The sequence below is a fragment of the Bos javanicus genome, chromosome 16 (assembly GCF_032452875.1).
Source record: "Bos javanicus breed banteng chromosome 16, ARS-OSU_banteng_1.0, whole genome shotgun sequence".
Classification (NCBI taxonomy): Eukaryota; Metazoa; Chordata; class Mammalia; order Artiodactyla; family Bovidae; genus Bos; species Bos javanicus.
Genome location: NC_083883.1, coordinates 39667162 through 39955519, shown reverse-complemented (window position 1 = coordinate 39955519; position 288358 = coordinate 39667162). Strand labels below are relative to the sequence as shown.

General features: G+C 40.3%; 5 protein-coding genes and 1 long non-coding RNA gene across 23 annotated transcripts; 3 read left to right on the top strand and 3 right to left on the bottom strand.

Moving 5' to 3' along the window:
- Positions 1-28086: 28086 nt before the first annotated feature.
- METTL13 (methyltransferase 13, eEF1A N-terminus and K55) lies at positions 28087-44455 on the bottom strand. 3 transcript variants are annotated; one of them, XM_061382622.1, is made up of 8 exons: positions 43926-44455; positions 39660-40419; positions 38187-38386; positions 36588-36783; positions 34299-34466; positions 32789-33004; positions 30109-30315; positions 28087-28554 (listed from the first exon to the last, which is right to left on the bottom strand). In XM_061382622.1, the coding sequence occupies exons 1-8, from the start codon at positions 44076-44078 to the stop codon at positions 28280-28282; spliced, it is 2175 nt and encodes a 724-aa protein (XP_061238606.1). In that variant the 5' UTR covers positions 44079-44455; the 3' UTR covers positions 28087-28279. The 3 variants fall into 3 exon arrangements, with proteins under 3 accessions (XP_061238606.1, XP_061238607.1, XP_061238608.1); XM_061382623.1 differs by having other exon boundaries at positions 30184-30315; positions 43926-44452; XM_061382624.1 differs by having other exon boundaries at positions 43783-44018.
- Positions 44456-59140: 14685 nt separating this feature from the next.
- Positions 59141-88278, top strand: VAMP4 (vesicle associated membrane protein 4). Of its 4 annotated transcripts, none has more exons than XM_061382621.1 (8): positions 59141-59229; positions 61994-62110; positions 67706-67752; positions 71588-71635; positions 77138-77238; positions 78510-78589; positions 81856-81907; positions 84180-88278. In XM_061382621.1, the coding sequence occupies exons 2-8, from the start codon at positions 62045-62047 to the stop codon at positions 84206-84208; spliced, it is 423 nt and encodes a 140-aa protein (XP_061238605.1). In that variant the 5' UTR covers positions 59141-59229; positions 61994-62044; the 3' UTR covers positions 84209-88278. The 4 variants fall into 4 exon arrangements, with proteins under 4 accessions (XP_061238605.1, XP_061238601.1, XP_061238602.1 ...); XM_061382617.1 differs by having other exon boundaries at positions 71585-71635; XM_061382618.1 differs by lacking the exon at positions 59141-59229 and adding an exon at positions 59475-59539 and having other exon boundaries at positions 71585-71635.
- Positions 88279-118574: 30296 nt separating this feature from the next.
- On the top strand, positions 118575-132797 carry MYOC (myocilin). Its single transcript, XM_061382616.1, has 3 exons — positions 118575-119291; positions 129212-129337; positions 131416-132797. Exons 1-3 carry the CDS (start codon positions 118730-118732, stop codon positions 132198-132200), a joined length of 1473 nt encoding a protein of 490 aa, XP_061238600.1. The 5' UTR covers positions 118575-118729; the 3' UTR covers positions 132201-132797.
- A 5539-nt stretch (positions 132798-138336) lies between these two features.
- MYOCOS (myocilin opposite strand) lies at positions 138337-142453 on the bottom strand. The gene is made up of 2 exons (XM_061382615.1): positions 142217-142453; positions 138337-139248 (listed from the first exon to the last, which is right to left on the bottom strand). Exons 1-2 carry the CDS (start codon positions 142309-142311, stop codon positions 139104-139106), a joined length of 240 nt encoding a protein of 79 aa, XP_061238599.1. The 5' UTR covers positions 142312-142453; the 3' UTR covers positions 138337-139103.
- A 6397-nt stretch (positions 142454-148850) lies between these two features.
- On the bottom strand, positions 148851-243836 carry PRRC2C (proline rich coiled-coil 2C). 13 transcript variants are annotated; one of them, XM_061382607.1, is made up of 36 exons: positions 243747-243836; positions 215678-215843; positions 214609-214786; positions 212942-213051; positions 211726-211851; positions 209771-209991; positions 206931-207013; positions 206188-206321; positions 206020-206107; positions 204390-204534; positions 203509-203562; positions 200006-200639; positions 193653-193822; positions 192975-193224; positions 191478-191688; positions 187984-190242; positions 185365-185573; positions 181061-181215; positions 179204-180023; positions 178707-178792; positions 177178-177366; positions 176786-177037; positions 175097-175189; positions 172089-172190; positions 167527-167728; positions 165167-165370; positions 160185-160297; positions 159813-159949; positions 156504-156735; positions 156158-156280; positions 154641-154859; positions 154222-154325; positions 153704-153830; positions 152625-152861; positions 151016-151068; positions 150404-150559 (listed from the first exon to the last, which is right to left on the bottom strand). In XM_061382607.1, the coding sequence occupies exons 2-36, from the start codon at positions 215787-215789 to the stop codon at positions 150487-150489; spliced, it is 8505 nt and encodes a 2834-aa protein (XP_061238591.1). In that variant the 5' UTR covers positions 215790-215843; positions 243747-243836; the 3' UTR covers positions 150404-150486. The 13 variants fall into 13 exon arrangements, with proteins under 13 accessions (XP_061238584.1, XP_061238587.1, XP_061238585.1 ...); XM_061382600.1 differs by lacking the exon at positions 151016-151068 and having other exon boundaries at positions 148851-150559; XM_061382603.1 differs by lacking the exon at positions 151016-151068 and having other exon boundaries at positions 148851-150559; positions 156173-156280.
- Positions 243837-244037: 201 nt separating this feature from the next.
- Positions 244038-259131, top strand: LOC133227739 (uncharacterized). The gene is made up of 4 exons (XR_009729923.1): positions 244038-244229; positions 252010-252203; positions 257658-257800; positions 257887-259131. It is a non-coding gene; the product is annotated as an uncharacterized LOC133227739 (long non-coding RNA).
- Positions 259132-288358: the final 29227 nt, after the last annotated feature.

Sequence of the window (288358 nt, the reverse complement as noted above, 5' to 3'; positions counted from 1 at the left end):
AACTCCAATACTTTGGCCCCCTGATGCAAAGAGCTGACTCGTTTGAAAAGACCTTGATGCTGGGAAAGATTGAAGGCGGAATGAGAAGGTGTCAACAGAAGATGAGCTGGTTGGATGGCATCATCAACTCAATGGACATGAGGGTGAGCAAGCTCAGGGAGTTGGTGATGGACAGGGTAGCCTGGTGTGCTGCAGTCCTTGGGGTTGCAAAATGTTGGACACAACTGAGCAACTGAACTGATTGAACTGAAAATCACCCAGGATTTTTTTTGATTGATGCATAGTTTATTTACAATACTCTGCCAATCTCTGCTGTACAAAGTGACTCAGTTTTACACATATATACATTCTTTTTATTTTCATTATGGTTTAGAGAAGGCAGTGGCACCCCACTCCAGTACTCTTGCCTGGAAAATCCCATGGGTGGAGGAGCCTGGTAGGCTGCAGTCCATGGGGTTGCTAAGAGTCGGACACGACTGAGTGACTTCACTTTCACTTTTCACTTTCATGCATTGGAGAAGGAAATGGCAACCCACTCCAGTGTTCTTGCCTGGAGAATCCCAGGGACAGAGGAGCCTGGTGGGCTGCCATCTCTGGGGTCACACAGAGTCGGACACGACTAAAGTGATGCAGCAGCAGCAGCAGCAGTGAATATAAATGCCTGTGCTATATATTTGGAACTTGTTTATCCATTCTAATTGTTTTACTTTAATGTTTTAAAATACAGTCAAGATTCAAAATTAGGACAATATAAAAGAGTGTGCAATTTAAAATCTTGTTCCCAGGTCTCTGTTCATCATCCCATCTACTCTTCCACATCCCATACTCCCATCTCCATCCCTGTGGTAAGTATTTATAGGTCTATTGTATATCCTTTCTCTGTTCCTTTATGCAGATAAGTGAATACAACTATACAAACACACACATTCCAAGATTTCCTGAAGATGCATGCATTTTTTTTACTATGCTAAAGCATATGTATTAATTGGGAAAATAAAATATTATGCATTTTAACATCTGAAAGAATGATTTTCATGGGTTATTGTTAGCCTTCATGGATGGAGTACCTCCTACATACCATTATATCTAATGCTGACAACAATTTCATTGTATAGATGAAGAGAAATGCGAGTTGAAAAGGTCAAGTAACTTGTCAACTTCAGACAGCTAGTGGCAGAACCAGGAGAATGCCTCCTCCTTCAGCATCCTATTTTGGGGAAAAGGTCCAAGCATTCACCTAATTACTTAAGCAAAAAAAAAAAAAAGTCCTATATCCAGTCAATCACAAAGCATATCCAGTCTTATTTGCATGAACCTCTATATTTCAAATCTATCCTTTCCTCTCTATTCCCATTACTAGCTCCCTCAATGACCCTCATCATTATCTGTTTGATATACCATCATACCTGGTCAAAAACACTGGCTTTCTCACAGGTCCTTTTTCCTCTAGGTGATGTTCCCTGCAATTTATCGTCCCTTCTTCTCCTAGAGTGAGCTAATACACAAATACAACAGTGTCTATCTGCCTCAAATACTTCCATGCTCCCAATTGCTAAGAACATGAAACCTAAACATTCGTGTGGCATGGTTGGGTCCCAGACATGTTTCCTGACCGGATATCCCACCATATGCCTTATGATACAGAAAAAAAAAAACAAAAAAAAAACAAAGTGCTACAAGTCTCTAGAGCCCTCCAGCTCTCCTGCTCTGGGGTTTTGCCCAGCTGAATCCTCTGCCTAGAACACATTTCTTTTTCTTGGCAAATTCCTCATCCTTCAGCTTAAGTGATGCCTTTTCTGGAAGCTGTCCTTGCCTCCCCCAAACAGACCTAGATACTTTCTCCCTGTGCTCCCATTGGTTTTTGTTCATACCACATGACAGCAGTCATCTCATCTTAATGAATGGACCAGAAATTTCCTTTTCTAAACAAGCAACCCAAGTAATGGTTGCAGTGGTCTACCAGGCTCCTCCGTCCATGGGATTCTCCAGGCAAGAATACTGGAGTGGGTTGCCATGCCCTCCTCCAGGAGATCTTCACAACCTAGGGAACGAATTTTTGTCTCATGTCTCCTGCGCTCGCAGGTGGGTTCTTTACCACGAGTGCCACCTGGGAAGCCCCTTTCATTACGCACTACAAGCATTTTATTTTCTTATTTTTAAATTATATATTTCTATACTTATAGATTAAATGCACTCAAAATAGAAATGTTTAAAAGGTAAGATACAAACAAATCTAAATAGAATTTAGAATTTCTAATATTTTCTTTTCACACATAAGTGGACTGTCTTGCGCATCCTCACTATGGAATCTGCCTATCAATAAACTGAGCATCTTTTCTAATGGTCTCAAGGGCCACATGTAAGAAGATCTCCAACTACAAAAAAAAAAAAAAAATCAAACAAACATCTATTGAGGTCCTTCTATGTACCAGACAATGTGTTGGACAATTTCATTCATATTATCTCACTTAATCTTTTCAAAAGCCTTGTAAGATAAGTATTATTGATCTTTAAGATTGACATTTCATGAGATCCATGTAACTTGCCTAATATCTCATAAATAAATGATGAAAAGAGAATTTAAACTCAAGTAATATTTTTCATTATATTGTGTATATCAGTTAAGAGTGTATCTTGCTACAAGTAACAGAAATTCAATTACAATGATTTAACCAAATAGTGGTTTATTTTTTCCTATGACAGAAAGTTCCCATGGGTGGAATCAAGAGTGGTAAAAAGTATCTAGAATGGCATCAGATGCGACAGGTTTTTCTTTTTTTCTGTCTCACTATGTTTTAGCAAAGTGGGTTTTGTCACAAAATGGCTATTCCACCTCCAGGCATCACAGCCATGTTCTTAGCATAAAATAAAAGTTGGAGAGGGGACAAAAGATAAAATGTAAAAATTGAAAAGGCACTTATCAGATGCCTCAGCCTCCTTTAACAAGCTGTCTCAGAAGCCCCACTTGGTGACTTGATCTTGCATCTCACTGTCAGAACTATGTAACAAGGTCATCCCTAGTAGCAAGCTGAGTAGCTTGAGCTGGGCATAACTGGGACAAACTTGGATTTCTCTTACTTAGGAAAGGGAATAAATTGGGGGGAGGCAACCAGGAATATCTGCCAAGTCGTTTCTGCCTTAACGCCAGAAATACCACTACATTGTAGCTGCTGCATGAATAGTCCTTAGCATTCCAGCAAGAGACTATTTTCTGGTCATGTAGTCCCCATCTGATGCAAGAATCCAGTCATGACCAGATGGTTATTCAGCTTCTGCTTGAAATTTACAGAGACAGGAAAGTTCATGACTTTACTTTGTAACCTATTCTAAATGAGGAAGCTTTAATTGTTGAAACTTTTATTCTAGTAATAATCACAGTGTATCACATTTACAATTTTACATTAGACCTAGGGGCTGTTTCTTATTCATCTCTGTATCAGGTCAGTTGATTGCCATAAAGAGGTGCCTTGAGAAAAGACCTGAGGCATAAATTGAGCTATCTTTTTCATATTGAGATTAAATGATTCTTTAAGCCATTAAAATCTTTTCTCTCCCAGGCCTATCCTACTCAACTAGGCTGTCATGTTCACTTAATAAGCAGTACGAAGAGTGAAATATTAGGGTCACATCCCAGGAGATGGTCAGGATGTAGAAGAAGCCCTGCAGAGCTCTGGAAATAAGCACTGTTTCAGGAAGAGGTGAATGTGCTTTAGGCAACAGCTTGTGATCGTGACCCACACTGTTGAGAAGAAATGGGGCCCCTGCAGAGCAGTTCCCAGTCCAGCCACCCGTCCTCTCTGCTCATCTGGGTTTCCAGTATTACCTTTGGAAAATTTTTGCTGCCAGGGAATGACCAGGAAATCAGCAAACATGAGAAATTCCAGTCTCCAGGATTGTGGTCTTTCTCCACTTCTTCTCCAGGGCAAGAAGCTCTCAACCCAGACCACAATACCACACACCTGGTGTGTTCGCCTACAGAATGAGTTTGTATTCCAGAGTGAAATATGTGGAGGAAAACAAATTAAGTGGAGACATAAGCTCCCAAATTTCTAGAGAGTAGGACATAATGCTTATGAGTTAGGATCTGCAGTCAGGCCAGAACAAGATCTGAGGGCTTCCCTGGTGGCTCAGTGGTAACAAATCCGCCTGCCGATGTAGGAGATGCAGGTTAGATCCCTGGTCCGGGAAGATCCCACATGCTGTGGAGCAACTAAGCCTGTGGGCCCCAAATGTTGAGCCTGTGCTCTAGAGCCCGGGAGCCACAACTCCAGAGCCCATGTCTGCAGCTACTGAAGCCTGTGTGCTCTAGAGCCCATGCTCCACAAAGGAACCACGACAATGAGAGGTCTGTGCACCACAACTAGAGAGAAGCCCACGCAGCAGTGAAGACACAGCACAGCCAAAAATAAATAAAATAAAAATTAAAAAAGAATAAGAGCTGATCTTGTGATGATTTAACTTCTCAGTGCTTCTGTTTCTTCACCAGTAAAGTGGGAAGCGCAGTATTGCCTATCTCAGAGGTTGTTGTGAAAATCAAATGATACAGACTGGAAAATACTTACCATGGTGCCTGGTGTATATATGCTTGGTAAATAGCTAATCATTGGCACACGGCCCCTTGGATTAGCACAGGTTCTACTCCTGCTATGGGTGCTTTCTGTATCTCTGACCCCTCCAGATCATACCTATTTCTTGTTCTTCCACCCCACATCCCAAACCATCTTAACTCTCTCAATATTCTAGTCCTCTGAAAAAGCAAGCCTTTTTATTTCTGATTATGATCCTCCTCTGCACTTGGTTCATAAACTTGCTAGTATCCTCAAGTGTCCTTCCTCAAATTGTCTTGCTCACCTTATAAGCACAAATTGGGTAACTCCAAGTTAGCTCTCTTTTTATTTACTTCATTTTATTCTTCTCTGTCTTTGTAAAAGTAAAACAAGGATTTAAATCCTTCTTACTAAAAATAATTTTTAAAAGATTTTATAGCACATTACCATCTACCAAGCCAGGCTTCAGCAATATGTGAACCATGAACTTCCTGATGTTCAAGCTGGTTTTAGAAAAGGCAGAGGAACCAGAGATCAAATTGCCAACATCCGCTGGATCATAGAAAAAGCAAGGGAGTTCCAGAAAAACATCTATTTCTGCTTTATTGACTATGCCAAAGCCTTTGACTGTGTGGATCACAATAAACTGTGGAAAATTCTGAAAGAGATGGGAATACCAGACCACCTGACCTGCCTCTTGAGAAACCTATATGCAGGTCAGGAAGCAACAGTTAGAACTGGACATGGAACAACAGACTGGTTCCAAATAGGAAAAGGAGTACGTCAAGGCTGTATACTGTCACCCTGCTTATTTAACTTATATGCAGAGTACATCATGAGAAACGCTGGGCTGGAAGAAGCACAAGCTGGAATCAAGATTGCCGGGAGAAATATCAATAACCTCAGATATGCAGATGACACCACCCTTATGGCAGAAAGTGAAGAGGAACTAAAAAGCTTCTTGATGAAAGTGAAAGAGGAGAGTGAAAAAGTTGGCTTAAAGCTCAACATTCAGAAAACAAAGATCTTGGCATCCAGTCCCATCACTTCATGGGAAACAGATGGGGAAACAGTGTCAGACTATATTTTTTTGGGCTCCAAAATCACTGCAGATGGTGACTGCAGCCATGAAATTAAAAGACACTTACTCCTCGGAAGGAAAGTTATGACCAACCTAGATAGCATATTGAAAAGCAGAGACATTACTTTGCCAACAAAGGTTCGTCTAGTCAAGGCTATGGCTTTTCCTGTGGTCATGTATGGATGTGAGAGTTGGACTGTGAAGAAGGCTGAGCACCGAAGAATTGATGCTTTTGAACTGTGGTGTTGGAGAAGACTCTTGAGAGTCCCTTGGACTGCAAGGAGATTCAACCAGTCCATTCTGAAGGAGATCAGCCCTGGGATTTCTTTGGAAGGAATGATGCTAAAGCTGAAATTCCAGTACTTTGGCCACCTCATGGGAAGGGTTGACTCATTGGAAAAGACTCTGATGCTGGGAGGGATTGGGGGCAGGAGGAGAAGGGGAGGACAGAGGATGAGATGGCTGGATGGCATCACTGACTCGATGGACGTGAGTTTGAGTGAACTCCAGGAGTTGGTGATGAACAGGGAGGCCTAGCATGCTGCGATTCATGAGGTCGCAAAGAGTCGGACACGACTGAGCGACTGATCTGATCTGACCATTTACTCAACACTTGCACTTAATAAAGCTCTTAGGAAATGGCAACCCACTCCAGTATTCTTGTCTGGAGAATCCCATGAACAGAGGAGGCTGGTGGGCTACAGCCCATAGGGGTCACAAAGAGCCGGACATGACTGAGCAACTTTCTCTTCACTTGTCTTTATAACAGCCTGGCAAAGAACCATTATCTCCATTTTTAAAATGAGCAAACAGATTCAGAGGGCTGATAAAACTTGCCCAAGGACCCAAAGATTGTCAGAATGGATGTAAGACTAAATGTCTGATGCTCTGAAACTCATGGTTTGGTCTCACAGCCAGTGTGACTCAGTGCAAAGGTCATTGTGGGCTGGGCAACCTGGACAGATGATACATAACCAAAATCACTTATCAGACAGGTGAACAGGCACCTATAAATGCTGCCTTTATCCTCTCAGTCTCTACGGTATGAGCTGGACATGTTAGCACAAGCCAGTGGCACTGGGATAATCTGCCTTCTTCCTTCTACTGTGACTATAAGACATACCACCCAAAGAATCTAAGCCATTGCACTCCATCAGGTATTTATTGCACACCTAGAATGTATTCAATACCACAGAACAAACAGAGAGCTCGGACCTAGTCCAGTGGCTCCCCAGAGCTTCCACACTAGTCAGGGACAGAGACTAAGAATATAAAGTAGTAATTAACTGTTAAATTGAACAGCAGGGGTTGTAAATGCTGAAATAACTCAGAAAAGACAGATTCACGAGGTCTGAAATAATAAGGGATGGTTTGATGGAATGCAGTTTCAAGTGGGATGAGAGGATACACTGTGAAAGAAATGGGAACTGTATGTCTAGTAATAGTTACTCCATGTATTTCGTGTGCTAGGCATTTATATACATAAGGTCTCAGAGTATTCAAAATAATCCCCCTGGAAGGCAAGTGCTTTTATTCTAAAGAAACAGAGTCAGAGAAGTTAAACAGTTTGCCCAAAGTCACAAAGCTTTTAAGTGATAGATCCAGGATTTAAAATAAGGTTTATCTAACGCTAATGTCTGGAGAAGGCCATGGCAACCCACTCCAGTGTTCTTGCCTGGAGAATCCCAGAGACGGGGAGCCTGGTGGGCTGCCGTCTATGGGGTCGCACAGAGTCGGACACAACTGAAGCGACTTAGCAGCAGCAGCAACACTAATGTCAGTGGGGTTTTTTCTACCTATGCTGCTCACTATTGACAGGCAAATCCAAGAACTAAAACAAATGTTACTGGCCCATCAAGAGGTCCTTCTGAGAGGAAAGGGTATAGTGAGAAGAACACTGGAGCTAGAATCAGCAGACTGAATTTTAATACATTTCTGTTTCTAACCTATTTGGTAAATGCCTTAACCCTTTTCAGCTTCCTTATTTAAAGAAAATGGAGAAAATTCTGGCATCTATCTCAAATAACTACTGTAAGTATGAAATGAAAAACATGTAGATATGACTAACACACACAAAATATCCACTTTTAAGCGTGAATTTTAATAAGCAATTAAGATACAAATTGAAGCCCTTAAAGTATGTGTTTCATTGGATTTACTTCAACTAATTTCCAAACACTGTAGCATTTTCAGGCCTTTCAGGGGATGGGAGTAGGGAGCAGGGTGGGATCAGAAAGGGGAGAGAACCTTCTGGGCATTTCTCAAATTATCAGAAGCCCTTATGTTATTGGAGCTACCAGTCCCTTTGTACAACAGATCCTCCCAGGCCCCAGCGTGTTTCCTCTCAGTGTTCTCTCCTCAGAAAGAAGAATTAAGGAGTGAGCTATCTACCAAACAGAGAGCCAAAGACCACCTCAAGCAGAGCACCAAGCTGAGCACACAGCATATGGTCCATAGACAGTGGTTAAACTTAATTGGATTCTCAAGGATCCTAAAAGCCAGCCTCTAAGACTAACCATTCTGTGGAATTCAGCAATAAATTGGGATGTCCCCTGCCTGAAGGACAGAGAGGTGTGCAGGGGGTTGAGCAGAACTTTCTATTCTGGCCCCTCCTCTTCATCCCATAGCCCACTGAGCTGTCTCCAAGGAGGCGAGTCCTCCTGGTAATGGCCGAGTATGCCAGACAGGGGCCTTGACTCATCCCATCGCCTGGTCAGCAGGAGCTATTTAAGCCAGAAGGATCTTAGGGAAAAAAAATCATTTTATGAATTTCAAGACTTTCTTGCTGACTGGTGACATTCACAGTCCAAAACTAGTACAATCAGAATTTCAGGCTTTGGTTCATGAATTGATGAAACAAAAAAATGACCACCTTCTATTTATGCAACTACAAGTGCCTTTTTTCCCCAACAGTTCAAAATACTGAATAGTATTCCCTTCTGAACTCTTAAAAATTCAGAAATAATGTTACTGGATGGGGGGAGAGTTTCAAGAGCCCTAAAGGGCCTGCTCGACTGAGTGGAGCCAGACTCTGGGGGTCGCTGATATTAATGTGATTCCACTGATGTCCAGGGACCCTCCTGCTGAGCTTGCTGGGAGAAGACAAGTGGACAGTACTCTTCTCTTCAGTCAATCATACATGCACCCATTTATTTATTCACTCAATAAGCATGTATTGAGGACTTTTTTGTGTGCTGGGCTCTGCGCTAAGCATTTGAGAGAGAAAGGAGTTTTAAAGGAAAATAACTTTACAGGTAGGGTTAAAGGGGACAGAAAATCAGGCTGAAAACTGTGGCCTATAGGAAGAGAAGTTAGTCATGGCCTAAAGCGTAGCCTTGGAACAGAGCAATTGAAAGTTTCCCTTGGGTTCCCCCACACAGAAAATATTCATGACTTGACTAAGATCATAGATATCATTGAAATCAGAGACTGACCTAAATCCAAGCCTGGAATGTCATTCTGACAACACCATGAGCCTAACACAGTGAGAATTCAGGCTTTGGAAAGAAACACCTGGATTTAAGCCCTGGGATTACCTTTAATTAGCTCAGCTAAACCTGTCTGAACCAAAATATTCTTGTGTGAAAATAGGGATAAAAAAATACTCATTGTAAAATGAGGTTGTTAGGATTAAGTGATATACTGTGATTTACATTTCCAATAAAAAGGAGTAACAGGGACCAAATTTTCCCTCCCACTTGAAACAACTGAAATACAAGACAAAATATTAATATATAATGAAATGGTTTCTAAGACATTGGACATCAAGCAATTAAAGACAAAGGAATACTCCAGCTGCAGCCAGGGCCAGCCTGCCCAGTGATGCACCTGATCAAGATTGATGGTAAATAAATGATGTGAGTCCCACAGCTGAGCCAGCTTACTGTTTTCAGAGAGTTCCCAGGCCATGGAGTCAACGTGAAGCCTGCTCAACTCTGAAGACACAGAGATTAGACTCCAGAGATCAATTGACTAGCAATTTCAAGGTTGAGGGTCACTTTAAGTATGTAGTAGAGGACTTAAGTCCATGGGGTCGCTAAGAGTCGGACACGACTGAGCGACTTCACTTTCACTTTTCACTTTCATGCATTGGAGAAGGAAATGGCAACCCACTCCAGTGTTCTTGCCTGGAGAATCCCAGGGACAGCAGAGGCTGGTGGGCTGCCGTCTATGGGGTCGCACAGAGTCGGACATGACTGAAGAGACTTAGCAGCAGCAGCAGCAAAGGACTTAAAGATCAGGGAAAACAATACCCAGAATCAGGAATAATACACAGAATCAGGAATAATTCTTTCATCCTGAGTAGAGAACTCCGTAATTCAGAGGGCATTAGAGTATTCAGAAGGATTTTGCCTCAATAGTAAGACAAAAATCAACCTTACACTAAAACACCTCTGTGTTTCTAACAAAGCTTAAAACATGACCAAAATATCAAATTGTTTCCAAGTAATTTAACTTTGTCCTGAAAAAAAGCTCAAGAATATTTACAGGTATACATATATATCCAGCACTCAAAAACACAAAATTCACACTGTGAAGCATCCAATCAAATATCAACAAGCATTTAAAGAAGCAGAAAAACGCAACCCATAATGAGGAGGGAAAAAATCAGCCACAAAATAGCACAACTGATACAATTAGTGGACAAGGACATTAAAACAATTATTATAATTGTGTTTCACACAACTAAGAACTTATAGGAAGACTAAATATGTTTGAGATTTGTAGGATATAAAAAGACCCAAACTTCTAGTGGTGAAAAACCATATCTGGGATAAAAAATACAGTGGATGAGATCAATGGCACATGGAAAATTACAGGAAAAAATAAGTGAATTTGAAGACTGAACAATAGAAATTATCAGAAGTAAAAATGAAAAAAACAAAGCATCATTGAGCTGTAGAATAACCTCAAGAATCCTGACATATACATAATTGGAGACATCAAAATAGGGGAGAGAAATTTCTTTAAAGACAGATATTACCAAAGCTCACTCAAAAAATTTGTGAAGCCCGAATATCCCTATATCTACCAAAGAAATGGAATTCATGTATATTAAAACGGTTCCATAGAGGATATTCCAGACCCAGAAAATCCACCAATGATTTGCACTAAAGGAAGAAAGAATTCCAATTCTGCAGAAATGCTTCCACATAGTTAGAAATAAGTGAGAGTGAAAAAGTACAGTGTGAGTAGCTGTGTCCGACTCTTTGTGACCCCACAGACTGCAGCCTGCAAGGCTCCTCTGTCCATGGAATTTTCCAGGCAAGAATACTGAAGTGAGTAGCCATTCCCTTCTCCAGTGGATCTTCCTGATCCAGGGATCGAACCCAGGTTTCCTGCATTGCAAGCAGATTCTTTACCATCTGAATCACCAGGGAAGCCCAGAAATAAGGGAATATTTCTCAATTCATTCTACAAAGTGAGCCTTACACTGATACCAAAACCAGTGAAAACATTTAAGAAAATAAAATTATTGACTATTTTTCATGAACATTGATATAAAAATTAACTTTAGCAAGGAGCTTCCCTGGTGGCTCAGCTGGTAAAGAATTAGCCTGCAACGCAGGCGACCCTGGTTCAATTTCTGGGTCGGGAAGATCTGCTGGAGAAGAAATAGGCTACCCATGCCAGTATTCTTGAGCTTCCCTGGCTGCTTAGATGGTAAAGAATCCGCCTGCAATGCGGGAAATCCTGGCTTTAATCCCTGGATTGGGAAGATCCCCTGGAGAAGGGAAAGGCTACCCATTTCAGTATTCTGGCCTGGAGAATTCCATGGACTATATAGTCCACGGGGTCACAAAGAGTTGGACACAAATTAATGATTTTCACTGACTAATCAAGCAATATTTTAAGAGGATAATGCATCACTATCAAGTGAGCTTTAGCCCAGAAATGCAAGGCTGATATTTTTAATCAACTAGTATAATTCACCATATTAACAGACAAAAAGGACAAGAAATCTAAAGAAGTATTTGACAAAATTCAACATCCATTTCTGGTTTTTTTTAAATCTCAGTAAACTTGTGTAGAAGGAAAACTCAACCTGAAAATCTATGAAAAACGTACAGCCAATGGCATTTTTTGATGGAAGACAGAATGCTTTCCCTTCCGCAGAAACAAGGTAAGGATGTCTGCTCTCACCATTTCTGTTCAATATTGTACTGGAGATTCTAGTCAGCCCAATAAGGCTATAAAAACACAAAAAATTTAAAATTGGAAAGGAAGAAGTAAAGCTCTTTACTCACCAGTGACATGATTGTCTACAAAGAAAATCCTATGGAATTTTGTAGGGGGGGTGGGGGGAAGTTACTAGAGTAAATGAGTTTAGCAAAGTTTTAGAATGTAAGACCAATATACAAAAATCAATGTATTCCCCTATGCTGATGACAAATAATCAGAAATTGAAATTTTAAAATTCTATTTATAATAGTATGAAAATATAAAGTATTTAGAAAGAAATATGACAAAGGTATATAATGCTTGTACATTAAAATTTACAAAACATTGCTAAAAGGAATTTAAGCACATCTGAATAATGGAAAGATACATACATTGTGTTCATGGATTAGAAAACTCAATACTTTTAATTATATAAATTCTCCTCAGGTTGATCTATAGATTCAATGCAAACCCAATCACAATCCCAGCAGACTTTCCTGTGTGTGTGAACATTGACAATCTGATTCTAAAATTCATTTGGTCATGCAAAAGACCTACACAAGCCAAAGCTACTTTACAAAAGAACAGCTTTGGAGAACTTATACTATTTGACTTCATGACTTAGTATAAAATTATATTCATCAAGACTGAGTGATATTGGCATAGAGATAGACAAATAGTTTGATGGAACAGAGACTAGAAATAGACCCACACATATCTGAACAATTGATTTTGACAAAAGTGCAAAGGCAATTTAGAAAGAAAAAGACAGTCTTCAGCAAATGGTACTGGTATAAAAGGATTTTTTTTTCAAATTGGATCTATACTTCATACCATACATCATATTAACTCAAAATAAATCCTAGACCTATATGTAAAACCTAAAACTATAGAACGTCAGGAAGAGAAAAGAGAAGATAATCTTTGTGACCTTGGGCTAATAGCCAAAGATTCTTTGTGTGTGTGTGTGTGTGTGTGTGTGTGTGTGTGTTAATCACTCAGTCATGTCTGTCTCAGGGATCCCATGAACTGTAGCCCACCAGGCTCCTCTGTACATTGAATTCTTTAGGCAAGAATACTGGAGTTGGTTGCTGGTCCCTTCTCCAGGAGATCTTCCTGACTCAGGGATTGAATCCAGCTCTCCTGCATTGCAGGCAGATTCTTTACCTATTGAACCACCAGGGAAGCCCAAAGATTCCTTAGATATGGGTCAAAAACACAATCCACAAAAGAGTAAATTGATAAATTGGACTTAATCAAAATAAAGAATCTCTGCTTTTTAAAAGTTACTGTTAAGAAAATGAAAAGATAAGGTACAGACAGAAAATTTCCAAATCTCTTATCTGAGAAAAGACACAAGTATAGAATACTTAGAGAACTCTCAAAACTGAATAATAAGAAAATAATTTAATTTTTTGAACAGGCAAAAGATTTAAAGAGATACTTCACCAAAGAAGATACACGCATGGTAGACAGACACATGGAAAGATACTCACCAACATTAGCTATTACCACCACATACCTACTAACAATGTCTGAAATGAAAAATACTGACCAAACTTAAGTGTTGGCAAAGACATGGAGCAATGGGAGCTCTCCTCATTGCTGGTAAAAATGTAAAATGATACAATCATTTTGGAAAACAGTTTAGTAGTTTCTTAAAAAGTGACATATACACTGACCACAGGACACAGCCCATTCCACTCTTAGGTATTTATCCAAGAGAAATGACAGCATGTGTCCATTCAAAAACATAGCAGCTTTATTTTTAACCATCAAAACTGTAAATGACATAAACAAGAGACGAAAGGATATAAACCACTTGTGGTGTATCCAAACAATGGAAGACTCCTCAGCAATGAAAGTGAATTAACTACTGACACACACAACAATACGATGAATCCTGAATTATGTTGAGTCAAATAGAGGGTACATTCTGTATGATTCTGTTAATATAAAATTCCAGAAAATGTAAATTAATCTATAGTGACAGAAAACAGATCTTTGGTTACTTGAAGATAAGACTTAGGGTGGGAAGAAATAGAACCAAGGTATTACGAAGAGACAGAATAATTTTCTTCTGTCTCTTCTGAGGGTGATGGCTACGGTCATTATCTTGATTGTGGTGATGGTTTCATGGGTATATACAAGTTATAAAAGATTAAATTGCATTATTTAAACATGTGCAGTTTGTGGCTTGTCGATTATACCTCCAAAAGGCTGCTTCTTAAAAATTACATATTTGTATGGAATCCCCCACATAGTGGGCCATAAATAAATGTTAGTTTTCTTTACCAATTATGTTTTGGAACTATGGACAAATAAGATCTTAATTCCTGGCTAGGCGAGCTCTTTTTTCACCAGAAAAAGGGCAGAAACTGTTTCTGAAAAGCTAAACTGCTCAGTCATCTTTTCTTTCAATTTTCCTAAGCTGGCAGCTCTGTATCAGCAATGCCCTAGAGATTCAGGCAAGAGAGGCCAGCCCAGCTTCACTTCTCACCACCCTCACCTCCCAAAGCCATGGTCTTTGACAACCTAACCCAATTTGGTGGCTTATCAAAATGCAAGGGTCTTGATTATATATCCTACTGCCCCAGAATGGGGTCTGGGATTTAGCTAGTGCTTGATAAATGCTGAGAAGATATTAAAGATCATGGTTTCTATCCCTCTTCCTGTGTGCCTGCATGGTGACCTCTGGTCCTCCGTCTAATATAGGTCCCAGCAGAAACTCAGTAAAGAGAAATCTGAGGAGCCCAGGCACATCTGATATGGGTGAGGAGTGCTCAAGGCTGCAGCCATGGCTTTGCTTGTGAGGGGAGAGTAGGTCTATGAGGGCAAAGTTGATGCAGAGAAGTTGGTGCCACCCGAGGGCATTCCAGGCAGAAGCTGACAAGCTTCTGAAAGGCCTGACCTGGCCCCCGGCAGCACTATTTTAGAAGATGAAGAAATACCGCTGAGTACAGGAGAGAGAATCCTTCCCATTTCTACACAGGATCCATTTACAATGGCATTAAAAATATATAAAGTCTTTAGAGAGAAATCTGTACAATACTTGTGCATTCTAAGTTATAAAACGGCTGAGAGAAATTAAACTTGAAAATTGCACTTCATGGCTTTTGTGAACTAATTTTCAGTGAGAGGTCAAGGTGGGTTTTCTGCAGGACATGTTGACATAGATGCCTTTAAAATTAAATTAATACATGGAGAAGGACATGGCAACCCACTCCAGTATTCTTGCCTGGAGAATCCCACGGACAGAGGAGCCTGGCATGCTATAGTGCATGGGGTCGCAAAGAGTCCGACACGACTGAGTGGCTAATACTTTCCACTTTCAGATTTAAGAAAAGAATTTAATAAAATTCAATATCTATTTATTATTTTTGAAAACATTTAGAAACTAGAAACTAGAAATAGTCTTTAACTTACTGAAAGGTATCTAAAAATAACCAATAGTCAACCATACTTAAAGCAGTGGTTTCAGGACAAATACTGGGACTTCCCTGGTAGTAGAGTGGTTTGGACACCACACTTCCAGTGCAGGGGGCATGGGTTCAATCCCTGCTCAGGGAACTAAGATTCCACTTGCCATGTGGTATGGTAAAAAAAAAATATTTTTAATTAAAAAAAAAAGAGCAAATACTGTAAGATTTCACTTATATGTGAAATCTAAAAAAATAAAGCTAATAAACATAACAAGAACAGACTCATACAAAGAACAAATATTGTCACCAGAGGGGGGATAGCATGGTGAAGGACAAAATAGATGGATTAAGACGTATAAACTTGCAGTTATAGAAAAAATAAGTTATGGGGATATAATGTACAACACAGGGAATATGGTTATTAATATTTCAATAACTTTGTATGGTAATAGACTGGTTCCAAATTGGGAAAGGAGTACATCAAGGCTGTATATTGTCACCCTGCTTATTTAACTTATATGCAGAGTACATCATGAGAAATGCTGGGCTGGGTGAAGCACAAACTGGAATCAAGATTGCCAGGAGAAATATCAATAACCTCAGATATGCAGATGACACCACCCTTGTGGCAGAAAGTGAAGAAGAGCTAAAGAGCCTCTTGATGAAAGTGAAAGAGGAGAGTGAAAAAGTTGGCTTAAAGCTCAACATTCAGAAAACTAAGATCATGGCATCTGGTCCCATCACTTTATGGCAAATAGATGGGGAAACAATGGAAACAGTGACAGACTTTATTTCTTGGGCTCCAAAATCACTACAGATGGTGATTGCAGCCATGAAATTAAGACGCTTGCTCCTTGGAAGAAAAGTTATGACCAACCTAGATAGCATATTCAAAAGCAGAGACATTGCTTTACCAACAAAGGTCCATCTAGTCAAAGCTATGGTTTTTCCAGTAGTCATGTATGGATGTGAGAGTTGGACTATAAAAAAAGCTGAGCACCAAAGAATTGATGCTTTTGAACTGTGGTGTTGGAGAAGCCTTTTGAGACTCCCTTGGACTACAAGGAGATCCAATTAGTCCATCCTAAAGGAAATCAGTTCTGAATATTCGTTGGAAGGACTGATGATGAAGCTGAAACTCCAATACCTTGGCCACCTGATGTGAAAAACCGACTCATCGGAAAAGACCCTGATGCTGGGAAAGATTGAAAGCGGTAGGAGAAGGGGACGACAGAGGATGTAATGGTTGGATGGCATCACCGAGGCAATGGACATGAGTTTGAGTAGGCTCCAGGAGCTGGTGATGGACAAGGAAGCCTGGCATGCTGAAGTCCATGGGGTCGCAAAATTAGACATGACTGAGCGACTGAACTGAACTGAAGGTAATAGACGGTAACTAAAATATTATGGTGATCATTTTGTAATGTAAAAGGACATCAAATCACTATGTTGTACACCTGAAACTAATACAATATTGTAAGTCAATTATATGTCAATAAAAGTATAAAGATAAAACTTTAAAATGTAAAAAAAAGTCAATATAATCCATATAATAAGCATGCTTCCTGTGAAAAGCTCCTGCCGCGTACTAATGAAGCTATGCTTGTTTTTCATCAGACACATAATGTTCATAAGAACAGGAACTAGAACAGTACCTGGCACATAGTAGACACTCAATAAATGTTTATTGAATGAAATAATCATTTAACAAGGTATTTGTCAATTGAATTTGTATGCAATGCTTTGGAGAATTGCCAAAGTTATGTAAATTTCCTTGATCAAAATTGTGGTAACAACTTTATTTAAATACCCTCGCATTTCCTTATTCATTCCTTCACGGAGGGGGGCGGGGAGGGAGTCTATTAGCATCCCCAGGAGACTGGTAGAGATCCCGACCTTACCGTAAAGAAGAAAAGCTAGAAACAGTTGTTTAAGAACTGTAGATTACGTCTCAATTTAACCAGTATTATCCCTGGAGTATGGTATTCCGCAGGCCCCATCAGCAGTTCAGTAAGGACCTCAGCTTGTTCCCATTCACCACCAAAACAGAGAAAAAAGGTTTTATGAATATACTGTCTAGATAAATAAAATATCTCACTAACATAAATTGGCTGTTATTTCTCTGCTCTTATTAAAAGGAAATACCTTGTTGGCCACTCTTCACTTGTAGATACTTAAATACAACGAATTTAACACATTTCAAACCCTTAGTTTTGCAAAATGTTGCAAATCATTCCAATTTTATTGAGAAAAACATTTTAAAGAAACAAGCTTCAAACATCTCCAGTGGGATAGGAAATTCATACTTCAAGAATCACCTGAGAGCTTTGAAAAATGCAGATTCCTGGTCTCTACATAGCCAAGATTCTGATGTAGGCGGTCTGAGATTCAGTCCAGAATCTGCATATGGAAAATGGTCTCCAGGTAGTTTTATTGAGCAACCAGATTTCAGAACCACCTTTTACATTGTGTTGCTTTATTAAAACCTTCCATAATCACTGACTGCAAAATCAGGGGCTTCTTTCCTCTTATTCTAAAAGAGAGGACTGGATCTTTTAAACACACCAAACCCGATGCATATATAGGAGCTACAATCTCACATCCCTGCAAGACCAGGTATGTAGCATAGATACATGAGGGGGAGATAGAGCACAGTGGGGATGGCAGCAAACATGACTGATCTAAAAGGGACAGATATTTACCAGTTCTAGCCAAAGGTCAATGTGAGCATTGCATTACCAGAGTTTCTACATTTTCCAAAGAAATCCATTTCACATAAAATGTCCCGTGAAGGCTAAACACATCTGCAGGTAACACGTGGCCCAGAGACCAAACAATCTCTGGCTCTGAAGAGTGGCGGGGACAAAACCCTGTTAGACCATTGTATTCATTTACTGGTGGCTCAGCAGGAAAGCAGCAGTCTGCCAATGTAGGAGACCCAGGTTTGATACCTGCGTCAGGATGATCCTCTGGAGAAGGGAATGACTTCCCACTCCAGTACTTCTTGCCTGGAAAATCCCATGGACAGAGCAGCCTGGCAGGCTACAGTTTATAGGGTCGAAAAGAGTCAGACAAAACTTCGTGTCTAAACAACAACAACGTTCATTTACTGAGGCTGCCAGAACAAATGATCACAACTAAGTGGCTTAAAACTACAGAAGTTCGTCCTCTCAGATTATGAACCAGACGTCCTCAGTCAAGGTGTTGGCACAGCTGGTTCCTCCTGGAGGCTGAGGGGGAATGGCTTTATGCCTCTTTCCTCACTTTTGGTGGCTGTTTATAATCCTTGACTTCCCTTGGCTTGTAGATACATTTCTTCAAACTGCCTCTATTCTCACGTGGCCTTTCAGTCCTGTGAGTCTCCCCTCTCCCAGTCTGTTTCCCCATCTATTCTAAGGCTTTGTCATAGGATTTAGAATTGCCCCAGTCCAGGATGATCTCCGGAGAAGGCGATGGCACCCCACTTCAGTACTCTTGCCTGGAAAATCCCATGGACGGAGGAGCCTGGTAGGCTGCAGTCCATGGGGTCACGAAGAGTCGGACATGACTCAGCAACTTCACTTTCATTTTTCACTTTCATGCATTGGAGAAGGAAATGGCAACCCACTCCAGTGTTCTTGCCTGGAGAATCCCAGGGATGGGGGAACCTGATGGGCTTTCGTCTATGGGGTCGCAGAGAGTCGGACACAACTGAAGCGACTTAGCAGCAGCAGCAGGATGATCTCATCTCCAGATTCTTAATTACATCTGCAAAGACCCTTTTCTGAATAAAGCCAAGTGTGTAGGTTCCAGGGGTTAAGGCTTGGATGTTTCTTTTGGGGAGCCACTGTTCAACCCACTACAGGCAGGTTTACATTAAAAAATATCCAAACCATTATTTCAATGAGGTTTGAGTTTTTTAAACCCACCTTTTTCTTATCTAGTAATTTACTACAATAGAAATGACATCTGGCAGAAAATTTAACATGCCCAGGTGAGTATTGTTACAGTTTTATTTCTTATATGTTTCCTAGCTTTAAGCTGTTAGAATCATCCCATTACTCCACTTTCAACCATTGTTTCTAAAATCAGGGATGCTGGGCAAAGGGGTTCCTCCCTCTATGCAGTGCTCTACCATTGCAGACCTTCTTGACTGGAGAAAAATCAGTCTATGTCCATGGGAAGGAAAACAAAAAATTATGAAAGAGCAGAGTGGATAGAGTATTGGGTAGAGAGAAAAATAGGCAATGGAGGAATCTGTCCTCAGACACGAGAGAAAAAAAAGCAGGAAATGGGATTTGGGTAGAACAAGTCCTTGAATGAGAGCTGCCTCTCCCAAGGAAATTTTGTAGCCACCTCAGAACTTAACTGATTTCTAGCGCCATCTACTGGGAAGTATAGGAAGCAGCTCAGACGGGAGCTAGAAAAAAACCGAACAGTTGGCCACACCTTCAGTCATTTTAAGGGGGCCGCGTTTACCGGGACTTGACTCTTTCCTGTCCGTCCTAATAAGGATCTAAGAGGATTTACCAAACACCTGGCCGTCTTCTGTACATTCTTCAGTCTTTAAGTACATGCGGGAGCGGGAGGCAGGACGCAGGTTCCAGAATTCATCCAGGTGTGGCAATTTGTTAGTGAGGCTTGTAACAACAGGGTTTGTATCTCTTTCCTCCGCGGGTCCTTACCAAGAGCATGGTGTCTGGCACAGAAAGTGAAAGTGAAGTTGCTCAGTCGTGTCCGACTCTGCGACCCCATGGTCTGTAGCCTACCAGGCTCCTCCATCCATGGGATTTTCCAGGCAAGAATACTGGAGTGGGTTGCCACAGAGCAGCCTCTCAAAAAAAAGAAAAAAAAGCCTATTGAGTATAAAAAAGAAAATCCCAACTTAAGAATTCTACTGCTTAGCAGGGTGGGATGGGGAGGGAAGAGGGAGGGAGATTCAAGGACATATGTGTACCTATGACGGATTCATGTTGATGTTTGGCAGAAACTAACACAATACTGTAACTCAATTAGACTTCAATTAAAAATAAACATAACAAAAAGAATTCTACTTCTGGATTTCCCTGGTGGTCCAGTGGTTCCTGCAAATGCAGGAGACACAGGGTGGATCCCAGGTCTGGGAAGATTTCACATGATGCACAGCAACTAAGCCCATGCTCCACAAGCCAAGCCACTGCAATGAGAGGCCCGCACACCTGCCTTTAGAGAGTAGCCCGAATGCACCAACAGAGACCCAGCACAGCCAAAATAAATAAATAATCTTTTTAAAAAAAGAATTCCACTTCTTGCTGACCATTACTTGTGGACAAATTTGTTAAAAAACCAAATGGCAAGCCAAGCCACAAGAGAAAACTGGATTACCTATGACTTACTCTACTCAAGTCTTGGGATTTTATTAAGCAGTCCTTAGGATGCTCGCTCAGAGAAGGTAATGGCACCCCACTCCAGTACTCTTGCCTGGAAAATCCCATGGATGGAGGAGCCTGATAGGCTGTAGTCCATGGGGTCGCTAAGAGTCAGACACGACTGAAGCGATTTCACTTTCACTTTTCACTTCCATGCATTGGAGAAGGAAATGGCAACCCACCCCAGTGTTCTTGCCTGGAGAACCCCAGGGATGGGGGAGCCTGGTGGGCTTCCGTCTATGGATTCGCACAGAGTCGGACACGACTGAAGCGACTTAGCACCAGCAGCAGGATGCTCTCTGAGGCCCAGTTACAGTGGAGAGAGTGGCCCCTGTGCTCCATGGAGGAAATCACCCCTCAGCACAGCCGACCTTCTCATCCTACTGTCCTCCACTCAAAGGGCAAAGAGCTGAGGTGTGCACCAGTGTACAGGTGTGTGAAATACTAATATAAGTCCCTTTCCAGGTGGTGCAGGGGTAAAGAATCCACCTGCCAATGCAGGAGACTCAAGAGATTTGAGTTTGATCCCTGGGTTGGGGAGATTCCCTGGAGAAGAAAATAGCAACCCACTCCAGTATTCTTACCAGAAAATTCCAAGGACAGAGGAGCCTGGTGGGCTACAGTTCATGGGGCCTCAAAGAGTTAGGACTGAGCACACAGAGACTCATATTGGTCTCTGACCTGCCATAGAGAGTTGCCATTGGTACTTGCCATAGAGTTCCTAAAACTTCTACCATTTCCTGGGTGATAGGATAATTTTTCATTCTAAGGGGTGACTCTTGGTAAGTGCCTGGATGAGAGCTAGACATCAGAAAGACCGAGCTGAGGCAGGCTGGGACCCAGAATCCTTAACTGCAGTGCTTGCACCTGGACACACATCTCCTGGAGCAACAGAATACAAAGAAACTATAAGGAACTAAAAATAACTGCCTGCATGTGCAGTTGGGGCAAATTATTAACAAGATACAAAAAGACCAGAACCCAACTGCCACTTCTGATGAGCCAGGAGCAGAAGCAGGGGGCTGTGCATGACTCCTGCACACAGCCCCACCAAGGGGTGGGCAGACCACCTAAGCCACCCCTCCAGCCTGACCCGCAATCAGCCCCAAACTTCACCCTCTTCAAGAGACCAGCTTGCCCTGTTGGAGAGTGAGTCAGGCACCTGTTACTTGTCCTCGCTCCCTCCTGCTGCAACACAACTTCCAGTAAAGACTTGCCTGCCATCCTTGTCAGGCCTCCTACTCATTTCTGTTGATTAAAGACTCCAAGAACCTGGGCCAATAATAAAGCCTTGATATGATAGAAACTAGGAACTTCCACCCCCAGCCCAACCCCCACCCACTGGGGAATGGAGGCTTAGTAATCGCTGGTGCCTCCATGATAAGGACTCCAAAAGCTCCCATGAGCACAAGGCTCTGAGTGCCTTTAGGTGGGTGAACACATGGAGATACAAGGAGGGGGGCTGCTCAGAGGGCATGGAGCCCCACACCCCTTCCCACAAACCTTGCCCTTTGTAGTGTTTCCATCCAGCTGTTCTGAGTAGTATTTTTTGATAATAAACTGGTTGTCTAAGCAACCTGTTTTTCCGAGCTCTGTGATGCACTCTGACCAATGATCAAACCTGAGGAGAGGGTCATAAGAACCTCAATGTACAGCCAGTTGATTAGAATGCCATGCTTGCATGCTTAGTCATGTCCAACTCTTTGTAACCCTTTGGACTATAGCCTGCCAGGCTCCTTTGTCCATGGGGTTTTCCAGGCAAGAATACTGGAGCGGGTTGCCATTTCCTTCTCCAGGGGATCTTCCCAATCCAGAGACTGAAACTGCGTCTCCTGTGTTTTCTGCTGAGCCATCAGGGAAGCCCATTAGTTGATCAGAAGCACAGGTAACAACCTGGACTTGCAATGTGGAGACAGGATCTGAAGTGGGGCTGGGGGACAGTCTTGTGTGGTCTGCACTAACCCCAGAAAGACAGTGTCAGATATGAATTGAATTGTATAACAGAGTCAGTATCAGAGTTGGAGAACTATTAAGTATGGTGGTCGGGGGGAAGGAGAGGGGACCCACACATGATATCAGAGTATTGTGACTGTGAGTAAAGACAAACCACAGGGTGTTTTTCCTAAACAAGGTGGGAGACCACAGTCCAGTTACCAGGTGACAATTGCTGCTTGCATCTCAGAGCTAAGCTATAGTCACTGATGAGAATAACATCCCATCAGTTATGGCTTCCCTGGTGGCTCAGATGGTAAAGAATATAGGAATGTTGCAGGTAGGAATATCCTACCTGCAATATAGGAACCTGGGTTCAATCCTGGGTTGGGAAGATCCCCTGGAGAAGGGAATGGCAACCCACTCCAGTTTTCTTGCCTGAAGAATCCCCATGGACAGAGGAGCCTTGTGGGCTATAGTCCATGGGGTCACAAAGAGTCGGACACGACTGAGCAACTAACACTCCCCCTTACCTCAGAACACAGCCACTCATAGAACCTACCCCTCAGTGGGCTTCAACTTTGGCTGCACAACATTATCACCTAGAAAGCTTTTTTAAAATTCTGATGCTGCACTCCCATGTCCACTGCAGCATTATTTAACAGTAACCCACACATGGAAACAACCTAACTGTCCACTGATGAATGAAAGGATAAAGACGCAAGATACATGCACACACACACAATGGAATATCATTCAGTCATTAAAAAAAAAGAATGAAGTAGTGCCATTTGCAACAAGGACAGAAGTTGAGGGCATTATGCTCAGTGAAATAAGTCAGGCAAAGAAAGATAAATTATCATGTAGTCTTGCTTAGAGGTACAATCTAAAAACAGGAAAACAAGCTCACAGATGCAGGGGACAGACTGGTGGCTGCCAGAGGCAGAGGGGCAGGGGCAAAGAGGCGGCAGTGGTGGCAAAATGGGGGTCAAAAGACATAAACTTCCAGTTAAAAAGTAAGCAAGTCATGGGCATGTAATGTATAACATAGTTAATAATACTGTATTAGTGTTAGTTGCTCAGTCATGTCCTACTCTTTGTGACCCCAGGGACTGTAGCCTGCCAGGCTCCTCTGCCCATGGAATTCTCCAGGCAAGAATACTGGAGTGGGTTGCCATTTCCTACTCCAGGAATAATACTGTATTGCATATTTGAAAGTGGCCAAATGAGTAGATTTTAAAAGTTCATATCTCACACATCTCTCTCAGTTTCCTATTGTTGCTATAACAATCTACCACAAACTTAGTGGCTCAAACAACCCAAACTTATTACCTTATAGGTCTACAGTGTAGAAGTCAGAAATTTCTCTGGACTGAATTATTGGCTGATTTGCGTTCCTTACTGGAGGCTCTAGAGGAGAAGTGGCTTTCTTACCTTTTCCAGCTTCTAGAGGCTTTCTGAGTTCCTTCCATCTTCAAAACCAGCCAAGCATTTCTCACATCACACTGATTTGGCTTTACTGCCTTGCTCACCCACATTTAAAGACTCTTACGATTATGTTAGGCCCACCTGGATAATCTAGGATAATCTCCATATATTAGAGTCAGCTGGTTAGCAATGTCAACTCTGCTGCCTTAATTCCCCTAGCCAAGTAATGTAACATATTCCCGGGTTGCTGGAATTAGGACGAGGACGTCTTTGAGGACCATTTTTCTGCCTATCTGGGCTTCCCTGATGGCTCAGCAGTAAAGAATCCACCTGCAATGCAGGAGACACAGGAAACGCAGATTCTATCCCTGGATCGGGAAGATCCCTTGGAGAGAAAAGCAACCCACTCCAGTATTCTTGCCTGAAAAGTCCCATGGACAGAGGAGCCTGGGGGGCTTTAGGCTATGAGGGTTGCAAAAAGCCAGACACGACCCTGAGACTGACCACGTGTTCTGCAATCAACATGAAGCTGAGAACTACTGGTTTATCTGTAAGAAGAGGGACTCAAGAAGTAGCTGTCACCAAGCTGAGCCATGAAGGCAGATTGGAGACACACATTGAAAACTTGATGTTGGGGTGAGGGTGGGGGTAGCTACAGCCAGCCTCAGCAACTTTACACTGTTGCAGAATGTGTCTCGGTGGGGAAGGTGGTGGTGTTGTCATGTGATATACTCACATTCACTTCTCTGATAGTCCTGGGAGGTTTCAATTCAGTTCAGTAGCTCAGTCATTTTGTGACCCAATGGTCTGCAGCACACCAGGCTTCCCTGTCCATCACCAACTCCCGGAACTTGCTCAAACTCATGTCCATTGAGTCGGTGATGCCGACTCAACCATCTCATCCTGTTGTCCCCTTCTCCTCCTGTCTTCAGTCTTGCCCAGCATCAGGGTCTTTTCCAATTAGTCAGTTCTTCGCACCAGGTGGCCAAAGTACTGGAGCTTCAGCCTCAGCATCAGTCCTTCCAATGAATATTCAGGACTTATTTCCTTTAGGACTGACTGGTTTAAACTGGGAAGTTTAATTGTACACTATCCCAGAGGTGACAGGGACCAGCCTCACTGAAGAATAGCCGTTACAGAAAATGTAGGTCATAACACAGGATGCAACTTTTCCAGACTTTGAGACTGGTACCTATCAGCTTGTTCTTTGTTTTATGCTCACTGTACGTGTACCAGATTCTCAAGTGCTCCGCAGGCCATCCTGTACAGTGGAAAGTGACTGGCCAACTGGATGAATGTGGCTTGAAGACAGGTTCTGATTGGCCAACACTTTAATATTCACACATACATATCCACTCAGGATTTCTGGGGTCTCTTAAAAGATCTAACACTCCTGCAAGACAACACTCAGCTGGAAGAACAGCTGCCGCCTTTTGATGGGGCATTTATTCTCTGGTTCACAGTAGGCTTTATCTGAGCCTTTCTGTTTTACACCTGGCTCACTTCACCCATTTGTTACTTGCCTGATCTGGAAGGAATCTGACTTTACAAACTTCCCTATCCTCCAGAGTTCATATGCCTTTGTCGTTGTTTAGTCGCTCAGTCGTGTCCAACTCTTTGTGACCCCATGGACTGTAGCCTTCCGGACTCCTCTGTCCATGGGATTGTCCAGGCAAGAATACTGGAATGGGTTGCCATTCCCTTCTCCAGGGGATCTTCCTGACCCAGGGATCAAACCTATCTCCTGTTTGGCAGATGGATTCTTTACTACTGAGCCACCTGGGAAGCCTTTCATATGCCTAAGTTAGGCAAAATTCTCATAAAGACCCATTTGCATCAATGCAAAAGTGAATAATATACTGTGATCATTTCACAGTATACACAAATATTGAATCATTGTGCTGTACACCTGAAAGTAGTATAATGTTGTGTCAGTTACACTTCAGTTTTTAAAAATATGTAATAAAATGAAACACCACTCCCACAAACACATTCTCCACAAACACATACACCCACACAAAAGTGAATAGCTCTCCAAAGAGAAAGATGGCATACAGCCAATGGCATTGCCTTGTATACACAAAACCCTTTCCTCACAACTTAGCGAGCCACACTGAGCAGAGTTAGTCTACAGTTTGAGAAAAACCTGAATCACATGTCCTGGTGAACACAGTGGTCTCTATTGGAACAAATCTTCTAGGAAATTAAGCTGAAAGATGCCCAACTATAATTTCTGCCCACTGGTCTTTCTTCAGCCTTTAAAGTGTTAGTTGCTTAGTTGTGTCCAACTCTTTGCAACCCCATGCACTGTAGCCTGCCAGGCTCCTCCATCCATGGGATTTTCCAGGCAAGAATACTGGAGTGGATTGCCATTTCCTTCTCCAGGGGATCTTCCTGACCAGGGACTGAACCCAGGTCCCCCGCTTTGCAGGCAGACTTTTTAGCGTCTGAGCCACCAGGGAAGCCTTCAGCCTTGAGACACATGTAACCAACCTTACTCGTCTTACATACCCAGTCTTTCAAAAATTTAAAACGATTATCATCACCCCTGAATGCCTCTTCCCACCTCCAAATGCTTCTCTCCAGTGAGACCAATTCCTTGGACTACTCTTCCTAAGACATAGTTGAGACTTCATCATCATTCTGGTAATTCTTTAGCTTAGCCATGCCACCAAGTGTGCTGTTGAAAGTCTGCACAGCACTAGGGGGTGGTCTGACTGCAAGGCAGACGGGACCCTCCAATGCAGACCCTCTATAACCTATCCTAATACCAGATGAGTTTACAAACTAGAAAACAATGGAGGATGTCAAAGCTGAGTCCCTTGGGGTAGAAGGCAAGCCAAGAGATAACTTTCCCTTTACATGGTGCCAGGGAAGACCCTCTCCTGAAGAAGACCTAGTATTTCTAATGGATGTGATCTAAAAACATTATTCTGCACATATGGACTTCTTCTCAACAGGCTGCAAACTGTGTAAGGATAACAACACAGTTCTGAAATATGCTTTGCCTCGAGAGGGTAGAGTCATTTAAAGGGCCTGTGGGGAGAGGAGCTGCGGTGGTGGATTTCCCATAGCACTGCTATGAAGTCAGTCTTGGCTTACTTACTATTAGAAGAGATGAATTGGCATAATAGTTTCAATTGGCTCAAGTGAGATTTGGGTTAGATGCAGTTTTGGTTTAACTATCCTTTATCTGAAATTATGAGACAGTGTACTGAATCATTCACTTAGAAATGTTCCTGGAACATGTTCATTTTTATTACTAATTTGTGCTTTCTGGCCATTCTTAAACATCTTTACTTCCACTACAACTTTTTACAGTGAGTCTGGCATGTAGCTGCCACTCAGTAAATGTGAGTAAACCAATACCAGAGACTTCAGACTGCTAAGACTCTGACACACGAGGTCATGGGGCCAGATATATTCACTCCCTCTGGGGGAACAGAATAGACAGCTTGGGCTATGAGAAAAGTTGTTAGAATGGGTCAAACTTACGGTTGCAGGGGGAAGGCTGAGGGAAGGGTTAGGAAGTCTGGGATGGATAGGTACCCACTGCTATATTTAAAATGGATAACCAACAAGGACCTACTGTATGGCACAGGGAACTCTACTCCATGTTATGTGGCAGCCTAGAGGGGAGGCAAGTTTACAGGAGAATGGGTACCTGTATGTATATGGCTGAGTCCCTTTGCTGTCCACCTGAAACTATTACAGCATTGTTAACTGGCTATGCTCCAATGTAAAATAAAAAGTTTAATATAACATTGAAAAAAATAGAGGAGTGCGTTACCAGATTTTTAAAACATAGGAGCATGTCAGCAGTAGTTTCATCTCCAGGAAGACAAAGTAGATGTTCTCTTAAAGCTGTCTCATATCTATAGAGAGGCTACCCTATTTATAGTCTTTTGGCACAAAATGCTCTACTGTCTATCTCACTTGAGATGGTTCCTATAGGACCAAGAGAGGGAAAAAGCAAAGCAAACCAGTAATCACGTGTGATGTCTCCAGTCCTAAAGAGCTTGGGACACACTTGTTAAGGCATCACGCCTGCTGGAGCTCCAGCAGGAAACCTACTCAAGGACGCAGCACAGGAAGCAAAGGCAATCAACCCAAGCAGTACCAAAGAGGACAGCACAGCAAAGACTTTTTTATTCTCCCAGACCTTCAGGCAACCTCACGAGCAGGAGGGCACACGTAGATGAGTATGAAACTAAGAAAAATACGAGGCTTAATACACATTGTATTTCTTCTGGTCTCTGGCAGGCCAGCAGCCTGAAGTCAGTCTGGCAGGAAGCTGAGAGGACGGCCTGGTCCAGACACTCACACGATCTTCACAGTGTTGAGCATGTCGGACAGGACATACGTGTCATCCCAGCCCTTTCCGGGCTTCCTCAGGGTCTGCTCCAAGGCCCGGGCCATTTCCAGGAGCTCTGGTGTAGCGAGTTTGCACTCAGAGTGCAGCTGACAGAACAGGATCTCGTTGACTTCACCCTCGATTCGCCGGACGTACAGGAGGGGGAACACAGCCTTGAGCCCGGCCAGCACTGAGTCCTTTAGCCCCAGGTCTCGGCACACAAGATTGAGGATAAAGACACCTGCAGGGTGAGAAAGGAGAATGACCGTGGTTCAGGGAACACAGGAGACAAGGTTCTGCTCTGAGGAATACCACCATTCCTGATCCCGGGAGGCAGGTGGAGCAAGGGACACATCCATGGCAGCAGTGACTGTGCCGAGAACACACAGCATACGAAGGAAGAGAGTTAGGGGATGCGTGAACCATAAGGCTTCACGCTCATTTCTTGCTCTCTTGTGCTGCTAACAAATATGACCATTCTCTATGCCTCTGTTTCACAAAGGACAGTTTCAACTCTGTATGCAATCCAAATCAAAACACCTGGGAGGTGGTGAACATACGGATTAACAGCTCCAGCTTTTAAGTCATAAGGACCTGGGTTGGAGCCCTAAGTCTAATCGTGAGTCACTTTGACAAGTCTCTACTTCAGTTTCCTAATCTGAAAACAGGCGGCTCTAAAGATGAAAAAGCAGACTGCCCAGTCCAGGACATGTGGGGTTGCTAGCATCACATGCTGGCAAGGATGTGAACTGCTATTAATACAACTGCATTGTGACACTGTGTGATTGCATCTACAAACTGAATAAATGCATAATTTGTGATCCAACAATTACAACCCCACAGCTATGCCCAACAGACCTGCACACACACTTCACCAAAAGGCATCTACCAGAATGTTAATGGCATTTCAGTTCAATTCAGTTCAGTCGCTCAGTTGTGTCCGACTCTTTGCGACCCCATGAATCGCAGCACACCAGGCCTCCCTGTCCATCACCAACTGCCGGAGTTCACTCAGACTCACATCCATCGAGTCAGTGATGCCATCCAGCCATCTCATCCTCTGTCGTCCCCTTCTCCTCCTGCCCCCAATCCCACATCTATGCCCAACAGACCTGCAAACACACTTCACCAAAAGGCATCTACCAGAATGTTAATGGCAGTACTTCCTATTAAATCCTCAAAAAATAAAAAACCCCAATGCCAACAGCCAAAGGGATAAATTAATCGTGGTAGTCACCCAGCAATACACCAGAGCAATAAAAAGGAATGATGTCATCACAACACCATGAGTGAACCTCACAAACATCATGTTGAGTGGAATAAAAGCAAGAACATTCCATATGGACAAAACTAAGCTGTGCTGATAGAAGTGAGGGTGGTGGGCTTCCCTGGTGGCTCAGTGGATTATGAATCTGCCTGCCAATGCAAGGGACATGAGTTTGATCCCTGGTCCGTGAAGATCCCACACGCTGTGGAGCAACTAAGCCCATGCGTCACAACTATTGAGCCTGTGCTCTAGAGCCCGTGCTCTACAACATGAGAAGCCACCAGATTGAGAAGCCCATGCATCACAAAAAAGAGCAGCCCCCATTCTCTGCAACTAGAGAAAGCCCAAGCGCAGCAACAAAGACCCAGCGCAGCCAAAAACAGATAAATAAAATTATTAAAAAAGAAGTGCAGCTGGTGGTTATCCTTGAGAGGAGGACAAGTTACTGAAAGGAGCTAAGAGGACTTGTAGGGGTGCTGGTAAATGGGTATGTTCAATATGGGGAAACCAATCAAGCTACACACTTACGTGCATTTTTCATTAAAAAGAAAATCTTCCTAAAGGGCCCGTCCCTTCTCCCTCGCCACCTTCTGTTCTTCATACCTTCAGGAGTCAAGATGCTTTTGACCTTCTGCAGGAAAAGCTGGGCCACAAATGCTGGGGGTGGACAGCTCATTCCCAGGGTTGGGTCCTTACTGTCCACATCGAACATTATGACGTCGTAGTGAGGCCGTGCTGGGAAAGAGAAGCAGACAAGTCTCTGTTTTTTGCTGGATAAAATAATACCATTCACATTCCTCCACATTTCCTCTGCGATCTGTGGTTGGCATAGGTGGCTAAGTCAACAGGAATGACATGGAGGATGTGGCGCCTAAGGGCACCAAAGTCACTGTCCAAAGCAGTTACGTCATCAGGGCTCTGCTGGGAGTGCCCACGTCTAAGACAGCATCATCATCTCATCTGCCTCTACATTTTAAAGCCCCTCCACAGACACACATTTCTGGGGTCCACTCCAGCAGGATCATTACTCAGAGTCCATCTATACCAGTGATTTTCAACCCTGGCAGGACACTAGAGCCAAATGGGAAAATTCTAAGTACTCAGAGAACCTGGGCTCCACTCCTGAACAACGGAGTTAAAAACTCCTGGGGTGGAGAAGAACAGATGGGACAGGAAGTGAGAAGCCTCTGGTACTTTTCTTAAGCTCCTCAGGTGATTCGAAATAGAGAGATGAGAACCACTAATTTAGACAAAGCAGCTGCCTCTGCCTGTAAGGGCTGACCCAGCACATGGTATCTTTAACTTAACTCTGGAGAAAAATGTTCTCAAATTAAAGTCAGCAAATCTTTTCTAGTTACTTAAACAATTACTGGCTCTAAGGAATTTGTTCAATGGGTGAGAAAGAACTGATGATGAATCTGATCCACTCCTTAATAGAATGTTAGTTTTTTCAAGGGGTAGGCCTACAATATGAACAACTGGTTTTTAGCAAACTGAGACAGTGCTAATGATTATTCAATAATCAATATATATTTACTTAGGACTACAGCATGCCCATCACTGTTCATAGCACAGATTTAATTTTGGTTTTTCAAGAGCAGAACACGTTGGCTCATCAAAGTTCAAGGACAACCATGGCCCCCACCTGTGGCACTGAGTCCTCCAACAACCTGAAAGGTTGTTGTTAGAGACAAAGGCCAGGGCTGTTCAGATCCGGTTTAGAGGTCCTAACAACAGCAGCACATCCTGGACTGAGTACCTACCACATGCCTGGCACTCTTTTAAGTGCTTTCACATGTATTAGCTATCCTGGGTCTGGGCCCCCACCTTGGCATCAGCCACAGAAAGCAAAGCTGGGAAACTCTGATAGAGTTCAGCTCACTTTGCAATTAAGGCAGCATTTGTCTATCTTCTCTATACCTCAGAGAAGGCAGTGGCACCCTACTCCACCCTACTCTTGCCTGGAAATTCCCATGGATGGTGGAGCCTGGTAGGCTGCAGTCCACGGGGTCGCCAAGAGTTGGACACGACTGAGCGACCTCACTTTCACTTTTCACTTTCATGCATTGGAGAAGGAAATGGCAACCCACTCCAGTGTTCTTGCCTGGAGAATCCCAGGGACGGGGGAGCCTGGTGGGCTGCCGTCTCTGGGGTCGCATAGAGTTGGACACGACTGAAGGGACTTAGCAGCAGCAGCAGCACCAAAATACTTAACCCAGGCATCCCGTTTTGCCACACCCTTCCTAGAAAATGCTCTAACCCAGTGAGAACCAGAGCAACTATTACAGAAGAGCAGACTAGGAAGGGTAGGTGGCCTGGACTCCCCAGGTTCAGGCAGGACTGAACCAACCTAACTTCTCCTTAAGAGGCTCACACTCTGCAAAACATCAGTCACCAGGAGCCTATACATTAAGTTTCAGAAGCATCAGCAGAGCTTTTAGAACATATTAACATGCCTTTTGTCCAAGTCTGGGATACAAATTATTAGAGAAAAATGGAGCCTTAATCCCAGCAGCAGCAGGGCTATTAGAATTCCCATCAACACCTGCATCAGGGTTTAACCTCAGCACTGTTGACATTTCGATCAGATCATTCTTTATTATCAGCAGCCATCCTGTGCATTATAGGATGTTTAGGAGCATCCTTGGTGTCCACCCACTATTATGCCAGAAGCACCCCTACCTAATGGTAGGCTGTGCTTTTACAACCAAAAAATGCCTGCCGACATTGCCAAACACCCCTGGGTTATAACCACTCATCTACATGAATGATGTTTTACTCCATTTCTGGCTTCACCTTGAGCTGAAAGATTTACAGAACACATCTCCCAACACACCCCCCCAACATTTCTTCCCCTTTACCTCACTCAGCTCCAGACACTGACTGTCTTGGGATGATGAGGTGGTGGCAAGGTCACAGGGTCAGAAGAGATTCAGAAGAGGAGCCCGCTGATTTTTTTAGCACAATGAGGGCAGGAAACAGTCTGTTTTACTTGTTGCCACAGCCTAACCCCTAACAGCACTGAGATTATGATAGATACTCTATATTTACTGAATAAATATGTCAACAAATGAGGGAACAAATGAACAAGTGAAAGAATGGGATGATGCTCATATCTCTTAGAGATGAATTCTACAGGCCCTTGCAGACCTGACAACCTTGGATCAATCTTTCCTCAACACCCCTCCAAATTCTCCAACAGCAGTACCTTCTTCTTCTGCCAGGCGGGTTATAAAGTCCAGGCCATCTGCGATGTGGACCTTCATCCGGTCGCTCTGGGAAAAGCCAAACCACTGGGTAGCCACTTCCAACATAGAGGGGTCGATCTCCACAGCATGGATGCAGGACTTTGGGAAATGATCGTGGATAAAGAGAGGGAGGCTGCCCCCGCCCAGGCCTACTACCAACAGTGCCAGTGGGGTCTCTGTAATAAAGAATAAAAGCATTATGTTACCATCTGCTCACTGTAAAGTTCTGCACCAGCCTTAGAGAGGACAAAAGAGACAGTCGGATTGTTCGCTCTGGCCAGAAGATACAAGATTTAGAGACTTGGCCTCCCTTGTCTCTTTCTAGAAATTCAGGAGTCAATTTAATATATGTAAACTCAACCCTGGCCTCATGATCCTTCCTTTACTAGTTCCAGAAGAGCAATCATTATGTTATTATTATGGTTCCTTAAACATCGCAAAGCCCTCAGCTGACTTTACAGCAATAATCCCCACCATCAGCATCATTAAACCCCTCTACGAAACGGGAGGGACAATGGGCAACATCTTGTCCATGATCACAGGGCATGTAGATGTGATGCCCTCTGCCCAGCTTCCAACTCAAAGGCCACAGCTGCCTTTAATAAGACACATCCAACACGTGAAAGAAGTCCACCCAAGTTCCAGAAGTCACAGGAAAACAAAGGCCCAAATCCTACACTCAAGTTCAGAGAAATAGGGGATGAAAGAAGATATGAAACAAGAAAGAATCACCAAAAAGAGAGAAACCCTGAGGATTAAATGTAACAACTGAGAATCCAGTGACATACATCAGCACCAAGATAGACCACAAGTATAGGGTATTTCAACAGGACATACTCAGAGACTTCAAGGGAAAGACAGCTACAAGAGTGGACAGAAATAAATATTTTTGCTCCTGTGGTTAGATCCTAACCTATTATCAGCGATAAGGCTATGACTGTACTACCTACACTATGGATTTTTTTAAAAGCAGAAATTTAAGAAAGAATTACATCTGGCACTCAAAGAATACATCACTGAAAAGCCAGAAATTTTCCTAAAGTACACAGGTATTTCTCTGGAGATGTGATTTTTAAATGTTCCACCTGGTTACAGGGTATATGGATATGCAAAAATTCATCAAGCTGAACAACTTAAGATCCGTTCACTTTATAGATTTCACTGAAGACATTTCATACATTAATTTTTAAAACTGTAGTTAATTTTACACTAATTTTTAAATAAATGAATAGAAGAAAAAATTTAGATATCAGCACATATGTCTGTTTCAAGATTACAATTTGAATTTGTGGGAAAAGTTACTTGGATGTTCATAAATGATGCAGAAGACAGTTGGGAATAAGAAACACATGAATATATGCACATCTGTTGATCTGTAATCATGGTTCTTAAGCTGCAAGGCAGCCAACTCTGATGACATCTGTAATCTTACACATTTCCTACTGTGGAAGGCTGTGGCGACTTCCTCACCTAGAAGCAGCTCTGGGTTTTTCAGCAGCGCAAGGCCGGCGATCATGGCTTTGTGGTGTTCGCAGCACAGGTAACTCTTATCAATGGACTGCCCCTGAGCTGCAGGGAGGTCCTCTGGGGTATCAGCAGGCCGATGCTTCTTCCTGTCCTTTTTCCGTTTCTTCTGGGCTAGATCAGAGACAGAGACGAATGAGCTTGTGTGAGGTATGCCGCTCCTTGGAAAGTAAGGCACGCGAGCAGCAGTGTGCTGCAGCTGGCTGGCTGAGACTCGGGAACCAGTGGTGAAATATGCAGGCATTCTGTGAACAGGCTGACATGCTGGTAGCTTGAAATCTGTCCGTGGTGGCCATTTTTATGCACAGAAATTAGCGAACAGTACAATTCGTGGCTTTTTTTCCCCAAAGAGTTGGTGGTCCAACATTTAACACATGCCAGGGTGTCAGAAAAGGGAAGTGGCAAAGAAAACACCCAAAAACTGAGAACACTGGGATACTTGAGTGAGGGGAGCTAATACTTCTTTAGGGAACATAAAGCTGCTCACAGGAGAGGAGTTTATTCATGAGTTTTTTTAAGCAGAAAAGAACTTAAAGTTACTAATTACTGCCTCTGTGCCAATTATTGCACCAGGACTCTTACTCCTGTAGCTTTTATAACCCTCTTATTCCAATTCTCAGCAGATAGAAAATCTGGCAGTGCAGCTAGGATTTGAATATGGGACCGCCTGTCTCCAACACCTACCATCTTTCAACTGCATCGCACAGATGGTAATGCACACCACCCCAGTGGACAAGGACACTACAAATGTTCACAGAAGGGGGAAAATCCTACAAAAGGTCCCTTTACATTTCCTCTCCCTACTCTCTCAACTGAACCAGGACAGAGTGAACAGCTGGTTTTGCTGTTTTCCTAGGGACCAGCTGCACTCCACAGCAGCGCAGCGATGTGTGAGGGGCAGCCTGATTTAACATAACAATCAGAAAAGTTAAATCACTTTTTAACACATTCTCCTTCTTCTCACCAATACCCCCGTAGGAAAATCACTCCCATGAGAATTAAGTGACTAGGATCTTGACAACAATGGGGGGGAAAAAAACTTGAAACCCAAATTGGAGGGGAATATCTTCTTTGAAGCAATTTTACTCATTTTTTTGGTGAGATGAAGCTGAACCAACCTGCACCTCAAGTGACCCAACGACAGCTCAGGAACCCAGCAAACACAGGTGCACTTGACCAGGGGACACCCCTCAAGAGAAAACCGTCCTGCAGAGAGTCACCTGACCTTGAGCTCTGGGCAAACCCAGGACCTCATGAGGTTCTGAACTCTCTCTTTTCACTCTCCTTCCAGATGGCCTTGCCAACACGACAGCATGGTCATCAGGCAAAGGAAACTTCCAAGAATCAGAAAAGCCAATTTCAAATTCCAAGCCTGAGTCTCTGGGCCTCAAAAGGGAAGTTATACTGGAGAGGTGGAAGGGAGGAACGTTCACCTCTACTCTATACATCTGATTTGTGAGCTGATTACAATAAGCAAGTATTGCTTTTGAAGTACAAATATATACACCGGGGAAAACAGCAGGTGAAACAAACGATTGCTTTCCCCCTTAGGGGGTGTTTCTGAGCAGCACCTGGGAGATCACTTAAAAGGGATCCTAGAGAACATGGTCTGGATCTACCCTGTCCAAGCCTGTAACCCTGGCTACCTGTGTCTATTTACATTTAAATATAAGTTCATTGGAAATAAATAAGATTAAAGATGTAGCTCTTTAATAGTCATACCAGCCATGTTCCTAATGCTCAGCATCCACACTGGACAGCTCACTGGGTATTAAATATTTCCTTCACTGCAGAAAGTTCTACTGGACAGCACTGGACTAGGTGACGTCCAGGGCACCCACCAACTCTACAATCCTCTAAACCAGGTGCTAGGAGGTGGCTGTAAGGAGGAGAGCAGGCCTACTGAATTAATATACAGACGCATATTGAGCAACTTATAAAATAGGTGGTCTCTGAACTCCAGGCATTAAGGCGATGATCACATTTATTTGGTAAACTACCACACCCCACTCCTTATCATTTTAGAACTAGGCTTTGCTCAAGAGGAGAATATCGACCCCTTTCTGTTCATCACCACTCACACTCTAACAGCCCAGAAGATAAGAGGATGACCCACGGAGCCATGTGCCTCTGGTCTGTCCTACAACTCCGCCAAGCTCACAAGTCTTTCTGGCCACCCCACGTTGTCCATATCGCATCCTCAGGGACACCGCCACCACGTCCACGACGCCTCACCTCTGTGAGACACATCCTGCAGCAGCCTGGCTTCTGACTGCACCACGTTCCTGTTGCTGAGGAAGATGAGCCGCCGGAAGTAGCGCTTGTCATCTCCCTGCACGTCCTCGATGACGTAGTCGCCGCTCAAGGGGCTGCAGGCTTGGTGCTGAACGATCCGGACCCCAATGTCCCCACCCACAGACAGGAAGGGCACCTGAAGGAACAGCAGAGCTGTCGTCGAAAGGCCAGCTCCATTGAGAAAGATGAGAAAGTCTAATCCCTTGCCTTTGTGTCTCTGTGAGGAATCCCCACACCGAGGTCCTGTGTAGCAATGACTCCAAAGATTCGCCACTCCGTCAAAGTACTTTTCTGGGGCATTTGACTAGATCTCAAAAAGCTTAATCCATCTTTTTGAAAACCAACTGAATAAAGATTCCCCAAACCATTAGTGAAATGCAGTTGGTTCTCCACAAGAAAAACAGGAGTTTCTCAGGAGTAATTTCTAAAAGGACTTTAAACAGTCCAAGACAATGAAAGTGAGAAGCAACCCTGAAGAAGGACCAGAACCATGAGAGAAGGAATGTGAGCTGGGATAAAGGTGCCAAAATCCACGGGCAAAGCAACCTTTCCAAATCTGGAGAAATTTCTCCCTTCCCCCAGTGATTCTCATCTTTTTCCTGCATTTTACTAAACAGGAAAAAAAGAAAATGAGGAAAAAAATACATTCCCCCCTAAACTTTTCCATACCTTTCCCAATCTTCATACTTAATTCTTTTTAAAGACTTACAGGAATATTTAATCATCATGAGGGACTCCAAACTTTGAGAGAAAATTCACAAAAGAACCTTCCCACAAGCTCTGGGTCTCTCTAATGACACTAACCCCAGTCTTCAGAAAGCATCACAGACTTACTAATCTGTAAGCACAAAGTCAGCCTTGTGGGCAGAACCACAGTCTGAGAACCCAGGAGACTGGCTTCTCTTCTTTCCAGGTCTGTTACTACAGCACCAAGACTCCAGGTAGGTTGTCTTTCCCATCTATCAAGAAGGACAAACTTTTTCTATAAAGTCCTTGCAGTAAAGTCAATCACCCTGTCTTATGACCAGGATAGCACAAGACAGACAGTGTCAACTGATAATACCATATCACCATTTTGGCAAAAACCTTCAGTTCCCTTCCTAGAGAAACATCAAACCCACGGAGTTAATATTCTGAAAATTAAGGTGAGCTCTTTTGGCCCTTTCCCATTCTACCTCACACAATGACGGTTCTAAGGAGGAAAATGGCCAAGGAAATCCTGTGCAAAGTGCATTAGGAGAAGAACTGTCTGAGTAATCAACAGTGTGAGGAGCTGGAGGTAGAGACTTCCTTCATGCTGTCCGAGAGGCCCTGCAGACAGATGCTACTATGGGTCTCAATAAAGGCAATCACTCACCTTCCACTCACTGCCTGGGACATAATTTCTACCCACTTAGCTCTTAGCTGCCGATATGCCCTCTGGGAACAGTCTAGGGTCACAGACTCTAGTCCTAGCTTCTTCCAAGACAACCTCTGCCTTCCTGACTCTTAATACGACTTCTCCAGAGACCCTGAAAGCTGCTCCCCAAGCCTTCTTACCTGCAGCTGGGCGGGCATCCCGGCCGGGGCCAGCTCCATGACTCTGGCTGACAGCTCGGCCTGGATGCTGTCCATGCCTTCATACTGCTGACCTCGGTGAAGAGCCACTGTGATCAGCCTCCTGAAGCCTGCACTGGCTGCCAGCTGCTTCCGGCCCTCCTCCATGCCAAACAGCCACTCTGTCTCCCGACCCTGGGGGACTGGAAAGAGGCATTTCTTGACAGGGAGTCCTGGGTTCAAGCCCACAATCAACATGCCCCACGTGGCAGAGAGCCAGGCCATCCCTTCCAACTGTGACCTACTGAGGGGCTATCAATTCCCTAGTGCACAAGGCCCACTGCCAGCAGACCTATGGCAGGACCCATGGGAAAAAAGTGTGGGTGTGTAAGCGGAGGGAGGCAAGTACCAAGTGTAAGAAAAATAGTAATAATGCTAACATTTCTTACATGCCAGGCATGATTCCAAACAGTTTACAAACAGAAACTAATCAAATCTTCACAAAAGCCCAAGATGCAGGAAGCATTATTACTATTTCCATTTTATAAACGAGAAAATTAAGACGCAGAAGTTACTGTATTTGCCCAAGTTCACGCAGCTAGTAACTGGCTAAGCTAGGACTCAAACCCAGGCAGTCCAGCCCCAGAATCCATGCTCACATCCACTACACTATTTGTTCCCACAGGTGGACAGTCAGGATAAGGGAATACTTGGAAAAATGGATTCCATGTTGGGAAACCAATTACCAGCATGATGTATCAACACTTCACATTTGTCTAGAATATTCTACTTTTGAAAGCATTTCCTCTTACTATCTCTGTTGATCATTACTAAAGTGAACCTGGTATCATTTACCCCTTTCAATAAAAACACTAACATTTGTAAAACCTATCACGTGCCAGGCACTATTCTAAGACCTTTTATGCTTTTCACAACTACAGAAGACAGTTATGACCTCACTTTATAGAGGAGAAAACTGAGGCACAGAAAGAACACTAACTCATCCAGTAGCATCCCAAAGGGACTGAGCCAGGAATGGAAACCAGCCTGGTCCCAGAGCTGCCTTTTTCAGCAGCTACTCTGTCCTATTTGCAAAAACTCAGCAGAGAAACACAGAGACTTCTCCAGGTCATGCTGCTCACAGGCTACAAGGTTCCTTGCTTCTATTACTCTGTTACAAAGTAACATCTCTACAACAGCTTGACCTGCCTAAATTTATCTGTATTACTTCTCCCTACTCCAGGCCAACCCCATTCTCACACTTCATCAGGCCTTTGCCATGGAAGATGGGAAGACATAAACCTCAGATTCAAGCAGGCAGCTCCCCCTTCCTTATGCCGTGGCCAGTCTAACCTCTCAAAGTACAACCCCCTTGCAAGATCAAGCCAGCCAAGGCATACCCATCCACCAAATCCCCAGATCCAGCCCCGGTAAGCCAGCCCCCTTCAGGAAAGAGAGGGAGCAATCCCAACTCACTGATGAAAATGGCAAAATGATTGTCCCGCGATGGTTTCACAGTGGGGCTGTCCACCACGTGGAGGGTGTAGCGTGGCTCCCCCGTGTCCCCATTGCACAAGTCCAGGGACACACTCCCCAGCCCGGCCTTGCGGTACAGCTGGCTGCACAGCCAGGCATATTGCTGCCGCTCCCGCACCGCCTCGGCCAGCTGCTCAGCACTCTCCAGCCGCACAGGCTTGCCCTGCTCCTGAGCACACAGCTCAAAGATCTGAAGGGCAGAGCCAGTGACCGGCCTGAACTTGGTCATGATGAAGGCAAAGACAGGCAGGGAGAACCGAGGCTCTGCTTCCAACAGCTGGTCCTGGCTGCTGGCCACCTGGTGCACCCTCACCATCCACCCCTCCCGAGAGAAGTGACCCACTGCTTTCTTCAGGACGTGAGCCTGAGCCAGGGAGATGCAGAGGTAGCGACCGCCCACCTGCAGGACACGGCCAACCTCAGCCAGCATCCTGTCCACCTGCTGCAGGGTCTTCTCCTCCTCATCTGTCAGGACAGCGTCCAGGGTGCCCTTGTCCAACACCACCTGGAACGAGGCGTCGGGGAACTCCATCTGTGTCATGTCCATCTTCAAGAAGCTCATCCTGGGCCGTCGGCTGGCATTGCGCTCCTTCATTTGCTTGATGACGACCTCGCTAATGTCAATATTCACTATATCCTGATAGCCCACATCATACAGCTGCTCACTTAGCTCTGAGTTACCACACCCAACCACTAGCACCTAGGGAGAAAAAAAAAAAAAACAAAAAAAAACAAGATGGAGGTGATCAAGGCAAAGGAATGAGAACACCATTACAGAGTTGATTCTAGGCTCTATCGGAATTCACTAGTAACAAATCAGATTTAGCCATAACAATGCAAGTTACACAGAAGCCGACTAACCAGGGTTGTTCTTTTCTCTGAATCAAACATTTACTACTCAAGAATTGATAGAAAGTCACAGAATCCAAATCCAAAGTCACTGAAATCTCCTATTTGTTTTACAGTTGAAAATGTAACTTACAAAACAGAAAGAGACTCACAGACTTAGAGAAGGTACTTATGGTTGCAAAGAGGAAGGATAGGGGCAAGGAATAATTTGAGAGTTTGCAATGAACATGTATACACTGCTATATTTAAAATGGATAACCAACAAGAAACTACTGTATAGCACATGGAACTCTTCTCAATGTTGTGTGGCAGCCTGGATGACAGGGGAGTTTGGAAAATGGATAATGTATATGTATGGCTGAGTCCTCTTTGCTATTTACCTGAAACTACTGCAAAACTGTTACTCGCCTAGGTGGCAAGAATACACAGAAGAACTATACAAAAAAGATCTTCATGACTCAGATAACTACGATAGTGTGATCACTCACCTAGAGCCAGACATCCTGGAATGTGAAGTCAAGTAGGCCTTAGGAAGCATCACTATGAACAAAGCTAGTGGAGGTGATGGAATTTCAGCTGAGCTATTTCAAATCCTAAAGGATGATGCTGTGAAAGTGCTGCACTCAATATGCCAGCAAATTTGGAAAACTAAGTAGTGGCCACAGGACTGGAAAAAGTCAGTTTTCATTCCAATCCCAAAGAAGGGCAATGCCAAAGAATGTTCAGACTACCACACAATTGCACTCATCTCACACGCTAGTAAAGTAATGCTCAAAATCCTCCAAGCCCAGCTTCAACAGCACATGAACCGTGAACTTCCAGATGATCAAGCTGGATTTAGAAAAAACAGAGGAACCAGAGATCAAATTCCCAATATCCATTGGATCATAGAAAAAATCAAGAGCATTCCAGAAAACATCTACTTGGGTCTTACTGACTACACCAAAGCCTTTGACAGTGTAAATCACAACAAACTATGGAAAATTCTTTAAGAGATTGGAATACTAGATCATCTTACCTACCTCGTGAGAAATCTGTATGCAGGTCAAGAAGCAACAGTTAGAACCAACATGGAACAACAGACTGGTTCCAAATTGGGAAAGGAGTATGTCAAAGCTGTATATTATCACCCTGCTTATTTAACTTCTATGCAGAGTACATCATGAGAAATGCCGGGCTGAATGAAGTACAAGCTGGAATCAAGATTGCCAAGAGAAATATCAATAACCTCAGATATGCAGATAACACCACCCTTATGGCAGAAAGTGAAGAGGAACTGAAGAGCCTCTTGATAAAAGTGAAAGAAGAGAGTGAAAAAGTTTGCTTAAAACTCAACATTCAGAAAACCAAGATCATGGCATCCAGTCCAATCACTTCATGGTAAATAGATGGGGAAACAATGGAGAGAGTGACAGACTTTATTTTGGGCTCCAAAATCACTGCAGATGATGACCGCAGCCATGAAATTAAAAGACGCTTGCTCCTTGGAAAAAAAGCTATGACCAACCTAGACAGCACATTAAAAAGCAGAGACATTACTTTACCAACAAAGGTCTGTCTAGTCAAAGCTATAGAGAAGGCCACGGCACCCCACTCCAGTACTCTTGCCTGGAAAATCCCATGGATGGAGGAGCCTGGTGGGCTGCAGTCCATGGGGTTGCTAAGAGTCAGACACAACTGAGCGACTTCACTTTCACTTTTCAATTTCACACATTGGAGAAGGAAATGGCAGCCCACTCCAGTGTTCTTGCCTGGAGAATCCCAGGGACTGGGGGGAGCCTGGTGGGCTGCCGTGTCTATGGGGTCGCTAAGAGTCGGACACGACTGAAGCGACTTAGCAGCAGCAGCAGTCAAAGCTATGGTTTTTCCAGTTAATCATGTATGGATGTGATAGTTGGACTATAAAGAAAGCTGAGCACCAAAGAATTGATGCTTTTGAACTGTGGTGTTGGAGAAGACTCTTGAGAGTCCCTTGGACTGCAAGGAGATCAAACCAGTCAATCCTAAAGGAAATCAAGTCCCGAATATTCATTGGAAGGATTGATGCTGAAGCTGAAACTCCAATACTTTGGCCACCTGATGTGAAGAAATGACTCATTGGAAGTGAAGAAATGACTCATTGGAAAAGACCCTGATGCTGGGAAACATTGAAGGCAGGAGAAGGGGACAACAGAGGATGAAATGGTTGGATGGCATCACCGACTTGATGAACATGAATTTGAACAAGCTCTGAGAGTTGGTGATGAACAGGGAAGCCTGGCATGCTGCAGTCCTAGGGGTTGCAAAAAGTTGGATACAACTGAGTGACTGAACTGAATTGAACTGAACCCCAATACAAAAAGTTAAAAAAAAAAAAAAACTGGGTCTGGCATAATCCTATTCCACTCATGCCTTGGGTTCCAGCTCATGATATTCTGCTATTTCCTGAAGCGAAACTTAAAACACAAATTGTTGCCTCCGTCTCTACTGAACAATCTCCCATTGATCCTTCAAAATTCTGCCCCATCTCTGGAAAAGCATGGTACTGTGACAATTGCATAAGCGTTTAAGCTAGGTAGGCCTAAGTCTAAATCCCCACATGAGCATTTACTACATTTATGATCTTGGGCAAGAAACTGCCTCTCAGAGCCTCAGTTTCTGCATCTGTAGAATTCTTGTACTATCCACTCACATTGAAATGTATTCTGAGAACTCAATGACTGCACACACACACACACACACACACACACACGCAGCCCCCAGCATAAAGTCTGGCTCTTAAGACTTTCTTCCTTGAATGTTCGTTTTCTACCCTCTTCCTTCCCTACTTCCAGTACAACCCCATTTCTGTCCAACCTATTACTGTACTTATCACTTCTGGAATGTGCCCAGGGTTTATATATCAACGCACTTGCCGCTAAAGGGATGAGCACAGCGCCTTAAAGTGTGGGCTCACAACAACTGTTTGATAACAGATTAATTTATCAGTAAAGCCACGGATTCTACCAGTTCTCACAAGAACTATTTGGTAACAGATTAATTTATCAGTAAAGCCACGGATTCTACCAGTTCCCCGGGCATTCACAGTGACAGAAAAGCACACTTTCTTCACTAGGAGGAGCTTCCTAGGTTCCACTACTTAGTAAGTCATTCTTCCTGTGAGGTTACTAATTCAAGAATGATCTGGGGGTGGAAGCTGTTATCTGAAAACCGTAGAAGGATATTTTGTAATTACCTTTTAGCCGGAATGTTGCATGAACTCCTGAAAATACCGGCCCAGTTAGGGCCCCCACGCCGGTCACGGTCTACCAAATGCAGGATTTCTGTTTTCAGTTCCTACTTTCCAGAGTACACACCGGGCTGCCAGGCCGCGCTTACCTTTTCCCTGGGCTTGATGTATTTGTGCAGCACCCCGCACAGTTCCAGGTAGGTTCCATACCACTCGAAAGCTTTCTTTCCTCGCTGCTGGAAGAACTTCTCCCAATAGTCAACGGAGCCAAACTCCTTCGAGCTTTTAGGTAAGAGATTCATATTCCCACTACCCGAGCTGCGTCTTCAAGATTCCTGCTCCCTGTGTGGTACCATCAGAGGGGCTTTCCCACACGTTGGCTCTGGGACACCGCTGAGGGAATTCTTTCCACGGACAAACAGCCTCATTTATTTGTTTCCAACTCCAAATCCAAAGCGATGATCCTTACACGCTCACCGCACCCGCGAGACACTGACCCTAAGAAACGTTCATCCCTTGATCCACGCCCAGTGCCCCGACCCACGTGGGGAGCCCCTCACACTTTTTCAGAGTTCGGTTTCAGAACCGGCTATCATATCCGGGTACGAGGCTTCGCGATTGGTCGGTTGCCCAGACCATCCAAGCAGCTCATTGGTCAGTGATTTTCGTTCCTGACACCTAAGTGGCTACAACGACCTCGCCTCACACCCGCGACTCCGTCGCTGGCTCCTCGCGTTTATTTACGTGAGCCGGAACGGGGCGGGGCCGCGGGCCGGAGGCGGGGCGGAAGCCGGGCTGTCCCACTGAGCTCGCCACGGGGGCAGCCTTCTCAGCTCTGGGCGCTCCAGCCTTGGGAGAGACCTCCGCCCAAGCTCGGTGCTCCTGACCTCGGTGTTTCGTCTCTGAATTCTCTTTCTAATCAACAGCCATCCAAGGGCTGAGCGCCGCTGTCAGGTTCACACTGGAGGAGGAGACCTCCGAAAGGAAAAACCTGTAGATTAGAAGGAAGGGGCCTGTGCCGATTCACCAGGTCTATTTCCCAAGAATTTGCATTTCTAACCAGTTCCCTGGTGTTACCAATGATGTGATACCCAGGGACCACACTTTGAGAACTGCTGTTAAGAGATAAGGTAAAATGGATGTTTCCAACTCCACAATTTTAAGAGACTATCTAAAAGCCCTCTACGAGAACCTGAAAAAACATGTATTTTCATGTACCACTTGCTGAGTGCACATTATTTCCTCTCTACTTAAGGTGAACTGGAAGGAGGCTTGTCTTAGGTAAGCCTCAGAGGCTTCAGCTACGGCAGCATGCAGGGTTCTTAAGGGGTGTGACATCTGTTCTTTCAAAGAGCGCTTATTGAGAGCAGAGGACACTGTGCTTGAATTGTTCCCCAATACCAAAGTGACAAAACAACATAGCCTCTGCCTTCTCCCCTCAAGTATTGATTCAACATTTTAAGGGTGTAAATATGCGTCCATCACTGTGGTGAAAGCTAAGGATGCAGTAGTAAGGAAGACAACAGTATGGAAGAACACATCAAACAGTTATAAAAAAGAATCTGTAATGAGGATCTGAGAATAAGTGCTGTGAAGGAGAAGTATAAGCGTCCACGAAAGTAGATCTCTTTCGAAATGTCTTAATTTAGGGGGTGACTAGAGAAGGCTTTCCTAAGGAAGAGACAAAAAGATTTTAAAAGATTTTGTAATCTTGCTGCTGCTAAGTCACTTCAGTCATGTCCGACTCTGTGCAACCCCATAGACGGCAGCCCACCAGGCTCCCCCTTCCCTGGGATTCTCCAGGCAGGAACACTGGAGTGGGTTGCCATTTCCTTCTCCAATGCATGAAAGTGGAAAGTGAAAGTGAAGTCGCTCTGTCCTGCCCTACTCTTAGGCTGCATGGACTGCAGCCTACCAGGTTCCTCCGTCCATGGGATTTTCCAGGCAAGAGTACTGGAGTAGGGTGCCATTGCCTTCTCCTTTTGTAATCTTACTGCTTTGGTAAATATTGCACACCTAAACTTGTTCCTGTAGTATCAGGATGACATAGGAAAGAACCAAGAAGTATTCTCAACCTCTGGAAGTCTTTTCAGGAAACTTTAGCTGCTGCTTTTCCCTCTGTCTCTATTGTCATTTCTTATAAGGAAATGATACTGGAAATGGTCATAAGTGATTTCGATCACAGCCCAAGCTCCAGCCCCTTATTTAATGCCCTAAAAATACAATTAATTTTTGCACTGTGTCTAAGACCAAGAGGGGAAGTAACTCACCTGTCACCATCTGTGTGCTTGCTCCCTTCTTTAAGCTTAGGAAAGCAGTAACAACCAAAGCACTTTAAACTAAAAAACATGTAGGGAAGTTTCCTAAAAGTGTTTGAATGACTAATGCAGAAATACTTTAGATGTAACACTAGACTCTCTTTTTAAAATACCCGTAAGTAAAACATTTCTTTCAAGTTTTGCCAATGAAATGTAATTAGTCCGTGTGTTGTCATTAGTATCGTTAATTTAAGCCAATTAGATATTAAAATATTTTGTTTTATTAGGATCCTCTGAGTGGTTACCAGTATGTATGATTTTTTTTAATTGAAGTATAGATGTACAACATTATATGTTACATGTATAAAATACAGTGATTCACAACTTTTTAAAGTTATATTCCATTTATCAGTTCAGTTCAGTCGCTCAGTCGTGTCCGACTGTTTGCGACCCCATGAATCGCAGCACGCCAGGCCTCCCTGTCCATCACCAACTCCCGGAGTTCACTCAGACTCACGTCCATCAAGTCAGTGATGCCATCCAGCCATCTCATTCTCTGTCATCCCCTTCTCCTCCTGCCCCCAATACCTCCCAGCATCAGAGTCTTTTCCAATGAGTCAACTCTTCGCATGAGGTGGTCAAAGTACTGGAGTTTCAGCTTAAGCATCATTCCTTCCAAAGAAATCCCAGGGCTGATCTCCTTCAGATGGACTGGTTGGATCTCCTTGCAGTCCAAGGGACTCTCAAGAGTCTTCTCCAACACCACAGTTCAAAAGCATCAATTCTTCGGTGCTCAGCCTTCTTCACAGTCCAACTCTCACATCCATACATGACCACAGGAAAAACCATAGCCTTGACTAGATGGACCTTTGTTGGCAAAGTAATGTCTCTGCTTTTGAATATGCTATCTAGGTTGGTCATAACTTTCCTTCCAAGGAGTAAGCGTCTTTTAATTTCATGGCTGCAGTCACCATCTGCACTGATTTTGGAGCCCAAAAAAATAAAGTCTGATAGTTTCCACTGTTTCCCCATCTATTTCCCATGAAGTGATGGGACCGGATGCCATGATCTTCGTTTTCTGAATGTTGAGCTTTAAGCAAACTTTTTCACTCTCCTCTTTCACTTTCATCAAGAGGCTTTTGAGTTCCTCTTCACTTTCTGCCATAAGGGTGGTGTCATCTGCATATTTGAGGTTATTGATATTTCTCCTGGCAATCTTGATTCCAGCTTGTGCTTCTTCCAGTCCAGCGTTTCTCGTGATGTACTCTGCATATAAGTTAAATAAGCAGGGTGACAATATACAGCCTTGATGTACTCCTTTTCCTATTTGGAACCAGTCTGTTGTTCCATGTCCAGTTCTAACTGTTGCTTCCTGACCTGCATACAGATTGGCTATATTGTACAATATATCCTTGTAGCTTATTTACTTAGTTAGTTTTTAATTTGGGCTGCACTGAATATTCATTGATATCCACGGGCTCTCTCTAGTTGCAGGGAGTGGGGGCTACGCTCTAGCTGTGATGCACGAGTTTCTTTTTTTGGTGGCTTCTCTTGTTGCAGAGCATGGGCTCTAAGGCCTGTGCGCTTCGGTAGTTGCAGCTTGTAGGCTCTAGGGCACAAGCTCCATAGTCATGGTGCACAGACTTAGTTCCCCTTGGCATGTGGCCTCATCCCAGAGCAGGAACTGAACCTGTGTCCCCGGCATTAGCAGGAAGATTCTTAAGCATTGGACTACCAGGCAAATCCGTGGTACCTTATTTTATACCCAGTAGTTTGTACCTTTTAATCCTGTACTGCTATTTTGCCCCTCTCTCCTCCCTCTTCCCACTGGTAACCACTAGTTCTCTACATCTCTGAATCTACTTTTTTATTGTAGCTTTAGTTTGCTGTACCTTTTAGATTTCACATATAAGTTATACCATATAGCATTTGTCTTTCACTGATTTATTTCAGTTGCATAATGCCCTCCAAGTCCATCTACATTGCTTCAAATGGCAATATTTCACTGCCATTTTTTATGACTGAGTAGTATTCCATCCACTGGGTGTGTGTGTATACTACATCTTCTTTATCCACTCATCTGTTAATAGATACTTAGGTTGCTTCCATATCTTGGCAATTGTAAATAATGTTGCTATGAACATTGGGGTACATGTATCTTTTCAAACCAGTATGATTTAAAATGTTAACTGAGCTTAGATAGAGACATTCAATATTGTGAGTTTTTTTCCCTAAAAATATAAATCCAGACCTCTGAATGTGTAATTTGCAGTTAGTCTTACTTAATTGAAACAGAAGGATTTTTGTAATAACATTCAATTAATTGATTGTTGCAAAATGAGGAATAGATAATTAAAATCACTTCTGACAACTTAGGGGGCAGAGGATGGGCAAGAGTTTGTGTTAGGCAGAATAATGTCCCTCCAAAGATGTTCATGTTCTAATTCCCCAAATGTGAATATGGTAGGTTACATGGCAAAGGGTAAGATAATCAGCTTACATTAAAATAGAGAGATTAGTTTATCCAGATGAGCCCAGTGTAATCACAAGAGTCTTTAAAAGTGGAAGAAGTGGAAGAGGGAGGCAGAACCAGATAGGTGGTAGCATGAGGAGAAGGACTGGCTTAGTGTGGCTAGCTTTGATGATGGGGGAGGAGGACCATGAGTCAACGTAAGTGCTTCTAGAAGCTGCAGAGGTCAAGGAAAAGGATACTTTTCTAGAGTCTTAGAGGGAGCACAGCCCTGTGGACACCTTGATTTTAGTCGATACTTTCAGGCTGCTGACTATAAGGTAATACATTTGTATTGTTCAAGTTACCAAGTTTTTGTTAATTTGCTACAGTAGCAACAGGAAAAGAACAGAGCATAAACATGAGAGGAAGGGTGTGGTTGGGCAGGTTAAAGTGGAAGGGGAGCAGCAGAAGATAAAGCTAGAAACTAAAGTGAAGGTCAGGTTTTGAGAAGAATAGAATTCTTCTGTTCCAAGCATTTGGACTGAACTTGTCCAGCTGCAAGAAGCCAATGGAGAACCAAGTTTGTTACAGTTGAAAAGAAGTGATAATATGAGAGATGTTCCTAGGAAGAACAAAAACATTTTGATGATTAGTTATCTATATAGGGTATAAAAGACCCTATATAGTGGAAACAGTGACAGACTTTATTTTGGGGGGCTCCAGAATCTCTGCAGATGGTGACTGCAGCCATGAAATTAAAAGATGCTTGCTGCTTTGAAGAAAAGCTATAACTAACCTAGACAGCATATTAAAAAGTAGAGACATTACTTTGCCAACAAAGGTCTGTCTAGTCAAGGCTATGGTTTTTCCAGTAGTCATGTATGGATGTGACAGTTGGACTATAAAGAAAGCTGAGTGCCAAAGAATTGATGCTCTTGAACTGTGGTGTTGGAGAAGACTCTTAAGAGTCCCTTGGACTGCAAGGAGATCTAGCCAGTCCATCCTAAAGGAAATCAGTCCTGAATATTCTTTGGAAGGACTGATGCTGAAGCTGAAACTCTAATACTTTGGCCACACTGGCCTGCTCCATCATCTACAAAAATACCAAACTCCTTGGTATTGGGAAAATTGGATATGCACATGCAAAAGAATGAAATCAGACCCTATTCTCACCATATACAAAAATAACATTTGCATCTTTAATCCATTCTGAGTTAAGACCTAAAACTACAAAGCTCCTGGAGGAAGACATAGGAGGAAAATTTCATGACATTGGATTTGGCAATGACTTCTTGGATATGACACCAAAACACAGGCAACAAAAGCAAATATGTACAAAATGGACTACATCAGACTTCTGTGCATCAAAGGAAACAAGAGTGAAAAGGCAACCTATTGGGGGGACAGGGGACTTGCAAGTCATATGTCTGATAAGAGGATTAATATCCTGGCCACTCCTAACACTTGCTCTGTTTCGGGTTCCCGGCCACGCTGATCTTGCTGAATGATCATGCCCAGTACAAACCCTTTCACCTGGCCTCAGGCAGCCAGAGCCCTCCAGGCCCATAAAGCTCAGGCCAGTTCCCAACCACCTGCATAATCTCAAGGGTAAAGGGAGCCCACTACCTGAAAACTCCTCTGATGTGGCAGATTTAAACTGGTGACACTCAGTCCTCATTTGGACGTGCTGCCTGATGGAGTCCTGGGCTTCTCCAGCATAGTTCCCAGTGTGTCCTATTGGAGGATACTCTGGCTAGCCTGCCCAGCCACACCCTGCTAAGACCAGATTCCTCTAGCTCTACCTTTAGAGGGAATATGCGTATTTGTGTAGGTTAGGGTTTGGAATTAGGCAGATGACTTACATCCTTAAGAGCCCACTCCATTGACCTGCACCTCCTAACACCTGCCTTGTTCCAGATTCCTGGCTGTCACTGAGTTGGTTGTATGGAACTCCACCTGGCCCCTAGCTCAGTCAAAGCACCCTGCCTGAAAGGTTCTCTTTCCATTCAGATTTGAACAGCCAATAACAAAACCTATGGTGAGAGTGAAACAGCACAGCTTTATTCAGTGGCCAGAGAATGGAGAGGTGGGAAGCTAATTCAGAAATCAACTTCTCAACTCAACTTGGGTTGAGACACCACATTTATGGTGGGCCAGGGTAAAAGAGAGGGAATTGAGTAAAGAGAGGGAGGACTATTCATGACTCATCTGAGAACAGGAATGTGGTTTGCTCAGAATTGGAACAACATTCCATTTTAGTCCTTGTGTGGATTCTTCCAGGGCTTCCAGGTCTGTGGTGCTCTATCTGGCCAGTCCCAGAGGCTGAAAGTTCAGCTTCTCTGTACGCCAGTGTCGAATTGAATCTCTGAGACAGGGTTATGAGTGAAGTAGAAAAGGATAGCTTTATTACTTTGCCAAGCAAAGGGAGCCACAGCAGACTACCGCCCTCAAAACTCTTGAGTCCCAACTTGGAGAAAACGGTGAGAAATTTTATAGTAATTGTTCAAAGAGGGCGTGGTCAGCTCACGGACATTCTTCTGATGGGTTGGTGGTGAGTTAAGTAGGAGCATAATCAACCTTCAGGTCCAACTGGCCTGGGGTCTACATGCTTGTGGACAGCATAGCAACATTAATTGTTAATCTCCCACCTGGAGGGGTTTTCAGTATCTGCAGTATAGCTCAAAGATATTGTGTATATCCGGAGAAGGCAATGGCACCCCGCTCCAGTACTCTTGCCTGGAGAATCCCAGGGACGGGGGAGCCTGGTAGGCTGTGGTCCATGGGGTCACACAGAGTCCGACACAACTTTAGTGACTTAGCAGTAGCAGCATTGTGTATATCCCTTGATGTGGAAAGAGGACCTTGCCCCAGGGATGTTCTTGACAGTCCGTGGTCTCTCATCCCCTCCCTTCCCTAATTAACAACTGCTTGAATCCGCCCATTGGAACTCAGGGAAGGTCGGGGAGGCTGAATGAAGGCTGTTTCCTGTAATCCAAAAAACAGGGGACACATAAGGCCTTCTGCCCAGGAGCCCCACAGGGCCCTGCATAGTATCATCCCCACCACCTGCACAGCCTCCAGGAAGAAGCCCACGCCCTAAAGATCATTATGAGGTGGCAGCCTTAAACTGGTGAGAGTCAGCCCCCATTTGGACTTGGTGCCTGACGGGTTCCAGGCCTTTCTAGCAACCAGAGCTCCCAGGTGTCTCTTGATTGAATGATACTCTAACCAGTCCGCCCAGTCCTTCCCTCCCAAGGCAGCAATCATCTGGAAATCTGTCTTCTGAGGGAATATCCCAATTGGGTAGATTAGGGTTTTGGATTATGTATATGCCTTGATCCCTAAAATGCTGCTCACATTGACCTGTCTCTCCAGACCCTTGCCCTCTTCTAGATCCCCGGCTACCTTGAGCTTCACCTCACATACCTGTGCAATATGCACCTCTTCAGCAGGGATTGGGCAGCCTGGGCCCTCACAAGTATTGCTGAGGAGGTGGAGAATTTGGAACGCTGTGCACTGTTGGTGGGAATGTAAATTGGTGCAGCCACTATGGAAAACAGTATGGAGGTTCCTCAAAAAAGAAAAAAAAAATTAAAGATAGAATTACCATATGATCCAGCTATCCCACTTTTGGTTTTATATCTAAAATAACTGAGAGCAAGATCTCCAAATGATATTTGCACACGCATGTTCACAGCTGCACTATTCACAGTAGCCAAGAGGTAGAGAAACCCAAACTTCCACTGATGGATGAACGGATAAAGAAAATGTGGTATATTATATATACTTTTTAAAAAAGTATTAGTGTTTTTAGAAAAAGGAACTCTGATATGTGCTACAACATGGATGAACTTTCAGGATATTGTGTTAAGTGAAATAAGCCAGTCACAATAAGACATCGTATTATTACACTTATATGACTTATCTAAAGTAGCAAAATGCATGGAAACAAAGTTGAGTTTTCACTGCCAGGGGTTCGAGAGAGGGAAAACTGGGGAGTTGTTCAATGGGTGCAGAGTTTGAGTTTTTCATGAAAAATTTCTAGAGATCTGTTGCACAATAAAGTAAATGTAGTTAACACTACAGAACTATACAGTATAAAATGGTTAAGATGATGAATTTTATATCATGCATTTTCTACCACAATTTAAAAATGCCAAATTTTCCTGCCTAATAATCTTTGCTCCTGCTATTCTCTCAGCCTGGAATACTCTTCTCTTGCTTTACGCATGACTGGTTTCTCTTGCAGATTGTGACTGCAGCCATGAAATTAAAAGACGCTTACTCCTTGGAAGGAAAGTTATGTCCAACCTAGATAGCATATTGAAAAGCAGAGACATCACTCTGCCAACAAAGGTCCATCTAGTCAAGGCTATGGTTTTTCCTGTGGTCATGTATGGATGTGAGAGTTGGACTGTGAAGAAGGCTGAGCGCCGAAGAATTGATGCTTTTGAACTGTGGTGTTGGAGAAGACTCTTGAGAGTCCCTTGGACTGCAAGGAGATCCAACCAGTCCATCTGAAGGAGATCAGCCCTGGGATTTCTTTGGAAGGAATGATGCTTAAGCTGAAACTCCAGTACTTTGACCACCTCATGCGAAGAGTTGACTCATTAGAAAAGACTGTGATGCTGGGAGAGATTGGGAGCAGGAGGAGAAGGGGACAACAGAGGATGAGATGGCTGAATAGCATCACTGATTCGATGGCCATGAGTCTGGGTGAACTCCGGGAGTTGGTGATGGACAGGGAGGCCTGGCGTGCTGCGATTCATGGGGTCGCAAAGAGTCAGACACGACTGAGCGACTGAACTGAACTGAACTAACTCTCTTGACAACCCTAACTTTTAAAATAGGTCCCCTTCATTCTCAGCCACTTGTTTATTCTTTTCAAAACAAGTGTCCTTTTACATCACATTACGTGATTATGTAACTTATTTCTGCTCGTCTTTCTTGCTGTATTATAAAGTCTGAAGACAGCAACTGTGTCTGTATTTAAACCACTGCACCTAATTTAGCAACAGAGACAACAGATGTTCAATATACTTTTTCGGAATGAAAAATGAGTTACAAATGAGTCTATGTAAACTGGGAGTAATAACATTTGCCTCATGGGGTTGCATGATAATTGGGTGCATAATGTATATGGCATAGGGGCTGACACTTAATAAGAACTCAGCCTGTATTTTCAGGGAAGGATATTTTCATTGTACTATGCCAGGGACCAGCCCCAGCTGATCCAGGGTATTCAAAGGGGAGACGGCTTAGGCCACTATTTAAATATTCATCAAAGATATAAAGAGTAATAGAATGAGGATAGCTCAGTAAGAAAATTCAGTGGAGAAAAGAGGCTGAGTAGCTTGGTTTACGTGGGAGACCAATAAAACTTCAAGACAAGAAGTTTGCACCACTTACGTAGGCCGCAGGCATCCTTCCGTTCTCCCGAAGGAGAGGAGACACTGAGGCCTCCCCAGTCGGATCTTAGAAACCCAGGCATAATTAGTAAGCATGGCGGGTTCCGCGCTCAGATGGAGACTCAGCCAGAGTGAGAGAGAGAGAGACATGGGGAGACCAGTATTTCGAGAAACTGATCCCAATTCTTTATTTTCCATGGTCTACTTTTATACACTGAGATGTTATGCAAAAGTCACATGGGGTCAGCAGTCCTGACTTTTATCAAAGTCAGGTGCTTCATACAAATGTATACAGAGGTCTTAAGGGTGTTACATCATCTTCTGGCCAGGGGGGCCTGCTGACAATTTATGACCCTCTCCTTGTGACAGCGGTCAGTCAACCAGGACACTTATTTCTCCAGGGGTGATTATTCTTAAAACAGACACCACCCAAATAAAGTTACATTCCTATAGGGGGAGGGTATAGTGGGTTTTAGTTAAGGAAAGAATTTACTTAGCCTAAGGTCTAACGTGATTAATATCAAAGGTTAATACTTATTTCTTCTATATATTCATTAATGTGTGTAAGGGCAGGGGATGTGGAGTCTTAGCAACAAACATTGGCTCAACAAATGAAAAACCCTTTACCAATACAATTTCTAATCAGCCCATTATACTTATACTAATAGTTTTCTAACTTTTCTAAGGAACCTGTTTTTAGAAGGTTTAAAGCATCTCATGCCTCTCATGGTTGGGAGGCTGTGAGCAATCACATGTGGCCGGACAAGCCTGTCAGACAGGCTAGAGAACCTTCAGAGGAGTTTGTAGGTTAAAACACTCTTGTCACGCCCAGGAGTTTTGATTAATTGGAGCTCTAGGTTAACTCCTTCTCCGAAAGAGGTGGTGGGGGACAGCCCCCCGTAAAGTCAGAGGTGTAGGGGAGAGCACAAAGTAGTAAAGTAGGCAGGCTCTGGTTATGGGGGTAGATGCTCGAGAATTTCCAGGGGGACTCCTGAGGCTCGATCCCGCCTTTGCGTATGTCGAGCCTCCTTCCTCATGACCTTTGTCATGGGCGGAGTGCCTCACGCCGGCCCCCAACAGTACTATACTCCAGGATTCTCAGGAATGGTGCAAGGACTCTGGGCAAGGCAGAGCTATGAGCATGTTAATAAGAAGTATTCTAATCAGGAGGGGCAACGTTCTGTGCCTGGGTGTATAAGAGCAGAAACAGTTGTTTATTCTTTGCTCAGAAACTTTTCTGTACCCAGTGCCATCCACTCTGCAGGAGAGGATGAAATACTTAAAGCATGAGTTCCAAACTGGGGGACCCTTGATGACCCATGGATAGAATTCAAGGGTCTGTGAATTTGGATGGGAAAGAAATTACACCTTTATTTTCCCTGGTGGCTCAGAGGTTAAAGCGTCTGCCTGCAATGCAGGAGACCTGGGTTCGATCCCTGGGTCGGGAAGATCCCCTGAAGGAAATGGCAACCCACTCCAATATTCTTGCCTGGAGAATCCCATGGACGGAGGAGCCTGTTGGGCTACAGTCCACTGGGTTGCAAACAGTCAGACATGACTTCACTTTCACTTTAATCTTTTAACAGAAATTATTAATTCCTTCACTATATAGCTCAGTTGGTAAAGAATCTGCCTGCAAGGCAGGAGACCCCGGTTTAATTCCTGAGTCAGGAAGATCCGCTGGAGAAGGGATAGGCTACCCACTCCAGTATTCTGGCCTGGAGAATTTCATGGACTGTGTAGTCCATGGGGTTGCAAACAGTTGGACACGACTGAGTGACTTTCACTTTCACTTTCAACTATAAATGGAGCCCCTTAAAACCGCTCAGTAGTGCTAGTGACTGTGTCACCAATAGAAATCTCTAAGATTTTCATATCACATTACAATCAGATATCCTGAAATACTGTTTATGCTCATTACTAATTCAAAACAATGGTAGATGTTAGTCCTGACACTAGATTTTTTTTAAATTTGAGTTAATAAAGAAGTATATATCTTTGCATATAACAAATTTTGCTTTTAAAATATTTTATAACATTATAAATTTCCTTCCTTTGTAATTCTGTATATTTTATTCTGAGGCATTTAGAAATATGATTTTATTAATAATAAGCGGTCCCTATTCACAAGATTGCCAAGGTTTTTGGTATATGTGTATATACAGTGCCTTTCATTTAATAGGAGGGCTTTGAATGATTCTTCATGGTCATGAGAATTTTTCCTTTGGGCACTGCCTTAAATCTATAATTACATAAAGAATAAACAGGAGAGGCCAACTTGATCCCTAGAGAAAACTTGACTATGTTTTTTTAAAAACTGGTACAGAAAGATTTCTTTCACTTTAACTTTTCATCCTCTGAAGAAAGTTTGAAATGTATCTATGCGAGGTATTCTGATGGCATAATTTCATTCCTTCTAAATAACAGCTCAGATGCCACTTGTGACATAGCACCTAAAACAAGGAACTATGATAAAGGACCCTTGTGATTTCTGATGTCAGTGAAGTGTGACTGTGACTCTGAGACCAACTTCATGGATTGTGTTACAGGCTTTGAAATGAGTATGAGCAGAATATGTGATATTTTCTTTGCTGAAAAAAAAGATCAAAAATGAAAAACATAAAAACATTCAGAGTCTAATAAAGGAAAATAGGAATGATAAATGTGTATATATTATGCACAAAAGGTTTAGATATAGCCTATACATGTATATATATAGAGAGAAAAATGTAAAGTAAAAAGAGACCCTACTTGTCTTTCTACTAACTCTGTAACATGTGGCAGAAGGGGTGCTGACCCAAGTATTTCTGATTAAACAATGCTGACTGAATGTGCCTTCATTGCCTAAAGAAACCAGAATCTTCTCATTCTGGCTCACCCCCCTTCACCCCCCCTACCCCCTCCCCGAGTCAGAGTCTATAATAAGTAATGAGTTCTAAGTACCCGCCTGTATGTGAGACGGCATAAGAAATTCTTCCTTTTGGAAACCCCTCCTTCCCATTTTCTTGTGTAGTCATGGCAAGTAAGCTTATCTCTTTATAGTAGTGTAAGAGTGGTTTGGATATAACCAAACCACTTTCAGGTCTGATGGAGTAAACTGAGACACACCAATTCTCTAAGAATAAATGGAAAAGCCAGATAAATACAAACAGCATCTCTATAAAACAATCCAAGAGCTGCTAGAGCATCGAGGCTGGAGGGGCCAAGATTCCAGAAGTGGAACTGCAAAATGGAGAGCTTTTTCCTTGGCCAGCTGGAGGTGTTTACTGATTCTAGGTAGAAGGCTGAGCACCTGGGCTTTGCCTGGGTCAAGGGTCATCACTGGGAGGCGGGGAGCAAAAGAAAATAAAGCAGTTATATTCTGGGTTCTCACAGGACTGAAGACACAAAACTGAAATCTTGGAGAGCCAGGATTTCAGAAAGAAGGAAGGAAGGAAGAACTGAGGGACCCTGATGGTTTCCCCTCAAAATTTTGCTGAATTAGAAAGCTGTAATACTTGGTATAGGAAGTAAGGATGAGAAAATCACTGTTTTTCACAAGTTGTCTGCTTGGCATCTTTACCTACCCAGCAGAGATGAGAGTCATAGTACCAAAATCCAAGAAAAAAATACACACTATAAACCGGCTCACAGGTAATTCACGTATTAGATTAACAGACAAGGACTTTGATTCAAGTATTCAAAAATGGAACTTCCCTGGTGGTCCAGGGGTTAAGATTCCATGTTTGTAATGCAGGTGGGTATGGGCTCAATCCATGGTCGGAGAACTAAGATCCCACATGCTGCACAGTACAGCCACCCCCCTAAAAAAATTCCCCCCAAATGACAAAAACATAAAAGAATTTCTCCAGGGGATCAGAATCTATTTTTAATGGAAATTCTGGAACCAAAAAATACAATCACTGAAATCAAGAGCAGTCTGGGAAATCAAGAGCAGGTATAACTACCTCTGTGCACATAGATATTGACGTTGGCTCAGGACGTGACTCAGTTGCACCTCCGGAGCCGGGTCTCAGTGCTGGAATCCTAAAATCTAGTGCAGACTCAAAGGGTTTGTGCAGACATGAAGGAAAAAAACAAACAAACAAACAAAATCAACTCTTCACAGAGCGGAAGGAGTGGGTAGGATGATCTGAGAGAGTAGCATTAACATATACATACTACCATGTGTAAAACAGATAGCTAATGGGAAACTTCTACATATGACACAGGGAGCCCAGCCCCTGGTGCTCAGTGACAACCAAGGTATCTTTCACTTAGTGTTTGTTTGGCTTAAATACGCACTAAATCAAAACACTATTCAACAAAGAACTTAAAAATATTTGGTAAAAATGACATGTATAAAAAAATGATAGAAAAAAAAGATTAAGAACAATTCAGCTGGGGCATATCTGGGAGGAATGGGTAATAAACAAGACAAAACAAAAACAATACTGGAACCGTTATGGATTACTATGCCCAGGCACTACAGGCTTAAATAAACCACTAACTCGGGGGGAGAGCAAGTGGGCAGAGTCAAGAGAACAGGAGAATGGATGTGCAAGGTAGATTTCCCACTATAAGGCTCCGGTGCCTGCGTGGTGTCTGGACCCAGGCATTTTTGGTTAGAACTCTACAACATAGTGGGGGAAAAAACACTGAGTCCTACCTAGACTCAAATCTGTCCACCGAGCTGGGCAACCTCAAGGAAATATCTTTGTACGAGAGATTGCTAGTCTAAAATAGGGAGACGGGATTAGTAACCCTGAAGATCTACACGTCTAACTCTGAAGCTATAAACAAGGGATCACACAGATCTCCTTCCTTCAGAAAAGGCCAGTCCTCAGGCTTCGAGCCGTCCCGGTTTTTCGGCACATCTGCAGTAGCTCGGGGGATGGACCCCGCACAAAGCACCGCCTCATTAACGCCTCATCAACCCGTCTCGAGCAGGCCTTCAGGGCCCAGCGCTGGGTTTCTCAGCCCTTCCTCCACCTCCCCGGAACGGCCGACCTCGGCTGGGAACCCGCGACTGTGTTTCCTCCCTGAACAGACAAAATCACCTGGGCCATCCAGGACTAAGCTTCGCGTCCGCGGCGGCCTCCGAGAGGAGAGCTGAGGGGAAATCGACTCCCTCGACGATCTCCGCGGCCTGGACCCGCCCCCTCAGCCTGGAGCCAGGCTGCGGAGGGCCGATCGGCTCGATGAGCGGGGGCGCAGCTGCGGCTAAGCGGCCGACGCCGGGTCCGCGCCCACTGTCTCCCGCTCCCCGCTCTCTTCTTCCGATTCCCACTCCTTCCCCCGCCCGTCCAGCGCCGCCCGCCCGGGAGAGTTGCCGGGAGCTCCCAGGGAGACTCAGGTACGGCCGTCCTCCTGGGCCCGACGGGAGGGGCGGATGTGCGGAGCAAGGAAACGGAGACGACGTCCGTGCCCCACCGCCCCCAACGTCCGCGTCGGGCTGAGGGGCTGGCCTCGGGGGTCGCCGAGTGGGAAAAGGCTGGGGTCGGAGGGGCGGGTTACCCTGAGGAAGAACGATCAGGACCTGGGTGTGCAATGAGGGGCGGTTAAGGGGGAGAAGAATAGAAATTGTAGGGTGCTCTGGGGAGATGGGAGGACAACAGCGGCGGGGATAGGGAAGCCTGGAGAAGAGTTGGGAGGCAGCCCGGAATGTGAGTGCGTATCTTGGGGTAAAAAGGACTAGAGTCAGGAGCAGATGGCGGGGGACGTGACCTGGTGCGACTGAGGCGGGGGCGGGTGAACGGGGCTGCTTGCTGGAGGGATAGATTTGTTTCTTTATTCAAAGACTGGGGAGAGAGCGCGCCAATCCCGTTGCGTTTATAATGACCGGAAGGGTAAGGTGAATCATTAACACTTTGACAGCTTTTGTGAAGAACATCTTCAGGCTGTGTCCATCCAAGTCACTCATTTCCGTGAAACTGTACCAACCAACATTGCTGATGAGAGTTGAGGAATCAGAAAGGGAACGGAGGCTGGGAAAAGGGAACCCTCTATACAGATTTCAAGCTTTTTCTAAAATGAAATACTAGGCGTTTTGGTGTGCTTGTTGTTTGCGTAAAGCAAAAAAGAAGCCAACATTTACTGAACAACAGGTTAGAAGTATATTACGTACTGCCTCTTCAAAAAATACAGGAAATTGTGAACGTATGATGATGACATAAGATGCTTATGGTGATGTGACATTATAAAAATGTATTGGTGATGTTGAAATACATCACTGAAGGTTCTGTTGTTTACATATATACCTAGACACAAACACCTGAATTTATATGTATTTTGGGCAGGAGAGATCTAGGGAGAATATATATAAGTCTAATTTCTGAGCATGGTTTATTTCTACTAGTCGTCTGGTGCAAATATCATCATTTGCCCTATCGTTCATCAAGTGCAGTTAATAATCTGCCTGCTGCCTTGTTGATGGCTTTTATGTTTGTCAGTCGCTGATTTCTTGCCTTCATGAAGCTGATTCTTGGATTATGGGCCCTGAATTTGGGTTTGCTCATCGTTAAACTTGTAGTTTTACTGTACGTTTCACAAAGATGTTATGTAAGTCTGCCTGCTATTTGTTTTTGGATGTTGAAGCAGCCCTTTTGTAGGGTTTAAAATATAAATAAAATGCAGGTGTAATTAAAAGCTCAAGTCCTTTGGTTGCTTCTTTTGTCATCTGTTTCTCCATACTTTCTGTAACATTTCTGCATGAATGAATTATTCAGAAATCGAAGTATGAGGAATAAAATGGGTCAGATGCCGGGTGTACGTGACAGAAATATTGTAGAATGAAGAACTCTAGAGCTGTTACTTAGGTAGCAAGTACTTGGTTTTTGTTACAAGTGATTACGTTTCTGGTTTGGAAAATTATTTCTTATCAAAGAAAAGTTCATATCAATTTGTTTGGATGGGAAGTCACCTTAAAATTTTACTTTATCTGGTTTATGAAACTGGACTCTGGGCTTGTTTTTTTCTTTTTTAAGTGAATGATTAACCACCATACTGATGTCTAATTATGCTTAAAGATCTTAGAGGTTGTTGTTTGCAAAGGGAAAGAGGGCTGCTGGGTTGTTACAGGGAAACGGTCTTTATAGAACAGAATTGTGTAACCTGATAGACAACTTATTGAATAAATACTAAAATTGATCATGCACAGTTATTAATAATTTAGGCCTGTGTTTCTGCTATTTCAATCAGTAGAGTGACTAATGCTGTTACTTATCTTTTACCAAGCCTTAGTTTTCTCTTGATTTCTTGGTGCTTACTTCAAAGAAGTGTTGTAAAGAATTAAAAAATGTGTGTAAGTTACTGAGCACAGTGCCTAACACAGAGTAAAATATTCAGTACACCTTAACTATTCTCGTTATTCATCCATCTTCTTGTCCAAGATACTGAAAACTTCTGTTTGCATATGTCAGCTTTTCCTCAAGAAAATTTTGAATATGTTGCATATTCAAGCATGTTCCTGAAAAAACTCAATGCAAATAAGCATTTTAAAAACAGATCTTCTGTAGCAAACAGAAAACCTGACTTTGTTTAACCCAGCACTTAGCAAACATATCCCTTTCCTTGGAACACCTGGTGTTATGCACTGGAACAGGGCATTATAATTTACAGAATGTTTTTGCATGTATGTATTAATCTGATATGACCATCCCAACTCCATGCAGAAGCCTTGAAATCACTATTTTACAGATGAGGAAATGGAATCATTGTTGATGCAACTCACTAAAAGTGAGTGAGAGAATTTGAAGTGTTTTCTGTCTTCTCACTCCAAATTAAAATCTTGAAGCATTTGATGTCTCACTTGCAAGGGGACAGCCTCCTGTTTTTCCCTCCTCTCCTGTGGAGTCTTCTGTTTCATTTTATAAAAATGCTGTCTATCACTGATTTTCTGCACATGTTCTCTAAAAGTTACCTCCATTTTTCTCAGGGTTTTAACTATTTTTTGTGTACTGAGTCCTCACATGGAGGAGGTGTGGAGACCCTGTGAGAGAGAGCAGTTGAAGTCAGAGAAGTGGAGGGGGCCCCATCACATCGGGCCTTGTGTGCTGTTTTTACTACTTTAGCTTGCACCCCAAAGTTTCACATCTGATGAAATTTATTTTCTCTTTAAGGTGGTAAAGATTTATCCTGCTGGGAAGTAGAAGAGTACCTCATTAAAAAAGATGCCTCCCAAGTTCAAGCGCCACCTAAATGATGATGATGTCACAGGTTCTGTGAAAAGTGAAAGGGTAAGTTCAGAATCTTAATCTTTAAAAAGGAAAGATTCAAAATTTGTTTTCTTTTGTAAATAATTTTAGAAAAATCTAATGTTAATGGCTATATTTGAATCCTGTATGTTTTATTCACAGTAAACATTAAAAAGTATATGTTACTTAGATTGGGACTCAGCCAAATTCTGTTTCTATTAGTGACCACATTTTGTTCCCAGCTTCTTTCTAGTCTTTAAGGGGAATTTCATATAAATACACAATATCTTCTTTTGGACTCTGGAGCCAAATGTGGTTGGAGTTCCTCAGAATTTTTCAGATTTTACAAAGGTAGTTAGTGCACATTTTACAAGAGCCTTTTGAGGGAGTCTAGAGCAGCACCTCCAAACATACTAATGTTTCTCAGTGAAATGTCTGGTTATTCTAAGTATATAAATAAATTAGCAAACATTAATTCAGGTCAGCTTTTCCTTGAAGTGAGTTTTGACTCCAAAACTTACAAAATCTCTTGGTTTTCAAAACTTCTTAGATTTTGGAATTGCAGATAAAGAATTCTGGTCCTGCAGTTGCCTCAGAGCCAGAGTAGCTTTTATATAATGGTCAATTTCTTGTTTATTTTGGAATATTCTATGCAGAATTGTAAAAATCTAAAAATTATGCAGCATTTTAGAAGACAACATTGATATGAATATTGTAGATAGCTTTCTTTTAGAATAAGTAATCAATAAGGATTTATTGAGGGAAGGAATTAGAGCTGTTGTTTTTCATTCATCCACCTGAAGCCCTTCCTCACTTCCTGTCTTCCTGCCATTCCTTTATTTGCTGATTCATGCAACAGATAAATATTGCTATCCATTATATGCTGGGCATTGTGCTAAAAACTGGAGGGCATGGTCTCTCCTCTGTAGAGCTGATAGTCTACTTGACTTCATTTTACACACTCCTTTTTCACACCAAGAGCTTCTGTCCAGCATGTTATGATATAGAGGTTTCTTGAAGTATAGTATAGGAATCATTTGTCATCCCTTTATTCTCTTTATGCAGTTTTTGTTTTTGTTTTGCTTGAAGGAGGGTAGAATCCACCAGTAGACAAATTGCTAGTAAACTTTTAAAATCAACTTTATGTATATACTCAACAGTATAAGATATGCAGTCTCAATCAGTTCTACTACAAAGAATGGCACTTCCTTTCTACATTGTTGGTTGACTACTACCACAATTTGCTATAGAAATAGGATATTAGATACCAGAATTGAACAAAATTGGCTGTTTAAAGAGAGTCCTCCTTTTGAATGTTTATCAGATCATGACATTTGATAACTGGTTATAAGAATTTATAAATCACTTTTATGAAACTTTAACTTTTGTTCCTCTTTTCTATTATACTTTTTTGATAATAGCTTTATTGAGACATAATTCACATGCCATACAATTAACTCATTAAAAGTATACAATTCAGTGGATTTTAGTAAATAATATTTAGTACAGAATTATGTAATCATCACCACAGTCAACTTTCATCATTCCAAAAAGAAACTCTGTACTTTTTAGCAATCAACCCCTGTTCTCCTCGTCCCTGCAACCCTAGGCAACCATAGATCTATAGCTTTGTCTATTCTGGACGTTTTATACAGATGGGAGCATACACTATGTTGTCTTTTGTAAATGGCTTCCTAGCATGATGTTATCAAAGTTCATCCATGTTGCAGTATGTATCAGTTCTTCATTCTTTTTTATTGCTGAATAATATTCCAGTATATGAATGTCCCACATTTTATTCATTCATCAGTTAATGAACATTGGGGCTTATTTATATTTTTTGGCCATTATGAAGAATACTATTGCTATGAACGTTCACGTACAAGTTTTGTTTTCATTTCATTACGTATATTTTCATTTCTCTTGGGTAAATATCTAGGAGTAGAATTACTTGGTACTATAGTAACTGTGTGTGCAGCCTTTTGAAGAACTGCCAAACTGTTTTCCAGAATGGCTGCACAGTTTTTACATTCCCACCCAGAAATGTGTAAGAGTTCTAACTTCTCTGCATTTCTCCTCAACACCACTCTCTCCTCACCAACACTTGTGTTATCTGCCTAGTGGGTGTGAAATGATATCTTGTTGTATTACGTAACCCTTTTTGTGATAATGTATACTTAGCACTTGTGTTTGTTCAGTGGATAAGTGTAAAAACATTGGTTTTCATTGTGTTTCTCATTCGGCAACTATAATAAACACTGTATCTTTAGTATAGGGGGCAAATAAGCTGTGTTATGAATGTAATGATTGTTGCTTATTAGCTACAATAGCATTCTAGAAATATTTGTTAAAAGAAGTCACTAATGTATCTTCCTAAATATTATTAACTTTGAACATCTTTTCATGTGGTCATTGGCCATTTCTTTTCTGTTAGGAATTGTCTGTTTCTCTCCTTTGATGATTTTTCTGTCTTGTGTCTTTTTGTCAGAGATCTTTATTTAATAGAGATATCAGACCCTTTAGTCTGAAAGTATGTTGCAAATTTCTTTCCCAGCCTGTTACTTTTTGTTGGAATTTGCTAGTATATTTTCTCCATCTCTCTCTTTTTTCCATTCTTTATTTGACATTTATTTTAGGTCAGTTTCTTATAAACAGATACTGGCTGGAATTTTTTTGAACTTCACATATAGTTTTTACTTTTAACAGGAGCATTCAGACCGTTCATGTTTATTGTGATAACTAATTTATTTGGACATTTTCTGCACTAGCTGGTTCCTCTGCTGGCAGTGAATGCGCTTCACCTTAATCTCTGGTTGGCTCTTTAATATTGTTTGGATCTCAGCCTAAATTTCACCTTTTGAGAATGATTTTCCTTGACAGCCTAATCTCATTTAGTCACCCTGTCACTTTTTATCCCATCACTGTTTTAATTCTCTGCATAACTTTTATCATCATCAGATGTTTTTCTGTAAGAGCTCAGACCTTATCTGTCTTGTTCTAAGCTGGTGCTTGGTCCTTAGAACAGTGCCTGGTACACAGAAGATGCTCAAACATATTTGTTAAATGAATATTGAGCAATCCTCTTTTCATTTTTCTTGCTCATTGTGTATTATTTATAATAATATATAGAGATAATGATATTCATGATATTATTTTTATTTATTTATTTTTTGGCTGTACTGGGTCTTTGTTGAACTCATGGTTTCTTTGTTGTGGCGCATGGGCTTTCTCTTCAAGAAGCAACGGCTTCTCCTTGAGGTGCGTGGACTTAGTTGCGCCACAGTGTGTGGGATCTAACTTGGACCAGAGATCGAACCTGCATCCCCTGCATTAGCAGGCAGATTCTTAACCACTGGACCACCAGGGAAGTCCTTCATTATATTTCTTAGGTTTTCCCAAGTTTCCCTAACTTCTTTTGCTAAGTTGATTATTTTTCCTTACTTTTCCCCTACGCTCAAGACCACTAGATAGTTAAAAAATTTCTTCCCTTTCTCCCTTTTTCCTTTTCTTTTACTAACTTTACATGTTAACATGTGTGTGTGCTATGTTGCTTCAGTTGTATCCAACTCTTTGCAACCCCGTGGACTGTAGCCCACCAGGCTCCTCTGTCCATGGACTTTTCCAGGCAAGAATACTGGAGTGGGTTGCCATTTCCTTCTCTAGAGGATCTTCCCATCCCAGGGATTGAACCCATCTCTCCTGCATTGGCAGGCTCTGTACCAATAGCACCACATGGGAAACCCAGACATGTTAGCAATAATGTTTAAATTTGTGTTTTCTGTCAACATGCTGAGAACTGGGCCCCTCTGGACTACTTTTCATTCTAGGCCTCTTCCCCCTTCCTCCACTTCTCTCCCCACCAAGATGAGCATGTCACTTTGCTTACTTCCTCACTTTACTCTCCTCTTCCTGCTTTTGGGTTTTGTTAGAAAAGTTTGAGATTCTTTTAAAGTTTTTCTTTATATTACATGTTTTCTTTTTCAATAGCTGTGCATTATAATTCATAATCACATTATCATCTTCCCTTTCGGTTTGACCACACATTTGATTAGACTTACTGAGTATATCAGTCTCCATCTTAAGATCTTTGTTCTGATTGAATTTTCTTCTTAGCCAGTGTAATTCCTTGGGTAATTTTCTCAGAAAAGGTACATGGGTGGTGTATTTGCTTCCTATGGCTGCTGTAACAAATTACCACAAATTTAAAGCAACACAAACTTATTATCTTGTAGTTTTAGTGACCAGAAGTCCAAAGTGGATCTTACTGGGCTACAGTCCAGGCACTGACAGGACCGTGTTCCTTCAGGAGACTAGGAAAGAGGCTGTTTTCTTGCTTTTTCCCAGCTTTTAGAGGCTGCCTGCCCTGCGTGGCTCATGCCCCTTCCTATATCTTTAAATCCAGCTGTGTAACATCTTCCAGTGTCCCCCACCTCTTTCACTTCTGCCTCCCTGTCTCTTTTTTTAAAAGTTTGTTTGTTTACTTTTATCTATTTGTTTTTAGCTGTGCTGAGTCTTCATTGCTGCATGTGAACTTTCTCTAGTTGCAGCAAGTGGGGACTCCTCTTTTTGAGGAGCACAGGCTCTAGAACACACGTGCTTCAGTAGTTGCAGCATGCGGGCTCAGTAGTTGGGGCTCATGGGCTCTAGAGCGTGGGTTCAGTAATTGTGACACATGGGCTTAGTTGCTCAGGGGCATGTGGAATCCTCCCAGACCAGGGATCGAATCCTTGTCTCCTGCATTGGCCACTGAGCTACCAGGGAAGTCCCTGCCTCTCTCTTTTTTTAAGAACATTCTGATGACTGGACTCACATGATTAATCCATATTGACCTTCCCACCTCAGGATCCTTGGTTTCATTGCTTCTGCAAAGTCCCTTTTACCATGCAAGGGAACATAGTCAAGGTTTCCATGATTAGCATGTCGACATCTGTGGGGAGGCGCTATTCTACCTATAAGGTATATACTGTTGGAGGTCTTGTATGCTGAAAAGGTTTCATTTTTGCTCTTCTTTAGCCTCCTTTTGGAACTTTATATCTTCGCCTTTGGGGGAGAAGGTGAGACATTCCTCATTTTAAGAAAAACAGTTGTATCTTATAAGGTAAAAGTATAAAGTTGTTTTTGTTTGGAAGTTCAAATATGTGTAGAGGGCTGTTCATGGGCTGAGTTGCTATTAGGTGCCAGTTGTTAAGCCTTGTCTCTGAGCTCTAAAACCTACCTTATATACTCCTCTCTCTCTGATGCCGGAGTTGGACTCTGCAACTGCAGTACATTTCTCCTTTGCCTCCTGACTCCTTCTTAGGTTCTGTAAATAGATAGAGACTGGAAGGCCGAGGGAGGAGAAAGGACTTAGCCCTTCCTGATTGCCTGCATTCCTTACTCCCACTCCAGCTTCAGTGACCTCTCTCTACCTTGTGGTCAGTCAGAGGATTCTGTGTTACAAGCATTTTCTTAGAAAGTCCGCACTGCAGTTCTATATCTTTTAGCTTCTGGTGAAGCACATGTAATTACCCTTCCCTCTGTCTGGAAGCTTGGAGTTAAGAAATTTCACCAGGATAGAACTTGTATCACTGCTCTGTCCCTAACAATTTGTAAGCCCCATGGAATCTGAAAACTCAAGTCTTTTTCTTTTTTTGACAGAGAAATCTTTTAGAAGATGATTCAGATGAAGAAGAGGACTTTTTTCTGTAAGTTATTTTTGTTTGTTTTACAGCTTTATTGAGGTCTAACTGACATACAGTAAAATACATATAAAGTATACAATATGCATTTTGACATATCCATTGTATGCCTGTGAAATCATCAGAAAAATCAAATAATGAACATTGCCATCACCTCAGAAGTTTCCTCAAACCTCTTCACTTTTCCCGTCCGTGGGCAGCCACTAGTCTTCTTTCTATCACTGTAGCTTGTATCGTCTAGATTTTTTTGATAAGTGGAATCCTACAGTATGCTTTTGTTTTTACTGGCTTCATTCACTCTGCATAATTATTTTGAGATTCACCCTTGCGGTCACATGTATTAGTAGTTTCACCCATGCTGGCCCATGTATCAGTAGTTTATCTCTTTTTATTTTTGGGTAGTTGTCCATTGTATGAACATTTACCCATTCACTTATTGATGGATATTTGGGGTGTTTCTAGTTTTTAGCTATTATAAATAAAACTGCTGTAAACATTTGTGTACAGGTTTTATGTGGACTTATGCTTTCATTTCTCTTGGGTAAATACTTAGGATGGTAACTATGTTTACTTAACATACATAACATTAAGTTTATGTTTTAATGGCTGGTATATGTTTACAGCTATTTCCCAAAGTGGTGTGTACCACTTTATGTTCCCACCAGCATTGTACGGGAGATCTGGTTGTTCCAAAGCCTCATCACCACTGTGTATGGTCCGTCTTAATTTTAGCCATTCTTGTTGGTGTATAGTGGTATCCCGTTATGGTTTTTATTTGCGTTTCCCTAACTACAGATTATGCTAAACAACTTCTTTTGTGCGTGTTTACGGTTCTCATGTTTTCTTTCATGATGTATGTGTTAAAATCTTTTGCCCAATTCTAAGTTTGTCTTATTAAGGTGTAGGAGCTTTTTTTAAAATATGTTTTACAAGTTCTTTATCAGATAAATGTTTTTACAAATATTTACCCCTAGTCTGTAACTTAATTTTTTTCTTTTCTTTTTTTAGTCTTTTTATTTTCATAAATATCTTTTGAAGAGCAGAGTTTTAGTCAGTTTATTAAATTTTTTCTTTTATTGTTTTTGCTTAAGAAATCTTTGCCAAACCCAAAGATTCTAAGATTTTCTTCTTTGATTTCTTCCAGAAGTTTTAACATTTTGGCTTTTACATTTAGGTCTATAATCTGTAGTACATTAATTTTTTACATATGGTTTAGGTAAAGGTGAAGGATAATTTTAGGGGAGACCAGGGGGACCAGCGTATGGCTATTTGTGCCACCACCATTTGATAAAAAGATTATCTTTTCCCCATTGAATTGCCCTGATGCTCTGTCAGAATTAATTAACTTGATCCATCCTTTGCAGTTATAATTAGAAAGGGCCTAAGTTTTAATTGCAAAGACAGGAAGGATGACATATTGTTGCAGGAGTTTTCTCTGAAGGTTGATGTAGCAGAGTAAGCCTGGGAGGAAGCATTTACCTCCCTCTGCTATAATGTTGTGGAGTTTTTTGTAAAGACTTTTTTCCCCCCAAATAAAAAATACTTTATGAAAGTAATTGACAGCCATGAGGCAATCACAAAAAGAGCCTACAGGATGGAAAGCAAATCCAATAAGAGGAAATAGTATCATTTTTGGCAGGAAGGTCAGATGAAGTGGGAAGAATGTTTCCTATACGTAACAAAATTTCCAGTGTCACAAAGCTAATTGCTAACAGTGCCAATTAAAATGAGAAGCCTTAGACTACAGCAATAGCTACCTGTGAACAAAGGACTCATTATTGAAAAGAAGGTCAGATGCTTTGGCCAAATAAGTGAATACCTGAATGTAAGCAAGAAACAAACTTTTCAGGCCAACTCTGTACACTGGAGATTTACTCCCAAATAATGCTGTACAACTTCCAAAGGGCCTGATGACAAAACCGGCACACTTATTCAAAATCAACTCCCATACACTGTGGTTCTGTCTGTGTATTGAAAGGGAGACAAAGCAATAAAATTCCGAAATAATTTTTAAAGATTATTAAACACTACTTTCATAGCAGGATTATTCATAATTGCCAAAAGGTATAAGTAACCCAAGTGTCTGTCAATGGATAGATGGATAAAATATGGTATGTACACACAATGGAATATTACTGAGTCTTAAAAAGGAAATTCTGAAACACGCTACAAATAAATGAACCTTGAAGACATTATGCTAAGTGAAGGAAGCTGGTCATAGACATTTTACATGATTCTTATCTGAGACACCTAGAGTAGTCAGATTCAGAGACGCAAAGTAGGACGGAGGTTGCCAATGGCTGGGAGTAGGGGAAAATGGTAAATTAACCTAGATAGCATATTGAAAAGCAGAGATATTACTTTGCCATCAAAGGTCCGTCTAGTCAAGGCTATGGTTTTTCCAGTGGTCATGTATGGATGTGAGAGTTGGACTGTGAAGAAAGCTGAGCGCCGAAGAATTAATGCTTTTGAACTGTGGTGCTGGAGAAGACTCTTGAGGGTCCCTTGGACTGCAAGGAGATCCAACCAATCCATCCTAAAGGAGATCAGCCCTAGGTGTTCATTGGAAGGACTGATGCTGAAGCTGAAACTCCAATACTTTGGTCACCTCATGCGAAGAGTTGACTCATTGGAAAAGACCCTGATGCTGGGAGGGATTGGGGGCAGGAGGAGAAGGGGACGACAGAGGATGAGATGGTTGGATGGCATCACCAACTCGATGGACATGAGTTTGAGTGAACTCCGGGAGTTGGTGATGGACAGGGAGCCCTGGTGTGCTGCGGTTCATGGGGTGGCAAAGAGTCAGACACGACTTAGTGACTGAACTGAACTGAACTGAATGTTTAATTGGTCAGAACCTATTCTTTGAGTTTTGTGGTTTATACCTTGTTTTCTATCATCAGAAGAAGGAAAATTACTTAAAATATCCAAAAATTTTTATTTCCATCATACTAAAATGGATATATTTAAATGATACAATACTTGACTATAATGGAGAGATAATTTGAGAAATGTTAATATTTTCATAGACTCCATTTCCCTTTAGTTATGTTGCTAAGTTTAAGATGAGTAATCAGAAAACATACTTTAAAAAACTTAGTGTTTTGAATGGATTTTTCTCTATAGTCATCCCTGAAAATTAGCATTTCATTAGAGCCTAAATTCAAGGTAATTGGACTTACAGTGTTCTATGTGCTTAGTTGCTTAGTCTTGTCCAACTCTGTGCAACCTTATGGACTGTAGCCCACCAGGCTCCTCTGTCCATGGGGATTCCCCAGGCAAAAATACTGGAGTGGGTTGCCATGCCCTCCTCCAGGGGATCCTCCCCACCCAGAAATTGAACCCAAGTCTCCCACATTGCAGGCAGATTCTTTACTGTCTGAGTCACCAGGGAAACACAAGAATACTGGAGTAGGTAGCCTATCCCTTCTCCAGGGGATCTTCCTGATCCAAGAATGAAACCGGGATCTTCTGCATTGCAGGCAGATTTTATAGTTGATCATAAAGTTATTTATAACCCCTAGCACTTTGGTTGTTGTGGTATTTCAAAGCTTAATGATTAGAATATCTGTGTATAACTAAGAATTATATTGAAACTGATAACATTCAGAAGAATTGGGTTGTGACAGCCTGTACTAAGTACCAGTCAAATACAGATATGATTATATATCGTTAAGTTCTATCATTACTAGTAAAATCTGGTTCCTTATGATGAATGATCCATATTTAGAATTCAATGCGTATGTGTGTATTTTCTGCTTTGGTGTTTGTTTTAATGCTCTCTTTATTAATTGTATTTGGTGTCTCTTGGGTTGTTTTTTTTTGTTTTTTTTTTCAGAAGAGGACCATCTGGACCAAGATTTGGACCTAGAAATGATAAAATTAAGCAGTAAGTTTGTGAGATACTTATTTGTTTAAATGATTATCATATTTGTACCTGGACCAGGGGTTGGCAGACTACAACCTATGGGCCAAATCTAGTTTTTATGAAGTTTTATTGACACAGTCATTCCTGTTATCTTAGTTGCTTTCAAACTATAATGACAGATTTCAGTAGTAGTGACAAGAGACTTTATGATCCACAAAATCTAAAAACTATTCTGTCTTATCTTTTACAGAAAAAATTTGCTAATCCTTGAAGTAAACTAATATTCTAGGTTGTAAAAACCCAGTCTTTTTTTTTTCCACAGAGCTACCTCTTAATTATAGCTAAGGAAATGCAGTTCCTGGTTGTTGATTTTTATTACTGTATATCAGATTCATTTACTTAGCATAATCTCAAGGTCTATTTTGGTTTTAAATCTATAACATGATTCCCATTTTCAGCATGAAAATAAAAGCAACATAATAGATTTAGTTTTCTGAAGTACAGTATCTTTTTTATATACTTCCAGAATTTATTCATACCTATTACTTATCCTAACCCATTTATTGATCTAAGGATTTTTTTAATGATTTTATTTATGTATTTTTGTTTGTGCTGGGTCTTTGTTGCTCCGTGGACTTTTCTCTAGTTGTGGCGAGCAGGGGCTACTAGTTTGGTGTGCAGGTTTCTCATCATGGTGGCTTCTCTCGAGGTGCATAGGCTTAGTTGCTCCAAGGCATGTGGGATCTTTCCAGATCAGCGATAGAACCCATGTCTCCTGCATTGGCAGGTGAATTCTTTACCACTAAGACACCAGGGAAGCCCTGATCTAAGTTTATGGCTCATTAATTTTCAGTTTAAAGCTTTTCTGTATATATTATTGGTGGTAGATGGTGGGTAATGCTATAGTGAATGTATTTAAGAAGTATATGAGTCCAGACAAGAAGGGAGAAGGAATAACTGGAGAAGTGAAATAGCCCTGGAAAATTACCACACTATAAAAGATAAACTGGAAGATAAACTGAATGGCCCAGGTTCAAGATCTAAAGAGGGGTAGTTGCTCCCCTAAGTCTGGATGTAGATGGCACATAGTGAAAAGTATGCTATAATGTAGTGTCAAGTTATTGATGAGATACTTGGGTTTTAGTCACATAGCTGTTGGAATGAAGAAATAGGCCCACACTTAGCCAAATCCTAGTTAATGGATTCTGAAATACACAGTCAAGGTACCAACGAATTAGTATACTAAATGGGATGTTTTCATCTTTTCTTGCTGCATAACAAGTTACCCTGAACCTAGCAGCCTGAAACAACATTCATCAACCCACATTTTCCATGGGTCAGGGGTTCAGTCACTGCTTAGGTGGGCCCTCTGTGCAGGGTCTCACAAGGCTGAAATCAGGGCATCACCCAGGCTTTGATTTCATCTGAAGCTGCTGACCAAGTTCAGGTAGTTGTTAGTAGGATTCACTTCCTTGCAGGTGTAGAACCCACAGTGCTTGCTCCTTTGAGGCCAGCGGAAGAGAGTCTCTGCTGCTTCAAGGGTCTGTTTCGACAGTCAAGATACAATGAGCCACTTAGGTCCAGACAGTTTATCACTCACATAGATTGTCAAAGGAGGAGTAGCCAAAGGTACCAGTTCCCTGGGTTCTTGTCCTATACACCAAAAATGATTATAGGAGGCTGCAGTCTGAGTTGTGAGATACCCTGTTACAAAGGAGCAAGTTCTAGCCCAGGTTTATAGAGGTTTATAGTCTGCAGATATATCCTGCAGAAAGCTTCATGTGTCATCAGACTCATGACAGTCTCCAGAGAGAGATGGAGAGGTGAGTAAGAGATGGCCTCACAAGTCACTCACCCTCTGGTATTCCGGAAGTACCACAGCACATTCAAGGTTGCAAGGATGCCATCGCAGAGAGGTTTTCCTCCTTTGAGCTGGAGTGACTTCTCTGTCCACCCACATATATACGCCTCACCTGCCATTGGAGGAGAGGACTCCACAGATGACACATCGTTTTTTCCCTGCCAATATGTTTCATTTCCTGTCTGACATCTTTCCCCAGACTGAGCCTGGTACTGAGTATGACCCAGTGAATCTTCTCAATATGACTTTCCAGCTGAACTCCTAAACCAGTGTTGGTTCTACATAATAGGCATTGCAGACTATGTCTATGTTAGTAAGTGCCAAGCACACATATATGTGAATATGGATATATGCATAGTAAATTATCACAATAACTTTGATCACAGAATTTTAGAACAGCAAGGGACGGTTGAGTTCTTACTCTAGAGCTGAAGGTTTATCAGATTTACTTAGAAGGTGATCAGTCATCAAAACATACAATTTAAACCTTATTGGTACAACCCCATGAATACTTATCTAACCAGAGTATGACTCAAACCTGTGTCCAAAATGGCCCAAAGTCGTGCAAAATGGCCCAAAATCGTGGAGCATAACATGCCACACCACTTGCCCAAGGACAAATACCTGGCATTTGTTTATGAATAGTAACTAAAATTGCTAGCACTGGTGAGTTTCTTTAAGGTGTATTATTACCACTTAATATGTAACATTTCCATACAAGGCGTGGGTCAGCAGCATTGTTGCTTTGTTCAAATTTGATTGACATACTGATAACATTAATTCCACAAAACAGGCCCAGTGTCCCTTTTTTTCCTTTATTGAAGTATAATTGTTTTACAGTGTTTAGTTTCAGGCATACAGCAGAGTGATTCAGTTATATATACATACATATATAAAGAATCTGAAAAAGTATATATATTCTTTTTCATATTCTTTTCCACTATAAATTATAAGATACTGCATATAGTTCCTTGTGCTATACAGTAGGTCCTTTTAATGGGTTTTTTAGTATACCAGTGTCACTTCTTAGGGAAGATTTTTGGGAAAGATCTTAAATATTCACATGCCTATATAAAAATTTATGATTCTCTTTAGAATGTTTCCTTTGCTTTTAAATTATAGCATTATAAATGCTACTCTAGTGAATTGTAGACATTCTTTTCCATGGGTAGGAAATCTCCTAACTATATATAGCCTTGGTCTAACCAGTTTTAATTTTATAAGGTCCTCAAGGAATATTCCATGATGAACAGCAAAAATATAAAACTGCAAAAATACAACAGACCTTTTAAACTTCTTTTGTCAACAGTACCTTAAGAGGCCACAAGATGGGGTGTTAACTGTGCAAATAAATTTTTTCTTTATAAAATAAGGGATGAGTGTATGTAGCAGAGCATGACCTTTTTTGTTTTCTTAATGGAAGAACACTGACATTAAACACACACTAAACATTAGGAACCATGCTAAGTGTTTAAAAAACACTGTCACATATAATTCTCATAAGGGAAAGATTATCATCTTCATTTTAAAGGCGAGAAAATATGAGGCTCAAAGAGGCTTGCAAAATGACTTGCAAAGCCACATACATAGTAAGTGATGACACTGAATTGCAAACCCAGATCTGTTTGCATCCAGAGCCTGGTCTCTCTACACTACACCATGCAGCTTCCCTATAGTGATAATTAGAGACATTTCAGGAGCTCAAGTGCTGTCAGACTCGAAGGAGGATTAAAAACAATGTTAAAATGTCTTCTCTCTGAGTACCTTTATATTTTCCAGGGTAGGTTCTCTCTTGTGTCCTTTCTTCTACTGCATGACTCTTTAACTGGAAATGAGATAAATCTCCACCCCTTCCTTCAAAAACTTGCTTTTCCTTTGAGTCCTTAATTTTCTTTTCCAGTTAGTGACCATCATCTATATCTACTCAGTTGCTCAGTTTATAAATCTAGAAGTTCTCTACCCTTTTCTTGCCCTAACTCCTTCACCCATATCCAGTTAATCATTGGTTCCTGAAATATCCCCTCCTCTTATTCCTTTAGCCTAGAAATTTCCCACCATCCATCACCTTTTTCTAACTATGCCCAATTCACTCTTAACCCCTTAAAACTTAGCACCAGGATGTGGATGGCATCTCTGGTCCAGGCTGGACTGATCTAGGCTGCATGACAGCTACCATGGACTTCCTTCCATTATAGCACTTAACATATAGTAGTATAATTCTAGCTACCAGTGTTCCCCACTAGACTGTGATCTTGCTGAGGATCAGGTTCAAAACATTCACATGATTGTCCACAATGAACAGCATAATTCCTTCGTAAGTAGTTTTGAATAAATGAAGTACATAATTCAGATCAGAAAATATTTGTTGAATGCCTATTTTCTACCAGGCACATTTCGCATGACCTGGGAAACAGATGAGTGAGTGTGACAGTTTCTGTTTTTACTGCATTTATGGTCTAATGGTGAAGATAAGACCAACATAAAATACAAATAGAAATCAAAGTATTGTGATTGCTGTGAAATGTAAAAGATCATGGGGAAACATGTTTTTACTTTTAAAAAATCCTTTTATTAAAGTAAATAAGTATATAAATTTTTTTCTATAAAAATAGTGTTCTGGCATGAAAATATCTTGAAATGTAGAAGCACAGTCATGACGTTTTCCGTTACCCTAATTGAATGTGTATTGTATTGAATGTATTGGATGAAAGTTATACGGTAGCTGGATTAAGAAGGTTATACCAGTGGATAGTATTATCTGAAGGAGAGCATAACAGTAATTTATTTGTCACTTGATAGAAAAATTAAATGTTGGGTAGTTTCCATTAGCCATGGAGATTACATATATGTCATACTGTTGAGATAATGCCCCTAGGTTTGTGATCATCTAGTAAGAATTAATCCGGAATTTTATGAGTTCTATTCCAATTAATCTGTCTATATCCATGGAGTCTTTTGCTTATAGGGATTCTAGGACATAATGATTCCTTCAGTTACGTTGGTTTTGTTTTAAAATCACATGTGGTGTAGGTATATTGATATAAAGAATAGATATAATCTGATCATGGGTAGGAGCTGCCGTACATTTTGTCCATTTCCACCCTGCTGCGCCTTATTTAGGCTATTGTCTCTTGCATCTGATGGAAGATAACTACCTAGAAATTTCAAGATTGGTCCTTGATGAACAATAGCTCTGCTTCCATTATAGTTAAATGCAGACCTTGACGTTCACTGCCTTATATCTCTTTCTCAAGTAGCTGGATGTGCTTGGCAGGACTTACACCCAAATTGTTCACTTATTGAACTGATAAGTCTTAAGTGCATACTCTGTCCCAAGCAGTGTAACAGGTACTGGGGCTATAAAAATGAACCAAATAGGCAGTTACTGAGCTTTCTGACAATGCATTTAATTTGTAGAAACCGGACTAAGAATAAACTATCTTTAAGTTAAATATTACTTTTATTTATATTATGTTGTCTTTTAATTTCGTGAGTACTCAAGCCCACAAATGGGAGGAATGTTGCCACAAGCCTTAAACTTAAAAACTTTAGACTTGAATGATTCTGAGAACTTGTTATTTTCTACAGTGTCTAATGAAATTTTCAAAAATTGTAAAATTCTCAAGAATACATTATTTTTTAATCTTTTTTTTTTAAACTAGTGTTCAGAATCAGGTGGATGAAGTCATTGATGTCATGCAAGAAAATATTACAAAGGTAATAGAAAGAGGGGAGAGACTAGATGAACTACAGGACAAATCAGGTACAGATACCTCATATATTTCTTGAAATTCTTAATCTGTATTTTGATAGTGTACTTCTCCCATTTTTCTAGCCAAAGTTTAGGAATCTTGTCTTAGGAAAAATGGTATTTATGGTTTTAATGTTTTAACTTTAGCTTCCTTTACTTTTTTAAAAAATTATTTTATTCAAGTGTAGTTGATTTATGTGTTAATTTCTACTGTATAGCATTTATATATACACACCAATATATATACTGTTTCATATTCTTTTGCATTATGGTTTATTCCAGGATATTGATTATAGTTCCCTGTGCTACACACTAGGACCTTGTTGTTTATTCATCTTATATATAATGTTTTGCATCTGCTAATCTCAAAACTCCCAATCCATCCTTTCCTACTGCCTTCCACCCACTGCCCACCCTAGGCAACCACAAGTCAGATTTCTACTTAGGTCTTCTGTCCATTTTTCAATTGAGTTGTTTGAAACTTCATTGTTAAGTTGTATATATTAGCTCCCTTTACTTTGAAACATCTTATTGTTGCATTATTGCTTTAATTGATTGATTGCGAATGGAAAAATTAAAAATTCATTATTGAAGAATTAGAGTATTTTCTTTTGTCCTGTTTTGTTGATGTACTTTGCATCTCTCCTGATCTCATGGAAAATAGGTCTGATCACTTCTGTTCAAACTTATCCAGCTTTTTTATCTCACGCTTTGTCTGTTAACTTAGAAACCTTTCTTTACTGACAGATGTTAGTCTCTGTTCTTATAACAGTTCCTGGCACTTATTAGGTACTCATATATTGTTTAAATGATGAATGGCTGAATGACTATCTGATTAATCCTTGACAGACTTGTTTAACAAAAAAAATTATTTAACCATTTTAAAAATTCGTACTGTTTTGCTTCAGAATCACTTTTGATATCATCTAAGAATCTAGCCTTCTCCAACTTGTAGATTTTTTCTGTAGTTGTGCCAAGTATTTGAGTTTTTAAAGAGTATTTTCTAACAGAATTCATAAGTTTATTGAAAGCACTGAGGCCCTAGAAGACTTCTCTCGTTCTTATCATAAAAGTGGGTTGAGCAAACTGACCTGCATTCTTTTTTTTTTAAGAATACAGAATGCCAGAGTTTGTGGGTGGAGGAAAGGAAAGATGTTGTTTTCATGCTTAAAGGGGAATAAATTTGCAGAAGTAGAAATTAATATTTTCTTGTCTTTGTGTGACTAGATAAAAGAATCCTGTTATGTCGTTTAATCCTTCTCTCCATCCTCTATGTGATATAGAAAGCTTATCGGATAATGCAACTGCTTTTAGCAACAGATCCAAACAACTTCGAAGGCAAATGTGGTGGCGTGGATGCAAAGTAAGTAGATCAGAAGATGTTGGATTGGTTGGTCAGCATATCCAGTGGTGGTCAAAGACATAAAGGAAAAAGGGCCTCTAGATTATAAGCTCTGTAAGGACAGGGGCTACAACTCTCTTGCTCATTATTATATATTCTGAGCCTGAGACACGGTGGAACTCTGAATATTTGTCAAATTAATATCTTTGGGGTTAGAAATAACTAAAGGAACCAAGCAGTGCCTGAAAGGATGTTTTCATGGGTTTCTTCATAGAGAGTAAACCACATTTTATTAATAATTTAGCTTCCTCTAGACTTAACTTGGAGAAGGCAATGGTACCCCACTCCAGTACTCTTGCCTGGAAAATCCCATGGACGGAGAAGCCTGGTGGGCTGCAGTCCATGGGGTCGCTAAGAGTTGGGCACAACTGAGCGACTTCACTTTCACTTTTCACTTTCATGCTTTGGAGAAGGAAATGGCAACCCACTCCAGTATTCTCGCCTAGAGAATCCCAGGGACAGAGGAGCCTAGTGGGCTGCCATCTATGGGGTCGCACAGAGTCGGACACGACTGAAGAGACTTAGCAGCAGCAGTAGCAGACTTATGTTATAAGAAATATTAACTTATAATTTATTATTAGTACCTTTTTGGAACAACCTATACCATTACATACAGATATTTAAAAAATAGAATGCAAGCTAGAGAAAAGTATAATTTTCTGTTGGAAAGGAGGGAAAAAATAAAAGCAGTTGAATGTGTCAAAATTCATATGGCAAATGGGGGGGGGTCTAAAAAAATCCCACTGTCCCTCATTATTCTAGAGAGTCTTCTGCCATACGACCCTGAACCCATCTGCCTGATCTCAGAAGCTTGGCAAGGTCAGGCCTGGTTATTACTTGGATAAGAGGAATAGGAAGTAAAACATTTTAACAAGGAAAAAATTAGGAATCATTATATGCTGATATATTCCTGCAAAACATTTTATGGAAATGAATTTACTTCTTAAATCAAGTATGACTACTGCTTATCAAGCAGAAAAATGTTTCTCTTAAGATTTTATAGAAAATTTCATATGAGCACATCTCATCTTTTTCCTCCTGATACTTTGTATCATTTTAAAGTCTCTCATTTTCCAGTTTAGGAATAACTTTGAAAACATGATGTTGACATATGCTAAGGATTTCTTCCAAGAGTTTCGTTAGATTTACTTCTTTTTATCTGTGTACCTGTTGAATCCTCTTATTTTCAGAAATAGAACTTAGGGGAAGATATAAATTTCATTGCTCCTCTTGTCTAGAATTTAAATTTTCTGGGTTTTTTTTAATGAGTAAATTTTCTATTTCTATACAAATGTTCTGTTCTGGAAATTAGTTTGGTGGAACAAAAGGTCAACGAGCCATTAACCTCCTCTCCAGTACATACACGTGACTCATTCACGTGGCCATTAACAAAATGATAATGTACATTTTGTGTAGCTTTTTTTAACCATAGCTAAAGATTTTCATTTTGTACTTTATGGGGTCCAGATCAAAGAAATAGCATGTTTTTAAGGGGAAAAATTAGAGTATATTTTTAATTTATATTTTTTAATAGTCTGTACATCACTGCCATTTTCTGGTTTAACTTCATAATTATTATTTAGGAAGGACTAAGAAAAGGGCTGTAGAAATGGAAAAGAGATTAGAGGTTGCCACTGGCTAAGGGTCGATGAGTAGAGATTGACTACAGCAGGGTATGAGGGCACTTTCTGAGTGATGAAGTGTCTTACGTTCAACTGCGATTGACAACTAGATGTCAAAATGCATGAAAATGAACTTTAAAAGGGTGAGTTTTATTGTATGTAAAGAATCTCTCAATAAACCTGACTTCTAACATAAATAAGTAAACATGTTTAATGAGAAACAGATTTTTGTCCATGTCATTTGGAAGAAGTGCACTTTTGACATGCGTGAATACTGTCATTTTTGGTTGTAAACATTTCCTGGCCAGTGTTAGAAACTGTTTATTTAGGTGTTTTTAAATTGTTATTAATATTTCCATTTAAATCTTCTAAATGTTAAACCTAGCACAAATTAATAGGGCAAATTAATATGTATTTTTGGTAAATTTGAAAAGCTATTGTAAAATTCAAAATTACTTTAGAAATGTTTTCAGGTTTAAAAAAAATGCAAAGCTTCCATATATTCTCTGGATCACTTTCATCACTAAAGTACTTTATAGTGTAATGTGGACCCAGACACCTATTGAAAATGTACCTATATTCATTTGATCTGAGTCTGTGTCTACATTTTTTGGTTATCATATGATAACCAAAGCTTCCGTGTATTCTCTTGGTCACTGTGTTCTTGTCATGAATATAATGCCACTAAAACGTCAGCAGTATTTTTATCTTAGAAACATTTCATTAGCTGCTTCTAGTTGCTATTTGTGATATCCACTGGAATGTTTCATGTGTTTATAACAACTGGGTACCTTTTTTCTGAATGAACCATCTTTTATCAATTATCTGTGAAAATTGTTGATGATAACACTTTCATTTGAATTCAAATCAAATCAATTTATAATTGCATTTTAGGATTTATAAATGCATTTTAGGATTAGATGAGGAATGTGACAATTTTATAGAGAGAGATGATGTGGACCTAAAATATTAAGTAGCTAAGGACTAATCTTAAGATTTCTCCTATCTGTAAAACTGACACACAGAATGCTCTTAGACAAGTTACTTATTAAATAAGGTTTATTCATAAAAAGTTTAAATTATATTTCTCAAAATGGAGATAAAAATGCTAAGAAAACAAGGGGAGCGCAAACTAACAGAATTCTAATATATTAATACTTTGAGAATAATTTGTATAAGAAATGCTGCTTTATACTATGTATATTGAACCATCTGTATTGGATGCCAATGGTATTCATAGAATCCTGACATTTTTGGACAGAGTTGCTAAAAGATTATTCTTTTCCTAGCCTTACATTAGAAATATGTGTGAAATCAGAGACAAAAAGACCAGGCCCATGAAGGCTTTGATTATTACTGTTTACTCTGTAGCCTTGAACAGTAAAATCTACACAAGCATAACCCCTCAAATTTGGGGAACTCTGATTATTACAGAAAGATGCAAATAGTCAAGTTTATATGAAAAAAAAATTTGGAAACCTTTCATAGAAGGAGATTGTCTGTTGATGAGTTAGTGTAATGTGGTAAATAGAATGACAGATACTCTCTATTATAAAGACGTGAAACATTAATCTTTTCTGTTTTTTGTTTTTTTATCTTTTGTAGATAAAAGCCATCATGGCTTTGGTTGCTGTTATCCTTTTGTTAGTGATTATCAGTAAGTATTTACTGGATTATTAATTTAGAGGAGTATCATTTGAAGTTTTTAAAATTTTCCTTTTTAATTTATTTTCAGTTGACCTAGCATGATTGATGTCAGGGTTGAGTAATGGATTATGGCCCAGACAGGAGCTTAACCTAGAATCTATAACTCTGAAAATGCATATAAATTGTATATAAAATTTTACATGAGTATGCATATGTACGGGTTTTTTTTTTTTAATAAATATTTATTTGTTTTGGCTGTACCAGGTCTTAGTTGCAGCATGGAAACTCTTAGTTTCAGCAAGTGGGTCTAGTTCCTTGACCAGGGAACGAACCTGGGTCCCCTGCATTGGGAGCACAGAGTCTTAGCCACTGGACCACCAGGGAAGTCCCCATATGTACGTTTTTATAGTGAGAGTCTTATCTTACATCAGATTATCAACAAGAATGACAGGGCTGCATGATTTGTTTGAGGCCATATATGGCTACTGTTACACTCAAGACCATAACACTCATTTTCTATTTATTATTAACTTTTAGGTATGGCAGCTCATTTCATAATACTGTGTTTAAAGAAAATCTAGATAAATTCTCTAGATGATAATTTTTGTTTTGGATTTGAGCTTCATTTCCATCATTGAAGCATAACTCTTGCCCTTCCTTTTTTCCCCTTTAATATCCTTTTTAAAGTCAGATCATTAAAAAAAATTTTTTTTAGTATAGTTGGTTTACATTGTTGTGTTAATTTCAGGTGTATCACAAAGTGATTCATTTATATATTTTTTTCAGATTATTTTCCACTGTAGGTTATTACAAGATATTAAACATAGGTCCCTATGCTGAATAGTAGGTCCTTGTTGCTTATCTATTTTATTTATAGTAGTTTGTATCTGTTAATCTCATTTCCTAATCTATCCTTTCCCCCTCCCTTCCCTCTCCCTTCCCCCTTTGGTAACCAGAAGTTTGTTTTCTATGACTGTAAGTCTGGTTCTGTTTTGTATGTAGATTCACTTGTATTAGTTTTTAGATTCCACATACAATTTATATCATATATTTGTCCTTTTCTGGTCAGATCATTTTTAATATCTCCTTTTCTCCCAAGATTCTTGTTCTGTGTTTACAGGGATTTTATAAAGATCTGGACAGTATCTCAGAATAACCATTTGAAAAATTCCATGGTGATACTACTTTTAAACAGAAAAAAAAAAAGTTTTGTTTCAGAGTCAGTCCTCATTATTTGTGGATTCTGTGTTTGTGAATTCATCTACTGGTTAGCATTGATCATTCACCCCAGTGCTTTTGGAGTCATTGGCAGATGCAGTCAGAAAGGTGAAAACTTTGGATCTGTTGATGTGCATATTCCAGCTAATGTCTAATGTCATGCTCTGCCTCAGTCCCACCTCATGAAGTAAACAGGTGTCCTTCAGAGTCTGTTCAGTGCCACATTGCTCACATTTCTGTCACTCTCGTTAATGGTTTTGCTGTTTCAAACGTTTCAGGTGTACCGGTGCTCTGTGCCGTCTAGTGTTGCTGAGTACAAGGCTGTAAGCCTTGTGGAGGAAACGTGTGTTAGATAAGCTTCGTTCAGGCATGAGTTCAGGCCAACTCCTGTTGGCCATGAGTCCAGGGCTAATGAGTCAACACTGTAGTAAATAAGGTGTGTCTACCCAGAAACTTATAAAACAAGGTTATGTACTGACTGGTTGTCAAAAACCTTGTAGCCAGAGGCTGGTAGGAATTTAAGCCTATGTTCGCCCTCAGAGCAGTGGTTCAGAATCCACTCTCTCAGTGTTTGTGGTGACTTTATAGAAAATAACTACTGCCATTACCAAGAATCAACCAGTGGTATGTTGAATGGCATAAAGAAGAAAATAAAATCCAGCTATTCGCTTAGCACACAGAGATAGCTACTATTAATATAACTATTGTATATACTTCAAGTCTTTTCCTATTAATAATATATAAACATGTTTTTCAAAAACTAAGATTATATGTATACTTTCTAATAAATATTTTCTAAATTTTCCCGTGTTATTAAATATTTTAAAAATATTTTAGCCTCTTTATACTATGATTTTGTGTTAATCTATTTGATCAAAATGCTAATATTAGACATTTAGGTTGTCTCATTTTTGCTCCTCCATTCCCATGTGTTATCTATCATTTCAGATTAAAATTGTCCCCGTTACCTCTTTTCACAATGAAAACTACGTTTAGGAATATTGTTTATCACGTAATGTATGAATCTGATTTTGATGTTTCTTTTCCATTTTTGTCTCTTGCAGTTCTTATAGTTGTGAAATACCGTACTTGATTTGATGACAGATCTTCATTAAACAAAATCTGGGACAATAATAATAAAAGGTTGCTGCATAATTTAAATGAAACTCATGTATATAACATTCACAGCTTCTTTTTCAAGAAATTATGAGGCAAGTATCACTTCAAATTGGAGCATTGAGAATGTCCAATTATCTTCCTCCCTTCCAACAAAATGTTGCTTTTAATAATTATGTTTGAGGCAAAGATAACCAGCCTTGATTTTGCCATATTCCAAGGGTCTAATTTGAAACTAGATACTTGCCAGTTCACTATTGTATATATAGTTAAACACTGATAAGGATATTTCATACTGTTATTTTAATGGCATAAGGACTTGAATTTGGTGCATTGAGGTAGGGATCAAGCTGGTGGTCAGGGAGCCTCTGCAGAGTACCAAATTATCATGCTGAAAGATGTGTATAACCATTCCATCGATATTTGCAAGATTCCTCTCATATTAACAATTGCTTTGTAAGCAATGTTCACATGTTTATAGATGTAACAAAAGCAAAATGTTGTAAATGTTGCTGCCTTCAGCTATAACTAAAAGCATTCCAGTAAACCTATTTTTGATTGTATAAGGGAATGTGTAGTGATTTTTTGACATTTGGATTATGGAAATGGGAAATTTAAAGTGTGAAAAGCATAGTATGGCATCATAAACTGGAGGTAATAAAATTATTGGAGAGCGTCATTGGAACATTTGAAAATGCCGAACATACAGCTAAAAGTCATGGTCCAGTCTGTTTTCAGTTAGCCTCCAATAAGGAGGACCAGTCCTAATGTGAGTAAATGAAATCCACAGGTAACTTTTCCCTATAATTTTCTGTTTATTAGTAGCTTTCTTCTTTAACTTCAACTAGCTATTTTACCAGAAATGCTAAAAGTAGCAAAATGACCTGCTTAGGATTTTTGATTTTTGCATTCCCTGATTATCTCCTGGGAAATGCATATTATACATACAATCAAATGTGAAATTAGTAAATAATAATGAGTATAAGAAGTCAGGAGCCTAGCTCATCAGTCGGTAACCAAATGCTAGGGTCACCATTAATCTCAGTCTGTTTTAATAATGATAAAGAGTGTTAACTTTAAAGTGTGCCAACTTTCTTGGGTTGTTTAAACATGTGAAAATGAAAATACAGTTTGCTAGTGTGTGTGTGAGGAAGTTTTATAATAAAATTGGAGGTTCTGTAGAGACTTGTGTACATGGACGTCTTCAGAATGTATATATAACTCTAAATTTGAAATAGGGTTAATAGAAAGTAGCAGTATTTAAATAGGAAAAAAAAATAGTCCATATAGGGTTTATTTCTTTGGTCGTTTTCATTCAAAATGTATGAAACATAGGATCTTTTTTTTTTTTTCAATTCTACAGGATTAGTACTAAGATACAAAAATGTTCTCTTTAGAATGAAAAGACGTTTGAAGGGAGAAAGCAGATTAAGAGATATTCAATACACCCGCAAGTTAAGAAGGTCTAAATATATTTGCTTAGCATTATAGTCCACTAAGAACATTTAAAAAGAGGTAAAGGTCTTACATACTATGGAGTGTGTTCTCTGGTTTCTCTGTCCTTTGTAAATGTCAGTTACTGTAAATAACATAATAAATACTAAACCCTTTGACAGAGGATACCCAGGAGAATGAGCATTTTTAGAATTTCATAGCTAATGTAGTTCAGGAATGGAAATGTTTTAACTGAGTGTACAGAATCAGTCCTAACATGTTTATTTTGTGTGTCCTTCATTCAGGATTGAAACTAGACTCACCAATGGTTAATTTTCTATTGGTTAGTATAGAAATTTGGCTTCTTCATATCATCTATCAGTGAAGATGATTATTTCTCAAAAAGAATCCACATTTCCAGTGTTTCTTTAATAAAGTATGCTTTTAAAGAAATAAAAACAATTTTTAAAACTTTTAAAAATGAAAAAATAAAAGGAAATATTTATATGATAATATCATATATATGTAGTTCTCTTTGTATTTAAATATATTGCTGCTGAGAATACTGGTGGTGGATATGTTACTCTGTTAGGGATCTGTTAGTGGTAGCCTGTTTAGTGGTAGGTCAGTTTATCATTTCATCCTCAGTCTTCATTAGTACTAAGACCCTTAAAGTGACGGACATGTTTATGATTTTATTATCATAACCTTGGAGACACGCACCTTAGGAACAAGAAAAATGTGTTCAAATTGATGCCAGGCCTGCCTTCCTTCCCTCCCTTAATCATTCTTTTTCTCATTCAGCTCAGATCATCCTACACTTGAAAAATGAAGTTTCCCCATCATCAAAACTCTCATTACTTAACAACAATGAAGAGGAACAGGAAAATTCCAAGTAGCTTTGTAAATACCAGTTGATACCCCAGTGAAATCAGGTCACCCCTTTTATAATGCCGGAAACAGACCCTTGTGGTTTATGTTTAACTACTGAAACCTGTTGCCCTACAGTAGTTTTGTGATAATGCTGATTAATTAGTTTTTCCTACAGATATGAGCCAGTAATACCTGTGGTCTTTTTGCTCCTCTGTCCTGATAAAGCTCACTGGAAATCACCCTCAGGTTTTTATAAACTTAGGGATTTCTTGACTAAAGAAAAGTTCAGTATTGAGAATGGAACATTATAAAATGGAGGAGGATAGGTAATAGTACACATTAAATTCAGAAATACCTTCTGTTAGCACTCCTGTGGGTGGCTTCTATATAGTCTTTATGTGCAGTTACTCTGCATTAAAAAATTATAACTTCAGCATTTTCTAATAGCAGAATTGGGCATCTTTCAATTTTGTATGACATGTGGGTATCCTGGAAATGATTATACATATACAAACTGAGAAGGAAAAAAATTGAAATTTCTCATTATCAGTACACTCCTAAACATGCTTGATGGCCTGTCAGCATTTTTATCCACACTCTCTATACTTATGTGTATGCATACTATGATTAAAAAATATGCTAGAAATTGTTTTCTCATGTTGAGAATGAGTGCCATTAGAAGCTAACTGTATTGAGTCAGTATTCCTAAGTCTAGGAAAAGCAACTCTTAGTCTGATTATATGTTTTCATGTGGAAATGTGATTGGAGTCATTGAAGTCAATTTTATTTTTCTGTGAGTGAGGAGTTAGAACATAAATCAGTCGAAAAGCATTTATACACTTTTGTTTTAGAATGCAGTAGAGTACTCATATTTGTGTAGGAAGTTGCCACAAGGCTGTGTGAAGATACTGAATCAGAAGGAGCTGGAAGGTGCCCTGTTTCTCAATCCATCCACTGTTTTTCCCATATTGTAGACAAATGGAACCATAGGGGACACAATCTTTTTATTCTGGCTCCTGTTTTAAGAAGCTGCTTGGAACAGGTCAGTAGGAATTGAAGGGAAAGCATGACCAACTCAATTGAGGGGGATAAACGTAAGCTTGGGAAAGCACAGATCACATCATACTTGTGTCCCCACAGCAGCCAGCCCAGTGCCGTGCACCTGGCTAGATGAATGTGCCTAGGAAATCACAGACACCCTGGTGTGCTTGTTCATAAAGCGTCAGCGTCCATGGCCCTCCCTGCAGAGGTGACACGACTGACATAACTGGGGGTCTTTTGCCTTTACCAGGAGATAGTAGTGCTGTTTTATAATGGGTAAAGAAATATTTTGATTTTACATTATTTCATTAGGTTCTTTTCATTTGAAAAGGTCTTGAAATCAGACCGTCTGTTAAATATTTTAGGGCTACAAAGTAAATTGCATAAATCAGTCAAATGTCAGAAATCAGACTCGAAGAAAACTCAAGCACTTGATCCTCTGCCTGGGGTATGTGTCATTGTTTTAAATTCCACACTCCTTTATTTAATCGTTTTGATAAGTGCCTTTGATGTTTTCAGATGTATGGTGGGAGATGAGCAATGTAAATGGCATGCACCCTGTGCTGTAGACTCTCAAGTCTTCATATCCATTTTCACCAGTGTTGCAAATCTTAGTCCTTGGTGTTCCTGTCAGATACGTATTTGTAGCCCCTCCATAGTAAACAGTAAAATAAACTATTTCATAGAAAACAAAATTAAGCACTTTTTGGCTTATTCAGTCTGTTACCTGTTGCCTTAACTTCATAGCGTAACTTATTTGAAATACCATCTGGCTTACCTGATTTGGGCTTCCCTGGTGATTCAGCTGGTTAATAATCTACCTGCAATGTGGGAGGCTTGGGTTCGACCCCTGGGTTGGGAAGATCCCCTGGAGAAGGGAATGGCTACCCACTCCAGTATTCTGGTCTGGAGAATTCCATGGACTGTATAGTCCACGGGTCGCAAAGAGTCAGACACGACTGAGTGACTTTCACTTTCACCCTGGTTTAGTCCATCCCAGTTTTCCAATAAGGTACATGAAGGAAAAATAAATAGAAGATGTCCTGTCACCAAAAACCATGCCAGTCCCCAATCTATTGACAGAATCTGGTAAGAATGTCTTAGTGTAAAATTACTGAGTCTCAACTGCAGAAAGAACAATTGGAATACTCATGCTTTTGAAAGAGAGGACGGGGGACAAATTTCTCTTGCACTTACACTTAGGTGTTCCAATCAGAAAACCTGCACCCACCCCTCAGCTGCATAAGCTGCTTTTAGAGGCACCTGGAGCAGTGTTCATTCTCTTCAACCTCCTTCCACCCAGAAACTAAAGTTTGTTTCTTTAATACTCAAGAAAGGTGTGGGAGGGGGTGATATTGGGGGAACATTGTACCCAGAAATGTATAGTCTCTACTAAAAGAGGACTGTGCTCAGGAATGGAGATGGGAAGAACTCGGGTTTGTGCATTCTGAGAATGATGGTATTTAATGTAATCCAACCAGTCATTGTATGAGAGAACCAGGCAGGGAGGTCAGATCCTCCCTGAATCCAACAGTCACACTTTATGAATACCTATCCAATGCTGGAAACTTCTGTGGAGCAGTGAGCAGACTTTGCTTTTCAGCTGCAGGTGTAAGAAGAAGTTTGACTAGACGCCAGATGCATAACTGAGCAGGGCCAGGCGCAGTGCACTCACCATGTGTATTGAGTAAAAAGACTGGATCTTGTCTAAGGATGTGTAAGAAGATGCACATGAAGCCTATGAACACATCCTCCGGGAATCCCCTGTAACATACAAAAACACCTCTCCTCCCCAGTTAGCCTCCACCGTCTAGCTTTGCTTCTCTTTCTAGCAATCATCCTTGAAAAAATATCTATGCTTGTGATTTCTAGTTCTTTTTCACTCATTCTCTTAAATACTTCAGTGGAGTTTTTGCCTCCTAACTTAAGCTCTTGTCAGGATCACCAGTGACCTCTGCATTGCTAAAGTCGAAGGTCCACTCTCAGCCCTCTTCCCTGCACGTCAGCAGGGTTGGATGATGCAGCTGATTGCTCTTTTCTCATTAATGCTTCCTACCTGGGCTTGATTTGTTCTTACCTCACTGACTGCTCCTCTTCCCAACTTTTAACATTGGACTGCTCCGGGATTCATTCTTGGTCTGAACCACATATATGCCCTTAGGTAATCTTATCTAATCTCATAATTTGGATAACATTTATGTGCTGATGAATCCCAAGTTTATGTCTCCTGCTTGACTTCTGAATACAGACTTTATCCAGTATTCTAGAGGACCTCAGCTGAGATGGCAGAGTAGGAAAACCCTGAGCTCACCTCCACTTGTAGGCACATCAAAACCACAAGTATTTACAGAGTAACTGTTGATCTAGCAGAAAAGACCATCTCCAAGAAAAGTTATAAAGAAGGAACCACAATGAGATGGGTAGGAGGGGAAGAATTGCAGTAAGCTGAGACCCACACCCCTGGGTAGGCGACCCACAAACAGGATAATTACAACCGCAGAGGTTCCTCCCAAGGAGTGATGGGTCTGAGCCCCATATTGTGCTCCTCAGTCCATGAGTTCTGCACCAGGAAGATGAGCCTCCAGATGCTTGGCTTTGAGGGCCAGTAGGGTTGACATTTGGGAAAACCAGAGGCTTGTGGGAAATAAGGTCTCCACCCTTAAAGAACACAAACAAATCTCACATGCTTTGGGATCCAGGGCAGAAGTCATTTGATAGGAACCTGGGTCAGACCTCCCTGCTTATCTGGGTGAGCCTTCTGGAGAGGTGGGAGACATTACTGGAGCTCCCCTTGGGGACACAGACATTGGCAGTACCCATTTTTGGCCGCCGGCTCTAACACGAGGACGCTAGTGCTGGCAAGCGCCATTTTGGAGTCTTCCCTCTAGCCTATTGACACCGGGACCTGGCCTTGCCCACCAGCCTGCTGGCGCCAGTACCGGGAGACCTCAGGCCAAGCAATTAGCCAGGTGCGCACACAACTCCACCTACCAGCAGGAAACTACCTTAAGACTCCCTGAGCCCACAGCCTGTCTAGGACACAATGCTGCCCACCAGAGGGCAGAGGGCACAGGACCCAGTCCCCCATCCAAAATGCACTGGCAGGAGACCACAGGACATGGCTCTGCCCACCAGTGAGCCAGCACTAGCCTCAGGAACAACATCATACACCAGTGGGCAGGAACCAGACATCCTGGGCCCTAACCCCACCCACCAACAAGGGAACACCAGCCCCAAGACCACCATAGCCCTGCAGCTTGGCATGGCAGGACCCAGCTCACACCAGCAGGTCAGCACCCACCTGAGGGCTTCCCAGACTGCAGCCCCACCCACCATCAGGTCAAACCAGCTCTAAGACACCTTGGAGCCTTCAGCCAGCTGCCCCAGGATCCAGCCCTACTCATTAGTGGGCCAACGCCAGCTTTGAGACACCCCAAAACCCACAGCTAGCCATGTCAGGAACCAGCCCTAACCATTAGCAGGATGACACTAGATCCAGGAACACTGGCCTTGCACCTACATACTTCAGAACCCAGTTATCTCCACCAGCAGGGCAGCACTAGCCCCGTACCCACCCAAGATTCCACAGCCAGCCACCTTGTGACCTGGTCCTGCCAGTCAGTAGCTGCACCCTCTGCACAAGGCAGGGCCTGCAACCAACTGGTCTGGGAGCCAACCATGCCTACCAGATCACCCACAGTAGTCAGCCTGCCACAAGAGAAGGATCCATGCAGCCCACAGCAGGCACCTTTAGAGCATATAGCTCTGGTGACCAGAGCAGAGTAGAGTGCACATCAATGACTAGATCATCCAGACAAAAATAAAAGAATAAGGAAACTGGTCTTAAATGAGACATTACACCAAATGGACTTTATATATATATATATACACATACATACATACATAATATTGCATCCAAAAGCTGCAGAATACACATTCTTTTCAAAGCACATGGAACATTTTGCAGGATGAATCTTATGTTAGGCCACAAAACAAGTTTCAGTAACTTTCTGAAAATAGAAATCATTCATCTGTACCAACCACAACGCAATGAGACTGGAAATCAACTACAAGGAAAGGACTGCCAAAAGCATAAACACACATAGGCTAAACAATATTCTACTAAACAACCAATGGATCACTGAAGAAACCAAATCAAAAAATACCAGAGACAAAAAGAATTAACACAATGGTCCAAAACCTATGGGACTCAACAAAAGCACTTGTAAGAGGAAATTCTGTAATACTATACTGCTACTTCAGGAAACAAAATTCTGAAGACAACAACCTAATCTTACACCTAAGTGAACTAGGAATAGGACAAATGAAACCCAAAATTAGTAGAAGGAAAGAAATCATAAAAAGAGCAGAAATAAATTAGAAATTTTAAAAAGCAATAGAAAAGATCAATGAAACTAAGAGCTGGTTCTTTGAAAAGATAAAACTGATAAACCTTTAGCCATACTCATTAAGAAAAACAGTGAGAGGGCCCAAATCAATAAAACTAGAAACTAGAGATTTCCCTGGTGGTCCAGTGGTTAAGAATCTGCCTGCCAATGTAGGAAACCCAGGTTTGATCCCTGATCCGTTAAGATCTCACATGCTGCGGAACAACTAAGCCTGTGCCACAACTCCCGAGCCTGCACTTAGAGCCTGTGAGCGCAACTACTGAGCCCACGTGCCTCGGGCTCATGACCTTAAACGAGAAAAGCCACCACAGTGAGAAGACTGCACACCGCAACAAGGAGTAGGCACCCACTCACCATGATTAGAGAAAGCCCGCGTGCAGTAATGAAGAACTACCCAGCACGGGCAAAAAATATAAATAAAAGTTTTAAAAATAAATAAAATCAGAAATTAAAAAGTTACAGATACATCAGTGCCGGGGACCAGCCCCGGCTGATCCAGGGTATTCGAAGGAGAGACGGCGTAGGCGAAGATCAGGAAACACTTGCTTAATTAAATGTTAATTAAGGATATAAAGAGTAATAGAATGAGGATAGCTCAGTAAAATTCAGTGAAGAAAAGAGGCTGAAATAAGGATAGCTCAGTGAGGAAATTCAGTGGAGAAAAGAGGCTGAATAATTCAGCCAGAAGGTGAGAGAAAGAACGACATGGTGAGACCAAGTTTCGGTGAACAAGGCCCGCACTTTATTTTCCAAAGTAGTTTTTATACTTTAAGTTATGCATAGAGGATAATGGGGGAAGGGGTAGAGTCAGGCAGCAAGCCAGGCTTTCTTCCTGCAAACCTATCATATGCAAAAGCTTAGGTGATTTGCATCATCTTCTGGCCCGGAGGCCTGTTAACATTTTAAGACCCTTTCTTCAGAAAACTTATTTTTCTCTAAAGGTGATTGGTCAGGAGCCACCCTCCAAAAGCATTAGATAAAGTTGCATTCCTACAGAGCAAAGGTGTGGTGGGCTATAACAAGAAAAAGAATTAACAGGTTACAAACATTAAAGCTACTACTTACACCAATTATATTAATCAATACACTGCCAGGGACACAGCAGGTAAGGGATATGGAAACTTAGCAGCAAACATTGGCCCAACAAGTGAAAATCCCTCACCAATACAATTTCTAATCAATCTTTTAACTACTCAAAAGAATCTGTGTTTAGACAGTTTAGAATATCTCCTGCCTCTCACAGTTGGGAGGCTCTGAGCAATCACATGTGGCCGGAAAAACCTATTCAGGCAGGCTAGAGGATTTCCAAAGGAATTTGTAGGTTAAACACTGTCACACCCAGGAATTATTAACTGGAGCTGTAAGCTAACTCTTTTTCAGAGAGGTAGTGGGGGACAGCCCCCCGTAAAGTCAGAGGTGTAGGTGAAAGCACAAAGCAGAAAGTAGGCAGACTCTGGTTTTGGGGGTAGATGCTCGAGAATTTCCAAGGGGACTCCTGAAGCTCGATCCCGCCTTTGTGTATGCCGAGCCTCCTTCCTCATGACCTTTGTCATGGGCGGAGTTCCTCACACTGGCTACCGGCAGTGATAGAATTCCAGTTGAGCTATTCCAGATCCTGAAAGATGATGCTGTGGAAAGTGCTGCACTCAATATGCAATATGCACTCAATATGCAATATGCCGGCTCCCGGCACATCAGAAATGCAAGGGATCATAAGATTACTATGAACAATTATATGCCAGTAAAATGAACAACCTGAAAGAAATGGGCAAATTCTTAGAAAGGTACAATCTCCCAAGACTGAGCCAGGAAGAAATAGATATGTGAACAAACCAATTACCATTAATAAAACTAAATTGTTAATTTAAACTCTCCCCAAAAGCAAAGTGCAGGGCCAGAGAGCTTCACAGCTGAATTCTATGAAATGTTTAGAGAAGCATTAATATCAGTTCTCAAACCATTTTAAAAAGTTGCAGAGGAAGGAACATTTCCATACTCACTCTATGAAGCCAGAATCACCCTGATACCAAAACGGGGCAAAGGTCTCACACTCACACTCACACACACACACACACACACACACACACACACACACATTACAGTCCAGTATCACTGACGAACATAGACATAAGAATCCTGAAATATCAGCAAGTCAAATTCAACAATACATTAAAAGGATCATAATTGTAATCAAGTGGGATTTAGTCCAAGGATGAGAAGATTTTTTAATATTCACAAATCAATCAATGTGATAAACCACATTGACAAATTGAATAAAAACCATATGGTCATCTCAATAGACAAAGAAAGACTTTTGACAAAATTCAACATCCATTTATTGGATGTTGGATCCACTGTACTCAACAAGTGGGTACAGGGGAACATACCTCAACATAATAAGGAGCCATATATGTTAATCCTAGAGCTAACATTATACTCAGTGGTGAAAAGCTGAAAGGACTTCCTCTAAGATCAGGAACAAGACAAGGATGCCCACTCTTGCCACTTTTATTCAACATAGTCCTGGAAATTCTAGTCACAGCAGAGAACAAATAAAAGGAATCCAAATTAAAAAGGAAGAAGGAAAACTGTCATTTTTTGCATACATATAAAATCCTAAAGATGCCACCAAAAAAATACTAGAGTTCAATGAATTTGATAAGAGTTGCAGGATACAAAGTTAATGCACAGAAATTTGTCACATTTCCATACACTAACAACAAACTATCAGAAAGAAGAAAATAAGGAAACAATGGCATTTACCATCACATTAAAAAGAGTAAAATATCTAGGAATAAGTCTGAGGAGGTGAAAGACCTCCTTGGAAAACAATAATACACTAATTAAAGAAATTGAAGATGACACAAATAGATGGAAAGATGTACTGTGTTCTTATATTGGAAGAATTAATCTTGTTAAAATAACCATAGTTCCCAAGGCAATCTACAGATTCAACGAAATCCCTGTCAAAATACCATTGGCATTTTCACAAAACAAGAACAAAAGTTTTTAATTTGTACAGAAACACAAAAGACTCTGAATAGCCAAAGCAATTCTGAGAAAAAAAGAACACAGCTGGAGGGAGATATCATGTTCCCTGACTTCAAATTATAGTACAAAGTTACAGTACTCAAAACAGATGCATAACAATGGAACAGAATAGAAAGTCCTGAAATAAATCCATGAACTTATGGTCAATTAACCTATGACAAAGGAGGCAAGAGTTTACAATGGAGAAAAGACAGTTTCTTCAATAAGTGGTGCTGGGAAAACTGGACAGCTACATGTAAGAGTGAAATTAGAACATTTTCTCACACCATATACAAAGCTAAACTCAATATGAATTAAAGACCTAAATGTAATACCAGAAACCATACAACTTCTAGGAGAAAATATAAGCAGAATGATTTGGATAAATTATAGCAACATTTTTTCAGATTTGTCTGCTAAGGCCAAGGAAACAGAAGCAAAACAAGCAAGTAGGACCTAATTAAAGTTAAAAGATTTTGTATAGCAGACCAAACAACCTGACTAAAAAAGGAGCAGAAGACCTGAACAGACATTTTTCCAAAGAAGACATGCAGATGACCATCAGGCACATAAAAAGATGCTCAACATCTCTAATCAGTTCAGTTCAGTCGCTCAGTCGTGTCCGACTCTTTGTGACCCCATGAATTGCAGCACGCCAGGCCTCCCTGTCCATCACCAACTCCCGGAGTTCACTCAGACTCACGTCCATCGAATCAGTGATGCCATCCAACCATCTCATCCTCTGTCATCCCCTTCTCCTCCTGCCCCCAATCCCTCCCAGCATCAGAGTCTTTTCCAATGAGTCAACTCTTCGCATGAGGTGGCCAAAGTACTGGAGTTTCAGCTTCAGCATCATTCCCTCCAAAGAAATCCCAGGGCTGATCTCCTTCAGAATAATCAGAGATATGTAAATCAAAACCAAATGATACATCACCTTGCATCTGTCAGAATGGCTATTAAAATGACTACAAGTAAGAAATATTGGCAAGGATGTGGAGAAAAAGAATCCTTGTACAATGCTGGTTGGAATGTAAATTGGTGCAGCCAAGAAAATATGTCAACAATTTCAAATCAATCGAGTGGTACTCACAAACCACTGGCTATCCATTTTACATATAGTAATGTCTATGTTTCAATGTTACTCTTTCAATTCTTCCCTCCCTCTCTTTCCCCCACTATCTCCACAAGTCTATTCTCTTATGTGCATTGCAAGTTTTAAATGCAAATTATAAGAGCTTTTCTCTTGTGTCCAGATTCACCAAAATTACAGTTTGATTTTAGTTCTGACATAGAGCAATTGCTTCACATTTGTTGCATGATAATCGATTAATTATCTTGTTTAACCCTCATAAAAGCAAATATCCTGAGGTGGTTCTTCTACTTGTCATGCAGTCCAGTATTCAGTCACAGATACATATTGAACACTAATCTGTGTAGCCAGGCACTCTCCTTTCTCATCTTTCCACTCACCTTGCCCTTTGGAGCACGGATGAGGAGTGGCAATGATCCTCATCAATGTCAAAGTGCAGAGAATTTACTGCCATATTTCTACCCCATTCCTCTGAAACTAATACCCATTAGTTACTAGCCATTTATCCTACGTAACTGGAAAGTTTATCTTAATATTCCACTCACCTTGGTGTGATCTGAAAAGCTTATGGAAATTTATTTTATTAGAACTTGGTCATTAGCTAAAAGAATTAAACACACTAGCCTGAGCAATATATTCAAAAAATTCAAAATGTTTTAAAATATTTGAGAGGACTGGGCCCAGGATCAGGGCGGGACCCTCAAAGGTTCAGGGCAACAGCTATTCACCAAGGAAAAGAAAATATGTCAACAATTTCAAATCAATAGAGTGGTACTCACATCTACAGCCTGGCAAGACGATAAGGTCCTGCTGCCATGCTGTGAGTCCCTTTTCTTCTCTTTGGATGATGCAAAACCAAGATGGAGTCACCTTGCTTAGACCTCTCCGAAGGGTTGTACCTCAGAACCTCGGTGACTCAAGTGGAAGTCCACGTGAACTCTTGACCTCTGATAAGCGAGCAGCAGGATGCTACTGAGAGGCTTCAGGGACTGAAAAGGAGGGATAGAGGAAAAGAGAGACCAGAGAGGTGTGAGGAGAAATTTTGCTGTCTGCCATCTCTCAGGAGCTGTGGTTCGCCTGTGCTGAGTTTTAAGCACACAGTTCATGAGGAGCAGCTGTGGGATGGCAGGAAGCCCTGTGCTCACATGTGAGGATAATCCCAGACTCACCTACTCATTTAACTAGCTGAACTTGTGCATGCGTGCGCAGTCACTTGCTGCTGCTGCTACTGCTAAGTCACTTCAGTCGTGTCCAGCTCCGTGTGACCCCATAGACGGCAGCCCACCAGGCTCCCCCGTCCCTGGGATTCTCCAGGCAAGAACACTGGAGTGGGTTGCCATTTCCTTTTCCAATGCATGAAAGTGAAAGTGAAAGTGAAGTTGCTCAGTCGTGTCCGACTCTTAGAGACCCCATGGACTACAGCCTACCAGACTCCTCCGTCCATGGGATTTTCCAGGCAAGAGTACTGGAGTGGGGTGCTCAGTCGCTTAGTCGTGTCCAATTCTTTGCAACCCCATGAACTGTAGCCAGCCAGACTCCTCTGTGCGTGGGATTTCCCAGGCAAGAATACTGGAATGGGTTTCCATTTCCTTCTCCAGGGTATCTTCCAACCTAGGGATTGAACCCGGGTATCCTGCATTCCAGGCAGATTCTTTACTGTCTAAGCCACCAGGGAAGCCCAACAGCTTAACTCACTTGGTTACATTTTCTGAGTCTCCTGTCTCTTCTTTAAATGCACAGGACAACATTCGCGTCAGAAGACTCTTCACTGCAGTAAAGTTCATAAACTGCATGCAACTACTGTTACTTCCTCAGTGGGACATAAACTTTGCTTTCCTTTTTAGTCAAAACAACAGATTTGTTATGAGTTATTCATTTTCTTCACCCAAACCCTGTGTCTTTCATATATTTATGAAACCAACTGGGTTACCAGTTAAGTCTATTACGCTGCAACAAAGTAAAACAAATAGCTTTATCTATAAGGCTATCAAAATGTTGTCATTTTTAATCTCATTCTTTAGTCTGCTAAACTGCACACACGCTTCAGTGCAAACTCTAGTTAATTTTCTGAATGTATTCTGCATTTGATTCATGACATATGTGTGTCATACTAACTGAATTTGGTTTTACTTTGTAGTCATCAAAAACTTTGTATGATCACTGGCATTTTCAAAGAAAGAATACTAAAATATTATAATAACATGGAAAGATAGCCTATGCAGAAACTGTAATATGGTGGTTCAGTGTACTGGCTCTGTAGGCAGACAGATCTGACTTAGGGTTAAATCTCAACTTCATTACTTAATAACTTTGTGATCTTTACAAATTATTTCATTTCTCTGTGCCTCACTGTCCTCACCAATAAAATAAAAATTTTAAAAGTACATGCAATTAACATTTATTGAGTGTCTTACATCCAATAAATATTTTTTGAATCCATATACAAAATGGGTGTGGACACCAAGAGAATCTAAATATACTAAGAGGAAGTGTAAAGCATTAACTGAATCAGTGAATAATTAGATCTACTTTCAATCTGCCCTGGAAATAAATCCAACATGTCTGATAGGTATTTTTCTTTCCCCCTACAAAGCCAAGTCATTATTAATTGGGACCAGATAATGCCCTGTGTGTTAAGGAATTAAACCTTAGAGATCATTGTAACAAAGAACACCAATATTTTGAAGAAATACCCACCAAATTATTTTATGCCCACCTGACTGCCCTATTTCCTGCTATCTTCTTCCTGGTCACGGGCTCTGACCCAGGGTCACTCAAGTGTCACACATTTCTGAGCATGAGAAATACAGCATATGCTCTGTCTTAATCATCCCCTCACTCTCTCTTTTCTCCTTCCTTTCCTCTCACCCTCCTCCCGTCCCTTCTCTCTTTCTGTCATCTTCAGGGCCATTGTTATCATTGCTAATATTTTTTAAGTACTCAAGCCATGCCAGGAATAGTCCAGATGCTTTATATGCAACATCTCAATACTCGTCACTTTGTCACAAACACTCTATTCTTGAGAAGGTCAACCAAGAAAATAAACTTACCTGTATTTCTACTGTAATTAGAAGGCAAATCTTAAAGACCTCCCTGATGGTCCAGTGGTTCCACCTTCTGGAACCTTCCTACACTGTTGGTGGGAATTTAAATTGGTAGTCACTATGGAGAACAGTATGGAGGTTCCTTAAGAAATAAAAAGAGAGCTACCATATGACCTTGTAATCCCATTCCTGGGCATATATCCAGAGAAAAACATGATCCAAAAGGATACATGCACCCCAATGTTCATTGCAGCACTGTTTACAGCAACCAAAATATGGAAGCAAACTAAATGTTCATCCACAGAGGAATAGATAAAGAAGTTGTAGTACATATATACATTATTCAGCCATTATTCAGCCATTAAAAAGGAAATAATGCCATTTGCAGCATCATGGATGGACCTAGAGGTTGCCAAAAAGTAGATTTTTCAGCATTATAAAAAATATAATTTTGTTAATTAAAAAACAGTAGCTCAATGAACAATGGCTTCTTTTATTTTAAAAAGCTGGTGAAAATATCACGGTTTTGTAACTTTGTCCTTTTAACCTTCAGTTTTACTGACAAGCACTAAACTGAACCTGTTAACTTTTTTTAAGATGAAATGCTTATTGCTTATCTTCCATTGAATCAAGGGGCCTTTCCATCATTGTAAAGGCAGAATTAAAAGAAAAATTTTAAAATCCTCTATTTCAAGCAAATATTAGCCAACAACAATGAAAAATGCCCGTCGTTTTCTTTCTTCTCTTTCATTGCTGGGACTTAACCTCCTACTCTTCTATCTGATTTATTCAATGGAACATTTTTCTTATTCTGTATCTTAAGTAGTGTAAGTTTTCCTATGCCTTTCCTGAAGAGATTACATTTCCCCAAAAGAATATATTATCCTGCTTTCCCCAAAGTATATATTATCCCACTTTCCCTTAAAGCTTATGCTCTTGTCTAAAACTCTTCTCTATACCCTCAGCCGTAGTTCCACTTCTTGATGGCTTTCAACTTGAGATTTCTTCAGATCTACAGCCAGGTCTGGGCTTAGCCAACTTGACTCAGATTTTATAACACATGTCCAAAATTGCCTGGAGAAATACTGGTGCCAGGAATGAAATCCAGGTATTATTAATTTTAAATTCCATATCCCTTTTCATTTAAGAACTCCTCTTCCTCTCCCTTTACCCCTGTTTCCAAACTAAGTCAGCTTTCGAGACAGGGCTCATTCTAGCACCACAAAGTCTTGTTTATCCTAGAAACTTGGCCAGCAGATTCGAATTCTGAACAGTATGCCCTACTTTAAGAGGGGAGGTGACGGGGAGAGAAAATAGCTTTTCCAGAAGCACGTTGCTAACATTTTTACCAATCTACTTTTAAGATTTGGAATGATTTCTTCCTTCCTTAGTTTCCAAGAAAGCTTGGTTGAAAGCCATTGTTGCTTGATGACTTCCAAAAGCAGCCCAGTCCTATGTCTGTAAATATGTTGTTTCTTACTAAAAGCCTTCACCCTAAGTATCTCCTGCCTTGGTCAAACCATCAGTAGTTTATATTATGTATGAAGGAAATTGTGATCAGATACTTGTTGTACTGTAATAACTGAAAATACAAGTCAGTTCTGAAAAGATTGATGACTTCCTTCTTGGCATTCTGCTTGTGATTATAGTTGATATTGCCAAGTAAACATTGGATCCCAGTGTTTGGCAGGGGTCCCTAATCGTAAACTTGCTCCAGATGTGACTGTAATAATCAGGGTGATTTAATAACAAAAAGTACAAATATGAGCATAACTTTCCCATTTCCCTGTAACTATTTTGCTTAATATAAATGTAAATATTTGGAGTAAGACGAAGTTTATTCACCAAGGTACAGGTTAGGCTCTCTTCTCACATTAAACCCAAGCATTAAAGATCATCACTTAACTACCATTTCTCCCATTCTCCCATAAAATTTTTTTTAACTTTTTCCATTTAGAGTTTGGATATCAAATGCCTAAATATAAATTCTGTCTGTCCTAATTATAGCAACTATATTCACAGCAACTATATTCTTCATTTAATCACCTGTGTATGTATGGCTGAGTTCCTTTGCTGTCCACCTGAAACCATCACAACACTGTTCATCAGCTATGTGCTGTGCTTAGTCGCTCAGTCACGTCTGACTCTTTGCGACCTCATGGACTGAAGCCCGCCAGGCTCCTCCGTCCATGGGGATTCTCTAGGCAAGAATACTGGAGTGGGTTGCCATGCCCTCCTCCAGGGGATCTTCCCAACCCAGGTCTCCTGCATTTCAGGCAGATTCCTTATAGCTCAGCTACCTGGGAAGCCCATTCATCAGCTATACTCCAATACAAAATAAAAAGTTTAGTAAGTAAAACATTAAGATGCAGGAACTACATGTAAAGAAAAATCACCATGCTATTAATTCTAATTCTCTAATAAAAGGCCCTTTCTTGGGGTTGCAATCTGATATTCTTAGTCCATATTTCTTTGGGAGACGTTTTCTCTAGGTTATTTTCTTTTTTTAGTTCCCCAAATAAAGAAAACTAAGGAAATTATTACCTTATAATAGTCTCTATTCTATCATGAAAAAACTGCTAAGAAGCCACATCTGGAGATCCTGGTTTGATTTCCGGGTTGGGAAGATCCGATAGAGAAGGGATAGGCTATCCCCTCCAGTATTTCTGGGTTTCCCTTGTGGCTCCTGGTAAAGAATCCGCCTGCAATGCAGGAGACCTGGGTTTGATCCCTGGTTTGGGAAGATCGCCTGGAGAAGGGAAAGACTACTCAGTCCAATATTTTGGCCTGGAGAATTACACGGACTGTATAATCCATGGGATCGCAAAGAGTCAGACACAACTGACAGACTTTCACTTTCATTTTCTATCTCTTTATTTCTCTGTGGTGCCCACCTTGGAATATCTTCCATTTTGCTTTCCAGCTCATCAGCTTTCTCTTCATCTATATCTGATTGCTATTTAACCTATGTATTTCAGGTTTTAGTTTGACTGTATTTGTAATTTTTTTAGAGGTTATGTTTATTTTTCAAATCTGCCTCTTCTTTTTTGAAAAAGTAATAACTTGGTATTTTCTTAAGATCTCCAGTCTTTTGAGTTTTCAATTATTTTTACAATACCTGTTTTTTTAAGACATATTTTTAGTTAAGTCATATTTTTTTAAAACAATAGTATGAAGTTCTTGGGCTTTCTTCCCCCTGTTGCAGTGCCTGCTGGTTCTTGCTGATGATAGATGATTTCTAGGGCCACCACAACACACAGCTCCAAGAGCGTCATTCTCATCATTGCACACGTGCCCCTGCTGTGTGCAACACACAACCTGACAAGCATCTGCAGTGGGCCTAGTGGGCTCTGACTACATGAGTTTGAGTAGGCGCCGGGAGTTGGTGACGGACAGGGAAGCCTGGCATGCTGCAGTATATGGGGTCGCAAAAGTTGGACACGACTGAGCGACTGGACTGAAAACTGATTGGTAAATTATCTTTAGGAGGGATATTTTTTCTTGTGGGAACCCCATAGAAATTGCTTTCTGGTTTTACATGTCTGCCAAGCATTCTAAGAATATTATGAGGAATCCATTTTTACATTATTTCTCACCTTTCGGGGTTTCTGGACCACTCAGGTAGTATCAATTCAACCCTCAAATCTGTACAAAGTGGAAGACAGTTTCAATTCCTCAAAAGTCTTCTCGGGAAACAAACTCAAGCTTCCTTTTATTTCCTTGAGTTGGCGAATTGCTTTTTCTTTTGTCATTCTTTCAGTGTTAAACAATACACTTCTGTTGTTTAAGCCACACAGTCTGTGGTACTTTTGTTATGGCAGTCTTTGTAAATTGCTGCTGCTGCTGCTAAGTCACTTCAGTCGTGTCCAACTCTGTGTGACCCCATAGACGGCAGCCCACCAGGCTCCCCCGTCCCTGGCATTCTCCAGGCAAGAACACTGGAGTGGGTTACCATTTCCCTCTCCAATGCATGAAAGTGGAAAGTGAAATTGAAGTCGCTCAGTCGTGTCCGACTCTTAGCGGCCCCGTGGACTGCAGCCCACCAGGCTCCTCCATCCATGAGATTTTCCAGGCAAGAGTACTGGAGTGGGGTGCCATTGCCTTCTCCTCTTTGTAAATGAATACATTACTATTAGTCCAAGACTGAAAACAATCTAAGTGTCTGCTGCTGCTGCTGCTGCTGCTAAGTCGCTTCAGACACGACTGAGTGACTTTCACTTCCACTTTGCAGCTGGGACGGCTGAGTGACACAGTTCTGGCCAACGAAAGGCCAGTGGGAAAGTTTATGCTTTTCTAATAAAGCAAAGATGCTCTTGGTACCTGCTCCTTCCCTTCCTCCTCCTTCCCTTCCTCCTCCTTCTGGCCTTGAACTACTATGTGATGCCTGGAAGAACTGTCACATTGTGAGGGTGAGAGGCCAACAATTTTTTCAGGCTGGTAAAGTGGGAGGTAAAAGAAACATGGATCCTTGATGATACTGTTGGGCTCCACACCAGTTCCAGAATGCCACTTCCCAGATTCTTGTTGAGAAAAACAAGCTCCATCTATTCAAGCCAAGTTCCCTGTTATTTGTAGATGAAAGTATTCCTAACTGATAGGTCAGTTGTTGTGAAGGCCAAATGAGGTATATATGGGATTGTGCTTTGGAAAATGGGACCCAATATAAACATTTCAGATATTAGTTGCTGGTCAATTAAATATAAAGTTAATAGCATGCAGGCTGTTTTACTTGGGATCCTTTTTCTTTCACTAAGCTTCTCATTCTTCAAAAGTTTATATTACCTTTCTTATACTCTTTCAACTTTTTTTTGGTTATTTAGTACTTATTGATTATTCCCAGAAACTTTTTATGATTAAACCGAAATATACTGTGCATTGCAATTTTTAGAAAATAAATAAAATCAGTTGCCTTATTGTGGAGAGGGCAATGGCACCCCACTCCAGTCCTCTTGCCTGGGGAATCCCATGGACAGAAGAGTCTGGTAGGCTTTAGTCCATGGGGTCACTAAGAGTCGGACACGACTGAGCGACTTCACTTTCACTTTTCACTTTCATGCATTGGAGAAGGAAATGGCAACCCACTCCAGTGTTCTTGCCTGGAGAATCCCAGGGACGGGGGAGCCTGGTGGGCTGCCATCTATGGGGTCGCACAGAGTCAGACACGACTGAAGTGACTTAGCAGCAGCAGCAGCAGCAGTTGCCTTATTGAGTGAAATGAGTGCTATAAACAGTACCATACCTGTATCATTAAATGTAGATTATGAATTCCACCTACAGATGAATAGATAAAGAAGATGTGATATATATAAACAATGGAATACTACGCAGCCATAGAAGGGAATGAAATAATGTCATTTGCAGCAACCTAGATGGATGGATGTAGAGATTGTCATACTAAGTGAAATAAGCCAGAAAGAGAAAGACAAATGTCTTAGAATCACTTATATGTGGATACTAAAATATGATACAAATGAACAGAAACAGACTTACAGGCATAGAGAACAGACTGATTGCCAGAGGTGAGAGGAGGAGGGGTAGAGTGGGAGTTTGGGATTAGCAGAAGCAAACTATTATATATAGAGTGGATAAACAACAAGGTCTTACTGTATAGCTGGGCGAACTGTACTCAATACTCTGTGATAAACCACATAGAAAGAATATTAGGAGAATATATATCTATATATAACTGAATCACTTTGCTGTATAGGAAAAATCAGCACAACATTGTTATCTCAACAAAATAAATTTCAAATAAAGAATTCCACTGTCAAAAGCAAAGATACAGTTGCCAGGAGCATCTCAATTCCAGCAGTTGAGTCAAACCTTCTTAAGAAGGTAGTACAGCCAAACTATCCTAAACTATTGCTCCAAGAACATCAGTTCCTGAGCTAGGAATTCTCATTCCCCTTCCCTGGCTGAGAACTCTTGGAAATGAATACTGATAATGAAGTGAGGATGTAGAGGCCTACATTTATCATCACTCATGATAGTGTGTTTAAAGAGAAGAGATGAAGACTTGGAAAAAGTCACTAGCCACAGAGGTTCAATTTTCTCACTTTAAAATAAGGATTGGGATGGAGGTATTTATCTACCCACCCTGAGGGGTATCATTAAGTGTCAAAGTAATGTAAATAATGTCTTGGCATTTACTGTGTGCTTCTTAAACAGAAGCTTGGCTCCGGTACCAGGGAAGGTGTCTACCTCTTCATTCATGAGCCTCGTGGATCAGATCCCCTCTGTTTAAATCACCCTCATTGGGTGATCTTGGACAAAGTCTCACTCTTCTCATCTGTAAAATATCATAATAACAGTACCTACTTTATAAGTATGTTATGAAAGATTAGTGATGTAATCCTGCTAAAGCGCTTAACCTGGCCCCTGGCACACGGCTGTGCTTAATAAGTGCCAGCTGTTATTATCGTCAGTACTTGCCCTTCTGCTCTGTTGGCGCTTTCCCGTTAGCATATAAACACATCAAGTTTTTTTCCATCCTAAAAAAAGTAATAGACCTTAGATATTACCTCTTTATTTTTTCGCCTGTTCAGTTAAGTCTATGTTCATGCCCTCTAGCTTGCCCCTAGCCACACACAGGGTGCAGTGCTCAGTTGCTCAGTAGTCTCTTTGCAACCCCACAGACTGTAGCCCACCAGGTTCCTCTGTTCCTGGGATTCTCCAGGCGAGAATACTGGAATGGGTTACCATTTCCTCTTCCAGGGGCTCTTCCCACCTCAGGGATTGAACCCATGTCTCCTGTGTCTCCTGCATTGGTAGGCAGATTCTTAACCACTACACCACCAGAGAAGCCCATAGCTGCATACACAGAGCCTAGGTCAATGGCCTGTGGAGTCAATCCCACCCACCCGACCACAGCCCAGGGACAGAGCAAGCACATGACACAGCGGGTGAGCAGGAGGTTAAGAGCCAGAGGGTCATCTTTTCAAATCCTGGCTCCACAGCTTCAAATCACTTGTTTACCTTGGGCAAATTTCTTGTCATCTCTGAACCTCAGCTTCCTCATCAATAAGCTGGGGGTGAGAAGAGCTGCCTTGCTGGATAGCATCAGTTCAGTTTAGTCGCTCAGTCGTGTCCGACTCTTTGCAACCCCATGAATTGCAGCACTCCAGGCCTCCCTGTCAGAGAAGGCAATGGCACCCCACTCCAGTACTCTTGCCTGGAAAATCCCATGGATGGAGGAGCCTGGTGGTCTGCAGTCCATGGGGTCGCCAGGAGTCGGACACGACTAAGCGACTTCACTTTCACTTTTCACTTTCATGCATTGGAGAAGGAAATGGCAACCCACTCCAGTGTTCTTGCCTGGAGAATCCCAGGGATGGGGGAGCCTGGTGGGCTGCCATCTATGGGGTTGCACAGAGTCGGACACGACTGAAGCGACTTAGCAGCAGCAGCAGCAGCAGCAGCAGCAGGCCTCCCTGTCCATCACCAACTCCCGGAGTTCACCCAAACTCATGTCCATCGAGTTGGTGATGCCATCCAGCCATCTCATCCTCTGTCGTCCCCTTCTCCTCCTGCCCACAGTCCCTCCCAGCATCAGGTTAAAACAGACAATGCCCATAAGGTACACAGCACTATGTCTGAAACATTGCAGAAACTCAATGCAGGTGAGATATAGTTACTACCTAAAATGTAAAGTGCATTATAACTTGCAGTCTATACCCACAGAAATGGAGCAAAGGAAGGAAAGAACTCGGCTAAAGCAGAGGAGGAACAATCAGAGGGTCATGAGACCAAGGGAAAGTCAGCGTTAGTGCAACAAGAGTGAAGCAATATTTCAGAAAGACTGCAGAATCAACATCAAATGCTATAATGATAGAAAAGATTATAAACTCTTAAAGAAAAGAAAGAAAGCAAAGTTACATTTAACTTGGATGGTACTATGTTCTTGGTTTTATTGTTTAGTTTTGTTTTAGCAGATTTACCTTTTTATTCAGTCTTGCTGGTACTAATAGTAAAATCATTCTGAGTTCCCTGACCATGGGCTAGCTCGATTTTGTGGAAAAGACTCCTGAGAGATTGGGAGCTTGTTTAGGAAGCTTGCTGAATATGAAATACATCCACAGATAATCTGCAAGGCACAGCATTTCCAGAAGGGTACTCAGGAGTCACTGACATAAGGTCATTTCCTAATTTTCCATACTGGATGCTTGTTCACTTTCACAAAGGACAGAAAGCCACAAAGAAGACAGCTCTTTCTTTTGAGCTCCTTCCCCCTCCACTCAAACTTTGGATATACCCTACCAGCACTGAGCTTTTAAAGGACAAACTGTGCTCACTTAAACCCAGAGTGCCTACTGTAACTGAAAGTGGTGCCTGACTCTGTGGCATTCTCTCATCTCTCAGTTTTGCTGGTGGGAGATCATAGTTCCCTCTTTAAAAACAAAATAGATTGCAATAATTTCTTAATTAAAAACCCTTTGAATCATTACTGAAATCTGTTCCATGGATTTAACTGATTGGCAGGAAAGAGATTTTCTGTTCTCTGTGGACTAAAAGAATTCAGAAAGGAAACGAATGGCTGAAAATGTTCCAGGAATGAAATCCCCCTCTTTAGTACATTTAGTACACTGATGAATTATCGACTGGTAAATTTACTTAACTTCACTCAAATAAGGAATAAACCAGCCACTCAGGAAGCCCAGACCCTGAGGAAGAGTTGGGTGCACATACCAGCTCCTTTTAGCACCAAATGTGTTTTTCTTTGAAACTCAGAAACTGAATTTATTCAAAAGTTATGTGGGGAAATTACTAAGCATCTAATAGGGTGGTTGAAAGATGATTGTACCTAGTGTGTGATCAGGGCCATTTTAGTAGGAAATGATTCTTTTCTCCTGTATCATCCAGCAATGTCTCATGAAAAGAATTCAAGAGAAACTTCCATCCTTATGGGGTCTCCCTGCTCCACTACAGGTACAGCTGAGTAATACCCAGCGTTAAAGATCCTAGTACTATTCTTTAAAGGCTTTCAGTCTAATCTGGCATATGATCTTCACAAGAACTTTCTGAAGCGTTTTAAATCCAGAGAAACTGAGGCCCGGTCAGCTCACCACTGCCCCAGAGACACAGGAGTGACCAGTGTGGAGGTATCTAGGTCCCATCCTTCTTTTGCTACAATATACTGACTCCCAAGGCTTCCCTCGGAGAAGGCAATGGCACCCCACTCCAGTACTCTTGCCTGGAAAATTCCATGGACAGAGGAGCCTGGTGGGCTGCAGTCCATGGGGTCACTAAGAGTTGGACACGACTGAGCGACTTCACTTTCACGTTTCACTTTCATGCATTGGAGAAGGAAATGGAAACCCACTCCAGTGTTCTTGCCTGGAGAATCCCAGGGGCAGGCGAGCCTGGTGGGCTGCCGTCTGTGGGGTTGCACAGAGTTGGACACAACTGAAGCGACTTAGCAGCAGCAAGGCTTCCCTGGTGGTGCAGTGGTAAAGAATCTCCCTACCAATGCCAGAGATGCAGGAGATGCAGATTTGACCTCTGGGTCAGGAAGATTCCCTGGAGAAGGAAATGGCAACCCACTCCAGTATTATTGCCTGGGAAATTCCATGAACAGAAGAGGCTGGAGGAGTACAAGCCATAGGGTCACAAGAGTCAGACACAACGGAGCATACATGCACTGACTCCTGAAGAGCAGAAATATGAGGAATAATAAAAAGAGTGGAAGAAGCTAAATAAAATGTTAAGTTACTTAATAATCACTTAAAAACAGTTCAGGCTGATGATTAATCTTCCACTCTTAGACTAAAAGTAATACAATAGGAATATTTTAATAACATTTTATCATCGTCTATTGAAAATATTCTACTTTTCTGTGAAAACAAAGTTTATATTTATTAATTACCTGTTAGGAAAAATCAGTATAAACAATATAGATCAGGGCTAAAATTGTTTAATTTTTATATGATTTTGATGAAGTGGAACAGGGGGTGAGCAGTAACATAGGAGAGCATGGAAGATGCCCTAGTGGGGTGGTGGGTGGTGGTGCTAGACTCTGTAACCCATTCATGGATTGACTAGTCAATTTCCAGTTTCCTCCTTTGTAAGAGGGAGTTAATGGCACTTATCAGGATGATCATAAGGTTCAAGACAAAAATGAGCTGGTACATGTGAAAATATGTTTATGTACAAAGGTACTGTTTAGAGAGAAAAGGCACCATTTTATTTATTTGTAAATATTCTCAAAAGCCCACAGATTTGGTTCATGTATTTTTACACACCAAGCTCAGTCTGATGTGTTACTCTTGTGGCATGGGGCTCTCTGAGACTCTCATCCCCCCTCCACTGAGTACCGACCATTTATTTCATTAGTAACAGACCCAAGAACCACCTTGACTCTACCCCAAAGATCACAAGTGGATTGTGCACCATTAGTAGTTTATAAACTTTTAGCATATATAACTGAATCTCTGTTATACACCTAAAACTAAGACGACATTGTAAATCAACTGTACTTCAATAAAATAAAAAATAAATAAAAGTAAAACAAGAAAGAAGCATGTTTTTCTCTTTGATGTGAGCCAGGAGAATTCAGCATTTTCCTACTATTCCTTATTAAATGTAAATAATAAGTAGAGTCCCCCGAAACTCATAAAAGTCTATTTTACCCATGCTCTTTCTATTGGCTATTGGGTACCCAATTTTTTTCCCCTCTTTGTGGGTGAGAAGGAAAGTCAAAGTCATCAGGAAGTTGTCTCTGTCTTCCCCTTAACTCCTAAATTTGAAATATCTGTCCCATGTCTAATACAGTGCTGGGCACACAGAAGGCCCTAGAATATTTATTAGATGAATGTCCCACCATTTTTCCTTCTCAAATAGGAGGGAGATGGGCCCCAGCTGGTGTTTGTCAAGTTGAGTAAAATTGAAGCTCTGTTCTCATCCAGACATTCTAAGAACAAAGCTAGAGGCAGAAGCCAAGCTCTGCTGAAGTATAGATAAGATAACCACTCCTGAGGTCAAGAAAAACTTCCCTGTCTGCACATGTGCAGGGAGGCTCCTTGGGGGTCAAAACCTCCATACTAAGTGGGGACATACCCCACGTCTCTCCAAGATTGCTTCCATGGTAATAAATATCGCCTAAACACAGTGAGAAAGGTATTACCGAACAAGAACTGTTAGCTATCTCTTGCTAACACATCTCCACTAAGGAAATCTTTTTTGCTAGTAGGCTTTTCTATTCTAAATAGTCCCCTCATTCCCCTCTACAAAACATAATTAAATGGATTAAATTTGAGTTTCTGTCTCGAGGTCAGAACTTCAATAGGCTACTGGACAACCTCTGACTGATATGGTTGGCTTGAGAGAAACAGATCAAGCAGTCAAATCTCTCAAGAACATGGTCTGGGAAGCAGAGGCTGAATCAGAGAGCAGAGCCGAAGGGCCCTATGCTAGGAGGTGGGCTCAGGCCTGGGCTGACAATGGGGGCCTGGATGAAAGCTGAGGTCAGCAGGAAGATGCTGACGCAGAGAGAAGCTGAGCTGCCATGAATGAGATCTTGCAGGTCCTGAGAAGCAGGGAGAACAGCACACCTGATCACGTTTCAAAAGATCAGTGTCAGTTTCAGTTTAGGGCAACACACTCTATTCTGCTTCCCTACCCACTACTTCCATTGCACATATCCTTTCTTTTTCTTGGATTCTTCTTTTTTATTTTATTTTTTAATTGAAGGATAATTCCTTTACAGAATTTGGTTGTACACACATCCTTTTCTTTCTTTCAATGCACCCCCCCCAACCGCCACCCTGATGAAACTTGAACGGGAATCTGCACCTTGAAACTGAAATAGGAGAATTTCTGTGCTCAACCAAAGGATGAGTTACATCTGCAGCTTTCACACAGTCTCAGGAGGAAACTTGGATTGCCCTCAGGGTTAGTCCAGGACTCCCCAGGAACATCACAGGCCACAGAACAACTGCTCATGTTTCTGCTTTGGCCCACATGGTGTAGGACACATAATCTCACTCTACAGAGCGAGCCCAGAGCAGCCATCCCCATATACGTTTGGGCAAATCTAGTCTTCAAGTTAGGCAATGGCACCCCACTCCAGTACTCTTGCCTGGAAAATCCCATAGATGGAGGAGCCTGGAAGGCTGCAGTCCATGGGGTCGCTGAGGGTCAGACACGACTAAGCGACTTCACTTTCACTTTTCACTTTCATGTATTGGAGAAAGAAATGGCAACCCACTCCAGTGTTCTTGCCTGGAGAATCCCAGGGACGGGGAGCCTGGTGGGCTGCCGTCTATGGGGTCGCACAGAGTCGGACACGACTGAAGCGACTTAGCAGCAGCAGCAGCAGTCTTCAAGTTGCCAGTCGATAAAATGGGTGGAGGGGAACTATCTGAAGCATATTTGTTAAGTTCATTCTTGAGGGCTTCCCTGCAACACCATTAAATTTAAAAAATTGGATGGAGTAGGAAGGCTGATATCCATGTCCTAGTCTCATCTGCCAGCTCTATGATCTTGAATGAATCAGCTAATGCACAGTTTAACTCTGATCTACAGTTTCTTCATTTGTAAAAGAGGAATTATGGCTTTTGCCCAACTTACTTCAGGGTTATTGTAAGAAGTTAGATAAGATGAGGATGTGAAAGTGTCCCATGAACTCTTCGGCCCTTATTCAGATATATGTCTTTGGCTGAATGATAAAGAATTGAACAAGGAGTGTCCGCTCCAGGGAAGTGCTTGGGCTGTGTCTGCTCTTGTTTTTTAGTGTCTGATGCTCGTCCTGACAGAAGCTGACCTTCAGGAAGCATGAGGGCCCATAAGGTAAGCCCATCAGGGAGAAGCTAAGAAACCAAACACGACTGCCTTATGGCACTTGTCCATGTGAAAATTCCAGGAGAGCAAATAAAAATGGAAAATAAACTTTTCCCTTGTTTTTAATTTCAGGAAAAAATGATGAGAACCAAAGGTTGGTGAATAAGGAAAACAGCTCAGGAAAAGACATTTCCAAATTGATAATTAAGTACCTGTTCCTTAGGAAGGGACTTCCATGGAAACTTAAAGGAAAATGAGAAAAACATAAAAAACATGATCTGATCAGATCCCAAAGTGGATCCTTATTTAAAAAACAAAACAAAAACAGACAGTGTCACAGTGGGGAGGCATGCTCAGGAATGTAAGGCAAGAGAAGGACATAAACATGAAAGCAACAGCAACATTCTCCAAATGCAGGAAGCAAATAGGGAGCGGGAGATTTTAATAGCAGAACGTGGTTAAATATGTTCATGATATCTCCTTGTATCAGGAGACACAAACAATTGACTGGGTTTTAAGGAAAAGATGAAAAAGCATAGGGTAAAACATAGACTGTTCAAAAGTACCTACAACGCTGGATGTATTCAAATCAACGAGAGTCTGCTGGCCAGGGACCCTAAATCCTTTTAGAAGTCCAGTTTTCTTAAGGAATCTCAAGAAACTCTTGAAAGAGAACTAATTTTATTAATTTTAAATATAAATATGTGATACATAATCAATTTAGACAAGGCTAACAGTTTTGTAAAGTCAGGCATACATGAATGGTGTATCCCAGCTTCTGACTGGTGAGAAATCACTGTCCTCCCAAGCCTAGTTCTCCCACCCTGATCTACCGTGGCCTTTGTAACACAAGCCGGATGCTTTTTTCAAACTGGGCTATTGTTTGGTCTTTTGAAAGGGTCTCATTTTTTTCTTTCTGTACTTGCTTTCTTATATCCGTATTCCACCCCCACTTCAATACCCAATACCCTGTAGAAATCCTACCCATTAATTGCTGGAAGAAAATCAGCATAACAGGCCATATGATAAGGCTTTATGGGATGTTCATGGCACTAGTGGTTTAGAATCTGTAGGCTGAAAATTGCCAACAGTGTTATTGCAATCACTTAACTGTGATTTGACAGTATTAGATGCTAGCATGACATTTGGAGCTCTCAGAACTGCCAATAGGGCTGTCCCCACACACATTCAGCCCTCATAAAAGCCTTCTTCTGCAGGGAGGGACAAGCTCCTGGGCTATACTTTGTGGCTGCAGATACTGGGTCCTGCCTTTGAAAGTCTCTCTCTCTCCCGATAGGAAGAGCATCCCCAGTGCGCAGGACCAGCCCACATGGACAGCACTAGACTCCCCTGGACAAGCACTGGATGAAAGAGAATGTGCAAGGTTCACTGGCTTAAGACCTCCCCTTCTTTTGTACTTTGGGCCAAAGGATGGTGGGAGGCAGTGCCAAAGAAAATAGACATGCTTAATCTGAACGTGATTCTGCCTGCCTTGTCATTAGACACAATGTACACGTGAAGAACTCAAGGCTGACCTGTAACCAAGCCACAACCAGAGTGCCTGAGCCATTGTTTACATGTCATCTCATTAAGTCCCATTACAAATGCATCTCCCCTGTGAAGCCCCTCCGTTCACGAGGGACATGAGCGGCCCCTAGGCTTCTCCAGTACTTAGGTTACTCCGCTAGCCAAACAGTGTTACAGCCTAAGAGATCCTTGAGGGTGAGGGCTGTTTCTTATACAGTTCTGTGTGCGACACAGCCTTTAATACATAATAGGTGCTTAATAATGAGTCATTTGAATGATGAACCCCCGGGGAAACAGATGAAAAGTGTTGGGTGGAGAAAGGTGCCTTGAGCTGGCCAGTCAAGACTGCTTCTCATCAGTCCCTTCCCTGGCCTCCTCATGCTAGTAAGTTACAGTTTTAGTTCACTGTGTTTTGTAATAAGCCTCCTTAACTGTAGTGAAATAAAGGCATACAAAAAATAATCCCAATTAAGGCTATGTGTGTCCGTTTAGGGGAGAGGAGTGTGCCCCCAGCAAACACTTCTTCTCCAGCTGGGAGAGCCCTGCACTCAGACTCCAGGGTTGTGCCCAGAGGGTCCTGAGCAGCCCAGAAGATGGCACCACCTGTGGGTTTGCTCTGAGGGCTCTCTTGCTTTCTCTTTCTGCTTGAATGATGTACCCATCCACAAATCCATTGAAATTTTATTGAGTACTTGATGCTACTCTTATGGCAGAAAGTGAAGAAGAACTGAAGAGCCTCTTGATGAGTGTGAAAGAGGAGAGTGAAAAAGGTGGCTTAAAACTCAACATTCAAAAAACAAAGATCTTGGCATCTGGTCCCATCGCTTCACAGTGAACAGATGGGGAAAGAGTGGAAGCAGTGACAGATTTTATTTTCTTGGGCTCCAAAATCACTGCGGATGATGACTGCAGCCATGAAATTAAAAGATTCTTGCTCCTTGGAAGAAAAACTATGACAAACCTAGACAATGTATTAAAATCAGAGACATCACTTTGCCAACAAAGGTCCATCTAGTCAAAGCTATGGTTTTTCCAGTAGTCATGTACGGATATAAAAGTTGGACTGTAAAGAAAGCTGAGCTCCAAAGAATTGATGCTTTCACACTTTGGTGCTAGAAAAGACTCTTGAGAGTCCCTTGGACTGCAAGATCAAACCAGTCAATCCTAAAGGGAATCAGTCCTGAATATTCACTGAAAGGACTGATGCCAAAGATGAAGCTCCAATACTTTACCTGATTTGAAATGCTGACTCACTGGAAAAGACCCTGATGCTGGGAAAGATTGAGGGCAAGAGGAGAAGGGGACAACAGAGGACTAGATAGTTAGATAGCATCACAAACTCCATGGACATGAATCTGGGCAAACTCTGTGAGATAGTGAAGGACAGGGAAGCCTGGCGTGCTTCAGTCCATGGAGTCACAAAGAGTCTGACAGAACTTACCAATTGAACAACAACAATTTGCCAGACCCTGGGGACAAAATGGTAAGCCAAGTAGTCCCAGCCCTACCCTCACGAAGGTTCCAGTTTTTCCTGGAAGAACTGCAGAAGAAAACCAGTAGGCAGTCAGCTTAAACCCAGGTTGTGCTTAGTCACTCAGTCCTGTCCACTCTTTGCGACCCCACAGGCTATAGCCCACCAGGCTTCTCTGTCCATGGGATTCTCCAGGCAAGAATACTGAAGTGGGTTGCTATGCCGTCCTCCAGCGGATCTTCCCAACCCAGGGACAGAACCCAGGTCTCCCGCATTGCAGGCAGATTCTTTACCATCTGAACCACCAAGGAAGCCCAGACTCCAGGCTACAAGGACAGAAATAAACACAACCTTGAATCCAATTGCATTAATGGATACGCCTTAAGAATGCTGCTCCCTAGCTCCCGCTGCTGGCCTCATCTTGCATGAGAGGCCCCAGGCCAGCACCTTCCGTGCCTGCTCCAGCCACAAGCTTAGCTCTGTGGTTGGCTGCCGGACACACGCCTTCCTGGCTACAAGCATCTGAGCTGGAGACACCCTGGCTGCAGGTCCTAGGAGCTGGGGCACACAGTTTAACGGCGAATCTGGAGTGGACTAGGTTTCCTCAGAGAGAAAGGGGTTTGCACGTCCAGAGTTCCCGGAGGTGGGGACTCAGGGAGTCAGGGTCCTGGCCGCAGTGGGTAGTGAAAGGCAGAACGGTGAAAAGGGCAGAAGGAGGCAGCCAACCAGATGTTTGCTGCTGTTCAGGGGGCTGGAAAGTTTCCTGTGTCTTCTAGTGAGTCCTTTTCTCTGCTATTAGGAAAAGATTTCATGAAAGGATGTAGTTTTCTAAAATCAGCTGTGAAAACTCAAGGGTATGCATGAGGCCTTCACTGAAGGCCTTTGTTTAATGGGATTATAGGAAGCTAATTCCTCTATGGCTCAACCGGTAAAGAATCCGCCTGCAATGCAGGAGAAATAGGAGACATGGGTTTAATCCCTGGGTTGGGAAGATCTCCTGGAGGAGGAAATGGCAACCCACTCCAGTATTCTGGAAAACTCCATAAATAGAGGTGTCTGGCAGGCTACAGTCCCTGGGGTTGCAGTATCAAACATGACTGAAGTGACTTAGCACACATAGCAAGGTAGCTTATTTTCTTCCTAGAGCAGTGATTCCTGGAAGAAGTGTTTGGAGTCTTTCATGTATTCTGGGCAATTAGTGTGCTCTTGGGTGGACTTGGCTTATGTGAGAAGATGGAAAACCTTGGAATCTGGAGACTTCCGTTTTCTTTCTGGTTCTGCCACTCATTGGCTGTGTGACCTTGAGCAAGTTCCTCTCCTTCTCTGGGCCTTAATTTCTCATCTGGAAGTACCCTTGTGACTCTAGTGTTCCCTGAAGGCTTTGAGAGGGAGATGCTGGGAGCAAGCAGCGAGCAGAGCTCCAGTGGAGGTGGTGGTAGCAGGTCAGGGGAGGCAGGATGTGGGGTCCTGGTCAGTCCTTATCACATCAGGCTCCAGGGGAAGACAGAACAGTGAACCACAGTGATATAAAAAAAGGTCAACAACCCAACAGTCACATTTCTTTCCCTAAGCACAGTGACTTTTGCTAGGAACCATGAAGAACATTGAGAATGATTGCTTTCGCCTGGCATTCAAAAACTGGGTTGGTTCAAGTGAAAATGCCAGGGATTGTTAAACTCTTCACCCCTGACTGGCACCCACACAGCATAACAGTGACTGGCCTGAAGCTTAGGGGAGATAAAGCGAAAGAGAGATGAAGTGTGGGTAAAAAAATACAAAAATTTACTAAAGGGCAGTGGGAACCGACTGGTAAAGCCCTGAGAAATACAGATTGTGTGTTTCTGGATTATCCAAGGCAGAGCTGTATTGCAAAAAGGAAATCAATATAAGGGATGTTCAGAAGACCTGATTTCTAGTCCTACATTTGAAGTACAGGGAAGGCTGGTGTGCTGCGGTCCATGGGGTCACAAAGAGTTGGATATGACTTAGCGACTGAACATCAACAACAGTCCTGTGTTCTTCATTTACAAGCAGTGATACTGAGCAGACTGAAGGCAGTAAAATTATTTACATTTCTCTTTATCCATAACTCTTTTTCTTCCATGAAGCTGGCAGCCCAAGAATGATCTTAGTCCTTCCAACAGAAAGAAAGCATACATAAGAGTAAAGCCAAACAGATTTGAATCGATTCTTGCTGACTATAAGGTATTAAAAAAATCATTTTGGTAATGTTTATTATCTGATTCAGGAACTGAGAATAGTAGCCTTTAGTCAGCAGTAAACAGACACCTACTTGTAAGAATCTCAAGTTCAAGGCTAACTTTAGAACCAATCAAATAAGAATAGACTCTTTAGAGCAAAATGTATTTTTTCAGACTTGAGGTGAGTCTGCCCTAGGGCACATCTGAAATATTTATTTCACTAATACTGGAGATGTTATCAGTATCAAACAACATCAATTGCTTCAATACAAACATTATTTTAAAAGTTACTGATAAGGCTGTTACACATGTTCTGATTTGTATACTTGATGGATTTTGTTGTATTGGGGGGGATTTTTCTCTTTAGGTTTATTAATATAAAGCAAGGATTATTAACCGAGGGTCCAGAAAGCCTGTGACATTAAATGGAAAAAAAATTACATCTTTATTTTTTTACCACTTTTAAACTAAAATTGGACTTGAACATTTCCTTCCATAAATCCAAAATTGTATCAGCAGTATCTGTGACTTTGTCACCACCAATAGAGATCATAGACATTTTATATTTCAAATTACAGTTGTTGCAGATAGCATACAATAGCATTTACACTCAAAACTACTTTGAAATTAGACACCGCCCCCCAGATCTTGTTTTAAATATGTTAATGAAAGGACATGAATATTTCAATTTTTAAAATCTTTCAGTAGTATTTCAATATCATATGTTTTCTTTACAATCCTATATACATTTAAAAACATCTTCCTGGGAAGGGGCCCACAGATGTCATCAGCGAGACTGATGGCATTTGCACACGCACGAGTGCACACTAGGAGAACTCATAGTAAGAGAACTAGTCTAGAGGTGATCATTGACTTTGGTGCCTGAGATGCAAGACTGAAGTCAGAAAGTCCTTCCGGAGACACACCTGCTCTTATTTTATAGTGAGGGACAGGGGAAGAATTCTGCTTCCAACTGCTTCTAGAGGATGGCTACTCCCCGAAACCTGGTGGCATTCTGCCCTTGTACCCTGTCCAGCTGCTTTCATCTCTGTCACTGCGACAGGGACAGAGGGGCTTGTCTTAGCTATGGATGTATCCTCATTTTCTAGGACAGGGCCTGATACACAGCGGGTTCTCGAGAAAGTTTGCAGAGTACATGGAAATATGAACTAGAAGTAAATCCTTGTTGAAACAGACACACAAGTAGTGATGCTGGACGAGGTGGGCACGTGTGAGGGTGTGTGAGAAAACAGGCCAGGGATACAGGGACTGTGTTGGGGGTGTGGGCTCCGGAAAGTGGGGCATTCTTTTTTAAAAGAAATTCAAAACAGACTTCTGGAAGGTCATTTTTTAAGAATCTTGCTGGCAGTGTGAAAACACCCACCCCCCGCCTGTGCATGGCCCCACCCAGCCTCACGTGGCCACCTCATTCTCCCCCCACGCAGGGCTGGCTCCCGGCATATATGAGTCTCTGTGGAGCTGGGGCAGAAACCAGCAAGGCCACCCATCCAGACACCTCTCGGCGAGGGGAGAGTGTCTGAGGAGCCTCACCCAGGCTCTGCACTGAGGGCCTCCGAACACATCGCTGCCACCACAGTCCCAAGATGCCAGCGGTCCAGCTGCTACTGCTGGCCTGTCTGCTAGGGGGTGTGGGGGCCAGGACAGCCCAGTTCCAGAAGGCCAACGACCGGAGTGGCCGATGCCAGTACACCTTCAGCGTGGCCAGCCCCAGTGAGTCCAGCTGCCCTGAGCAGGGCCAGGCCATGTTGGCCATCCAGGAGCTGCAGAGAGACAGCAGCGAACAACGCGCGACCCTGGAGTCCACCAAGGCCCGCCTCAGCTCCCTGGAGGCCCTCCTCCACCGCCTGACCTCAGGCCAGCCCGCTGGGCCCTTGGAGACCCACCAGGGGCTGCAGAGGGAGCTGGAAGCCCTGAGAAGAGAGCGAGAACAGCTGGAAACCCAAACCCAGGAGCTGGAGTCAGCCTACAGCAACCTCGTCCGTGACAAGTCGGCTCTGGAGGAGGAGAAGAGGCGGCTGCAGGCGGAGAACGAGGATCTGGCCAGGAGGCTGGAAAGCAGCAGCCAGGAGGTAGCAAGCCTGAGGAGGGGCCAGTGTCCGCAGGCCCACAGCAGCTCTCAGGACGTGCCATCAGGCTCCAGGGAAGGTAAAGACGTGGGGTGAAGGTGACAGGATTCATGGTGATCTGTTGTAGGTGGCCCAGGCCTATCCTTCCCACCCTGTCCTTTCTCCCGGAGACCACACACACAGCATGAGGCAGACAAATGAAGGAGGGCAAAGCAACCACTTGCACATATTCCTAGTACATTAACTCCTGAAAATTCTGTCGAGGTTACTGGTTCTGAGTTCTTGTACTCACCCATGACAGTTTTCACCATTCACAGCAAAATGAGAAATAGAAGGACCAGATGAGATGCCTATATATACAATCAATAGGAAGTTGCCAACTCTCCTTTTAGAAAACTATCCTTTTGTGAATCTTTGTTCAGAGGTTGTTGATTCTTGCCTTTTGTTGTTAACATGTCCTCTATTTATGAAATGATTATAGGTGATAGGGGTTTTTTTTATGTCCTTCCTTAGCCAAATAAAGAGGCAGCAACCCTTTTGTGTGTTCCCTCACTATGTTGTTTTGGAGGTTTTCCTGCTCTCTGGGTAATCTGATAGGGATTGACTTAAATCTGTAGATTGCTTTGGGTGGTATTGCGATTTTAACAGGATTGATGCTGGAAGTTTTCCTGCTCTTGATTCAGTCTGAGAGCCTCTGCCTTTAAGTCACTTTGAGGTGGCTTTTGCTGCCTCAGATGCTGTTCTGTTCATCCTGCCCGTGCCAGAAGGTGAGTCCCTGAGTGTCTGGGCTGGGGGTGGGGGCACTCTTCGAGCAGCTGGGAAGACAGTATCGTTGTTACTTTTTGTGAAATTGTGCTCCCAAATATTTGCTGTTTAATAAGTTTTCCAGTCATGAGGAAATAAACAAGCAAATCCAGTTATGGGACAACTACCCCAGAGTCTTCAAAGATGTTGATATCAAGAAAGAAAAAAAGGGAGGTGGGGGACCTTGTTTTCAATTAAAGGGGACCATAGAGATGTAGTGACCAAGTGCAGTGCGTGACCCTGGAGTGGCTCCTGCATCCAGGGGCACAAAGCTGCAGAGAAAAGGTTTGGGATCCTTGAAGAAATTTGAATATAGACTGCTTGTTAGATTACGTTATTGGGTTAATGTTCAGTTTCTTGGATGAGAGATGGTAGTGTGGTTATGAAGAATAGCCCTGTTCTAAGGAGATACATACTCAAGTACTGAAGGGTGAGGTGTCAGAAAGTCTACAGTTTACTTTAAAATAGTCTGACAAAGATTATGAATATATAAAGAGAGAAAGAAAAAGAATACAAATTAACAAAGTCTGAACAGTTGGTAAATCTAAGTGAACAGCACATGGGGATTTATTGTATTAATGCTATTCTTTCAACTTTTCTAAAGGTTTGAAAATCTTCAAAATAAGATGATGGGAAACTTTTCTAAAGAGAGGCAGGTGTGAGATCAGAAAACCCAAGAGCTGATGCCTGGGTATGACCTCAGGCAAGTCATCTAGTCTCTGCATCTTGATTTCTCACCTATAACATGGCAATGAAAATTCCTACAATGAATAAAGATTTCTGTGGGGTTCAAGTGAAATGACTCTAAGATATAAAGTATTTTTAAAAATTTTATATTGCTAGAGTTGGAAGATATTCAGTTTAAAATTTTCTTTTTAAAAATGTATATTTATTTGGCTGCTTTGGGTCTTGTTTGCAGTGCACAGGATCTTTAGTTGTGGCATATGGGATCTAGTTCCCTGACCAGGGATCAAACCCAGACACCCTGCACTGGGAGCATGGAGTCTTAGCCAGTGGACCATCAAGGAAGTCCCCTAAATTTTACAGTGAAGGAAAGTAAGATGCCAAGGGACCCCAGGTGGAAGAGCTGATCAGTGACAGAGCTAAGATTTGTTGAACTTAAGTCTTTGAGCACTAATGAAAGAATCATTATTAATACAAGTGTTAATGAGGCATTATGTATTTCAGACTGTTTACTGAATGAAAAGCAGTGTGCGTTTATGAAAATGAGGCAACTTTTTTTTATTGTCTTGTGGTCATTTAACAAATCTTTGGAAATTTATTCTATGTGTTTTCTGATTTTATATTTCTTTTTGTCCTTTCCAGCTGCTCTACTTTTGAAATAAAGACAACAGCCTATTAGAGTGAAGTCCAGACTTGGAAGCTCTTTTCTAGCAGTGGGATTTTCCTGAGCAGGATATTACATTAGTACAAGAATGTAGAGCTGGAAAGGGGGCCTCGAGAGCATCTGGCATCTCTGGCTCATTTGGGCAGACCTGGAAACTGAGGCCCACAGAGGTTACTCAGTGCTCCCCAGTTGCCAGTCCACTGCTGGCAGAGCTGGGACTAGAATTCAGCTCTACCTAGAGGTTCAGTGGCTCCTAGGACCCTGGTGGGACCTCTAGTTTGTAGAACCTAAACATGAAAGACAAAAGGGTTACATTGAAGTGACGAGGAAAGGCATGCTTGGAACAAAAGATGTGCTTCTGAGAGTAAAGGGCTTGGGTGCTGGGCCTCAGGTGTGGGTGTACATATGCAGGGGAGGCAATACCTGGGGAATGGAGGCTGGGCGGTGAGAGCTTACTGAGTGAGCAGAGGAAAGGACTAAGAAGGGGGACATTTTCTTACTCCACCTGTAATTCAAATTGTCACCACCACTTTATTGGGTAATTGTTGCTGCTGCTAAGTCACTTCAGTCGTGTCTGACTCTGTGCAACCCCATAGATGGCAGCCCACCAGGCTTCCCCGTCCCTGGGATTCTCCAGGCAAGAACACTGGAGTGGGTTGCCATTTCCTTCTCCAATGCAGGAAAGTGAAAAGTGAAAGTGAAGTCGCTCAGTCATGTCTGACTCTTAGCGACCCCACGGACTGCAGCCCGCCAGGCTCCTCCGTCCATGGGACTTTCCAGGCAAGAGTACTGGAGTGGGGTGCCATTGCCATAGGGAAAAAAGTCTCTATAGAATTACGAAAGACACTTGCTTTTGCGCGCGCGCGTGTGTGTGTGTGTGTGTGTGAGTTGAAATAAAATACACATATAAAGTGTTGTATTAATAGTTTTGTAGTGAGATGTCTGGAGGGACTTCCCAAGTGGTCCAGTAGTTGAGACTCTCTGCTTCCTACTTCAGGGGGCACGGGTTTGATCCCTGGTTGGGAAATTAGATCCCACCTGCCTCACAGCCCAGCCCAAAAGTTAAAAAAGAAATGTCTGGAAATCTTTTAAATAACCCCTAAATAGAAAACACAGATTACCAGAGAAAAATTAGAGTTGCTTGTAGAGTCACAAGAGAAGCCCCACTTCCCTTTATTTCTCCTCTGCTTTGGACTGGTCGTCTCAGAGAACAGAATCCAGCATGTGGGCTTGTGGCAGCATTTGTATGACCACATCCCAGGGAGGAGAATCAGGGATGGGGGGAATGTGACAGGGAAGGAAAGAGAACCAACAAGGGGTGGCGGTGAGGGGCATTCTCCAGTGGGTCCCCATGGTGGGCAGCAAAGACTTGACCCCACAAGACTTCTGAGGAGTGGAATGCAGCAGAGGAAGGGAGCACTCCTCCCTGGATCCTGTGCTCTGTTGGCCAAGGATCATCCCATGGGATGTATCTCATTTCCCTGATCCACAGATGGGGGCACCAAGCTGGTTCTTGCAGAGCCCGCCAGGCTCCTCTGTCCATGGAATTCTCCAGGCAAGAACACTGGAGTGGGGTGCCATGCCCTCCTCCAGGGGATCTTCCTGACCCAGGGATCGAACCCGGATCTCCTGCACTGCAGGATGCAGAGAATGACCTGCAACTGGAGGTAAAGTGGAAAGCACGCACTGAGGTGTCTGGCACACAGTGACCAGCCAGGGGATGGACTCTAACTACGAAGGGCTTCTTTTGCCTGAGTTCCACCGTGGTTTAAAAATGTCACTTACAGATCAAAACGTCAACACGTATGTATCGTTTCTGTAACACGCATTGATTCCAGAGACAATAGGTGTTGGAGCAGCACTCAGGATAGTAGTCTGCTAGCAAATCTTCAGTTTCCTGGAGTATTCATGACAGCCTGTAACTTTGTCAGCACCCTTCTTTTTTTTCATCTTCTTCATGTATATAATACTGACCTAACTTTTTAGGCAGATAGAAAATAGCTACATTAATCATTATAATGTCATTTGCATATAGATATATATATGTTATGGAGAAGGCAATGGCACCCCAGGAGCCTACGGTGGGCCGCAGTCCATGGGGTCGCACAGAGTCGGACATGACTGAAGCGACTTAGCAGCAGCAGCAGCATATATGTTATGCAACCTTATGTACCTTATATATATATTGCCTCTGTGTATGTGTGTGCATGTGTGTGTGTGTGCATGGTATGCAAACAAGTTAATCAGCTCAGGTTAAGCTCTCTAGCATGTGTCCATCAAGCAGCGGTGAAAGAGTCAGGACAGAGCATGAAGAAAATATTTCCAAAATTTTGTAACCGATATGAACTTTTCAACCATAGAAAGACTGGATTTTCAAAGAAACAACTCCCTAAAACTTTTTGGCTGTCTGATACAATATAGTTCTTAATCTTTTCAAAACCTCTTTTTGTTTCCCCCCACACATATTCAGAATGAAATTTGAGTGATTCTAAAACATTCCAGAGAAACTTTAGCTTTCTGTTACATTTTTTATTGAAGACCATTTCATTTTCAGTTTGAGCTAAAACTTCTGAGGGTCCAAGAGTTTGAGGAACTTGTCCAAAGTCACACAGCTGGTACATGGCTGGACTGAATTAGGAAAGTATGACTTCTGGCCTTGCCAGGCCCCTTCACACAAGAGCTCCCCTGCCTTTTGGGCTCTGTATCCTCTCCCACAGGCTTCAGTTCTCATGCCCGCTCTGCTCTGGGAATAGGACCATTGCCAGGTACTGCTGGCTGACACAGCCACGCAGCAGCCAGCAGGCTTGCAAGCCAGCCATCCCACCTGCCAAATGAGAACTGGCCTTGCAGTCATTCTGGAAGCGATTCCCTGACATTATGTTTTATTGTGATTCTTGTTTATTCCAAAGAAAGCCATGAGGCGTGGTTCCTGCAAAAAGTGATTAAAGGGGATGGATGCAGGGGAAGGCAGGGAGAAAGGCCCCTGGTCAGAGCCCTGAGGGCCTTGGTGGGACCAGGAAAGGAACTGGGAACCAGTTAGGCACGGGTAGGGGGAGAAGAGTTGATGGCAAGATAGCTCTTTGGGTGCACCGTCTGGGAGCTGTGCGTGTGTGAGTCACCCACTGGAATCTGAGTCAGCTCCAGGAGTGGGTCACCGCCCCAAAGAGCTAAGCAGCATCTTCCAGGCTCTTGTAGAGCTTCTGGTAGCAGTCTGGGTTCATACTGGAGTCAGAAACCACATAGCAGACTAAGTCAGGAATGCTTCACATGAAGAATAACTGATGGAGGAGGACCAACTATGAGATAAAGTAAACTCTGCATGGCACCCTAGGTCTGAGTGAGGGGAACCAGAGGGAGCACAGACTTGGAATGGTCCCGGCTTCATGGAGGAAGGCGGTTTCAACCCATGAGACAGCAGAGAGGCTGGCCGGTTAGCCTGAGCTGGAGCTGGTATGGCCACCTCTTGAGTCTGAACCAGGCTGCAGGCATCTGCAGAACCAGCGTGGGGGCTTGCAGAGGTCCATAGAGTAGGGGGGGGTCCCTGTGCAGGGACTCGGGGTGCCATGTAGCGAGGGCTGTGGAAGGGTTATGGCCAATCTGAGGTGGCAAGGTCACAGAGGAACCAGGTCCTGGACTCGTGCCTAGGCAGGGCTCCACCAGGTGTCCTCACACTGGTGCCCACCAGCCCAGCCCCTGCAGGAGACCCACCTGCTTCCCCTGCAGTGTCCCTGCAGCACCCTCTACTGAGAAAGTTCAGCATTGTGCTCACTTTAGAAGAGAAATACCTTGTGTTTTAGAGAGCATCCATGAAAGGGTGTGTCATCTATGCATTCAGCACTGACAGGCAATACATTTGTAACTGACACTCAACCCCACCATAGGGTGGAAAGGTTCACAGCTGCCATGACCATGATAGATATGGGTTCAAGTCCCAGTCCCACCACTTACCAGCTGTGTGATCTTGGGCAAGTAACTTAACCTCTCTGAGCCTGTTTCCTCTTCTGCAAAGTGAGGATCATAAGGTTCCCTTTTAGGACTGCTATGCAGAATAGAAGAGCCTAGCATGGTACCTGGCTCATAGGAAGCACTGAGTAAGTGGCCATAGTTAATTAGGTGCAGACTGCAGTTCTAAAGCCTTACTCTATTTCTCTAAAACTTGTGAAGGCAACAGATCACATAAATAATGTATATAAAACTGCTTTGAAATGTGGAAGGAGCCATAAATACCTCTTAATCATCTCTTTTCACAAATAAACTGTTTTTCAGTATTTCAGTGCCAGTACTTTAGCTGGCTTCAAGGAAGTTACCTGGGGAAATGCCTGTAACTTTGGGTTCCTCCCCCTTCACATTTCTTTATTCCCTGTGGCTAAAGATGAGGTTTTTCTTTTTTATTTCTCTCTCTCTCTTTTTTGGCTGAACTACACAGCTTGCAGAATCTTAGTTCCTCAACCAGGGATTGAACCTGAGTCCCCCTGCATTGAAAGCACAGAGTCTTAACCACTGGACCACCAGGAAAGCCCCCCATTTTTCTTAACTTTCTTCTCACCGAATGGCAGGTATATGCCTCTACTTTTCTCACTATACATCTTTTTTTTCAGTAAAATTTCTCACTGAATTATATGACCATCCTAGTTACATTCAGAGAGTGAAATAATTTGTATCAGATGCACAGAGGAAGAAGCTGGGTGCAGGGGAGGGCGGGTCACAGTGACCCTCGATGGATGGCAACTTTGAATCATGGAGCGGACAAGCAGGGAGCTAGAGAGAAGCAAGGGAACTCTCTAGCTTTGCACAGATGCCACTGTGATGATATTTCTTGCTCACCTGAAACCTCATCTCCACAGCTCTGCAGACAGGAAGGCAATTCAGGGAACCGAATTAATGTCCCAAGACTCCCCAGGAACCATTTGGATTGAATGTTTCTGAATCCCAAAATGAACCCATGTTACTTCTCGGCCAAGAGGACTTGCCAGACTGAATTCCTCTGGGAATTCTGAAGGGAACCAGGGAACCAACTGTACCCCTTTTCTCTATATCTAGCCTTGCACGTCTGGAGAAGGAAATAGCAACCCACTCCAGTATTTTTACCTGGAGAATCCCAGGGACAGCGGAGCCTAGTGGGCTGCCGTCTATGGGGGTCTCACAGAGTCGGACACACCTGAAGCGACTTAGCAGCAGCAGCAGCAGCCTTGCACCTCACAGGTGCTCCAGAGGGGCTGGCTGACGGGATGGATCAACAGCTTGCCAAGGCTGCAGACAATGAAGACCTTCCACACCCCTAAGGGTACTCCCAGTTAACCCTGGAGTTTGGGTGCATAACCAGGATGACCTCAGTTGATTACACATTTTGATTTAGAGCTTTTAACCCCTCAGGCAGCCCAGTCTAGGAACATCCCCGGGTGTGAGGATGGTGCCCCCCAACCCCCACCCCCAGGGCAGTCACACTCTCCAGGAGGCCAGCTGAACAGCTGCACTAAAGGCAGGGTGGAGACTGTGTTGGGATCAGGGATTGGGGATCAGGATGGGTCAGGGCTCGCTGTGCTGCTGGGCCACACAAAAATACCACCACCAGCACCCTGGCCCAGCCCAAGCCTCAGGGCTTCTTTCCCTGCCTCCTTCCAGGGAGAAACATTTCTAATATTGTAGTTCACTGAAGCTAAACTCCATGGACTATAGCCCACCAAACTCCTCTGTCCATGGGATTCTCCAGGCAAGAACACTGGAGTAGGTTTTCATTTCCTTTTCCAGGGGATCTTTCCAACCCAGGTATCGAACTTGGGTCGCCTGCATTGAGGGCAGATTCTTTACCATCAGAGCCACCAGGGAAGCGCTTCACTGAAGCTAAATACCAGCAACCGTGAGAGGGAGCCTGGATTTCAGACATGAGAAAATGTGAAAGAATGTGTGGCTTAAGATTACTGAAATGTGGGCACATCCAGGAGGGTTGATTTCCATTACCTGAGAGGTCAATTTAAAAGGGTTAAGCTAACAAGTGATGAAAGACAGAGAATGTCTTCCTGACTTTCTGGGCTGTAGCCTCAGGCATTGCACTGACCACCCTCCTCTACCGTCCTGCACACCTGGGAACGCTGGGCTGGGAGCCAGGTCAGACTGCCTGAGATGGTCGGCAAGAGAAAAGGCCGATGATTGGAGCATATCTTTTTTATTCCAATACTTTGACATCTTGGCCTTGCCGCTACAGAAGGGACTGCCCCTCACAGGGTAGTATTCCTAAAGATAGTAAATGACTCAACTGGAAGCACATTTTTCATATTCAAACCAACCAATCCAGAGCCCACAACCTACTCTCTCTTCCTTTGAACTCACACTCGGGGCCACTATTCCTCCACCCTGATCAATGGGGGCCAGGTACCAGACACCTGTGGACAGCTCCCACACTTCAAAACCTTTCAGAAATTATCCAAAGTAACCAATCCTAAACCTGCTTATCCTGCCTCACTCATTCCTTCTCCTGGAAATCACAGTAAGTGCTCGCCCATGTTCCCCCTCCCTCCTGACCAATCCTGGTGCTACCCTGGGAGGTCACCCTTTGGTGACCTGTGGTACTCCCTTTGGAGTGGTGTATCCCCATCTCTAGAGATCAGTGAGTATAACAACTATCTTTTCAATGGCAATGTCTCTTGATCTGTTGGCCTCACCATTGCTATTGTTTAGTCTGAGTCATGGACTGTAACTGACCCCATGGACTGTAATCTGCCAGGCTCCTCTGTCCATGGGATTTCCCAGGCAAGAATACTGCAGTGAGTTGCCATTTCCTTCTCCAGGGAATCTTCCCAACCCAAGGATTGAACTCACTGCTCTGGTATTGCAGGTGGATTCTTTACCACTGAGCCACCCGGGAAGCCTGTTGGCCTCACCATACCTGAATGACAATCCATCTTACATTTTAAAACAGCTGCTCCTGTTATATTCAAGGGCTGCTATATGCCATAATGCTAATCAAAGTAATAATAGCAGTAACTTAATATCTAACCAATGTCATCCACACCTCTCCCCTTCTCCATGGTTCAAACCCTCCACCAAATTCCTATAGGAATCCTTCCTTGTCCACAACTAGCTTTGGAAAGGGATCTGACAGAATATTGCAGCTGAGTATGTAAAGCTTAACATGTTACTTCTTACAGACACATTGGTATTGTGACAAGGGAAAAAAAAAAAGTCTTGCAGGGAATTTGTTCATTGTTGAATTTCAGGCATCCCAGTTGATGCTAAGGATCTTCCCAATATCCCAGCATCAGACCTCACCTACTCATAAATCAGACCTTCTAGTGGGAACCATTTTAACTGTGTACAAGCTTACTTTATTTTGAATACTATACTCTGTGCTAGGCATGTTTCTATCCAATTTATTATTTGTGAGCTTTCTATTATGGGCTTCCTAGGAGGTACAGGGAATGAGGGTTCAATCCTGAGTCAGGAAGATTCCCTGGAGAAGGAAATGGCAACCCACTGCAGTATTCCTCTCTGGAAAATCCCATGGACAGAAGAACCTGGTGGGCTACAGTCCATGGGGTCACAAGAAGTCGGACATGACTTAGTGACTGAGTACACATGCACAAGTTTTTTATTATGGAATTTTTCAAACATTCACAAAAGTAGAGAGAATAACACAAACCCTAACATACCCATCACTTGGCTGTGACAGTTGTCAGCACAGCCCAGTCTTGTTTCATTGTCCTTCCCCTTCCACAACCCCACTTATTATCTTAGAACAAATCTCAAACATGGTCATATCTTTGAAACCCTATTTAAATCCCATCCTCAATATAGTCTAGCCTTAGACCTTCTTCCTCATGGTATAATCTTGCCTCTTTCTTTTAATATAGTTGCTAAATGGAATTTGGAGAACATGGACTTCCAGGAACTGAAGTCAGAGTTAACAGAGGTTCCTGCTTCCCAAATCTTGAAGGAGAGCCCATCTGGTCATCCCAGGAATGAAGAAGGAGGCACTGGTATGGAGTGAAGTTTCTCCTCTTCTGTACCCACATGGTCTAGTTCTGTGCTCAGAGTTGGTCAGTTCACTATGCGGGAGGCAGGTGGACAAGTAACCTCCCTGGGAGCAGAGGCAGGAAAGGAGAAAAAGAACAGAATCCCTTTTCTGCTCCCTTTCCAGGGTACACTGGCAGGGAGTCGGTCTTTCCTGGCAAAGCTCTGTATTTTGTCACTTACACTTACCATGGAGACTGCACTGCCCCAGGGGAAGATGAGAGATGTATCAATTTTTCCCACTTGGTTGTCATATAGAATGGATTGCATCTGAAAAATGACATTTTTCAAGTAGATCCTTAATATCTTAATCTTGGGGCCAGACAGACACCATGTACCATCCCAGCATATTATTAACTAAAGGTATCTTTCTTTAATTTTGGGTACTAAGGAAAAGTAGCATTGCCCCTCTCCAAGGTGTTCCCTGAAAGCCTGACTTTAAGATGATGAAGACCGTGTCTTTTAGAAACAGGGACTATCCGTAATATTGACAGTTATTGCTAGCACAGAGAGGCATGTAGGAGGATGGGGAGTTTTAAAATATTCAAAATAAGATTCTTTGAGATATGGACAACACAGAGCTTCCACTTTCTCTAAGGAGATTGAGATATCCATTATAATACAGAGATGTGATTCAAATAGTTCTCAACCATCTCTTCATTTTAAAAATCATATTCAGATTTTATTGTATTAAAATAAAGGCTGAAGTATGTGGTCCATTGGGAAAGGGCTTGAAAAACTTTGTTTTATTGAGATTATTGTAATGACTTGATTTTAATCTTACTGTTTAAAATAATGAAATAAACCAGACATAAAAATCATAAACAGTAATATAATGAACACCATGAGAACTTGCCCAGGTTTAGAAAAATATACAAATATAGTGTGAAAAGCTCTGTGCAGCCTTTATCTTTACAACCAATACCAAGTTGAAGTATTTATTCAAAACAATCCATGTATAAGTGGACTCATATAATTCAAACCTGTGTTGTTCAAAGGTCAGATGTACTTGGATTCATATTACATGGTGATCAAATAATATTTCCTGGGCATTTACTCCATACCAAGCACTTAACATGTATAATTACATGTAAAACTTACAACCCTATTACCCAAAACTACTCTTATCTCCCTTTACAAATGAGAATACTGAATCTTAGAGAGTAAAGTAACTTACTGAAAGTCACACAAGTGGCAGGTGGCAAAGTCCAGGGTTTTTTTTTTTTTTGGTTGCTTTGTTTTTTGGCGTTTTATTTACTAGGGTTGGGGCTTCCCTAGTAGCTCAGATGGTAAAGAATCTGCCTGTAGTGCAGGAGACCTGGGTTTGATCCCTGGGTCAGGAAGATCCCCTGGAGGAGGGAATGGCAACCCACTCCAGTATTCTTGCCTGAAGAATTCCATGGACAGAGGACCCTGGTAGGCTACAGCCCATGGGGTTGCAGAGAGTCAGACAAGACTGAGCGACTAACACTTTCACTAAGACTTTACTAGTGTTAGCTTTTAATGTCATTCACTAGCCAGGATAAAGTTTGAGGAGAACTTTTGAGGACAGTTTGGAGTATTGTGGAAAATGATTTTTCATAATCTGAAACCACCCATTTGTGCTTCTCTGGACTGGCAAATAGAGGCCTGGGGTAGGGGGGTCGTGTGCCTTAGTTTCCTCAACAACTGAATTTTTATAATATCTGAAAATTGAGGGGGCTTCCCTAGTGGCTCAGACAGTAAAGAATCTGCCTGCAATGCAGGAGATGTGGGTTCGATTCCTGGAGATCCCCAGGAAGATCCCCTGGAGAAGGAAATGGCAACCCACTCCAGTAGGCTTGCCTCGAGAATCCCTTGGACAGAGGAGCCTGGCGGGCTACAGTCCATGGGGCCACAGAGTTGGACACGACTGAACCACTGACACACACACACAGAGGGGAAAAAAAGCTTAGGTTTAAACCTGGACCGTTTGCCTCTGGGGTTCTCACTTCTGCGAGCTCTGCCATGCTCCACATCCTGGAACGATGGTGAACACAGTTTTTGTTTTGTTTTCGTTCACCAGGATGCGGAGAACTCGTTTGGGTAGGAGAACCCATCACTCTGAGAACAGCTGAAACAATCACCGGCAAGTACGGAGTGTGGATGAGAGACCCCCAGGCCACCTTCCCCTATACCGGGGAGACCACCTGGAGAATCGACACCGTGGGCACAGACATCCGCCAGGTGTTTGAGTACGACCACATCAGGCAGTTCACGCAGGGCTACCCGTCCAAGGTGCACGTGCTGCCCAGGCCGCTGGAGAGCACGGGCGCCGTGGTCTACCGGGGCAGCCTCTACTTCCAGGCGGCCGAGTCCAGGACAGTGCTCCGGTACGACCTGCGCACCGAGACGCTGAAGGCGGAGAAGGAGATCCCCGGAGCCGGCTACCACGGGCAGTTCCCCTATTCCTGGGGCGGCTACACCGACATCGACCTGGCCGTGGACGAGATAGGCCTCTGGGTCATCTACAGCACCGAGGCGGCCAAAGGCGCCATCGTCCTCTCCAAGCTGAACCCCGAGACACTGGAGCTCGAACAGACTTGGGAGACCAACATCCGTAAGCAGTCCGTCGCCAACGCCTTCATCATCTGTGGCACCTTGTACACGGTCAGCAGCTACTCCTCGCCCGACGCCACTGTCAACTTCGCCTATGACACAGGCACCGGGAGCAGCAAGGCCCTGACCGTCCCGTTCAAGAACCGCTACAAGTACAGCAGCATGATCGACTACAACCCCCTGGAGAGGAAGCTCTTTGCCTGGGACAACTTCAACATGGTCTCCTATGACATCAAGCTCTCCCGGCTGTGAAAAGCTGCCAAGCTGTCAGAAAAGGCAGAAGGAGATAATGTTCAGGGTTCTTGAAGGGAGAGCCGGTCAGCCAAGCCCCCACAGCTTTCCTCTGCTCTCCAAGCTTGCATTAACCCAGAAGAATGTGCATGGTCACCGGGTCCGACTGGGCAGGAAGAGCCGTCTGGGGATTGAGACGATTCCATGTTATAATAGATATTCTTTTCCTCTGTCTGCTCTTAAATGGATATTTAGCCAAAATAGTGTAAGTTTTCTGGTGATTTGAGGCAAAAGCTATAATGTGTAGGGGGTTTCTTCATGAAAAGCACAAGACTTTTGATAAATGGGCCTCACTAGCTAAAGAATGTATGTTTGGAGAGGAGGGTGGGAAAAACAGGTTGCCCCACAGGGAACCCAGAGCCAGCACCTGCCCTTGCATGTTGCCTGGTTACCATGAGCTACAATAACAAGCAGCGCTTCTAAAGGAAAAGGGATGGTTCTTGTGGCAGCATGAGCATGCATAAGATGTGTCTACTATAGTTGGCTTCTAATGCTTCAGGTGGATCCAGTTGTGTATGACAGAATCTTTGCCCCATGAAATAAAATAATCTTACACAATGTTCTTGAACTTTGTGTGATAGTTTGTAGAAGAGAAGAGTACAGATTCTAACCATCAGATAACTCCTTTGGGTTGGGAGCAGTGATTGCAGGATGCTAAAGTTATGTTTTGTGTGTGTGTGTGTGTGTGTGTGTGTGTGTAACTTAAAGGTTTGTGCCTGGTTTTGAGGTCTTGCCCATGATGACCCCAGGCAAACTGCGGAGTTCATTCCTTCCCACCCCCATCTCCTTTTGCTTTTGGTCCTTCTCAAACAATCTTTCCAGCTTTTCTCCAACTTACCCTCTTTCACCCTAGCTGTATTTTGGTTTTTATTTGCTGTCATGGGTATAACTTTCAAAAGCCAAGACCTCAGGTGAGCAGACCTAAGGAATTCAGTGACTTCTTTACCTAAATTTAATTCTCTCTTTAAAGGTCTGTCTCCACAGACATCACAATATGAGGTACTGGGGGCTAAGACTTTAACATATGAATAGGTGGGAAAGACCATTGAACCCATATCAACTGTGTATTACCACTCTACTCCACTGGTAGCAAACTCTTGAAGACTAGAAAATCCAGAAGTCAGTGCATGAACTCATTCACTTCTAAGCACCTTTAGCTGGCAAGTGTTGAATAAAAAGTGGAAGGTGAGGAGACACCTTTGGTGGTGAGTAAGTGGTCACAGCACACGCACAGGTGAGGCAAACCCTGCTAGCACAGCCCTGTCCACGTTTCTTTCCTTCCACGAGCTACTGCTTTCAGCTTTGGGATGGAAGACGAGAGTGAAGAAAGGAGAAACAGAAAGGAGAAGGAAACTCTTAGCTTAGCTTCCAGGGCATTAGATACTCCTCCACTGTGGACTGTTCCTTCTGGGGTTGTGTTTGTTTTGCTAGTTCCTCTTTTTAGTCTGTATTAGTCAGGGTTCTCCAAAGACATAGAACCAATAGGAGATATATAGGTATAAGTATAAATGTAACACCAGGTCTTCCCTGGTGGCTCAGAGGTTAAAGCATCTGCCTGCAATGCGGGAGACCTGGGTTTGATCCCTGGGTTGGGAAGATCCCCTGGACAAGGAAATGGCAACCCACTCCAGTTATGCCTGGAGAATCCCATGGACAGAGGAGCCTGGTGAGCTACAGTCCATGGGATCGCAAAGAGTTGGACACGACTAAGCGACTTCACTCACTCACTCACTCATAAATGTAAAAAACAGAGATTTATTATGAGGAATTGGCTCATGCAATTGTAGAGAAGTCCCACGGTCTGCCACTTGCAAGCTGGAGACCCAGGAAAGCTGGTGGTATAATTCAGTCCGAGTTCAAAAACCTGGAAATTAGGGGAACTAATGGGATAAGTCCCAGAGCAGTTGCAGAAGACCAATGGGAGGCCAGCAGGGAGCAAAATGGGTGAATTTCTCCTTCCTCCACCTTTTTGTCCTTTTCAGGCCCTAAATGGATTGTACGATGCTCACCCTCCCTGGGAAAGGAGATTTACTTTAGTGAATCCACTAATTCAAATGCTAATCTCATCCAGAAACACCCACTCACAAACATACTCAGAAAGGTTTAATTTGGCCACCCCCTGGTCCAGTCAAGTTACATGAAATTGACCATCATGAAGTCCCAACCTCCCCAGGGCTTACTTTAGGGTTTATCTACTCATTCCTCTGGTGATCTTACCCAGCACCATGGTTTTAAATGCCACCTCTATGATGATAATCCTTTAAATTTATATCCTCAGCCCAGACTGCTCCTGAAATCAAGATTCATGTATTAATAATTTAATAACTAATTATTAATCTTTAATTAACACATGAATCTGGATTTCAGGAGCAGTCTGGGCTGAGGATATGAATTTGAAGAATCTACCTGCAATGCAGGAGACCCAGGCTCAATTCCTGGGTTGGGAAGATCCCCAGGGGAAGGAAGTAGAAACTCACTCCAGTATTCTTGCCTGGAAAATTCCATGGACAGAGGAGCCTAGTGGGCTACAGTGCATGGAATCACAAAAAGCAGGATATGACTGAGAGATTAGCACACACTCAAACCACCATATTTAAAATTGCAACTCACCTGGTGCTTCCCCTGCCACTTCTATTATGACTCTTATTATTTTTAAATTTTTAATTTTTTAATTGGAGAATAATTGCTTTACAATGTTGTGTTGGTTTCTGCCATACAACAATGCGAATCAGCCAGAGGTATACATATATCCAGGAACCTCTCTCCCTCCCCACCCCATCCCACCCCTCCAGGTTGCACAGGGTGCTGGGTCTCACTTCTGTGTTGTACAGCAGCTTCCCACTAGCTAGCTATTTTACACGTGGTAGTGTTTATGTTTCAATGCTACTCTCTAAATTCACCCCACCCTCTTCTTCCTCCACTGTGTCCACAAGTCTGTTTTCTATGTCTGCATGTCTATTCCTACCCTGCAAATAGGTTCATCAGCACTATTTTTTAGATTCATATATATGCTTTAATATGTGATGTTTGCTTTTCTCTTGTTGACTTACTTCACTCTATATAACAGGCTCTGGTTCATCCACCTCACTAGAACAGACTCAATTTTTTTCCTTTTTATGGCTGAGGGACATTCCATTGAGTATATGTACCACAACTTCTCTACCCATTCATCCATCAGTGAACATCGAAGTTGCTTCCAGGTTCTGGTGATTATAAATAGTGCTGCAATCAACACTGGGATACATGCATTTTTTGAATTATGACTGTCTCAGAGTATATGCCCAGTAGTAATTGCCCTTATTATTTTTAAATGTCTAGAGATCTCTTCAAGAAAATCAGAGATACCAAGGAACATTTCATGCAAAGATGGGCTCAATAAAGGACAGAAATGGTATGGACCTAACAGAAGCAGAAGATATTAAGAAGAGATGGCAAGAATACACAGAAGAATTGCACAAAAAAGATCTTCATGACCCAGATAATCACGATGGTGTGATCACTGACCTACAGCCAGACATCCTGGAATGTGAAGTCAAGTGGGCCTTAGAAAGCATCACTAAGAACAAAGCTAGTGGAGGTGATAGAATTCCAGTTGAGCTATTCCAAATCCTGAAAGATGATGCTGTGAAAGTGCTGCACTCAATATGCCAGCAAATTTGGAAAACTCAGCAGTGGCCACAGGACTGGAAAAGGTCAGTTTTCATTCTAATCCCAAAGAAAGGCAATGCCAAAGAATGCTCAAACTACCGCACAATTGCACTCATCTCACATGCTAGTAGAGTAATACTCAAAATTCTCCAAGCCAGGCTTCAGCAATATGTGAACCGTGAACTTCCTGATGTTCAAGCTGGTTTTAGAAAAGGCAGAGGAACCAGAGATCAAATTGCCAACATCCACTGGATCATCGAAAAAGCAAGAGAGTTCCAGAAAAGCATCTATTTCTGCTTAATTGACTATGCCAAAGCCTTTGTGTGGATCACAATAAACTGTGGACAATTCTGAAAGAGATGGGAATACCAGACCACCTGATCTGCCTCTTGAGAAATTTGTATCCAGGTCAGGAAGCAACAGTTAGAACTGGACATGGAACAACAGACTGGTTCCAAATAGGAAAAGGAGTACGTCAAGGCTGTATATTGTCACCCTGTTTATTTAACTTATATGCAGAGTACATCATGAGAAACACTGGGCTGGAAGAAACACAAGCTGGAATCAAGATTGCCGGGAGAAATATCAATAACCTCAGATATGCAGATGACACCACCCTTATGGCAGAAAGTGAAGAGGAACTAAAAAGCCTCTTGATGAAAGTGAAAGTGGAGAGTGAAAAAGTTGGCTTAAAGCTCAACATTCAGAAAACGAAGATCATGGCATCCGGTCCCATCACTTCATGGGAAATAGATGGGGAAACAGTGGAAACAATGTCAGACTTTATTTTTCTGGGCTCCAAAATCACTGCAGATGGTGACTGCAGCCATGAAATTAAAAGACGCTTACTCCTTGGAAGGAAAGTTATGGCCAACATAGATAGCATATTGAAAAGCAGAGACATTACTTTGCCAACAAAGGTTCATCTAGTCAAGGCTATGGTTTTTTCAGTGGTCATGTATGGATGTGAGAGTTGGACTGTGAAGAAGGCTGAGCACCGAAGAATTGATGCTTTTGAACTGTGGTGTTGGAGAAGACTCTTGAGAGTCCCTTGGACTGCAAGGAGATCCAACCAGTCCATTCTGAAGGAGATCAGCCCTGGTATTTCTTTGGAAGGAATGATGCTAAAGCTGAAACTCCAGTACTTTGGCTACCTTATGCGAAGAGTTGACTCATTGGAAAAGACTCTGATGCTGGGAGGGATTGGGGGCAAGAGGAGAAGGGGACGACAGGGATGAGATGGCTGGATGGCATCACTGACCCAATGGATGTGAATTTGAGTGAACTCTGGGAGTTGGTAATGGACAGGGAGGCCTGGAGTGCTGCAATTCATGGGGTTGCAAAGAGTCAGACACGACTGAGCGCCTGAACTGAACTGAGAGCAGGGCTCAGCTCAGATAGTAGGTGCTTGATATTTTTTGAACAAAGAAACAAACAGAAAAAAATATCCTGGAACTTGCTCAGAATAAACTGGAAATAAAGCTGCCACAAAGGGTGCCCCTTCCCAACATTTCCCCTCCTTGATTCTACTCTTAACTGGTTGTATGACCTTAGGCAAGTCACTTAATCCTTGTTCCAGAGCCAACAGAACTTTCTGTAATGGTAGTCATGCTATCTTAACATGCAATATGGTAGCCACCAGTCACATGAAGCTATTGAATGCCTAAAATATGACTAGTCCAAGGAACGGAATTTTATATTTTATGTAATTTTGATGAATTTAAGTAGCCACGTGTGGCTAGAGGCTACCCTATTGGAGTGTCTAAGTGTGTTCTCTCATCTGACTGAGGATGAGGTGATGTGTGTTGAGTCCCCCAGCTGGCAAGGACGGGTGCTCCAGGCATGCTCCCCCCACCCCACGCTGCTGCAGCAGACACAAGGGGAGGAAGCTGACTTCCACATCAATAGCAGAGCCCTCTGACTAGGTGGGGAGGGGGACATAGGCACACTTACAAGGGTGGACTTGGAGAGAGAACACCCACAGGGGCTCTATAAAGAAGTGAATGCAATAAAAGATGACCTCGTTGGGGCCCAGGGCAGTTTTCCCCAAAATGTGCCTCAATAGCATATGGATTATCTTGAATTAAAGTTACTTAAGGGGCCAGAGCAAGAGGAATACTCTGACCCTCCTTTCTGTCTGACCCTAAAAGCAGGAAATAAACCTCTCCTGTAAAAGGACATCCTTATTGTCAGAGAGAGAATTCAAGCTGAGAAGCCTATATAAACAAATCTTGGTGTTTTTTTAAATTTACTACTCGGAACCCAAACTCTGTTTAGATTCTTTAATTGAGCACCCAAAACCTAAATTTATTTGTCCTATCCACTCCTCACAAATGTATTGTTTCTTGGTCTAAAAAGTATAAAAACTTCCTGCTTTGGTCCCATTTCCATGACAACTTCACACGCATGAATCAAAATTTGTTTTTCTTTTCCTGTTCATCTGTCTGGCATTAATTTTATTATTAATCCAGTCACCAAAACTCAAGAGGGATAGAGGAGGAAAATAGCACCTGAGGACATTTCTCAGATGTGGACTTGGATGATCACCTCTTTGATGCTTTCAGATTCTTCACAAGAGCCCTTGGGAGTCCTTAGAGGTGCTTTAGGGTGTCTTGAGCATGGGATCTGAGCAGTATTCTTCTCCTCCCTAACTAGGTCACTTTGCACTTGGCTGCTTTTCCAGTTAAGTATCTTCTGTTAGAGTTTGAAGTTCACTTAAACCTCTGAGAAGCAAAATTTGAAAATGTTGTCCATAAATGTGAAATACAGCCCAGTCCCAGCCCAGAAGACAGGACGCAGCTACAAAAGAACATAAAACTACTGTGCCCCAGGCTGAGCTTTGAAAACCCAAACCCCTCAGAGTTCTCTGGAACTCAGATCTTTAAATTCACAGAGGCCTGGACTTTTCACTCATCCAGATTTATTAACAAACATTGGAGGCCTGGTCACTTTTTTTTATTTAATTCAAATACAACTGACTACCATAACTGTTCTCTAGCACAACAAAAATTGACTACTGAATATGAACATCATTTGGCTTGAGACCAAAGATTAAGTGCACGAGGAAGGGTAAACAGTGTTCAATGGTGGTTGAAGAAAACTGGGAAAGAAAGAATAAAGATTTGCCAAGACATTCTTCAAAACCAACCCCAATGACTTCGCAGAAACAGTTTTCTGGAGTTTTCTGTCAAAGTCCAGTTCAAAATGACGGATGTTTTAGGTGCTTAGGAAGTCTTCAGCTGGAGAGGGAGGTGGGGCTGGGGGTACTTTGGGGCTAGCTGCACTCGGGAGGGCTTGTCTGGATTCCACATCTGAGGGTATTTCCCCAGCGTCATCACTTTGCTTGGTAAATCTTTCTTCTCTGGGAGGAAAGGCACACTGAATGTCATTTAAATAAAACCGGGATTTTTAAAAAGGAGGAAAAAAGAACACCCAGGTCCCAGCCCCTAAAGAGAACACTCAGCATTTTAGATGACATCCTGCCTTACCTAAAATGACATACTCTCTATTTACACTTTGCATGTCATTTCTTCTCAAAGAGAATTGAACCATCTCCTCTGGTCCCACGGAACCAACGTAGCTGGGGTTCACCTCTACCAGCCAGCTCTCTGTAGTTTCTCTAGGGTAGGCTCTCTCTCTCAAGATTTTATTTGCATCTGGCCACCTGAGTTTGGTCCCTGGGTTGGGAAGATCCCCTGGAGGAGGACATGGCAACCCACTCCAGTATTCTTGCCTGGAGAATTCCATGGACAGAGGAGCCTGGCGGGCTACAGTCCACGAGATCTCAAAGAGTCGGACACGACTGAATGACTTCCACTTTCATTCTCTGGCCAGTTCAGCCTAGGCTCACTTCAGCTCTCCTTTATGCCCAGGCCTCACTCCACCCTGTATACACCCCTTCCCTGCCCCACACCCAGTCTGCTGGGTTCTCCTCCCCTTCTGCTAGAATGCACCATGCATCTCCGTTCTACTCAGGGCTTGGCAAACCCTGCCTTCAAGGGAATAGCCAGTCAAGTGATTCAAGATTCAGATTTAACAGTTCTGTACCTGCTATGGATTAGGACTTGGAAATTAACTAGAAACTAACTACATTTAGATTCTCAGTGGCAGCTCACTCCTACTAGTTTTTTTTTGCTGAGGAAGCTGAGACAGGTGATTCACTCAGGTCATGTGGCCAGTATAAGACAGAACTGGAATCCAAACTCAGATCTCTCTTGACCACAAGCTCAGTGCTGCATCTCCCAGTCAGAGCTGATCCCTAATGTTGCTGAGGGGGTGTGGGGTAATGGGGGAGGGGGTAACAGGGAAGGAAGCCAGGAGAGGCCCCAGAACTGTGAAACCTCTTTATTCTTGAGTGGATATTAACGTACAGTGACCACAACCCCCTGGAGACAATGCCCACTCTCACAGTCTAATCAGTCAGGTCAAATTTGCCATGTAACCCCATCAGTAAAATGTAACACCTCCATGATAGGGGGTATTGCTCAGTAGTGTCTGACTCTTCGTGACCCCATGGACCATAGCCCACCAGGCTCCTCTGTCCATGGGATTTCCCAGGCAAGAATACTAGAGTGGGTTGCCATTTCCTTCTTCAGGGGATCTTCCCAACCCAGAGATTGAACCTGCATCTCCTGCTTGGCAGGTGGATTCCTTACCACTGTACCATCTGAGAAGCCCTCAACACTTCCATATCTATGATAACTAAGAAATTGTACATGATTTTTAAAATCAATTCACTAAAATCTTACATTCCAATAAACACTGAAGTCAAGAAACACTGTGAACAAACTGGATGGAGATCCCTATTTCAAATTTTTTACTTTTGGCCAATTTTTTCAGGTTTTATAAAATCACCATTTTAAAGCTCATACTATATCCAAAGAACTCAAAAGTGTCAGCCCTGCTGATTGTTGTTTACCCATATTTGAATTATTAGAATTATTTCAACCCAGATTTCTTGGCAGAAATTTATGTTAGGCCACTTGTCTCTACTGAGGGTTACATTCATTGAGACTAGATGCTATAACTTTAAAATCACAGAAACACCCAAATTGCAACATGCTAGCATGTGCTGCAAGTGAGTGAAGCAGGCCAATAGTGCTGGACTTCCTCCAGCTTTTTATCTCCCATCCTTCCATCGGAATCTACACATGACCTCCTAACACACAGCGAAGGTACAGCATCAAGTCAAGTCAAACATTAACTTCAAAAGAGCTCAGTTTTCATAGAAATTGGAGTCCTAAAGTTTTTGTTATGAACCTTTATATATGAGATGTCTTGGGCATCCTACTGGATCTGGGGATTTCAGACCAGAGAGGAGACAGAACAGCCTACTGTGGATATTGTAGGCTTGCCAGATTTAGCAAAGTAAAACGTAGGTTGTCCAAGTAAATTTCAAATAAACAACTAACATTTTTTACTGTATTTATGTGTGTGCTCAGTTGTGTCCAACTCTTTGTGACCCCATGGACTGTAGCCCACCAGGCTTCTCCGTCCGCGAGATTTCCCAGGCAAGAATACTGGAGTGGGTTGCCATTTCCTCCTCCAGGGGATCTTTCTAACCCAGGAATCAAACCCGTGTCTCCTCCATTGGCAGGAGGATTCTTTACCACTGAGTCACCTGGGAGTTCTCTTTTACTGTAAATATATCACAAATCACACAGATTAAGTTAGACCCAAAAAACTCCTTCTGTTGTTCACCTAAAATTCAAATTTAACTAGGCATCCTGTATTTTATCCACTGACCATACCATCCAGGGAAGGTTGTCAGATGGTGGACTTTTTGAGAACTCCAACATGCAGCTCAGGCAGCTAGCTACTTCAAGGCAGGCAAACTCTCTTCTGTGGGCCAGACAACCTGCTGAGGTCTCTCCTATCTAAGGGCGTGCTAGCCCAGTCCTGAGCATCAGGCATAGAGTGGTGAAGGAGACAAATAGTTCTTGCCTTACAGGGAGCTGACCATCTACTTGGGAGAGAGAAAGAGCTTCTTGGCATCCATGCTGTCCCCAAATCTTGCAGCAACATACATTTTTATATTGTGAGGGCACATCAAAACTTCAAAGTTGTTGTCAAAGTGATCCTCACCCCTCAGTCAAGAGCCACTGATCTGAAGTCAATCCCAGTACCCTTATCATTGTCTACTGAAGGACCACGTGACACAGGTCTGCTTCCCACTGTGGGTGACAACGTGTTTTCTCATCCATAAATTCTGCCCTGCTGCAATAGATGGATGCCTTTACATAAACCTGAATCTAGAAGCAGTCCTTGGCCTTTGGCGTGCATCAGCATGTGTGCCCCATCCCAGCCCCCACCACAGATCCCAGGAGTACCTCCTGGTCATGGTGATCCTGCGCCTCATCACCTCGGAGGCCAGGTCTCTGTAGGGGAGGTTAATGCTGTAGCCCGTGGAGCCTTTCCCAGCCATGGCTTTGCACTCAGAGGGTTGAGATTCACTGACACCTGTGAATCTAAAACAAAAGCACCAGCAAACCTGCTTCAGGGATCAAAACAGCTGTGTCTGGGTCCAGCATGGCAGGGTTTGCAGAGGACTCTCCCTGCCTGTTTTCTCAGTGGGTTCCTCCACAGCCCACCCCTCTCCCACTCCCTGCCCCACCCCTGTCCTGAGGCAGACATCTTCTCATTTCAATGCCTGCCCTGGGGAAGAGCCAGGCCTCCCCACAATTAGATACAGCCGGTATTATTACCCCAACCTGGTGATATGGAAACCGAGGGCAGCTATGGCTCCCCCAAGGGAACAGCTGAGGAAACAGAGGCCCAGAGAGGTAAACTGTCTTTCCCGGGGTTGCACAGCTGGGCCTTGTCCTGGCTGCTTCCCCTGTAGCGAGCACCACTCCCTCACAGCCCTTCCTTCACAGGGCTGTTTGGCATCACTGAGGCACACAGAGCCCTCTTCCTGGAACACTTCTAAGAACAGGAAGAGGGGGCTTCTCTGGGACTCAGTGGCAAAGAATCCGCCTGCCAATGCAGGAGACACGGGTTTGATCCCTGATCCGGGAACATCCCACATACCACGGAGCAACTAAGTTTATGCACCACAACTACTGAAGCTGTCGAACCCTAGAGGCGGTGCTCCGCAACGAGAGAAGCCACTGCAACGAGCAGCCCACTCAGCGACGAGGGCCCAGCACAGCCGGAAAAACAAGGGACACGGGGTTGACAAGGCTACTTGTTCAAAGGCACTGGAGGCTTGATACTGAGAAGAGAAGCAGCAGCAGTGGGAGCTCTTAACAGTCAGACATTGTGGGATATCCTTTTACAGTATCTTATTTGATAACCACAGTAACTGCAATGTAAGTTATTATGATCCCTACTGAAGCGCTTGATGAGGAAACAGCAACAGAGCAGTTAGGCAGCTTCCCCCAGGGCACAGAGCTACAGTCCGAACCTAAGGTCAGTCTGGCTTCAAAGACGCCACTGCAGAGCCCGGCGACTCTCCAGTTCTGCCTCGGTGCCAAGTCATTTCCAAAGGAATAAGAAGTGAATCTCCATTCCTGGACACCCGGTCACACTCTTGAGGTGACATGGCTGTTCTCAGAAGAGGAGTTGCAAGGGCCTGAACTCACCAGCCTGACGTTCCGTCTGCAAAAGTCTGTTCTCAGGAGGAAGCCCAAGAGACTCACCTTTGATGTCAGATCAACTTAGGATATGACCCCTTCCACACCTCAGCTCATGGTCTTTAAAGAAACACCCTTATTCTGCACAGACTGTTCATACATCAGTTACTCCACAGCCTCCATGAAGGAAAAGGCCCAAACCAGCTCACTGCTGCCAACTGCCTCCTGGGCCTTTTTATCCTCTTGTAGTCAATCTTTCTCAGCTTGTGTTGGTAGATTGATTCGTGCCCTTCGAAGGTAACAGCTGACACAGGTGTTCCCTGTGACCTTGATGAGAAATCCCCAAGATGTTGCAGGGAGGAGACGGGTCTTGAATGCAGAACAGGGGAAGGGACTTCAGCCACATGTGCAATGAGGAAGCACAGAGGCCAGAAAGCAAGACATCTCAACCTGTTACCTATTGACATTCTAAAAACTAATTCATGTCCTCCCCTCCTCCCAGCAGCATGATGACTGATTTCCCCTCCTTCCTGATGACTCAGCACTTCTGCTGAGGAGGCAGGTGCTTTGGCTTTCAAATAAAAGTGGTTGATTGATTTCAGGACTCTCAGTTTTGAGCCAAATGATACTGAGCAAGTAATTTTAGCTTTTATGAGGCTAGGTTTTTCTACCTGTAAGAGGAGTAATATTCATAGCATCACTATTCATAATAACCAAGACATGGAAGCAACCTAAAGGCCCACCGACAGGGGAAGGATAAAGACGGATGCGTGTGTGCACGTGTGCACACACACACACACACACACACACACACACACACACACACACACACACAATGGAATACTACTTAGCCACAGAGAAGAATGAAATAATGCCATCTGCAACAACACGGATGGACAGAGATGGCCACACTAAGTCAGTCAGACAAAGATAAATACCATATAACACTCTAATCTCAGATATGATACAAATGAACTGTCTATGAAACAGACTCACAGACACAGAGAACAGACTGTGGTTGCCAAGGGGGAGGAGGATGGGGAAAGAGGGGTCTGGAGTTTGGGGTTAGCAGATACAAACCATTGTATAATATAAAGAATGGATAAACAATGAAGTCCTATTGTATAGCATATGAAACTATATTCAATATCCTCTGATAAAACATAATGGAAAATAATACATATGTGTATAACTGAATCACTTTGCTGTATTGCAGAAATTAACACTATAAATCAAGTATATTGCAGTTACAATAAAGAAGCAATACTCTCTCCCAGGGCAGTTGTGAGGATCAAGAAAGTATTTGCAAAAATCCCTAATTTAGCCCTGTTTTGGTCTTAACTATTTAAATGCATGTCTATATAAACATATCCGTATATATGTGTATGTGTGTGTGTATATATATATAAAACCCAGGATGAATATGAATATATATGTATACTGCCCCTCATGTACTACCACGAATGTAAGCTTTTCCTCACAAATTCCATGACTACAGTTTCCCACTCACAAAACAGAACACGAGAATATGTATTCTCTGTAACATAATAGAAAAATGTACAACTATCAATATTATTACTAACTTTACAACAAGGGCACTGAAACTTCTCTTAGGCTCCCTTAGTCGTGTGGAACATAGACCAAGGGTATCTCCCAGCTTTGCAAATAGCTGAGAAGAGAAAAACAAAGAAGGGGAAGGCCGAGTTCCAAAGAATAGCACAGAGAGATAAGAAAGCCTCCTTAGGTGAACAATGCAGAGAAACAGAGGAAAACAACAGAATGGGAAAGACTACAGAGCTCTTCAAGAAAATTACAGATACCAAGGGAACATTTCTTGCAAAGACGGGCACAATAAATCACAGAAATGGCAAGGATCTAACAGAAGAGAGTAAGAAGAGATGTAAAGAATATACAGAACTGTACAAAAAAGGTCTTAATGACCTGGATAACCATGATGGTGTGATCACTTACCTAGAGTGTGTGGAGTGTGAAGTCCACACACACACACTTCCTGGAGTGTGAAGTCAAGCAGGCCTTAAGAAACATTACTACGACCAAAGCTAGTAGAGGTGATGAAATTCCAGCTGAGCTATTTCAAGTTCTAAAAGATGATGTTAAAGTTCTTCACTCAATATGCCAGCAAATTTGGAAAACTCAGCAATGGCCACAAGACTGAGGTTGGTTTTCATTCCAATTCCAAAGAAAGGCAATGCCAAAGGATGTTCAAACTACCTCACAATTGTACTCATCTCACACGCTAGCAAAGTAATGCTCAAAATTCTCCAAGCCAGGCTTCAACAGTATGTGAACCGAGAACTTCCAGATGTTCAAGCCGGATTTAGAAAAGGCAGAGAAACTAGAGATCAAATTGCCAACATCTGTTGGATCATACAAAAAGAAAATTCCAGAAAAACATCTACTTCTGCTTCATTGACTACCCTAAAGCCTTTGTGTGGATCACAACAAACTGGAAAGTTCCTAAAGAGATGGGAATATCAGATCACCTTACTTACCTCCTGAGAAACTTGTATGCAGGTCAAGAAGCAACAGTTAGAACCAAACATGGAACAGACTGGTTCAAAAGTGGGAAAGGAGTACGTCAAGGCTGTATATTGTCACCCTGCTTATTTAACTTAAATGCAGAGAACATCATGCAAAATGTCTGGCTGGCTGAAGCACAAACTGGAATCAAGACTGCTGGGACAAGTATCAACAACCTCAGATATGCAGATCAGTTCAGTCACTCAGTCATGGCTCTCTTTGCGACCCCATGGACTGCAGCATACCAGTCTTCCCTGTCCATCACCAACTCCTGGAACTTGCTCAAACTCATGTCCATCCAGTCGGTGATGCCATCCAACCATCTCATCCTCTATCGTCCCCTTCCCCTACTGCCTTTAATCTTTCCCAGCATTAGGGTCTTTTCCAATGAATCAGTTCTTCACGTCAGGTGGCCAAAATATTGCAGATTCTATCCTAATGGCAGAAAGTGAAGAGGAATTAAAGACCCTCTTGATGAAGGTAAAAGAGGCGAGTGAAAAAGCTGGTTTAAAACTCAACATTCAAAAAACAAAAATCATAGCATCTGGTCCCATCACTTCATGGCAAATAAATGGGGGAAAAATGGCAACAGTGGCAGACTTTATTTTCCTGGGCTTACAAAATCACTGCAGACGGTGACTGCAGCCATGAAATTAAAAGAGGCTTGTTTCTTGGAAGAAAAGCTATGATAAACCTAGATAGTGTATTATAAAGCAGAGACATCACTTTGCCGACAAAGATCCTATAATCAAAGCTATGGTTTTCCCAGTAGTCTTGTATGGATTTAAGAGTTGGACCATAAAGGAGGCTGAGCACCAAATTGATGCTTTCAAATTGTGGTGCTTGAGAGTCCCTTGGACAGCAAGGACATCAAACTAGTCAATACTAAAGGAGATCAGTCCTGAATATTCATTGAAAGCATTGATGATGACACTCCAATACGTTCACCACCTGATGGGAAGAGCTGACTCATTGGGAAAGATCCTGAGTTGACAAAGATTGAAGGCAGAAGTGGGTGACAAGAGGATGAGATGGTTGGATGGCATCACCAACTCAATGAATAGGAGTTTGAGCAACTCCAAGGATAGTGAAGGACAGTGAAGTCTGGCGTGCTGCGGTGCATATGGTCACAGAGTTGGACATGACTTACTGACTGAACAACACTACCAAGTTATAAAAAGATCGTGACTTCTGCCTTGGTGCTTTTTTTGGATGTTCCTGGAATACATATGAGTACCCATGTGCCTTTCCCTGCGGTTAAGAAAGTGACTGCTTTGTGTGGGAGGCCTACTTGGCCATTCTATTCTCCTTAATTATACCTAATGTACCTTTGGCAGGAAGGTTTAAAAAAAAAAAGCAGCACCTGAACCACGTCATTCTGGGCTGCTGAGGAAGGAAAGTTGGTAATATCTATGAGTAGTTGTTTTCCCCCCGAGACTTGAAATTGAACACCCCCTATTGGCAAGGGCTTCCCAGGTGGTTTAAGTGGTATCAAGAACCCACCAGCCAATGCAGGAGATGTGGAAAGTGGTTTTGATTCTTGCGTTGGGAAGATCCCTTGTAGTAGGAAATGGCAACTCACTCCAGTATTCTTGCCTGGAGAATCCCCTGGACAGGGGATCCTAGTAGGCTACAGTTCCCATGAGGCCACAAATAGTTGGACACAACTGAGCACATCTCTTGGTAAAAAAAGAGAAAGAATACATTGATCCATCCTCTTTCTGTCCCTCTACATCATCCTTGAACCTAGGACTTTCTCATCTGGAATCTCAAGCCTGATTAATGAAACTTCCTTCCTTTAATTCTCCACTGAATACTAATGCATTTATTTGGGAGCTCCCTTTTCATTTCAGGTGAATAAATTGTTGACTTTGCTTTTTTTGCTCAGAAACCAGCTAAGACCAAAATTTACATATAAATCTACTTATTAGCTAGCGTGTCAATAAATCAATTAGTATTACCCAAACAATTTTAGGTTTTAATCATACAATCAAGTTAAGCAGTAGGATCAGGGGGAAGACAGAGTGACTGGAAAATGGTCCCAGGAAATAGAGGTCAGGTATCAGTGACGGCAACCTGCAAGACTTCAAGCCACCACTAGACTACACTCAGGTAAGAACCGTCTTCTACATTCCCAGCACATGACAAATATATGTACTTGATCAACTGACTAAATTATATCAAAGCCTCATCTCTTGCTTAAACTCTAGTTCATGTAAAATATCCTTCTCCTTTGATATTTCTCTGTCCAGGGAAATGTGTGTGTTTTTGACAATAATTCTTTGGAGTAATTCTATGTTGGAATATGGAGTAAATTAGTGAGTCTTGCCCAAGCTTTACTAAGATTTATTTTGGGTCCCTCCATTTCCAGCCAGAAGAATGGTGATTCTATTGTCTACATTCAGCAGTTTACAACACCAAGAAAGACGACTCTCCTCTTCCTTGACAGACTGTTTTCAAATGAACATGGCTACCTCGAGAACAGGGGCCATACATACTATCCTCAAAAGACAGTCTTTACTTTGACTGAATAAGCTTTATAGTTCTTCAAAGTCAGAAATCAAGTTTTGGGGTGGCATTTTTTCCCCCTAGAGCATAATGTACTCTTACTTCAGATTTTAGGAATGGATAGGAAGCTCCAAGACTCATTATTTAGAGAATACTTTATTAGTTTCTGTAATCAAACCCATGTAGATAAGACCTTACATATTTAATACAGTGTGTTACCCCTGTACAAATGGAAAAAATTATGTTTAACGTTTCTAGACCAATATGGCTGTTAATTTCTGTACAATGCCAACCCAACACGGTACAACTGGGATACTTTTTCCAAAGTTGACAGCACAGCTAAAGTTTCCAAAAATTCAAATTATATATATATATGTATATATATATATAGATTTATTTATTTATATAAAAAGACCAATAGCAGTATGTTATGCATCAATAGCAGCAACAGCTTTTCCAAGTTCTGCAGTCATCTGAACAAAATTATAGAGACATCCAGCACACTCCATTAAAAAAAAAAAAAAGTAAAAAAACAAAACCTCAGAAAACAGCTAAGTTCTGTTACTGTTGTGGTACCTGGCACCATTTTTTAATTACGTTTCTCAATCATCATCTGGAAAGAAAACATTCTAGAATAACGTCATTAAAAACAGATCTGATAAAGCACAGTCACTACTACATATCATAAAGCAGGTACAAGATATTTTACATTCACAGAGGTATGATACAGTACTGTCCTACATCTATAATACTAAAGGATATAATTAAAAAGGCATTATTTGAGACTTGATTCTACTTTCCAGCAGAGGGCCCAAAGGATGGTTATGACACAGCTCTGGTACAGAAATGCACCTTCTTAGATAGGATTTCCTTTCTTCATTGGCATAGTTCTAGGTACTCACTGCTCTTCATGAACATCAGCTAAAAACCGTTTAAAAAAATAAACAAAAACCAACCATTGGATTCATACAAAGATGACTGAGGAGAGGCAAGCAGGACTCAACCTAAGTAGTATTTGACCAACTCCGTCATGTCTGAATGGTTAAGAGCTTCACGGAAGAAAGGAGATGCCAAGTAGCACTTCAAAGCTTTGGGCCACAACCAAAACACAGCATCATTTCAAACAGTAGCCAAACACTGCCCACTTGGGTATGTTCAAGGATGTTGACGTCAGTATTTCATCATCTGCTCACTCATCCAGGAAGAAGGGGAGATCAGTTACTGTACTTTGATTGTGTTCAACTCAATCACCATGTTACAAAAATAGCAAGCTGCCATAATAAAAAATAAGGCTCCTCTATCCAGCACCAGTTATCTTCTGTTCTTCACCACCAAGCCCATAAATGCTCTAACCATATTCCAAGAACATGAGGGAGCACAGAAACCACATCTGATGTCTTAGCTGGGACCATCACTTTGTTCAGGCTGAGCTATTCCTCTGTGGTGTTATTTCCCTCATATTTCTGGTGTTTCATCTAACCATAAGGATTTTAGTTCTACATTATATGCACTCAGGAATGTGTGCACGTATTCACATACAAATTCTGACTGAAGATGCATGGCCGTCAACAGAGTGCATGTTATACAGTAGGTGCAAGCTGGCAAAGCCTCATTTACGGGTGCAGCAGCTGCGTGTCAGTGTAAATTGCTCCTATGTCCCTTGTGCACCTCCAGGCTCTGGACGGGATACTGTCAGAGACCACTTTGCCCCTTTGGCTGATGACATTGTCTAACTTCATTCTCCCTCTTTCCCCTCTCCCTTCCCCTTCCCCCTGCAATAACCCACAGCCTTTAAGATTTTGTTTCTTCGGTTTTGATCGCCTGAGGTTTGATTGGTCCAGTTCTAATAGGTTTGGTGGCTATGGTGGGTGCAGGGGGTGGCTTTTCTTCTACTTTTTCCTGACAGACACCAGGAGGGTCGGTCAGGGTTTCAGGAGGTTTACTTGAGTCACTGTCCACTTTCTGGGCTTTGCCTCCTATCTGTTTGTTCTGTTGCTGTTCAGAGAAGAACCGTTGCGTGGACTGAAGAACCTCTGCTCTCTGCTTTGCCTTAAAAAATGAGAAACAACAACTGAAAATGCTGCAGTATAACCAAAGCCTGTCAATCAATCTCAGTTCAAATCTTTTTACCAATCACAAATCAGTTTTCCCCACGTTGGTTTGGCCCCAAAGTACCTCATTGATCTGTCAGCTTTTAATGGATAGATTTCTTCCTATTTTTGAGAACATTCCATGTGATTCAAAACAAAAACAAAACAAAACAAAAACTGAAAAGAATAGGACCACCTCCCACCATCTTTCCAAAGTTTGCCCTTGTAAAAAAACAATAAAATATAAATTGCTGTTGGTTTGTATCTTTTCTGTAAAAAACTTATTGATATCAAATTTTATTTAGGGAGCCTGCTTGCAAATTTGAAAACATACATATGTAATACTTAAAACTTCTATTTATCAATATGTGGTCTACAATAAAATGAAAAGGAAGCACTTATATTGTGGCATTACCAACACCTAGGACCAAATGTCTTGTGGCTGAGTCCTCTTCCCACAGCTCTCTTCTGCAGGGGAAGAGCATCAGAAATTAGTAACTACAACTTCACTTGATCACTAAGTTCTGATAGCTCCTACCACATTCTGAGCTGGTAAAATAATTTCCTAGTTTTATTGACGCTGTGCCCCCAAAGAATATACTTACGTCAATCTGTAAATTATACCACCATAACATACACAATTAAGACTAAAGTTTCTACACCTCTTGCATATAACAAAAGCTCTTCATGTTCTACAGGTAACCTGTACTATTCAAAGATCTGAAGCAATTTCATGACATCTGTATCCTTTTCCACCCCATTATTAAGCTCTAATGTAATTTCCAACATGCGGATGTAGGAAAATCAAGTGGCAAGGAGGCAATAGAACTGGAAACCAAGGCCAAATGGTTTCCAAAGATTTCTACACATATAGTATTTTTAATAGTTACAAATGGATGGAAATCCTAGGTACGCAGCCTTAATAAAAGCAGATAACATTCAACAAGTGTTTCACTTCAGGGCAATCTTTAAATTTGATTATTCAGGATCACAAACAAGGGACATCAACCCAGAAAGAAACTTTACTGAATCAACTGAATTTTCTAACAGGATTGTCCTAAACATATTTCTAATTCAGAATAAAGTGTGACTATGGACATTTCCCATTTGAAAGCGGTAAGCTTTTTTTTGTTCTCATCTTGCCTGATATATATACTGACAAAATTGGCAGAAGTACTAAGACTTTAAAAGTCAAGTCTAAGTAAATATAGAAACAGAAATAAATTATTCAGCTATCTGTACTGGCAGACAGGTTAAGTTTATGCTGCAAGAACTGTCCCCACACAGACTCCTCAAGGCACCCTTCTGCGTTTAGCAAACCTCATGTTTATCAGTGCCTTTTATCATGAAGGATCCCAAAGTGCTTTTTGAGTTCTTCATCTACAACTACACAATCAGTTGTGGAATACGGATGCCTCAAATGGCAGGCAAAAAAAAAAAAAAAGATATGAAACCAGTTTGAGAAGAAAACTATACTTGGATGCTTGGATGACTCATGAAGGAAGAAAAATCAAGATAACATGCCTTACCCATTCCAGAGGTTTCACATAACAATGATTTATATCTTGGGATGGGGGTGGGGGTGGGAAGGGAAGAAAAACCAAAAAGAAAGAAAATGGGGAAGCCTGTAATAATTCATATTACTTATTTGCTCTTCCCAAAAAATATACCAGCTAAACTCAGATCTCAAACATTTATTCTATAAACAATTCATTTGGCCACAGAGTTTAAAACGTTAACTTGTTTGCTGACTATAATTGCAAAAATAAGAAACAAACAAAAAATAAAAACATAAAAAAGAAAAAGAAAAGTGTGTGTGTGTGTGTGTGTGTGTGTGGGGTGGGGGGAGTAGGAAGAAAAAAAATTAAATTAAAAAAAGGAGGTGGTGATGAACAAAAGTAGTTAGTGTGGTCAAGTCTGCTAAGACAATGAATGCCTGGATAGGCAGTTACGGGTCCAGAGGCATCGTAAGACATGGTTCAGAGACAGATTCGTGCTCTGTTGGCTGTTAACACTGTACTAACCTTCATGTCTTGTTCAGCCTTCAACGCAGCCTGGGCCTGATTACCTCTGACTCCAGATAGTGATCCACAAGGACCCCTGGCTACATGTGGCAAACGAGCATGGCTCATGAGGCCTGTGGTCAGCGGAGGAGGCATCTGACTGGCCAGTGCCATTGGTGGCCTCTGAACAGGCGCTGGGAAGGTGTTAGTATGTGGGGCTCTTACCAATGGAGGGACCAGGTTAGGTTGAGAGAGAATCTGAGTGAAAAAAACAAAACATACAACATTGAACTGTTAAAAAAAAAAAAATTGCCAACTAGACTAGGTTGGCTTATACCAGAGTAAATCTGTGCCCATTCTGCCAGTGAAAGGAAGTGTATGGGTTTGTGCCATTCTATTACAGGACCAAGAAGAAACATTCTCCATGCTTGGAGAATCTGACAAAAATTAGGCAAAGCAAGCTATGGCACTTCAGTTGGTTCTAGCATTTCAGCTACAAATTCTGAAGGGGAAATAGAAAAGCTATTAAATAGGATATCTTTTTAAAAAGATATAATTGCAGAAAAGGCACATATACCAACTATAATCTGAAGATAAATGAAAATACTACTAATCAACAAATATATGAGAGTTCTTATCAACTTTAGTCCTTCCATAGGATTAGCGAAGGGAAGAGAAGCCAACATGTTTACACATATATTAGAATGTCTTTTAGAATTTCTGTATCAATTGCATATAGTTACCTTTAGAAAACAAAAACCAAACCCCCCTCCCCAACTTTTAAACTAGAAAATGTTAAGCACTGGGACCCTTCTCTGAAAAGTCAGCTTCTTCAAAAGATAAAAGGTTTGGGACTGAAATAAATTTTTAGAGCTGTGTGGGGAATCTTTTGACTATATTTCAATTGTCTGCTTTAGAACTATATGGTTACTACTTGTGTCTAGCTAAAAATTGTACAGAATATATTTGAATGTCATAAATTTACTAAAAGCTGTTTCTAAACTGGTTATAATATGGCAGGATTATAAAATCAGAGAATTAGCCAGATTAGCAATCACTCGCAAGTAAGTAATACTCATTTCTCATTTGTATCTGCCCACCTGGGGTGCAAACTGTGTAGGAAATGGTTGTGCCATTCTCACAGTGGCAGGGGCTGACTGGAACTGCTTCTGATAGACAATGCTGTTCATTTTGCTGGACTGGCTGTTCGGACTTGTGGAAGTAGCCCTTGGAGAGAAGCCATCACTGGTCAGTAACAGTAGTGCCATGTAAGTAATGCTGTTAGTTTTTAGAGACATGGCTTTTGGTAGATTCATCATACTTGGTAGTTGATGAAAATTTACTGGAGATACCAAACATTATGCTGGGAATGGAAGTGCAGATGTGAGAAAGCATACTAGCTTGATTTTCCCAGGGTTAAATTTTTTTCCCCCTTAAAACAGAGTATAACAAATACATTCTTATTATAGTTAAGCTTAAATAATAGTTTAACACTGTGGGTAAAAGTATGAGAATGTCTTATACTTATTATAGGAAAAGTGACATATTAAGTATCTGACAGAAACATGCTACTCAGCTATTTGGAAATTCTATAAGCAAATTTAAATGCCCATTTTACCGGAAAGGACTAGATGTTGGTGTGGTGCTTCTGCCACTGATTGGAGGAGTGCCTGGTTTTATATCAATGCCACTTCCAAAGGCTTTTAGTTCCATTTCAGACATCTGAGGAAGAGCATAAAGTAAACTTAACATTTTTGCAATTCCATAAATTAAAGTGCTGTGTTTAGTATTTTATCTATAATTTCATCTGGCATAGAGCAAAGAACCTTAGAACAAGATTTTATGATTTCTTTGTTATAAGGTAAAGACAGAGGGCCTAAACACATTAATAGTAAGTGGATTAAAAAATAAGTATACTGAGCCTGACATTTTTGGGGGAGTGAAAGAAGCTTGATTTTTATAGACTATACAGATACATAAATCTAAACTCATGGCCTTAAATTCTCAAAAAAACTGCATACATTTCTCTTCACTTACTTTTCCTGTGGTTGCGATCATGCTATGCTGTGTTCCAGCAGGGATCAATCCCCTGAAAGGCTGGCTTACTTGTGCAGTACGACTCATGCTCTGGGCCTGTGCTTGTGGGGCAGTATGCTGTAATGGGGGCTGAAGAGTCTGAGGCAGAGCAATTAAAGGCTGCCCTGTAGATCCAAAATTAGGCAAAGAAAGTTGGGATGCTGGTAAAGGTACTGTAACCTAGAAAATAAGCAAACAGAAACTGTAGCAATTTGCTTAATCTGTTGTATGTATATCCCTTTAACTATATACATGACTCTTCAAATACTTCTGAGTAAGATTTTAAACAGAATACTTCAATCTATTAATATATTTCACATGTAAATATCTTGATTAGTGACTACCTCCATTCTTTTATTAAATGTGCAACAATAAAACAGATTAGCAGTAGAGAAACTCTGTATGAAATAATTATGACTGTCTTTGAATCCACAGTATGTCTTAATAACCCCAGAATACAATAAAATCATGAACATACACTTTAAGAAAGTAGTTACAACTTTCATTTTTACAATAGATATTTTTTATATTATTTTAAAGGTGTGGTCAAAATGAGCTTTGACCAAAAAAAAATCTTTCCGGTGTCATACAAATAGTATTTAATTTGAATGTCAATACGGTGATATTTTCTTAATTTTCACCCCCTAAAATATCCACCAAAAATAGCTATGAGAAGATGACTAACGGCTTGCCTCTCTCCTCCAGCCCTCCACCAACTTTTTAAAGAGTAAGCTGATTTATGAGATTGTCAGAAGGCAGTTTCATAAACATATACATTTCACTGAAAATTATTATTACATTCATATACTTAAGAAATTTTTTTGTTATTTTTACTCTATCATACTCTGCTACACAGTCCTATGTATTATATTAACTGGTGTGGGTGGTCTTCAGGGTCTTCCTTCACCTCTAGCATGGATGGGTAAAACATTTATCACACTTAGATGTAACTGCATGTACTGGACAATAGTTTTCCATTGTGGACTTTCCATTGTGTCCACAAGACTTGTGGACTCTTTTGTTAAAATAATTGATTATATAAAAATCCATTTTAGGGACTTCTCTGGTGAACCAGTGGCTAAGACTCCATGCTCCCAATGCAGGGGGCCTAGGTTTGACACCTGGTCAGGGAACTAGATCTTACATGCCAAACTACAGATCTTGTATGCCACAAAAAAGACCTTGTGTGCTGCAACTGATACAAAATAAATATTTATTAATAAACAAATAAAAAGAAGTCCTCTTTAAAAAGAGGTAAAGAGCATTACTGATTTTATGGGAAGTGAGGGTGAGAAGAGGGGTGGTGTAAGACTGAAACATGTCCCACTACCAGTGGACCCCAGAGAATTCCTAAATTCCTCAGGAAAAAACTCTGAGGCCACTGGACCATCTCCCCATCTTGGTTCTATTTTAATCCCCCAACAACAACAAAAGCAACAGCAACAACAATAATAATAAAGAAAATTGAGGAAATTTACCATGCCATAGTTTACCTGCTGGAGAGCACTTGGTGACTGGGCAGTGTTATAAAAATTTGTCTGACCAGGCTGTTGTACTTGTCCAGAATAAAGATTTGAAGCCTGGGTAAGATTCGCTCTAGCCTAGAAAATATTTTGTAAGAAGTAGATTGAAATACTTTCCAATTCAGGATCAAAGGTTACAACTTCAAAGTAATCTCAAAGAATCTGATTAGCATTAGACAGAAAGGAAGATCTTATTTTTTCATTGTGTCTTTTAACATTTTTTTTTTCCCCAAAACTCTTTCTTAAATAATTTGCTGAATAGGAATACAAAAACAGTGCGTGATTCTAGCTCTTGCCTTACCTGGAGAAGATGTGTATCGATCAGTTGAGAACCTCCTAGTCCTGATGCCTGACCCAGCTGATGTTCATACAATATGGGAATAGGTTGAGTATTTGAAGTTTGTTGGAAGGCCAGACCTGACTGTGCTTTGGCAAGTTCCTGGTGTTGGACAGCTGGAAAGTTGTGGATGGCAGTACCAGAAAGGACCATAGATGGCTGGGACAGACTGCTTTGCATAAAGGCTGGCTGAGATCTACGGAAGTATTAAAGAGAAAGGCATGTTTTAATCCGAACTCTTAAGAATGAGTATCTCAAATGACCAAATACTCTACTTAGCGTAACTAAAGAGGTAGAGAATACAGTGTCTAAAGCACTTGTTTCAAGACTTATTGAGCCCTACATACAGTAGAGCTCTGCACGTTAAACTTCTGGGAAAAGACTTATTATTACTCTTGCTGAGAAAATGCTAAGATTTTCTTCTCTTTAACAATGAGAATAATTCTATTTTCCTGTGTTCATTAGTAAGCTCAGAACCAAATCTGTTGTTGTTGTCTTTGGTATTACCAGTCTATTTGAATTTATAGAACCAACAGCTCTGATTTTTAATATCTGTATTTCATTACAGATAATATATACATAGTATACATATATAAACATGTAGTACATATATTTCAAGACCTCTATGGAATAAAGCAGAGTAGCAGTTAACAACAGGAGCACCCACAAAATTCCATTTTGTTAATTGAAGCATAATGGACTCATAACATTAGACTAGTTTCAGGTGTACAATGGAATGATTCGGTATTCATACATATGCAAAATAACCACCACAATGAGTCTAGTTAACATTAGTCACTACACATAGTTACACATTTTTTTTTGTGATGAGAAACTTTTTAAGATCTATTCTCTTAGCAATGTTCAAATATGCAAAACAGTATTATGGCCAAAGGGTATATGACTCCCTTATAAAGGGGATGTAATGTACAACATGGTGCCTATAGTTAATAATACTGTATCGCATATTTGAAGGGTTTTTAAAAACATACAATGCTGAAATATAACCCCAGACTGCCCTATTATTTCTGGGATGGAGGCAGGAACAAAACCCATTAAGCAGGAACACCTTTCTAGGGACACAACTAATTTTTACAACATCTACTTATAATGCTTCAAACATAAAATGTGAAAACATCAGTATACAGTTAAAACTATACCATCTTGGCAGAAATTAACGCCAATGATTCCCTGTTAATAAATACTATGCTAATTAGGTTCAGAACATGAAACAGCAGAATGATGTGGAAGGGATACAAACAACTACTTTCAAAGTCGAAACTGGTGCCTTTCAGGTAGCCATTTGTCACAATTACATAGACATTTACATACATACACACACACACGTTACATATAACATATATATACTTAAAAAGTTCATCTTCCAAGGGCAATTGTTAAAATGGGGGTTACAGAATGTCGGTGCATTGCAAATTCATCTCCCATGACTATTGAAGACATTACTAATTACTGAACTCGGTTTAACACAGCTCAAAGGTAGCAAACTTTTCAACAGTGTTTCAAACAGCCAATTAAAAGGAGATTGGTTTTGAGATTAAATCTATTTGCTATTTCTAAATCTACTAAAGTTTTTTTTATAAATATATACATTTTCTGGATTTTTACATTTGTGGAGTTTGGTTTTTTGTTTGCTGTTGAGTGCAGAGTCTTAACCACTGGAAGTCCCTCTACTCAACTTTTAAGTTTTACTACAAATTTCAATATAATCTCAAATTTAACAACATGAAAGAGACTGCCTATAGTTATATTTAGGGTAATAATTTTACTTGTACTGAGAATTTTTTGGAATAACCAAACTAAATGACAAGAGTAATATCAGAATTAATTAATTAGTATTAATTATACAGATGTACTCAATGCTACTGAAAAATCTTTAATAAAAAACAAAAGTGAGAGCCCCATTTATTAAGTTTACCAATAATTCTGCTCCTTTGAGAAAGTGTGACTAGCTGAGACCACCTTCTTTAGGAATGAAACATGATCTGTAGAAATGAGCTATATCAATCAATGCCAATTTTAACCTATAAAGTATGGAAATTCTACCTGAATCACTTGAAAGCAAATTTCCAAAAGAAAATGTCTAATTTTGCAAGCTAATTTACACTAAATGTCCTGAAAGGAATTTTTCTTTTTGATGGTTCAGAGCTATTACCATGAGTACTGATGACAGATGTACCATGATGATGACTGAGTTATGCCATCATCACTGCTATTATTCAACCCTTAGGCAACGGCACCCCACTCCGTACTCTTGCCTGGAAAATCCCATGGATGGAGGAGCCTGGTAGGCTGCAGTCCACGGGGTCGCTAAGAGTCGGACACGACTGAGCGACTTCCCTTTCATTTTCACTTTCATGCACTGGAGAAGGAAATGGCAACCCACTCCAGCGTTCTTGCCTGGAGAATCCCAGGGGCGGGGGAGCCTGGTGGGCTTCCGTCTATGGGGTCGCACAAAGTCGGACACGACTGTAATGACTTAGCAGCAGCCACCCTGCCAGTCTCATTAAGTTGGAGATGAGAGACACCTGGGTTAAATCCAGGATCTGCCACTTATTTGTACTGTAACATTAGGATAAAAACAAAATAAAACCCACAACCTCTTCAAATGTCAAACAGGGATGACTTAATCTACTTTATCTGGTCTTGGGAAAACCAAATAAGTTAGTGTATGTCAAGGGCTGAGTAATATATATTAAGTTGGATAAAGATCAGTTTTTATTACTTGCTTAATTGCAAAGATAACAGGATGAATCTTTCAAAAGAATGGTTTCTTCTATACGATACTCATATACGACAACATACTCATCACTACTACTTCTGTTCTGTTTCAGACACTCCACTTCTCTCGCTTTTATTACATTCCATCCTGGCCTCTGCCTTCTTACATACTGCTATCATCTGCTGTGCCTTAGCTCTTACACAGAGCAAGTCTGATTTACAGTTGTTAGCAGCGAGGTGGCACTTACACCTTTAGGTCCTTAAGCAGTTTTTCTCTGTGATTTCTAATTTTTATGGGACTGCTGTTAGCCTCTTCTTCAAGAAGCTTTGAAGCTTCACTTTGTTCAATAAAGTCTGACAGAAATTACCAGAGGCTGAAGTTCATGACACACATGCAAAACAATTATATAATGCAGTTTATAAGAAGGTCATCTTACTTTTGGGGGGAAGGAGGGAATAGACAGGATATGGCAAGAAGGTTCAGCATTTACATTGTTTCCAACATCATCACAAACATAATTATAAAGCATTTACCTGTATGGCTGAAGTGAAGAACTGAATAGTTCCTGAGCCTGGGAAACAGCAGGCCCAGCACCCAAACTCAGCTGGGCCTGATGCTGTCCTTGCAGTGGGGCATAAATAGGGATTGGGATCTGCTGAACTGAAGTTGGCTGCAATGCAATGTAAAAACAGTATGTGAACACCACATACACAAGCGACACACTTGGAAAATAAAAATGTAAGACATGAAACAAAACATTAATGCTACGTATCAGTTCCCTTTGAAAACAAAACAAAATGTAAACGTCTAAAATTCCTTTTCAATCCATTACTAGTCCTAAACTGAACCCCCAAATACTATTACACCATAAACATGATAGGGTGAAAGAAGCCTGTGATATTTACCTGAGAGAGACCTGGTTGGAAGCCTTGTTGCTGAGCCAAGGATGGTGGAGCCAGTCGCGCATGTTGGGTATTGAATAGATGACTTGTGTCCATGTAGAAAGCTGGGATCTGAGCTACAGATTAGCAGGAAAAATAAGAACCAATGAGTGCCTCACCTTCAGAATCTTCTAAACAGTAACCCCAACCAAACTTTAAAGCAGACTTCATATTAAGTGAGCCTTCTGAAAATTCATATAGCTAAGGAAAAACTAGAAATGTGAAAAGATGCAAAAGGAAAAAGATGTAACATTTCTACCTGACAGGTATATGCAAATTAAAACAATGACACTCTCGTACTTGTGGAAGGTAGGAAAAAAACACTTTCATATACTGCCACTGGGGTACAAACTAGCAAAATTTTATATAATCCACAAAAACTGAAAATGAACCAGCAAATTCACCCTAATTTTAAATCTACCAATTAGAATTTAGCAAAATATTTCCAAAGAATTATGCCAATTTATACGCTCCTTGGAAGAAAAGCTATGACCAATCTAGATGCATATTAAAAAGCAGAGACATTACTTTGCTGACAAAGGTCCGTCCAGTCAAAGCTATGGTTTTTTCAGTAGTCATGTATGGATGTGAGAGTTGGATCATAAAGAAAGCTGGGCACCGAAGAATTGATGCTTTTGAACTGTGGTGTTGAAGACTCTTGAGAGTCCCTTGGACTGTAAGGAGATCGAACCAGTCAATCCTCAAGGAAGTCAGTCCTGAATATTCATTGGAAGGACTCATGCTGAAGCTGAAACTCCAATACTCGGGCCACCTGATGCAAAGAACCTACTCACTGGAAAAGACCCTGATGCTGGGAAAGACTGAAGGCAGGAGAAGGGGACGACAGAGGATGAGATGGTTGGATGGCATCACTGACTCAATGGACATGAGTTTGAGCAAGCTCCAGGAGTTCGTGATGGACAGGGAAGCCTGGCGTGCTGCAGTCCATGGGGTTGCAAAGGGTAGGACATGACTGAGCGACTGAACTGAACCAACTAGAATTTGGCAAAATATTTCAAAAGAATTATGCCCATTTATATGCTCACTAGCAATGTGCTTTAAGAGCCTAATAATTGAAAGAATTTGGTCTAGATTCTTATCAGATTTCTTCTCCATGTTTATATTCACTACTTTGTGTTATGTTGTTTTAATATAACAGTATGTTTGGGAGAACTTTCCATATTGCTTTTATTATCATTATAAACAGTACTGCAATGAATGAACATCCTCATACATATATCTCTGATTAACAAGTAGGCTTATCTATACGGTAAGACTCCAAACTGGCTTCCATGGTGGCTCAGTGGTAAAGAAACCACCAGCCAATGAAGGAGAAACGGGTTTGATCCCTGGTCCGGAAAGATCCCACATGCTGCAGAGCAACTAAGCCTGTGTGCCACAACTATTAAGCCCAAGTGCCTAGAGCCTGTGCTCTGCAACAAAAGAAGCCACTGCAATGAGAAGCCCTCAAACCACAGACAGTGATGATGAACACATAAAACATTCTGAGATACTTTTCTAAAAGAATTATGCCAACTTACATGCTCACTAGCAATGTGCTTTAAGAGCGTAGTAATAATACCTATGGATCCTTACAGATACTGGGTATTAAATATGCTAAGTATTATCAATCGTCCTAATATTTCCCAAATACAAAGACAAAAAATAGCCTCACTGTCCTTTTATTCTGAATTTAAATCATGAGTGAGCTTGAATATTTTTCAATCATTTATTTACAATTTAACTCTGATTAATGTCTTTGTTTTTAAGGCAACTCATTCAATATCACAGTAATTCAAGTTTATGCCCCGACCAGTAAGGCTGAAGAAACTGAACAGTTCTACGAAGACCTACAAGACCTTCTAGAACTAACACCCAAAAAAAGATATCCTTTTTATTATAGGGGACTGGAATGAAAAAGTAGGAAGTCAAGAAACACTTGGAGTAACAAGCAAACTTGGAGTACAGAAATAAGCAGGGCAAAGGCTAATAGAATTTTGCCAAAAGAATGCACTGGTCATAGCAAACACCCTCTTCGAACAACACAAAAGAAGACTCCACACATGGACATCACCAGATGGCCAACACCGAAATCAGGTTGGTTATATACTTTGCAGCCAAAGCTGGAGAAGTTCTATATAGTCAGCAAAAACAAGACCAGGAGCTGACTGAGGCTCAGATCATGAACTCCTTGTTGCCAAATTCAGACTTAAATTGAAGAAAGTAGGGAAAACCACTAGACCATTCATGTATGACCTGAATCAAATTCCTTATGATTATACAGTAGAAGTGACAAATAGATTTAAGGGACTAGAACTGATAGAGTGTCTGATGAACTATGGACAGAGGTTCGTGACACTGTACAGGAGACAGGGATCAAGACCATCCCCAAGAAAAAGAAATGCAAAAAAGCAAAATGGTTGTCTAAGGAGGCCTCACAAATAGCTGTGCAAAGAAGAGAAGTGAAATGCAAAGGAGAAAAGTAAAGATATACCCATTTGAATGCAGAGTTCTAAAGAATAGCACGGAGAGATAAGAAAGCCTTCCTCAGTAATCAGGGCAAAGAAATAGAGGAAAACAATAGAATGGAAAAGACTAGAGATCTCTTCAAGAAAATTAGAGATACCAAGGGAATATTTCATGCAAAGATGGGCTCAATAAAGGACAGAAATGGTATGGACCTAACAGAAGCAGAAGATATTAAGAAGTGGCAAGATTACACAGAAGAACTGTACAAAAAAGATCTTCATGACCCAGATAACCATGATGTTGTGATCACTCACCTAGAGGCAGACAACCTGGAATATGAAGTCAAGTGGGCCTTAGGAAGCATCACTACAAACAAAGCTAGAAGAGGTGGTGGAATTCCAGTTGGGCTATTTCAAATCCTAAAAGATGATGCTGTGGAAGTGCTGCACTCAATATGCCAGCAAATTTGGAAATCTCAGCAGTGGCCACAGGACTGGAAAAGGTCAGTTTTCATTCCAATCCCAAAGAAAGGCAATGCCAAAGAATGCTCAAACTACCGCACAACTGCATTCATCTCACATGCTAGTAAAGTAATACTCAAAATTCTCCAAGCCAGGCTTCAGCAATATGTGAACCATGAACCTCCAGATGTTCAAGCTGGATTTAGAAAAGGCATAGGAACTAGAGATCAAATTGCCAATATCCGCTGGATCATCGAAAAAGCAAGAGAATTCCAGAAAGACATCTATTTCTGCTTTATTGACTATGCCAAAGCCTTTGACTGTGTGGATCACAATAAACTGTGGAAAATTCTGAAAGAGATGGGAATACCCGACCATCTGACCTGCCCCTTGAGAAATCCGTATGCAGGTCAGGAAGCAACAGTTAGAACTGGACATGGAACAACAGACTGGTTCCAAATAGGAAAAGGAGTATGTCAAGGCTGTATACTGTCACCCTGCTTATTTAACTTATACGCAGATTACATCATGAGAAAGAAGGGCTGGGCTGGATGAAGCACAAGCTGGAATCAAGATTGCTGGGAGAAATATCAATAATCTCAATACACAGATGACACCACCCTTATAGCAGAAAGTCAAGAGCCTCTTGATGAAAGTGAAAGAGAGTGAAAAAGTTGGCTTAAAGCTCAACATTCAGAAAACTAAGATCATGGCACGCGGTCCCATCACTTCATGGCAAATAGATGGGGAAACAGTGGAAATAGTGGCTGAGTTTCTTTTTTTTGGGCTCTAAAATCACTGCAGATGGTGATTGCAGCCATGAAATTAAAAGACGCATGAAAAGACGCTTGCTCCTTGGAAGAAAATTTATGACCAACATAGACAGCATATTCAAAAGCAGAGACATTACTTTGCCAACAAAGGTCCGTCTAGTCAAGGCTATGGTTTCTCCAGTAGTCAGGTATGGGTGTGAGAGCTGGACTATAAAGAAAGCTGAGCGCCGAAGAACTGATGCTTTTGAACTGTGGTGCTGGAGAAGACTCTTGAGAGTCCCTTGGACTGCAAAGAGTTCCAACCAGTCCATCCTAAAGGAGATCAGTTCTTGGTGTTCATTGGAAGGACTGATGTTGAAGCTGAAACTCCTACTTTGGCCACCTGATGCAAAGAGCTGACTCGTTTGAAAAGACCCTGATGCTGGGAAAGATTGAGGGCAGGAGGAGAAGGGGATGACAGAGGATGAGATGGTTGGATGGAATCACCGACTCAATGGACATGAGTTTGAGTGGACTCCGGGAGTTAGCGGACAGGGAGGCCTGGCGTGCTGCAGTCCATGGGGTCACAGAGTTGGACACGACTGAGCGCCTGAACTGAATGCTGTGGAATTTAGTAGGATGTTACCCCTCCCAATATATAAATTTCTTTGTTGTTCTTAGGTTTATTCTTCCCTCATGTACTTTATCATCAATTTGTCAGGTTTCAGATAACAAACTTTGGTTCTCTGTAGAGGGTTGGTTCCACAATACCACCCTCACTGTCCCCGGCCCAGATACCAAAATCTTTAAATGCTCAAGTCTCTTATGTAAAACTGGGTACATTGTTTGCATATAACCCAAGCATATCCTTTCATATACTTTAAATCTCTAGATTACTTTTAATACCTAATACAATGTAAATACTACATAAATAGTTATCCCTACACAGACAATACAAGCTTTGTTTTTTGGAACTTTGTGAAAATTTTTTTAAACGCTTTCAATCCACAGCTGATTAAATCTGCAGACTTTGAATCCGTGAGTACACTAATCTACTATCTATGTAACATAAGTGTAAGAAACAATTGCCAGAAGCCCCTGAATACTTACCAAAGAGAGACAGCATTCAATTCTATGAGGAAACAAATTTGCAAAGCAAATCAAAAAAAACAAACTTGAAAAGGTAAGGGAAAGAGAAAAACACAGAAGCATTAAAACATCTTCATTTTCTAAATTCCTTATATTCAAATCTTAAAAATCTTACCTGCTGCAGACTGAGACACATAGACTTGTGGACTCTGTTGCTGCTGAGCAATAAGGGAAGGCATACAGCTTAACTGTGAAAAATGACTTGCAGAAGGCAGGCTGCTTGTTTGTAATTGTTGGGGTTTCACTTTACAGATATTAGGAGGGTCTGATGTGGTTGTAGATTTTGTACTCAAAGAAGAGGTAGTATATGTACCAGCTCCTACATTGGGGAGAGGGATAAAATGAGAGAAGTGTAGTGTATATTTAAGTAAATTCAAGCAAATTCAAGTAAATTCAAGCACCAACTGGAAACTGGAAAATTAATATTTATGCTGAATAAGTACTTATTATGTACTTATATACTGCATCTCAGACCAAAAGTGGATATGAAGTGGCTTATAATAGGAAGAAACAATTATCAGATGCAAATAGGACAACAAAATCTGGAGAAATATAAATAGAAAATTGAAATATAAACTCACAAAACAAGGAGGCTGACAGCCCACAATATTGTCATAGCTTAATGTCAAACTAATACATAGTTTTCAATCATCACAAAGGATAATTGTCAGTAATGCCTAATGCAGCTCCCGATAGGCATTACTGACAGACAATCAAGAACTTTATTCATTTATGGTGAGACATAAATACAAGCACATAAATGGGCCCTGACAGAACACAACTGCTCCCCAAATGTCACAGAAACTTAAGGTTAGATTTTTTTTCCTCTTTGTGGCAAAATACCTTAAGGAGCTTTAGAACGTCAAATAAATATTTGAACATCTATTAAAGGCTAGGCATAAATGTAAGAAACACAGGGAAAAGTGCTGTACCTTAAGAATAATTATTATTAATGTAATATAAAAATTTAATATAAACTGCTCCTAGAAAGACATACAAATTTATTTCTCTCCTTGTATTTAGTAATTCTTTAAAAACAAGACAAACTATTAGTAATACTACAGTAAATAACAATACAGGTATTTGATTCAAAAGTCAGATGAAGTAGGTATTATTATTTTCAGACATCAAATGATGTTCTAAGAGGGGACCAACATTGAGGTATCTCTATTCTTCCATATGGATGACCAGGCAAGAAGGTCCTAGTTAAAAACTTATCCTAGTTGAGGGAAGTATAGGGAAACTAGACTCCAAGGAAAGGAAGTAGTTGGGTTCCAAAGAAAAAAGCAGGAAGCTTCTCAATCTCTTTATTTCCTAATCTTCCTACCGTACTCTCCTGGTTCCTTTACAGCCTCACTCCCTATCCCCAAGCAGTCTGGGGCCTAAGCTGTTAATATTTATATAATGAAGATGTCTTGCAAACGGGTGGTGGAAGAAGTACAGTTGGAATACTGTCTTTGATGTGAACCTCTGGGTTTGTCTTAATACATGTCTGATTCCAGATAATATCAAATAACTATAGTATAACCCAAAGTCTAGTCCTTTTGGTGCTTAAAACTAGCACAGAAAGCTGGAATACTGAGAATCATTACTGCAATCATTAAATGAAAACTAGCCAGAGAAAGTAAATTCTGTGCTGTATACATTTTACATGTCTTGGAAAAGGAATTTCCCACTGTTTTGGAAATATAGACAGTATTAGGAAAGCTTAAAATGAAACTTCTATTTTCAGAAGAAACATGGTTATGCATATTGTAAAAGGATGTATCTTCATAGAGTCAAATATTTCAGAAACATCTCTGGTTCTTTAAGAATGATAAAGCCCCATATGAGATAAAGGATTACACTCTAGTGAAACATTTAAGAAAAACATCTTCTAACTTGGGGTGTTGATGGACTCTCCTTAAAAACAACATAAAACCCAAAACACCAAAGCCAATGGATATCATTTATTCAAATAACAGACTGGAAAGTCTCTACCCTGTAACTCTTTCCCAGAAAATATGTCAAATCAATAGACTTAGGCCAAGAGCTCCTTCAAATTAGATACAGACCACAGAAAACTTAAAAGCTTTGTGATTCTGTGTTATTTCTGAATGGGTCTAATTAGCTGTATGAGTTAAATAAAAATCAAAAGGTAAAATTTATAAAAAAGTTTAGAGGAACAAGACAGGAAATTTCCCACCAATTACTTCTAGGTATCTGTATTGACAACTGGGGTGGGAAGAAGAGAAGATCAACTGAAGTACTTTAGTAAGCCGTCATTAAATATTTACCAAGCTACAACTGGGAGTGGGTAAAGAGAGGGGGAAGAAGGCAAACTGGTAAGAAGTTTATAAAAGAGCTGATAATTATCTCATGTACAATTTTACATCTTTTACGATTATATTTTTGGGAAGAGTAAATAGGAAAAGATCTGAAAGAAATTTTAAATAATTTAAGATCGTTAAAGAAAAGGTACATGAGGATTTCTACCTGACAGTGAAGTTGTGGGAGTGACTGAAGCAACAGGAATCTGCGGCACTGATGCACTTGAGAACGAACTGTAATTAGCAGTGCTTGGTCCACTCGCACTACTGCTGACCCCGCTTGCAATTGGAGGTGCTGTAGAGGTTACTGGGGACCCCTTTTCCCTTACATTTGGAGAATTCTCCCATGCCTTGCGAGCAGACTCCATCTGGAACAAAAAGAACATTTTTTAAAGCCAAAAAAAAAAAAAAAAAAAAAATCATTATCCTAACACAGAACTAATACACATATATAAACAAATATATATACATAAATGTATTCCAAATACAATCTTTCAGATTAGGACCATAAGGCTTTTAAACCTTTCATTTTCTCCTTTATCTCCACTCCTTTACTCAATTGCAATGGGTTTTAATTTTGTCTCTACAGAGTTTGTTGAACGCTCTGGCAAGCAGGTCAGTGAAGTATAGTGACAGCTTTAATCATCTAAATATGACTGGGACTGGTAGGAGTCCCTATTCCTACCAGTGAATAAGGAAACGGAAATACCATGTCCTTTCGGACTGATTTAAGGCTCTGATTCTAGTAAGCAAGACATTAAAGGTCCTCCATTAAATATCCATTCTCTCCACTCTTTCTTTTTAAGCCTTTAAGCCAACATTTCTTGAATGGCAAGTGAGATGTATCTTCTGTTTGGCTATTTTATGTTCACAGTGCTTTAAAGGCAATGTAACCAGCAGGCTTTAGGCTTGGGTACAGTAGTAGTATTTCTTGTTTCATGTCCAAATCCTATTCAGCATTTCAGGTTCTGACTGCCACCATTTGTATTTGTGGGTGCTGATTTTACCTGTAGTCTTAGTTTCTTAAAAAGTAGAAATGGGTCTTATTTGATTGATTTACAGCTATTCAACAGACATATGCAGAAGGCAATGGCACCCCACTCCAGTACTCTTGCCTGGAAAATCCCATGGATGGAGGAGCCTGGTAGGCTGCAGTCCATGGGGTCGCTAAGAGTTGGACACGACTGAGTGACTTCACTTTCACTTTTCTCTTTCATGCATTGGAGAAGGAAATGGCAACCCACTCAAGTGTTCTTGCCTGGAGAATCCCAGGGATGGGGGAGCCTGGTGGGAGGCCATCTATGGGGTCGCACAGAGTTGGACACGACTGAGGCAACTTAGCAGCAGCAGTAGCAGCAACAGACATAAATGTAAGCCACATGTAATTTTATATTTTCTAGTAGCCACACTTTAAAAAATAAAGAGGTAAAACTAATTCTGGTAACATATTTCATTCAACCCAATATATCTACAATAATAATTAAAACCTATAATCAATATAAAAATTGAGATGTTTTAATTTAAAAAGTAACATTTCAAATCCAGTATCTATTTCCTTTTACACTTACAGCACACACCTCAACCTGGATTAGCCACATTCAAGTGCTTAGTAACTACATGTGGTGTGTAGATACTGAATTGGAGAGCAAAGATGTAGATCCTCAGCTATTCTGCGGCTCATTGAACAGGAAAGGAACAGATACAGAAATTTTAAAGTTTCTTGTTCTACTAGTCAAAATATTGAGTGGAAAGGAAAACTCCAAGATAATCTACAAAACTCAGCAGCAATGACTTATATGTGTACGTGTTAGTTGTATCCGACTCTTTGCAACCAAACAGACTGTAGCCCACCAGGCTCCTCTGTCCATGGGATTTTCCAGGCAAGAATAATGGAGTGGGTTGCCATTTCCTTCTCCAGGGGATCGTTCTCAAGGAGGGATCGAACCCTGGGTCTCCCACATTGCAGATAGATTCTTTACCATCTGAGTCACTAGGTAAGCCCCATGAGAACACTGTTCACAAATAAGATTTTAAAATACCACTGTTGGGAAGTTTGTAGGTCCCTGAAGTGCCAACTTTATAAAAATTTCAACCTGATTTTAACTTTAATAATTTTAGAAATATTATGTATCTCCCTACTTCCCTCTTAAAACACACACTATATACAATTTAACCTTGATGGCCAATATCGCTACTACAAATTCAAAATATAAGACACTTTTAGGTTTGCTTCTTTCCTTTTCCTCACAGTCACCTTGCTGATTTCAAATGTGTTTTAAAACAAAAGTCTTAAGAGGGTAAGAAACAAAAGCAAAAAAGCCCCACACACTACCATTTAAGAAGTCCAACAAAATGCAATTTGCTAGTATTGAGATTTTATGACTTAGAGCAATTTTAAAGACTACAATGCCTTTTATATCCAGTTTTGTTGTATTGGAAATAAATTATAGCTTACCAATTTTACATAATATTTAGGCCATATACATTAGTTTCATTTCTTAAGCAGCAAGAAAATTTAGATTCTAATTTTAAAAATTCAAAGAACCTAAAAAGTATAATTTCTTAACTATATTCATTTTTCCTTTTGACAAATATATTGTCAGTAATACCCATATAATATTAATAGAGATTTCCATACTTTGTAAATCTCTCAAATAAAGAGAGGCATTAACAAAAAAAAGTAAACACAGATAAATCAACAAGGACCTACTGTATAGCACAGAGAACTTTACTCACTATTCTGTAATAACCTATAAGGAAAAAATACCTGAAAAATAATGTATATATGCATATGTAGAACTGAATCATTTCACTGTACATCTGAAACTAACAAAACATTGTAAATCAACTATATTTCAGTATAAAATAAAATTACACTAAAAAAATAAAAATAAAGAAACTAGAAAAAGTCTTAAGCTAATACAATTTAAGTTTAGTGTAATTCAACTGTATTTTTTGGGGGTATTAAAAACATGCAGTGAAAGGCAATGTGAAGAATCAACACCCAGCCTAAAGAATAACTAATAATATTTGCTTATTTGAGAAATCAAATGTAAGATATAAGTATGAAACACAGGTCGAGACAGTCATTCAAGGGGAAAAAAAAAAAAAAAAGGCTGAGTATGAGGTTCAGTTCAGTTCAGTGGCTCAGTCGTTGTCCTACTTTTTGCGACTCCATGGACTGCAGCACGCCAGGCCTCCCTATCTACCACCAACTCCGGGAGCCTACTCAAATTCATGTCCATCACGTCGGTGATGCCATCCAACCATCTCATCCTCTGTTGTCCCCTTCTCCTCCTGCCTTCAAATCTTTCCCAGCATCAGGGTCTTTTCCAGTGAGTCGGTTCTTCACGTCAGTTGGCCAAAGTATTGGAGTTTCAGCTTCATTATCAGTCCTTCCAATGAATATTCAGGACTGATTTCCTTTAGGATGGACTCGTTGGATCTCCTTGCAGTCCAAGGGACTCTCAAGAGTCTTCTCCAACACCACAGTTCAAAAGCATCAGTTCTTCGGTGCTCAGCTTTCTTTATAGTCCAGCTCTCACATCCATACATGACTACTGAAAAAACCACAGCTTTGACTTTGAGTAGGAGGAACTGGCAGTAAACAGTAAGGACTGGGTAAAGATGGAGATGACACAAAGCAGAAGTGGTTGTCTTGTAAAAATTTTATTGTCTCAAACTTATATTTAAGCAGCTTCTTAAAAAGAAGTTGTGGGTATTAAAAAAAAAAAGAGATGTGTGTGGGGGTCAAGGGGACAAGTGGTCAGGAGGCTGGAGAATCAAACACCAAGAGTCTAGAAACAAACATTGACCACATTATAAAACAACTTAGTTACTTCCTCTCTTGACCATCATCAAAAAGATTCACTGGCAACCAATGCAGCATGACAAAGTCCTGCTATAGTAGAGGATAAATACTGGCCCAGGTTGTAAAACTATAAATACATAGCACCAAAGAGATAAATAAATTGCAGCTAAAAATAACCCTCACTTAATTCCATATCTGTACATCTGTTCTTTTTAACCACTGACTACTTTTGAGGTGAACAACTGATATAAAATAGTCTCAAATAACTCTATTGTACAAGAGTATTAGTAACACGTAGCACAGTTCAAGATTTTAAGTTTAATAGGTGATTAAAAAAAAAAATAAGCCTAAACTTCTTGACAACAAAAAGCATGTGCTGTGTAAAATCTCTTTTGGACTCTTATTCAATAATTATCCAACAAAAATCAAATAAAAAATTACTTGTTTTAATCAATTACATCTTTAGAACTACCACTTTGCATTCATTCAATTCACACATGACTTACAGGAAAGACAGAAAACTAGCATTCTTAACCATTATTGGTACTTATGATAAAACAAAACAAAACAAAACAAAACATGCAACACCAGGTTACTTGCTTTCTGCATGACTAATGTTTCCAGTAACTATTAGTCTCTAAGAGGAACCCAACACAAACCAAATATAAAACGTTCTCTTGTATTTTTAAGACAAAATTCACAAGCATAGGCCTCATTTTAAATATGAAGATATATCAAGCTACTACTATGTGGTATTAAAAACTAATAAAATTTTAAGGTGTAATTTGACGTCACTCCATTTCCTCAGCTTAGTATTGCTGATTATTGCACTAAACTAGTAAGAACACCAAGAGTATTAACTTCTGTCCCCTTGCATGCAACAATCAAGGACCTTTAGAGACGGATGTTGTACATACCTTGAAGGTGAGGCTGAAAGTAGTGGGAGGAACTGAAGTGAGGCTGGAGCTCTGTTGTATAGTCTCCCTCTTAGGGAGCGGGAGGGTGCTGGGCAGGGGCACCTGAAAAGGTAGGCAACACATCACAATCTAACTAAGTCTGCTGCAAAAGCCCCATTAAATATAATGCTAATGTATTCTAAGGTTATTTTCACTAGAACCAACAGGAATATTTGACTGAAGTTACACTGCATTTACACTAATTGATAACTATGGACATCTTAGATCAAACTTCTGAAAAGAAATACTATCTGCTTATTTATACTTCACTGACAGAAAAAGAATCTGTCACATATATAAGGTATAAACTTAAAGGCCATGCTCCTATATTTTAATGTATATACAAAACACTTGGGGTTTTTGTTGAAACGCAGATTCAGACTCGCTTAGTCTGGGGAAGTCACAAAATCCTGCCTTTCAACAAGATCCCAGGTAATGCTGATGCTGCTGGTCCCTGGACCATACCTTGTAAAGCAAAGCTCTAGGGAATATAATTTCTATAATTTACAGAACCCACAGGTTCTATATGAAGCATTTAACATGATAGAGTAAATATAAGAAAGTCTCTCTACAGCAACCTAGTTAACTTATAACTAGATTCAAGAATAAAAGTAATGTTAGGAGGAAAGGCTATAATTATCACCTCCACCTTGTTACACTAAACAAATTATGGTAGCAATACATAACTGTGATAAGTACTGTTATTTAGTAGAAACTTGAGATATTGGAAACTTGCTACCTTTATCTCTTTTTTTCTTCTAATTCTCTGGATCTTAAGATTTTATTATGTACTACTACATGACTGATTTTGATGGTTCAGTCAGTTGTTTAAATAAAATGAAATGCTGGGGAGGGGTTTAAGATAATCACTTTGTGATACTATGGGCAATCTAATGGAGATTATTTTATAAATCTTTAAAACAGCTGCGCTATAATGATCAAAAAGAACACCTGCATTTAAATCTTCAAGATTTAAATGGATATGAATCATCCAAGATTCAAAACAACTGTAATATTAGGTACTACAACTGATAAATCAGTTAAGATCCTTAAAAAAAGTGTATTAAGCCTCAACAAGAGAAATAAGCCATCTTTCAGTTTAATTTTTATTTTTTAGACAGGCCAAGTGGCTTGTGGGAATCCTAGCTCCCTGACCAGAGATTAAACTCATGCACTCTAGGTGCAGAGTCCCAACCATTGGATTGTCAAGAAATTCCCCAGTTTAATTTTTAAAAAGACCACAGTTCTATGCATAAAATGGAACCCCTAGCCTAATGAATAAAAAAGCGACATTTCAAAAAGTCCTAAAAATTTCTACATATAGAAAATTTGTTTTTAACACTATATTAAGCTCAGAATCACCACCAAACTTGGCACAAATAAGCAACACTGTGAAATCATTTTACACTGATGACTTTTTATAAATGCTCCCTGACCCAAACTGAGCTTGTTTTCAAATACATTCTGAATACATTGCTAAAAATCAAACACAGACTATTTACTTATACACAAGACGGGACATCTTCCCTTCAATAGTCCTCTGTATACAAGCCACTATGTTAATTAGCCCTGCAGATCAGACGGAAACCATTAAAACGTTCATGAAGATATTTAATGAGTTTTAAGGGTTTTGAGATTAATGATCTTTCCTTTCATATTCATATTTTATAAATTAAATTTTTAGAAAAGGGTAGTTTGGCAGAAGGCATCATAATAACTCTGGAAAAGGTAACATATTCTATATTTTTCTAAAATGAGAAAAGACACCACAATTCAAATATAATTAAACCTTACTGAAACATTACTGATTCAATTTCAGTTATCATTACTTGATAATCCACATAGTGACACTAGGTATTAAACTGACCAAGCCTTTTTGCCCTTCCCTAGTATTCCATTGTTTCCTACAGAAAGTTAAATAAACCTTTCCTCAAAAGGTCAGGGGAAGAGGAAATTGGACAAATTACATTCATCAGCTCCAAAAGTGCTCTCCTATCACAAAGACAAAATGTGTGACTTCTTCCTTTCTATACCTTTTCCTTCAGCCAGACTACAAAAGTTGGATTAAATGATCCTTAATGCATTTCACCTAAAAGTCTCTATACCTGACACTAAAGACAAAAACAGAAAACATAGCAAAAACATTGTAATAAAACATAATTGAGAGTTTTTATTCTCAAAGTTATAGAATTGAAGCCTTTTAAGAGCTCTCTAAATGTATTTGTAAAGATTATTATTATTATTTTTATTTTTTAAAGAAAAGCCTTTGTTTATCGAGGACTATATTTAAAAAAGAGCAGATGACCAAATTTCTACCATATCTGCTCTACAAAACAAGAGCCACACATGTAACTTCTAAATGCTTTTTTTTTTCCGCTTACTCATTTTTCACCTGTCAGTCTGTGAACTAGGCAAAGTACTGGACTGTACCAATATTTAACAGATTCTTAAATTATAACATGGTTGCTCTGGGAGGCGAGAGCCAGATTTATATAACTGACTGTCATCTTTTAATAGAGTACTCAAGGGTTTATGAAGATAAACCCTTCACAAGAGGAATGAAGTCGTTAATGTCTAGTACCATTTTTCAAATTAAAAAAGAAACACATAAATCTTCAGTAATAATCGTCTTTTTGTTTTAAGTGAACGGCCTTTCACAGCATTATAAAAAGGTGTCATTTAAGAACAAAATTACCAACAAAATTAAATGCTGAATCAGTAGAATGTGAAAACTAAGAATAAAATTTTTTTACCAAAACCAGGTTAACAGGATTAGTACATATGAAATCAAGCCTAAGCATCACAAGCCTGGATATTAAAGTGATGATTTTCAGGGGAAAAAGAACTCAGCTTTGACTATTTCCTCTAATTACATTACAGTGCTCCCAAATACAAACTTACTGCCAACTCTTAGGTAACAATAGCCAGGTTCCTATCCAAACCTGCCACATCTCCAGTTGATTACTTACATTATTAACCAAAGTATCCTCCATCTTTGCATTATTAGTAGCCACAGTGTTAGGCAGAGAGGAAGAAGGTGTAGTATAGTCTGTTACAGACTCCTGTGGAGTTGTAAGAGAGAGAAAAAAAAAAAAAGTTTTAAATTGAGTTAGTCACTTTCTAATGGCAGCCTAACAGCTGTAAAGTTATTTTGGAAGAAAGCAGGAGAGTATACCAAACCTTAACACTCAAATCTTAGAGACCAACAGTGGGATAAAACAAACATGGACCTACCACATTTCAACCATTGCTAGAGTCCTATAAATTTAAAATATATACTGCAATATAGGAGGCTGTCAACAGTACCAAATATTTATTTCTGTGGATTTCTAAAATAACTCTGTGTGGTTCTTATACTCAAATCTATAGCTTACTTTCAACTACTGATTTTTTGTTTTCTTCAAAATAAAACATGGATAATGAATGTCAAGATCTTAGTTGTCATAATTAGATTTTAGGATAAACTCTGTGTTTATCATCATGAATCTCTCCTTTAAACATGGTAGAGTCAGATCACATGAGCTTTTCACCTCCATGAACTAAGTTGCACGGCAATTAAAAAGAGAAGAATATTCAAGTAACATAAAAGGTTCCATCCATCTTTCTTTTCAGTGAGCATATGTTCCAGAGTGAACACCAAATGGCAGATAGAAAACTCCCACAAGTGTCAGTCCCCATAAGTCACTCAGTGTTATCTTGCCTTAATGAGTATTTTTAAAGACATGCATTTTTCCATTCAATGTAGACCCTAAATGCAAGTCAGTCATTCCTCTGGTGCTCAACCAATGAAACAGACTTGTTCCAACTCTGGAAGAAAACTGGCTATACTGGAGTTACTTTGGCTTGTGAAGTCGCTCAATTGTGTCCAACTCTTTGCGACCCCATAGACTGTAACCTACCAGGCTCCTCCGTCCATGGAATTTTCCAGGCAAGAGTACTGGAGGGGGTTGCCATTTCCTTTTCCTTTTCCTTTTCTTAGTACCCAGAGTTACTAAGTTAATGTTATTTCCTAACCTCAGAATCTCATTAGTGTGCAAGATAAGGAGGGGGTCCATTATAACTCTATTAACAAAATAAAAAGAAATATGCAGCAATTCTTTCAAAGTCTATAAACTTACTTAAAAGCATTCTGCTGCTGCTGCTAAGTTGCTTCAGTCGTGTCCGACTCTGTGCGACCCCATAGACAGCAGCCCACCAGGCTCCCCCATCCCTGGGATTCTCCAGGCAAGAACACTGGAGTGGGTTGCCATTTCCCTCTCCAATGATGAAAGTGAAAAGTGAAAGTGAAGTCACTCAGTCATGTCCGACTCTTAGCGACCCCATGGACTGCAGCCTACCAGACTCCTCTGTCCATGGGATTTTCCATTGCTTTCTCCAAAAAAGCATTCTAGTCTTGTGTAAATATTTTTTCACTTTAAACTACTCAGTAGTCCAGAATTAAGAGTTAGTTTCCACAGAAAGAAATAATTTACTGCAAGGAATTTTAGATCACATATGCACACCATGAAATAAAATCTCTGTAGAAATAATAACCCACATAAGCTACAGAATTATATGCCTGAACCAAAAAAAACCAAAAGTATGTTGCTGCTGTTTTCCCCATTCATGTTAGACCTGGCTTGCATCAACTGAATTGGTAATCACTGCCTGTTGCTTACCTTCACATTAGTACCATATTCTGTGGATGAAACTGAGATCATTGTTCCTATTTCAGTAGACATTTCTGAAACTGCTTTGGTTTCCTTTGTTGTCACAGGATCTGTACTTCTGACTGTAGCAGGACTTGGTTTCTCTTGTCCTTCTGGCTCCACCTGTTGGGCATCTTTTACTTTTCTATTTTTTAATGAACGTTCCTTTCCAATAGGACCAGGTTTATGTTCTTTGTTTTCAACTGGACTCAAATCTGGAAGCTAAATTCAACATTTATGACAAAAACACGTCATGATCAAAGACATTTCACTGAAATTAAATCCAATTAAAAAACCTATTTATTCTCCTTATATGTTAGTGGCTTTCATACAATTGTATGTGGAACACGAACAGTATTTACCTTCTGGGCTTTGATAGGGCCTGCCCGTGGTTGCTTCTGCCGTTGTTCTTTAGGTTCAGATATTTTGTCGGTAGTTTTTTCCGAAAGCACAGGAACAATTTCATTTTCATTCCCATTTGAAGCTGGAGCACCAAACTGAATTGTGTCAATTCCAATTTCAACTCCACTTTCTTGACTATTCTTTGTTCCCTAGTAAAAGAACATTTAAAAACTTGCTTCAAAGTACAGTTCAAATTTGACTGAATGATTTATGTAATACTACAAATTTTAAAAGTACAACAGAAGGTTTAAAGCAATCTACATCTAATTGAGATTAATTGAAATGCATGCATGCTAGTCACTTCAGTCATGTCCAACTCTTTGCGACCCCATGGACTATAACCCACCAGGCTCCTCTGTCCATGGAATTCTCCAGGCAAGAATATTGGAGTGGGTTGCCATGGCCTTTTCCAGGGGATCCTTCCGACCCAGAGACTGAGCCCGTGTCTCTTATATCTCCTGCATTGGAAGGCAAGTTATTTACTATAGCGCCATCTGAAAAGTCCCATAACTGACATTGGTTAAATTTAAGAAAGTATTCCTTTAACTGGGAGAAGGCAATGGCACCCCACTCCAGTACTCTTGCCTGGAAAATCCCATGGACAGAGGAGCCTGGTAGGCTGCAGTCCATGGAGTTGCTAACAGTCGGACATGACTGAGCGACTTGACTTTCACTTTTCACTTTCATGCATTGGAGGAGGAAATGGCAACCCACTCCAGTGTTCTTGCCTGGAGAATCCCAGGGACGGCGGGGCCTGGTGGGCTGCCGTCTATGGGGTCGCACAGAGTCGGACACGACTGAAGCAACTTAGCAGCAGCAGCAGCAGCATTCCTTTAACTACTACTGATCTGTATTAGAAAACAACTGATAAAATAAAAACTAGGGCAAGACTTAAGTTTTAAAGTTCTGGCTTTAATTGCCCTGAACTGTAGGACAAATCACACCCTCAACTTAAATGTAAAAAATCATTAAAAAAAATGTAAACAAATACAGCAACAAATAGATGAATAAATTAATGGAGGAGCAGAAAAAAGACAGGAATTCCAGTGTCACCCACTTCTGCTCTGAAAACAAAAATTAATATACATGAAAGCACTTCGTGATTGGTAATGGAGTGCACACACCCTAGGAATTATCTTTTAAACTTCTAATTTATGTAACACCTTGTTTGTGCTAGGCACTGATCTAGGCAGACACTACCAATCTAACTTGCAGAATCTGCACTATAATGGATAAAGAAAATAAGTAACAAGTTTAGATAAAAGATGTGCAACAATTAAAATATGGTTAAATCACTTAGAAAAAGGTCCTTAAGAGGTCACACTGAAACTGAATCTAAAATACAAGATTAGTGGAAGGTGTTTTTTGCAGACTAAGAATCAGGAATTAAGCTCTCCAAGTGATTCTGATACAGGCCAAAGTTTGAGTAACTGTTTTAAGGAAACTGCCACAATAGCCCCACAAAAGCCATTACTAAATCTGCTCCTACCTCTGATGAAGTAGCTGATCCAAATGATGTTAGGGGCTTATTCCACGCACTGACAGAAGGTGGCTGTGGTGGACTAATGGGACCTACTGAAAAGAAGTCACAGGAAATACGACCATTAAAATTTAGAGGTTAATAATTCATGATCCATTTAACCCTTTCTTTTTTTAATGGTAGCTAGACCATAAAAAAGTGACTTTTCACATGGTATTTAAAGAGATTCTTGCACACCAAAATAAATGATTCCCCCAAAAAACTGTACATTGTTTTATCAACAAAAAGTTGTGTCCATAAAATATGGCTGTCAAAAGTTTAACACACTTGACTTAGAAATAAAGGTTTTAAGAAAGGAAGCTAAGATTACAGATTACTGTTATTGCTTCCTACTAATAAAAAAAGAGATGGCTAGAAAAAAACCCGTGAGTTTATAAATAAAATTGAAAACAAACTCTCAATTCCCACACCATTCCCCACCCCTCACTTCTCTGTTGCACACTTACATTTCTTAGAAATGTCGTTCAGCACAGCTGGTGGGGCCACCTTGTTCTCCCATAATTCAGCTGTAAGAGTGCCATGTGACTGAGAGGTCTGGATGGGTTTTCCTGTGGCTACATAATCTGTGCCATTAGGTGTCTGAGCTGAAGGTAGTCTAATTGAAGGAGGTGGCTGTTTCGAAGATTGTGTTGTAGTCTGTAGTGGACTTTGGACTGGTTTGTGAGTCTGTCCCTGCGTCTGACCTGGGGCAGTGGGAGCTGGGACTGGGACTTGGACTAGGGTGGGGGTTGGGGCTGAGGCTGGGGCTGAGGTTGGGGCTGTCGGGGCTGAGGCAGGGACAGCTGCGGCTGAGATGGCTGGAGGTGGAGCTGAAGCTGGTGCTAGGGCTGAAGCAAGGATGGGAATTGAGGCTGAGGTAAGAATGGGGACAGAGGCTGGAGAGGAAGCTGAGGCGAGGATTGGGGTTGGAGCCGGAGCTGGAGAAGAGGCTATTGCTGTAGTTGGGGTGGAGGCTGGAACTGGAACTGAGGCTGAGGCTAAGGCTGGGAGTGGAGCTGAGGTGGAGGTTAAGACTGGGACTGTAGTAGGGGCTGGAACAGAAGCTACGGGTGATGCTAGAAGGGGAGCTGGGGTTGAGGCTGGAACTGGAGCTGGGGTTGTGGCTGGAACTGGAGCTGAAGTTGACCCTGGACCCGGAGCTGAGGTTAGAGCTGAAGCTGGAGGCTGTACTTGCTGGGTTCCTGTAGCCTGTTTTTTGGCAAATCTTGGTGGGAGCTTAGAAGTCTGATTTCTTCCCTTTTCATTTGCATTCTTTTTATTCCAGACCTTAAAAAATTTGCAGGAATCATTTGTGTCAATAACATTGCTGAAATGTTCATGAACAGATCTTCCAACAAAGTTACCTACTGCTAATTTAGTTCCTTTACAAAATACCTACTCAATAAAATAAAAACATCAAGGTTGCTAATGAGATTTTAAATTATGAGAAGCCAATATGTTATAGGGGAAAAAACGTATATTCTTGATACACAGGTCCACAAGCTCTTTTCACAATTCTGAAATTAAAGAAATTAAGTAAATTTGCACTAATTTCATTTGGCAGCAAAATCGGACTCTACCTGACAAAAAATTATTGGTTCCACTCAACTGATGTTTGCCACAAAAACATTAATTCTGAGAGTGTTGGTGGGTGTTATGCTATATAGAATGTATGCACTAATTTACCTTCTTAAAACACAGTAACAATAAATGACTTCGGAAAATATCTAGTTCGAGGACTATGCTCAATTAAACTCAATATTATCACACAGATAGGCTTTTTACAGTGCTTCCTGTTTTAGAACTTTCTAATCTATTAGGGCTCTTTATCACTGTGACCCACGTGCTCTATTTATGTTTATACTAGTTCAGCATTTAGCAAAATGGGTGTATGGGTCGATAAAAAGAAAAATTTAACTTACTGTGATTCATACTATGCATTTAAATAAACTAATTTAGATTATAAGAGAAATTGGTTTAGGTCATGAATCTGCAAGTTATTAGAGATCATGGCAGTTGTGTTCATTAGATTTCCATGATTTAAAAACTTTTAACACTGCAATGAAGTAAGATGGGGCAAATACGTTGCTCTGAAATGAAGATGATCTTCTCTAAGGCAGATAGTGAGATACAGTAATTACATTTTATTTAAAACTGATCTCACTGCGGTTAAAAACAGTTTAAAGTTGTGAAAAATCAGGTCATTCTCAGCACTTGAATAATAAATACAGCCCTGACCTTAAAGGTGGGAAGAAACCTCAACCATTTCCTAGTATATTTTGGGCAATAATCCAAATTAGCAGCAACAAATTGAAACACTAAACCTGTATTATTTGTTCTTCCTTCTTTCGGCGTTCTTCATCCTGTAAACGCTTCTGCTGTTTTTTAGATACCACTTCAGTAAAACCATCATCATTCAAATTTGACTGGGGGTCTTCAACTACTGTTACTTCAGGATGGTCATCAATTATAACAACACCTATAGGAATAGAATAAGATTTAAAGTGAAATTTTTTTCAATTGAAAAGATAAAACAGAAACGTTTATTCCAATAATGATTGGAATAAAATAAAAAAGGCAAAAATCCAATACTTATAATTCATAAAATAACCCATTTCCCACACCATAAAATAGCCATTACTAAAATTTGAAGGTTTCATAGATAAATCAAGCCCTAAAACTACCTGCTATGAATGGTATACATCTTTTTTTCCCTTAAGCAATGAAGTGGTAATGCCTTTTTTTTAAAAAAGAAAAATCAAAAGTCTTTTATCTTATAAAAGATCTTATATCTTTATATCTTATCTTATCTTTACCTCTCCTGGTCTCAAGATGTGTATCGTGCTATGAAGATCTATGTTAGCACTTTTATCTTATTTGCATCTAACCATTCTAAGAAGTGGGCATTACTATTGTTTCCCCTTTTCAAAGGACGCAATAAGCTCTAAGAGGCTGATTTGCTAACAACATGCTACTGACAAGCCAAGCTGCTCTTTTGATTCTTAATGCCTTTAGTTTATGTAGACTATTGTCTACAATGTGGAGCTGTTAAAAACATGAAATATGTTAAAGTTCCATGGGAATGTAAAGTGATATAGATGTACATATATCATAATGTATGTACAGCAGAAGAACAATTCATGATACACTTTCAATGCATTGTCTAAGAATTATTTTGCTGCTATGGCTAAGTCACTTCAGTCGTGTCCGACTCTGTGCGACCCCATAGACGGCAGCCCACCAGGCTCCCCCGTCCCTGGGATTCTCCAGGCAAGACCACTGGAGTGGGTTGCCATTTCCTTCTCCAATGCATGAAAGTGAAAAATGAAAGTGAAGTCGCTCAGTCGTGCCCAACCCTCAGCAACCCCATGGACCGCAGCCTTCCAGGCTCCTCCGTCCATGGGATTCTCCAGGCAGGAGTACCGGAGTGGGGTGCCATTGCCTTCTCCGAACAATTATTCTACCTTGTTAAATTACCCTATACATTCTAGTCAGTATAAGAAATTTAGACCCATTAACATTTAAAAGAAAAATAAAAACAGTCCAGGTGATATGATTTTGGGTTGCAGGTATAAAGCTTACACAATGAATTTAAGAAATGGGTGAGGCAATTCAAATAAATTAATTTTGCAAACAATATAAATATATGGGGTTTTTTAAAGCAGGGATTCTTTTTTAATATAATTAATGAATTTATTGTAATTTTTTGGTTGCACTAGGTCTTTTGTTGCTGTTTGTGGGCTTTCTCTCGCTATGGAGAACAGGCGCTGTTCTTTGGTTGTGGAGCACAGGCCCTATGAGGGCTTCAGTAGTTGTTGTGCATGGGCTTAGTTGCTCCAGGGCATGTCGGATTTTTCCAGACCCGGGATTGAACCCAAGTTCTCTGCACTGGCAGGCAGATTCCTATCCACTGCACCATAAAGTCCTATACTATGTTGTGATTGGGGAACACATAACTAAAAATTGCTTGGCAATGATATACATACAATTCAGAACGGTGATAACTTGCGGGGTTGCCAAGAGAATATGACCCAGAGTAGACCAAAGGGAATCTACCTGCAAACAGTTCTTTTTAAATAGCTAAAAATTCACATTCATAGAAATACTGACAGGGGAAAAAAATACTAAGATTGGCTTTCACTCTTTACAAACCTATTACTGTTAGTCTGTTTAATAAAAATCTGATTTAAAAGGAAAAACATTGATTCTGATTTATCTGTGGCACTTCTATTTGTGTTTTAAATCCTTTATGAAATTAACTGTGTAAAACAGAGCATATGCTTACCTCAATGCAAGGTTTTAGTTCAACATTTCAAAGGGTGTTATGCACTCCAAGAGACCTCTTCATAATTCTAAATTTGTCTTGGTTTTTCACTTAAACTAGAAAGTGTGTGTAAAGCTTGTCCTCATAGTCATACCATCACTAATTATTTTCATTTTCTTGCCTAAGAGCTCCTTTATAAACCTTTTGAATAGTTCACTCAACTGTGTAAAGCATTTATGGACATGAGAACAATACTTTGTGATCAACACCACGTTCTTGTCTGGTGCTATGTAACATTTGGAACTAATTTTAGGAAATTTAGATTATTTTAAAGAACCTAAAGATCACTCAAAATTAATTAAAGGACTTCTCTGGTGGTCCAGTGGCTGAGAGGTCGCCTGCCAAGGCAGGGCACACGTGTTTGATCCTTGGTCCAGGAAGATTCCACATGTCGTGGGGCAACTAAACTAGTGCCCCACAACTACTAAAGCCGTGTGCCTAGAGGCTGTGCTCTGCAATATGAGAAGCCATCACAATGAGAAGCTGGTGTTTGTAGCAATGAAGACACAGCACAGCCAAAAATAATTTTTTAAATGTTGTAAAAAAAAAAAACAAACACAAAACTTCAACAAGTTAAAACTAATAGCTCAATTTTCATTATAAATTCAGAAACAATACTTACCTTTTTATATTGTCTTAATAATACTTTGCAAATATATTCCAGAAGTTGTTTGGAAAAACTAGTAAACAAATATTTGAGAAGACAAATCTGCCATGTTCTGTGGACTTCTGTTATCTTCACTTGTCATTTTCCAAATGTGATGTCTAGATGGATGCTAGTCTCTCTTCTCATGGACCACACAGGCATCCAAATTTCCTATGGATTTACTTTAAATCAAAGCTTTCTAACTTTAGCACTGTTAACATTGTGAGTTAGCTGTTCTGTGCACTATAAAACATTTAGCAGCATTTCTGGGCCTAAACCCACGAATATGTCAGTAGGTGACTTTTCTGGAGGCCCAGTGGTTAAGAATCCACCTTCCAGTGCAGGGGACGTGGTTCAATCCCTGGTCAGAGAACTAATATCCCACAGGTCAAGGAGCAACTAAGCCTGTGTACCACCAACTACTGAGACCTCGAGCTCTAGAGACGGTGCACCACAACCTGAGAGAAGCCCACGTGCTGTAGCTAAAACCTGAGGCTGACAAATATATACATATATATAAATATACAAATGCCAGTAACATCTAGCCACCAGCTGCAACACCAAAAATGTCTCTAGAAATTGTCATATGCCCCTAGGGTACAGAATCATCCCTGTTAAGAACCACAGTTCTAAAGAATCTAAACATTCTTAAAACATACAGTTATGATTCTTTCTTTTCCACACGAATCCTAAAATGATAGTCCAGAATTCGCTCTCAAGTTTGTGTGCAATGGAATTAGAATCCCCTGGAGAACTTGTTAAAACACAGATTGCTTCACATGCCAAGAGTTTCTGATTCAGTAGACCTGGGGTAGGGCCTAAGATTTTGTTTTTCTCACAAACTTCCAGGTGATGATGACGGTCTAAAGACCCCGTTTTGAAAATAGCTGGTCTATAAATAATAATGTCAAGGTCCTGGGCCTGAATCAAATTGAATATGTATAAACAACCATTAACTAGATGAAAGAAAACTCTTATCAACATCTCTAATATGCAACAACAACAGTACCTAACCAGTTTCCCATTACTACTATCTAGTCTCAATCTTACTTAGTATTTTGAGCTTAAGTCTCATCTGAATGAATGGGAAATACCAATATTCGTCTGTGTAAGTGTCTACTCTTAGAGATTCCTTGTTAACGTCTTCATCATGCATTTCCTTCTGGCTGTGTTATCCTTCACATTTGACATCCCATCACTCCATGGCTTTCTGAAAGTATTTATCTACAGCAACACTACCTCCCATCCTATTATTTATTCTGTGTTTACCGTATCTTAGATACCAATTTTCTCAAGGTCATAATTCATTGAGGTTAACACTTCTCTCTTTTCAAACACAGCATATATACAAAGCATCTTCATTTGAATTTCTGTGTGTCCCCCCACATCCGTTTAGCAAGGAAGAGTGGTTAATTTACTTTCTTAAGAAAAGTGAAACTGTGGATTATCTTTAACTAGAATTTTATCGAGCACTCACAGGTATGGTAAAAGGTGTTATTTCAATTAGAGCTCTATCTGTGATTCATCATCAGTCTCTATGTCTACCTTGAAGTCCAACTTTCTTTTTTTGATGACTTATTTATTTATAGTATCTACTTAAATGTAACAGATGGACAGACAGACAACAGACAGACAGACAAAGGTGATCTGAAACGCACTTGCATAGTTGTTGAGATCAAACTGTGACAACGCATCCACTTTCTCTTTGGGTTTCTTAGGGCCTGGTTTGGGGTCTTCTCTTTTTTTCCCAGTAGAATCTTTGGAGTTCTTTTGTCCTGTACCATTAGGTGCTCCTTCTTGATGGTGTGCAGAGCTGCCATTGACAGGATCAGCACCACTTGTGCCTGCCGACTGGTCATCAAATGGCCTACAAAACAATAATCTGAGATTTTATTACTAGCTCCACATGTGTGTGTGGCGTGTGGCTTAGCTGCTCAGTCATAACCGACTCTTTTTTGACTCCATAGACTGTAGCCCGCCAGGCTCACCTGTCCATGGAATTTTCCAGGCAAGAATACTGGAGTGGGTTGCCATTTTCTACTTCCCAAACCAGGGATCAAACCTGTGTCTCTTGCATCTCCTGCATTGGCAGGTGAATTCTTTACCACTGAACAACCTGGGAAGCCCACTGTCTCCATATACTTGATCAAAAGAAAAATGCCCTTAGTGGCAGTTTCTAAAGTTCAATCTAAGAAGAAGTAACAGTGGGATAGAAATGCCTTAGTGATTATTGTTGGGTACAACTTTACTAAGATGGAGCTTCCCAATACAGGAAATAAGACTAGCTCCTCAGAGTTCTTTCCAGCAATTAAATTCTAGAATTCTAATTATTCCCTGAAGGTTCTTAACTGTGTCTATTCTTACTGTGTTCATTATGTTTATAAATAAGCTAATTGACATTGTTCATAGCAGAAAATTTCTGTGATCTAAGCTAGTCCAAAGTATTCACGGGTGGATCTTCTCCACAAGAGGGCGGTATATGAAAAAAAAGTGTAAAGAATTCTATGCTTACAAGTCTTTGTTTTAAAAGTTCAATCAGATTTATACACATACATACATATATATATATATAAACATTTTAAAAACCAGTTTTAATATGGAAACAATTCACTTCACAAACCAAAAATATTTCTACAGGGTTTTTTCCTGTTAACAAATTCTTTTCTTGGGTTCATTTTATAAAAACTTCAAGAACATACACCATGAAAAATGGGCTTATCAATTCATTTTCAGCTCAATCTATAGTATTACTCAAGATAAAAGCTTATCAAGAGCCTGACAAAAACCATGATCTCAAACATGTGAACTATGAATTCATTTCTTCTAAATGTGACACTTAGAAAACATTAATCTATAGCCAGTAACTGCTATGTCTGCAGGTTCAAGTTGCTACCATGTATATGGTACAAAAGACTTGCTAAAGTAGCTGAAACCTTGAGTATTACTACTTGAAATTCAAATAGCTTGGTTATAGTCAACAACTACATTGTTAATGTAACTATATATATTATCCTATTCTTTTGACTTTTAAAGGGAGGTTTAAATTCTGTGTTAAACTGGTACTCAATTAACACAACTTGGTAGTATTACTTTCCTGGAACTTCTTCTACATTATCAGGAAGTGAAAATATTTCTTACTGACTGATATGGTAACCTGACATGCTAAGTGTATCTAACCAATACAGATTAAGATAATATTTTGTCTGTATAAATTTCTTATCAGCTCAGGCTGCAAATCTGGGAATTTGTTTTTTTAAAAAATGGGCACACCATAATAATAGTTGCTGACTATATACCAGGTGTTACATTGTTTCATAAATTTCATGTCACGGAATCGTCACACATTTTTAAAGTTCTGCTGCTTTCTCCTCATTTTACTGGTGATGAAGCAGAGAATTTATACAAATAGAAGTACCAGAGCCTAGATTTAAAACTAGAAATAATGCTACTTTATAATTTTCTTAGTACTAAAAAATAATTTACTATAATCAGCATTTTAATATTTAAAAAGAACAGGCCAAATGCTATTTGTGTTACTGGTGGCCCTGGTGGTGGGGTAGGACTTTGCTTTCTAGGCCTCTCTGTAAGCTAGATGGTTTACTGTAGGTTTGCAACTTGAGAGGGAATATAATGTATCCTTAAATTTCAACATTCACTCTCTAGAAACCAGTACAGAGGGACTGAATATGATTACAACATACTAATTTAAGTCCCAGAGGACACCTGTGAGCACCACAGTTTTCCAGAGAGAAATCAAGAAAGGCAGGCTACTCATCATTAGTAAGATGATCTACCAAATGGAAGACATTGTATATGTCCTGTTCTTGGGTGTGTTGATTTTCCCAAAGCTACAAATTTCTAACAGGACTCTTTTGGGAGATGCTGCAATTCATGGGGTCGCAAAGAGTAGGACACGACTGAGCGACTGAACTGAACTGAACAATAGGCAAGGACTTCTGTGATCCACTAACAACCTCTTTCTCAAGCACTCTTACACTTTTAGAATAGAAAAAAAAAAAACCACCTACAGGAGAAGACTGTCTTGATCCTCTATAGACTGATGCCTTTGCATAGTTCAACCAAGAAGTATACTTTTAGTTTCTCTAAAGGTGCAAAAGCAGCCATTCGCGGACCCTGAGCTTCCACTGCCAAGGGCCTTGGTTCAATTCCTGGCTGGGGAATTAAGATGCCACAAGCTGAGTAGCATACCCCAGACCCCCACCGCCTGCCCCCGCCAAAAGATGCAAAAGTAATTATAGGTAACATAAAATACTCACCCTCGCTTTCCACCTTTTGATGGTGGGCCACTTCTCCTTTCATTCCTAGGACCTGAGAAATTCCTTCCGGATTTGGGTGGACCATTGTTACCACGCCGATTCTGGCGATCTATGCCAGGCCGCTGACTAGAAAAACTTCTCTTTGCTATTTCCCTCTTTGGAGGTACAACATTCTCTCCCGTCTTTACCACCACTTGAGCATTCAAATCAGCATTTTTTTTTTCATCCCTCTCACGCCTCTCATTGAAATCACTGCTTTCAGAGGCTGTTTCCCATTCTTCATTTGCCTGATCTGAAGAGTTCTGGTTAGATAAGTCCGGTGTCTTATTCCCAGAAATATCCCCAGCACTGTTAACTGGTTCCTGAACCACATTATTAACTGTGCCATTTGTGGGCACTGCCACCTCATTGGTTTTTGAAGCAGCCTCCCTCTCCCTTAGTCGTCTAAATCGGGGAGGTTTATCTTGCCTTGGTGGTCGCGTAGGACGCTGCCTTCGGGGCCTCTCTCTAGCTGGGTCAAATTTTCGTTCAAATTTTGGAGGCCGTTTATCTGCTGGGATAGGGATAAACTGCTCGTGTCTCCTTGGTGGCTCCCCACTGTCTGGTTTAGGAGCTTCTGTCTGCCTTGGGTTCCACTGATTATCCCGATAAGCAGGTCTTCGTAAGGTAGAAGGGCGTGATGGGCGACCTCCAGGATCTCTTCCACCACGTCTGAATGTTCCCCCTCTGCCTCGCCTTGTAGGCTCTCCTTTAGGAAGGAAGCCTGGTTTAGATTTATCATCATCCCTTACAAAAGATTTTTCTAGAGGTCTGTTATCTATTCGGACATGATTTTCAGGCTTGAAAGAAGACTGAGGCTTTATAGGTTTTTTGCTTTCAGGCCGTTCCTCTCTTTTGGGAAGCTTACTTTTGCTTAAACTATCCTTGTCACTTGCACTTTCATGAATTTCACTGTCTGTGTCAGTCTCTGAACCTCGCTGTCGTCTTCTTTTGGGAACAACTTCAAAGTCCGAGCTCTCACTCCGTGTTTCACTTTCTTCCCGCTGCCTGAGGGGCCCTGGGGCCACGTGCTCTGCTCGTGGCTTGCTGTCTCTGTACTGAGGATAATCTCGAGTGTGCCCTCTGCCGCCCCTGCCGCGTCCTCCATAAGAGCCTCTGTAGCTTCGCCCTCTGGAGTAATATTCACCTCGGCCTCGACCTCTGTATCCCTGATCTGGAAACCAATCTCTATCTCTAGCTTCTTTCCAGTAGGTCCTAGGGGGTAAAGTGGATTCTTTTTTAGCTGTTGGTCTTGAATCTGGTCGAGTTCTCTCTGTAACAAGGTCTTTGCTGATGACTTTCTCAGGCTGCTTTTCTTCCTTGACTACTGGTGCTGTGACAGCTTGTTGGTTTACGGTTTTAACTGCAGGCTCTACCTCAACACTACTTACAGATTCCAAAGGCTTCTCGGTATCTTGAGGTGGCTTTTGTACCAAAGTTGAAGGCGAAGTTTCTACTGAAGGAAGCTTCTCTGGTTCTGGTTGAGGTTGTGGTGGAACCGACTGTGGCTGAACTGGTGCTGCAGGTGGTGCGGGTGGTGGAGGAAGAGGTTCTTTCTTTTCTGTCTTTTCAGGTTTCACCACTTTTTCAGTGACCTTTTCTCCCTTTTCTCCTTCTTTCTCCTTCCTTTGCTCCCGTTCTTCTTTCATATCTCTAAGTATAGGTTTTTTAATAGGACCTGATCTTCTCACAGGCCTGTCGTTACCTTCTTCTCTTCTGTTGGAGCTAGGCCTTGGGCCCCAACGAGTTTCCGATTTAGATTTATACAATTTCTCAGGTTTTGGTCCATCAGAAGATCGGATAAAGCCCTCTTTTTTTGGTTTTTCCTCTGGCCTTTCTGCTGGTTCTTTTGAATCAATACCTCTGCTAGTTACTTTAGGAATGTTTGCAGATGGCTCATTCCTCAGCTCCTCTGATTTTTGAGTATGGTTAGATCCATGGCAAACACTTCTTTTCCTGGCAGGCTGACTTTCTCCCGCTGAAATTCGCTCTTCTTGAGGAGTGGTTATAGTCTTTTGATCAGGTACATCAAAACAAGTAGACTGACTATTTGTGTCAGTATGACGAGGTCTAATGTCTTCCACTGATCTGCTTAAAAACTTCTGTACGTCTGTCTCACTTGATTCTCTGACAAAGTCTGGTTTTGGATGAACCTCTAACTGACCATGTTCTACAGGATAGGCAGCAGTTATCTGTTCCTGATCCAATGGAGCTTCAGGCCTATGATAATGAGAATTCAAAGAATTAATAGCCATCACAGCAAAAATCTTTTTCACATGTACATGTACAGCAAAATAATCCCTCCAATTTAAAAACAAAAAATGGGTCCTAATCATAAAGAACCTTATGTCTCTACAAAAAGTTCAGTGCAACATTATTTGTAAGAGCCAAGAGATAGAAACAACCCAAATGTCTACTGCAGATGAATGGGGTAAGAACATGTATATGCATACAACAGCATGTTGTTTAAAGAAAGAAAATCCTGCTATATGCTACATCATAGATAAGGATATTACACTAAATGAAATAAACCAGTCACAGAAGAACAAATACTGTATGATCCCACTTATATAAACTATTAATATAATAAAACTATAAACTATTAATATAATAAAACTAGTCCATAAAGAAGTAATTACCAGGGAGTAGGAGGAAGGGGAAAATGAGTTGTGATGAAATGGGTAAAAAATTTTGGTTGTGCAAGATGAAAAAGTTAGAGATCCATTATACAATATTATGCTTACAGTTAACAACACTGTCCTATATACTTAAAAATTTGACAGGAGGGTAGATATTGTGTTATGTTTCTACTCCCCTCAATTAAAAAGAAATGAAACTCAGTCCTTGAGAAAAAGAAGTTTAGACCATGCTTATGTGAAAGTTTTATCTATCAAAACTGGTAATTTTCACTTATAACCAGAGTACACTAGAGTAGGTCCATCTTTCCCAATGAATCAGAATTTTAAAACATCATAAAACAAATTCCTTAAAAGGGCAAAAGCTCAAACTTATCATTATAAATTACTGAAGATCACCAATTGTCTGATACTTCAAAGTAACAGTAAATTAGTGTTTACCCTTAACTTGACCTTAGAAAACTTCCATAAGACATTGATAATTAAATGTCTAACATTTCTCAATAAGTGGAAGAATTATATCAACACTTTAGCCAGACTATATGTCAAGTACAGGAGAATCTTGACAATTTTGACAGCTACCACTAAATTTCAGTATTTAAATAAGGGTACAGAAAGAACTATGTCGCAAAATGCCCTAATCAATTAATACTAAATGCTGGGCAAAGGAAAATACATCCTAGAATGAAATAAGGCATATTAAATGGGAGAAAATCAGATCTGTGGCTCAGTCCTAAGTCAGAATGATCTCCAGGGAGTCTACATAGTTTTCATTTCCCCACAATATTCTATTGGCTTGCTAATGACTTTAATAATTACCTTACATCCTCAGGTTCTTCTGCTGCCTTGGGAGTGGTGGCCTGCTGAGGCTCAGTATGAGGATAGGGATCTGACCCCCACATCATTCGAGGCTCAGAGAGCGAAATCGCATGATCTCTTGCAGAGCGAGCCAAATGCTCAAATGACTCAGAATTGTTTGGTGACCCTTCCATCTGATCTCGTCTCATTAGTGGCTTAGGAGGAATCATTCCTACACAAAAGATCACAAAAAGATCAGAGTGCAGGGAGAAAACAAAGGAAACAGAATCATTATAGACATGGTATCCAGGTTAATACAGTATCCAGATTAATACTTAATTACTATTTGGACATCTCTATATTTAAAGAAATACTTTTGGCAAGTAAAACTGATTAACTCAAAAAATCATCAGTGAAAATTGAATTTTTCTGTGAATGAGATTTTTATTGTTGCTGTTAAATAAATAGATTTAAAAATCCAGGAAGCAACACAAGCAAAACCATAAGAACAGTCTATTTTACTTTAAAGGAAAGAAAAGATAATGCCTATAAAAATCAGATAATAAGTATCACGACTCTGTGCATGTTAAACATTTTGAGAATTACTACCAAGTGATGAATTTTCAGAAAAACATTTCCCATAGAAAATTCTATTAATTTAATTAGTTGATCAGTATGCCATACATTATGTCTCTTAAATTTAAAGTTTTCATATATGATAATATACATGTTTCAATGCTATTCTATATGAAACAGATCGCCAGTCCAAGTTTGATGCACGAGACAGGGTGCTCAGGGCCGGTGCACTGGGATGACCCAGAGGGATGGGATGGGGAAGGAGGTGGGAGAGGGGTTCAGGATGGGAAACACAGGTAAACCCATGACTGATTCATATCAACGTATGGCAAAAACCACTACAATATTGTAAAGTAATTAGTTTCCAACTAATATAAATAAATTAAAAAATTTTTTTCAGTATAAATTTTAAAATCAAGATGTAATTCTTGATTGTATTTTTATCCCCTCTAAATTTTCCTCTGTACCATCTTGGTGCTGGATTATCTGAATTTATTCTGATAAACACAGCTATTTTATTTGTTTCTAGCTAACCTATTAGGAAATTCAGGTGGTAGGCTGGTAAATGACAGAAAAAATAGCTGTAATATATAACATATGCATAAAATTAAAATGCTGAAACACCTGAAAGAATGAAAACAATGCAGCAAACAATAGATATTGTAACTAAGATAAGTAATTTTTCCATCTGAAATTTTTGAAGTAATATTCACAAAACAGAAAGTACAGTATTTTGGTCTTCCACACTGTTGGTATAGTAACTGGAATTTAACTACTCTGTGCTCAAAGACGATATATCATTTTATGACTAAGAAGTCTTATACAAGTTCTTACTAGATTTTCACTCTCAAAGGAAGTAAGACTAAAATTGTGGGGAAAATGAAAAACTCTAAACTTGCACAACTGCAAGTAAGCCAGGAGACAATGCCAATTTCAACTTACCAGGATGAATGGGTGGAATATCCATGGCAGGTCTACCTGATATCATCCGAGGATCCATGTATGACTGCATCATGAGCCACCTTGGATCAAAACCCATGGAAGCCAAGTGCTGGGGGTGAGGCTGCATGGGCTGGTAAAGAGGTCTGTGTGGTGGTGGAGGGACAGCACTGCCGGATGGCTGAGAAGGAACCGTCTGCGGAAGCACACCCTGCTGTTGCTGCTGCTGCCACTGCTGCTGCTTCATCTGTTCCTGAAAAAATAGGCAGGATCTCACATTTTGAGCCTTTAGTTCCATGTGATAAATTAATACAACCAATCATATTGGAAAACAGACTTTTTTGAAACCCTAAGGGAAAAGAACTCAAAACACATTTGACAGTGAGAGATGGCAAGACAAGAGAACACAGGTTCAGTTATGACATTCTGCCTTATACTTGAGCAACTAATCACTCATTGATTTTACTGCAAGAAACCATTTCCTAGAAAGGAAGATGAGGCAGAAAAAAAGGAACGTATAAAGCCCATATCAACAAACTTTTACTAATTTAAAAGAGGCAAACTTTTCAGAGGAAATTTGTATGTTTTGGGTATTTTGAATTTTATGTTAAATTATTTCTCATACTACTGAACAATAAACCTTTCAAACACACGTACAAGATAAAATGTTTTTATTGTTACCTGCTGCCGCTGGAATCGTGGTGGTAAAGACTTCTGAAACTGTTTAAAATAGCCAGATAATACAGCAGGCCGAGGCTGAGACCCTGATTCTGGTTCTGGTTCATGTGCTACCTGCGTGGTCTCTTTCTCACTGCGATTGCTATCTTGTCTAGTGAAAACTGGGTCATCCTCTGTCCAAAGAAAAGGTGAAAGAAAATTATACTCATCTATGACACTTAACATTAATACATGCTGTTCATACTGGAGTGAAATAATCAGACATATTTTAAAAGCTAATGAGGAAGAAAGTATCCTTACTCCAAAACACCATTTTGTATTTTAATATTGGTAACCATCAATGCAATGAGGTAACATTAGTTTAACAAAACCTCAGATTTTCTCAAAGCTGGATTCTTAAGACAGAACTCACATGCCCAGATGCTTTATTATACAAAAGTCTGTATTTGATATTTTGTGATAATAAACCATTTCAAATTCTATTTTTCACTGTTTCAATAAATATTAACACTACTGTCAACATTTACTTGTGGTTCACTAGCATTTAGATGAAAACAAGAATGGCCTATAAATGCTTAAAATAGAACATGCTGGTTTATAAAATTTTTTTGATTAGGGGACTATTATCTATAGATATATTAACTAATGATAATATTATAATGATAATATAATTGATATATTGATATAATTGATAATATAATAATATAATGATAATGATAATATAATGAATTTAACTATGATCATTCATTTTAATGATCATAAAACGAATGATCATGACAACCAAATGATCACCAGTATCTTCAAATATATAAATCATTGTTCTATGTAAAGGGTATCAATTATGATACACAAAAAGGAGAACCACACACATCCCTTCAACCAAAAAAAGTTCTCATCCCAAAGAAAACCAGAGTTATATTCATTTTAGAAAATGACATTTGTTACAACTACAAAGCCATGTTATGTTATAAATTCTTTTCTTAGAGAATCAGAGGTGAATTTTAAGGGGAAAGCTAATGTAAAGTCAATGTAAAACCACGCAGTAAAGAATCAAAAGTCACACTTTGTATTACATTCGATATTAAAAATGTTTTAAAAATGATAAAATATTAAGAGGGAAAAGACAGCCAAGAAGGTGCAACACTTAAAAATGAAATGGGTACACCTTACTGGTAAACCCAGCTAAAGTTAAATTGCCATCAGAGGACATATGAAATGTGAATGAAAATACAAGTGCCACTAAATAATGATCACTACAAACAAAACTAAAATTAGTCCATGTACAATATATAGTCGCTGTTGACGGTAAATTAATCAGGGTCAACACATGTATTTGCTTGCAAAACTATGACTAATTAAAGGAATTTCCTTATTTCTAATTCATGGTCTTTTCTCACTAATTGCGAATAAAATTCTCAAAGATTGTTCTTTCAGAATTCATCAATTTTAAAGTAATAAAATATTTTTCATTTCTGTGGTGAGAACTTTTGCTTTACCTTTTTTAAGTGTTTTGAGCTAAGTGCTTAGGATACATAATAAAAGCCCATAATCAACATCAAATTATCTCTAGACTGCTTAATATAAGAAATCTGTGAAATGTGGTAACTAAACAATCTGCACGGGCTATATCTTATTTTCTAAAAAAGTTGAGATAAGAAAAAGTTGAGATAAAACACTCTTACTTCTCTTTATAGTGACATTAAGGACCAAATTTGAAGGCAACTTAGAATACAGATTAAAAACTTAAAGGAAAACTTTAAATAGCTTTATAACTTCAAGCAGCATTGTCTTATAGAAACAGCATGAGTTTTACGGTAAAAAAAATTTCAGTATTTCCATAACAGAAATGTACTGAAATAAAACTATTTCTATCTTAAATCACTGTTAACTCTACTAAGATGAAACTTTAAATTTGGAGCATAGTTCTATTAATTAGAGTTTATGATCCAATTTTGGGAAGAACACATCAGCTGATTATAGCTAGCAAAGGCTTTTTTTGGGGGGTGGGGGGGTGCGGTGCCACACATCAACAGGTATGAACCCATGCCTCCTGTGATGGAAGCACAGAGTATTAACCACTGGACCACCAGGGAAGTCCAGCAAAGTTTTTTTTTGGGGGGGTGGGGAGGGGAAGCATTCTGGTAAGCATATAGATAACCTATGAAAGCTTTTATATATCTAAGCTGGTAGAAAAACAAATATGAAATTATGAACAGAGCAGTCATTTAATTATGACAATCCAAAATTCCCATTAAACTCTATTCAACTTTAAGTTTTAGAGGTATTAACCCATGTATAAACAAAGGAGATTTCATTTAGTTAAATGCTGTGGAATCAGAAAAGAGTAAAAGAATCAGCATCTATGTATGAAGCCAATACTATTTTGCTGACAAAATAGAACTGAAGGTCATCTAACTATATGATATCTACAATAAACTCACTTTAGATCCAAAGATACAAATAAACTGAAAATGAAAAGACATTCCATGGAAATAGTAACCAAAGAGAGCAGGGTGGCTACACTGAGATAAAACTGACTTTAAATCAAAGTTTTACAAGAGACAAAGAAGGTCATTGCTAATGCTAATGCGAAGTTGCTTCAGTGGTGTCTGACTCTGTGCGACCCCATAGACGACAGCCCACCAGGCCCCGCCGTCCCTGGGATTCTCCAGGCAAGAACACTGGAGTGGGTTGCCATTTCCTTCTCCAATGCATGAAAGAGAAAAGTGAAAGTCAAGTTGCTCAGTCGTGTCCGACTCTTAGTGACCCCATGGACTGCAGCCTACCAGGCTCCTCTGTCCATGGATTTTCCAGGCAAGAGTACTGGAGTGGGGTGCCATTGCCTTCTCAGAAGAAGGTCATTAAATACTAATAAAAGGTTCAATACAGCAAGACGCAACAATTATAAACATTTACACACCTAGTAACATGACCATCAAAAAAAGTATGATGCAAAATACTGGGGGATACATACTTGCACATTCAGAGGCTTCAACAACCCTATCTCAATGATGAATAGAACAGCCACAAAGAAGTAAGGAAAAAGGACTTACTAAACCAACTAGACCAACTCTGGGCTTCCCTTGTAGCTCTGCCTACAATGCAGGAGACCCAGGTTTGATTCCTGGGCCGGGAAGATCCCTTGGAGAAGAAAATGGCAACCCGCTCCAGTATTCTTGCCTGGAGAATCCCACGGACAGAGGAGCCTGGCAGGCTATATAGTCCATGGGGTCAAAAGAGTCAGACATGACTTAGTGACTAAACCACCACCAAACCAACTAGATTCACAGACATATACAGAACACTCTACTCAAAAACAGCATATATATTCTTTTCAAGGACATTTTCAGAACAGACGATGTTAGGACCCAAATTAACTCTCAAAAGAGTTCAAAAGACAGATATAGAAAAGTTTTTTCTCTAACCAAAATGAAAAGAAGTTCAAAACCACTAGAGAAGTAAGGAATATTCATAAATTTGTGGAAATTAAATAATTTTTTTTTTTTTTAGTTCTACCAGTTTACTGCTACCAGCCCATCTCTCTCCACCCTCATGCATGCATGCTCAGTCATGTAGCCCGATGTACTGCAGCCCGCCAGGCTCCTCTGTCTATTGCCTTTTCAGGCAAGAATATTGGAGTGGGTTGCCATTTCCTTCTCCAAGAAATTAAATAACACTCTTAAACAACCAAAAAATTAAAAAAGAAAGTGCAAGGGAAGTTGGAAAATACCGAAGAGATGAATGTAAACGAAAACACAACATAAAAAAACTTACCGGATGCAAGAAAAGTAAAGGGGGGAATTTATAGCTATAAATGGTTGCATTAAGGAAAAATAGGAAATCTCTCAAAATCAATAACCCAGAGTTATGACTTAAGGAATGAGAATAAGAACCAAACCCAAGGTACCAGAAGGAAATAAAATTCACAGCAGAGATCAAGAGAGAACAGAAAAATAGAGAAAAATCAATGAAAACAAAAGTTGGTTCTTTGACAAGCTCTACAAAATTGACAAATATTTAGCTGGGAGAGTAAACTAAGGAAAAAAAGACTCAAATTACTAAAATTAGAAATGAAAATGGGACACTACTACCAATCCTACAGAAATAAAAAGGATTATGAGAGAACTATGAACAACTGTACACCAATGAACTGGATAACCTAGATGAAATGTACAGTCTCCCAAACAAAAACATCTACCAACACTAAAAATCACAAAGAAATATAAAATGTGAACACTTTTAACTAGTCAGGAGATTGACCTGGCAATCACAAATCTTGCAGCAAAGAAAAGTCCTGGACCTGATGGCTTCATGGATGAATTCCACCAAACATTTAAAAAACTAACATCAATTCTTCTCAAACTTCCAAAAACTGAAGAGGAGGGAACACTTCCTAATTAATTTACAAGACCAGCATCAACATGATACCAAAGCCAAACAAAGACACAAGAAAACTGCAGATAAATACAAATATCTCTTATGAACACTGATGCAAAAATTCTCAACAAAATACTAGAAAACAGAATTTAGCAATATACTGATAGTATACTAATTACCAAGTGCGATATATTCCTGGGATGCAAGGATGGTTCAATATATACAAATTGATCAATATACTACACATTGACAGAATGAAGGAAAAATAACATGATCATCAAAATTAATACAGAAAAGGATTTTTGACAAAATTCAACACATTTTTATGATAAAAATACTCAAACCAGGAATAGAAGGAAACTACTTCAACATAATAAAATCCACTTATCAGAAACCCACAGCTAATACCACACTCAATGTTGACAGGCTGAGAAGTTTTTCTGCAAGATCAGGAAGAAGACAAGGGTGCCTCCTTTTGCTTCTTTTATTCAACTTAGTATTGGACAATTTTGAGGCGTTCAAGACTGCAGTGGAAGAAGTAACTGCAGATGTGGCAGAAACAGCAAGAGAGCTAGAATTTGAAGTGGAGCTGAGATACAACTGAATTGCTGCCATCTTATGACAAAACTTGAATAGACAATAAGCTGCTTTCCAATGGATGAACGAAGAAAGTGGTTTTTATGAGATGGAATCTACTCCTTGGGGATGACTATGAAGACTGTTAAAAAGACAACAAAAGATTTAGATTATTATTACATAAACTTATTTGGTAAAGCATCAGCAGGGTTTGAGAGGACTGACTCCAATTTTGAAAGATTTTTTGTGGATAAAATTATGAAACAGCATTGATGCTATAGAGAAATCATTTGTAAAATAAGAGCCAACTGATGCAGCAAACTTCATTGCTATCTTAAGACATTTGCCACAGCTACCACTCCAACCTTCAGCAACCACCACCCGGATCATCAGCAGCATTAACACTGATGCAAGACTCCCTCACCAGCGAAAAGATGATGACTTACTGAAGGGTTAGTGACGGTTAGTATTTTTAGCAATAAAGTATTATTAAGGTATGCATATACTATATATATATATATACACACATATATATATATTTCTAAAGAAAATGCTACTGCACACTTAATAGTCTGTAGAATAGTGTAAACATAACTTTTATATGCACTGGGAAATCAAAAAATTCACATGACTTGCTTTATTGCTATGGTCTGGAACAAACCTGCAACATCTGAGGTATGCCTGACTCAAAAGAAATGAAAATAGGGTCTCAAAGAGATATCTGTACACTCATAGTCACATCAATATTATTCAAAATAGGTAAAACATGGAATCGACCCAAGTGTCCATCAACAGATTGGGTAAGCAAAATATGGTGTGTGTATGCATTTATATGATGAATTAGTAGATTTAAAAAGGAAGGAAATTCTATCCTTTCTTTTTTTCTTTCACTCATGCTACAACTGATAAAACTTAAGGACATTATGATAAAAATGTCAGTCACAGAAAGACAAATACTATATGATTCCACCCACACGAGGCACTGACAACAGTTACAATCACACCCACAGGAAGGAAGCAGAATCACCACCCAGGGGCTGGGAAGTTATTGTTTAATAGATACAGAATTTTGATTTCACAAGATGAAAGGAGTTCTGGAGATAGATGGCAGTGATAGTTCATTATGAGTGCTTTTAATATCATTTTAATAAAAAATGGTTAAGATGCTAAATTTTATGCTACATGAATTTTATCATAATAAAAAAATTACAGAACAAAACCCACATTTTCAAGTATTCAATTAAAAAAAAAGTATCCAATAAAATTCAACCTATAACCAAAAAACATCAATCACTTTTATTTGGATTACATATTTTAAAAATATACAAACATACAACATTCACAATATAAGTAATAGGAAGCCTTTTGCAAAGCTTATTTAAGGACAAACAAGACTATCATACCTTTGTTACAGCTGTTTTCACTTTCTGGTTTTTCTACCATAGGTTCTGAAGTAGGTTCTTTGTGTTCAGTTTTTTCATCCACTTTCTCTCTGTCTCTCTTCTCCAACTCACATTCCTTTTCCTGTTCTTTCGTCTTTTGCAGTTCTTTTTCCTTTTCTTGCTGCCGTTCTAGCTCCTTCTCTTTTTCTTGCTTTCTTTCCTTCTCCATTTCTCTCTGTTTTTCCTGTTCTCGCTCCAGTTCTTTTTCCTTTTCCTGTTGCCTTTCCCTTTCTTTTTCCCTCTCCTTTTCTTGCTCCCGCTCTTGTTCTTTTTCAAGTTCTTTCTCACGTTCCCGTTCCTTTTCTCGTTCTTTTTCTCGTTCCCTTTCTCTGATTTCCTCTGGAGAGGGTTGTTTGTCCACTATGCCAAGCTTTTCATCCAGTCGTTTAAGTTTCTCTGCACATGCTGCTTTCCTTTGTTCTTCCATTCTTCGCTCTTCCTCTTCACGCCGTTTACGAGCACGTTCCACTGCTGCAGAAAGTTCTGACTGCTGCCTTCTTCTTTGCTTCCATATTTCATCTTCATCTGGGACCTGCTGCTTGGGGGGGAAAGGGCCTGGTCTTCCAGGTACTGCCTGTCGGTCTGGAGGAGGATGCTGAAATTTTAAAATAAATTCTCAGATGAGTATGACAACACAGGATATATCACAGACATATAGCAGGAGCAAAATTCTCCATGGAATATCAGAAAATTTCCCTGAAAAACATACACATTAAATGCAAAATCAATGTGGGGAAAATAGTATATCCAGATAAGTTTCTAGAATAGTTAATCCAGCCATCTAATATTATCTGAGCTGAGTAAAACTAGAAGCTGCCACAACATATATTTCAAAATCTAAATTTAGAGACAAAGGAAATTTAGAATATGAGTGCTTTAGTAGTAACTGCGAGAGATGGAATGCCTAAAGAGGGAGAAAAGAATCCATAAAGATGCAACATGGCACCACATGAGCTGAGATCAGGGTACAGTTACAAGGAAAGAGTGGACAGTCAAAGATGCTAAGTGAAGCACATAGAGACACTGCTGCTGCTGACACGCCAAAGGAGAAGAAATTCCTAGAAAGCAGGCTGGGTAGAGAATTCTTTTTTTTGAGAAGTCTATGTTTAAAGAGAGATTCATATCTAGAGCCCATGGTGGAGAGGGGATCACCTGAGAGACTGAGTTTTACTGATTTAATTTTCAACTGATGTGCTCTAAAACAATTACTACAAAGTCTAAAATCAATGTCAGCAACTATACAAAGACAAGCAGAATGAAAAAAAACACATGAAGAGCTGAAACATCAAGAACTTAAAAATGTGCTTTAAAAATACTGATAAATAGCTACTAGGGTGAAGAAACCTTAAAAGCCATGTAACTATTCAGAATTCCTACAAAAGAGATAACAATGATATGGTGAAAACACTGGACTGAATACTAAAAACAACCAACCAAAGAAACAAACCATAAATCCAGACTCTACCATTTACTAACAGTTTATCTTAGAAAAACTGCTTCATCTCTCTGGTATTGTTACTTAATCTATACCTCAAAGACAAACTGCAAAAACAAAGTAATTATATAAGCACACCTAATTTACACAGGGTAAGCATTTTTTTGAAAAGCAACTTTACTGAAGTATAATTTACATAAAATGTGATACATATATTTTAACTGTATAGTTTGATGACTTTGGACAAATGATAAACTTATGTAACTACTGCCCCATTCAACATATAGAGCATTTTCGTCAGTCCTCTGTATGAATCCCTGACCCCATGCAACCAGTAATCTACTTCTATAGTATAGAGTACTTCTGCCTTTCCTAAAATTTCACAAAAATGAATACAATAAGTTATGTTGTTTTGTATCTGGCTTCTGGTGCTCATGGTAGGGATTTTGGGGTCAGTGTACAACAACTGTTCGCTGAATTCTATTGCTGGATACTACGGCATCAGAAGCATACTGTTTCGTCTGTGGACGGACATACATTCGGATTGCTTCTAGTTTTTAAGTAGGAATAAGACAGCTACAGACATTCCTGCTTAAGTATTTGTGTAAATGCATGTTTTCGTTTCCTTTAGATGAATACCCAGGAATGGAACTGCCAAGTCATATAGCAACTATGTGTTTCTCTCTATAAGAAACTGCCAAACTGTTTTCCAAAGTGATTACAGGTTTTATGGCTCCATCAGCAATGTATGAGGGTGTCACCTGCTCTATATCCTTGCCAACATCTGGTGCCATCAGCCTTGAAAATTCTGGACATGTAACAAAATTTCAATGTGGTTTTAGTTTTCATTTTGCTGGGAACTAAAGATGTTGAACATTTTTCCATGTGCTTATTAGCCATCTGTATACCTTACTTTGTGAAATGAATGTTCAAATCATTCTGTTGGACTTTTTGGTCTCATTGTTGAGTTGCAAGAGTTTTTAAATACACGTACGTGCACCCACCGCCCCCCCCACCCAATATAAGTTCCTTGTCAGATGAATTACTAATATTTTTCCTGTGATCTTTTCTTTGCCTTAGAGATGTTTTTAAAAAATCAGACTGATCAATCTCTTCTTTCTAATTCATGTCTTTTTTGTCTCATCCAAGACATTTTTGTTGGCCCAAGTTCATAAAGACTTTCTTCTACATTTTCTGCTAAATGTTTTAGTTTTAGCTTGTATGTGTATAGAAATGCTACAAAGAGCATGCAGTGGTTAAAAGGAAAATGACTAGTGCAGATGACGGTGATGGTATGTGCACCTATCACATCAGAGTGATCAAGGAAGGAAGGCCTGTGGATTGTTAATATCTGTGATACTTCAAAAGCAAAATTTTAGAAGGATGGAGGGACGAAGAGATTACCTATGCTAACTGCTGCTGAGATTAAGTAAATGAATACAGGAGAATGGATTGTGGCAAGATGGAACAGTCATTACTAATCTTGATAATAACATTTTTTCAAAGGTATACTGGGAGATCAAAGTATAACTGGAGAGGGTTAATGAGAAAGTGATGGCAGGAAGTGTAAAGAACTCACTAAAACAATTCTGCCATGAAGGAGAACAGAGATATAGGGAGGAAATTGGTGGTGGTGATGGGGAGGTGTGAACTGTAGTGAGTTGAAGAAGGGTTGGAGTTTAAAACTTTTTTTAAAGGTGAGAGACAATATTACTGGTAACCGACAAAGATGGGATCCAGGAACAAGTAGAAAGGTGGTCCTAAGGAACAAGGACAATAGAAAAAAAGTCAGTACAGGAAAGGTACTTGATTGGGAAGAACAGGTGCTTCTTTATTTTCTTAGAAAAATTAGGAGCATGCTAATGAGCTGAGAAGGAAGAGGGAAAGCTAAAGAAAGAGGTGCAGCTACAAGGTAAGGTTGGTAACTATTTCATAAAAATTATCAATTAGAAACACAGAACCTTTCCACTGTAACAAACAGGGCAAATAATACCTACAGTCCATTAACAAGCATTTAATTAAGATTTACCTGCTGTGCAAGCAACTTTGGAGGTGGTGGCAAGTGTGATGATGGTCCACGTTCCTATTATAAAGAAAATAATTTTTACAAAATAAGATAAAAAATATCTACTTCAAATATTTCTGACTGTAATGTTTTTCAGTGAGACCAAAAGACTGCAAAAAGTAAAACATCATTACTCTTTTCCTTTTTAAATAAAAATACATCAGTCCCTATAACTACATTCTATAGAATCACTCAAGCATTTCAATAAAGTTACAAACACAAAATAACTTTGTTAAAAGTAGATTCTTAGTGTGAAAATCCTAGAATTGTAGCCCAAGTAATCTGGCTGTGGAGAATTATGCCTTTAATTTCAAATTTTTATTTATATAGGTCCAATTCTTTTCATGGAATTTTTTTCCTAATGGCAGACTAAACTTTTTAAGTTTATATAAAGAAAAGAAACATTTAAAACACTGGAACCAGATATGAATGGATTAGTTACTTGTTTTTATATTTCAGGATCTCACACACACACATATGAAGATATGGTCTATATTTCTCTGTTCATTCATCATTCCCTATTATGTCAGTTAAAAGTCACACAAAATACAGGTTTTACTTAATAATTAATTTAAAAAACCTGCTTTTCCAGAATTCACAAATTTATTTTCCAACGACTCACCAATGGCTTATGAAATTCAAACTTGTGGTTTAGCATATACTACTCGACAACTACTAGTTCTTACACAGCTCTTATTGGTATGCAATAAGTCTATGGTTTATGTCTCTTTAAGAAAAAATATATAGTTTCCATTTCCTAAGTCTTTTTCCAACTCCATGATTATAAGATTAATTTATCCTTGTCCCTTGTCTGCAGTGACAAGAACCTCATGATTCCCACAAACCTGATTAAATGGCGGTCCTTTCCCATAGGGACCTTTTGCTACTGATGGCTGGGTAGGTATCTGAGAAGATGATTTGGTGTTGGAAACTTCATCTGGTTCTTTTCGGTTTTCAGTGTTTTCAGAGGCTTTTGAACTTTGATCCTCACTGAAGAATCAAAACCCAAGTGAAATAATAAATAGAATAGACAAAATATAAATGTTAAGTAAATGCATTTTCTCAACATAAAAAAGACATTACTTTCATTCAGTTTTGGGGGAAAATTCATTAAGGAATGAGGTGGCTTTTTAATTGAGCAGTGCTAATTTATTCACTCAAGAAATATACGCTATTATCTGCAATGAGATGGGGCCTGGGCTTGGACAGATTATCACAAGATATAAGCTGCAATGCCTGGGCTTGGCCAGATTATCACAAGATATAAGCTGCAATAGAGTACTTGTCAAATACAGACACACCCACTTGACACACAATATGATTCCATCATTTTCTATTATTCTATTATTCTCACCCAAAACTCTCATCTGAATGCAACTAATACTCCAGATAATTAATTATTCTCATTTACTCTAATTTGTTCTGATTTAGTGAAAAAGAGCAATCAAGCTATAGTATTTTAAAAGTACTGACAAATCACAGGCATCTCACAGCTGATAATCAAACAGCAATGTATTACAACATTATGGCTGAAAAACTATACCGATGTGTACATGCAAGCTCCTGTTTAAGAGCCCAATTTTTATGCTTTATGACCCATATATTCCTGACCTCGCCCCATGTTTTTAAAAAAAAAAAAAAAAAAGGAAAAGCTCCCATTTCCCAAGAACTTATTGCTCCTTGTTAAGTTAAAAAAATCAAAGACTTGAAGCAGCTGTTGTAACCCAAGTAAGTTTTCTCCAGTTTCATAAATATGGATCAGGTCAAGCAAGTAAAAAGTTTTAAATGATCCCTGATACGGTGTCTCAAAGTACCTCCATTAGATGACAAGCATCTATGCAGTTTTTAACTTTTTATTTTGTATTAGGTATAGCCAACTAACAAACAATGTTGTGATAGTTTTAGGCGAACGGGTTAGGGACTGAGCCATATAAACAGCTTCTTTTAAAAAAAATAAGTATTTTCTTTAGAAACATCAGACTCTTAATTCCTTGATTATTCATACTTTGAAACTTTGGCTCATCAATCACCTTCCCACCCAGTAAAAATCCTCGGAGTAGGACACAGAAATTCTATAAGCAGGGAGCAAATACCTATCAATGAAAACTCTTTGCATAAATGGCTCATGTGGGACTTCCCTGGTGGTCCAGTCGTTAAGAATCCAACTGCCACTGCAGGGGACATGGGCTCACTTCCTGGACTCCCTGGTCCAGGAAGATTCCAAATGCCAAGAGGCAACTAGGCCCACAGGCCATAACTACTGAAGCCCGCACTCTCCAGAGCCCGTGCTCTGCAACAAAAGCCGCCACCGCAAAGAGAAGTCCGTGCAAGACTAGAGAATAGCCCCTACTCGCCACAACTACAGAAAGCCTGTGAGCAACAAAGACCCAGAGCAGGCAAAAATAAAATTAAATAAGTGAGCCATGTTACATTAACAAATTCACACTATTATTAGTAACAGATATCACAACTTACCTGCTGTTTTCTTTAGGACTACTACTTCCTTGCTCATCATCATCACTGAAATTCAGCTGTTCTGTATAATCCACTTCCATCTGAGCACCTATTAAATTAAGGAGAATTCAGACTGACTGTTTCAAAGTGTATAAAATCTAAAAGTGCTTTATTAATCTTGTCTCCTACCTGCCCAACCTTCGTCAGCTTCAGCATCTAGGTTATCAAATTTATCAAGCTCCTTCAGTTCTGATGCACTAAGGATGGAGGGACGTTCAGGCTCAGAGGCCCATGAAGGAGGTGGGCCTCTTCCTCGAAGGCCTCTAAGCAGTGACAGGTTATGAGGGAAAAAGGATACCAAGTTTTAATGATACTAAATTAGGAAAATAGTAAAAGACTGGAATTTAGTTAACTTCAATTCAACATTAATGCTTTCTACATGGTAATATACAAAGTATTCTGCACTGGCATGTGTATGAAAAGACTTTAAGATTAACACATAAATTTAAGACAATACATAATGATGTTTCTTATGCAGATATTTAACAGCAAAATTTTCAAGCATTTAAAATAAAACAAATATACATTAGAAGTCTATATGGCTAAGAGTTCTATTCATCTGAAAATAAAGAACTTGAAGGAAAATCATCATTCAGGAGGATGCTCAAGGTTTACAATTAAGGAAAAAAAGAATGGGGGTTATCAACGTCATGGAAGGAAGACGGAGTAAAGTGCCATCCATTTTGGGGGCCACAATTTTCAGTTTTCAGAATTTTATGTCAAGTGATTTAATGTTTTAGAAGATTAAAGTATTTTTGTTCTATTGATGAAAGTTAACCAATTACTTGTTGATGACAAATGTACCTTGAAGACAGAATAATAAATCCCCACAATCTACTCAACCTCCTGAAAATCTTAACAAGTAGTCTTACTTGTTTGTTTCAGATAAAGAAGGTGGAAACCTCATGGGACCATGTAGAGGAGGATAGGCCATCCTAGGATACTGCTGAAACATCTGCATAAAGGAAACAAAATTGGTAAATTTAGCTACTAAGTTATTTAAAAAAAAAGGTTACCCCTAAGCCTGAAATTATAATATATAGAAATTATTAAAATAAATAGCACTGTGAATACAGAATTTTATCTACTGGTATAGATTATCATTCACTGTCAATAACAAGCCATTTATAAAACTACTGCCTCTACCAAGTCATTACAAAGAGGTAAGAACTAGGACACATCATATTAAGAACTTCTGTTATCTCATTAACAAAGTTACATAAAAATAACTGCACGGAATTGAAAATAAACACAACATGCATGCACCTCAGAAAACTTCAATTTTCTTAACCAAGTTTAAAGATGTGAAATGATACAACGTGAAACCTCCATCCTAATGCAAGAGTAGAGTAACTGAGAGCAGATTTGTTGGTAAAGAACTCAGTTCAGATACAAGGATAGCCCATAACCCGAGGAAGGTGAGGGAGGAAGTGGGCAGGCAGCTAATTGAGGGATTTTCTATGGGTAGGGCATAAGTGGATTCTGAGCCAAGTTATTACACAGATAGTAGTTACATAAAAAGACCCAAAGATGATGCTCTCCATGGGAACTTGGCTTTGTGAATCTGACTTTAGGAAAATTTGTAAGATAGATTATGAAGACAACTAGTAATACCAAGGGAATTAACCTATGATTTATAAGGGAAGAAATGTCAAGCAGTGCTTGGTTATTTACTCTGCTCATATCCAGGTTAAATTATGTTTTAAAAAAATGAAATTGTATTACTTTAAATACATAATTTATATCCTGAAACAGATTAGTTTTTCTTTAAAAACAAAAAAACCATTAGATGAGGAAATTACTTCATACTTGAAGAAAAGCTATGCTTATATGATTGTGCTATGTAAAGAAGAAATTTCTAAGAAGGGTTGGGGCAACTGAAACTCAACTGGGGCAGCTTTGTGTTTGGGGAATACTCCAGAGAATTTTTGGTTCCATCTCACTTCCACACTGAAATTAGCAAATAGATAACTGGAGGCAAATGGTCATAGATTAAGTTGCATTAGATCCTTCTGCTGATTACTTAGGCATAGATATTATGTGGTGGTAAATGTTTAAAATTTAGGAATTTGCCTCAAGAACATTGTAGAAACAACTTTTCAATATATAATATTTTTAAAAATGTTTGTTTAGTGAAACACTTTATTTGAATAAATTCATTGATGAAATTGGTAACAGAGCTCACTTGATCTTTCCTCTTACCTTCCCTTATCCCACCCCCACATCTGGAAATTCAGGGGTCCTTGGAAGCACAACTTGAAAAATACCGGGAGACAAGTATTTGGATACAAATCATTACTCAAGGTCAGGTTAGCATTTAAGACCGATCTTATTATACACTCCAATAATTAAAGAAAATATTCAACAAGCAATTGTACTAATAATTGATTTCCCTCTATCTTAGAATGGTTAAATAAAACGTAAATTTATTTACTTGAACACATGTAACTCGCCATACAATTTCACAGTAGACTGAGAGCAAACAAAAAGAGGGCAACAAATTTATAGGAAATACAGGGGTCAGAAGTATATATAGTAATACATACTTTCAAAATTAAATTTCCCCTGCCACTCTTAGGTTCTTTTTTTTGAGGTGGGGGTGCAATGTGTGGCATGTGGAATCTAATTCGCTGACTAGAGATTGAACCTGTGCCCCCTGCACTGGGAGTGTGGAACCACTGAACTGCCAGGCAAGTCCCCTCAGAAATATACATTAAATGAAACTACAAGGACAGAATCAGCAAAACCCAGACTGTGAGAAACTCCACGGGTAACAAACTGTGATAGATATGCTCCAAAGAAAGTAAGAGATGGAGGCAAAGATACCCATAGATAACAAAAATGCTATGAAAAATACCAACCAATCTCAAGAATAGATGGTATCTGGATCCTAATTAAGAGACAATCAGGGAAACTGGAACAATGACTTAGTATTTAAAGAAGAATTTTTTTTTATATGTGTGATAATGGCACTGTGAGCTTTCCCCTAGTCTTTCTCTTTTAAAATCTAATCTAAAATATATATGGATGAGATGATCTACTAGGATTTGTTTAGTAATTCCAGGTGGTGAGAAATGTAAGTGAAACAAGATGTACCACAAATTGGTAATTGTTGAAGATGTATGGCAGATAGGGGAAGAAGAAAGTTCGTGCTTTCTTTTAATCATTTCTATTTTTGAATGTTAAAAATATTTCATTATAAAAAGATTTTAAAAACACTTAAAGGTATATTAATAAAAACTTCAGAACTAAAGCAGGTATTAACCTTTTTTGTGCCATGAACAACCCCTTTAGCAGTCTGATAAATCCTATGGACATCATCTCATAAAAATGTTTTTAAATGCATAATTGAAAACACAGGATTACTAAGAAATTAATTATACTAAAATTCTGTCCCCACGATATTTAAAAAACAAAATTTGTGATACAGTAACATGCATGCTTCAGTAAGTAACACTAATAACTATTTTGAAGTTATGCTGAGTATAAAAAATATTTGCAGTATCTTAATGTAATGTTACATGATGCCTATAAAGGATAAAACTCAGGTACTGCTGTGATTGATTCCTAAATTCATAATCAAAGGAAATGTTAATTTTTAGTTAGATGTTAATGAAAATAAAGACCTAAACTTTTCCCCATTCCAATTCTTCCCTTGGTATCCAGAGCAAAAACCTCTTATTTAACCCCTTGCTGATTCAACAATACTCACATAAGGAGGCATCATAGCTCTGTATTGCGAAGCAAGGGCAGGCTGTTGTCCATTCAGTTTAGCCTGTGGAGGACCACAAGCTATCCTCTTTTCTACCACTTTGAGGATATCACTTTGCTCTGATGTTCCAGCTGTGCTTTCATCCTGGCCAGGCTTTTCATCTTGGTCAGATGTTAAAGATGAACTAGCAGATTTGCCACCATCTCTCCAACAAGCAACATCTGGTGTGAAGAGAGATAGGAAAAAAAGAAAACAAAGAAAATCTCAAAATGGAACAGAGTGAAACCAAGTGAGGCATATTTCAAGAATATTTAATCAAGTAAGCACAGTGAAGGAACAGTAAAGTCTAATCTACTCTGTACTAGAAATCAAGTAAGCATAGTGAAGGAACAGTGAAAGTCTAACCTAGGCTGTACTAGGTATCTAGGCTTTGAAGGTGTTTAGGTAGTCAGAGCAGTGACTTCCAAAGTAGAGAGGATACACCTCAGAGGGTACCTCCAGAAGCAAACACTGGGGTTGGGGAAGAAAATATTAGGAATTCCCTATCAAGCTTCACCAGTTTTTGATACAGAGATTAAAATCAGTTATACCAGAGCAGTCCTGAGGGAAGGGAGTTCTATACCCCAAAAGGATTGATAGTGATGCATGCTCTCATTCATTTTCCATCTATTACTGCCTATTACATGTGCCCAAGCGCACAGATTTAGTGTCTGTGTAACCTGATTCAACTACATGTAACCAGATAAAACAGATAATTGGTTTTACAAGGAAACCCTGTTTGGTTCCAGTGGTCTCTACTCCTTCTATTCACACCTGGTGTAGTCCACTCAACTGTGTCCCAGGATTGGTCTGTGCAACCTGTAGAGTAAGACAGATGTGTTGGCGGTCTTCTCTGAAAACAGGCTATGAAAGCCTAGGGGTTTCCATCTTGAGTGAGAGATGTCTGTCTGTCCCTCCTTATTTTTTCTGAGGAATTCATGTTGTGAGCTGCCCATACACAAATGAGCCATGAGAGAGCTTGACACAGTACGCCTAGTCAAGTCAGCATCAGATGAAGGCTTCACTGTAATTTTGATGAGAACCAACAAAACCTGAGGCAGAACCCCCAGCTAAGTGGCTGCCAGATTCCTAACCCTCAGAGACTGAAATGTCCAGTTCAATTTGTTATCTTACTGCCAAATACATTACACAGCAACAGATAACTGGTGAAAAGAAACTAAACAATAGTGGAGTCGACACTACTATTCCTAATATAAACTCATCAACCACATAACAATAATTAAAAAAAAAATTATCTACTCAGATCTGATAAGAAATAGCCAAAGAAATACAAAATGTATCAGGTTATAAAAAAACATGGATTTGTAACTATTACTGCAAAGAGGAAAACCCTGTACAGGGTCCAGGGTCCTTTGAGGTATCTGTTAACAACACTATGAATCCAACATAACTCATTAGACATTTTAAAATCTCTCAAAGATTTTACATTTCTATTTTTATTTTCTGCTTTATAATGCATATAATACAAGTATCTCTTACTATTTAAACTGATTAGCTCCTCAGTTTGAATTCAGAAAGCAAGGGATCCCTGAATATTAGCAGAAAGCAAATGAATGGATAAAATTTATACATAAACATTTGCATATCGGGGAGGTTTGCTAAAAATTTTTACTATTGTAAAAATAACCAAATACTGATGTAAGTTCTCTAGTCATTTTGTTAAAATGCTAACTTTTGATTTAGTAGGTTGGTGTGAGGCCCAAGACACATACTTCCAACAAGTTCTCAAGTTAAACTGATGCTGTTCATGTAAAAACCATACTTAAGTGGCAATCAATTATAGTTACTGTCTGCCTTTTCAAACTACATACAACAGCAGCAGGCAGGAGGTTGTATCAAAACAGAACACAAATATAATCTCACTCTACACTTTTACTAAGAGAAAATATTCTTACTTGGTGGGCGTAAACTGGGTCCAGGTCCATAGTTGTCATCATTTGCTTCTTTTTCTTTTTTTTCCTGATCCCCAGCTGCCTGTAGGCTGGGAAATTCTTGTTGAAAATGACTATTCACCTGGATTCCTAAACATTAAAAAAAACAACAACAACAACAACATATAATACTGAAGATAATACAAAAACCCTTCCAGGATAGAGCTCTCTCCTTTTTCTGGTAATTTATTCCACACTGCAATGGTGACTGTACATATCCATAAAATTTTCAATTTATCTAGAATTAGAATCCCTTGGAAAGTTAATGAACAGCCATGAGGAGAAAAAAAAATCTGAGAAAGGAATCTGCCAGACATTGTTCTGGCAGACTCATTAAAATTGGTGCAGCAAACGAGGAGAGTTTCACTTCTGTTTCTCTTTTATTATGACTCCTTTCATTTTCAACACAAGTTAAATTTTTTTGCTAATAAATAACACTAAGAATCAGTTCAAACAACATTACTAAAACAGAATTTATGAATCAACACTACAAATATGGTGAGGCTATGATGTTTTTGTTTAACTGCTGAGATACTGATGGCACCTCACTATTCACTCATTTGCCTATCTACCTGCCTGCCTATTTTACACTTCCATAAACTAAAAGAACTGACTTCATTAGCTTGAGTGCCTAGACGGGTTTCTCTGTATGTTTTACAGACATATTTGCAAGTGGGGAAATTAAATTTTGTTGGGAAGCCCATCATTCCTAGCGGGGAGGGAAGTATTACAGCTACTATCCTTGATGGCTATTCTCCTAGATCTTCTCTACAATGGAAACTGGGAGTAGCATGCTTGAAACAGAAAAGGTTAAAGGGCACGGATGGAGATTAATATGGTTTACAGCAATCAACATTAATGTCTGGGTATTTTCTGTCTCAGAACTGAAGGCACAAGATTTTGTCTGGTTACAGAGGGTAAAGACAGAGTAATATGGGGCTTGGGGTATCTTAAAGACTACTTCTTTGATTCCTATTACTGGCTCATATATAGGTCTTAATACTGAAACTTAACTAGCCCAAGAGATTTTTTTAAAAGATCCTTTTTTTTAAGGGTCTAATAATTTCTTTTGACAGTGTTCTCTGCCCCTGCCAAAACAGTATAATTTGTCCCTTATCTTCTGTCTGGCTGTTCAGTAACTATCAAGCCTAACCAGTTTCCCCAGCTAATGTCTACTTACCATCTCCTTGCCCACCTTGCTTGTTACTGGCCCATGATTTGGGAGCAGGTGCTACTTCTGGGGGAGCTGCAACCCCAGGTTTTGGTTGTGCTGGTGGAACTTCTGGTGCTCTTAAAAAAATATGAATCCATTATTTCAGATATTGTATGTTTAAACAAAATAAATATTTCACTTAAGCTAAATCTGTATATAAATGATTTTGGCTACATATTTACTCAGATGCACCCCCCTATGCTTTCTCTCTGCAACATTCCTTTAAAAGAAGTACACCTATTTTTGTCCTCTTTTATTTCTACCCTTGAATAACCCAAGGAGATGACAGCTTTGTTTTTAATTTTGGAAGGAAAGGAAGGGAAGAGGGAAGGAAGAGAGAGAGAAAAAATAGAAGCACTCATTATTGAACATAGCTACCAAAAATTACTTTTGAAGAAGTAAACATTTATAATTAGAAATAACATTATAGGCATACATACAGTCTGGATTGGTGGGATTAGCCAGGAGCAAAGGCTAATAAGCAAGCTCTCCATTCAGCAGTCAATAGGTTCACCATTATATATTACTATTAATCAAAAGAAGTCATAGCAACCTGACTGATGTGTCCCCATGAGTAAAAGGTGTTTTACAAGGGTCTACAGTTTCAACTGACATCCCTGGTGGCTCAGATGGTAAAGCGTCTGCCTACAGTGCGGGAGACCTGGGTTCAATCCCTGGGTCGGGAAGATCCTCTGGAGAAGGAAATGGCAACCCACTCCAGTACCCTTGCCTGGAAAATCCCATGGACCGAGCAGTGTGGTAGACTGCAATCCATGGGGTCGCAAAGAGTTGGACACGACTAAGCGACTTCACTTTCACAGTTTCATTCAATCCTTGCAATGAGTTAAGGCTTAAAAATAAAACAGTTAACAGACTTAAGAAATGCAATATATTTCTGGTATACTCAGACCTAAAACTGACTTGCTACTACAAAATAATTCTATTAACTAAGAAGTAGAGAACAATAAGCCTTTGATAAGGTTCACCCAAGTAGTAGCATTTATCATATAAAGCTCCTCAGAATCCAGAGCTTTAGTAATAGTTATAGACAAAAAGTATCAAGCACTCATTTTCTTGTCTATTTTTAAAAATTACCACTACTTGGCTTGGTCATTCAATAAACCAAGAGCCCTGCATAATTCTTGACACAGAATACTAAATACTAAATATTTATTGAATGAATTATGATTAAGAGGGACATTACTAATTCCATGCCAGTTTTCTTATTAATTCTTTATTCATTCAAATAGTATTACTTGATTACCTATGATGTACATCAGGTAGTTTCAATGAGGCAGACAGAAACTCTAAGCTTTGTGGAAATTATTTAACAGAATGACTCTTAAATCATAGAAAGAGAATGCCTGATTTGGTGAGGAATAGGAGGGAGCCTAACACAGTGTACGATAAAAGGAAAGTTGTGACCAGTATTTCTGTCATCTGTTCTGCCCTGACACCTGAAAATACTGCCACTAAACCCACTCCCAGTAAAAATTACACTAGAGTTGACTATATATAAAACATTTTAAAGGGCATGATATATGTAATACACATAGCATATCACCTAGCACATAGAAGGGACTCAAACATAAAGAATGGGGAATGATTTCATTTTTTAGTAGACTTTGACTTACTTTTCTTCTTCGTGTTGCTCTTGTTTTGAAGCCCATCCTGTGCCGTCTTTAGGTACAATGTTCACATTAGGATCATTGCCTTTGTTTTCTGCTTTGAGACTTGGGAGGTTAGCAGGTGGAGGCATACGCCGAGAAATACCAACTTTTCCAAGACTCTGTAATCCATGGCGAGCTGCAACTAAAGATCAGTAACATCAACTTTCTTAGTAACTATTTTATTCTTAAAACAACACAAAAGACAATAGGAATTAATGGAATCTTGAGCTATTATTTTCTAATATTTTAAGAAAAAAAATTTAAAACTAAGCCACAAACCTGCAACATGACCCAAGGAAGAAGTTGTATTCAAATTAACTATCAAGTCACTGAACAGATGCTTGAAAAATTCTAACAGCTAAACTAACTCTATAAACTACAAAAAAGAAAACACTGACAGTGCTGTTTTGTACTTTTTCCCAAGGAACTGATTTTAAACTCAAAACTTCATACGTGAAACAATAAATAAGATACAAAACAATCTCACAGACATATAGGACAGACCTGTGGTTGCCCAGGGGAAGTGGGTAAAATGGGAGTTTGGGATCAGCAAATGCAAACTAGTATATACAGAATGGATAAACAAAGTCCTACTGTACTCAATATACTGTGATAAATCATAATGGAAAATGAATATAAAAATGTATATATATGTATAACTGAATCACTTTGCTATATGGCACAAATTAACAAACACTATAAATCAACTACATCTGATTAAAATATTTTTAGCTTTATACCTATTAATCTCATTAACCAAGTCTCCCCTTTGGAACCATACAGTTTAACTTATTTTCTGCTGACAACAAACTGGAAAAAAATAAACATTTTAAAACATTTATAAACTTTTAACTTTAAAAACTTCATATCCCCTCATAGATGTGTATGTACATAAAAAGCACAATGCAAACAGGGCTGCTTTAACACAGGTTTACCTAGATCCTAACAGCAATAGCTCTAGTATGTGATTTAGAGTAATAAAATGAAACCATGAAAATTATAAAAAACATAAAAGCCACTTGATTTTACTCACCTGTGGTTTTCTGAGTTTCTAATGATTTACCCTTGTAAGTATTAAATAAACTGAGTGTCGCATACTTTTTCCCATCCTTTGCTTTTGTGCTCTGGCCTGACTTCTCCGACATTTCGGTGGAAACTCATCGAGTCTAGAACCTTCTGCCACACCCCTTAAAATCAGTCTGTAAGATTAACAGAAGAAAGAGAATTAAGGAGGAACATTTTAGTTTACTAAAAACTTAGTAAATTCAAATGTTCACAGAAATTCTGAAAAATAAAAATGAGATGTTAAATCATTCTTTAATAACTCACATTAATAATAGTTTCATGAGCCTGTTTAATACTATAAAATTCCAACAACCAACATGTGACAAAGTTAATCAAAATAAACTGCCATCTGCTTGGTGAGTATATTATTTATGGTTTGTAACCACTTAACTATGTATAGAGAATATGGGTTTTAAGCCATACTGAGATGAACAGTTGAACTACAGTTAATCGATGGAGAATGTCTTTCTGTGTAATAAGCAAATATTATTCAACCTAATAGGACTGAGATGACCGGCATGATCGGCTTACACATATGGAGTCCAAATGTGACAGAAGGATAACATCCTTTTCTTATAAACTGCATGCCTGTGTTTTCAGGCAATATGTGTCTAACAAGAATCTTTTATTTAACAGTCTAGAATAGAAAGAACATTCTATTTTCTATGCATTCTGCAAAGGGTAGAACACTCCCTCATAAATCTAAGACACAATATTCTATTTCACTACAGAGTAAAGTGTTCAAGAAATAGTGTACACTTGTCAAAAGTCTCTGTATATATGAGAAGTAAACAGTATTTTAATGAACATTCATATACAAAGAGAACGTTCATCTTTGGAATTAATATACCCTAATTAAAAACTAGCCTAATAATACACAGGGGAGGTGATACAGATTAGCTCTCATACTATTTCTCTTCAATTTATTAAGATATACATTATCAATCTTAGGAATTGTTTCTTTTTTTGTGCATGTTTGCTCTATTTGTTTTGAGAGTAGAAGTAGGGCAGGAGGTAGTGACTCTAACAAGAAACCAACAATAGCTAAAAGCATGAGAGCTAAAGACAGTACAGAATAGGATGTAACGCAAAAAGCATTCGAAGTCAAGGAACGCCTGAGTAGGTCCTATCATCATAAAGATCCTTTCATGTATTGGTTTTACATTTGTCAATTACAGAATAAGCATCACATCCAGAGGTATGATTTTACATTCATATCAGCTAACATACAGTATTCATGTGGTTCCATAAAGTTTATCTGTAATCTTTACATCTATTATCTCATTTTAGACTAAAAATGTTATGATATAGTTAGTATTCTGGTTTTTACAGATGAGGAAACTGATGTTCATAGGCAAATGAGACTGGCTTTGAAATCAAGGCTTCTGGTCAGTCGGTTTATACCATGCTGCCTCCTATAACTAATTACTTAGCTTCTCCAAGTATACATTTACAATTTGAAATAAATTGTGTAAATCACTCACCTGCAACCAAAAGAACTACATTAACACATAGATCGCTTGCAATCATAGGTGCAAGGATGTATATAATTAATTTTATCCCAAGGGTGCTAATGATGACAGTGTGAAGACAGCTATACTCAGAGAATCTTTCTTGTTGACACATTTTTACCAATAACATGGACAAAGATATACAGGAAGACTATTCCTCTCCAGTGACAAAAAAGAGGACAGTGCATATTCACTAGATGACAAAATTAAGATTCAAGGGGATCTTTCTTCAGGTGAAAATAAGGTAACTGGTGTAAAATAAAAACTGTCAACTTCTTCTTTCACCCTCATTTGATGGCAATTTAACACCTGAACATGAACATGAAGTTGCTCAGTCGTGTGCAACTCTTTGTGACCCCATGGACTGTAGCCTACCAGGCTCCTCTGTCAATGGGATTTTCCAGGCAATAGTACTGGAGTGGACTGCCATTTCCTTCTCCAAGGGATCTTCCCAACCCAGGGATCGAACCCAGGTCTCCCACATTGTAGACAGACACATTACTGTCTGAGCCACCAGGAAGTCTAACACCTAAGAATCTCCAAACCTCTCTTAAAACCACAACTACTCATGGAGACCCTCACCTGCCTATATCATAAAAAAAGCAGTAACATAAAAAAACTTTAATTTCCTTAGGGCAAACCTACAAGCCCACCTGCATCTACATCCATCTTTCTGAAGGGTTGCCTTTCCTTCATCTGTTGTTGAAAGTAGTTCTCAGGATCATCCAGAAACTTGTTAGATATGCAAATTCTCAGGATCAAACGCATACCTACTGAATCAAACTGAGGATAAAACCACTGTGCTTTAAAAAGCCCTCCCAGTGACTGTGAAAAAACACAAAAGTTCAAGATATAATGATTTACTACGAGCATATATATATATATGCTACGGCATCCCTGGTAGCTCAGCTGGTAAAAGATTCTGCCTGCAAGGCAGAAGACCCCTGTTTGATTCCTGGGCCGGAAAGATCCGCTTTAGAAGCGACAGGCTACCCACTCCAGTATTCCTGGGCTTCCCTAGTGGCTCAGGTGACATGACTGAGCGACTTTTACCTTCATATATATGCTAAGCAGTGGTCCTTGCTGCAAATTAAAATCACTTGGGGATTTTAAAACATACCAGTTTCTAGAGTTGTGAGGTGGGATCTGATTATCAATTCTTATTTTGAAAATGCTCCTCAGGCTATTCTAAACATGTAAGCAGTCTTCAGAATCACTGCAATAAAGGAAGTGTACCTTTCCTTACATTCCATCGAAGACCAATCCTTCCTTCTGTGCTACCCATCCTCTCACTACTTTCTTTCTCCTCCTCAATTTGTCTGCAGGGAATCTCACCCACTTCTAAGGCTTCAACTACCAACTGTGTATGTCAAATTTATATCTCCAACCCAGAATTCTGTGTTCCTAAAGAATCCCACTGCCTGTTTACATTTCTCCTTTGTTTTGAATTACCTGGGAACACAGGCATCTACTTCACATTAAGGGTTTCAGATGCAGACCAAGCCAAGCGAATGTTTACAAAGCATGTGAGGAACTGTAGAGGGGGGAAGGAGAGGATGGGATGAATTGAGACAGTAGTACTGAAATATATACAATTACCACAAATTTGCTGTATGATGCAGGGAGCTCAAATGGGTGCTCTGTGACAACCTAGAGGGGTTGGATAGGGTGGGGTGGGAGGTGGGAGGGAAGTTTAAGATGGAGGGAACATATACCTATTCATATGTTGATTCATATGCTGATTCATGTTGATATAAAGCAATTATTCTCCAATTAAAAATAAATAAATTAAAAAAAATTAAGTTGGGGGCTTCCCTAGTGGTTCAGTAGTTAAGAATCCACCTGCCAATGAAAGGGACAAGTGTTCAATCTCTGGTCGCAGAACTAAGATCCCACATGCCAAAGGACAGTTAGGTCCACTCACTGCCCATGTACTACAGAGAAGACCCAGCATAATTCAACCCCCAAATAGCTGAGTCAACAGGAAAAATATCTCAACATGTGACAAAAATGCAAATGTTATACAAGAACTCAAACTGAAGAAAAAACTTGAAGAAACCCAATTATTAATGCTATGTTAACAGACAATTCACTAGAGAAATAATACCACTAAGCAAATGTATTGAAATGCTCAATTTTATAAATAAACAAAACTAACAAGTTAGGGCAGTTCAGCCTGTCCATATGTTTACACAAGGAAAACAAAGTAACAAAACACAATCTAACCACAGGGTGACAGAATATCTAATTCAATTCAGTCATCACAAAACATTTAGAGCTTGGGAAAAAAAAAAAAATCACAAAATGAACTTTAATTTTCCTACTTAAAAGTAAAATGAAATAAAAACATGTCTTATAAATTATAAGGAATTTCCAAATACAAAGAAAAAAAAAAGTTCTTGAAAATATATTAAAAACTTCTGTTCCAGTAGTTCTTTTTAAGGTTCAAACTTCTGTACAGAGTTTCTCCTTCCACTATTAATAAAACTACTGCCTATATGGTACTCCCTTCAGTGCATCCTCTTTCACCAAATAGATGAACCAAATACACACTGGGTGTATTCTGAGGTAAGAAAGATGGATAGAGTCAGATTCTCAGGCCAACAGAACAGAGAATTTATTCTTTCATATGCATATGAGTCTGTAATATAAAACCCAAAAAAGCTTTATACTACCAACTAACTCTCCCAAAAAGTAAATCATAAATACACATGACTGAAGCTAGTACAAATGATAATTATCAAAAGATAATTCAAAGATGAAACTATCACAATGTATCCATTTCTAAAGACAAAGAATTTGTAATCGTAAACAATGCTGGATACATGAGAAAAGCCAACTGCACCATAATGGTTTGCCAGTTATGTGTGGGCACTTTCAGCAATCCCATTCCTAGGCATATATGCCAAGACAACTCTAATGTGAAAACAGACATGCATCCCCCCACCCCCATACCAGCACTATTTACAATAGCCAAGACACAGAAGCAACCTAAATGCCCATCAACAGATGAATGGATAAACATGTACATATAGACAATGAACAGTACTCAGGCATAAAAAGCAATGAACTAATGCCACTTGCAGCAACATGGGTGGGTGGGCCTGGAGACTGTCATACTAAGTGAAGTCAGAAAGAAAAAGACATATACCATACGATGTCACTTATACATAGAATTGTGAACTTCCCAGGTGGTCCAGTGGTCAAGAACTGAACTGCCAATGCAGGGGACATGAGTTTGATCCTTGGTCCAGGGAGACTGCACATGCCATAGGGCAACTAAGCCCTTGCACCACAACTACTGAGCTCACGTGCCGTAACTACTGAAGCCCTCGTGCCCTAGAGCCTGTGCTCCGCAACAAGAGAAGGCACCACAATGAGAAACCTGCTCACTGTAACTCGATAAAGTCCATGGGCAGCAAAAAGATGGGTTAAGTTCTGGAGAGCTAATGTACAGCATTATGATTACAGTCAACAATACTGTATATGTACTGCAAAGCTGCTAAGATGTTAAATGCTGTCACCACGCTCAAAGTAATGATAATTATGCACGTGATTTGTGGAGGGTTTAGCTAATACTACAGCCACAATCACCATACACCTTAAACTTACACAATATCATATGTCAATAACAACTATTAAAAAAAAAAGAACTACAGACACAGACAAAATGTAAAACCTGAAACTATAAAACTTTTAGAGAAAACATAGGAGAAAATCTTTGCGACTCTGGATTACATTATATAAAGACTGCTTAGTACTCTAAAAGCACAATCTATAGGGAATTCCCTGGCAGTCCAGTAGTCAGGACTCTAAACTTACACTGCTGAGGGCATGGTTTCCATCCATGGTCTGGGAACAAGCCACATGGGGGATGGGGAACACAATCCATAAAAGGTGAAATTTCTAAATTGGACTTTTGCCTTTTGAAAGTTCTCACTGTTGAGAATGAAAACACAAGCTAGTATCTGGGAAAAAAACATCTGCAAATCATGTATCTGATGAAAGACTTTTATCTAGAACATGTACAGAACTCTGAGACCTAGTAACAGTACAATCCAGTTGTTTTTTAAAGGGCACAGGATTGGACACCAGAGATACATAAGTGGCAAATAAACACATGTAAAGACGCTCAGCATTTCGGTATCATTAGTATTTGGGAAATTCAAATTTAAACCACACTAAGATACCCCTATACTTCTACTGTACTGGCTAAAACTACAGATTAAACCAAGTGTTGATAAGGATGTGGAAGAACTGGAACTCTCAAAGTCTGCTCACGTGTAAAATGTTATAACCAGTTGGGAAAACAGTTCGGAGGTCCTTAAAGAAGAAAAAACATCCAACAACCATACAATCACAATTCTGTTAATAATGTTTATATGAGAAATGAAAACATACGTCCATATGAAGACTCAGACTTGTACTCTGGTTCATAGTTTTATTTGTAACAGGCAAGCACTGGAAACAACCCAACTGTTTCACCAACAGGTGACTGGAAAACCATATTGTTGTATATACATAAAAGAAATGAATACCCAAGCAGTAAAAAAGAATGAATTACTGGTAAATGTAACTGCATGGATAAATCTCAAAGTGATTATGCTGAAAGAAGCTAGATTTCCAACATATACACTATATACAGAATTTAACTCTGGATGAAAAATACTGCCTTCCATTATCAGTAAACAAAGGATATTACTGCCATCAAGCCAGCAGCTACAGCTCCCAATGTCAACTGTGCACCGTGAGGGGATTCAGGATGAAGAAAAGGAGGACACTGGCCCAAGACAGTTAAGGTGCATATAAAAGGAATGATTTCAAGGGGCCCAGACCCTTGAATCATACATAGAAAAACATTAAGTTCATTAACTTGAGATGTCTGGTTTTCTTTAATTAACAGTAATTTTTCAATGTTCCAACTACCTGGGTTTCTTTGTAAAATTTCTATATATCCTGGCTCCTCCCTTACCTCTTTAGACTGATTTCTAAGAGCCACCTGAGAAGCTAACTTCCAGACTTGTCTTCAGTTTTGTCCACCAAATAAAACGTAATTCTCAACTTTTACGTTGTAGTCGACACTACAAAATGCAAACATATCTATGGTACAGGGAATGGGTAGGAACAGAAGGAATTTTTATTGACATGTTCCTTATCTTGACTGTGGTTAAGTTTCATGATGTGTATATGCAAAATATCAAATAGTACACTTTAAGTATGTACAGTATATTACTTGTCAATAAAAAATATTTTTAAAAAGATCAAGGCCCTCTAGATTGAAAACAAACAAGAATATTACCATACAAATCTACCAGGGCAAATTAAGGAAGAGAGGGCTTCCCTGGTGGCTTGGACAGTAAAGAATCCACCTGCAAAGTAGGAGACCTGGGCTTGATTCCTGGGTTGGGGAGATCCCCTAGAAGAGGGCATGGCAACCCACTCCAGTATTCTTGCCTGGAGCATTCCATGGACAGAGGAGCCTGGTGGGCTACAGTCCATGGGGTCAAAGAGTCTTTAATACTTTGTAATAAACTGGTGATCTAATAAGTAAATTGTTTTCCTGGATTCTGTGAACTGCTCTAGGAAATTAATCAAACCTGACTTATAGCCAGCCTGCCAGTCAGAAGGATGGGTAACAATCTGGACTTTCGACTGGCATCTGAAGTGTTGGGGGGATAAGAGACAGTCTTGTGGGACTGAGCCTGTACTAACCTCTTGGATGTGATGCCCTCCAGGTACCTAGGTCAGAAAAGAGTTAAATTTTTAAGATACCCGGATAACGGCTCGAAAATCTAATTGCTTGATGTGGGGACTCTCCCCCCACCTCACAAGGCAACCAGAAATGTCAGTAGAATATTAAAAGTATAGGAGACATAAAATAGTGTTTTTAATTTGTACAAGGAAAGAAGATGGGAACAGCAGGGCAGGAAATAGGCTGGTAAGATATGAAATTGGAGAAATCAGTAGGCCTGATAAGGAATAATGAAGAACAATGTAAAAATGGGGCTAATACTGGAGCAAAAGAAAATGTCAGAACATAATAAGCAAGAAATCAACAAACTGCTTTTGTTCCTGGAATTGATAAGAAAGCAGTTTAAGATTCTTGTGGCTATAAAGTTAACCAAAGGACAAAACTAGAAACATACAAGAAAATCAACTGGAAATGAAAAATAAACACACCTCTTGTCAAACTATGTTGCATACATCATATAATTGAAAGGAATGCTCTTAAGTACTTTCGTTACCAGACAAATCATTTTAAGTTACCTCATTAAGAGCAGAAAATAAAAATCAAATTTTTATTTGAATAACAACAACTATAAATTCAAGAGCTGACTCTTTTGGAAAAAAATAATATAGAAATTAGCTGAATCACTTTAATTTTAAGTTAAACATTAAGAAGAATGAGATAAATACAATAAAATACACACATGAAGAGAATGCTCTGAAATAAGTATTTTCTAGGAAAACAGAAATTATCAGATTTGGCTCAAAATAAATAGGCAAAAACAATAAAGGAAAAAAAATAAACAACGTTGTTCAAAAACTGCCCATCCTCAAACAGTGTCTGGCCCAGGTGATTTCACAGGAGAATTCTGACATTAAACAGAGACAAGTCACATGCTATTTACAGTGAACTAAATGCAGGTCTTGGCAAACTAAGGCCTATGGCTGAATCCAGTCTGTGGCCTGTTTTGTAAGGCTTGGAAACCAAGAATGTTTTAAGCTGTGCCCACTCCAGTACTCTTGCCTGGAAAATCCCATGGGCAGAGGAGCCTGGTAGGCTGTAGTCCACGGGGTCGCTAAGAGTCGGACACGACTGAGCGACTTCACTTTCACTTTTCACTTTCATGCACTGGAGAAAGCAATGGCAACCCACTCCAGTGTTCTTGCCTGGAGAATCCCAGGGACGGGGGAGCCTGGTGGGCTGCCGTCTATGGAGTCACACAGAGTCAGACACGACTGAAGTGACTTAGCAGCAGCTGCGTTCTAAACCGAAGTCTAAGCATCTATCCTAAAAAAATACTAATGTGCAAAATACACATACACATAGGATATTCACTATGATATGGTATGTGATAAAATTTATTTATAACCTAGGTCAGTCATTAAGTGATCCATATTTTGAAACATTACTGAACTGGAGATGTAAGAGCTAAGAATCTGCTCTCACAAATCTTTTCAGTTTGACAACTCAAATAACAGGTAAATAACATCACTTCACATGGTGACAAATACTGTAAATAAAACCAACAGGACAACATGAGAAAGTACAAAAGGGTAGAACTAAAGTACTTTGGATCAGTGGATCAGTATCAGCCTCTCTGACTTGAGAGAGAGCTTCTGACTTGAACCTAACAGAGAAGCAGGCAGCTTCAAGGCTTAAGAAAAACAAAGGCAAAGGCCTTCCCATACTGATATGCTAATCATGTTCAAAAACAAAAAAGTGGTGAAGTGGAAGCTATTAAGAGAGGGTTGGCTGGATGACCATTAGGATTTAAAATTTTATCTTTGAAGCAAATGAACTCTGAGTAGAGGCTGTCTTTTTGTTTCAAAGATATTCTGGGAGTTCTGGTGATCCTGGGGTTAGGATTCGGCACTGTCACTGCTGTGGCCCAGGTTCAATCCCTGGTGGGGGAACTGAGATCCCCACAAGCCTCTTGGCATGGCCAAAAATATATGTATCATTCTGGCAACAACGTGGAGAACGACTGCAGGGGCCCATACGTGGAATATGAAGATACCAGACTGTCACAGCCTAGGGACAAGAGATAGGCCATGGCTGAAAAATGGAGACTAGACACAGGAGTGTAGGAAAGAGGAGTCAAGGACAAGAAGTCAATGATTCAAATTTTACGTTAACACTAAGAGGAATGAAAAAGATTAGCGTGAAAAACTAGACATTAAGTAAGATGGAAAGACTAGATTTAGAGAAGATGGGGGAAGAAAGAAGCTTCCCAGGTGACGCTAGTGGTAAGGAACCTGCCTAAGAGATATGAGTTCAACTCCTGGGTTGGGAAGATCCCATGGAGGAGGACATGGCAACCCACTCCAGTATTCCTGCTTGGGGAAATCATAGACAGAGGACCCTGGTGGAGAGTTGGACACGACTGAAGCAACTTACCGTGCATAACAGGGGAAGAAAGCAAAAGAAGCTGGTGAGTTCGTTTGACTTCTCCTGATCTGCCTTGTAGGTTACACAACAAATAAAAACCAGAAAAAAGTAATATCCAAATACATGTATAAAAATACTTTGTGTTCATTGAGTACAACACCATTGTCATTATTCCTCCCTATATCGTAAAAGGTCCTTCCAAGTGTGGTAATGAGAAATGCCTCTTCCTTTTGAGCACTGGCATGGGAACCTAACCCACATCAACAATCCTGTATCCAAGGGACAACATATCTTCTCTCTGGTGTGCTCTTGCCCTTGGATACTAAAACCTGAAATAATGAAACCTAAGTTCTCTTAAAGCCTGCTGGAGTAATTAGTATAGTCTTTGAAATAGAATTTAGCAAAGCAACCCTCTACAGGTTACACAGAAACAACAAGTCTTCTGAAATACCTCCCTACTGCTGCAGTGACAATATCCATTCAACATTTATAAAACAAATGTGCTGAGAACTAATAAACTGCCAAATGTTGTTTTAAACGTTCAGTTGCTCAGTTGTGTCCAACTATTTGTGACCCCACGGACTGCAGCATGCCAGGCTTCCCTGTCCATTACCAACTTCCATGATGCCCCTGTGTTCATGGAACTTTTGACGATAAGTAAATGAAAACATGGAAATGAAAAAACTGGGTAAAGGGACAGCAAAGAGAGGAAAGAGACTTTAGACAGGATGATGAAGGTTTGAAAGACCTCTATGCACAAGGGGATATGAGTTAAGAAAATCCATCTGTGGTTCTCAATGCAGGTTGCACAGACTTATCCAGGAAGATCCTGAAAGATAATATATGTCCAGGTCTCAGTGCTAGACCAGTTAAATCAGAATTTCTGGGGCTAGGTCTGACAATGACATTCTTTAAAAAGCTCCCCAAGTGTCTCTAAAGGATAGCTATGATTGAGAACCACCAGAAAAACAAAGCAATTCTGATCCTGAAAACAAGGCAGGAGAGGAAGTCAGGTAGACAGAGGTCAAATTTTGCAGAATATTTTAGGCTAAGAAAAAGAGTTATCATCCATGTGTTTGTTCTAAATGTCATGAAGAGCCAATGGAGGAGAAAAAAAAGAAAGAAAGTGAAGTCGCTCAGTCGTGTCCAACTCCTTGTGACCCTATGGACTGTAGCCCACCAGGCTCCTCTGTCCATGGGGATTCTCCAGGCAAGAATACTGGAGTGGGTTGCCATTTCCTTCTCCAATCGAGGAGAAAATAATCCAAAAAAAATCTCAATTTCTGAGTAAATGCATGACTGCATTCAGTAGACCCACATCTTGAGTAACAAAAGGGTACAACTGACATAAATTAGTAATTAAAGAAAAAAAAAAAAACCTTTGAAGCTGTCTGTTCTAGAGGAATACTCTCTTCAAACTTGCTATCTTCTGATTTCAAAAAAACACATGGACAGTTACGAGAGACCAAAGAACTATATCCTCTATTTGTATCCCTTTTAATTTTGAAAGCTTTTTATCATTTGTATAAAGAATAGTTTTTAGTTCCGTGGTGGCCTGGGTTCAATCCCTGGTCAGGAAACTAAGATTCCCATAAGCTGAACAGTGAGGCCAAAATACAAACATACATACATATTTATATTTAATATACACATATTTTATATGGTTTATACATTATAAACCACAAATATTTGCATTTTCTAGACATAAAACTGATTTTTAAAATTTATATATATATTACTACCCTGTCTACTATGTACTTAAAAGTCTAAATCATTATGATTTGAGGGTCAGTCTGCAAAAACAAAGCTGTGTGAATAATAGATCCTCTTTCTCTGTTTAAGGAAAGAAAAAGTGAACATCTAAATTCAAAGTTCTATGACTCTGAGCAAAGCTGGTAAGAAACTAGTTGTTTTCCCCACTGAAATTAGATGTAGCAAAACATGCACCTACATTTTCTAAATTTTGAACAGTGAATATGTTACCTTTTTTGAGCAAAAAACAAAAAAAAAGTTGAAAGGAAGAAATGGAGGAGAGTGGGAAAAAAAGGAAGTCAGTTCTTTCAAAGCAGTCTGTTTCCAAAAGGTCTTAAGGGAAATTTGAAAGGCAGCAGCTTACCATAATATAAACATCAACCTTTTGAAATGAAAGAATGGAACAATGATAACACAAATATGGTTTTCATGATAGGACAGGTATTGCAGGCTGAATATTTGTGGGAAAAAAATCTTAAGGGATATCCACACACCAAGAGATTAGGTACCATTTCTAAAATTTCTTCAGTGCCAAAAATTGTAAGATTCTAAGGTGACTGATTTATAATTACAAAAAGATTTGTAAGTATTCCAAACCAAGAATATTAAGTGATATTTAAAATCTAGTATATTACAGGGTGACATCATACTTTTGCAAATCACCAACCTGCAAAATTCAATTAAATGACAGAATTATAATCTTTCTGGCCTCCATGAGCTTCTAGGTATCCAAGATCTGTTTACTTCTCTTCCCTCAACGTTCTTATGGTGATTGTTTAGTTTCTTTAGGAAACACAGCACAACGTCCCACTCATTTAAATTATCTAACATTAAAAAGAAACTGCAAACATTTCCAGAGAAGCGCACTGGATGCATTTAACAAACGTTTTATTGAACAAATAAAAGAAGAATATACACTACTAATCGTCAAGTATCACATACAAATATAAAGACCTTATGTGTAAACCATTTTCATTGGTTCCTGTAACTGACATCTGTATCATTTTTCTTCCTATCCCTATACAGGAGAGTTGGTTTTGTCAGCTTTCTATTCTCTATGAGCTTTCCTCTTTGGCCATCTAATATACTGTTCACTGCTTCAGTAAGGATAATTCCCAACCAAACCCTTCCATCAAGCTACAATCTTTACACATTCATTTTTAATTGTGTATAAAACAAAATATCTTCACTTAAATTTATTGACAGAATTACAAACTAAAAACATCTAACTCCCCCACTCAAGCACAAAAACATTTACTCAGTGTCTACTGTATTATCAGGCAATACTAGGAACAAATGAAAGACATATGCTGATCTCCATCAACTAAGTATAGGTTTGAACAGGCTGGAAAAGATGTTCAAAGAACTGGGAGGAAAGAAAGTCAACTACTAAAATGAGGCATTGAAAACACAGAAGCAGCTGGAAACCAGGGACACAAGTATTCCCAAGACTGTGGTTTGAAGACTGTTAACAATGAAAAAACCTGGCTTAAAACTCAAAATTCAAAAAACTACGATCATGGCATCACTTCATGGCAAACAGATGGAGAAACAATGGAAACAGTGAGAGACTATTTTCTTGGGCTCCAAAATCACTGTGGACTGACTGCAGCCATGAAATTAAAGACTCTTGCTCCTTGGAAGAAAAGCAATGACAAACCTAGACAGCGTATTTAAAAACAGAGACATTACTTTGCCAATAATGGACCATATAGTCAAAGTATGGTTTTTTCAGTAGTCACATATGGACTCTCTGAGAGCTGGACAATAAAAAGGACTGAGCGCTGAAGAACTGATGCCTTAGAATGGTGGTGAAGAGTCCTGAGAGACTCCTGGACTACAAGGAGATCAAACTGCTGCTGCTGCTGCTAAGTCACTTCAGTCGTGTCCGACTCTGTGTGACCCCAGAGACGGCAGCCCACCAGGCTCCCCTGACCCTGGGATTCTCCAGGGAAGAACACTGGAGTGGGTTGCCATTTCCTTCTCCAATGCAGGAAAGTGAAAAGGGAAAGTGAAGTCACTCAGTCATGTCCGACTCTTAGCGACCCCATGGACTGCAGCCTACCAGGCTCCTCCATCCATGGGATTTTCCAGGTAAGAGTACCGGAGTGGGGTGCCATTGCCTTCTCCACAAGGAGATCAAACTAGTCAATTCTAAAGGAAATCAACCCTGAATATTCACTGGAAGGACTGATGCTAAAGCTGAAGCTCCAATACTTTGGCCAGCTGACGCAAAGAGCTGACTCACTGTAAAAGACCCTGATACTGGGCAAGATTGAAGGCAGGAGGAGAAGGGGACAACAGAGAATGAGATAGTTGGATGGCATCACCAATTCAATGGACATGAGTCTGAGCAAACTCTGGGAGATGGTGAAGAATAGGGAAGCCTGGCATGCTGCAGTCCATGGGGTCACAAAGAACTGGACACGACTGAGCGACTGAACAACGTTTAGCAGCACGTCTAGGAGTGGGGAGTAATGGGAGGCTTTGTAAGCAGCTGGACTGAATAAGAAATTAGAGTTGTGTCAGATAGGTGTAAAGAAAAGGGAGCTAAGGATACTGCCAGAATGATTAGAGTAACATTTCAAGAAAGTCTAAACTTCACAAGAATGAAGAGAAGTTGGAAAAAAATAAGGAAGGTAGAAGGGACTGGAAATTTCAAAAAGACTGAATTAAAAACTCTAGCAATAGTGATTATTTAATGCTTGCTGAATCAAGTTTATTACTGATTGCTCTGTTCATTTATCAACAACAACAACAAAACAGGAGAAAGTGTACTATCTGTGTGAGAAAAGTGGAGGCATAGGAGCTTGTCATTTGAATTTAAGTTTACAGGTAATGAAAAGTTAAGTACACATAACATGCACTGAGTGTGTACACACATACAACACAGAAAATGGTAAAACGAATACAGTAATAACCATTAATAGTCAGGGACTATGGATGAACACATGTGGGAATTCTTTGTATTGTTTTTTAAAATATTTATTTTACTGCGCCAGGTCCTAGCTGCAGTATGCAGGATCTTTGAGATCTTCACTGTGGCATTGAGGATCTTTATGTCGCATGTAGACTCCTAGCGGAGGCATGGAGGATCTAGTTCTCTGACCAGGAATCAAACCCAGACCTCCTGAACTGGGAATAGGGAGTCTCAGCCAGGGAAGTCCCTCTTGGAACTATTTTTGCAACATTTTTGGGAGATTAAAGATTATTCCCCCTCCCCTAAAAGAAGCTTTCAAAAAATGTTTATCTGCTTTCCAAAACATGTTCTCCCTGATTTTACCATAACCATTTCCCTTAACCTCTGGTTTAAAACCCTGAGTAATCTTTGATATTTATGTCTCCCATTTCTAACATAAAGAGGGATCCAAGTTCTATACAGTCTAACTCAGTAATGTCTCTTGAAGCCAAATTGTTACTTAAATCTGAGCTATAGAGATGCAGAATGTAAAAATATCAGTTGGATGTAAGAGCTCAAAGCCTAAGTCACCAAAACTTACTAATAAAGAAATAACTTTAATAAAACTCATAATATAGGAAGTGATGACTTGATATCAAAGCCAGTAACCAAGGCAAACTCACCATATGAAAATCAGAACTCAATTTTCATTACAGAAGAAATAAACATCAAACATGGAATAATAAATATCATTTAAAATATGTAGTAATAAATATCATTTGAGATTAAGAGATTTTTAAAGATTCAAGTTTTCAGTATCAAAAGTTACTGTATTATAATAGAGTTGAATATCAAGGATAAAAAGTTAAAGCAACAAGACAGTGATATCTCAATCAACAAATGTATTTCAACTGTTGTAGAAACATCATTTTGAAGTATATTAATGCAAAAAGCATAAGAATCAATGCACTGCTGCTGCTGCTGATGCGTCGCTTTAGTTGTGTCCGACTCTGTGCCACCCCATAGACGGCAGCCCACCAGGCTTCCCGTCCCCGGGATTCTCCAGGCAAGAACACTGGAGTGGGTTGCCATTGCCTTCTCCAGTGCATGAAAGTGAAAAGTAAAAGTGAAGTCACTCAGTCATGTCTGACTCTAGCGACCCCATGGACTGCAGCCTACCAGGCTCCTCCATCCAAGGGATTTTCTACGCAAAGGTACCGGAGTGGGGTGCCATTGCCTTCTCTGAATCAATGCACTATAGATTGTAAAAGGAGGGGTGACTACTAACTGAATTGTGTCTCCCCAAAATTCACATGGTGAAGCCCTAAACACCAATTAACATAAGGTATTTGGAGCTGGCACCTTTGGGAGGTAACCAGGGTTAACTGAGGGGATGAGAGTGAGCCTCATATGGGCATAGTACTCTATAAGTACTATAGAATGGGAACATATATATACCTGGGTTAGAATGGGACAAACGTAGAATGGGAAAGACTAGAGATCTCTTCAAGAAAATTAGATACCAAGGGAACATTTCATGCAAAGATGAGCACAATAAAGGACAGAAATGGCACAGACTTAACAGAAGCAGAAGATATTAAAAGGTGGCAAGAATACACAGAAGAACTGTACAAAAAAGATCTTCATGACCCAGATAATCACAATGGTGTGATCACTCATCTAAGCCAGACATCCTGGAATGTGAAGTCAAGGAAGCATCACTACGAACAAAACTAGCAAAGGTGATGGAATTTCATCTGAGCTATTTCAAATCCTGAAAGATGATGCTGTGAAAGTGCTGCACTCAATATGCCAGCAAATTTGGAAAACTCAGTGGTGGCCACAGGACTGGAAAAGGTCAGTTTTCATTTCAATCCCAAAGAAAGGCAATGCCAAATGTTCAAACTATCCCACAACTGCACTCATCTCACACGCTAGCAAAGTAATGCTCAAAATTCTCCAAGCCAGGCTTCAATAGTACATGAACCAAGAACTTCCAGATGTTCAAGCTGAATTTAGAAAAGGTAGAGGAACCAGAGATCAAATTGCCAACATCTGTTGGATCATACAAAAAGTAAGAGAACTCCTGAAAAACATCTACTTCATTGACTACCCTAAAGCCTTGACTGTGTGGATCTCAACAAACTGGAAAATTCTTAAAGAGAAGGGAATCCCAGACCACCTTACCTGCCTCCTGAGAAATCTGTATGCAGGTTGACAAGTAACAGTTAGAACCAGACATGGAACAATGGACTGGTTTCCAATTGGGAAAGGAGAACATCAAGGCTGTATATTGTCACCCTGCTTATTTAACTTACACGCAGAGTACATTATGCGAAATGTCGGGCTGGATGGAGCACAAGCTGGAATCAAGATTGCCTGGAGAAATATCAATGACCTCATGGATGCGGATGACACCAGCCTTATGACAGAAAGCAAAGAGGAACTAAAGAGCCTCTTGATGAAAGTGAAAGAGGAGAGTGAAAAAGCTGGCTTAAAACTCAACATTCAAAAAACAAAGATCTGACATCAAGTCCCATCACTTCATGGCCTATAGATGGGGAAACAATGGAAAGAGTGACAGACTTTATTTTCTTCGTCTCCAAAAATCACCGCAGCCATGAAATTAAAAGATGCTTGCTCCTTGGAAGAAAAGCTATGACAAACCTACACAGCATAAGTAGAGATGTTACTTTACCAACAAAGGTCTGTCTAGTTGAAGCTATGGTTTTTCCAGTAGTCATGTATGGATGTGAGAGTTGGACCACAAACAAGGCGGAACACTGAAGAATTCATGTTTTTGAGCTGTGGTATTGGAGGAGACTCTTGAGAGTCCTTGGACTGCAAGGAGATCAAACCAGTCAATCCTAAAGGAAATCAATTCTGAATATTTATTGGAAGGATTGAAGCTGAAGGATTGGCCACCTGATGCAAAGAACTGATTCACTGGAAAAGACCCTGATGTTGGGAAAAAATGAAGGGAGGAGGAGAAGGGGATGAGAGAGGATGAGATGATTGGATGGCATCATCGACTCGGCGGACATGAGTTTCAGCAAGCTCCAGGAGTGGGTGATAGACAGGAACCTGGCATGCTGCAGTCCGTGGGGTCAAAAAGAGTCAGACATGACTGAGCAACTGAACTGAACTCTTATAAGAGGAAGAAATATTAGAGCTCTCTCTCAGTCATGTGAGAACTCAGCTAGAAGGCATTCAGCCATGTGCAAGCCAGGGAGACTTCACCAGAACCCAAGTATGCTGGCATCCTGGTCTTGGACCTCCAGCCTCCAGGACTGTGGTTAACACATTTCTCTTGTTTAAGGTATTTTTCTTATGGTAGCTGGAGCTAACAAAGATAGAGAAGATTGATATATAACTTCAGAAAACAGCATTCATCACTCAAATTTTAACTAGATCTTCCATTTCAAGTAAAGAAGTCAAGACATTCACCACACTCTTGAGTTCCAGGTCAACTAGCAGTCACAAAATTCTACCTTTCTTTCTAAAATTAACTTTTATTGGAATATAGTTGATTTACAATGTTGTAAAATATTATCTTTCTAAAAAGCTTATTTTTGATTAATCCCTCCTCTAGTTGCTTGACTTTAAACACACTAATCAAAGTACTAATCTTTATGTACTCCTTAAATACATGACAAATGAGAATCACAAAATATTTGAGGCTGAAAATTATTTTGATATTTGAACAGTCAATATGAATTAATGGGACCAGAAATATGAATATATTGGAGCCTGTCCTTTCTTTTCTTGTCAAAAACCTCAATAAAGACCTGGAAAGTAGACACCACATATGACACATACATCTGAAAGAGTAACAATGCATTAAATGATTTTCTTAAGATTTAAAAAGATATTCAAATGTTGAGTAGAACTAAATTAGATCTAATAAATAGCTATATAGTCATACTTCAAGAACTGACTTTCATAAATATAGAATACAGATTTAGTCTGTTCATATCAAAAAGGACAGTTAGTGACAGCTAGCAGTGTGATACTGCTGCTGCTGCTAAGTCACTTCAGTCATGTCCGACTCTGTGCGACCCCATAGACGGCAGCCCACCAGGCTCCCCCGTCCCTGGGATTCTCCAGGCAAGAACACTGGAGTGGGTTGCCATTTCCTTCTCCAATGCATGAAAGTGAAAAGTGAAAGTGAAGTCCCTCAGTCGTGTCCAACTCCTAGCGACCCCATGGACTGCAGCCTACCAGGCTCCTCCATCCATGGGATTTTCCAGGCAAGAGTACTGGAGTGGGGTGCCATTGCCTTCTCCAAGTGTGATACTACTGTTTTATAAAAACTGCTACTTTAACAGAAATCTAATGTACAACTCTGGAACTGTGACAATTCTACTGAATCTTGTGCTTATCACACAGTTTATAGAGTATTACTCTCAATTCTTAAGATAACCAATAAAAACAAACTAAACTGGATACAAATGAAAAACTTTCTGTTCAGTTTATCCACAGGTGGAAGAAGTTATATCTTAAACTCATTCTCTACTTTCACCATTAGCCAAGCAACCCAAAGAGCTGTGAAATGAAGTGATACGTATTTTTGCTGAGGCACAAAATGTGCATCCAATACCATGAGGTACGTGAGAGAAGGGTGCTTCTAGGAAATAAACCTAAGATATTCTCTCTCCCTCCTGATGTTCCATGCCCATGGCTTGTTTTGGTTTTTAGAGAAACAGTAACTCTTGTGAAGAGATACATAACTGTTTCTGTGTGTGGGGGTGGAGATGGGGGTGGGGAGGGGAAGAAGAGCTCTGAAAAGAAAGCCAAATTCTGGTGCAGATGATGGAAGCCAAGAGAAAGTGAAGAGGTCTGAATGCTATTATGGTGTTCAAATATTTGGAAACTTAGAAGACCTTAAAATATGAATGCCAAAGGTCAACTACAGCATCTTCCTGGGCACCAGATACATTCAAGCAGAACCAAGATAAGCCTTTATCAAAAATATTTTAAAAGGTAACTTCTGCTTTGAATGAGAATGAACTGGTCAAGTTCTATGGTCACTTTCATTTTTAACTGTTATAATCACTTTGTTGTTGTTTAGTTGCTAAATAGTATCCAACTCTTTTGTGACCCCATGAAGACCCCCACCAGGCTCTTCTTGTTCATAGGATTTCTCAGGCAAGAAGCTGGAGTGGGTTGCCATTTTCATCTCCAGGGGATTTTCCTGACCCAGGGATCAAACTCATATCTCCTGAACTGCGGACAGATTCTTTACCACTGAGCCAACCAGGGAGGCTCATAATTAGTAATTCTAAAGTCAGAATGACGTAACGTTATTTGCAGCAACATGGATGGGCCTAGAGATTATCATACTAAGTAACTCTGACAAGAAAGACAAGGATATGATACTGCTTATATGTGGAATCTAGGGAAATAACAAATGAACTGACTTACCAAACAGAAATAGATTCACAGACAAAGAAAACAAACATGGTTCCCAATGAGAAAAGAATTTGGGGAAGGGGGGCGTAAATTAGGAGTTTGGGATTAACGATACATACTACTATATATAAAAGAAATAAACAAGGATCTACTGTATAGCACAGGGAACTGTATTCACCATCTTGTAATAACTTAGAAAAGAATATATATGTATAACTGAGTCACTGTGCTGTACACCTGAAACCAATATTGTAAATCAACCACATTTTGATAGAAAATAAATTAAAAAAATAAATCAAAGAGTGATAGCCAATATTTCTTAAGATCATCTGCTTCTATAATAGTAAAGCTAAGAATATCGCCATATGTTGAATGCCTCTACTACAATATCACTACAGCAAAAGCATTAAAAATTGTCCTTTAAAAAAACAAAGTGTAATATAAATAGATCTGTTGGCATTCTAATCAAAATGGTAGAAGCACTCAGGCTGTTCTTAGTAAATGAAATGTGAAATTAAGACTCTGGGGCCAAGAAAGCCTTAAAAATCAGAAAAGAAATGTAGCTATCAAATCTTCTGTACTATAAACTACTATAAACCAGCAAAGTGAAGCTGTGTGCCTATCACTTCCTCTATAAAGTGACTGTCAGAGCACTCTTTTGGACAATCTGAAATATTTTAAAATTGTTCCTATTACACAATTACTTCTCTTAAAAACTGATTCAGTTTAAATCTCAGCGCTAACATTTAGTAGCTGGGTGATATTTTTATAGCATAATTGTGGCATACACATATTATGGCATAAGCATTTTCTGTCATTAAATGTAATTCTGAATTTTTCTTTCCCCATCTGTGGGCTACATCTTTTGGCCTGTTGTGAGTCTTAAGTGTGTACAGAGCTGTTAAATTGTGTCTAGTACTTAATAATAAGCTTAATAAATGCTAATTTAACACTTTCAAACTTATATGTAATAAATAAAAAATAAATAATTTCTTAGTGAACTTTGTTTTTTTGCAAGGTTAAGTATGTTGGGTATTACGGAAGAAAAAGAGAAGCACTGTCCTAAGATGGTCATCCAACATCATTAATTATTCAAAACTTTTCATACGACTAAAAAGCTGTCTTTAAGGGTTGGAATTTAAAGTTTTAATTTTTAAGTATAGAAAACTAGTTAGCATCCCTCCCCATCAAGCACTGGCTCTATTCCTCCACCATTAAAACGATCTGTCTCGAGACATGTTAACTTACCCAGCTCTTTCTACTTCCACTTTTATACTATGTTTTCAGGTTTGTGACAAATACAACCGAAAGAAAAAAAATTTGGGGGGTGGGGTGGGTTGGTGGTGGTGATGGTAAGGTCAGGATTTCAAGCAATCAGCACATGTAAGCTGTTCTTGACTTTTCAATCCATATTCAACAGTTCTTTCTTCAAGAGAGATAATGTGTCTCCAAAATGTCAGAAGACTGATTCTACAGCTGGGAGATATTTCACCTTTCTACATTCTGTATTGTGTAGCTACATGTAACTACACATTACCAAAACTTACAGAACTGTACATTGAAAAATCCAGTTTTTCTTAATCTAATTTTAACACTTATACAGCAATATAACCAATCTTCCATATCTCTGTCAAAAGATTTCAATAACATCCTTTTCCTGCTTTTGAAACAAAATTCCTCTGTCTCATTTCAGAAGCAATTTTTCATGTAATATTCTTCAGTTAAGATCTACAAAATTTAAACCAAACATTAAGTTACTTAAAAGTACAGGTCAAGCAACAATAATCATATTGCCAAAATATTTAGTGTTTTTTTTAAAGATTAAATAGTAAGTATAGTTTTACTCATGTATGCTCTTGCCTCTCTGAAAGCTGATAATCTATGTATATTTTAATATACTGTTCCCAAATTACTAGAAATGTTTAATACGTTATAGTGCCCATCTTTAAAATATACTAGATAAACTGAAATTCTGTACTTGCTGTTGTGCAACTACTTAACCCATCTTGGTAGTAAGTTCTAGGCTTTCTGTTCCTAGAGACCATTTCTCCAGTCTCCCAGTTGTTTTTGACATTCTAAACGCATCCTTAACATCTCTCCTTAAGGAGCCTTTCAGAGCACTGGCCTTCCCAGGGCCTTTGTGCAAACAGGAAAACACACCCTCTGGGAAGAAACAGGTACTCCTCTTGGTGAGGGGGTTGATGCCTTGGGAGGGAGAAGAGGAAGCACAACTTCCCCTACTGCTGCTGCTAAGTCACGTCAGTCATGTCCGACTCTTATGGACCCCACAGACGGCAGCCCACCAGGCTCCCCGTCCCTGGGATTCTCCAGGCAAGAACACTGGAGTGGGTTGCCATTTCCTTCTCCAACGCATGAAAGTGAAAAGTGAAAGTGAAGTCCCTCAGTCGTGTCCAACTCCTAGCGACCCCATGGACTGCAGTGCACCAGGCTCCTCCTTCCATGGGATTTTCCAGGCAAGAGTACTTCCCCTAGGAGGCCTACAAAGGGCACAGGACTCTGCAAGCAGATTATGGATGGATTTCAGCCCTTGCTACCTCTCCCTCAGCCTGGCATCTGTGCAGTACACAACTGGTACAACCATAGACAGCAGCCCTGCACTTTCAGATTATAAATGAGGAAAGAATGCGGAAGGAAGATCAATTTTAACTTCTGTAGACACCCATTCTCTAACTACATACACATCCATGAGGAGATCTTCCAGTCTCATTGAGAATATCCTCAGTGGAAGCCTTCCAATTTCTATTTTTCATGTTTTTCTGTTTTAAATGTGGTTAGGACTCATGTTAGTCACTCAGTCGTGTCTGACTCTGCGATCCCATGGACTTTAGCCCACCAAGCTCTTCTGTCCATGCAATTCTCCAGGCAAGAATACTGCAGTGGGTAGCCATTCCCTTCTCCAGGGAATCTTTCCAACCTGGATCAAACCTGGGTCTCCAACATTGCAGGTGGATTCTTTATCTTCTGAGCCATCAGGGAAGACTCATATGATGTCAAAGAATATTACATTCAAAAAGCATCAATTCAGTTAAGTTCAGTCGCTCAGTGGTGTCCGACTCTTTGCAACCCCATGAGTTGCAGCATGCCAGGCCTCCCTGTCCATCACCAACTCCCGGAGTTCACCAAGACTCACATCCATCGAGTCAGTGATGCCATCCAGCCATCTCACCCTCTGTCATCCCCTTCTCCTCCTGCCCCCAATCCCTCCCAGCATCAGAGTCTTTTCCAATGAGTCAACTCTTCGAATGAGGTGGCCAAAATACTGGAGTTTCAGCTTTAGCATCATTTCTTCCAAAGAAATCCCAGGGCTGATCTCCTTTAGAATGTACTGGTTGGATCTCCCTGCAGTCCAAGGGACTCTCGAAGCATAGGAAACACATTTAATGTGATCTTTGTAACAATCCACTAAGATAGGGAAAACAGGCATTATCTTTATTTTCCAGATGAATACAGTGTATCTACAATTTGAAGAAGCCAAGTCAGTTGCCCCAAAAGTTTAACAGCTTTTGGCACAAAGTGACAAAAGGACTAACCCTAGGTTTTAAAACTCCTAGTCCGGAGCTTATTTGAATATTCAACCTACCTAAAAATTAAGAAGTCTCACTACTAATTCCTCCATGCTTAACCTTTCAACCTCATTACTTGACCTACGTTCTGTTAGGGTCCACCACCAATCACTCAAGCCAAAGCCTAAGAGCCACTTTTCACATATTTTTCTGAACTTGGCTATATTTGGCTCTAACAAAACCTAATTTTCAGACTTTTCTCTTTCACTTTGATTTCTGTAGTGACAAGTTACTCATTAGTGTTCTCCTTCTCTTGCCATAGATTGTCTTAGACATCCTATTGCATTTCTCTGTCTAAATAAACCCATTCTACCTTGCAGTTTATCCTGGTCATGGCTGACCCAAGTATGCAGTTAAGGTTCTAATTTCTATCTCTACTCCTGCAATGCTATTTCCTGTTTGATGAATCTATTTCTGGACTTTCATCACTTCTGGCCTTCATTAATGCTAACTGCTGCCTGATTCTATGCAGGATTCATTTCTTACAGCAGTTTTGTTCCAAAGGGTGGAATACAAATGACTACTGATGGTATATTACATGATTTTAAGTGGTCCATAAGGGGATATTTAAAATTACATGTTTACTTCAACACATATGAGGGGAAACTCTAACACCGAATAATCATGTAAATTTTTCTTTCAAATTCATTTAATTAAAAGACGGTAAGCTGAATTAAAGAAAAATGTTGACAGATGGTTTGAAGATAAAACAAAAACTGTAAATGACTAAAGTTTGGGAAACAATGGCCACTGGGAAATTCATGTAGTATACAAGTTAAGCACTGAGGCCCTGGGTCAATGATTCAAATCTCACTTACTAGCTAAGTAACTTTGAACAAATTACTAAATCTCTTTAAATCCCAGTTTTCTACTTGTGTCATGTTAATAAAATAATCCACATTGTAGACTTATTGTATGGAATGAGAGAATCCTCAAAGTGTTCTTAGTTCAGTGCCTGGCATGATAAGTGCTCACTGACTATTAATAATTACAGTTAAGTCTCTTCTGGCCATCATGCCTTTACTTGTAATCAACTGGACACTTGACCTATACTATAGACAGTTTTCCATATATGAATTTTCTGCCCAAATTTTCATTGCCTGCCTGTGTATTTTTAATTTTCTAGTATGAATCCAAAGATCACACAGTAACTTTTAATATTAAAGACTGTGAGCATCTTGGAAGTAGGAACCAAAAGCCATTTCCCTCTGATGCACTGTGTCTTACAAAATTAAAGAACTGTAATGTTGTTGAATAAATCTAAAAATTAGGAAGGATAATCTGATGCAAGTAAATCTCACAATGTACAGTACAGAAACACAAACTACCTGAAAGCATTTGATTCCAGTAGGTAAATAAAGGTGCGGGGCGAGGGATGATGGGGTATTCTTTTGCCCCACTATTTGTCAGCTGAACCTTAGTTGTGGGTCTAATCTTTGTGTTTCCTAGTCTCATTAACATATAATAAACTCTAGGCATATGCCAAGTATTGTACAAAGTGATAAGAACACAGAAACTGTCTAGTAAGGGAAAACAGACTAGTATCAGAACAGACAAGTAAATAGAATACTACTAGATAATGTTACGTAAATAACACCCAATAACGTTTTGAAGTGCTCCACAAATGCTGATGATGTCCTACTCTTCTTTAATGTAGAACACCCAGCACTACCACATACGGATCAGTGTATTACACTGACAGAAATAATTTCATTGCTATCTTGTGTTCAACTCTAGGTACAGACTAACCACATAAAAGTTTTTGTCTGCCAACCAGACAACTGTTGAAACTCAGTAACAGCCTTTCTTCTGATTTGCCAGCAAATATGTTCAAACACAGGCCCCAAAATGTGATAGGCATTCTGTCAATCAAGAGCAAAATAATGACTAGAAATATAACTGGCAAAAAGGTCAGACTATATTTAGCCTGGGGTGAGGGTGGTGGTGGTGGATACACAATAAAAAGTTTACTGAAGCTAGCCTCCCCAGAGAACACTTTTATCCCAAAAGATGTACTGACTGATGCATCAAGGGCATTACTGAGAAGTTTAAAATGTTATGACTCAAAACTAACATATCAATTCTAAACAACAGTTAACATAGACTGAGAAGTTTTCATGGGGTTTGCCAGTTCATAAAATGACAAGTTTTGCTTTACTGAAGGTATATTAGTCATAACTCAAGCAGACACAACTTCTGGATCTCCTTCATGGTAAGAACAGGATTCTATACCAATTTGTGTTAACATTTTATCAGTGATCAATCCTTGCCTTACACAAATACAGCATAAATAGAATCTGAAACACAAGTTACTCAAGTGACTTACATACTGAAGTGGTGTTTGGGAGACGACAGAGGGAGGAAATCACTTGGAGGTTTAATATAGTCTTGGAGGACATAATTTAGTCTTCAAAGATATATTACCAGTAAAGACAGAGGGGTAAGGGTAGAGGAGAGACAGGAATTGGGATGAGGCAGAACTTCTGTATTTTCAGTCATGTCCAATATATTGATACCAGGTGTACTGACTTCAGAACATGAAGAAATCTTTAAGAAACAAAACCTAACACACACGTGTTTTGTAAAAAAGATATTTAGGTCTAAAAATATCTTAAAAAAAAAAAGGGGGGGTGGACTATTTATTAAGTTATCAAAGAAGGTATACCCTGTTCTGAAAATATACAGGTTACCCTCTGCTGAGAGTGTTTTCTTCTACCATTATCCTGCCATTCTCCTTCCACTGCTAGTTGACGTCTTAGTATGTATGAGCACAGCAATAAGCCCTTTACATACATTATCTATGATAATCCTATGGCAAGACTTCTTTGAAGGAGTTATTATCATCTCCAGTTTACAGATGAGAAAATATTTTATCAATACAGGCCAGATAGCAGAATTTAAAACTCATGTTATACCATAGAGCTGTTACTCAATTGTCCTTTAAATCATACAAAGTACAAAAATTAGCTTCTACCCCATCCCCAGAATAGCTGTAATCTATTTTTTACATCTTGCGACACTTTAACCTTCACATGCAACAATGTTTCTATATTGACTCAAGCAAAACAAAAACTAGGCTAATAATACTGTATCTTATTTAGTTACTATAGTTTACAAAATTACAAAGAACAGGGAGACAGCTTGATAGCTCAAAGCATCCCCCTTCTGTTTAGACAATCTGGGTTTGAACCTATGCACCATCAAAAACTGCCCTGTGACCTTGGTCAAACCACTTTCATTTCTCAAATTTCATTTCCTCATCTGTAAAATGGGGATGATGATAGTACCTCCCTCAAAGGCTTGTTGTAAGATTAACAAAGAGAATGTATGTAAAGAGCATATTTCTGTGCTCAGTAAAGGTCAACTAGTGGAGGTGGGAAAACAACCATATATAGAACTCACTCGACCAAAATATAAAAGTAAAATTAAAAGTCTATATTCTGAAAATTCCACTACGGAAAAGGAGAGAATTACTAGTTGATTATATGCTAGAAACTCAAATTCCATCTATTCCTCCTCTTTTTAGGAGATCAATGCATCTGAGGTGGGCCAGAAAAGATGCTGCAGTGCATCTGATGGCACACACCTAAAAATGGCTCCAGTCAAAGCAGCATCTTAATTACCAACAAGGGCGGTTATATCTACTTTTAACAAATGCTGGAGCTGGACTTGATGGGCGCTTAAGTTATCATCCTATCATTTCTATCTGCAAGAGTAACCTATCAAGCCTTCCAATCAAGAATACTGATTCTTCTGAGGGCATTCCAAATGAAAATCCTACAGCACAGCCGCCTACTGTACAATTCCAAGTACCCTGGCGAGGTATGAATCTATGGACCTAGGTTGAAGATCGGTCAATGCGGAAATCCGGGTAGCCTTAGAAGCCAGCAAACATCAGGCATGTCAGAAACCTCAAAAGAATCTCACATCAGGTCAAAACAAATATACATCCCTTTAAAGGAATTAGACATATTCCCCTCGAGGAAAGGAAGAATTTAACAGGATTCCTATTGCCCGCTCCCACCCACCATGTCTTTTTCAAGTCCTAAAGTGGGGCCTTTACCGTAACACCAATACTAACGCTATCTCAAAGCCAGGAAGCCGCAGGGTGGGATTCACCCTACAGGTGAGGGGATGGAGAGGCCTATGGGGAGAAAAGGCTATCCGAACCCGCCTCTGGAGTGGGGGCAGCACGTCCCTAGCGGAAGTAGGAACGGTGCTGATTCCCTCAAGAGCCCCTGACCGAGCCGATCTTTAACCCGGTCTCTCCCGCACACGACTCATTGCAAATTTCACCCTCACTGAACGCGAAGAAAAGGCAGGCATTAAAGGGCCTACCTGAGCCCTTCAGTCTGGGGAACGCGTGCCCACACTACGAAAAGAGACCGCGCACCCGTCTCTCCTGCGGGAAGGAAAACTCCCTTCCCTTAACCGGCAACACGCGTAATCCCCCTTCAGGGCCTGAGCTAAGGCCTGGGTGGGAGGAGACCGACGGTCCGGAACTCCCGCTGCAGACCACATGGGGCGGATCCGACTCCGGTTTCCCGCTCCCCGAGCAGGAGGCCGAGGCTCCCCCAGAAGCAGAGACGATGGTAGTAAACAAGAAAAAAGGGGATGCCAGACCCGAAGGCCCCACTGCACGCGGCTCCCCCGACGCTGGGCACCAGGGTCGGGGTGCGCTCCCATGCCCCGGGACGCCCCACGCCAGCCCTCCCCGATGGGGCCCGCTTTGATCACAGCTCCTACGCCCTCGCTTTCCTTACCCGCCAGGGTGTCAAGCTGAGTGTGTTTGCGCACTTCGAGGGGTTCCGCCGAGTTCTGATACGGGGAAAGGGAAAGGGGAAATAGGGGTAGGGGGCGGCTGGAAGGACCACGGGACCCGGAAAGCCGAAGCTACAGGATGGAGAAACCGCCAAAGCACTTTCGCTGCCGCCCGAGAGGCAGATAGCGAGCGAGAAAAAGAAGCAAGATGGCGGCTAGCCAGCCCCTACGTACGACGTCATGCGGCGGCGTGCGTAAGGCGAATCCCCGAGACCGCCCCCACGGCGCGGAGACGGCCGGATCACGTGAGGACTCCGTGGCGGCCCAACCCCGGCGGAAGGCTACGGCGCCTCTTGCTGGACGGAGGGCGTTCCAAAGATTAGAGCTCGCGCTGCAGGGCAAAGATTTTGTTTGAGATCTCTCCAAAAACTCTTCGAGAGACCTCAATTACAGGTTGTTATGCTTCAGAGAAGTGAGCACTCTTGGTAGGTGTTGGATAGTTGTGTGACTTGGTTCAAACAACAGTTTGACAGTTTAATTAAAATTAAGCTATGCGTAAAATTTAACCTTGATATTTGGCAATATGTTGGTATTTTCTAGAAAGGTGCAAACACAACACTCAGTACTCATAACACCAATACTTGTGTGTTGTTAAAGATATAGAGATAAATACATTATGATATATTGATATTATGGAATATTTGAAAGCTGTTAAATTCTGAGTAATATCTAAAGATAAGGGAAGTGCTTAAGCCATAATATGCTTATGCCGTAAATATGTTATAAAAACACACATATTAAAAAAACACATATATGCATATTTTGGAGAAGGCAATGGCACCCCACTCCAGTACTCTTGCCTGGAAAATCCCGTGGACCGCGGAGCCAGCTCCGCGGTCCATGGGGTCGCTAGGAGTCGGACACGACTGAGCGACTTCACTTTCACTTTTCACTTTCATGCATTGGAGAAGGAAATGGCAACCCACTCCAGTGTTCTTGCCTGGAGAATCCCAGGGACGGGGGAGCCTGGTGGGCTACCGTCTATGGGGTCGCACAGAGTCCGACCCGACTGAAGCGACTTAGCATAGTATTAGCATATGCATATTTATAGGAAAAAACTTTAAAATATATTTTGAACTATTTGTAAAGGCGAACACATTAATAGTGTTTAAAGCCATCAGATTTTTAAAAAAATGTTATGTTCACCTTTCTATAATACCCAGATTTTACAGTCAGAAAAATGGTTTGGTTTTTTTTGTTTTAAAATTTTTGGCTGCACCCACGGGCGTGTGGGACCTTGATTTTCCCACCAGGGATTGAACCCTTTACCCCTACGTTGGAAGGCATAGTCTTAACCTCTGAACCACAGCAGAAGTCCCAGGAAGAGTTTTAATGTGTAATGAAAAAAATTCATGACTCATAAAGTTGTTATGAGAAACGAATGATAAATGTGTGCATACATATGTACAGTGTATATATTGGCACCCCACTCCAGTACTCTTGCCTAGAAAATCCCATGGACGGATGGGGGGCTGCCCCTGGGGGGCTGCCATCTACTGGGTCTCACAGAGTGGGACATGACTGAAGCGACTTCACTTTCACTTTTCACTTTCATGCATTGGAGAAGGAAATGGCAACCCACTCCAGTGTGCTTGCCTGGAGAATCCCAGGGATGGGGGAGCCTGGTGGGCTGCCGTCTATGGGGTCGCACAGAGTCGGACACGACTGAAGCGACTTAACAGCCTGGCAGCAGTGTGCATGCATGTGTAACTATATAGCATTGTGTGTCAGATTTAAAAAGATTGCATTTTTTTAGTCTTTAAATAAAGCTCAAACAGGTTAGCTGTCTTCTACACCATTATGATTATGAAATTGTCACTGTAGAAGTGTTGGAACAAATAAAATAATAAAGAGAGGTAAATCACAGGCATTCAGCCCCCACACCATTGATATCAATGATCTTTTGAAACGGAAGCACTTGGCTGGCATAGCCAGGGAAAGGCCTGCTGGCCGCCCTCAAGCAGACAGGAAGCATTACTTTGGTGAATTTTCCAGAATACTCTAGAATGTTGTCTGGAGTATGTTAGAACAGAAGTGTCTTTCATTAGCAACATGCAACAGCTCCAGCAATCAGATGAACTTACCTTAACCAAGGTCACAAGACTAGCATGTGCAACCAGAATAGTTATTAATTTCCAAGAGCTGTACTTTGTGTACCTGAATACTCAGGATGGAAAGCCAGTGCATTTTCTATGTAGACAAACTTACTTAGGAAACCAAAGACATTATCAGAAGGTTGCTTGATGAGCACAAATTCAGAACAAGCTGAGTTGTGTGTATAGACTGTTCTTGATTCATCTATCTCCATGACAGGACAATTTCATCCCAAAGATAGAAATACTCAGTTTCCAATAGTTGGAGCTTTATATATTGATCTCCAGTACAGTAGGGACATCTTGCTGCTCTGTTGATTTGGGCGTCTTCTCTCCTGACAGCATTTGGATGGACACTGGCCCTCAGGTGCCTCTGTATGCTCTTTTCTCTGTTTCCATGGCTACCCAAACCTTTTAGCAATATTCTTCAATAAAATCAAGTCACAATCAAGTCAGGCAAGTTTGCATTTTAAAGGTGACTTTGCCTACTTCTGCTCGTATCCATTGTATATAATCTTAAAGTTTAACTTTCAGGAAGCGGTCTTATCATCCCTATTTCAAATATCTTGGGAAAAATCTGACTGCCATCACTAGGTATTGGTGCAATGTCCAAAGCCAAATAGTACTCTTTAAAAAGTTTTATTTTGTTTTGGATTATTTGCAAATCTCCCCTAACACCCTTTTGGTGTAGATAAATTTGTCATTGGTAACAAAAATGTTTTCATGACAGTTTGAATGAAAACATGCGTTTAATTTCCTGTTGTGCTTTTTAAACATTAAGATAACATTAGCAAATTGCCAGTTGATATATGAAATAAGGACAGTCTAGTTTTTTTACTGAAAACAAATTGATTCTCCAAACAATATGACCTACTTTGTTTGTGATTGTCGAGCCTTATTAGCTAGTGGTTTCATTGAGTTTCTACCCTTCTCATTGAAATTGAATCTGTAAACCTGTAGATACTGAAAATTTATTAGGTATGCGATGAAAAAGAACCAATGAAGGTTTCATGCTTCATTAGTAATGGTGTTTCTTAAATGTTTGTGTGCACCTGACAATTTTAGTTTCCTTTCACCAATAGTCCAGCATATCATATTTAGTAAATTGTGAAATAGTATGAGCCTGATGTAATGAAAACCATAATTCCCAAATACTGAATGAAATTGTAAGCTCATTTTATAAACCTCAACAGATATTGTAATTTTGCCAATAAAGAAAATGTATTGCCAGTGCTTTGAAAAACTACTTCTGTGAACTTCTAAGAAGTTATATACTAAATATATTGTATGTTATATAAAAATATTCCATTATGTATAAAATAATGGAATATTACTTTAAAGATTTTCATTATTTGTCAGACTATTATTAATTTGCTTAGCAGACCCTTTTTTAAAATAATGGAATAAAAGGTGCTTTTTGGATAAAAGCATTGTTCATTCATTGCAAGTTGTGCGTCAAAGAAATTTGAATAATTGGGATTTACTGTCCACCCCCGGAATTTTCTTAGCTGAGAAGAGAAACTAAGTTCTTGGAGCAGTGGATTTAAGTCAAGAGGGTATAATATCATTAATGAACTGAGGGTATCATGGAGAAGAAAGGGGAAGAGGAAGGAGATGGAGGAAAGAGACTTACTGGTTTACAGTTTTGCCTCAGGTTGGAAGTTACTCACCGAAGTCAGGAAGTGAGTAATGTTATAGGGCAAGGATCCAGAGGCCAAAAGGAAAGGGAGAGATCTAGGGAATGCAAAGTAGAAATGATTGCAAAGAAGCTAGGCAGGTGGTAATTGAAAATATAGAAAAGGTGATTTCTAAATGTTTTAGGCCAGAAAGAGAAACTTGAAATGTTGCTGATAAACATAAATACAGTACTCAGTTATTATGTCTAAAATTGTAACTTTGGTTGCTACCTGTAGCATTTCTGAAAGTATAAGTCACTTTTAACTTTTTTGTTGCCCAACAGATTGTATGTAAAATGTGTAAAAGAAGCCACGAATTCAAATCATTTATTGCCACATAGTAATGAAAATAAGTAAGATTGATAATAAATTTCTCTTTTTTAATTGACATATATATATATATACATATGCATCTGTGTTCTCAGATTCTTTTCCATTGTAAGATATAGTTCCATTACAAGATATAGTTCCTTTATCTATTTTATATAAAGTAGTATGTATCTGTTAATCCCAAACTCCAAATTTATCCCTCCACCACCCCTTCCACTGTGGTAATAATGTTTGTTTTGTCTTAAGTCTGTTTCTGCTTTGAAAATGAGTTAATTTGCATCTTTTTTTTAGATTCCACATATAAGTGATATCATATGATATTTCTCTTTCTCTGACTTATTTCTCTTGGTATGATAATCTCTAATTCCATCCACAGTTCCTGCAAATGGCATTGTTTCATGATAGTACATTTCTTTGTTAGCACTAGAACTAGATATTTTGAATAACCTTTAGGCTTCTATGGCGGAGAAGGCAATGGCACCCCACTCCAGTACTCTTGCCCAGAAAATCCCATGGGCAGAGGAGCTTGGTAGGCTGAAGTCCATGGGGTCGCTAAGAGTCGGACATGACTGAGTGACTTCATTTTCACTTTTCACTTTCACTTTGACTTTTCACTTTCTTGCATTGGAGAAGGAAATGGCAGCCCACTCCAGTATTCTTGCCTGGAGAATCCCAGGGACCGCGAAGCCTGGTGGGCTGCCATCTGTGGGGTCGCACAGAGTCGGACACAACTGAAGCGACTTAGCAGCAGTAGCAGCAGGCTTCTGTGAAAGAAGAGAATTTCATGTGGTTCAAAATTTCATCCCCAGTTCAGATTCTGTTTCTTTGTATTCTCCATTCTTATTTCTGCTGGGGTTAATTAAACAGTTATTTCAGAAATAGTTCTTTGTGTTGCTAAGAGTATCAGTGAGTTAATTGCTTCAAATGGGAATTAATAGCACAATACTCGAACCATTGTTAACTTTATAAAGAAAAGAGAAATAGTGATTCAAAGAGAATGAGAAAAAGCTTCTCAAAGTTTTCAATAGCCTGGGTAAATTGCAATGAAATGAAATTCTTCATTTCAATGTTCATTATTACCTACATGAGAGTTTTAATTGGAAAGTCTTAATCATTATAGTATTAATACAATTTATTGTTGTTGTTCGATCACTTAAGTCTTGTCTGACTCTTTGCAACCTCATGGATGTCAGGCTCCTCTGTCCTCCACTATCTCCTGGAGTTTGCTCAAATTCATGTTCGTTTAGTCAGTGATGCTATCTAACCATCCCACCACTTACTTGTTAGGCTACATATTATCAGGCTACCTGCCCAGTCTTGGAAAATGCTAGGATGATAAGTCATCTCAGTTTGCATGAGACTGTCATGGTGTTAGTACTGAAAGTCCCATGATCCAGGAAACAGTCCAGGGCAGGATGGGGCAGTTAGTTACCCTATGCTGGCTGCAATGAAGCAGGGACATAGATCTTAGTTCTAAAGTTCTTCCACATTAAGGTCTCCTTCTGATCTCCATGATGTGCTGAGAAGATGCCCTTTCTGGAGACCACTAACTCACCTGCCAAGACATAAGAGACACGGGTTTGATCCCTGGGTCTGGAAGATCCCCTGGAGGGGGGCATGGCAACCCACTCTAGTATTCTTGCCTGGAGAATCCCGTGGACAGAGGAGCCTGGCAAGCTACAGCCCACTGGGTCTCAAAAAGTCGGACATGACTTAAGCGACTTAACGTGTATGCACGCAAGAGGAAGGGAGCCTTGTCTGATAAACAGAGAAGGTTCTTTTAACCTTGAGGAGTTAGCCAGGTTGCAGAAAACCAAGAAGTTTGGCCTGAGGAGCCCCTGGCAGCAACTGAACACATCAGTGCTGTGTTTCTCATTTGGCTGTTGGTGCTGCATTAACTACTGCATATAACCCTGGTATAGCTGCAAATTATTACATGCTGGGACTTCCCTGGCAGTCCAGTGGTTAAGACTTCATCTTCCAATGCAGGGGGTACAGGTTTAATCCTTAGTCAGGATCCCACATGCCTCGTGACCAAAAAGCAAAACATATAATACAAGTAATATTCTAACAAATTCAATAAAAACTAAAAAAAATTATCACATGCTTAATGGGGGCCAGCACTATTCTGAATCTTTTTAATATAGTTCTGTTCAGTCACTCAGTCATGTCCAACTCTTTGCAACCCCATGGACTGCAGCATGCCAGACTTCCTTGTCCATCATCAACTCCTGAGGCTTACTCAAACTCATGTCCATTAAGTCGATAATGCCATCCAATCATCTCATCCTCTGTCGTCCCCTTCTCCTGCCTTCAGTCTTTCCCAGCATCAGGGTCTTTTCCAGTGAGTCAGTTCTTTGCATAAGGTGGCCAAAGTATTGGAGTTTCAGCTTCAGCATCAGTCCCTCCAATGAATATTCAGGACTGATTTCCTTTAGAATCGACTGGTTGGATCTCCTTGCAGTCCAAGGGACTCTCAAAAGTCTTCTCCAACACCACCATTCAAAAGCATCAATTCTTCGGCATAGCTTTTTTTATAGTCCAACTCTCATATCTGTACATGACTATTGGAAAAAACATAGCTTTGATTGGACAGACCTTTGTTGGCAAAGTGATGTCTCTGCTTTTTAATATGCTGTCTAGGTTGGTTGTAACTTTTCTTCCAGGGAGCAAGTGTCTTTTAATTTCATGGCTGCAGTCACCATCTACGTGATTTTGGAGCCCCGCAAAATAGTCTGTCACTGTTTTCCATTGTTTGCCCATCTATTTGCCATGAAGTGATGGGACCGGATGCCATGATCTTAGTTTTCTGAATGTTGAGTTTTAAGCCAACTTTTTCACTCTCCTCTTTTACTTTCATTAAGAGGCTCTTTAGTTCTCCTTCACTTTCTGCCGTAAGTGTGGTGTCATCTGCATGTCTGAGGTTATTGATGTTTCTTCTGGCAATCTTGATTCCAGCTTGTGCTTCATTCAGTCCAGCATTTCTCATGATGTACTCTGCATATAAGTTAAATAAGCAGGGTGACAATATACAGCCTTGACATACTCCTTTTCCTATTTGGAACCAGTCTGTTGTATGTCCATTTCTAACTGTTGCTTCTTGACCTGCATACAGATTTCCCAGGAGGCAGGTCAGGTGGTCTGGTATTCCCATCTCTTTCAGAATTTTCCACAGTTTGTTGAGATCCACACTTTGACATAGTCAATAAAGCATAAGTAGATGTTTTTCTGGAACTCTTTTGCTTTTTCAATGATCCAGCGGATTTTGGCAATTTGATCTCTGGTTTCTCTGCCTTTTCTAAATCCAGCTTGAATATCTGGAAGTTCATCTTCACACAGGATTACTTTGCCAGTGTGTGAGATGAGTGCAATTATGTGGTAGTTTACACATATCATTTTACGTGGCAGATTGCAATGCAGTTGATAAAACTGTGCTCAAAAGGATCTGGGGCTTACTTTGAGCTCACAGTGCTGATTGGTGCTAGAGTTGGTATTTGAACTTAGGTCTAGCTTCAAGCAAGGCTGATGTCATCATTCTCCCAGCTTGTCTGGAAGGCTCTTTGCATACTTTCTGTGACCCTCACTCAAGGAGTGTATCTCTTCATCACTTGCTGTCTAACCTGGAGGGACAGTGATGATGCTATTGACTAGATTAGGCTCTTTTCTTACCAGTAGAGCATTATGCTACATGACCATTACTAGTGAAATCGCCCTCAACTCAACAACAGGATGTGATTTAAAGTGATTATTTAAAAAGCACAGAAAGAATAAGCATGAACAAATATTCATTGTTAAAAGGTCAACACCAAAAGCAAGAAATAATGTTGCTTAAAATCATTAAGTAATACATCAACAGTAATTTGGTCTGATACAAATAAAAACACTGAAGTAACCAGCTTATTGATTTAGAGAGTGAAATCCACAGTCATTCTCCTTAAAATTCAAATTGAATCAACAATTCAGCAATGAATTAATTATCCAGCTTTACCAGTGTTATGAAACGAGGAGGTAATGAGAAAGTATTTATGCTTATTTGGTACCATGCAAATATAAGTTCTAGTTATTTGCTGGACATTTTGACTGTTTTTTTTTTTTTTTTTGGCCAGGCTACATAACATGCAGGATCTTAGTTCCCTGACCAGGGAGTGAACCTGTGCCCCTGTGGTGGAAGTGCACTGGGAGTACAGTAGAAGTGGACCACCAGGAAAGCTTCTTGACCTTTATCTAAGATCAAAATATTAAAGAAAATTTGGGCTCAAGATTATCATTATCATTTTTTGTTCACTCAGATTTGCATAAGGTAAGTTTTTTCCAGGTACGGTGGAGGAAAAAAACAAGGAGCAACAACTTGTTGCCTGTTCTCTAACAGTGTGACTTCTGAGCTGGCCAGCCAGCCCTTGGTAATAGTTGAGGGTTTAAGGACTTATTAAGATGAAGTGGATTGTTAACAAATCGTAGCTAATTATTGCCACCTTGTATTAGAAGACAGTTTCCCTAAATCAGCCTAGAGGGAATTTTGCTTTAAAGAATTTACATCAATCTTGCAAGTAAGTGTTCCATAGAATTTCATGAGGTCAATGAGATGACCTCATGTCATGGGGAGAATTCACCTTTTTGAAGTGGATAGCAGAAAATAAATGGAATGGGAATTTTTAATACATTACTCAAATGGCATATTTGCCATTTGTCTATTTGTAAATGTCATGATGTGTATCATGAATCTGTATTATTTACTTTGATTTTAATATGTAACATTTAATATATGTTATGCTTTCTTTTTCCTTCAACAAATATTTATTAAGAACTTACCAGGTGGCACAGTGGTACAGAATCCGCTTGCCAATGCAGGAGATTCAGGTTTGATCACTGAGTTGGGAAGATCCTCTGGAGAAGGAAATGGGAACCCACTCCAGTATTCTTGCCTGGGAAATCCCATGGACAGAGGAGCCTGACGGGCTACAGTCCATGGGGTCAAAAGAGTTGGACACGACTGAGCATGCATGATGTTCTAGGCACTGTGCCAGCCACAAAGGAGATAAAAATGAATAAAGCAGTCTAAACTCCTGTTCTCAGGGAGAGTATAATCAAGTGGGGCGAGGTTAAAAAAATTACAAGTAGTTATAATTAATGGTTATAAATGGTCTGATGAGGGAATTAAAAGGTAGCATGTGAACTGAAAGAATGGGCACCTAAACCAGATTTGCAGAGAGGGCTGGTCAGGGAAGGTGAATCCTAACAGACGGAGGAGCCTGGTCGGCTGCGGACCATGGGGTCGCTAAGAGTCTGACACGACTGAGCGACTTCACTTTTACTTTTCACTTTCATGCATTGGAAATGGCAACCCACTCCAGTGTTCTTCTTTTTTTTTCCCCCAGTGTTCTTGCCTGGAGAATCCTAGGGACAGAGGAGCCTGGTGGGCTGCTGTCTATGGGGTCACACAGAGTCAGACACGACTGAAGCGACTTAGCAGCAGCAGCAGCAACATTGTATAGGAATTAGCGACATATGTGGATGTATGTTAAGAATGAGTGTGTGTCTGTGATGGGGGAGGTATGGCAATATTTAGTAGAACAGTGTTTAGGGAAAGAGAGGCAGTTGGCTTGTATATAGAGAAGGGTGAAGAATGGTCCAGGCAGAGGAAACATCATGTGGAAACACACCCCTAAACCAAAGGGAACATGGCATGTTTGAGGACTCCTTGAGGACGTAAGGAGAAAGAGGAGAGATTGGAGTAAAAAGCAAAACTGCAGAGGTGATCAGAGACTATACTGCCAAGAACCTTATAAACTGAGTCAGATTCTACCCCAGGGGCAAGAGGAGCCTTTGGATGAATTTATACTGGGATATTATCTAGTCTAGGTGAAATTCATGAATTTTCGTGGCATTATACATTGAATACAGTATAATGTATATTATTCCTTACTCATTTTTTTCTTTCAACAAGTATTAATTGAGCAGGTACTATGCACCAGGCACTGTGCTAGCTGCTGGTTAGTAGTTAGTATAAATGGTTAGTATTTGAAATGGAGAGAACAGGTTGGCTGAGCATAGGAGCAACTGTTTTAGGAGGCTAGAATGATAATCAAAGGAGTAGTCAGGGCTTGGGGTGGGGAGGTGGGTTTGAATCCTACAGTGTGGATGGAGAGAAATAGAGAAATAGAGTCAGTCTCCTCAGATTATTTTTATTTCCAAAGAAACTTCATCATTATCATCTTAAGAAATTGGAGAGTTTTTCCTGCAGTGGTGTGATTTCAGAAATTGAGGCTTCTAAAACCGTTTTGTAACCATCAGATTTAGACTTTGTTATCAAACTATTTATAGAATCCTCCTTGAGTGCTGTTTGTGCCTTCATTATATGTAAAGTTGTTATCAGTCTAAGAACTAAGTGTCCTATGTCTCTCAGTGAGAGGGTCCCCAACAGTGGAGGACCCTGATATATGCTGCCCAAATTAATGACTTATTTTTCCGGTTCCTGAGAGATGGCTGGCTGGCAGTGGCCTGCAGATATGAGTCCTCTTTGGGCATTGCCTCATCTGAAGAGAGCTGCTTTGCCCAAGGCTGCTCCTCCTTCCTCTTGTCCCATTGGTGTGATGGTGTAAAGGTCTGGCCTTTCAACCTCCTCTGTGGGCTATTTGAAGGGCCATCTCTGTTCCAGAGCTCCACAAAGGGCTAGCTAATTCTCAGTCTAATTCTGCTTTCTTCTCCCCCTTTCACTGGTGTTGATCCCAAGAGCAGTCTAATTAAAGTTCTGCATGCTAGTTTTTGTTTCTTCTCTAGGGAACTTAACTTGCAATACCACCATCTACCTAGCTTGCTCAAACTAGTAATCTGGAAAATCCCCAGATTCTTCTCTTTCACACTTTATCCTTCATACCCTCCATATCCAATGAAGCATCAAGTTTTTTCTCCATTCCAGTTGCTGCCATCATAATAATCTAAGCCCTCACCATCCATCATCTGAGTAGAGTATTTTGGCCACTGCTAATTTGTCTTCCTATCTTTGATAAAAATTGCTTATTTTTTAAGAAAATAATTTATTATGTTTAATCCCTTTCATTGATCACAACCTTGTCATGGCGAAGGAGCTTGCGTAACTCAATAAAGCTATGTGCAGGGCTACCCAAAACGGACGGACCATAGAGGAGAGTTCTGATAAGATATGGTCCGCTGAAGTTCATGGCAACCCACTCCAGTATTCTTGCCATGAGAACCCCATGAACAGTATGAAAGGGCAGAAAGATCATGACACTGGAAGATGAACCCCCCCAGGTCAGAAGGTGTCCAATATGTCCAAGGGAAGAGTGGAGAGCAATTACTAATAGCTCCAGAAAGCTGGGTCAAAGTGAAAGGTATATTTGACATAAAATATAGTTCATATGCTTCTCAGGTGGTGCCAGCAGTAAAGAACACACATGTCAGTGCAGGAGACATAAGAGACATGGATTCAATCCCTGGGTAGGGAAGATCCCCTGGAGAAGGTCATGGAAACCCACTCCAGTATTCTTGCCTGGAGAATCCCATGGACAGAGGAGGCTGGCAAGCTACAGTCCATAGGGTCACAAAGAGTCGGATATGGCTGAAGTGACTTAGCACGCGTGCACATACTGCATATATTTAAAGTGTAAAAGTTGATAAAATTTGACTTACACCTGTGAGACTATTACCACAATCAAGGTAACACACTCATCACTGAAATTACTAAAGCTGCACGTGCAGACTAATTGGAAATTATTACACACACACATGCATATATAGTTGTTCAGTTGCTAAGTCTTGTCTCACTCTTTGTGACCCCACAGACTGTAGCCCACCTGACAGCCTCCTCTGTCCATGGGATTTCTTAGGCAAGAATACTTGAGTGGGTTGTCATTTCCTTCTCCAGGGGAATCTTCCTGGACCAGGGATAGAATCTGAGTCTCCTGCATTGGCAGGAAGATTCTTTACCACTAAGCCACCAGGGAAGCCTATCAGTTCAGTCCAGTTCAGTTGCTCAGTCGTGTCCAACTCTTTGCAACCCCATGAACTGCAGCACGCCAGGCCTCCCTGTCCATCACCAACTCCCAGAGTCCACCCAAACCCATGTCCATCGAGTCGGTGATGGCATCCAACCATCTCATTCTCTGTTGTCCCCTTCTCCTCCTGCCCTCAGTCTTTCCCAGCATCACGGTCTTTTCCAGTGAGTCAGCTCTTTGCATCAGGTGGCCAAAGTATTAGAGTTTCAGCTTCAACATCAGTCCTTCCAATGAACACCCAGGACTGATCTCCTTTAGGATGGACTGGTTGGACCTCATTGCAGTCAAAGGGACTCTCAAGAGTCTTCTCCAATACCACAGTTCAAAAGCATCAATTTTTTAGCACTCAGCTTTCTTTATACTTCAACTCTCACATCCATACATGACTATTGGAAAAACCATAGCCTTGACTAGACGGACCTTTGTTGGCAAAGTAATGTCTCTGCTTTTTAATATGCTGTCTAGGTTGGTCATAACTTTCCTTCCAAGGAGTAAGCGTCTTTTGATTTCATTGCTGTAATCGCCATCCACAGTGATTTTGGAGCCCAGAAAAATAAAGTCTGACACTGTTTCCACTGTTTACCCATCTATCTGCCATGAAGTGACAGGATCGGATGCCATGATCTTAGTTTTCTGAATGTTGAGCTTTAAGCCAACTTTTTCACTCTCCTTTCACTTTCATCAAGAGGCTCTTTAGTTCTTCTTCACTTTTTGCCATAAGGGTGGTGTCATCTGCATATCTGAGGTTATTGATATTTCTTCCAGCAATCTTGACTCCAGCTTGTGCTTCCTCCAGCCCAGCGTTTCTCATGATGTACTCTGCATATAAGTTAAATAAACAGGGTGACAATCTACAGCCTGACGTACTCCTTTTCCTATTTGGAACCAGTCTGTTGTTCCATGTCCAGTTCTAACTGTTGCTTCCTGTCCTGCATACAGGTTTCTCAAGAGGCAGGTCAGGTGGTCTGTTATTCCCATCTCTTTCAGAATTTTCCACAGTTTATTGTGATCCACACAGTCAAAGGCTTTGGCATAGTCAATAAAGCAGAAATAGATGTTTTTCTGAAACTCTCTTGCTTTTTCGATCATCCATCGGATGTTGGCAATTTGCCTATATATATATATACACACACACACAGTGAAGGTGAAGTCGCTCAGTCGTGTCCAACTCTTTGCGACTCCACGGACTATAGCCTACCAGGCTCTTCCGTCCATGGGGTTTTGCAGGCAAGAGTACTGGAGTGAGTTGCCATTTCCTTCTCCAGAGGATCTTCCTGACCCAGGGATTGAAACCAGGTCTCCGGCATTGTAGGCAGACGCTTTACTGTCTGAGCCACCAGTCCATTCTGAAGGAGATCAGCCCTGGGATTTCTTTGGAAGGAATGATGCTAAAGCTGAAACTCCAATACTTTGGCCACCTCATGCGAAGAGTTGACTCATTGGAAAAGACTCTGATGCTGGGAGGGATTGGGGGCAGGAGGAGAAGGGGACGACAGAGGATGAGATGGCTGGATGGCATCACTGACTCTATGGACGTGAGTCTGAGTGAACTCCAGGAGTTGGTTATGGACAGGGAGGCCTGGCGTGCTGGATTCATGGGATCGCAGAGTCAGACACGACTGAGCGACTGATCTGATCTGATCTGATCTGATAAAATGAAACAAATTCTCTCCACCCTCCCTTGGTGTTGTCTTTTAAAATTTGAATCTCAACAAGTCTCTTCTTGTCTTAAATTCCTTTAGGTGCTTCAGTTGCCTTTGTACAAAGATAAACATCTTTACCTGAAGGCTTGATATGGTCCCCACCTGCCTGTCCAGCTGTCTCTGGCAGAGCTCTCTACAGCAGGGGACCGCAGCTTCTGGGATCTAAGGCCTGATGATCTGAGGTAGAGCTGATGTAATAATAATAGAAATAAAGTACATAATAAATATAATGCACTTGAATCATCCTGAAACCATCCCCCTTCCCCAGGCCTGTGGAAGAATTGTCTTCCATGAAACCGGTCCCTGCTGCCAAAAAGCTTGGGGACCTTCTCCAGGACTGGATCTTACAGCAAGTTATGTGATACTTTGCCCCTCTTGGCTTATGGCCTTTGCCCTGCATTTTCCTTCTCCTATTGCTCTTTTCTCTGTTTTACCCCTGCTTTTGTGTATTCTTAAATATGAATGAAAATTTTAAATAGCTGTTAATTAATAATTATTGAGTGGTTACTTTTTGTCAGTTTCTGTGCTTTACATACACTGTATCTCTTAACCTTCACAAAATCTGTAGCTGGTGTTACTGTCATTATTTTGCAAATAAGGAAGTGTAATTCTCCCTAGGTCCTGCAGCTGGGAAGTGAAGTTCCTGAGTTTAGAAGGATTTGGCTACTTCCTGTGTCCTTAGACCAAAATAAGTTCCTGGTTACCCACTCCTGAATAACATCCTGTAGTTCTCCCTTATAACCCTCATTGCATTTACTGTTAAATACCTCCTTTTCCAGTTAAACTAGAAACTGTATGAAGACAGAGACCCTGTGTATCTGCATCTATGCCAGGACCTGGTATATAGTAAATGCTTATTACATACTTCTGGAGTGGATAACATTGAATGGATAATTATCTCCATTGAACAATATACAGTAGTTTAGGGTCTATAGCTTCAATTCTAGAGTCAGAAAGAAGAAAAATTCAAATACAAACTCTGTCAGTATATAATTGTGAGATGGTATTTAACCTCTTTAAGCCTCAACTTCTTCACCTGTAACCTAGAGATGATAATACTTTTCTCCCCTAGAGAATTGCTCTGAGGAATGAATAAGATGATATCAAAAGGCTCCCAGCATAGGATGTGATACATCCTTCTGTCTTATCAACTTGAATATTCAAGGTTAAGTATCAAGTCTTGTAATCATTCTGTATTCTCTACTGTGCCTGCCACATATACAGTCTATAGTAGATAACCAATTAGTAGTTATGTTGAATATCAGGAGGTATTTCTGTGAGGCCATGATTTATGATTTCAGTCTATTTACTTTACCAGTCGAGGGGTAAAAATAAAGCAGTTTTCTTATCATTGTTTTTTGGCTGAGTAGGATTGTTGGTGACTGCTTGGGGTGGAATGGGGTGAGGTCACACAGATCAGAATTCAGTCAGCATCTGTCTAGGTCAGACAATGCAAGTTGCAAGATAGAAGAGACTAGACCTTATCTGTACAAGAGGGCTGAGATCAAAGGTTCTTTAGGAAAATTCAATGAAGTCATACATACATATATATATATATACATATATATATATATATAAAAGACACTAGACCAGTAGATCTTGGGTATGGTTAGAACTCAGAGATTTGCTGATTTCTACAGTCTTGACTTATTCATTCATTCATCAAATATATGTGTGTGTGTGTGTGTGTGTGTGGGTATAAAACATTTGTAGGGACTCTGTGGTCCAGTGGCTAAGACTCCAGCCTCCCAATGCAGGGCACCTGGGACCTGGGTTTGATTCCTGATCAGGGAACTAGATACCACATGCCACAAGTAAGACCCAGCATAGCCAAATAAATAAATATTAAAAACATTTATATAAAGTAACTGTATATAGAGTGATGTTCTAGGTATTCTGGGCAGTGATTCTCACACACTCTTGATGCTGGCCATAGAAAAAGCATCTGAGGAACTTAAGATCACAGATTCTTGAGTCTCACACTTTGGGATTTGTGATAAAGGGCTGGGGGTTCCTGGGGATTCATGGTTTTAAAAATTTCTTTGTATGATTCTGATGTAGTGTTCTAAGAAAGCAAATATACTGAAGGCATTATTCCTGTTCACAAGGATGACTGATAAAGGACCATAGCTAATAAGAAAAACTTAGTCAAGCCACATCAGCTTTTTAAAAAACATTTATTCAATTAGTTGTTTTTGGCTGTGCTAGACCTTCGTTGCTGTGTGCAGGCTTTTTCTAGTTGCAGTGAGTGGGGACTAGTCTTTATTGTGGTGGTTTCTCTTATTGCAGAGCACAGGCTCTAGAGTTCATGGGCTTCAGTAGTTGCAGCTCCCGGACTCTAGAGCGCAGGCTCAGTAGTTATGGCACACGGCTTAGTTGCTCCGCAGCATGTGAGATCTCCCCAAACCAGAGCTTGACTCTTAACCACTGGACCACCAGGGAAGCCCAAGCCACATCAGTTTTTGTTGGTTGGTTGGTTTGATTTTGGCTCTAGGTAATATAAATGGAACCAGAGATCAAATTGCCAACATCTGCTGGATCATCGAAAAAGCAAGAGAGTTCCAGAAAAACATCTATTTCTGCTTTATTGACTATGCCAAAGCCTTTGACTGTGTGGATCACAATAAACTGTGGAAAATTCTGAAAGAGATGGGAATAACAGACCACCTGACCTGCCCCTTGAGAAACCTGTATGCAGGTCAGGAAGCAACAGTTAGAACTGGACATGGAACAACAGACTGGTTCCAAATAGGAAAAGGAGTATGTCAAGGGTGTATACTGTCACCCTGCTTATTTAACTTATATGCAGAGTACATCATGAGAAATGCTGGGCTGGATGAAGCACAAGCTGGAGTCAAGATTGCCGGGAGAAATATCAATAACCTCAGATAAGCAGATGACACCACCCTTATGGCAGAAAGTAAAGAAGATCTAAAGAGCCTCTTGATGAAAGTAAAAGGAGAGTGAAAAAGTTGGCTTAAAGCTCAACATTCAGAAAACTAAGATCATGGTATCTGGTCCCATCACTTCATGGGAGATAGATAGGGAAACAGTGTCAGACTTTATTTTTCTGGGCTCCAAAATCACTGCAGATGGTGACTGCAGCCATGAAATTAAAAGATGCTTACTCCTTGGAAGGAAAGTTATGACCAACCTAGATAGCATATTAAAAAGCAGAGATATTACTTTGCTAACAATGGTCCGTCTAGTCAAGGCTATGGTTTTTCCAGTAGTCATGTATGGAGGTGAGATTTGGACTGTGAAGAAAGCTGAGTGCTGAAGAATTGATGCTTTTGAACTGTGGTGTTGGAGAAGACTCTTGAGAGTCCCTTGGACTGCAAGGAGTTCCAACCAGTCCATCCTAAAGGAGTCAGTCCTGGGTGTTCATTGGAAGGACTGATGCTATACTTTGGCCACCTTATGTGAAGAGTTGACTCATTGGAAAAGACCCTGATGCTGGGAGGGATTGGGAGCAGGAGGAGAAGGGGACGACAGAAGATGAGATGGCTGGATGGCATCACCGACTCGATGGACATGAGTTTGAGTGAACTCTGGGAATTGGTGATGGACAGGGAGGCCTGGCGTGCTGCGATTCATGGGGTCGCAAAGAGTGGGACACGACTGAGCGATTGAACTTAGCTGAAAATAAATTTTTTTGCCCATATGATCCCTTCTGCAAAATTCAGCCTACGGCTTCAGAGAGAGGCCAAGTGCTATTGTTTTATTCATGTTACTGTTAGGAGTGAAGGTGTGCTTCCAAACTGATATGTGGGCTGATGGAATGTGTTTATATATAAGCTGGTATGTAATTAGAAGCATACACGATAATGTAAAGTCTACTTAGGTCTAGTGAATTCTAGGTCAGGAAAAGATGAAGCAGAATTGTCTGGAGAGGTCTGATGTTCTTACCGAGTAGACTTTCTATCCAGAAGAATTAGTGCAAAAATAAAGTGTTGACAAGTGCCTTCCTATCAGTGTCCAGAAAATGCCCCCATTATCACCTACCCCGTGGACAGTCCTCTGGCTTTCCTGAAATTTGGGAGTGGGGTTGAAGTAAAGATGCTGCAGTCTCCATTCACACAGATGCAGATTCAGCATGAACCTTGAATATAAATGTATAAATTGGGGACAGCAGTAAAAGTGCTGAGTGCAGAGCAAAACACGCATGAGAAAAAAGCTTTTCTCCTACTCAGTTCCAGAATGTGAAGTAACACATATCCATTGCATTTTACATAATCAGGAATTTAATAGTTACTATGTCGAAAAAAGTTTGGTTCCAGTGTTAAACCCAGTCAGCAGGTGTTCTTGAGCACCTTCTGTGGATGGAGGGGTCTTCCAACAGAAGCAAAACGCTGGTAGTTTGACTCTGAAGTTTACTCAGAGATTTTTTTTTTTTACAAGCTATCTCAAAATTTCTGTTATTAGTGTTTGCTTTTAGTATGGAAGGTAATGTGACCTGTCACCCAATTACCATTAATTTTTTTGTGACGTTTTTACATTTCTAGGTGTGAATTTTTTGAGGGTGTTTTGTGAGGGTGTTATGAGGCAGATAGTTGAGTCATAGGACAGATTATTAATACAAGACTTTCCAAGTGACTAAGTAACTCTTCATCCAAGGTCGTGGATACAGACCCTGACAACCACCCTGATTTAGCTTTCAATGTATCTTTTGGTCAGAATTTTCCACCTCAACCTAAAATATTTTTTCCCTGAAAAAAAAAAAAGTGTGATTAAACATATTAAACTGATTTTGAGTTAAAATATCAGGAAGAAACATAACTAAAAATAACAGGATATGATTAATGGTTTTGATTCATAGACTATTTTTATCTTCTTTTGGAATCTGAGTGTCCAGATTTATATTTGCAGAGCAGCACAAGAAAAAAATGAGATTGCGGTCTTTAGTTTTGAAGTACTTCTCTTCTGAATTCTTAGCCTTATTGAAAGCTTATCAGGCCTTATTGAAAGACTTGCAATCTTGATTCATTCTTGAAAATTTCCATACAGCTAAATTTCTCCTGAACTAGATGTTAGCTTTTTAAGGGTTTATTGTTAATTTTAAGGGGTATGATAATATCACTGTGAAGCCATGCAATTCAAATTGGGGCCTGAACCCATGGTTTTTTAACTGAGATCACACACCTGGTTTCAAGACTTAATAAAGCTCAGTTGATGTCTCATTGCAGAAAGAATTCAGTGAGAGACTAAGCGATAGGTAAGAAATGGATTTATTTAGAGAGAAACACACTCTATAGAGTGGGCCATCTCAGAAAGTGAGAGGTCTCGAAATACGGCTTTGTTAGTTTTTATGGACTGGGTAATTTCATAGGTTAATGATGGTAGGATTATTCCAACTGTTTTGGGGAAGGGGCAGAGATTTCCAGGAATTGGGCTGCCATGCATTTTTTATTTTTATCACCCATTTTTTGATCTCTGATTGTTATACTTGAAATGTCTTGGCAATGGTGGGTGTGTCACTTAACTTATGCTAATGCAACCTAGATAGCATATTAAAAAGCAGAGATTATTACTTTGCCAACAAAGGTCTGTCTAGTCAAGGCTATGGTGTTTTTCCAGTGGTCATGTATGGATGTGAGAGTTGGACTGTGAAGAAAGCTGAGTGCCGAAGAATTGATGCTTTTGAACTGTGGTGTTGGAGAAGACTCTTGAGAGTCCCTTGGACTGCAAGGAGATCCAACCAGTCCATCCTAAAAGAGATCAGTCCTGGGTGTTCATTGGAAGGGCTGAAGCTGAAACTCCAATCCTTTGGCCACCTCATGCAAAGAGTTGACTCATTGGAAAAGACTGATGCTGGGAGGGATTGAGGACCGGAGGAGAAGGGGCCGACAGAGGATGAGATGGCTGTATGGCATCACTGACTCGATGGACATGAGTTTGAGTAAGCTCCAGGAGTTGGTAATGGACAGGGAGGCCTGGCGTGCTGTGATTCATGGGGTCTCAAAGAGTCGGACACGACTGAGCGACTGAACTGAACTGAATATTATAATGAGTTTATAATGAGGCTCAAGGTCCATTGCAAGTCAGATTTTCTGCCATTTTGGACCTAGTTGGTTCTAACTAGTTTTTTTTCATGTCCAGGGATAATGAATCTGCCTGCAATGCAGGAACCGCAGGAGATTCCTTGATCCCTGGGTTGGGAAGATCCCCTGGAGGAGGGCATGGCAACCCCCTTAAAGTATTCTTGCCTGGAGAATCCCATGGACAGAGGAGTCTGGTGGGCTGCAGCCCATAGGGTTGCAACGAGTCCGATATGACTGAAGTGACTTAGCACACATGCATGCATTTTTATGTCATTATTTTAAAGATTGTTCCCTGCCCCCTTCTCTCCTGTTTTTCTTTTTTAAAAAATAATTTTATTTATTTATTTATTTTTGGCTGCACAGGATCTTCATTGCTTCAAAGGCTTTTCTCTAGTTGCAGAGAGCGGGGGCTACTCTTTAGTTGCTATATGAGGGCTTCTCATTGCAGTGGCTTCTCTTTTTGCAGAGTATGGGCTCTAGAGCACATGGGCTTCAGTAGTTGCAGTTCCTGAGCTCTGAGCCCAGACTCGATAGTTGTGGCACAGGGGCTTAGTTCCTCTGTGGCATATGGGATCTTCCCAGACCAGGGATCGAACCCACGTCTTCTGCATTGGCAGGTGGATTCTTTAACAATGAACCACCAAGAAAGCCCCCTTCTGTTTCAGTTGTGGTTATGTTGTTCAAAAATCCTCATCTGTTAGAGATACATATAGAAATATTTATAAATAGAATGATACAATGTCTCAGTTTTGCTTTAAAAATATTCAATATTCTAGCCAAACAAAGCAAAAGAAAAAAAAACAATTCATATTGTAATAAGAATGGCAGAACGTCAATAATTATTTAAGGTGGTGATGGATACATAGGCATACATTGTATTCTCTTTTCATTAATTTTTTTAAATTTTATTTTATTTAACTTTACAATAGTGTATTGGTTTTGCTATATATCAAAATGAATCCGCCACAGGTATACATGTGTTCCCCATCCTGAACCCTCCTCCCTCCTCCCTCCCCATACCATCCCTCTGGGTCGTCCCAGTGCACCAGCCCCAAGCATCCAGTATCTTGGATCAAACCTGGACTGGTGACTCATTTCATATATGATATTACACATATTTCAATGCTATTCTCCCAAATCATCCCACCCTCTCCCTCTCCCTCAGAGTCCAAAAGATTGTTCTATACATCAGTGTCTCTTTTGCTGTCTCGTATACAGGGTTATTGTTACCATCTTTCTAAATTCCATATATATGCGTTAGTATACTGTATTGGTGTTTTTCTTTCTGGCTTACTTCACTCTGTATAATAGGCTCCAGTTTCATCCACCTCATTAGAATTGATTCACATGTATTCTTTTTAATGGCTGAGTAATACTCCATTGTGTATATATACCACAGCTTTCTTATCCATTCATCTGCTGATGGACATCTAGGTTGCTTCCATGTCCTGGCTATTCTCTGACATACATCACAGCAGGATCCTCTATGACCCACCTCCCAGAATATTGGAAATAAAAGCAAAAATAAACAAATGGGACCTAATTAAACTTAAAAGCTTCTGCACAACAAAGGAAATTATAAGCAAGGTGAAAAGACAGCCTGCAGAATGGGGGAAAATAATAGCAAATGAAGCAACAGACAAACAACTAATCTCAAAAATATACAAGCAACTCCTACAGCTCAATTCCAGAAAAATAAATGACCCAATCAAAAAATGGGCCAGAGAATTAAATAGACATTTCTCTAAAGAAGACATACAGATGGCTAACAAACACAGGAAAAGATGCTCAACATCACTCATTATCAGAGAAATACAAATCAAAACCACTATGAGGTACCATTTCATGCCAGTCAGAATGGCTGTGATCCAAAAGTCTACAAGCAATAAATGCTGGAGAGGGTGTGGAGAAAAGGGAACCCTCTTACACTGTTGGTGGGAATGCAAACTAGTACAGCCACTATGGAGAACAGTGTGGAGATTCCTTAAAAAACTGGAAATAGAACTGCCTTATGATCCAGCAATCCCACTGCTGGGCATACACACTGAGAAGAAAGAGACACATGTACCCCAATGTTCATCTTTTCATTAATTTTTAAAAATTTCCACAATAAAAAAATTTTAAAGATTTTTCTCAGTGACACATTCTGTCATATTCTTGCTTTCCCCTATTTTAGAAATCTTTCTTTTGGCAAACATTCTTCCAAAAGAACAGCTAGAATATAAACATCATGAGAATGACCCTTCCCATCCTTTTTTCATGAATATAAATTTTGCACATTTACTGGATAACTTATGCTTTGGTGCAATTGCTGCTGAGGTTAGGGGATTCAAAAGGAGCACGTGATCTGGTTACTGAGAGCAAGTCACATTTCTGATCTTCAGTTTCCTTTTTTGGAAAAGGAGCAGACAAGCTGGATGATCTCAATAATCCCCTTCCAGTTCTAAATGTCTTTGAAACTAGCTTCTTGGGAATAATGACCCTAATGATCTTTCGCTTGAGACAGTGTAAGCAATTAGACTTCATATACATCTGCATTTAATAAAGGTGTTTTGGAACAAGGTGCCTGTTCCTTCATCTGATGATAGGATACTCTTCATAGCAGTCCTTTCCTTGCCAATCACCCTTTATTTTCTCTTCTGGTGCTCATTTCTTTTCAAGGATAATATGGGTTTTTCAGTATTCAAGGACCTACCCTACAATTTTTATGTTACTTAGATGAATCTTTGGAATTAGCTGGCAGTAAATATTTACTTATAGTCGAAGATAACCTAGTTATTGCCACATAATTTATGGTCTAGCTTCCAAAATTCATGACATTCTAAAATATCATATTAAAACGTTTTATAATTTAGCCAAGTTTTTTTTTTAATAAGGGTTAATACTTTCTCAAACTTAATATGATTATTTTCCTTACCTGCAAAGAGTGAGATCAGGATGCAGTAACATCCTAGTATTAGGACATTGGGAAAACTTAAAACTTCAATTTTACATACTATGAAAAGAACAAATAACCAGGGTATCCTGAAGAAATGAATTCAGAGCAAGTGTGGAAAATGTGTTTAGCAGAAGCATGAGGTTTACAGGGTGATAGCTTCTGGTGAACGATGTTTGATTCGTAATCTCTGAGGAAGATTTAGCTTCAGGACCAGGGACTAGGCTTGATCACTTAAGAGCTTTTGTGTAGCAGAGTTTTACTAAAGTATAAAAAGGGACAGAGAAAGCTTCTGACATAGACATCAGAAGGGGGACGGAGAGTGCCCCCCTCGCTAGTGTTAGCAAGGGAATTATATACTTTTAAAATTAGTTATTACAATAAATCAAAAGAATGTCTCAAGGCTGTAAAGATCTTACTAGACCCACTCCCATAACTTACATTTTAAGATAACAGGATTAGCCAGAAGGTTTTCAGGAAGGATAAACTGTCCTCAAGCAGGTTACATTGTTGTTATATAATAATCCTTAGTACAGAGTTTAAGCTGAGTTGTTTGTTGTGTAATCATCAGTTCCAGGCTTTAAAAAAAAAAACAAAAACATTTTATGTGACTAGGAATGTAGAGGAAAAAAAAAAAAAAAACAACACAAACCAACAATTTGTCCTTTCCTTCTTTTTGAGAATTCCAGACCCCTGTCTCCTCAAGAACCCCAGACCCCTTTCTCCTCCTCAGGAACCCTGGACTTCTTATCAACCTGCCTAGGAATTAACTCTCTCAAGAGTTAAAAGATTCTATGGAGAATCCAGAAGTTAACTGTATATATATATGTCACCACAGTAAAAAATAAACCAATTCCCACAAACCATCTTTTCTTTGAAAATAAAGGTTTAGAACAGTAAAGTAAATGGCTGAACCTTGGATTCAAATTAAGTCTGTTTGATGGCAAGCATCCATGCTTTTTTGCCATCATCACTCTGCCAGTTAACTTCCAAAAACAAAAACAAAAAAACCTGTTTTGCTCCCAAGAGAAAGAATGGATTGTTAAAAAGATAATTTGGGGGAAATTGGCTCATTATATGGGGAAAACTAAGACCTACTTTCACCTAACACCATATAAAAGAATGGACTATGGGTGGATGAAAGATCTAAAAGTGAAAGGTTAAATGACAAAATTAGTAGAAGAACATGTAGGTGAATATATTTGTGATTTCAGGCCAGAAAGACTTGTTAAATAAAAGCTTCAACTGTAAGAAAAAAAATTAACAAATGTGATTGTATCAAAACTCAGTAGTTCTATAAATGATGTTAACAAAGGAAGTAATAGGAAGAAGTATTTGTAATGTCTAAACCTACATTAGACAGTAGAATGTAGACTATTTTGAAAGTATTCTTACAAAAGACAGCAGCCCCAATGGGAAAAAATGGCTAAGAATTAAAAAAAAAAAAAAAAAGGCCAAAGATGTTTACAGAAGAGGAAAGTTGAAAAACCAATCAGTTTATGAGGAGAAGCTGGTTGTTGGTAATCAGAGACATGCAAATAAAAATGTCAGTTTTTTTGACATGAATTAAATGTCAGTTTATAGCAAATAAACTGGCAAATACTAGAAAGTGTAGGCAAGGGGAGGGAATTTACCCTCATTCATTACTGGTGAAAGTGTAGCCTAGTATAGCTACTTTGGAGAGCAGCCTGGCATGATATAGTCAAATTAAGTATATGCATGTTGTACAGCAGAAACTAACACAACATTGTAAAAAAACTATACTCCAATTTAAAAAGTTTTTAAAATAAAATATTAATTTCAGGGGAAAATGTATATACATACCCTGTATGTATATACTGCTCTTGAGTAATGAGTAATGAGTAATTCTGCTCTTGAGTATGTTTTTTGGGTTTTTTTGGGGGGTGGAGTGGGCATGCAGCATGTGGGATCTTCCCCAACCAGGGATAGAACCATTTCCCCCTGTGTTGCAAGCATGGAGTCTTAACCACTGGACCACCAGAGAAGTCCCAGCTCTTAAGTATATATTCCAAAGGAATTCTCATACAGATGTATGACGGACACATAAGGGGACCTTCACTGTAGCTTTTTTTTGGTATGATAGTAAGAAGTTGGATGTTTATCATCTGAAGAGTGGGTAGTAAAATGTAATGACTGCACACCCTTATGTACTGTATAGCAATTACAGTAAACAGATTAGATATACACAGAGCCATATGGATACATTTTAAAACCATAATGTTTAGTTAAAAAATGCTAAATAATGGCAGCAAAAGAAAAAAAACCACTAAGAATGAACTATGTGACAAACTATCATTTACATAAATTAAAAGTGTGCACATTCTGTAAGAACACATAAAACAAAAAAAATATCGTTAGAGCTGCCTTGGTGGTCCAGGGGTTAAGAAGTCAGTGCCAGTGCAGGGGAGTTGGGTTCAGTCCCTGGTTGGGAAGATTTGAAGTGCCACCTGGCAGCTGGGCCTGTGCTGCACAACTATTGAAACTCCCACACCTAACGCCCATGCTAAGCAACAAGAGAAGCCTCTAAAATGAGAAGCCTGTGCACCAAAACGAAGAGTAGACCCTGCTCACCACAACTAGAGAAAGCTCTCACAGAGCAAAAAAGACCCAGTGCAGCCAAAAATAAATAAACAAAATCTTAAAAAAAAAAATACATTGTTATACATAAATCTTCCATATATATATATATATATATATACACACATACAGTCACCCTGCTTATCCCGACCCAGGGATTGAACTCAGGTCTCTTGCATTGCAGGCAGAGGCTTTAACCTCTGAGCCACCAGGGAAGCCCCTTATATGCAGAATACGTCATGTGAAATGCCAGGCTGGATGAAGCTCAGGCTGAACTCAAGATTACTGGAGAAATATCAATAACCTCAGATATGCAGATGCCACTACTCTAATGGCAGAAAGAGAAGAGGAACTAAAGAGCTGCTTAATGAAGGTGAGAGTGAAAAAGCTGGCTTAAAACTCAAAATTGAAAAAACTAAGATTATGGTATCCGGTCCCATCACTTCATGGCAAATAGATGGGAAAACAATGGAAACAGTGACAGACTATTTTCTTGGGGTTCAAAATCACTGTGGACAGTGACTAAACCCATGAAATTAAAAGTCACTTGCTCCTTGGAAGAAAAGCTGTGACAAACCTAGACAGCATATTAAAAAGCAGAGATGTCACTTTGGCGACAAAGGTCTGGATAGTTAAAGCTATGGTTTTTCCAGTAGTCATGTATGGATATGAGAGTTGGACCATAAAGAAGGCTGAATGCCAAAAAATTGATGCTTTTGAACTGGTGTTGAAGACTCTTGAGAGTTCCTTGGAGAGCAAAGAGATTAAACCAGTCAGTTCTAAAGGGAATCAACCCTAATATTCATTGGAAGGAGTGGTGCTGAAGCTGAAACTCCTATAGTTTGGCCACATGATGCGAAGAACTGACTCATTGGAAAAAGACTCTGATGTTGGAAAAGATTGAAGGCAGGAGAAGAAGGGGACGACAGAGGATGAGATGTTTGGATGGCATCACTGACTCGATGGACATGCATTTGAGCAAATTCTGGAAGACGGTGAAGGACAGGGAAGCCTGGCGTGCTGCAGTCATGGGGTCACAAAGAGTCAGACACAACTGAGCAACTGAACAGCAATGTATATCATTAAACCTATCATGATTGCATATGGTAGGAGTTAAGGGCAATGAGAAAGAGTATCAGGATAAAAAGAGAACAAACAAAAGGAGAGTTTTGTCAGGATAAAAAAATGATAATAAGCCATGACCTGTCAAGTATGATTAACTCTCCCTGTGCGTCTGAGTACCAGTAAGACTAATATCCCTACACATGTGAACCCACAGAACAGAGAGACCCACTGTCCTTATCACTCCCAAAGTTAAAACCCTTCGTCGAAAATTTCTGTCACCTATAATTCAAAGTCAAATTTCATAATGATCTGGCCCTAAGGTCCGCTTCTTCTACCTCTCCCTGAAATTCTTGCCATTCCTGAATACACCTTTCCTATTGTTTCTATCTTGACCAGTTCAGTTCAGTCGCTCAGTTGTGTCTCAGACTCCTTGCGACCCCATGGACTGCAGCACTCCAGGCTTCCCTGTCCATCACCGACTCCCGGAGCTTACTCAAACTCATCCTTTGTTGTCCCCTTCTCCTCCTACCTTCAGTCTTTCCCAGCAGCAGGGTCTTTTCTAGTGAGTCAGTTCTTCGCATCAGGTGGCCCAAGTATTGGAGTTTCAGCTTCAGCATCAGTCCTTTCAATGAATGTTCAGGATTGATTTTCTTTAGGACTGACTGGTTGGATCTCCTTACGGTCCAAGGGACTCTCAAGAGTCTTCTCTAACACCACAATTCAAAAGCATCAATTCTTCAGCGCTCAGCTTTCCTTATAGTCCAACTCTCACATCCATACATGACTACTGGAAAAACCATAGCTTTGACTAGACGGACCTTTGTTAGCAAAGTAATATCTCTGCTTTTTAATATGCTATCTAGGTGGGTCATAACTTTTCTTCCAGGGAGCAAGCATCTTTTAATTTCATGGCTGCAGTCATCATCTACAGTGATTTTGGAGTGCCCCCAAATAAAGTCAGCCACTGTTTCCACTGTTTCGCCACCTATTTGCCATGAAGTGATGGGACCGGATGCCATGATCTTAGTTCTCTGAATGTTGAGTTTTAAGCCAACTTTTTTACTCTCCTCTTTCACTTTCATCAAGAGGCTCTTTAGTTCTTCGCTTTCTGCCATAAGGGTGGTGTCATCTGCATATCTGAAGTTTTTGATATTTCTTGATATTTGACCCTTATCAAATTGTGTTATGATAATTTGTTTACATGTTTGTCTTTCCTGTTAGTCTGTGAGCTTCTAAAGATCCCAAGGGCATATAAATTAATAGAATGTGATTTTAATCCTCAGGAAAATTACAGGTTGTCAGATGATACTTCTGTTGTCCACATATACAACCATTTATTGAAAAGTTTCTAAATGTTTGTTGAATTAAGTAATTAATCAGTTAATTATCAAACCCAGCCACAACCTTGAGAAAAGAAATCTGTATCCAATTAAACCTCTAATGTCTTCTGGAATGGAATATTGCTGTGGGGTAATCTGGGGCTACCCTGACTTTTTTTTCCTTTCAGTTCAGTTCCTTTCAGTTCAGTCGCTCAGTCGTGTTCAACTCTTTGCGACCCCATGAATCACAGCACGCCAGGCCTCCCTGTCTATCACCAACTCCCGGAGTTCACTCAAACTCGTGTCCATCGAGTCGGTGATGCCATCCAGCCATCTCATCCTCTGTCGTCCCCTTCTCCTCCTGCCCCCAATCCCTCCCAGCATCAGGGTCTTTTCCAATGAGTCAGCTCTTCACATGAGGTGGCCAAATTATTGGAGTTTCAGCTTCAGCATCAGTCCTTCCAATGAACACCCAGGACTTTAGGTCCTTAGGTCCTGATCTCCTTTAGGATGGACTGGTTGGATCTCCTTGCAGTCCAAGGGACTCTCAAGAGTCTTCTCCAACACCACAGTTCAAATGCATCAATTCTTTGGCGCTCAGCTTTCTTTACAGTCCAACTCTCACATCCGTACATGACCACTGGAAAGACCATAGCCTTGACTAGATGGACTTTTGTTGGCAAAGGAATATCTCTGCTTTTCAATATGCTATCTAGGTTGGTCATAACTTTCCTTCCAAGGAGTAAGTGTCTTTTAATTTCCTGGCTGCAATCACCATCTGCTGTGATTTTGGAGCCCCCCAAAATAAAGTCTGACACTGTTTCCACTGTTTCCCCATCTATTTGCCTTTATAAATGATTTAATCTTTTGCCTCACTGTACAAAGAGTTTTTTTATTTATATTTTCAGCACAATAACTTTACTAGGATATACTTTTGAAATAAAATCCGTATTTTGTAGCAAGACAAGAAAAATGTAAAGAAAAAAAATTTATCTGCCCTTTGGCCTTCTCTCTTCCCTCACTGTGTATTGTGTGTGTGTTTTAAGCAACATCAACCTCACTTCCCCATCAGCAGAAATACCTGCTCAACTATAAAGAACAGTAATTTTTTTAGCATCAATAAGGCATCTCCTTGAAGGGAACTGTCCTACATTGTTGGTGGGAATGTGAATTGGTTCAGCCACTGTGAAGAATAGTATGGAATTTCCTTTAAAAAAGCTAAAAATAAAGCCACGGTATGACCTGACAGTCCCACTCCTGGGCAGATAAATGGAGAAAAACATGGCCTGAAAGGATATATGCATCCCAGTGTTGACTGCAGCACTGTTTACAGGAGCTAATACATGAAAGCAACCTAAATGCCCATCAACTGAAAAATGAATAAAGAAGAATATTACACAGCCATTAAGGAAATGTCTTTTGCAGCAACATGAATGGACCCAGAGATTGTCATACTGAGTGAAGTACGTCAGACAGAGGTATGACGTGGAATCTAAAAAGACATGATATAAATGAGCTACTTACGAAACAGAAACAAACTCAGAGAACAAACTTATGGTTGCCGGGGGAGGAGGGGAGGAATATGGGGAAGGGATAGTGAGGGGTTTGAGATAGACAGGTAAACAGCATTATATTTGAAATGGCTAACCAGCAAGGTCCTACTGTATAGCACAGGGAACTCTTCTCTGTGTCATGTGGAGACTGGATAGGAGGGAATTTGGGGGAGAATGGATATGTGTGTATATGTATGGCTGAGTCCCTTTACTGTCCACTGAAACTATCACGAAACATTGTGGCTATACTCCAATACAAAATAAAACATTTTCTTTAAAAAATAAGGCATCTCTGTAAAGATAACATTACTTACATGGTGCTTAAATCTGGATTATGCAAACTGTCAATAATACATCATTTGATGTACAGCCCCCATCTCAAAAAACTTACATAACTATACCATGACTTCTAATGGGCAGAGTTCTCAGAGCTTTCTGAGATGTTCTTCCTAGGTTACACTACTCAACTTTGACTCAAATAATATTTTCCATTTCTTTTTTAGATTGACTGATTTATTTTTTATCACCAGCTTTTTTTTTTTTTTTAATTTATTTTTTAATCTTTTTTTTAAATTTTATTTTATTTTTAAACTTTACATAATTGTATTAGTTTTGCCAAATATCAAAATGAATCCACCACAGGTATACATGTGTTCCCCATCCTGAACCCTCCTCCCTCCTCCCTCCCCATACCATCCCTCTGGGTCGTCCCAGTGCACTAGCCCCAAGCATCCAGTATCGTGCATCGAACCTGGACTGGCATCTCGTTTCATACATGATATTTTACATGTTTCAATGCCATTCTCCCAGATCTTCCCACCCTCTCCCTCTCCCACAGAGTCCATAAGACTGTTCTATACATCAGTGTCTCTTTTGCTGTCTCATACACAGGGTTATTGTTACCCTCTTTCTAAATTCCATATATATGCGTTAGTATACTGTATTGGTGTTTTTCCTTCTGGCTTACTTCACTCTGTATAATAGGCTCCAGTTTCATCCACCTCATTAGAACTGATTCAAATGTATTCTTTTTAATGGCTGAGTAATACTCCATTGTATCACCAGCTTTTTTTGGATGAATTTTCTCTGGTATTTAGTATGTTCTTTCAAAATGTACACTCATGTATAAAGTTTTCTTGGATATCTTTATTTTTTATAACATTATTTTGATTTTCTTCTTCAAGGTTTTAAATTATGTGTATGTTGATGCTTCTTTACTTGTTTCCTGTATAATTTGCCTTCCTTTAAAATCTTTATTTCACTTAAAAAAATTAGTATTTATTTGGCTGTGTGGGTCTTAGTTGTGACATGTGGGATCTAGTTTGCAGGCCAGGGATTAAACCCAGATGCCCCACATTGGGAGCACAGAGTCCTATCCACTGGACCACCAGGGACATCCTTTTATTTCACTTTTCTTATTATACTCTGTGATCCTTAGTTTTCCTTCTGTGTCTACTCTCTTTTTGGTTGCTCTGTATTGTCCTAATCTCTTTTGAGTTTAGTTTTTTCTTGTACTTCTTTCAGTTCATATTTTATCTCCTATTATAGTTTCATCATCTCTTTCCAGAATTCTTGTTTTTCTACTTTGTGAGTGTCTTCCAGAAATGCAATTACTTCATTAAGATTTCTTAAATTGTGAAAATTTTGGTTACAGTTCCATGTTTCTTGATAGCTGTTTTTCTCCTGGTTGGTATGATTTGCCCGTTGATAACTTTGTAATGTTTTTACATTTAAAAAATATGTATCAGTGCTGGGCCAGAAAATTTTTTATTGCCTATTAATGAATGAGTTAGGTTTTCTTAAACCATCTTTTTGCATACTATTGCACAGCAAGAGGAGCAGGTCAGGGTGGCCTTTCATGCTTTATAACCAAAGGTTCTCTCCTCCTCTGTTGGTACAAAAACATACTGCTCCCTAAGATTTGAATTAGCTGTGTGATTTTTGGGTAGTCCCTCCACCTCTACTTCTCTGGACCATATGGTGTCCAGGAAGGCTTCTATTAGAGCCTCGATCATCCAGATTTCCACAACACTTTTTGCAAAGAAGTGATAGTGCCTCTCAGCTGCAAAGTGAGTTCCTCAACTTCAGAAAGTGAATTTTTTTTTTTTTTTTTTACTTGTTGGTTGCACTGGGTCTTTGTTGCCTCACATGGGCTTTCTCTAGTTGCAGCTCCCAGAGGCTATTCTCTAGTTGAATTGCACTGGCTTCTCACTCCGGTGGCTTCTTTTGTTGTGGAGCACAGGCTCTAGGCACTTGGGCTTAGTAATTGTGGCACATGGGCTTTAGTTGCTTCTCAGCTTGTGGAATCTTTTCCAGACTGGGGATAGAACCTGTGTTCCCTGCATTTGCAGGCCGATTGTGATCCACTCTACTACCAGGGAAGTCCAGAGAGTGAATCTTTTTCCCTGCTATTTTCTGAACTCTGTTATAAGGATCTGTGCAGCTATCCACTGCAGGACTTTTTCATCCTCCTAGGCTTCATCTCTGTTAACCTATTAAACACTAATTCTCCATCTTCCTCTTGCCCCAAAGGAAGATATTCTACTGTTCTACTTCCTGTCTCTCTAAATTTGACTACCCTGGGTAATAAGTGAAATCATACAGTATTTGTTCTTCTGTGTCTGGCTTGTTTCAGCCATCTTGTAGCATATATCAAGTTCATTCCTTTTTAAAGCTGAATAATATTTCATTGTGTATCTGTGCCACATTCTGTTAATCCATTCATTCTTTGACAGATATTTGGGTTGTTTCCAATTTGGGGCTAATGTGGATAATGCTGCTATGAACATCTATGTATACAAACTATATATTTGTTTTTATGTTTTATTATTGTTTTCTTTTTGGGGGGTATGCTTTCCAGGAGGTTTAGGATGCTAATTTACACAGCTGTGATTATTCTGGAAGTCTCTTGGAAGCTACTATTGGGCTTCTCTTGTGGCTCAGCTTCTAAAGAATCTGCCTGCAATGAGGGAGACCTGGGTTTGATCCCTGGATTGGGAAGATCCCCTGGAGAAGGAGAGGCTACCCACCTAGTATGCTGGCCTGGGGAATTCCATGGACTGGATTGTGAAGAAGGCTGAGCACGGAAGAATTGATGCTTTTGAACTGTGGTGTTGGAGAAGACTCCTGAGAGTCCCTTGGACTGCAACGAGATCCAACCAGTCCATTCTAAAGGAGATCAGCCCTGGGTGTTCTTTGGAAGGACTGATGCTGAAGCTGAAACTCCAGTACTTTGACCACCTCATGTGAAGAGTTGACTCATTGGAAAAGACTCTGATGCTGGGAGGGATTGGGGGCAGGAGGAGAATGGGACAACAGAGGATGAGATGGCTGTATGGCATCACCGACTTGATGGCCATGAGTTTGAGTGAACTCCAGGAGTTGGTGATGGACAGGGAGGCCTGGCGTGCTGCGACTCATGGGGTCGCAAAGAGTCAGACACAACTGAGTGACTTTCATTTCACTTGGAAGCTACATTTAAAAATAAATATTTCAGATATTCTTATGACCAGGCAAGTTTTTACCATTTCCATCTGAATGAAATGAAACAAAAATAGTATCAGGGATAGTCTCTGAGAAGAGAAGGAACACTCAGAAATTTGGGTGAGATTGGGAACAGAAGAAACATTGATGGTAAGAGAGAGAACTGGTGCTTATGAGCAGACTACATGCAGAGAAACCAGTTGTTCCTATTAGACACTGTCTGCCAGGGCAGCTCCTGCTTCTGTGAGTCTCTAAGCAAGCAGAGAGAGGGTGAGATAGATGGATTAAAATTGCCCAATTCCATTTCCGGGCTGACTGTACCTACGGAAAATCCCTATTCGGCTCTGCTTTCAAGAATGCCAAGCTTAGCTCAGCACTTCCTCTGTACATCTGCTGACGCTTATATTTTGGACTGGAGGTAATCCAGTCTATGTCAGAGTAACTGTTGGTTCTTAGTTTTAACATCATAATTAAAAAACTTATGAAGTTTTCCAAGAGTTAGCATCTAGCCTGAACTCACTCTTGTGTATCTTTCAGATTTGCGCCAAAAGAATATTATGAGTCCCCCAAGGGAGAACCTTGATGACGTAAGCAATTTGTAGTCTTGGGAGTATCTCTGAAGCAGTTGTTAGTGAACTGCTGTTCAAACTCCATAAACCAATGTGATAGCAACTCAGGTAAAAGCAATTTGGGATTTTATGGCCAGCAGGGAGACACTCAGGTGGCTTTCTAGAGGGAGAAAAAACATTTCACTAGTTGCTGACACATTTGTATTTACTCAGCAAATATTTATTGAGCTCCTATTATGTTCTAGGTGCAGTAGATAAAGCAGAGGAAAAGATGAAAAAAAAAAAAATGTTCCTGAGCTTTTATTCTGGTGTGGGAAACATAATAAACAAGTGAACAAATATAAAGAGGTTTTCAGACAGTGAGTACAAAGTACCCAGTGGACCTAATTAAATAATAGGGATTGATTAAAGATATTGCAAAAATCCTTAAAGTGTAGGTCCAATAGTTTATTTCAATTATGTTTTATGTATATAATTTACAAACAAAAAAACAAAGAGAAGTCACTCAGTCGTGTCCGACTCTTTGCCACCCCATGGACTGTAGCCTGCCAGGCCCCTCTGTCCATGGGATTTTCCAGGCAAGAATACTGGAGTGGGTTGCCATTTCCTTCTCCAGGGGCTCTTTCAGACCCATGGATCGAACCCAGGTCTCCCTCATTGCAGGCAGACTCTTAACCGTCAGAGCCACCAGGGCAGAATCTAATTTAGAAACAAATGTTCTTGAAAAAAATTACTTTGCAAAGAAAACATGAAGATTTATGTGTAAAAAGAGCTAACCATATCAGTTAATAATAGGGTTAAGTGCAAACTGGCTAGTACAGATTCTAAGTGCCATGACATTTCAGATAAGCACCAAGGTTTTACTTGGTTTTGAAGTCTCACAGTTTGGAAGCTTTTGAGTCCACGAGCAGGTTTCTAACTTCACCCACAATTTCTTAAATTGGCTTATCGACTCGCTGACTTTGCTCAGCATTTCATTCCTCAGAAGGGAGTGGGAGGTGAGAGGAGGTGGATGATGATATTATGTACTGCTCCCTGTGGGCTGCATGTATATAAAAATGGCATGCTGAAATTGTTAGGGCAGTGCTTGTTGTGTCTAACTGGGGATGGCAGTGGTTGAATTTTTTTTTTTTTTGAGGAAAATGTAGAAAGAAAGATCCCTGGATATTAGGGTGCCTTGATGTCCATACCCTTTAGTGGAAAATTGTAATGCTACTCCGGGATTTGACAAACCCCTTCAGGAGTGAAACATTGGTCATTCTGACTCTGAATGTGTTTTAATTCTTTTTGATAATTCTGCACAAATTACTTTCCTGAAATATTTAAGTTGAAAGAATGATTAATGTTCAGGAACACTGCCTGAAAGATTAGAAAGGGACTCATCACTACAGATTAGAAGCATAGAAGATTAAATTGGTGTGTATCAAAGTGTAAAATCATTAAATCAGGTGAGATGTCACCATTGAGTCTAGACTATTCATGTATAGGTGATTTTTTTTTCTCTAGATGACTTTTGAACATGAATGAAATTCCTCTTTTAATTATATACATGTCTAATATTTGGAATTTCAAATTTAAAAAAAAATAGATGTGTCACTTCCAAGTTGGCTCCCTTTCTGAAGAAACATTTAGAAAATAGGAAACTATATCCAAATTTTTAATCCAGATTAGCAAATAGACTTCACTTTTATGGTGTTCAATTTTATGTCAAACAAAGAGAATTTCGTTTTTCTTAGGAAAGAATTTACAAATAAGAGAAAGCATACCTATTATTCAGCTAAGTATTGTCTGGTGAGTGTGTCATTATCTGTATATCATAAAGTCCCAAAGGCATAAGGGAAATAACTGTACACAAATTTCTGTCCTTGATGGACTGAAGCAATTAGCCTGAAAACTGTTTTAGGACTACTTCACAGACTTGTTTATAAGGCCTTTTTTTTTTTTTTTTCCATTGAGGGGACCTGGGAAAAGCTGTTGACAGCAGAGATGATTAAAGTTTTTCAGTCAGTTTTTTAAAAAATCAGAAAAGTAAAAGAATCCTTCTTTACATAGACTAAAACCTATTATGTTGATAATAATAATTAAAAATCAAGCTTAAAAATTTTACTTTCAACATAGCTTTTAAAATATGATTGAAAAAAATGGTTAATACAGTTTTTCTTTTCACTTATTTGTAAGTGCTGGTGGACATTGAACTGATCAAAACTGACTTTTGCTTTAGTCAATAAAAATTAATAAAATTAGCTTTTTTGAAATTGTGTTATATCCTTCAATACCATTAGCACATTGCTTGAACATGTAATCTTTGCTTTTTCACTGTTGGTTTTATAATTGCAAGATAATAAATCAAATTAGAGATGTCTTGAGGTAAATAGTAAATTATATTTATATAAGAGATAGATTTCTTATTATAACAGAAATTTATAATCTATGAAACAGTGCTCTGAGGATTCTCTACTATATTATTTTGGAGATTTTCCTCCTGAAAGAGTTGAGAATACTTTTAAGAATTGGGATATTCTTAAAATGGGTCATTACCGGGGACAAAATTATATCATTATGAAATAATTAGAAAATATGTTTGGTATACTAGGAAGAGTATAATGAGTATGGAAATCTCATAATTTTGGTGGTATGATTGTTAATACAAATGTCCTGGAAATCTTTTGAATAATTATGAACCTATCTACTCTGTAAGTGTACAGCTTCCCTCCCACCTCCTTCTCTTCCTCCCTTCTTCTCTTCTGCTTCCTCCTTTGTCTTCTCAACTCCACAGTGTTGAAATCATTTAGTCATTTGTTCAGCATGTTCTTTTTGAGTCTCTTTGTGTCAGGCACCATTCTAGGCTTTGGAAATACAGCTGTGAATGGAATCTACAAAGCAGGAGGTAACATTGATAACTTTGGGACAGACCAACATCTATTGTCTCTGAGGACACATCACTTCTGCAGTATTCCCACCAAAATCCCATAATCTGAGTCTGATCATGAGGAACTAGATGAAGGACAACTACAAAATAAGTGGCCTGAGCTCTTAGGAGATGTCAAGGGAAAGAAAGGCAAAAAAAAAAAAAAAAAGACTGAGGAGCTTTTCCAGATTAAAGGGGACTAAAGCTACATGACTACTAAATGCAATGCATAAACCTGGACTGAGCCCTGGATTAGGAAAAAATGATTATAGAAAACAGTATTGGAATAATTGATGCTACTTGAATATGGACTGTGAATTAGACAGTTGTTCAGTCACCCAGTCATGTCTGACTCTGCAATCCCATGGGCTGCAGCACACCAGTCTTCCCTGTCCCTCACCATCTCCCGGAGTTTGCCCAAGTTCATATCCATTGCATCGGTGATGCCATCCAGCTATCTCATCCTCTGGCACCCTCTTCTCCTTCTGCCCTCAATCTTTCCTAGCATCAGGGGGTTTTCCCCATGAGTCGGCTGTTCATCTCAGGTGACCAAAATAGTGGAGCTTCAGCTTCAGCATCAGTCCTTCCAATGAATATTCAGAGTTGATTTCCCTTAGGATTGACTGGTTTGATCTTGCTGTCCAGGGGACTCTTAGGAGTCTTCTCCAGCACCACAGTTTGAAGACATCAGTTCTTTGGCACTCTGCCTCTTTACAGTCCAGTTCTCACAGCCATATGTGACCAGAGAATACCATAACCTTGACTATATGGATCTTTGTCAGCAGAGTAATGTCTGCTTTTCAGCACACTGTCTAGGTTTATCATAGCTTTCCTGCCAAGAAGCAATCGTCTTCTGATTTCATGGCTGCATTCACCATCTGCAGTGATTTTAGAGCCCAAGAAGAGGAAATCTGTCACTACTTCCACATTTTCCCCCTTCTATTTGCCATGGGTGTAATGAGGCCAGATGCCATGATCTTAGTTTTTTTAATATTTAGTTTTAAGTCAGCTCTTTCACTCTCCTCCTTCACCCTCATCAAGAGGGCTTTTTAATTTCTTTTTGCTTTCTGCCATTGAAGTGTTATCATCTGTATGTCTGAAGTTGTCGATGTTTCTTCTGCCTATCTTGTTCCATCTTGTAACTCATCCAGGCCAGCATTTCTCATGATTTGCTCAGCGTATAGGTTAAACAAGCAGGGTGACAGCAGACAGCCCTGTTGTACTCCTTTCTCAATCCTGAACCAATCAGTTGTTCCATACAGGGTTCTAACTGCTGCTTCTTGACCCACATACAGGTTTCTCAGAAGGCAGGTAAGATGGTCTGGTATTCCCATCTCTCTAGGAGCTTTCCATAGTTTGTTATGATCCATAAACCCCTTCATGGATCACTACCTTATTGTGACGAAGGGGCTTGGGTAACTCAATGAAGCTATGAGCCGTGCCGTGTAGGGCCACCCAAGATGGACGGGTCATAGTGGAGAGTTCTGACAAACTGTGATCCACTGGAGGGTGAATGGCAAACCACCCCAGTATATTTGCCATGAGAACCTCATGATGGAGAAGGAAATGGCAACCCACTCCAGTACTCGTGCCTGGAAAATCCCATGGATGGAGGAGCCTGGTAGGCTACGGTCCATGGGGTCTCAAAGAGTCCGACAGGACTGAGCGACTTCACTTTCACTTTTCACTTTCATGTATTGGAGAAGGAAATGGCAACCCACTCCAGTGTTCTTGCCTGGAGAATCCCAGGGATGGGGGAGCCTGGTGGGCTGCCGTCTATGGGGTCGCACAGAGTCGGACACGACTGAAACGACTTAGCAGTAGCAGCAGCAGCAGCAGAACCTCATGAACTGTATGAAAAGACAGAATTAGATAATAGTATTCTATAAATGTTTAGTTTTGAGATTTGGGTACTTCTATGTATTATAGTTCTATATATGTATACAATATATATATAATGAACACATGATATATAGCTAAATATATATTTATCATGTATTTTCTATGTATCATATAGAGTGTATTCTTTAAATTTATATATGTGTATAAATATTTATATAGACGCACATATGTGAGTGAGAGCAAGAGAAAGGTGACAATAGGATCAAAGGGATAAATGTAAATAACTGGTGAAATTAGCTAAATAATATACTGGAATTTCTCAATCTGTTCTTGAAACTTTTCTATAAATTTAAGTTGTATCAAAATAATGGGCTTCCCTGGTGGCTCAGACAGTAAAGAGCCCACCTGCAATGCGGGAGACCTGGGTTCGATCCCTGGGTTGGAAAGGGTCCCTGGAGGAGGGCATGGCAGCCCACTCTAGTGTTCTTGCCTAGAGAACTCCCATGGAAGGGGAACCTGGCGGGCTGCAGTCCATGGGGTCACAAGGAGTCGGATACGACAGAGCGACTAAGCACAGCACAGAACTTAAATTTCCTGGTCTAGTGGAACTTACCTTTGGGTGTAAGTGAGTGGGTGAGATGGGGTGCTGTGTCAGATACCCTTTAATCTCTGACAACTACAGATTATTTGCTTTTTCCAGAATGATGTATAGTTAGAATTATGCTATATGTAGTCTTTTCAAACTAGCTTCTTTCACTTAGAAATAAGCATTTAAATTTGCTTCATGACTTTTTGTGGTTTGATATCTCATTTCTTTTTTTTTCATTGAATACTATTTCATTGTACACATACACTACAGTTTGTTTATCCAGTCACCTATTGAAGAATGTCTTGGTTGCTTCCAATTTGGGGCAATTATGAATAAAGCTGTTATAAATATCCATGTGCAGGTTTTTGTGTGGAAAAAAGTTTTCAACTCATTCATTTGGGTAGTTTGCACTAGGAGTGCAAACTGGTCTTGTTGTATTGCTGGTATTGCTTAAATCTGTGTTTAGCTTTGGGGCTTCCCTGGTGGCTCAGACAGTAAAGAATCTGCCTGCAATGGGGAAGAGGCAGGTTCAATTTCTGAGTTGAGAAGATCCCCTGGAGAAGGAAATTGCAACCCACTCCAATATTCTTGCCTGGAGAATTCCATGGACAGAATTCCTAGCGGGCTACAGGCCATAGGTTCGAAAAGAATCGGACACAAGTGAGCAACTAACACTGTCACTGTAGGTTTAGCTTTGTAAGAAGCTGCCGAACTGTCTTCCCCAGTGGCTGTGCCGTCTTACATTTCCACCAGCAGTGAATGAGACTTCTTGTTCCTCACCAGCATTTGGTGGTGGTAGTTTTTTAGGATTTTAGCAGGTGTGTCATAGTATCTCACTGTTTTAATTTGCATTTCCTTTTTGACATATGATGTTGAGCATCTTTTCATTTTCTTGTGTGCCGTTTGTGTATCTTCTTTGGAAAGGTGTCTGTTCAGATCTTTTGCCCACTTTGTTCAGATATTTTGTTCACTTGAGGGCTGAAGTTTTAAATAGTGTGGTTGGAGAAGGTTTCACTAAGACTTCTAAATAAAGATCTGAAAGAGGTGAGGGCGTGAGTTGTTTGTAACTCTAAAGAAAGATCATTCCAGGAAGCAGGATAAACACCTACCTACAAGGGCCCTAAATAAAGGGTGTGCTTGGTATGTACTAGAATAGCAAGAGGCCAGTGTGGCACTCGGGAGTGGCCAAGGGGAGAGATTAGGACATATGGCAAAAGAGGCAGAGATGTATGAGTGGTGTGTAGAGGGGGGCATCCAGCTCATGTGGTCTTGTGCATCGTTAGGACTTTGCTTTTTTATTCTGAGTGAAATGAAAAATCAGAGGATCTTGAGCAGAAATTGATGTGATCTGACTTGTTTAATTGGATCATTCCGGTTGCCATGGTGAAAACAGACCAAAGGCCATCAGATGCAAAAGCAAAGAGACTAGTTAAGAGACTGTTGCCAAAATTAGTTGGGAGGTAATGGTGACTAACCCCAGGGTGCTATTGATGGAAAGAATGACAAATTATTGGATTCTGCATATATTTGGAAAATAAGGGATTTATTAAAGGATTGGATGTGTGAGAGAATGAAGGAAATCAGGGATAAATGGCAACCCACTCCAGTACTCTTGCCTAGAAAATCCCATGGACGGAGGAGCTTGGTGCAGGCTACTGTCCATGGGGTCACAAAGAGTCGGGCACGACTGAGCGACTTCACTTTCTGTTAAAAGATAAACTATGACATATTAAAATATTTATGTTTATCTGAGCAAACACTGATTTTAATCAGGCAGTGCCAAACCGGAAGTGGTTAGGAGTGCAAGAATTAGGGGCAAGGTTTTTTATAGAGGAAACCAGGAAGCAAAGCAAGGAAATGGTTTGAATGACTTCAACTTAAGCGATGTATTATTTGGGAAACAGCTAGTTGGCAGTTTGTGATTGGTTGTTCTTCTTAGCCCTGAGGCATTTACAAGATTGACTCTTGATTAGGTTTGCTTACATAGACTATCCAGGCATTAGATTCACCTCAGACTTATTGTTTGGTTATTTTAACAGTTCCAAGTTTGTTTTGTTTGTTTTTTTCCCTAAGCAACTGAAGGAAAGAATGGCATCAATCACAGTCATTTGAGGTCTACACCAGGACTTCTTTTCTTCCTCTTTAATCCTGCTCTCCATTCTCATTACTTCTATATCTCTTACTGGCATCCACCAGTATGCTTGAGACTTCAATATTATTTAGAGTGATTTACGTGGTTACAGTACTATCAGTTTTACTCTGTTTTTTTACCTGTTTCTTGATAGATAGTATGTGTTAAGAGCTTACCATACAACTGAATATATCTGATTCATTAATTCTGACTGCTGCCTAGTTTTCTCCTGAATGAATACATCACACCTGATAGAGTTAGCTCCTTGTCTACTAGGAGTTAGCCCCCAGGTGGCTTCCAACTCTGTGCTGTTGCAAACAGTGCTGAGATGCACATCCTCTTACAGATCCACATAAAGACCTGCTTGCGTGTTCTGCCGGGTATATTCCCAGGACTGTTGCTGGGACGTATTTAGTTGTGTAACTACTGGTAATAAACTCTCCGGTGTGGCTGCATCAGCTAATAGTTGCAGTAGCTTCTGAGAGTGGGGCTTCCCAGTAGTGCTAGTGGTTAAAAAAACTGCCTGCCAATGCAAGAGACGCAAGTTTGATTCCTGGGTCAGGAAGATCCCTTGGAGGAGGGTATGGCAACCCACTCCAGTATTCTTCCCTGGAGAATCCCATGGACAGAGGACCCTGGCAGGCTAGAGTCCATAGGGTCACAAAGAGTCAGACATGACTGGAGTGATTTAGCACAGCACAACACACACCATTTGAGAGTAACCTTCCCCTGCATTCTTAACAGCTTTTTATTTTTTTGGCCACACCATGCACTGCTTGTGGGATTTCAGTTCCCCGACCAGAGATTGAACCCAAGCCCTCGGCAGAGAGAGTGTGGAGTCCTAACCACTGGACTGTCAGGAAATTCCTATCAATTTGTGATATTAAGTTTAAAATTTCTTAAAAAGTGCTATCATTTTTATTTTAACTTGCATTTTCAATTAATAGAGAGTTTGAGCATCTTTTCATAGTTGTTTTTTTTTTTAGACATTACGATTCCTCTTTTTGTCATTTGCCTATTCTAATTCTTCGTCCAATTTGCTATTGAATTTCCTGCTTCTTACTTGTTGATATACAGAAATTCTCTGTCTTCCTACATACTAATTTCTTGCGTTTTAGAGATGGCAAATATATTCTTCTAGGCTGCCATTTGTCCATTAACTTTGTCAATAATGCCCTTCTTTGAAAACAATTTCTATTTTTATATACTGAAATCCACAGATTCTCCCCCATCCTTGATGATTTGTGGTTTTTAGGTTTTTCTTACTAACTTCCTCATTTCAAGGTGAGAAAAACATTATTCTGTAATTTTCTATCTTTATTGGTTTCTATTTCAGATTAAAGTATCTAATCTACTACAGTTAGCATTTCTATGTAGTATGAGGTATGAATCCAACTGTATTTTTATCCACATAGTGAGTCAGCTCTCCTAGAACGATGTTCTAAATAATCTTATCTTTTCTTTGTTGGTTAGAGATATCACTACTATCATATAGAAAGTTTCCATATACATGTGGGTCTGTTTCTGGGTTTCTGTTTTATTCCATTGATCCATTTGTCTATTCTTATGCCAGTGTTAAATTATTTTTGTTGCTGTGGCTTTGTAATATGTCAGTATCTGGTAAGAGAGGTCCTCCATCTTTGTTCTTTTTCAAAATTGCCGTAGCTACTTGTGCCTTAGCTATTCATTGTACTTTTTTAGAATCAATTTGTAACATTCCCCACAAAATTGTGCTGGAAATTTTGACTGAAAATATATGAAATGTATGTTATTTTTAGAAGAACTTACACATTTTTACTGGTGAACTGTTCTTTATGAACGTTGTATTCTTTCTTTTCTGGCCTTTTATGCTTTAACAGGATTTGTAGGACATTTTTAGGACTCTTGAGTATGGAATTCATTAGAGATGTATTTAAAGCATATATTTAAGGCAATGGCACCCCACTCCAGTACTCTTGCCTGGAAAATCTCATGGATGGAGGAGCCTGGTGGGCTGCAGTCTATGGGGTCACTAATAGTTGGACACGACTGAGCGACTTCACTTTCACTTTTCACTTTTATGCATTGGAGAAGGAAATGGCAATCCACTCCAGTGTTCTTGCCTGGAGAATCCCAGGGATGGGGGAGCCTGGTGGGCTGCTATCTATGGGGTCGCACAGAGTCGGACACAACTGAAGCGACTTAGCAGCAGCAGCAGCAGCAGTTAAGTATTTAAAAACTACATGTTCAATAATAGAGGAATGGTTAAATAAATTGAAAGTAGTTTAAAGTGTTCATTCATAGAAAATTACATCAATAAAAACCATACTTTACAGAATTTTGCTGTTTTCTGTAAAGCAATTATCCTTCAATAAAAATAAATTTAAAAAACTGCTACTGGTTGACAATTGAATAAAAAGATTGTGTTGCAAAAACAAAAAACTGTACTTTCAAAGAATCTTTAATGACGTGAGAAAATGTTCTTGCTAAATATTACATCATTAATGATTTAAATTGTCTTTATTTTGTGTTTCTGAGTATGTCCCAAATTTTCTAAAATGAACAGGCTTTGTTTTTGCACTGTTTTTTTTTTTTTTCCTTTTGAAAAGTTGTTGGAAGCAAATAAGGTTTGCATTTGCCATCTGACTGTACAGGAACATTGGGAAAATGGCTTCTGACTCATCTGATGAGCTCATCAAGTAAGAAAGGATAACTCATATGCAAACTTCCTAGCTCGACTGTCAGCTTGCTCCATCTGCTGGGACTTCTCATACTTTGTCAGACCACCTGACTCAGCTATGTGTGAGTAAATGTAATTTCACACATTTGCTTTTTCATGTAGCAAATATTTAATAATCTGCTGCTATGTGCAAAGCACTCTATTAGAACCATTGAAGAAAAGGGATGCATTAAATAGCTTTAGCCCTGAAGGGATTTAGCATGGCATATAAAGATCAAGAATTTGCCAGAGTTTCAGGTCTACCTTTTGTGTTACCTCTTAATTCTGTGCTCCAGGCATCCCAGACTTTTTTCACTTTTCTCCTACTGTTCCCTGACTTAGGATGCTTCCCTCTCCTTATCCACCTGTAAAAATGCTACTTATTTCTCACTGATCTGAAAGGACTTCCATGATCCTCTTACTTCCTCTAACATTCCACCAGCACTTTAATAAAGCACAGACTTGGCATACTCTTTGTGTTTTTTTTTTTTTTAAAGCAAAAGTTTAAAAAATTATGTTTATTTTTGGCTGCACTGTGTCTTCGTTGCTGCATGTGGGCTTTCTCTAGTTGCAGTGAGTGGGGGCTACTCTCTAATTGTGGTGCGTGGGCTTCTCACTGCAGTGTCTTGTCTTGTTGCAGAGCACAGGCTCTAGGGCTCAGGGGCTCAGTAGTTCTGGCGCATGGGCTTAGTTGCCCCATGGCATGTGGGATCTTCCCGGACCAGGGATCAAACCTGTGTCCCCTGCATTGGCAGGAGGATTCTTAACCACTGGGCTACCATTGAAGTCCAAAGCAAAAGTTTTCCAAAAGCGAAGATAGAGGCAAGGTTTTTGTTTGCATTAAGTACTATATTTCTGGTCTTAGGGTCCAGGAAAGATGGAAATTTAAGCAGCTGTGTTTTAGAACAACAAGTCCATAACATTTTTTCCCTTGTGATGTTGGTCAGCAGATAGGAAGAAGAGGGAAAATTGTGCTGGTAATCTTGGGCAAGTATAGGACCTCATTAGC

Excerpts from the sequence above, each read along its gene's own strand:
- MYOC (XM_061382616.1), top strand. The coding sequence starts at position 118,730 with ATGCCAGCGGTCCAGCTGCTACTGCTGGCCTGTCTGCTAGGGGGTGTG. Across the intron at positions 119,292-129,211 it reads GCCATCAGGCTCCAGGGAAG|TTGCTAAATGGAATTTGGAG; the intron begins GTAAAGACGTGG and ends CTTTTAATATAG. Across the intron at positions 129,338-131,415 it reads GAATGAAGAAGGAGGCACTG|GATGCGGAGAACTCGTTTGG; the intron begins GTATGGAGTGAA and ends TTCGTTCACCAG.
- METTL13 (XM_061382622.1), bottom strand. The coding sequence starts at position 44,078 with ATGAATCTCTTACCTAAAAGCTCGAAGGAGTTTGGCTCCGTTGACTAT. Across the intron at positions 33,005-34,298 it reads AAACCCAGAGCTGCTTCTAG|AGACCCCACTGGCACTGTTG; the intron begins GTGAGGAAGTCG and ends TCTTTATTACAG. Across the intron at positions 30,316-32,788 it reads CCGCCTGGCAGAAGAAGAAG|CACGGCCTCACTACGACGTC; the intron begins GTACTGCTGTTG and ends TCTCTTTCCCAG.
- MYOCOS (XM_061382615.1), bottom strand. The coding sequence starts at position 142,311 with ATGGCTGGGAAAGGCTCCACGGGCTACAGCATTAACCTCCCCTACAGA. Across the intron at positions 139,249-142,216 it reads AGGATCACCATGACCAGGAG|AGAAGAAAGATTTACCAAGC; the intron begins GTACTCCTGGGA and ends CTTTCCTCCCAG.
- VAMP4 (XM_061382617.1), top strand. The coding sequence starts at position 62,045 with ATGCCTCCCAAGTTCAAGCGCCACCTAAATGATGATGATGTCACAGGT. Across the intron at positions 67,753-71,584 it reads GAAGAAGAGGACTTTTTTCT|AAGAGGACCATCTGGACCAA; the intron begins GTAAGTTATTTT and ends TTTTTTTTTCAG. Across the intron at positions 77,239-78,509 it reads TGAACTACAGGACAAATCAG|AAAGCTTATCGGATAATGCA; the intron begins GTACAGATACCT and ends TATGTGATATAG.
- PRRC2C (XM_061382600.1), bottom strand. The coding sequence starts at position 215,789 with ATGTCGGAGAAGTCAGGCCAGAGCACAAAAGCAAAGGATGGGAAAAAG. Across the intron at positions 191,689-192,974 it reads TATTCCACCCATTCATCCTG|GAATGATTCCTCCTAAGCCA; the intron begins GTAAGTTGAAAT and ends TCTTTTGTGTAG. Across the intron at positions 150,560-152,624 it reads AGGCTGAACAAGACATGAAG|GCAAAGCAGAGAGCAGAGGT; the intron begins GTTAGTACAGTG and ends TCATTTTTTAAG.